At 54.1% G+C, this 243,793-nt stretch overlaps 5 protein-coding genes across 8 annotated transcripts; 1 reads left to right on the top strand and 4 right to left on the bottom strand.

Annotated features, from left to right (window-relative positions):
- Positions 1-258: 258 nt before the first annotated feature.
- On the top strand, positions 259-114,758 carry OTOF (otoferlin; the record flags this gene model as incomplete). The annotated part of the gene is made up of 50 exons (XM_082048208.1): positions 259-337; positions 6,903-6,961; positions 18,564-18,652; positions 38,027-38,126; positions 44,289-44,500; positions 47,716-47,802; positions 55,683-55,703; positions 56,814-56,861; positions 58,833-58,862; positions 64,665-64,738; positions 67,592-67,718; positions 68,016-68,070; positions 71,136-71,267; positions 71,732-71,794; positions 72,828-72,912; positions 74,384-74,543; positions 76,115-76,301; positions 77,152-77,338; positions 77,959-78,182; positions 79,292-79,400; positions 79,874-80,057; positions 82,620-82,740; positions 83,977-84,077; positions 85,009-85,099; positions 86,370-86,486; positions 87,624-87,776; positions 88,255-88,444; positions 89,221-89,345; positions 89,861-89,995; positions 90,479-90,640; positions 91,604-91,723; positions 93,782-93,943; positions 94,236-94,398; positions 95,351-95,421; positions 97,431-97,460; positions 98,556-98,699; positions 99,038-99,104; positions 102,214-102,338; positions 102,976-103,110; positions 105,569-105,706; positions 106,055-106,182; positions 106,758-106,928; positions 108,201-108,361; positions 109,028-109,170; positions 109,654-109,742; positions 111,658-111,756; positions 113,396-113,637; positions 113,979-114,157; positions 114,331-114,431; positions 114,578-114,758. The coding sequence occupies 50 exons, from the start codon at positions 259-261 to the stop codon at positions 114,756-114,758; spliced, it is 6,156 nt and encodes a 2,051-aa protein (XP_081904334.1).
- A 973-nt stretch (positions 114,759-115,731) lies between these two features.
- On the bottom strand, positions 115,732-117,489 carry LOC309437716 (uncharacterized protein). 2 transcript variants are annotated; one of them, XM_082048391.1, is made up of 2 exons: positions 117,302-117,489; positions 115,732-117,055 (listed from the first exon to the last, which is right to left on the bottom strand). In XM_082048391.1, the coding sequence occupies exon 2, from the start codon at positions 116,867-116,869 to the stop codon at positions 115,883-115,885; it is 987 nt and encodes a 328-aa protein (XP_081904517.1). In that variant the 5' UTR covers positions 116,870-117,055; positions 117,302-117,489; the 3' UTR covers positions 115,732-115,882. The 2 variants fall into 2 exon arrangements, with proteins under 2 accessions (XP_081904517.1, XP_081904516.1); XM_082048390.1 differs by having other exon boundaries at positions 115,732-117,032.
- A 27,220-nt stretch (positions 117,490-144,709) lies between these two features.
- On the bottom strand, positions 144,710-178,002 carry SELENOI (selenoprotein I; the record flags this gene model as incomplete). 2 transcript variants are annotated; one of them, XM_082047974.1, is made up of 10 exons in its annotated part: positions 177,875-178,002; positions 160,405-160,473; positions 160,030-160,138; positions 158,420-158,494; positions 157,448-157,710; positions 154,896-155,004; positions 153,964-154,012; positions 152,569-152,749; positions 151,873-152,055; positions 144,710-148,471 (listed from the first exon to the last, which is right to left on the bottom strand). In XM_082047974.1, exons 1-10 carry the CDS (start codon positions 177,920-177,922, stop codon positions 148,355-148,357), a joined length of 1,203 nt encoding a protein of 400 aa, XP_081904100.1. In that variant the 5' UTR covers positions 177,923-178,002. The 2 variants fall into 2 exon arrangements, with proteins under 2 accessions (XP_081904100.1, XP_081904101.1); XM_082047975.1 differs by having other exon boundaries at positions 148,406-148,471.
- A 4,794-nt stretch (positions 178,003-182,796) lies between these two features.
- Positions 182,797-195,380, bottom strand: LOC309438139 (interferon-induced very large GTPase 1-like). Of its 2 annotated transcripts, XM_082049097.1 has the most exons (3): positions 195,341-195,380; positions 192,100-192,297; positions 182,797-190,922 (listed from the first exon to the last, which is right to left on the bottom strand). In XM_082049097.1, the coding sequence occupies exon 3, from the start codon at positions 190,918-190,920 to the stop codon at positions 183,640-183,642; it is 7,281 nt and encodes a 2,426-aa protein (XP_081905223.1). In that variant the 5' UTR covers positions 190,921-190,922; positions 192,100-192,297; positions 195,341-195,380; the 3' UTR covers positions 182,797-183,639. The 2 variants fall into 2 exon arrangements, with proteins under 2 accessions (XP_081905223.1, XP_081905224.1); XM_082049098.1 differs by lacking the exon at positions 192,100-192,297 and having other exon boundaries at positions 195,341-195,354.
- Positions 195,381-203,899: 8,519 nt separating this feature from the next.
- Positions 203,900-213,786, bottom strand: LOC309437498 (interferon-induced very large GTPase 1-like). Its single transcript, XM_082047973.1, has 2 exons — positions 213,714-213,786; positions 203,900-209,859 (listed from the first exon to the last, which is right to left on the bottom strand). The coding sequence occupies exon 2, from the start codon at positions 209,855-209,857 to the stop codon at positions 204,743-204,745; it is 5,115 nt and encodes a 1,704-aa protein (XP_081904099.1). The 5' UTR covers positions 209,858-209,859; positions 213,714-213,786; the 3' UTR covers positions 203,900-204,742.
- Between the last annotated feature and the right edge of the window lie 30,007 nt (positions 213,787-243,793).

Below are 243,793 nucleotides of genomic sequence, written 5' to 3'. Positions count from 1 at the left end.
GGGGGGGGGGTGCACCGCTCCGCGGCTTCGCGCTGTGCGCACCTCTCCGCGCATCACAGCGCGCACCGCGCATCGCACCGCGCCGCGCATCGCACCGCACCGCGCTTCGGAGCGCAGTTGGGAGGGCGGCACCGCGCACCGCTCCGCGCTCCGCACCGCACAGCGCGCGTCGCACCGCGCATCGCACTGCGCACCTCACATCGCCCCGCGCTCCGCACCGCGGCCCCGGCCGGCCCGCTCCGCGCCGCTCCGCGCACCATGGCTCTGGTGCTGCAGCTCCGCACCGTCTCCGGCCTCCGCGGCAGAGCCGATCGCATCGCCAAGGCGGCGTTCCGAGGTAGCGGGGAGGGGGCGGCGGGGGGTCCCGGGACGGGTTGTTCCGCCCCGTGCCTCAGTTTCCCCACCGCGCTTGGGTTGGGCGGGGGGATGCGAGTGTGCCAGCTCTAAGGGCTGCCCACCCCTCCCCGTCTGGGGCATGACCACCCCCCCATAAAGCAGCTCTTCTGGCCCCCCGCACCCGGATACCGCAGCCCCCACGTTCGCTCCCCCACAGGCAGCCCCTGCAGAGGGGAAAGTAGGTGAAGTCGCAGGGTGGCAAATTTGCGCCAGCTGTGCCCCAGCTGCGGGGAGCTCAGCTCCTGCTGCAGGGTCAGGGGCTTGGTCACCGAGCGGTGCCACCAGCGAAGCGCCACTGGAGGGGCCAGCCGCAGAACTTGCCGTGTCCCGGGACCCGCTGCGAGCGCCTGGATTGTTTCTGAGGATGCTGCAGCTCTGGGTTTTCCACTCAGGTCTGTGCCAGCTGCAAAGCTTTCCGAGGGGAGCTGCAAAAGGAGCGGGAGCTCTCAGGGCTTCGCAACCTCAGCAGCAGCCGAAGCTTTTCCTAGCCCCGCGGGGGCTCGGCCAGGCTCGGTGCCGGCTCCGTCCCAGTCTCTGTGCAGGCACAGGCGGGTGCGGGACGGTTTGGCAGCGCCGGGAGACAGGAATTGCGATCCCTTCTCTGGGCGAACGTGCTGCGGGAGAGCAGGGGAGCGGGGTGGTCACCACCCCCCAGCCAGGCCAGCCCGCACAGTCTCAAACAGCCTTCCCTGTGCTGCCCTAATGACCAGAGTGTCATTAAAAAGGTGACATTACCTCCTTATTTCCCCGTCCCTGTGTCTCGGCATCAGCGCAGGGGCAGTTAAACAGCCTGTGCAGGAGCAGGTCGTTTCCCTGGCTGACAGTGAAGCCTGGAGTGGTCCCGTCCCAAAGCCACCCCCAAGCAACCCCCCCTTCCTCCGGCAGTGGGGACAGGGGATCTGCAGAAGGCCCAAAAGCCACCACGGGTTTTCCTGGTGAGGACCCACATCTCCAGTCTTGAGCGTTCCTGGCCCCGAGCGCGGCACACAGTGCTTGTTGGATGGGCAGGATCCGTCCCTGCCTCGAGATCTTTGCTCAAGAGCCACTGTGGGACCCCACGGTGCAGCTGATGGGGATGACACCCACTTTGGGATGCTCTGGGGTCAGCACTGCGCCCGCTGTGCTCCTGCCTGTCCCCTTCTCAGAGCCCCCGTGGGGCACCAGGGTGTTTCTCCATTCCCCCCTTGGTCCCGTTCCCATCGTCCTCCCAGGTGTGAGCGGGGTTGTCGTTGCTGTCGCAGGGAGGACGATACTAAACTTCACAGCTGCGTTTCCATCCCTGGAGCTGAGCTGCGAAGAGCTGAGCTCCTCACAGACTTTTCTTTCCCAAGGAAGAAATTTGGTCTCATGTCTAAGGAGAGGGTTTGGATATTTGTTTCCTGGTGGTTTGCTGCAGTCCATTTCTGTGCAAGGAGGAGGTTTAATCTCACGCTGTGAGTGTTTAGTCTCGCTGCTGTTTAGTCTCGCTGCTGTATCACAGGCAGGGATGTCTCTCCCCTGCTCGTCCTGGGCAGCTGTGGAGCTGGTGACCAGGGCACCCGGTGCCACCACCCTCTTCAGGCTCAGTCCTAGAGAGGCCCTGCTGACCAGACCCAGCAAGGCTGGGTCCTGAGGTCCTGGCTGGAAAAATCCTGTCGCTAAAAGGGTGGTGGAGGTGGATTAGAGGGTGATCTCACGTTGGTTGGGTTGGCGAAGGCAGCAGGTGGGTGAGTTAGAACTGACCCATCCCTCAGGTGCAATGGCGGGTGGAGAGGGGTTTGGTCTTGTGTCCCATTCACACCACTCTGTGTGTGTCCCCAAAGCCACCACAAGCCTTGTCTGTACAGGGGCCTGCAGTTTAACGCCTTATGTTAACGTTTAGCTCCAAAGCCTGTCTCCATGTTACCCAAATTCCTTGTCCCAAAAGAGGAACAAGCGGAGGCAGCTCCATGTCTGCCCTGCACATGGGGACGTCCAGGGACAGAGCCTTGGACATCGCGTTGGGCCATGGGACACACTGAGCCTGGGGTCCCCACCAACATGAGACATCAATCCAGGGCAGGACCTGGCGTGGGGGACAGGACCTTGTTCTGAATGAGGGGACCAGAATTATCACTCTGGGAGGAGCACAATCTTCATGGAAAGGTGACCCACCGTGGAGTTCAATAGCTGTAGTAACAATAAAGTAGGAGCTCTCACATGGTCTCAGGCTTTTCTTGATGTGTGGGGGTCAGGTCATGGTGCTGTTGCACTAACAGGTGTGTAAGGACACCCCGGAGCTGGGGACAGGGTCTGGTCCCCACTGGGTCCACGCTGGGGGTGGCCGTGAAGTGTCCCATGGGATGGGATGCTGCCCCAACGATGGGGCAGAGCTCAGCTCCTCCGGCGTTCAGTGTCTCTGTGGCTCAGGCAACGCTTTGCTGTCCCCTTGCCCCTTGAGAATTCGGGAATCATGGGCAGCAGAGTCGTGCCGCAGCAAGTTCAATGCTGTGGCGAACCTGCGTTATTTGTCCCGCTGGCTGCCTCATCCTCTCTGACCCACTCATTAAGTCTCTGCCTGTATTTTTGCTGTTTAATTAAAATGATGCTGTGCCATCGCAGCCCTGATCCCCATCCAGGCTGGCCAGGGCCTCCCTCAAGCAAGGCTCAACCGAACTGCCCCTGGGGTGGGATGGGATGTGATGGGGTGGGATGGAGCCAGGCACATTGTCCTGGATCCCCAGTGCCAGAGCCAGGGGAACATCCCAGTGCGGGTCATTGGGTTTTGGTGCCAAGGTCTCCAGGGGGAAGAGTTTTTCTCCAGTGACTCTAGAGGGAGCTTTAGATGCCGTTAGCATGGAGGGGGTGACCTCCACTCCCTCGATGCTCCTCACAGCGACTCGGGTTGAGTGTTGTGCTGATACTCCTCAGTTCTCAGGTTCTCCAGGAGTTCGAGCGTTGCAGGGAGGGTGCTCTTCACTACTCAAACCATCCAGCCTCTTCCTCCCTCTCCTCTCCCGCTGGCAGCACAGCCTGGGGGTTCGGGCAGAGCTCCCCAAGTGGGTGTTTGCTCGTTCAGCCAAAAACATCTATTGTTGCACCCAAAGGAATTAAAGAAAGAGCTCGACTGCGGTGTGACAGGCTGCCGCGTGCGTTCCTGCAGGTGGGCAGCGCTCTGAAACGCGGCTTCAGCTCAGGTGGAGACAAATAAATCACAGCGGTGATAAAAGCGTTCCTGAGAAAGGGCTGAGACTGACAGGCGTGTGGGATGGCTACGGAATAACGCCGCTCCCCTTCTCCCAGGGATCCGCACTCCCAGCAGCCCCCGTGAGCCGTAGCCACGCTATTTGTGCTTTGCAAACAGGAGAAACTGAGGCACGGGGAGGAGCTCTGGGTTTGTGTCCCATGGGAGCAGCCAGGTTATCCGGCTCCTGGTCTAGAAGCGGAGGGGAGAGGTGGGTTCCACCCAGCAGGGTGGCCAAAAATCCACTCCCACCCCCGAGCATCAGCGACGCGTTTCCCACCGCGGCGCTGGATTTGACTCACCAAAGTCCCAGGGGATGCTCCTACCCTGACGGGTTGGGGGTGGGGGTTCAGCAACAAGATCTTTTGCCTGTATGAGCCTCCCAGTTGTCCACAGGAGCTTTGGGGCTGGTTTCAAACTTCAGCGACTCATCAGGTGCCCCTCAGTCCCCAGCACCACTCTGTGCCTGCTCCAGCCTGGCTCAAATGGGCTCCAAAGCCCCACATTTGTTGCCATTGCAACTCTCCAGCTCTTTGCAGGTGAAACTCAGCTATGGGTGCATTTGGGATTTTCTGCAAGCTCTTGCTCTTCAGGCTGGCTGCAGGGGAAGAGCAGAAAAGGGGTGAATTTTGGTCAGGCTGCCCATTCCGGGGGTGCCCCCTCCTGTCCCCCAGCAGGGTCTGAGCTCCCACAGCATCACTTGCCCATAGCAGACTTTCCACCCTTAGCCCAGCTGAACTGTGTTTGGGAAGGAGGGGACTTGTGCCCCGGTGCAATTAGAGAGCTTGTCAGCTAATTGATCACAGATGGAGTTAGAAAGAGCTTGTTGGCGAGGCTCCCTCTCTGGATTAGTGTGTGTAAATGAGGGAGATCATTCACAGATGCCTCCTGGAGCATCTCTAGGCACTGGGGGATAATGATACCGCTGGAATGAAACATTGCTGTGATCCTCGCTGGGCTGGGAGAGAAGGGAGCAGGGGGGCCCACCAGGTTGGCTTGTCTTAAGTCATACTCTTAGAAATATTTTGGGTGGCAGATTGTCCTCCTTGGAGTGTCTTCTCCAGATATTGCTTCCTACATGTGTTTGGTTAGAGCTGATTCACCCCTGACCTGTGCACATCTCCTTGTTAGTTTGGTTCCATATCTACGTGAGGATGCTCTGCCGTGTCCCTTGAGCCACAGCCAAACTGAGATGCTGGTTTTGCCTCTGGCACATGGGGTCTGTCCCGTCACCTCAGGGGCTGGGGGGTCCTGGAATCATCGAATCATGGAATGGATTGGATGGGAAGGGACCATTAAATCTCCCCCAGTCCCCCCGGCCATGAGCAGGGACATCTGCACCAGCTCAGGGTGCTCAGAGCCCCGTCCAGCCTGGCCTGGGATGTCTCCAGGGATGCTTCAGCCACCACCTCTCTGGCCAGCCTGGGCCAGCTCCCATCTACCCTATTTAAAGCAAGGAGGGAACCAGCAGTTGCACTGGGAGGCAGCCAGTGAGGTTCGGGGGTCTCCCCCACCCTCATCTGGAGTCACCTGGCGTGAGATGAATACAGTTACTTACACATATCCCCAAGAAATCTGTGTGTCTGTTGGTGAAGTGATTCATGGCAGGGAACCAGAAGGGTGGTTTGGGACACAGAGCTCACCTTCTGGGCTTCCTTTACCCAGGTCGGATGCTGCAGCCAGCAGAAAGTCCGACAAAATGACTTTCTGGCTCTCCTGGTGTAATAGTTAAATTAGAAAGGGATGTGGCATTCACTTGCAAGAGCTGTGTCATTGAGATATCGCAGTCTTTGGTAAAATCAAGTAAAAGCTGACCCCGCAGCAGTAAGGGGTGCCCCTGGCATCCCCGTTCCCCACCACAGCTTGTCTGTGCGATGCTGGGAGCGTCACACACAGAGAGGTTTTTAATTACCCAGGAGACAGTTTTCCTTTCTGGAAGGGCAAGTCTCACTGTGATTCAGTGATTAAATATTAGCATTTTTATAAGGTTTCTTCCTTCAGCGTTATGAAGTGGATATTAACTAGAAATATTGATTCGGCGGGTGTGGGTGGGAAGGTTACCCTGCCGAGAGCAACCTGGGGCTCCTCGGAAAACCTGATTATTTCAATAACTAGCTCACGTGCTTGGCTGCTCTCCCTGGGCTTCCCCTGCACAGCAGCTCCTCCTGTTACCCCATCCTGCTCCCAGCTGAGCATCCTGGGCTCCTCATCCTCCTCCAACTGGGAACAATTTCTTCCCCAAAGGGCTGTGGGGCATTGGAACAGGCTGCCCAGGGCAGTGCTGGAGTCACCAGCCCTGGAGGGCTGGACAGACAGACATGAGGTTCTCAGGACATGGGGCAGGGACAGGGCTGGGGAATGGTTGGACTCTATGAGCTTGAGGGGCTTTTCCAACCAAAATGACTTTGTGATCCTCTGCTTTCTGGGGTGGTTTTCTTGGGGTAGCTGGTCCTAAATCTCATCCCTGGGGTTCACATATGCTCCTGGGGTGTGGAGACCTGCAGTCCAATAATCTGAAACCGGACGATCCTCTCTACAGCCAATGTAAAGGAAACAGCTGTGATTCCATCCTCTTGCTCTGTTTCACCTGCTTTGCAAGAGAATCACAGAATTGTTTTGGTTGGAAAAGACCTTTAAGACCATCGAGTCCAACCGTTCCACAGCCCCGGCACTGCCCCATGTCCTGAGAACCTCATGTCCGTCTGTCCAGCCCTCCAGGGATGGTGAGTCCAGCACTGCCCTGGGCAGCCTGTTCCAATGCCCCACAGCCCTTTGGGGAAGAAATTGTTCCCACATCCAACCTCAACCTCCCCTGGGCAACTTGAGGCCGTTTCCTCTGCTCCTGACGCTTGTTCCTGGGGAGCAGAGCCCGACCCCCCTGGCTCCAAGCTCCTTTCAGGCAGTTCAGAGATCAGAAGGTCTCCCCTCAGCTCCTGTTCTCCAGCTGAACCCCCCAGGTCCCTCAGCCGCTCCATCACACTTGTGCTCCAGCCCCTCACCAGCTCCGTTGTCCATCGTTGGACGTGAAATGATGGAACAAGACTTGAATACTCCAATTAAATGCATTTGGAAAAAGGCTCTTAATTAGCTCTTCAGGCAGGTTAATGTGGAGTTTAGCAGAGCTGAAGCTGGGTTCACCGTCTCGCCTGGGCTGTGTCCCCCCTGCACCTCCTTTGCACACCCAGCCACCCCTTGCAGACCCCAACCCCAGGTGTCACAGCCACCGGGGCTGTGCAGCCCCCTGTGTCCCCCTCCCCAGCTGCCCCTTGCTCCAACCAACCCGTTTCTCCTCTCCCCTCTCCAGGTCTCTCCTTCTACACCCGAGTGCTTGAGAACTGCGAGGACGAAGCCAGGTTCGACGAGGTAAGAGATGACGTGTTTTCCTCCTGGTCTGTCCCCCACATCGGGTTTGTTTTGCTGCAACTCCCTGTTGGGATGAATATCCCCCTTCCCCAATTTAAGTGTGTCGGCATCTTCACCGTCTGCTCCAGGGTTTCTCCTGGCAGGTACCAAATGGGTCTCTTGGCCACGGTCTGGCTGGGGCTGAGGACACGGGGTGTGCTGTGCCACGGGAGCAGCCCAACAGCATTTCCCCGTGGGGTAATTGATTACAAAAAAATTAAAAATCCATGTTGTTTGCACTGAAATTTCAGGAGAAATTGCTCATCTCCCCTGGGGAAACCCCACTGGGCTCTTGGGGAAAAAGCTCTGTGTTTCACATCCCTGGTGCTTCAGGTGATGCTGCTCCATCCTTCTGCATCCTTGGCTCATGCCGGGTACCAAGGCGATTGATCTGCTTTGGGTGCCGATCAGATGGTATATTGGCATTTAGCACTCAGCTTTGGGCTTGGAAAGGGAGAGAGAAGGAAACAAAACCCAGGCTCTGTGTGGTTTTAAAATCCAGCCTTTTCTTAAGCAGTTACCAAGAAAATATGCTGAGATGATTGAAATAAGGTCACCCACACAAGCAGGGAACAGAGGTGCTGCTAAGAAGTCACATTAGAAATGGAAATATGCATTCAGAAGGGAACGGATGTTTCCTCTGGTTGCTTTCTGTTCCTCCTAAAAGATAAACCATTCCCAGGGGCTGGAGAATAAAAGAAACTAGGAGGAATATTAAGATCTTTGAATTGTTTATTGCTTTCTAAAGCTTTTTCTACCTTTAGAAAATAAGGTTGTGGGATGGGATGTGTTTGTGGGGTGATAAATTGTGTGGTGTTCCTGCTCACCCAACTCCTCTGTGTCCCTCACGTGGGTTTGTTCTTGCTCCAAGTTTTAGAGGAAAAGCTTAATCTCAGGCTCCCCTAAATAAGTGTAAGGGGCAGGGGAACCCCTGGTGTGGGCAGGGAGGGATCTGCCACCGGTACCCCAGGGCTGCTGGGTCGGCGGGGACACCGAGCAGGTTGTTCGAGATGTGGCTCCAGGCAGGAGGCAGCCGGGGAAGCTGCTGCTGTTAGCGGGATGCAGGTCTCTATAGAGCTGCCCGCAGCAATTTGTTAGTCTGATATCTGATTTGAATGCCAATGGCGGAGGTGTGCGCTGCTGGAGCTGCCTGCATCTCGAAACTCTGTGATTTCAAGGGTGAGATCCCTTCCTGCCGGGGCTGGGGGGCTGGGGGCTCCGCTCGCTGCCTCAGGCTTGGTGGGTATCAGGTGCCAGTTGCTCTGGGTGCTTGGTGCTGCACGGAGATCTTGGAGCATCCCAGCTGAGCTCTGGGCATCCCAGCTGAGCTCTGGGCATCCCAACTGAGCTCTGGGCATCCCAACCGAACTCTGGGCATCCCAGCTGAGCTCTGAGCATCCCAACCGAACTCTGGGCATCCCAACCGAACTCTGGGCATCCCAACCGAACTCTGGGCATCCCAGGTGAGCTCTGAGCATCTCAACCAAGCTTTAGGCATCCCAGCTGAGCTCTGGGCATCCCAACCAAGCTCTGAGCATCCCAGCTGACCTCTGAGCATCCCAACTGAACTCTGAGCATCCCAGGTGAGCTCTGGGCATCCCAGGTGAGCTCTGGGCATCCCATGTGAGCTCTGGGCATCCCAACTGAGCTCCGAGCATAGCAACTGAGCTCTAAGCATCTCAATGGAGCTCTGAGCACTCCAGCCGAGCTCTGAGCGTCCCAGCCGAGCTCTGAGCCCCCTGCAGTCCCAGGCAGCGTGCAGGAGAGGAGGGGCACTAGTGCATGTCAGGACAAGGACTATAGAGCTTCAAAGCCAGCAGGTAGAGGAGAGCCTTGAGCCACAGGTGTATATTGGTGAGCATCATAGCTCCTTCTAGTGCCTCTTACTGCATCTGTGGGGCTGAGCCGCCGGCTGTCCCCATCTCTCTGTTTAGATCACATTTATTACAGTTCCTGCTGTGAAAGCCTCATATAAACCTGGTTTAAAATCAGCCTGGTAGGATCTACACAGCGAATTGCAGCGGAGTGAGGCAAGGTGATTTGGAGGAACCTGGCATGCCTGGGCCAAGCTTTGGGCTCTGCTCATCTCCTCGTGTTGGGCGATGGGTGCTGCTGGGTGATGGGCCCAGCTCCCTGCTCCCCCACACTGCAAATACCCCAATTTTTCTCATCAACCACTTGGTTCCAGCCAGAGGAAACCCCAGCATGAATCGGAGGTTCCTTTGGCACGGAGCCCTGGCAGGGATGACACGAGAGTGTGCGACGCCGGCTGCTCCGGGGCTTGGGACCTGCCCAAAACGAGTAATCCCAGCGGGTTGTAAGTTAAGCACATTCCTAAGTCTTTCCTGTGCCGGTAGGAAAGTGTTTGTACCATGAGCGATGCCTCATCAGCCAGGTTTTTATCTTCTGGGTCATGCAAGGTCTTCAGAGCATCTAAGAGCTGAGCCTGGGTGTGCGCAGCCGCTGCACGAGGCGTTTGGTTACCTGGACATGACAGACACGGCTCCTGCTGTGGCATCTGTGATGTGATACTGTCCCAACTGGTCCAAAACATGATAGACTGAGGTGTTCTGGGGGTAATGAACAATGCAGAAAACATGTAGGCAAACCGATAATTTTGGGTTCAGCTTTCCAGCTCTGCTGTGGACTCGCTGGGCAGGGGACGAGCCACAGCAAGAGGTGGCAAAGGTGCTGTCCTTTTGCTCTTCCCTTACCCAATCTCGTTGTCTCACGCTGCTGAAGGGCTCCCTGATGCAATGGTCAGGACAGGAGAACGTGTGTGGTGCTGCCTGGAGTCACCAGCTGATGAGTCTGTCTGGGAAAGCAGACGTTTCCCTTTGAGCACACGCACAAGGCAAGTCATCCTGCCATTGATGACGAGCCCTGCCGATGAGTTTTATTGAATCAAATTGTCCTATTGCATCGTCGAACTCTTCCCAAGCTGTTCCCCAGCATGGGGCTGTCCCGGGGGAGCTCCGATGGGTGTGTGTGCTCTGTAATGTCAGGCACAACATTCAAGTGTCTTCCAGATGAAGGTCTCCCTGGGGACACTGAGTTCGGGCTGGTTGGAGAGGAGCAGGAGGCTCTGTCTGCCCTCCACCGAGTCCACCTGAGGCAGCTTTATTCCCCCTCCAGCTTCCTCGCTCTCCTTGCATTTTGTGATGAGTTTATCACCAGCTGGGAGAGGTGGGGGTTTATTTCATGTTACTGTCTGGTTACCTGGGCACCCTCCTGCTGCTCAGGTGGCTGCTTGCACCGATCATTTACGGAGCAGACGCTTCAGAAATGACCCCATTTCCTCCTACTTTCCCCTCAAAATGGGGTAAAATAGTGGTCTCATCCCCCATGTGGGGAAGGTTTTTGAGGCTGATCTCTCATCTCTATGAGAGGAGATGAAACGGGCTGAGGGTGCTGAGGGTGCTGGGGGTGCTGGGGGTGGTGGGGGTGCTGGGGGTGCTGAGGGTGCTGAGGGTGCTGAGGGTGCTGAGGATGCTCCCTGCCTCATCTCAGCGCTGGGGACAAGCAGAAAATTCATGTTAGCTTCACAGAAAGCCAAACGGTGGGTTTTTTTGACAGCGCTAACGAGGGCATCAGCCTTCCCCACCACAGCTTGACATGCACGCGGACCTGAATTTGGGCTGCCCCAGTGATTTCCATTTGTTTGGTTGCACTCTATTTCATTTGCAATTATTTTTATTCATTGCTTAATGAATTATGCAAAAGCTGTGCTTCTCCTGCGCCTGGGGAAGAGCTGCTGGCTATTCCGGAGGGTCGGTGCGGCTCTGCGGCTGGGTTTTATTTAGCCAGCAACGGCTGGATTGTGTCCTGCCTGCACCCCGAAGGGTTTCTTCTTGGGGGGGCTTGTTCTGCGGCTCTCCTGTGATGGTGCTGGGCACAAAGAGCTGTGGGTGCCTCCTGTGTGGTCTTCCTTGCCTGCATTTAGTCCCTCCCAAAGGGACCAGGACAGGCTGAAGTGCTGCTGTCAAGAGAGCGGAGACCCAGAGCTGCAGCCTTGACCCAAACATCTGGAAATGCCCCTGATCCCTCAGGCTTGGAGATGAGAGGCAGGATGAGCATCCAGCCAAGGCTGCCAGGCGCTGCAGGAAAAGCGGTAACGTGGCTTAAAATGGGGTGACATGGCTTAAAAAGGGGTGACACGGACATTGGCCCAGGTTGGCCAGAGAGGTGGTGGCTGAACCATCCCTGGAGACATCCCAGGCCAGGCTGGACGGGGCTCTGAGCAGCCTGAGCTGGTGCAGATGTCCCTGCTATGGCAGGGGTTGAACCAGACAAGTTTTAATCATCCTTTCCATCCCAAACTATTCTATGATTCTATGAAAGAGGGATGACATGGCTTAAAAAGGGGTGACATAGCTTGCAAAGATGCCCTTTCCCAGGTCCCACAAAGCAGTCTCACTGGGATCATCTGCCTTTTGCGTTCTGCTGAGCCTTTTCTCTGCCTCTATATTTTCTTTTTTCCCCTCTGTTAGTAAAAACAGATAAAATTCACCCAGCAGCTATCACTTGCTTAGCTCTGCACCGGGCTTTTAAATGGTTTTTAAGAATAAAAGCACTAAGGAGAATAAACAGACAATCAGCCAGAGGATGAGGAGGGTGATGGGAGCAGAGTTGTCCCCCAGGGCTGGTTTTCTCCTGGTGTGTCCTGGGGTAGGAGGGGGTGGCAGGGGCTCCTCCAGCCCTTCCACCGTAACACAAACCCCCTTCACACCAGTGGATGGTAGCTGAGGATTTTGTTCTTACGTTTCTGTTGTTCCCTTCAGCCTTAAATGTCATCTGGTTGCCTGTTTTCACCTCTTTGTTTGGTGTTTCATGCTTGTCTTTTCTCTCATGACCATGTTGCCCATACCTTTCTCTACAAAAATGAGAAGAACGATTTCATAGAGTTACAGAACCACAGGGTGCTTTGGGTTGAAGGGACCGTTAAATCTCCCCCAGTCCCCCCTGCCATGAGCAGGGACATCTGCACCAGCTCAGGCTGCTCAGAGCCCCGTCCAGCCTGGCCTGGGATGTCTCCAGGGATGGTTCAGCCACCACCTCTCTGGGAACCTGGGCCAGGCTCTCACCACCCTCAGCACAAACAATTTCTGCATCATGTCCGGCCTGAATCTCCCTCCTTTAGTTTAACACCATCACGCCTTGATCTGTTGCTATGGGTCCTACTGAAAAGTCTGTACCCAAGTTTCTAGGCAGATCGTAGAGAAGGAACAAATATATAAAGGGGGAGTGTCAGGAGGATGAAGCCAGACTCTTCTTGGTGACAACCAACAGTAGGACAAGGAGAAATGGGTTCAAATTGGAACAGAAGAGGTTCCACTTAAATTTGAGAAGCAACTTGTTGGGGGTGAGGGTGGCAGAGCCTGGCCCAGGCTGCCCAGGGGGTTGTGGAGTCTCCTTCTGTGCAGACATTCCAACCCGCCTGGACACCTTCCTGTGTAACCTCATCTGGGTGTTCCTGCTCCATGGGGGATTGCACTGGATGAGCTTTCCAGGCACTCTGGGATTCTGTGAATAAGATAGGCTTGTGGCTCATACTGTCACTTTAATAGTGATGTAGGACGGGGATTGTGCACAGCTGGAGGAATTCCCGATGGATGTAAGATCATGAATCCCATGGGATCAGCTGTGGAGAGCCGGGAGGGTGGGAAAACGTGAGGGTCCTTGTCCACCACAGTGCTGCATGAGCGACCAGCTGACTTGGAAGGAGATGGAAAACCTCACAGGTGGCACATTGGGGATAAACCACTGTCCCCACCCAGCATCCCTTGGGTAGATGTGTAGTCAGGGTTTATCATTATTTGCCTTGCTTCTCAGCTGGCACCCGCTGTGACATTGCAGGGAAGGTTTGCAAAGTGCTTGGATGTTGATCTCTCTGTAAAAATGGGCTGAAAGGTTGAGTGGAGCTGCTGCCAGGGGAGGAGGGACAGATGGATCACAGAATCGTGCTCTCAGATGTCCTCTCAGAGACCTTCCAGCCTCACTCCCTCGGCTTCTTCAACACCCTGGGCCATCAGACTGCGTCATTGCATCGGATCAATGCAAAGTCTGTGGCTTTCACCCTGCAATCCAACTGGGGTGCTCGTGCTGAAGCTGAGTGGCCATCGCAAGTTTTTCTGTGGACACAAGCCACATTTTAGCAGCCACCTCCTGCTGCAGGAGCCCTCTGCCATGGTCATGGTCATGGAGGAAGATGGTGAAGTGCAGCCTCAAGGTGGGATTCTCCAAAGCGAGCCTGCAAGGATGAAAGGGTCACCTCTGTGTGTGTCACATCTGGGAGCACTTTAGGGCCAGGGGTGCATCCCTGCCCCCGATGCTGCTGGTTTTAGTGGTTGGGTGGAAAGCAGTGTGGGAGTCCCTGCAGACACTGAATTACTCCGTGGCACATTTGTGTTGGCTTCCCAGCTCCACGCTGGAGCACAAGTGTGATGGAGCGGCTGAGGGACCTGGGGGATTCAGCTGGAGAACAGGAGCTGAGGGGAGACCTTCTGATCTCTGAACTGCCTGAAAGGAGCTTGGAGCCAGGGGGGGTCGGGCTCTGCTCCCCAGGAACAAGCGCCAGGAGCAGAGGAAACGGCCTCAAGTTGCGCCAGGGGAGGTTGAGGTTGGATTTAGAAACTATTTCTTCCCCAAAGGGCTGTGGGGCATTGGAACAGGCTGCCCAGGGCAGAGCTGGAGTCACCAGCCCTTGGGGGTTGGACAGACGGACATGAGGTTCTCAGGACATGGGGCAGGGACAGGGTTTAACAGTTGGATTCCATGTTCTCAAAGGTCTTTTCCAACCAAATCTCTTGATTCCATGATTCCGTACCACACGGTATTGCCTTTCAGCCCAGCACTCTGCATTGGTAACAACCAGTAGTCCCTCAGGGCCAGTTATAAATTAACCAAGCAAACTTCAGCTGCAAACCCCTTTTTACATGCAGGGCCGGTCCCTGCGAGGGCGCCGAGGGAAGGAGAACCTGCCTGCACAGAGTTGCCAACGCAAAGCAGCTCCCGGGTACCTGTGGCTTCAGTGCCGGGCGGGAACCTGCAGAGAGAAGATGCCCTGGCGGAGATTTCATTGGGGTCTCTGATCACCATTCAGGAGGTTCCCAGCCCAGGCTGGGACGTTGCTTTGCCCTCCATGTTGCAAAGGGCAGTTCCCTTGGTGCATCTCCACCGGCAGCAAGGAGCAACCTCTAAAAAAGCAAATAAAACAATTCAGAGAGCGCCTGAGCTTGGTGGGAGAAGCCAAGGCAGAGGGCAGGGAGCTGAAGACCATAAATGCAAAGCAGAAATACAGTGCAAATGTTTATTGCTCAGGGCAATCAGCCGTGGAAGACACTTCTCTGAGAGTGTCGTTAAATGTTGTTGCTTGAATTCCGGAAGGTCTTTTTTTCCTTTTGCCCTGTTAAAAATATATTCTGACTGAGCTACAACACACATCTGTGTTTAATTTAGGAGCCTTTGAGCGAAATGCGAAAATCCATGGACTGGGTTGTTTAAGAGGTCAGGCTGAGCAACTGTGATAATCCTTCTGGGCTTAAAAAATAAGACTACTGATAAAAAGATCTATATTCAGAGAGAAATGGTATCACAGAATCACAGAATGTCGGGGTTGAAGGGCCCTGGAAAGCTCATCCAGTGCAATCCCCCCATGGAGCAGGAACACCCAGCTGAGGTTCCACAGGAAGGTGTCCAGGGGGTTGGAATGTCTGCACAGAAGGAGACTCCACAACCCCCTGGGCAGCCTGGGCCAGGCTCTGCCACCCTCACCCCAACAAGTTGCTTCTCCTCTTCCAGTGGAACCTCCTGTGTTCCAGTTTGCACCCATTGCCCCTTGTCCTGTCCCTGGTTGTCACCAGAAGAGCCTGGCTCCATCCTCCTGACACTCCCCCTTTCCATCTTGATCCCCAGGAATGAGTCCCCCCTCAGTCTCCTCTTGTCCAGCTCCAGAGCCCCAGCTCCCTCAGCCTTTCCTCCCACGGGAGATGCTCCACTCCCTCCAGCATCTTGGTGGCTGCGCTGGACTCTCTCCAGCAGTTCCCTGTCCTGCTGGAACTGAGGGGCCACAACCGGACACAATATTCCAGGTGTGGTCTCCCCAGGGCAGAGCAGAGGGGCAGGAGAACCTCTCTGACCTACTGACCACCCCCCTTATCACCTGGTATCACCTGGTTCCCTTGAGCTGTTTATTTTCTGCCGAGGCTGAGGTGGCTGCAACTTGGCGAGATAAACACAGCAACATGTGTTGTCCTTTTGCAGCCGGGCTGGCCCCGCCACTGTCAGACCTGCACACGCAGGGTGCCCAAGGTGCTCTGGGTGCTCCGGATCCACCACCCATCTCTCCAAAATACTCAGAATCATGTGGCATTCAGAGGAGCGATGCCTGGGGATTCACTAGTGCATGGGACAGCACGTTTGTAAAATGAAAAGAGGGAAAAATAAGTTAGTAAAACTCACAGCTGGGTGCCACAAGGGCAGAGTGTGACCCCCTCCAAACGTGAGCCATGGCTCGGTTTGGATCCAGGACGTGCCGGAGTTTCTCCAGTGCTGGAGAGCCCAGCCGAGGGGTGTGGGGTAGGCAGGAAACCTGCAAGTGGAGGAATCCCAGCCCTGATTCTTAAGAGCCAAACTGAGATCATCTGCTCTGGATTCTGTCCTGAACAGCTCAGCTAAATCAGGGGACCTGCAGCAGAGTTCAGATCTGAGCCCCTTTCTGAAGTTGATAAGAAAGATGGGGACAGACTTTTGAGCAGCGCCTGTTGTGACAGGACAAGGGGTGATGGTTTAAACTAAAGGAGGGAGATTCAGGCCGGACATGATGCAGAAATTGTTTGTGCTGAGGGTGGTGAGAGCCTGGCCCAGGTTGGCCAGAGAGGTGGTGGCTGAACCATCCCTGGAGACATCCCAGGCCAGGCTGGACGGGGCTCTGAGCAGCCTGAGCTGGTGCAGATGTCCCTGCTCATGGCAGGGGGAACTGGGGGAGCTGGGAAGGTCTCTTCATCCCAAACCATCCTGTGATTCTATAAGCCCAGCCCTGAGAAACCAGGACTACACCACAAAGGTGAAAATGTCTCCCTGTGTTTCATTCCCCAGGATTTTAGGCAAAACTCCAAGTGCTTTAAGCAAATTGCATTAGTGGCTCTGGACAGGAGGGTCCCTGTGGCTCTGGGGGTGTATGAACACGTGTGTGGGGATGCTCGGGGATGAGGGCTCGGCACAGAGCTCAGCAGATGGGACCGTGCTCCTCCGCCCTTCATCCCGTCTCGGCCCGCGGGGTTTGCTGTGGCAGATGGGCTGCGGTGGGAACATCCCCAGGCGAGCTCCTCGGTGCAGAAATCTGTCAGCAAGGCTGTTCAGGGGGGTCCTGGGAGCCTTTCTAGGCCAGCACACTTTCCAAATGACTTTACAGAATCACAGAATCATTTTGGTTGGCAGAGACCCTTAAAATCATCAAGTCCAACCATAACCTAAATCCAACACTAAACCATGTCCCTAAGATCCTCATCTATACATCTTTTAAACACCTCCAGGTGTTTGTCTGTTATGTTGCTTCCTGACAAAGCTTTAACCAAGGTGGGGGTGCTACACATCGTCGTTTCTATACCTTATCTTGCTGGCCACACCTGAGCGCTGGGATCTGCCCTTTGGAGAGGATTGAATCGTAGGGCAGGACGTCCCTGTGCTCGGTGTGTACCCGGAGAGCAAGAGGTGGCCTCTGCCCTCCGCCTGCAGCCCCAGGGTGGGCAACAGGGACTCACCCCAATGCCTTTCTGACTGCTCATTCCAGTTTCTCCCCCAAATTTGGTGTGTGCACAAACGGAGAATGGTATTTCTGAGGAAGGGAGAAAGAAACAAACCAAACCAAGCCCTGGCTGTGTCCAGGAATGAGCTCTGCTGGGGTTCCAGGAGGTGCTGCCAGACTTGTTGGAACTCCCAGTCCATGTTGGATGTGTGTGAGCAGAAAAGAGCCTGGACCTGGAGCGTGGTTTAGGTTTCTATGGGGGTAGCGGAGGGGTTTGGGTTGGTTTGGTGCTGGCCGAGGCTGTGGCCAGAGGGGTCAAAGCTGGAGCTGTGCTGGGTGGGGAGGTGCAGAGACACCAGGGATCAGGAGGGACCAGGAGGATCCTTTCAGTGCTTGAACAGGGATGAAAGGGGGATTATAAGAAAGATGGGGACAGACTTTTGAGCAGGGCCTGTTGTGACAGATCAAGGGGTGATGGTTTTAAACTAAAGGAGGGAGATTCAGGCTGGACATGAGGAAGAAATTGCTTACACCGCGGGCTCTCCATGGTGGGGATGTAACCAAATAAATGCAGCTGCAGAACGGGGAGTGAGGCTGGACCATAAGCAAAATGCTGCCACTACCACGGAGCCATTTCTAGTTTTCTTCTATATTTCGGGATTTTAGTCATTTGCTTCCTTGACTCACTGCAGAAAACTTCAAAGCGGGAAAAAATAGCTTAAAAATGAGTGTTGGCATCTTTCTGAAGAGTCACTAATTTCTTCCTGTGAAGTTGCTTGATAAGCGCTTTCCTTTCCAGACCTTGGACGCGGTTCTGCCTCTCCGGGCAGATGTGGGCTCAGCCCCGCTCCCCGGCTGGGGCACCCGGCCCACGGTGCGCCCGGCGCAGCTCGGCCAGGGCTGCGCTTGGCTTCGGGGGCACAAGCGGTGACCCGCGGCTTGGAAAACTGGAGGCAGCTCAGGTGGTTTAGCCTGGTGGACTGATTCCTTACCTTGGGAAGAAAAAGAAACACAAACGGAGGTTTTTATATATATAATGTGTTTATATATATACTAAAAGGGGCTGAGAAGAAAGATGGGGACAAACTTTTGAGCAGGGCCTGTTGCGATAGGGTTTAGTGGTGGAGTTCTGCATCCAGCTCTGGGTCCTCAGCACAGGACACACACGGAGCTGCTGGAGAGGGGCCAGAGGAGCCCCAGGAATGACCCGAGGCTGGAACAGCTCTGCTGGGGACAGGTGAGAGAGTTGGGGTGTTCAGCTGGAGAAGAGAAGCTCCAGGGAGACCTTAGTGCGGCCTTTCTGGACTTAGAAGGGGTTGAGAAGAAAGATGGGACAGAGTTTTGAGCAGGGCCTGTAGTGACAAATCAAGGGGTGATGGTTTTAAACTAAGGGAGGGAGATTCAGGCCGAACATGCTGCAGAAATTGTTTGTGCTGAGGGTGGTGAGAGCCTGGCCCAGGTTGGCCAGAGAGGTGGTGGCTGAACCATCCCTGGAGACATCCCAGGCCAGGCTGGACGGGGCTCTGAGCAGCCTGAGCTGGTGCAGATGTCCCTGCTCATGGCAGGGGGGCTGGGGGAGCTGGGAAGGTCCCTTCAACCCAAACTATTTTATGATGTATACTATCTAACTATCTAGAAAATATTTGACACTGAGTCAGAATCTTAGTGAGACCCCTGTAAAACGGTCCTGCCCACCATTTTCCTGGGGAAGAGGCATAATTAGCCTTTTTTCTATGGTGATCTCAGCTCCATCCTCACCAATTCTGCAGCAGCTCCCCAACCCAAGCCTGACCTCTTCCTCCCATCCTTCCTCCGCAGACTTTCCGCTGGCCGGTGGCGAGCAACATCGACGGCAATGAGATCCTGGAGATCCAGGTCTTCAACTACAGCAAAGTCTTCACCAACAGGTGAGCCCGTGGTCTGTCCTTCCCTCCCACCGACCCCCAGGTCCTGTCCCATGGGAAGCGGGAGCTCCTGCTTGCGCAGGATCCACGTCCCGGTTGGGTTTGGAGAGTGGGGGGTGAGGAGGAGGTTGGTGGTGTCTCCTGGGAAGGGCGGAGAAGCTGGGGTGCAATGGGACAGCTCAGCGAGCGAGGCTGGTGAGCACAGGCAGCGGGATGGTGCTCAGCACCATGTCCACACCATGCTTTTCCTTGGTTCCATACCATTTGCGCGCAACTAAGAGAAACTGAAATATTTTGGCTAATTATCAAGGTGGAATTTGATCCCTAAATGTAGCCCACAGCTTCTGCAAGTTCTGCAAGTGGTTATTTCTTATTCTTGTAGTTTTTTCTCACATAGATACTGTGGTGGTTGCCAGGAATTATGTACGTTGTTATGAACATATTTAGAGGCTTATTACAGTCTAACTTCTGCCCCCACATTAATAATGAACGTGAAAGAAGGAAAATGTGTCTGTCCCTTCTGTCATTACTCCATGCTGTCCTTGCAAAAACATGGGAGCATTTCACGAAAGACTTGAGTGACATATGTGACTTGTCCTACAGAACATTTACACTGACACCAAAGAGGGGAAAGGAGAAAAAGAGCCAAGAAAGGGCTATTGCTTGAGGTTGGACTTCGCACTGATGTTTTTGCCTGAAATCCAGACTCTGGAGCTCAGCAGGGTCTCCTGAGCATCTCCCAGGCACATATTGGTGGAAAAACTTGCTTCAGAACCCCAAAAATGAGGAGACAGAGGGCACGCAGGACAGGCATGCTAAATACACATGTTGGAGAAAATAAAACAACCAACAAAACCCAAACCACAAACAAAAAACCCAAACAAACTGAGGAAAAAGCAATCCTGACCTTTTTCTTGCTTTGAAGTAGGAGCTTGAGTAGAGGAGAGGTGAAAAAAGCTGCTTGATTTGGTTGTTGTTTGGGAGGAGAAAGGCCAGGAGCCCCCCGAGGGCCCCGGCCTGGGTGGGTGTGTTGGGTGGGAAGGGGTGGCAGATACAGGCAGGAGAGGTCCGGGGCTCGTGGGGACATCTCAGCTCTGCCGCAGGGTCCGTACGTCGTACGAGCCACTTGGGTTGTGTTCAGACACCTCCTATGGGCACCTGCGTTGAGATGGTGTGGTTGTGGTGGCCAATAAGTTCATGAGTGATGTGCCCCTGGAGTAGGAGATCTGGATAGTTTCTGCATCCCTGAAGTGTCCCAGGGTCTGTGTGAGAAGGGGCCCCCGGGGGCTGTGGGCAGCAGATGGGCAATGGGAGCCCCAGATGGACAGATGGAGACCTGGAGATGCAGCACCATCCCCTGCCAGTGCCAGATCCCACCCTTGGAATCTGCTCTTAGAACCACATAATCATTTTGGTTGGAAAAGCCCCTCAAGATCATTGAGTTGAACCATTTCCCCCACCACTGTCCCTGCCCCATGTCCTGAGAACCTCCTGTCCATCTGTCCAACCCTCCAGGGATGGTGACTCCAGCACTGCCCTGGGCAGCCTGTTCCAATGCCCCACAGCCCTTTGGGGAAGTAATTCTTCCTAATTTTTCCTCATATGCAATCTGAAAATCCTTCCATCCTCACGCTGTATCCATGCAGCAGTGGTTCTCCTTGGCTGGACGCTCCTTCCACACTCCCCTTCACGTTGTGCTGCCCCGGATCTGCCAGCCACGTGCACAGGCTGAATGCACCTGTCAGACAGACGACGTGAAGGGACAGACCGTCCCTCCATCCACCACGGCTCGGAGCTCCAGGTCTGCATTACCCAGCAGAAGGGAACACAAACGTGCCAGCCAAATCAGAAGCTTTTTGCTCTAGAAACGGTGCATCACGACGTACCAATTTACCTCCTGGGCAGCAATTTGGCGTGCTCTGCATGCAAAGAAACAATCACGTCTCTCTCTGTCTTAAAATCTGAAAAAAAAATCCACTTGAAAGACGCAATGAAGTGCAGAAAGTGGTGTCTCTGTGTCTGGAAATGAAGAACCGTCACTGTTCCCCCATTGCACTGGGAACTGGAAAGGCCAGGACAGAGCAGCAGGTTGCGGTTCGAGGCTGAGGAGGGGTCGCTGGGGTAGTTCTTCTCACTTTCCAGGTGACCGGAGTCTCTTAGAAATTTCCAAATACCCAACACAAAATCCAGCCAATTGTGCTGAATTGCTGAAGGCAGCTCAGGTGATTTCGCCTTGTAGACTTGCCTTGGGAAGCAAAAAAAACAGCAAATCAAAGTTTATATATATAGAGAGAGATATGTGTTTATATACATAATAAAAGGGGTCAATAAGAAAGATGGGGACAGACTTTTGAGCAGCGCCTGTTGTGATAGGACAAGGGGTGATGGTTTTAAACTGAAGGAGGGAGATTCAGGCCGGACATGATGCAGAAATAGTTTGTGCTGAGGGTGGTGAGAGCCTGGCCCAGGTTGGCCAGAGAGGTGGTGGCTGAACCATCCCTGGAGACATCCCAGGCCAGGCTGGACGGGGTCTGAGCAGCCTGAGCTGGTGCAGATGTCCCTGCTCATGGCAGGGGGGGCTGGATGGGCTTTAACGGTCCCTTCACCCCAAACCACCTGTGAATCAATGACCTGCAGTGAGCAGGACTCTAGTTCCAGCTCCCCATGAGAATTGGCTTCTTCCACCAATTTATTTCCCCCTTGGCACAAAGAAACCCCCACATGTTGAGGTTTTGTCGCAGGGGCTCAGGAGCCCGAGCTGGGCCACTTGGGCTCCCCCACCGTGGTGTCCACAGCACATGAACCCCAGAGCATCCCTGCCCAGCTGTTCTCTGCCCTCCAAAGCTCTTGCACATCTGTAGTCGCAGCACCTCCCAGTCTTGTTTTCAAGAAGACCGTTCTTGGTGCCTCTCATTGCACAGTGGTTTTTAGCATCTCGAATTGCCTTTGCAGATCTTTATCCCCCTAATATTCAACTTTCCGCCCTACATCTCCCCAGGTCTGCACACTTGAAACAGAGAAATAAACCCAACGGCAGAGTCAATTCTACTCTTAAGTGGCATTCTTCATTTTATCAGCGCTGGGAACACTGGGGATCATCCTCCATAAGTGCTCCAACGACTGGATGCTCTTGCATTGCTTATATCCACATCATTATTACATATGCATTATAATATTTGAACATTTTGGCATATATCTATACTAAGAACTAATTGATGATGTTAGTTATAATTGTTTAGTTTCTTACTTACAATACGTCTATTAATTATTAGTTAAATATAAGCTAAGCACTCTGCTCCTAAACATGTCTCACTCAATCTTCTGTCTCCTCTTGTCATGCAGAAGGATCTAAAGCTTGAAAAATATCCCCTTGTTTTGCAGGTGGTCAGAAAGCACAGATCACATCAATTAGTTAATGATGGGGATATCTTTTGTAACTCAATCACAGTGCACATTAATTTAGCAGCTTCTCTTCACACTGAGGGTGAAACACATCTCCCTTCTCCCCATCCTCCTCCTTTCCTCCAGTTATGAATTATCTGGTTGTTTATTCACTGGCTGGGTGGCCAGTGCACCAAATGCTCCGGAGCTCTTGTGTCCATTGGAATCTACTCCAGGTTCTCCCAACCCGAGGTGCGGATGCTGCTTTTTGGCGTTGTTTTTGGCCCGTGAGCGCCCTTTCTGTTTGGCCCAGGCGCATCCCAAGGGCCCCGCTCTGCGTAGCCGATTCCCCCCCCTTGACTGCTCTGTCAGCTTTAACATCAATTTAAAACTTGATCGTAAGTTATTTTTACATCTCAGTCACTCATGTAGCAGCCATGGGCTTAACAGAAAAGCTGCACCGTGTCATTCAGAGCTGATTCCCAGCCGATGACCTGTTTTCAGAGTTTCTCCATCAACGTGCACTCGTTAGTGTGCCGAGCTGACAGCTGGCAGCGCTCAGCCAGACACTGCAACGAACCTGCTCCTTTCGTGCAGTCGCCAAACAAACTGACTCCAAAGAAGCAAACTGAGTTTCTTTTGACAGGCTTTACCTCCTCATAAACCTGCCTGGGATGTCATTGATTACACACCTGTTTTAATTGCTCTTTCATTGAATCCTGTACAATCTCCCCTATTTCCCCAAGCTCCCGCCGGGTCAGCCTGGCTCCCTCCGCTCACCTGGCTGAACCCGGGGATGTGCTGGGGTTTCTCTGTTATTCCAGCTTCGTTAAATATTGAGATCAGTGGACCAGAGGCTGCTGGTTCATTTTCAATGATTACCCACAAACTACCAACAGAAACGTTTATCCAGTATGTTGTTTGCATCATTACGGGCTGGAACAGGAGCTGCTGCTCCTCTTGCTGGGGTGCGTTTGCCCTGAAATCATAGAATAATCTAATCAGAGAATGGTTTGAGTTGGAAGAGACAGTTAAATCTCCCCCAGCCCCCCCTGCCATGAGCAGGGACATCTGCACCAGCTCAGGCTGCTCAGAGCCCCGTCCAGCCTGGCCTGGGATGTCTCCAGGGATGGTTCAGCCACCACCTCTCTGGCCAACCTGGGCCAGGCTCTCACCACCCTCAGCACAAACAATTTCTGCATCATGTCCGGCCTGAATCTCCCTCCTTTAGTTTAAAACCATCACCCCTTGTCCTGTCACAACAGGCCCTGCTCAAAAGTCTGTCCCCATCTTTCTTACGGGCCCCTTTTAAGCACTGAATGCAGAGCTCATCCTCCCCAGCAGCCAGACCCCGCTCTGAGATCCTCTCGCCCAGATGTGGGACACAGCTGGACCTGCCGCACTTCCCAGCAGCGTCAGCGCTGGAGCCTCCGGCAGCTCCCTGCAGAGGCTTCCCAGAGTTTAATTACCTGTTCCACCTCTCTCTGCTAAATTAAACAGCCCTTCAGGTTAGAAACAATTTCCTCACGCTGGCGTTTACAGGCAGTGGTGGAACGTGTCCGTGGTAGCGCACATCCAGCCTGGCCCTCGGCAAATAAGAGACCCGGCACAGTGCTCTTGGTGGGAAGTTCCTTTTCCCTGGGTTTCCTGCAGCAGGGACCCAGGCCTGGGTTCCAGAAATTCTTTGAAATGAATCATTTATGTGCAAGGTACAGCCTAGAGCAGCTTGAGCTGGTGCCTCCTGAAGAGGGACCCTCAGTGCAACAACACTTGGACAATTCTACCCCCACACTCCAGCTTCAGCCCCCAGACATCCCTTCAGGCCAACTGCAAAATTAGAGTCTGGGGTCCCCCCAATTCTTCATTGTATCTCTTCATTTTCATCAGCTGGGCTGTCAATCAAAGTCATGACCTTCAGCTGCTATTTTGCACCTGCAGCTGGAGAAAATTGGTTCTAAGCAACAGCCAAAACATTCTTCTGTTCGAGGCAGTTCTGTTCCTTCACTTCTCTCCAGGGACCAGCTCCCCCGTTTGAGTGTCCAGCTTCTGGAAGGATCCATGTCTCCTGTACATCCCAAGGTGTATTTTCCAGCCCTGTGTTTGTCTCAGACATCCCATTGACAACCAGTGATAGGACAAGGGGCAATGGGTGCAAACTGGAACACGGGATGTTCCACTTAAATATGAGAAGAAACTTGTTCCTGGTGAGGGTGGCAGAGCCTGGCCCAGGCTGCCCAGGGGGGTTGTGGAGTCTCCTTCTGTGCAGACATTCCAACCCGCCTGGACACCTTCCTGTGGAACCTCAGCTGGGTGTTCCTGCTCCATGGGGGGATTGCACTGGATGAGCTTTCCAGGGCCCTTGAACCCCTGACATTCTGTGATTCTGTGACATCTGTGCAGCAGCAGGTTCTCGTGTTTAGGTGATGGAAATGAGTCCCCAGTGCTGGAGAGGGGTCTGGGGGAGCCGGGAACACCCAAACATGACCTGGCCCAGGGCAATGGGCTTTGGGCACAAGGATCTGAGAACTGGCTGTGGCTGAGGATGGGCTGAAGAGGATGAAGTTCCCTGAAGCAAAAGAGAACCAGGAGCCCAAAGGAGGCAACAACAGGAGAGCCTTAGTTCAACCCTGTAAGCTGCCTATGGATGGAGGAAAGAGTACATTTCAGATCATCGATGGCAGGAGTCAGCCTGCAGAATAGACTACTCCAAGTCATAAATATAAAGGGATTATCCAGGGATTTTTGTTTGGACTCATGGTATTTCTCCTGCTGGATGAGAAATGTCCACACCAGAGTATCAGTGCCAAGACACCGGCAATGGCCACAACCCACCCCCGCCAGCTGATCCTCCCTCGAGGGAAAGCGGGGGATCCGTGGTAAAAAGTAAATAAAATCAAAGCCCAGCGTCACAAGGCAGTGCTGTAAATACAGCTGTAAATACAGCTCATCCCTCTTGCACAGAAATGAGTTGGAAGAGGAGGATGGACAGACAGACACCTTGGAGAGGAGCGGGGAGCAGCAGAGCCCTGATCTGGGGTTGGAAAGCTGAGCCACAGGCTCTGTGAATAATTGACATGCAGCTGATTAGTGCTGTTTATCAAAGCCCCAGATAAAGGCAGGACACCTGATGCAGGTCCATCCTGAATAATGGAGGGGCCGGTGCAGGGAGGTGGTTCTGTGGCTCCTTAACTTGCTTTTGTTTCCTGCCTCGGTGGCCATCAGCGTGCAGCTAATTAGTAGGTAAGATAATCCTTTTGTGGCCCAGCCAGGTGTCTCAGCCTCCTTACAGCAGCCGGGTGGGTGTTGGCTCCTCCTCTGAGCTGGGGGCTCTGGTGGGTCGAGGATGCTGAGGGGTCTGGAGCATCTTTGTGATAAGGAGACTGAGAGAGCTGGGGCTGTTGAGCTGGAGAAGAGAAGCTGAGAGAGATCTTATTTATGTTAGAAATTCACATTCAAACCCCACCTGGATGTGATCCTGTGTGATCTGCTCTGGTGACCCTGTGTTAGCAGGGGGGTTGGACTGGGTGATCTCCAGAGGTCCCTTCAGCCCCAGCCAGGCTGGGATTCTGTGATTCTGGGGTTCCGTGGGTCTTGGCTTTGGGTTGGTGGGTGTTCCGTGGGGCTCTGCGTGTCTGAGTTCCTAAAGAAAGGAGTGGAGCATGGAGGTGGGGAGATAGTTCATGAGAACAACTCCAATGGGCCAGACCAGTGGTTCCTCCAGCCCAGAAACTTTTCTCCAGCCCCTGACCAGACGTGCCCAGGCTGGGAAAGTCTCCCCGTCAGACAAGACCCATCCGAACCACCCCAGGGCTGCCGTGTCCCGGTGTGGGTGGATGAGGGGCAGTGACACATGAGCATCCTGCCCATGGCTCATTTACTGGTGTAGATGCAGACTGAAAATGCTCCACACAAGAGAAGGACCAATAATGATGGGTCCTGTGCACCCATCCTGCAGATGTGAGATGCTTAGTCTAATACTACATATCCCATCCTGGAAAGCAGGTGGTGAAGCCAATTAACTGCTGCATGGTGGGATGACCTGAGTGGAAAGACGGAGTTCCTACTGGAACTCAGTTCATCTCTGTCCTTTCTCTTCTGATCCCCTGAGGAGACCTACAAAATACCTTCAAGATGGGTGAAAAGTCGTAGCATGTGGTTCCACAGTGAAGGCCCCTGGGAGAAGACATGAGCAGGATTCGGGTGCGTGGCGATTTACACAGAGGGTGGTGAGAGCCTGGCCCAGGTACCCAGAGAGGGGGTGGCTGAACCATCCCTGGAGACATCCCAGGCCAGGCTGGACGGGGCTCTGAGCAACCTGAGCTGGTGCAGATGCTCATGGCAGGGGTTGGATTGGTCTTAGTCCAAGAGGTCGAGATATCCACTTTGTCCCTTCCAATTTCAACCATTCTGTGATTCTTTGTGAGGTCCCAGATGCGGATTTGAGTGTGTCTGAGCAGGAGAAGACACTGTGGAACATGTATGAGAGATGTGGGATGGAGAACCATATGCACAGGGGAGGGTAGAGATACAAGAAGCGGGTGAAGGCAGCAGCCAGGGCAGCACGACGTGCTGGTGGGACATCAGAGAGGATGGTTGTGTGGTCCAGCATCATCCCTGAGGCAGTAGCTCTGATCCTTCTGCTGCTCCCATTCTGCTGGGACAGCCTGGAGAAGCCTCTTCTGGGCCATGTTTTCCCTGTGCATAAAACAAGGACACCACCAGTCAGTGGCCACATCCCTGAAGGATGAGGAAGGCTGCACAAAACCCCAAGAGCTTTTCCTTCAAGGTGGTTTGTTTTCCTCTGTGTCACCGTTTTCCTCTCCAGGGTGAGCAGCAGTAACTGGATCTGGCCAGAGGCCAAAAGTCACGTTCCAAACCCGTTGTCTCCCTGCTGGCCTGATGGGCGATGCAGGGGTGGGGGACAGATAACATCCCCCCCCGAAAACCGATCCCCACGGGGAGGAGGCAGGAGCTGGCTCCTCTTACCTGACACAGACAAAGAGACTAATACCAAAGGCTTCTCATACCACACTGTGCTCTCCGGGATAAAAATAGAGCTTTGTTTTGTCCTTTGTACCCCGGCTTCTCCAGCAATTAAGATCTTGGCAGAATTCATGTCTTTTGTATGAAACTGCCTCCAACCTGCAGGGACCAGGGTGCTCAGCATTTCATCCACAGAAAATAATCCGCTGCAGAATTGCTGTGGAAAGAGTATAATGGAAAAAATATTGAATTGGGCGCAGTAGGTTTCCCCTCTTGTCTGAGTGCCCTCCCCAAGCAGAGAAGATTCTGGGCAGGTAGGATGTTGCAAGAGCTGCATTTTGCAAACCAGAAGGTGCTTGGGTTTCCTTGCGATGGTGCTTGGATCACAGTGGGGCAAGCCCAGAGGTTCAGTTCCCCAGAGCATCATCAGGGATGCAGGAGGCTCAGTTCCCTGGAGCACCACCAGGGATGCAGGAGGCTCAGTTCCCTGGAGCGTTATCAGGGATGCAGGAGGTTCAGTTCCCTGGAGCATCACCAGGGATGCAGGAGGTTCAGTTCCCTGGAGCATCACCAGGGATGCAGGAGATTCAGTTCCTTGGAGCATCATCTAGGGTGCAGAAGGTTCAGTTCCTCAGAACATCACCAGGGATGCAGGAGTTCAGTTCCCTGGAGCATCACCAGGGATGCAGGAGGTTCAGTTCCCTGGAGCATCGCCAGGGATGCAGGAGGTTCAGTTCCCTGGAGCATCGCCAGGGATGCAGGAGGTTCAGTTCCCTGGAGCATCGCCAGGGATGCAGGAGGTTCAGTTCCCTGGAGCATCACCAGGGATGCAGGAGGTTCAGTTCCCTGGAGCATCACCAGGGATGCAGGAGGTTCAGTTCCCTGGAGCATCACCAGGGATGCAGGAGGTTCAGTTCCCTGGAGCATCACCAGGGATGCAGGAGGTTCAGTTCTCCCCAGTTTCTTCCCTCCCGGTGTGGAAGATCCCAGGGATACCCCGAGGTGGTATCCAGGGCTCTGTGTCCCTCTCACCAGGCCACTGCATGAGTGATGCCTCTTGTGCATGCGTAAAGATGTCCTTTTAGCCTAGAGAACCGGGAGGAGGCAGAAAGCAATAAAATATCTTTGAAAGAAATGGAATATGCCTGTAACCCAGACAAAATGCTTATGAAAGATCGTGCCATGCCAGCCTCATGCTTGGGTTGCTTCTGTCTCGGTCCAAACCAATTTTTTAAAGTCTCTTTCTAATTTCAACCGTAAGCAAAAAAATAATATGAGATTATTTTATCAGGATTTGGGGGCCTTCTGCACAATTTAAGGTTTATGTTTGTCATTTTCTTGTGTGATTTGAGTCCCCAAACTTTATTAGATGAAATCCAGACTGGGCAGATCTCCTGGAGGGTATTTTACACCTTAGTAGCTGGGAGCAATCCAGTAACCGTGGTTATCCAAACAGCATTAAACCAAGTTTTTCCAGTGATCCTTTCAGCGCTGAGAAGACAGAACGCTGCTTTTCGGTGTTGTTGTAGGCTGGCTGTGCAACACACTACTGCTCATAAGGGTCCTTTGGTTTTGTGTTGTTAACTCTACAGGAGCAAAAAGGATACAATAGAAGAGACGAAAACACTGGAACAACTTTTATATGAGGAACTATAAATTCAATTAGTCCTCTTCAATTCATAATCAATAGCCACAAGGTTAGAGTGGGGAGGAAGCACTTACTCATCATCTATTTCAGCAGGAAAACCTGGAGGACATGAAAACAAAGACAGTCCTCTTGATCATGGGCTGCACTCTTCATGTTTTTTCTTAAAGCAACCCTTCTTTTCCTCTCCAGTGTCCACTGCACTTCTTGAGCTGGGGGATTATTCACCTCAGAAGAAGTTCCTAGTCCAGTTTATTTTCCAGTTGATACAGACTGGGTATGGTGGGGATCAGTCCAGCGGGCAGCATCTCCTCTCCATACCCCTCCACAAAGCAGGGTTTGTGGCAGGTCCTCCAGAGCTTGATGTTCATAAAGCCCAGCTTAGCTTCCCAGTTCTAAGGACCGGCTGAGAGAGTTGGGGCGTTCAGCTGGAGAAGAGAAGCTCTGGGGAGACCTTAGTGCAGCCTTTCCAGACTTAAAAGGGGTTGAGAAGAAATATGGGGACAGACTTTTGAGCAGGGCCTGTTGTGCTAGGACAAGGGGTGATGGTTTTAAACTAAAGGAGGGAGATTCAGGCCAGACATGAGGCAGAAATTGTTTGTGCTGAGGGTGGTGAGAGCCTGGCCCAGGCTGGCCAGAGAGGTGGTGGCTGAACCATCCCTGGAGACATCCCAGGCCAGGCTGGACAGGGTCTGAGCAACCTGAGCTGGTGCAGATGTCCCTGCTCATGGCAGGGGGGGCTGGGGGAGCTGGGAAGGTCCCTCCCACCCAAACTATTAGATGATTCATGACTGGTGTCTGTGGTTACACATACAGCTGTCTGGTGCACAGGCGGATCATACAATGTCCTGAGTTGGAAGGGACCCACAAGGATCATCAAGTCCAGCTCCTGTCCCTGCACAGGACAACCCCAAAATTCACACCAGGTGTCTGAGATGTGTCATCTACCCAAAACCTTTCTCCTCCACAAAGCCCGTTGCAATGGGATGGCTGCACCAAGCTAGTCTGAAATGTCATTAAGAATTTCCAGCATCAGCTTCTGCGGAAGGTAAAAGAGAGACGGACAGGGCGAGCGTGGTTCTGACCTGAGAGGCCTCATGTCACCAGGGGCAGGAACCTGGAAAGGTAGAAGTTTCCATACCATGTCGGAGATGCAAGCTAATCAGCCGAGAAGTCTACAGAGGTATCAGCTCAGCCTTTCCGAGAGTGATACCGTGTCGTACAACTTGTCCGGTTGTGCGGGCAAGGCTGGCACGTGAAAAAGGAGCTGAAACGCTGAGCCCCGTGCAGGAGGGAGGGCTCAGAGACAGACGAGCAGAGTGCAGGAGGCGCTGTAAATCATCTGGTTGGGTTAGTGCTTGGCCACGATGATCTTGATGGTCTCTTCCAACCAAAATGATTCAATGATCGGAGCAAAGAGAGGAGGGGAGAAGGCAGCTGGGCCGGGCGGCTCAACTCACGTTGGGCACGGCCAGCAGGCAATGACGGGGCTTGTGTGGTGTGGAGGAGCAGGTCTGACCCTTTTCTTTAATTTATGACCTCCTGAGGCAGGCTGGATGTTTGGGCCCTAAGGGAAATGATAAAATCCTTTGCTGGCTTGCAATCTGCTTGCTTTTTGTGCTGCTGCAAGTTCAGATCCTCTGCCTGCAGGTCTGGAGGGGTTTGTATTTGGTGCTTTCAGGAGCAGACCTCCTTTCTTCACACTGGTCCCCACCAAACTCATTTTGCATCACCTGAAAAACCCATTTCATGGAGATCTCCAGCAGCAACAGGACAATCCCCCTGCCCAACTTTGCCCGCCTATAACCTGGGCATTGGTTTTGGGTCAGCAGAGAAAGACCAGAACCTTCCATGAGCATTTTCTCCCCAGCTCAGGCATCTGGGGCTGATTTCCCGTGGGCTGGGACAGAAGCTGCGTTTGAGCTCGGGGACTGACAGTGACCTGCAGGACATGTAGCAGTGGGTGGGATGGACCCTTCCCTGGGCAGAGGGGAAAATGAGCAAAAAAACCCTGTGCATTTTAAACCCTGATGATTTTGAGCTGAGTCAGGGCTTTTTGCTTTTTGAGGTTTCGTTTAACAGGTTTTTGGTTGTTGAGCGAATTCTATTTTGGAGAAAGGGAGTCTTTGAAGATCCCTCAGCTTTATATTTAAGTTTGAAAAGCAGGCAGAGCATAGGTGGGCTTCCCCAAACCACAACAAGGACCAGATCTGACACCTCTGAACAACCTGGGTGTCTGCAAAAGGAAAAATAAAAAAAGGAAGAGAACATTCCTGTTATTCTTTATGCAAAGACACAAATATACCTGCCCTGACACCTTTTTTTTTTTGCATCTAGGATAGCTTTAAAGTGATGTGTTGGTGGGATCTCCATGGAGAAGGCTTGTGCAGCAGAGCCACACCAAGTGGTCCAGCCCTGGTCCCAGCCCAAGGGTGGTGTGGTTGGTCACTTGGAGGTGGCTCTGCAGTTCCTGTCATGTCCCAACCCTCTCACCGTGCACAGTTCACGTGTGATGGGTGTTGTGCCTCAAATCCTTCCTGCTTCTTCAGAGCTGGGTTGGTAAAATGGCCCTTCACAGGTTGCAGTCATTTCCACAGAGCTTCTAGGTGTTTAACAGACATGTAGATGAGGCTCTTAGGGACATGGGTTAGTGCTGGATTTAGGTTACGGTTGGACTTGATGATTCAGAGAAGAGCAGCAAGACTGGGGAAGGGACTTGAACACAAGCCCTATGGGGAGAGGCTGAGGGAGCTGGGCTTGTTTAGTCTGGAGAAGAGGAGGCTCAGAGCTGAGCTCAGCACTCTCTAGAACTACCAGGTGGGGATTGGGCTCTTCTCCCAGGCATCAGCAATAGGACAAGGGGCCATGGGCTTCAACTCTGCCAGGGGAAATTGAGGCTGGAGATTAGAAAGCAATTCTGTGCAGAGAGAGTGGTCAGGATTGGAATGGCTGCCCAGGGAGGAGATGGACTCACCAACCCTGGAGGTTTTTCAACTGAGATTGGCCATGGCACTTAGTGCCATGATCTGGTCAATGGGCTGGAGTTGGACCAAGGGTTGGACTGAATGATCTCTGAGGTCTTTTCCAACCCAGTCCATTCTGTGATCTCTTGGGTCTCTTCCAAGCAAAATGATTCCATGATTCTAGATGCATGCAACCGAAGCCCCAAGCCCTCCATCACCAAAAGTGAGCTGAAAAGTTGAAAAGAATGCTTTATTTTTCTAATCGATGTGGCACTTTCTAGTGTTGTCATTCCTCTGTCTCCCAGAACGTGAGGATGCGTGTTCTGGTGGTTGCTGTTGGTTAGTTGCTTTCTGATGGTGTGTTTGGAAGCTGCAGCACTTGTGTTTATGTATGAAGCAGCATTTGGGCGATACTAATAAACGCAAAGCGCTTCCTCTCATGGCTCCTGATGGGTGCCCTGGAGCTCCAACAAAAACCAAGAGCCTTTTTCACTGCTTAGACAAATCGCAGCTTCGTCTGTAGTCATCTGAGTCTTTAAGTGAAAGCTTCCTAAATCTCTTCCCTCCTAATTACCCCCTTAGCACAGAGCCTGTGCGGTAGGCAAGTCAAGCCTTACGCTGCAAGCCTATATAGCTATTATTGTTTTGTTACTGTGTGGATAAGATGGTGTAATGTAGGACACAACAGCGGTGCCAGCTCAGCAGCCTCTAGATATTAAAAGTTGCTTCAATGGATTGACTTTTTTTTTTCCAGCAAACTCTTGCAAAAATTCTCATTAAATATAAATAGATTTTCTTTTCACCCTGGAAGACAAGTGGAATAGCATAATGAGTGCCAGTCAGCCCTGGGGTATTGAAATATATCCTGTCAGGTAACTAATTTGGCATAAAATTACAGATCTGGTTGCTAAAGTGGTAATTGGGGTAAACATTTGCGCAGTGTTTGAACTGGTGTCACGCAATATTTTGATTAAGAAATGAAAGTTCTGCGGGTATTTGACACGATGAGTGCTGAAGGTGATACACACATGAGGAGCACTCAGGGAGGGGTTTGTGACTGCAGATGCTGGTGGAGCCCTATGGGGACCAGTTTCAGAGCCCACCAGCCTGTGCCCAGGTGGCCAAGAGGCCACCAGCACCCTGGCTGGTACCAGCACTGGTGTGGCCAGCAGGCCCAGGGCAGTGACCGTCCCTGTGCTGGGACCTGGGGAGGCCAAACCGCCAATCCTGGGGCAGTTCTGGGCCCCTCACGCCAAGAAAGGCCTTGAGGTGCTGGAGCGAGTGGAGAGAAGGGACCGGAGCTGGTGAGGGGCTGGAGCACAAGTGTGATGGAGTGGCTGAGGGACCGTTCCTGGTAGTCACAGAATCCCAGAATGTCAGGGGTTGAAGGGCCCTGGAAAGCTCATCCAGTGCAATCCCCCCATGGAGCAGGAACACCCAGATGAGGTTACACAGGAAGGTGTCCAGGCGGGTTGGAATGTCTGCAGAGAAGGAGACTCCACAACCCCCCTGGGCATTGGCCTGGCCAGCTCTGGCAGGCAGCACCCCGGTGTGGATGGGCGCGGGACGGTGCCCAGGCAGCACTTAATTCAGTGGTTTAAATGGAGTCAACAACTCCAGGTGGTTGAGGAGCAGGAGCCTGGCTCTCCTTGCTGTCTGCCACTGCCTGGAAGGAGGCTGGAGCATGGAGAGTGTGGGTCTCTTCTCCCAAGGAGCAAGAGGGAAAGACCTTGAGTTGCACAAGGGGAGGTTTAGATTGGATATTAGGAAAAAATTCTTCATGGAAAGGGCTGTGGGGCACTGGAACAGGCTGCCCAGGCAGTGGTGGAGTCACCATCCCTGGGGGGGTTTAAAAGGCATTTAGACGAGGTTCTCAGGGACAGGGGTTAGTGCTGGAGTTGGGTTGTGGTTGGACTCAATGATCCTGAGGGTCTCTTCCAACTGAAATGATTCTATGGGGTCTTTAAGTGCAAGCTGGATCTTTCCTTGGGCATCTGAGCCTTCATTCCAATCTCCTGGGCTCTTGCAGGCCTGGCAGTGGGTTAAAAGCAGTGGCAATGAGTTAAAAGCAGTGGCATCCCTTCTGCTTTCCCACCTACCTTGTGAGGGGTTGCTGGAGGTGGCAACCAGAGATGCCACAATTTGCCTTTTGTTACTTCCCTGGATCTGATGACGGATGGATGGATGGATGGATGGATGGATGGATGGATGGATGGAGATGCCACCCCCACACCATAGGCTCTCCCTGGCTACAGTAGGGACACTAAGCAGAAAAGAGGGGACGGGACTCCATGGGCTGGAGGATGCTCTTAGCAATGGCAGATGCACATCTTGTCCGCGGAACCCTTGCTCAGAGGGAACAGGCACTTGAGTGTTGGCCATGCCTGGGAGGTCACTGTCCCCATGGCCACCGTCCCTCCTGAACCGCACCAGGGACACGCATCGATTGAAAAATGGCACGTGCCACACGGGCAAAGAGCAAAGCGTGGCATGGCATGGGTGTGCAGCAGCCCCAGACTGCCCTGATCCGAGGCTTTGAACAAGCTCTACGCACCGAACCAGCCAGGCTGGGCTGGAAATAAGAGATGTTCCTACAGTCTGATAAAATTACGAGTGACCCAGAAAAAGTCCCGCTCTTTCCATCAGCAGAAATGCTGGGGAGGAGAGCAGGGTGCTCGATGAATAATGGAACACTTGGAAATGAAAGGCTGTGTAGACAAGTGCTGAATATTTCATTCCCTCTTGCTTGGCTCTTGCCTGCCAGGGCAAGTGTGTTCAATGGGTCTGAGGAAGGAGCGGGTGATCCAAGCCCAACGCTGATCCGTCTTCCCAAAAAATCCACGCTCTTGCAGATGAGCTGGGCTGAGGTCTGTGAGCAGAGCTGGGGGCGACTGGGGGTCTGGAGCATCTTTGTGCTGAGGAGACAGAGAGAGATGGGGCTGTTGGGCTGGAGAAGAGAAGCTGAGAGGGATGTGATCAATGGATCAATAGCTCAGGGTGGGTGTCAGAGGATGGACCAGACTCTATTCAGTGGTGCCCAGCGCCAGGGTGAGGGGCAACGGGCACAGACTGAAGCACAGGAGGCTCCATGTGAACATGAGCAGAAACTTGTTTGCTGGGAGGTGCCAGAGCCTGGCCCAGGCTGCCCAGAGCGGGTGTGGAGTCTCCTGCTCTGAGACATTCAAACCCGCCTGGACCCACCTGTGTGATCTGCTCTGGTGACCCTGTGTGATCTGCTCTGGTGACCCTGTGTGATCTGCTCTGGTGACCCTGCGTGATCTGCTCTGGTGACCCTGCGTGATCTGCTCTGGTGACCCTGTGTTAGCAGGGCTGGGGCTGCGGGATCTACCAAGGTCCCTGAAACCCCAACCAGACTGGGATTCTGTGAATGCACAAGCACCCAAATCAGGCTGAAAGTGTTGCAAAGATGTGCTAAGAGGATGGTGAAAGGACCTCCATCTCACCATCTCCAGGAGACAGGAACATCTGCTCTTTGCCTGTCACCTTCCAGATACTGCAGCTGGGGAAAAGCTGCCACGGGGTGGGACTGGCTCTGACATCCCAGCTTCTGTCTGCTCCCGTGGAGCAACAGCTTGCGATTCTGAGACCTCACGGGCAGTGTGAGCTTTCCACTGGAGCTCAGCTGGGGAGAGCATCACCGTGCTGGAGATGGACGTGATGCTGCTCCATCCTCTGGGCTTCTCTTGAGTGACCCTGTCCCGGACAGAGGCAGCACCGCAGCAGGTCACAGGAGCAGGAGGTGTCTGGCAAGTCCTTTTGGGGGGTCAGGAGGGGCTCCCGGCTCTGCTGCAGCTGGGACACGTGCTCTCCTGATGGGTCCATCTGCCTGGGACATCCCCATCTCACGCGGAGATGTCGCCTGACTCGGGGTTCTCCATCAGCCCCAGCTCCCCCATCCCACGGCCCCGCTCCAGAGCAAGCACAGGAGGGCTGTGCATGGAATGCCTCTTGGAGATGTTTGCATTCTCATTCCTGTTTGGTTTTTGTTTGTTTGTTCATTTGTTTGTTTTTTCCCCACTCTTTTTGCCATTTGTTGTGACAGGACCAGATCCAGATGCTCTCAGGGAGAATGATAGAACATGTTGGGTTGGAAGGGACCTTCAAAGCTCATCCTCCATCAGCCTGAGGTACTGAAGTGGAAGGAGGGCTGAAGTCTCATGTAAATCAGGTTTTCTAGAGCATTAAATTGGTCAGTAAAGTCAAGTTATCCGTGTGAACCTGGTGCACACACTCCTGGTGTCAGACACAAGCTTGGTTTATGGCAGCTGAGCTTTGAAGACTCTCTGTATACTCATAGCCCACTGCAAAGCCAGGTGAAAACCTGGCTGCTCCTGGGTCCCACAGGTGTCACACCGTGTCCTTCAGCAACATGCCTGGCCTGGCAACCATGGCTCTTCCTGAGGGTCACTCTGGAAACCAGAGTTGCTGGCAGGGAGCCTGAGACGGGGCAAGTTCTCTGGAGATCCAGCTGGTTCCAGCTCAGTTTGCATTTCCCATCACAGCAGTGGGGACTCGCTTTGAGTCTGAGAGGTGTTTCCACCTACAGACACATCTGCCATCGCTGTGTGCATGCAGGAAACTTTCTGTGCTTTCAATCTGGTGAGCCAAAGGTCCCTGAGTCTGTCTTGAAGCACCTCGAATCCTGGGGCAGTTCTGGGCCCCTCACACCAAGAAAGGCCTTGAGGCGCTGGAGCGAGTGGAGAGAAGGGAACGGAGCTGGTGAGGGGCTGGAGCACAAGTGTGATGGAGCGGCTGAGGGACCTGGGGGGTTCAGCTGGAGAACAGGAGCTGAGGGGAGACCTTCTGATCTCTGAACTGCCTGAAAGGAGCTTGGAGCCAGGGGGGTCGGGCTCTGCTCCCCAGGAACAAGCGCCAGGAGCAGAGGAAACGGCCTCAAGTTGCCCAGGGGTGGTTGAGGTTGGATCTGGGAACAATTTCTTCCCCAAAGGGCTGTGGGGCATTGGAACAGGCTGCCCAGGGCAGTGCTGGAGTCACCATCCCTGGAGGGTTGGACAGACGGACATGAGGTTCTCAGGACATGAGGCAGTGCTGGGCTGGGTTATGGTTGGACTTGAAGATCTTGAGGGTCTCTTCCAACCAAAATGATTCTCTCATTCCAATATCCCACCTCACAGCATGGGGAGTTCTTGTCTCCCTCTCTGAAATCATGTCTCTATAAATCAGCATCACAGTAAGCGATGCCTTAATGTTTGCACGGAACGAGTTTGATCAGCAGCAGCTTTTCGCTGGCCCAGCTCGCAGAGCAGTGCTGACGTGGGCCTGGAGTGCCATGTAATGGCTTCTCTGTCACCTGGGGTCACAGCGCTAGAGGTGACATCCAAGGCAGATGTTGTAAGGCAGCTCTGCATTCACTGTTTCAGGGCTTTTTCTCATGCTGTTCTCAGGCTGGGAAGGTCCCTCTGGTGCAACAGCAGAACATGAAGAACATAAAGCCAGAGCTCCTTGACAGGCTGGCAAATAAGTAATGACTTTTATTAGAGAGCGCCAGGCTTCTGCACGATCTGTGGTAACTATTTGGACCTGTAATTTAACAAACGCGGCTGATTTTAGTGCACACGGGGCTGCACTCCCTGGCTGCGAGAGCAGCAGGCTGCAGCGAGCTCTGGCAAGAGCCACTAAAACCAGTTAGATCATAGAATCATAGAATCATTTTAGTTGGAAGAGACCCTCAAGATCACGAGCAGGGACATCTGCACCAGCTCAGGTTGCTCAGAGCCCCGTCCAGCCTGGCCTGGGATGTCTCCAGGGATGGTTCAGCCACCACCTCTCTGGCCAACTTGGGCCAGGCTCTCACCACCCTCAGCACAAACAATTTCTCCCTCATGTCTGGTCTGAATCTCCCTCCTTTAGTTTAAAACCATCACCCCTTGTCCTATCACAACAGGCCCCGCTGCAAGGATCCATTCTTTTCAGTGCTGATGACAGCAGGACCTCCCCATCCATGGCCGTGACCATGTCCTGGTGCAGGTGGGTGAGGGACATTCCCCTGGTTCGTGCCTTGTTGGATTTACTAGTGCAGACAGAACTGCAGACATTCATGGTGGAGAAGACCAGTCTGGGGTCCGTTATTTGCATCCCAGTTAATTCAAGGGTGCCGTCCCAAAGTCTCTTTCCCTCCTTGTCCCAGCAGCATTACCTTGAAGTGGCTTTTCTCCTGGCTTCTTTGCCCACCATCTCAACTGGTGGAGCTCCTGGCCACGCTCTGATCCTGCATCTCATGTCTGTCGTCTCCTTCTGTGGCAAATGGGAAGCAAAACCAAGCTCTGGTGACTTGGCCAGCAAAGAAAGCCCTTTCCCATTAAAAGTGAGCAGTGATGGGCGCTCACCACAGCTCGCCTGATGTTTCTTCTCTTTGCTCTGTAGGCTCATTGGCACTTTCCGGATGGTCCTGCAGAAGGTGGTGGAGGAAGGGCAGGTAGAGGTGACGGACACGCTCATAGACGACAACAATTCAGCCATTCAGGTGGGTCACAAGGAACAAGGAGCTGCTGCTGCCTTTTGGTTGCTGGTCCATCCATCCGTATTTCTGCTGCTGCTGTGGGAACACAGAATTCCCTGTTACGTACCTGAATCCCCAAATCCTCAACCTTTCCTTCATCCCTTGGTCCATCCATCTTGCTCTGAAGGACAAGGGCTGTCCTGAGCGTGCAGAGCAAAGGTCGGTTGTTCCCCACACGGTGACCAGCATGGGATGGGGCAGAGCAGGGAGGGATCAGGTTTAATGCGCACATGGACAGGGTGCAAACGCTTGTGCACAGCTCAGAAATAGCCTGAGAATGTCCTGTGGCAGCTCAGAGCCCAGCGTGGTCCTCAGCTCCTGGCAAGGATGCTGAGCAGCTGCTTGGACCACAGTCCCACGCTGGGCTTGGCTCCCAGTGCTCCCAGTGCTCTCCTGCACCTGAGCAACCCCATGCTGGCTCTTCCCCACCATTGGCGTGTTGGATTTAATCCATACCGGTAGTGCTGGGTGTTTGAAATGCTCGACATTTACAGCATTTGATCTCAACGCTGCTTTTATCTGAGCCCTGGAGCACACAACATACCTGGTGCAGCAGCTCGCCCGGCGTCCTGCTCTTCATACCGCTCTGGGTAAACCAGGATAGAAACTGCCAGCGGGTGGGGGGCTGCACCCCCAAACAGAGCCCCTGATGCTGAGGAAGAGGCTCCTTGTCCGCGGAGCAGCTGCTGTGCAACTCACTGTGTTTCCATCTGCTTAACGCACCCCTGGGAGCCGCGTCCGTGGAGACTGAGTTTATAACGCACGTGGACATACAGCTCCCTCTGATCTTTCTGGCGGTCAAAACCCTGGTGTTTTCGCTGAAAAAACAAAAACTCAGGCTCTCCCCTGCCGCTGCTATTTATTCCTTTGTAAGCGGCTTCCTGCACTCAGCATAAAGGAAAAATGCAATTGTGTGTGACCCTCTGTGCTGACAACGAGCAATTAGCAGTGAAAAGACGAGTGGTTTCATTAGGAGGAGACAGGAGGTGACTTCTGTGAGGGAATGAAAGCAGTAAAAGCACACGGAATACAGTCCTGAGGAGGGAGAAAAGAAATGGAGGGGATGCAGACCTGGGGTGCAACAATATTATCAGGGTTGGGGAAAATAGCTCCTGCTGTTCTCTTGGGTTATCGGACTGAAAAGGTGCCTGATTAAAGTCCCTGGGACCCTCCAAAGGAAGAAGATCCCCTATTATTAAGACCCTTCAGTGTCACAAGGGGGGACAGGAAAATCAATGGATGGAAATGAAATACATGCAACTTCTTGATGGTGAGAATGATGAAATTTTTAGAAGGAACTAACGCAGGACTGAGGAGGTACCTGCCCTGCCTGGCGCCTTGCAGCCTGCCCGGGAGCTCGGAGTAGCCGCCTAGTAAGTCAAGGCAAATGTTTTGCTACCCATCGCCTCTTTATAAGCCATTTGTTCCTATCTGGAGGAACCTGGAGGAGAAATGACCTTCCCCAGCCCATGTCCAAAGTGCTGGACAAGCTGTCCTCATCACCGTCCCTCTGAGGACCCCATGTCCCCGTCTCCTCTGTGTCACGGCAGCTCTGCTGGAGTCGGTTTAGTTGGTATCCACAGAGTGCTCTGGAAAACAGAATTACCGAGCGTTGTCTGTTGGGGCAGCCTGGGCAAGGCAGGTATTACAGGGGTTCGGATCTCCCATGGGTAAGACCATAAATCCCCCTGTGTTCTGCACGCTGCGAGCCATACGGATCACATGCACAAATCCTGCATTTCTAGTGCTTGCTGGGGGCAGAAATGCCAAATCCCTCAATTTCTACGCATTTCTGGGGCATCGTCTTAGCCCCAGGTCACCCGTGTTCAAACCGGAGCTGGGAGGTGAGGGTACATGTTTGCATTTTGGGCTTTCAGAAAGGTTTCGGATCCCTTCTCCCATGCACCATCCACCGCAACTTCACGGGCACAGCAACAACTCTGCTTCATAAATTCTGTCTCCAAACCACTCACTCGCTGCCTTTGCTCCAGCACGAGGATAAATTTGGACCGAAGGAGCCTTGAGAAAAGAGAATCCAGATGGTGACATCTGGGACATTTTGCATGGAGCAATGTTAGTGGAAATATAATTGTGGGCTATCTCCTGATGGGCAGCAGCGTCAACCCTCCTGGAGACGTGACCCGCTTTCTCCTGGACTCAAAAGATGCTGATGGTTTAGCGGGCCCAGGAGCGGGCCATGGCCAGTGAGGGCTGTTGCAGGAGGAGAAAGGGGCTGAAAAATGATCAGACATGTGGAGGAGGCAGAGCTGGGCAGGCAGGGAAACCACTGCCCGGCAGAGGAGGTGGGACAACCGGCCAACTGCACTGCTCGTCCTTTGAGCTGCATAGAAAAAGGTTTTGCTTAGAATCGTCAAATCATTTTGGTTGGAAAAGACCCTCAAGATCATTGAGTTGAACCGTTCCCCCACCCCTGTCCCTGCCCCATGTCCCTGAGAACCTCATGTCCGTCTGTCCAACCCTCCAGGGCTGGTGACTCCAGCACTGCCCTGGGCAGCCTGTTCCAATGCCCCACAGCCCTTTGGGGAAGAAATTGTTCCTAAATCCAACCTCGACCTCCCCTGGGCAACTTGAGGCCGTTTCCTCTGCTCCTGGCGCTTGTTCCTGGGGAGCAGAGCCCGACCCCCCCTGGCTCCAAGCTCCTTTCAGGCAGCTCAGAGATCAGAAGGTCTCCCCTCAGCTCCTGTTCTCCAGCTGAACCCCCCAGGTCCCTCAGCCGCTCCATCACACTTGTGCTCCAGCCCCTCACCAGCTCCGTTCCCTTCTCTCCACTCGCTCCAGCACCTCAAGGCCTTTCTTGGCGTGAGGGGCCCAGAACTGCCCCCAGGATTGGCGGTTTGGCCTCCCCAGGTCCCAGCACAGGGACGGTCACTGCCCTGGGCCTGCTGGCCACCCCAGTGCTGGTACCAGCCAGGGTGCTGTGGCCTCTTGGCCACCTGGGCACACGCTGGCTCGTGTTCAGCTGTGGTCAATGAACGTTTCCAAGCATAATTTGATCTTTCTGTAATCAAACACAAAGGAAGGGTTGGAAATTGTTTTCCGGGCTGGCTGTAGAACATCCCCAGCAGCTCCAGCCGGCCCTGATCTCTTGACCTGCCTCAGCAAAGGGATTAAAAGAGCTAGGAATTGTAAAGCCAGAAGGGACATCATTACAATCATGTCACTGGGCTCCTACAAGAGGGGGGCTGGGACATCTCAGAATTTGTTATTATCTCCAGTGGTGAAAAAACAAACAAACAAAAATACCCCCGCACCCCCAACATCAAAATACCCAGTTAAATGATTTTGACAGCGCAATCCACCAGCCCTGCGTTGAACCATTCCACCCCTTCATTTTCTTTGCTTTGAAAAACAAGGGGTTTGTTTCCAGAGTGAATTTCTCTTGGTTTCAGCTCACACCTACTAATTTCCCTTCCCACAATTCATGATTTTATTCAGCCCAAACCGAACTCTTTCAGTTCATTACAGCCATAATGCTTCATTTATTTGGAAGGATTTTTAAACCTTTAAATATAGTTTAAAGGTGAGATTTCAAGATCAAATATTTCACGACAGAGTTGAGGCGGTTTGAGAAAAACGTGAAAACTTGCTGTTTGACCACGGACCTCTGTCTGTCCTCTGCATTTGCCTTTTGAAACGACCCAAACCAGCTTGGTGGGGTCAGCACAGTGTGGCAAATCGTTCCGATTGACTCCAATTTGGATGTTGCTGCACAAAGAGAAGAAACAGTCTAAACGTTCCACAAAGCTCTGGGTTTGAGTCAGCCCGTGGCTGGCGTTTGCTCAATAAACAGCACCTTTCCAGGCCACATCTTGCGTTTTCCAGCCTCCCGTGGTCCCGCTGACAAGCTGAGGTTGGAGCAGGTCAGGATGCTGCTCCCCTCTACACATACACATGAACTAAAGGAAGATTTGGTGATAAACCTCCCCACTCACTCTTTGACAACCTTGTTGTTCTGTCCTTGTGTCCAGAAATGCCTTTGCATATTAAATAACTTATAATTTCTCAGTGGAAGCCAAGTGGAGGCTGTTTCTGTTTTGCTTTCATCTGGTTTTTGGTTCTGCTTTGATCTTTGTAGCAGCTGTTTGCCTTTCAAAATAGTTACATTTCTTAGCAGAGGTATTTTTCTGGCTGTTTTGCCCAAAGCTTTGGACTTCAGGGCTAAGGTAGGGCCGGTGGCTTTTTGCAGCAAGATGAACTCACAGCTTTGATTTGTAATTAGATACAGAAAATGATTTTTCAGGGAATTTGATGCAGTACCCTGGTACAATCTTGGGTGGGTAAGTGGAGCACGACCATATAGAAGAATGAGAGGACCTTCTCTTGGTTCGTTCAGAGGCTTGAGATGAAGCTTGGCCAGACGCAGTGGCAGGTCCCTCCTGTCCCCATGACCCAGCCAGGCTGGTCATGGCCAGGCAGGGACACCCCCTCCCCAAACCAGGGTCTACCCAAACCTCCCCAGGGACACCCATCGCTGGGCAAACCCTGCCCAGGGTTGGGCCAGGTAGGAGCAAGGCACCAAGTGTAGAATCACAGAATCGTTTTGGTTGGAAAAGACCCTCCAGATCATTGAGTTGAACCATTACCCCAACCCCAGCACTGCCCCATGTCCTGAGAACCTCATGTCCGTCTGTCCAACCCTCCAGGGCTGGTGACTCCAGCACTGCCCTGGGCAGCCTGTTCCAATGCCCCACAGCCCTTTGGGGAAGAAATTGTTCCCCACATCCAACCTCAACGTCCCCTGGTGCAACTTGAGGCCATAGAATCATTTTGATTGGAAAAGACCTTTAAGATCATCGAGTCTGATTGTTAACCCCACATTGCTGAGTCCACCTCTGAACCACATCCCTAAGAACCTCATCCATCAGTGGGGTTTGGCAGCCCAGCACTTCACAGCAGGGCACAAATTCTTCACAAGGTGATGCACTGCAGAGAAAAACCCACCAACATGACGCGGCTTCATCTGCTCATGGTGCCTTCAGCTGCTTGAAGGGTTTGTCTGCTGGTTGAGGCTTTTGGTGTCTCTTTTTGGTGTCTGTAGGTCAGAGAGGTTCTCCTGCCCCTCTGCTCTGCCCTGGGGAGACCACACCTGGAATCTTGTGTCCAGTTGTGGCCCCTCAGCTCCAGCAGGACAGGGAACTGCTGGAGAGAGTCCAGCGCAGCCACCAAGATGCTGGAGGGAGTGGAGCATCTCCCGTGGGAGGAAAGGCTGAGGGAGCTGGGGCTCTGGAGCTGGACAAGAGGAGACTGAGGGGTCACTCATTCCTGGGGATCAATATGGAAAGGGGGAGTGTCAGGAGGATGGAGCCAGGCTCTTCTGGTGACAACCAGGGACAGGACAAGGGGCAATGGGTGCAAACTGGAACACAGGAGGTTCCACTGAAAGAGGAGAAGCAACTTGTTGGGGGTGAGGGTGGCAGAGCCTGGCCCAGGCTGCCCAGGGGGGTTGTGGAGTCTCCTTCTCTGCAGACATTCCAACCCGCCTGGACACCTTCCTGTGGAACCTCAGCTGGGTGTTCCTGCTCCGGGGGGATTGCACTGGATGAGCTTTCCAGGGCCCTTCAACCCCTGACATTCTGTGATTGTCGTGTGTGATGTAGCTGGTCTGGGATGCACCAGCAACTCCAAGTGAATCCCTGAGCAGGAGAAAGGCTGCAGCACCGTGCCAGGTCAGACACAATCACAGAATCCCAGCCTGGTTGGGGTTGAAGGGTCCTCTGGAGATCCCCGAATCCAACCCGCCTGCTCACACAGGGTCACAGAGCAGATCACACAGGTGGGTCCAGGCGGTTTGAATGTCTCAGAGCAGGAGACTCCACACCCGCTCTGGGCAGCCTGGGCCAGGCTCTGGCACCTCCCAGCAAACAAGTTTCTGCTCATGTTCACATGGAGCCTCCTGTGTTTCAGTGTGTGCCCGTTGCCCCTCACCCTGGCATTGGGCACCTCCTGTAGCCAAAGACCTGCTCTCCAACTGTCTCTTGCATAAGGAAAGAAGAGACTTTGGGGTCAGTAAAGCTCAGAGGTCAACCAGCTCTTCCTGCCTTCCAGATTTTGCAGGACCTTCCTTCCTCCCTTGGGGGCTGATTGGGTCTTCCTTGTGTGTTGCAGACCAGCATCTCCATAGAGATCAGGTACCAGGCTCTGGACGGGACCATGGGTGCGTGGAATGACAAGGAGTTCCTGGAGACCCCCAGCGTCCACTCGGAGGGGGACGGCAGGTACCCCTTAGAGACAGACAGCCTCCTCTCTGGCCACCGGCAAGGCTCGGACATCTCTCCGGGTAAATCCAACCAGCAGTCCACGGAGAGGAGCTTCAGAAGGTAATGTGGGGCTGAGCACTTGGAGATGTGTGAGGGCAGCGGGCTTGGGGAGGGCTTGGCTTGTCACAAAAGGACAGCATTGCCCCAGGGCTCTTCTATGGTGCGTCACATCTGGCTGTCAGAAGAGCCATTACCACAGCTGGAGGTGAGGTTGGGCTGTCGGTGTCCAACCCCGGTGCCAGCAGGTCCTCCACACCTGCCCAGAACCTCCCAGCAAGCGCTGAGGTTTGTAGCATGATGCAAATGTAATTAACTATAGATTCGGAGAGGATGAAGGGTCTGGTTTTTGGTCAGGACTTGTATTGGATGGGATTAGAGCCACATGGGGAGTAGAGCCATGTGTGGGGTGTAGAGCCACGTGTGGGGTCTTGCATCTAGATGGAGCTTGTGGTGACCCCAGAACTGAGCTGCAGGCGTGCTGAGGGGCGAGTGCATGTTGGCCAAAGAACCACACCCGTGTGGTGCTTCTGGGGTGGAAGGTGACAGCGCCACTGACCTGTGTCCCTGTGCTGGGGACATCATGAGTGCACACATCCCGTGTCCCTGTACTGGGGACATTGTGAGTGTGCACAGCCCATGTTGACATGGCAGAGGCTGGAGGAGAAGGCAGGGACACCATGGCAGGAGGAGGGGACGAACCCTTGCTCCTCCCTTGCAGCATTAACCCTCAGACAGACAAGCACGAGGCTCCTCTGAGATATTTCCATGGCAGCATGTCAGGACCTCTGCACCTCACCAGCCTTGACTGAAACCCTGTCCCGAAGGCAGCGCCTGGACCAGAGCCCTGTTGGGGTTATCTGAGGGACCCGTCACCCTGTGGTGGCAGGTGGGGACACCTCTAGTTCTTCTCAGGGATGCTGCTACCAGCTTTATATTCATTTAACAGTCCTTAGCATCACCCTTGTGTCTTCCTAAGCTCACGGGACCTGACACTGGATGAAAACAAGCTCAGGGACCGTATCCTGCTGTTCTCTGCCCCAGAGCTGCTGTAACCAGTTGCAAACCCTCCCGGTGACTGGGATGGGTGGAGAGGGCTCAGGACTGGGGACGCTGCAGTTGGCTGTCCATGGGACGACGTGCAAGCTGGGACCAGTTCTGCCACAAGCTGTGGCTTTCGAGTCCTCGGTGGGAGGAATGACCCCTTCACCACCTCATATATAACCATGAGGCCAAGGTGTGCATGGGCACTGAGGGATGCTGGGCCAGATCCAGCCCAGCCCATCATGGATACTCTCAACCCCGTGCTCAAATCCCCACCCAGCTCACCAGACAATAGAGTTTTGCAAGTGTAAAACTGCTTGTCTGTAAATATATTGGGCTCCCGGGCTGCAAAGCCAGATTTTCAAGCAGGTTTACATAGTTTATGCAGTTGTGTTGTTCACAATAGTGACTTTTTTTGTTTCCACTCCAGTAGTTCTTCAACTCATTGGCCTCTTTCAGTTGGCAGAGTGGAAACGTCAAAGTCCTGAAGTTGCTAAAAGTCTCGTGGAAAGAGATAAACTGGTGGAGGGGAGTGACTGTGAGTGGGACAGGCAGAGTCCCCAGGTCACCCCCGCTCTCCTGGGGTGAGCGCAGCCCTTGTTCAAGGGCTACGGTCCCAAAGGTGTCCCCAAATCCACAGGGGAGCCCAGCCAGAGCTGTGGATCCAAACACGCTCCTCGGAATCGGCTGCTTTTCACACAGCATTTACAGGGCAGGCGCTGCCGCAGCCGTACGTCCCCCCATGGGGTTACGCAACTGCGTTCTTCAGCAGCGCTTGCTCTCTGCCTGGGTTTAGCACTTCATTGTGGCCATATAAGGGCAAAATTTCTCTTTCCCCGTGGTGTGGAATTGAGGGAAGATATTTCCAGCCCCTCGCATTGCTCTTAGGCAGTTCATTAACTGTGTGAATTGGGCTGAAACCTGTGAATTTTCAAATTGCAAGTGCAGTTTGGTTTCCTGGCTCAGCGGACCGTGGTGCTGCTGAGCAGGGAAGATGCTGAAGGATTTAAGGAGCAGAGCCCAGCACAGCCCGGCTTGCAGAGTGGCTTTCAGTCTGTCTGTCCACCCCGTATGCTGGGAAATCATCTGGAGACGTGGGCAGCACGATGTGCACGTGGCTTTGCTGTCGCCGGCGATGCCGTTAGCGGCGCGTGGCTGATGCAGCGCTTGCAGCAGGCGGGCAGATGAATGGAGGCTCCGGATGAGGTTTCCAGACATGTAAAGTAAATCTATAAAGCTCAGCTCAGCTGGAGGTTGAGCACAGACGTGTTTAGCCTGGAAGATCCCAGCTGGGGGTGCAGTTTGCTGAGCTCTCCTGCCCGGGTGCGTGTTGTGGCTGCTGAGCTGTGCTGGAGCAGAAGGACTGTTTGAGTTAGTTTGTACATCGCTGGTGAAAAATCCTTCCTGTTGGAGACCTGAAATAATGCAGCAGTTTATAAGCAGGCAGCGGGGCCGTGGGGAGGTTCGATACCATTGTGGTGTCCGCATGTTACTGTGATCCTTGCACTGCGTTTTTCCACAGGTCAGCAGCTCTCGGCAGGTGGGTGAGTGGCTCCTGGTGGTCACAGTTGGGTGAAAGTCCCTTGATATTTGCCTTCAGTTTCTCCTTCAGATCCATGATGCTTTAAAAAATAAAATCCCTTTGTACACAGGACTTTTCCACCACTGTTTCAAAGGAGGAGAAAGAGGAGAATCCCTTAGCCAAAAAAACAGGCATGCAAGTCCTACTGTCCCAGGCTTAAGTTTGCATGTGGACAATGGCCTCAAGTTGCCCAGGGGAGGCTGAGGTTGGGTCTGGGGAACAATTTCTGCCCCAAAAGGGCCGTGGGGCGTTGGAACAGGCTGCCCAGGGCAGTGCTGGAGTCACCAGCCCTGGAGGGCTGGACAGATGGACATGAGGTTCTCAGGACATGGGGCAGTGGTGAACTTGCCGGTGTGAGGTTAATGGTTGGATTTGGTGACCTTAAAGGTCTTTTCCAACCAAAATGACCCTGTGATTCTGTGAATTGCACTAAAACAGGTTTCACCTGCTGCTTTTGTCCCAAGGAGCTTCCCCAGGTCCTCTGGTTTGGAGCCTTGTCCCCCAGGAGGTCATTTGAGCTCAGGGGCTGTCAGGCTTGGCTGGATCTTGCTGCCCTGCCAGCCCCAAGGGACCTGCTCATTAATGTCACCACCGCGTCTGTTCCAAACACTGACGGAAAGGGCTGATGTTTTCTGTGTCACCACCCTGGCAGGATGGAAGAGGACGAGATGTATTACCACAGTGAAGACGAACTTTTGGGAGAGGGGGACACCCTTAGCCAGGGATCCCTCAACACGAGGTAGGGAGCCGCTCAGCACCCACTCGTGCTGTGCCTGTGGGGTTTGCAGTGCTGTGTTGCTCCTGTCCTGTCCCTTTGGATGTCCCACAAGCATCACCCCTGGATTTCCATTTCTCGGCCACAGGAGAGCTGGTGGGGAGAAGAAATGGAGCGGCTGGAAAAGCATCCTTGGAAAGGATGCTCAGGAGGGGTGCTGGGATCCAGGATGGAGGAGGGGCTGGGGTGCCACCTCACCTTTGAGGTCCCCATGCTTCTCCAGGTCCCACCACACACCAGGCACCGTTGTCCCCAGCGCCAGCCCGGCCGTGTCCAGCTCCTGTCGATGTGCTGGGGATCCCAGTGCTGTTTGCAATGGCTGATCTTGCGGTGTGGGGCTGTGAGTCCTTCCCACCCTGTGCCAGGGAGAGTTTGGGGAGCAGCTGCACAAAAGAGTTCAGGCCAAAACCAGGGACCAACCCGATGAGTTGGGAGCAGCTCAGCCAAAGGAAGGAGCATTTTTGGAGGGGATTCTCAACTCGTGTGGGTCCAGTGATGGCAGGAAGCTCATGAGGATGGTTTTTCCTACACACGGCTCTTCTGGGGAGCTCATTTCTCCCAGCATCTCCCCACACAGCCTGTTGCCGGGTGCCTCAAGCTTCACTAGCATGAAGATATTGACTCTGTGTCATGGGAATTGATGGCCACATCTATACTGGTGAGTCTCATTAATCAGACAGTGCCAGACCAAGCACCTGAAGTGCCCACAACTTTAGTAAATTATTAGGACAGTCTCTGAGAAGGTTTTGACTGCCTGTCCCTGACCCAAATGATCCCCGCTCAGGGTTGGGGGGTACAACAGTCCCAGAGAGCACATTAGGGGTTGCCCATCCAAACCCTTTCTTTGGGTTGGAAGCATTAGCAATGGGTGTGATGCATGCCAGGCAGTTTGGCTTCAAAGGCAGGGTGTGTGGCATGGAAATTGTAATTTCATAGCGCACAGGAGGCTGTAGCACACACCCCGTGAGCAGGACACCCCAGAACAATGGCTGTTCCTGCACATGCCCCAGGCGGTAGCTGCATCTGGGGTGTCTGGGTGCCTGGAGATGGAGGGACAGTCAAAGAGCCCTGACAAGGCTGCTGGATGCCTGGGGGTCCCCAAATGCTCAGATGCCACTTGGGCCAAGCCCAGATGTGGGAGGTGACACACCACGCATTGGATGGGGCATTGAGAGAGCAGCGCCCAGGAGAAGGACTTGGGGTGCTGGGGGTGAGAGATTGGCTATGACCTGGCCAAAAAACACCCTTGTCCTGGGCTGCGTCCCCAGCCGCGTGAGCAGCAGGTTTGGGGGGGATCCTGCCCCTCTGATCCTGTAGTGACAGGACAGGGGGTGATGGTTTTAAACTAAAGGAGGGAGATTCAGGCTGGACGTGATGCAGAAATTGTTTGTGCTGAGGGTGGTGAGAGCCTGGCCCAGGTTGGCCAGAGAGGTGGTGGCTGAACCATCCCTGGAGACATCCCAGGCCAGGCTGGACAGGGCTCTGAGCAACCTGAGCTGGTGAAGATGTCCCTGCTCATGGCAGGGGGGGCTGGGGGAGCTTTAACGGTCCTTTCAACCCAAACCATCCTGTGATTCTGTGATTCTGTGATTCTATGATTGCTGTGCAATGCCTTCAGCTTCCCGTGGTACCACTGCTCAGTTTGGGGACTGAGATGGGACGGCCCTGCTGTGCCACACCAGCCTTCGGGCCAGGCCATGCTGTGCAAGCCCAGTTCAAAGCCAAGTCTAGCTCCTGCCTCGCCTTCAAGGATTGGGTCAAGTTGGGAATGAACTGCTCATCGTTTTGGCACAGGACAGCCACAAATCCAGTGTCTGTGAGGGGCAGTGAGATGAGCTGTAAGGACAAGGGGAGAGAAACCCCAGGTGGGACTGGGAGGGGGTTCAGCTCCCAGCCCTGGAGATGCTTAAGTACAAGCTGGATAAATATCTGAGGAATGGCTTGGGGTGAGCTGATCCCCCTTGGGAGAGAAGTTGGACTTGAAATCTTCTTGGCAGCTCCTTTGCCTGTAATCCTGTGTGTTTGTTCCCATCCTCTGTGTCCCCCTGTGGGGGCTTTGAGTCAGAATGAAGGTAGTAGAAAGGTCACCCCCGGATTTCCACAGGCTCTCTGTCATTGTCCTCGCCATCACAAAGCTGTTTACCTCCTCCCCTGGCTCATTAGGGACATTATTGTGTTATTCCCTTTCCTGAGGGGATGGAAAAGGGGAGGGAGAAACAAACAGACCTTGAAATGGGAAAAGCAGCAGCAACAACAAGGAATAATATATAAAGAGCGCTGGGCTTGCCAAGCACTTCTCAGCCATTCGCTCACAGACTGATCGAGGTGCCGGCGATGCTGGCGAGACGTGTGTCGGAAACCTGTGCTGGCAGCGGGGTTATAGCAGAATTATTTGCAGCCAGGATGAGTCCCCGTGTTCCAAGATCCAACCTCAACCTCCCCTGGGCAACTTGAGGCCGTTTCCTCTGCTCCTGGCGCTTGTTCCTGGGGAGCAGAGCCCGACCCCCCTGGCTCCAAGCTCCTTTCAGGCAGGTCAGAGATCAGAAGGTCTCCCCTCAGCTCCTGTTCTCCAGCTGAACCCCCCAGGTCCCTCAGCCGCTCCATCACACTTGTGCTCCAGCCCCTCACCAGCTCCGTTCCCTTCTCTCTACTTGCTCCAGCACCTCAAGGTCTTTCTTGCAGAAGATATTTGGGATGTGACAGCACTGAGCTGTGGGCACGGGATGCCTCATTTCCCTTCTCTTTGTCACTCTGGGCTTTATCTCCCTTAGCAAAGCGAGACCCACAAGCCCTGAGCTCAGCCTGCACTCGGCAGCAGGAACAGATCCCTAAGGGATGGTAATTCACTCCCCATGCAGGATTCCTGGCAAGAAAGTGCAGATGCAAAGCTCCTTTTGCTATTTTTTCCTCCATGACAAGGAAAAGTGTCCCTCCCTGCTAATGACTGAGGCAGAGAGAAGGAGCACGTTGAGAAATAAGGCTGCAGTCTATAGAGCTGCAGGAAGCAGCGCGGTGGAGCTGCTGCCTCGCTGGGAATACTCTTCTTAAAACAGCCATACTGGATCGGGCTGCCCAGAGCGGGAGTGGAGTCTCCTGCTCTGAGACATTCAAACCCACCTGGACCCACCTGTGTGATCTGCTCTGTGACCCTGCGTGATCTGCTCTGGTGACCCTGTGTGATCTGCTCTGTGACCCTGCATGATCTGCTCTGGTGACCCTGTGTGATCTGCCCTGGTGACCCTGTGTGATCTGCTCTGTGACCCTGTGTGAGCAGCGGGGTTGGATGGGGTGATCTCCAACCAGTCTGTGACATGTGGGAATGACTCAAAGCTGCACCAGGGGAGGTTTAGACTGGACATTAGGAAGCATCTCTTCACTTGAGAGGGTGGTCGAACCCTTGAACAGGCTCCCATAGAAGTGGTTGATGCTCCATGGCTGTCAGTGCTTAAGAGGCGTTTGCATGATGCCCTTAACAACATGATTCAGCTTTTGGTCAGCCCTGAAGTGGTCAGATGGTTGTAATAGTTGATTGTTGTAGGTCCCTCCCAACTGAAATATTCTATATTCTATTATATTGCTTTCCATTCAGTTCTGTTCTATTCTACAGCTGCTTGAAAGGAGCTTGGAGCCAGGGGGGGTCGGGCTCTGCTCCCCAGGAACAAGCGCCAGGAGCAGAGGAAACGGCCTCAAGTTGCCCAGGGGAGGTTGAGGTTGGATGTGGGGAACAATTTCTTCCCCAAAGGGCTGTGGGGCATTGGAACAGGCTGCCCAGGGCAGTGCTGGAGTCACCAGCCCTGGAGGGTTGGACAGACGGACATGAGGTTCTCAGGACATGGGGCAGGGACAGGGCTGGGTTATGGTTGGACTCCATGATCTTGAGGGGCTCTTCCAACCAAAATGATTCCATGATTCCATGATTCCATGATTCCATTCTGCCTTTGCCTGCCTGGGACCAAGGGCTCTGTCTGCAGAGCAGAACGGGAGCTGGACCTTCATGACCTGCTCCAGGATGCCTGGGCAGGGCCACCCCTGCTTGGTCTGGCTGGGCAACTAGTGAGGATGTGAAGAAAAGGTTAGAGAGAGGGAGATTCCAGCAGTTGAGGCGGGTTTTTCAGGGGTGATGGACTGGATCCATCCACACAAGCTTGCGCAGGAAGGGGAAGATGCAGAAGATATTGGCACAACACCTCCCAGGGTCAACCCCCCCACCAAATCTGCTCTGGGATCAGTCTCCAGACGGATTGCAGCAGCTCTGGAGGCGTTAATGGCATTTTAGCACTGTCTGTGTTTCAGCTGAGCTCCCCTGGTGCCAGGAGGGTTTTGCACAGGAGGACACAATGCCCGAGAAATGTCGGAGGAATTGAGCAAAGCTGAGCCTGGCTTGGGCTGCGGCAAACCTGCACCGGCGTTTAACATCAAACAGGGAAAAAGGGAAAAAAAAGAGAAGATGTTTCATATTCAGGTTTTTGGAAAGAATTGAAGAGCACTTTGATGTGAACCATCCTCTTAATTCAGAAAAAAGTACTTGTTTTTCATATAAAATCAACCAGGATGGGGTGAGGGCAGGACGTTCCGAGGGAAGAAGAGCTGATAATTCATCTTATGTCCTTCCAGGCAGCCTGGCACAGGGTACAGCACCGACCCACTGAGCCTTTTCCAGCCTAAACTGCTTTCTGAGCAAACTCACCCCCAGCAGAAGGGAGGAGGAGAGTTGGGATGTTGGGGCGAAGGGGACCAGTCCCTTCCACACTGGATTGGTCCCCAGGCACCCAGATAACCACAGCAAACCAGCCTGGGCCATCGCGGAGCCTGTAGGAACAGCGGGGGGTGGCGGAGCAGGATCGGGCCTGTGCAGGGTGGTGGTGGGTTTGCAGACGTGCATGGAGTGTTTTGCTGTGCTGGTGTGTTCTGATGTTCTCCCCATACTGAAGCAAATCATCCTGGTGTGTTTAAATACTGACACAGTAGAAGAGCCCTTTATTTTTATATCACAGAGGTTTTTTTCCTCTCTCTCTGTAAACGCCCCAGCCTTGGAGACGATGCAGAAGAAGATCAGCACGTTAGGTAAATACCCACCTCAGCCCTGAAGTCCTGTCCCTGCGGTGCTGAGACACCCTCCAAGCCTTGCTCTTCAGAGGGCGCTTCCTCAAAGCCAGGCTTAAATGTCAACCCTTGGAGGCCCAGATCTGTCAGGTCTAGGTTTATACATTTCACTGGGGCTGGTGTAAGAACCTGCTCACCCTGTGGAGCATCCATGTGAGGAAGGAAGCCTGAACACGGGGTGGCACCTTCCCATCTGTTGGCTCGTTAGCGTGGTCCCTGACGAGGCTTTGGCTCAGTAGATGCCTGGGATGGTTTATGATAGACCAGGGACTATGATGATGTCTACAACTACCTGAGAGAAGGTCATAGCATGGAGGGTGTTGGTCTTTTCTCCCAAGGAACAGGTGACAGGAGCAGAGGAAATGGCCTCAAGTTGCCCAGGGGAGGTTGAGGTTGAATGTGGGGAACAATTTCTTCCCCAAAGGGCTGTGGGGCATTGGAACAGGCTGCCCAGGGCAGTGCTGGAGTCACCATCCCTGGAGGGCTGGACAGACAGACATGAGGTTCTCAGGACATGGGGTAGTGCTAGATGTAGGTTATGGTTGGACTCGATGATCTTCAGTATCTCTTCCAACCAAAACGATTCTATGATAGAGCAGGGAGCGCCCCCAACAAGTTGCCTGGATGCAGTTTGTTGGGAGAAGGGACTTCACCTGGGGGACACAAGGCCTGTTATGGCCAGAGAATGGGCCTTGGTCCATTTATTTACCAATATATATGTCTCTTTACATCCCCTCTATGGCCAGTATAGAGAACAGGGACCCCATGGGACGGCCACAATTTGTGTGGGACAGGGCTGTGCATGTCATGGCTCCCGACCAACGTGAAACCGAGATCCTGGGAAGCATCACCCGATAGCTGTTGACCGTGAAATATTCATGGGCAAGACAGAGCTCCGCAGCCCAAAGCAATCTGGTCGCGGTGAATTATTGATGGTGTCTTTTCTTGTGGGGACCCGGTGGATCCAAAATGTATCTGACTGGGTTCAACCCTCCGCCTGCCGCTGAGGATCCCCACGGGTCACTGGCTCCCGAGCTGGGGTTGTTGCCAAGTGCTGGATTTGAACTTGGTGATGGAAATACCGCTGACAGGAGGCTGGGAGCGGCAGAACTCCCTTCTTCTGTCAGTCCTGGGCTCTTGGCTGGTCAGCCTGGGCTGGTCAATGGCGCAAACATCTTTGCTTGGCACTATCGCTGCTCACAGTGGCTTTCCAGAGCTGCTGTGTCTATAAGAATGAGAGAGGTGCATCCCAGCACCATCCTCCACGGCGCTGGGAAGCTCAGCAAGGCTCTCGTGATGATCCCGATCTTCCCAGGTTGTCTCTATAGCCAAAGGAAAGAGGGATCTCCCAAGGGATGGTTACCCACATAGGACTGTGTGTCTCCATCCTTGGCTGGTATGGGAGACCGGTGTAGACAGGTTCAGAACCTCTATGGCCATGTAGATAAGGAGGGTCTGAAATTGCTACCTCAAGTGTGGCATTTGGGCACACATCTTAGGGATGTCCCACACCGGACCAGTGCCTCCATCAGCACAACTGGGCAAGTCTGGGGTCCTTTTCATCCTGAGCAAAGTGAAATTGTCTCCTGAAGACAACCAGCCCCTGTTGATTTTCTCCCATCCTTCTTGCAACCCTTCCAATGTACCATTCAATTGCTGGGTGCACACAGCTGAAGTCACCCCCGTCATCTGTCACCCTGGTACCACCACCCCTCCTTGGCAGGAATGTCCCTGCACCCACCGGGTCCCTGTGTCCCTTGCTGCCGTGAGTAGTCTGACACTATGGTATTTTACAGTATTTCTTTTCTCTCTCCGGTGCTTCTCTCAGGATTAAGTTTAACGATGGATACAAGTCAGTAGCAAGGTACTAAATGTCATCACTGGTGGGATCTCGGTTTTTTTGGAGGTGGGGGTTGCTCTCATCCCAGCCCATCCCCGTCACCCATGTCCCATGAATACATGACTGTCCAGGCATAAACCAGCCCAGGATTCGGGATACAGGCCAGTCTGATTTACGCTCCAAATCTTCCTTAGTCCAAATTAATTCCCAGTTCTTAAGGCAGGAGAGCAGGGTGTGTGGTCCAGAGCTGGATGAAGCCAACGCTTCACGCACCAGCATCCCTGCAGGTGCAGAACAACAGACGTGAGCACATGAGCCCTGGTCTCCAGGAGCCTCCTGTGGGACCATCCACATCTGCAAACCTCCTCCGGGTCACGTCGCAAAGGGGAGACAGGTCCTGTGCATCCTCTGCAGCCAAATCCCACAACCAGGGTGATGATCACGCTGTCTATAGGGCTAGTGGACTCCCAAGGGCACCATGATTAAGAATACATCTGCATAAATACATTTATCTGGCATGGGTGGGTCCAGGACAATGGTGCCAGCCCCAACCCGTCCCAGTAAGTCTGATTTTCATTGCTGCTGCCCAGTATTTGAGGGGAGGTGGGGGGGGGATGGAGCAGAAACCCCCAGAAGAGCGCTGTGGGACCTGGGTGGTGGCAGAGCTGTGGGACAATGTCCCCTCAGTACCTGGCCACGCAGTGTTGGCCAAGGCTCTGATGTGCATTGCACTGAATGAACCTTCTCAGCACCAGCCCAGGAGGGTCCTCCCAGGGGGTGGTGGCAGCCGTGAGCCCCTTCCCCATCCTGGCTGGTCCCCATGTGCCATTTTGGGGGGTACGTCTGGGTGGGTTTGTTTCTTCCTCACATTCATCCTCCTGGCCATGTCTCTTCCAAACAGCGAAGATCCTGAAGATCTCAGGTACTGGGCATGGTGTCCCCGCTTGGCTCAGCCCTTTGGGCATGGTGTGTGCATGCGTGTGGCATTGGGTACCAAGCCCTGCATGGCATTTGGACCCAGGAGAAGGTCCTAACAGCTTCCTGTCCTCTTCTTGTTGGGGGTAGAGCTTTCCTTTGTTCCCCTTGTCCCCAAAGAGCAGGGCTTCTTTGAATTCAGTCTGTTCTCCCCTGTGCTCAGCAAAGACACATTTCCTTCTACTCAGAGGTCTACCAAAGGAGTTTTGAGGATAATATTTGTTTGCCTGCTTAGCTACCCACCCATCCACCCATTCATCCCAGTGCAGTTGTCACCATCCACCAATCTGTCTGTCCATCAGTCCATCTCAATACAATCCTGTGCATCCACCCATCTCATTGCATTTCTATCCATCTATCTATCTATCACTCCCATTCTCACTATCCACCCACCCATCCATTCATCCCAATGCTGTTCTCACCATCCACTAATCTGTCTGTCTGTCCATCAGTCCATCTCAATACAATTTTATGCATCTCACTGCGTTTCCATCCATCCATCCATCACTGCCATTCTCACCATCCACCCATCCATGCATTGCAGTACAGATCTATCTCACTGTCTGTTCATCCCAGTGCTATTCCTTCCTTCCTTCCTTCCATCCATCCATCCATCCATCCATCCATCCATCCATCCATCCATCCATCCAGCTGTGATACTCTCTGTCCATCCGCCCATCCCTAACGCCAGCCAGCCTAATGCCCTACCATTTATCCATCCATCCATCCATCCATCCATCCATCCATCCATCCATCCATCCCAAAGCAATTCTCTTTTCCTGTCTGTTCTATCTTGTTCACGCACCCTCTCTTCTCCCTGCTCATCCCAGCACCACCAGTACTGCCGCTGTCTCTGTGCCCGGTTCCCTGGGTGCTGGTGGGTTAGCAAGTCGTGTTGCAGCAAGATCTCTCTCGGGCACGTTTGCGAGTTGGGTTTGGGTGGCTGCTTGATGCATGTTGGTGATGGGGGCTCGGGGGAGAGAAGGTGGGCAAAAATGGTCTTTGTCACCGCAGCCGCATGAATCCTGTCTGAACGAATTGCTCTTTGTGATTACAGAGCTAAGGCCAAGGGGAAAGAGAAAAGACACCTGGCGCTACCGTTCAGGTACCCTGGCCCCCATCCCTGGGCTCACTTCCCAGCCCCAGCCTCCATCCCTGCTTTGCTGCATCCCCCTGACGCTGCTGCAGGACCACACACTCCTCTGTGCCAGGCAGGGTGTCTAAACCCATGTTGCTTGAAGGCACAAAACGAGAATTCTCTGGGGGTGTGGGGAATCTGTGCCCTTTTCGGGCACCCAGAGCCCAGCCCGCAGCTGTTTGCAGTCACAGAGGCACCTTTTGCAGGGAGGGTTGGAGTGGAAGGGGCCAGGGATAAAGGAGGGGAGGGAGAAAGAGTCATCTGGTGTTAGACCCCAGTGCCCAGGACCAGCAGCATCGTGTGTTGCTGCACGCAGGAGAGCGGAGTAGCAGGAGGAGGGGGATGCTGAGAGCAAGGGGGCAGCTGCAGATACATCCCTGCATCCCTCCCCCAGCCCCATGGACCCTGGGCAGATGAGCAGGGGGATGCAGGCTCAGGCACTACCCCGTCCCACCCCCTGGGGATGCTGCTCCCCATCCTGGCATGGGGGGAACCAGACACTCCAGCATCCTCAGAGCAGTTTGCTTTGGCACAGTTTGGTGTGGACGGGAGAATTTCCCAGCTGTGGCAGGGAAGGGTCTTGCGCCAGCGAGACAGTCGGGGAGATGCAGCTGCTCAACCCTCCAGGGATGCAAAGGGCTTGTGTGTCCGGAGCGGTGAACCAGCCACATTGCAAGGTGATGAGCTGCAGCTTTGCAGGAGCTCTGACCACGTCCACCAGCTGCAGGAGACAGCGGGGAGTGATTTAAATCCTCTCCCTGCGCTGGGCAGGGGCACTAGGGCAACTTTTACAATGCAGATGAACCAGCTGAGCCTGGGTGTTTGTTCTCCCCTGCCAAGCTCAGCTGGCAAGGGGATCATTCCTGCTGGTTTGCTTTCAGAGCAAGTGTGGGCGCAGGGAGGGAGCAGGGCTGCTGCTTTCAAAGCAGCTTCTGATGGGTTTCTCTGGCTGTTTTCCAGCTGATCTGAGCTGATCGCTGCCCGTGCTGGGCTGAAACCAGCTCTTCCCAGACTCCTGCCCGAGCTGGCTCCTGCCTCTGTCTTCTGCTGGAGCTGCTTTTCTGGGCTTCAACTCCCAAAAAAAACATCCAGCAAGACATTACACTTTTTATTTTCTGGGTGGTTTTCCCACCGGGGTCCACGCTCTGCAGCCTCATGTCCCCAGCACAGGCACGGCCATGGGGTGGAGTAACAAGGCACAATTAAAAAAACACACCTCCTAATTACTTTCTAGAGGTGGTTAATTGCTTTCTCCTCCCCAGTTTGCTGATGCACAATGGGGGAGATTAGCCATGAAAAAAAAAAAAAGGAGTGACTGGGGAGGAAAACAGGGAGGCATGAGCCAAGTGGAGAGATTTAGGAGCCATGAGAGAAGGAAAATGGGTTTGAAATGCCAGAGACAGAGCAGAAGTCTGCAAAGCAAAACAAGGAGGTGAGGAGCTGGTGCCTCCTGGGTGGTGTCAGGGCAGGAGGAGCCCCAGCCACAACACATCTCCAGCTGAGCCCTTTTGGGAGAGAAGATGTGAATACATCTTTGTGGGAGGACAAGACTGCTCACCTCTGTTAAAAAGAAGCCTTGTCTCCTGCACCAGGAGCATCTCTGATCTGTGCCCGTACCCACTCACTCGTGTGCCTGTGCAGCTGCTTTCCTGGCCCCAGACCTGCACCCAGGGGTCGCCCATCACCTCCAGAGGGTTCCACAGAGATGTTACCCACCCAAATCACAGCTGTGGGCAGGACAGGGCTGTTCGGGAGCAGCCCCGCTGAGCAGAGATGCCGTGAGCACAGCCTGGGGATGGGGCACTCGGAGCTCTGCTGAGGAGCAGGGAACTGCAAAGGGAAGAGCAGCTTTGGGTTTGATGGTCTGATTTGAAACACTCGCTGTGCACTGAAGCTTCTTTGCCTTTTGTTCCCTTGACGCGTGGCCACCGGCTCCAGCAAAGGCAAAGAGAAGACGAAGGAGCACAAGTAGGTTTGCTCTCCTTGCTGCTTCTCCTTCCTCTTCCTTATTTCCAGCTTTCTGTGATCGTGTTGCATCTGATCCGGTACCTGGTGTGCCCTCCCTTTCTCTAAAGCTGAGCCTATCAGTCCTGGAGGAGCTTGGCTCTCTTGGATGTGTGGCCTGAGACCTCAGAGCCTGCAGAGAATATTTATCTACAGCAAAAGCCAAATGTTAAAGAGGGGCTTGGGCCAGTCCCTGGTACAACCGGAAAGGAGCAGTGAGGTCCTGAGAGAAGCCTGGCCCCTGGCAGGATGGGTTGCAGGGCAGGAGCAGCTCTGGGTGCAAATCTCAGCTCGGGGCCGAGCAAATGGGACTTAGCACCAGCTTTACAGCTCCTGCTGCCACATCATCCATGTAGACCAGTTTCTTCAGCTCCTGCCTTCCTTTTATCCCCAGCTGCTTGCATTGGTACCAGCCCAGGCTGTGTCTGAGCTCGCTCCCAACAGCAGCATCCTCTGGCTTAACAAAGCTGCTCAAAGTTAAGCTTGAGTCTCCTGCGAGCACAACCTAATGCCCCGCTGCCCAGGGGACAATTCCCAATCCGTGAGGTCTTTTCTGGCTCGTATTTATTGCATTGCAGCCGAAGGACCAGTTTATGGCGGTATCTGACTGATAGACCCTCCTAATTAATGGTGTAAAGCGAGGAGGAAATGATGAAGTGGGGAAAGGAGAAAAATGGGGACAGATTTTTTTGAGCAGGGCCTGTTGTGACAGGACAAGGGGTGATGGTTTTAAACTAAAGGAGGGAGATTCAGGCCGGACATGCTGCAGAAATTGTTTGTGCTGAGGGTGGTGAGAGCCTGGCCCAGGTTGGCCAGAGAGGTGGTGGCTGAACCATCCCTGGAGACATCCCAGGCCAGGCTGGACGGGGCTCTGAGCAACCTGAGCTGGTGCAGATGTCCCTGCTCATGGCAGGGGGGCTGGGGGAGCTGGGAAGGTCCCACCAACCCCAACTATTCTGTGATTTTATGATTCTAAATGTCTTCAAGCCATCAGTGAGGAGAGAGCAGCATCAAGATGGGGAGAGATGTCCCTGCACCCAGCAGCCTGGTCCTTGCTGGTTCCCTCCCCAGTTTGGCTGTGTGGGAAGGGGAAGAGCCAGACTGGTCTGTGGGTTTGTGTGCAGGGTGACCCGTGGGGTCTGTCCCCAGTACGGGTGGCAGAACTGGAAGTCTCATCAGCACAGGGGTGACAGAGGCAGCACCCACCTGATGGGAATAATTCCTGTGAAGAAATGAGCCGTGGAAACCTGTTCCCTGCTCCCCAGTAAACAGCAATGATTAAAATGTTCTCTTTAGCCATGAATAATTAACCAATAACCTGCAACCGTATCTTTAACTAGGAGCTGGCCAGGAGAGAGACTGCTTCCACCTCCCAGCCAGGTCTCAAACCTGTCTGTCTGTCCATGCTCCTCTCCTGGAGAACCACATGGGGGAACCCTAAAGGACAAAGCCAAGTCCTTCTGGGAGCAGTGAACTAAGCAGAGATGTGCTTCCCCATCAACTGCAGATAATTAATCTGCTTAATCCCACCTTAGACACCAGAAAGTCCAAGTGGGGAGCACTATGGGAGGCTGGGTGGATGCTCTGTTGTCTAAGACAGGTTTGAGCTTGCTTGGTGGCCTGTCCCTATTTTGGGAACACAGGTGACATCTTCAGCCCCCTGCTGCCAAACTGGTTTGTGGTGGGCCAGCACCTTGCAGCGTTTTGGAGGGGAGCAGATCACAGAATCCCAGAGTGTCAGGGGTTGAAGGGCCCTGGAAAGCTCATCCAGTGCAATCCCCCCATGGAGCAGGAACACCCAGATGAGGTTCCACAGGAAGGTGTCCAGGGGGTTGGAATGTCTGCACAGAAGGAGACTCCACAACCTCCCTGGGCAGCCTGGGCCAGGCTCTGCCACCCTCACCCCCAACAAGTTGCTTCTACTCTTTCAGTGGAACCTCCTGTGTTCCAGTTTGCACCCATTGCCCCTTGTCCTGTCCCTGGTTGTCACCAGAAGAGCCTGGCTCCATCCTCCTGACACTCCCCCTTTCCATCTTGATCCCCAGGAATGAGTCACCCCTCAGTCTCCTCTTGTCCAGCTCCAGAGCCCCAGCTCCCTCAGCCTTTCTTCCCACGGGAGATGCTCCACTCCCTGCAGCATCTTGGTGGCTGCGCTGGACTCTCTCCAGCAGTTCCCTGTCCTGCTGGAACTGAGGGGCCACAACTGGACACAAGATTCCAGGTGTGGTCTCCCCAGGGCAGAGTAGAGAGGCAGGAGAACCTCTCTTGACCATCATCTCAGTTCTTTAGGAAACCAGGCTTTGGCAAAGGGGGGGCTCTCAGTGCTGCCACAGCCTGTGTCAGCATCTCAGGTTCGCAGGTCCTCATGTAAAATTCATGGGGGGCCGGTGTCAGCTCTCCACTGGCTCTGTCTCCCCATCCGCGCCGTGGGGTGCCTGGCGGGAGCAGCGCAGGGGTCGGCACCACCTTTGCTTAATGCTGCAAAGACCCCACTGTGCTCGGAGAGGAGGTTTGGCCAGGGTCCCTGTCCCTGCTCGGTCCCCACTGGGATGGTCCCCCCATCCTAGACCCGCCACCGGCCGCTCTCCTGCCTCGGCTCAGCTCTTCCAGCATCTGCTCCTGGGGAAGCCGGGTCCTGGATGGCCGGCGGGTGAAGGTACCACCCCAAGGATGGGGAGGGGGGTTGTACGGGGTGTGTTGGTGCTCACCTGGCTTGGAAAATGTGACTGTGGGGCTTGGGAAGGGGCTGGGGGGTGAGGGTGGGTCACTGGGCATCTGTCTCTGAAGCATCTGCAGCTGCTCGTTCCTCAGCCTGCGTTTGCTTCTTCCCTTCTTTTCAGCATTTACCAAGTATGCTGCCAAAATCTGCTTTCGTTTTTATTTTTATTTTTTTTATTTTTATTTTTATTTTTATTTTTATTTTTATTTTTATTTTTATTTTTATTTTTATTTTTATTTTTATTTTTATTTTTATTTATTGTTTTTCTCAGTGACCTCCACACTCCATTGTTTCCTGGGTATCTGCCTCCCTCTGCAGTAACACCAGTAAGGGCAGCACTAAAGGAAGGAGGGGGTACCAGGTGTTGAAACCGGGGCTGGGAAGAGCATCAGGGCCATGTGGCATGGGGACAACAGCGGAGGTTTTATGCCACCGAGAGACTCTGCTCTCAAACTGCAGCTCGTCTCAGGGATGTGCCAGAGACCGTCAGGCTGCCTCCCATTGCTGGGGCCTCTTCTGCAGTAAATCTGCCTTTGGGGACACGCAAGAGGCTCATGCAGCCGATGTCCCCATAGCACATTGACCAAGGCTGAGCTCTGGGAAGGGACGGGGTGACACAGCTCCCATGCGCACCCTCTGCAAGGAGCTGGGTGGGACTGCTGCTGGGATGGGTCTCTGTGCGTGTTGCTTGGACCAAGTGCTTAATCCCGGTCTTGTTCAACATGGCCCCAAACCAGCTTTGCTGTTTTATGCTAGGGGCATCACTTGCTGTGCTAACCCAGACCCAACGCATGCTCAGGATGATAACAGGACCCTTGTTATTTTGGGTCCTGCTTGAGGACCAGCACAGCCAGTATGTTCCCCGCAGAGTCCCACTGGCTCGGCACCGCTTGCTCTTCTGTTTGTTTGACTTCCCAAGGAACCTCAGTAATTCCTGGGACAGATACAGCGATTTTATCCCCAACCACGTGTCAGTAAATTGCCGGCTCTGAGGCTGCTGGGATTGTTATTTATTTTTCGCCAATTTTAAGAAATTCATTGGGAAGAAGGGAATGTGATGGAACTGTGTTTCTTTTTGCGGAGGGACTGTGTCTGCTGGGTTTCCCACAGCTCCTAGAAGGAAACTCAGAGCTGGACAGTGGGCTCGGAGCAGAGTTTCACAGCCTGAGCTGTTATTACAGCATTTACTCATTAAAAAATGAGTTTGCAAATAGCTTAAAAGTGTTACTCTCCCCATAGCAGGAAACACGGCCCTTGTCTTTCCTTCTCCTATCCATTGAGAAACTGCCCTTTCACTGAGGATCCCGTGAATTAATCACAGCTACTTGGAGACCCAGACATCACTTAGTCCCAATTAAACCTCACCTATAAATAGTTTCTATACCTTACGCTGGCTTCATGCCCCAATTGAATTCCCCCTCCCTTGGTGAACACATTATCCTCCTATTCTCCTTAATTTTCTTCTCGTTTGCTCCGGCTCCATTGTCAGCCTGCAAACTCCCAGTTATTACAAGACAACACAAGCATCAGGCTGGCTGTGATGCCGGCATTTATCGGCTTTGCATAATAATAATAATAATAATAATAATAATAATAATAATAATAATAATAATATAATGATGATGATGATGATGATGATGATGATAAAAGGTGCAACTTCATCCGTTGGCCCCAGGCAGATGTGCCCAGAGCTGAGGGATCCGAAGTTCTGGCGCCTTCGCTTGGCTCACGGGCAGCACATCCCAGTTGTGTTTCTGCAAAGAGCAAAACTTGCAGGTCATGGGAATTTTCCCATTCCAAATTCCCCCCTTAGGCTCCCGCTCTGGGCACAGTCACAGCCCGTTGCCTTCACGTTGCTCCCCAGCTGTTTGCTCTTTAATTATCCCTCGTTATTGCACGCTCTGGCTTGTGCTTCACGCTGGTTTCAGTTTTACAGATGCTACGGAGTTTCAGATGCTATGGAATCTTAGATACTGTGAAGCTTTACATACTACGGAGGTTTTTTGCTACTGAGGTTTTCAGCTCGGGTTTGGGCTAAAAATCCACATTATGTGCAGGCTCCACAGCTTTCCCTGGGGTAACAGAACCTCCCACCTCCGGCAGCGTGGCCGTAACCTCCAAACGACAGGGTTTCAGGGTTCTTATTGACTTTAACAATCTCTGCCCATTTCCTGGAGCTGCATTGGAGAGCAACCCCATTTGCAGTGCAGAAATCCTGTCATTTACTGAATGCTTTAGTTCTATATATTATGGATGTGACAAACACCAAGTAACTCAGGAGCCCAGACTGTTGAAGCTCTTGTGGTTGCACGGGCTGATTTCTGCAGCATTTGGAGCTAGAATCTAAATTGCTTAAACTTACCTTGAAATGATGGGTATTTTTAGAAAGCAACCAGCAAGCCATTTGCAAACTTATTTTATCAGCCGATCAAGCCCAAACTGCCCTGAGTACATTTGATCCCAGCCTAGATTGCAGGCAGGGAGCTAAAGCTGACCTGATACTGGTATTTACTGCACTGGAACTGGAAAAATCATGTTGTTTTACTGTGCTGGAAGGGGAAAGATGTTTCTGCAACGGGCTGCAGAAAGACCATAGGATCTGCACAGGCTTGCTGCTGCTCTAGCCAAAGAGCTTATTGATTTTTCACAGCAAGGTGGTGGGGGAAGCGGTCGGATGCTTTCATTTTTAGTTAATGGGTTTAGGTAGCTGGGGAGCAATTGCACAAATGGGTCGGGAGAGATGGGATGGCTGTTCGCAGCAGAGGTACAGGCTGAGGGAAGTTTGTTGGCTGCTGACGTTATTCTCCAGCCCTGCATTTCATCCCAAGTTGGGGCATTCCCTGAGAATAAAGCCGAGACGCAGGGCTCCCCGTGGCTGCGATCTTGCCCCTGCACTGGGCATCTTTGCTTCGTCTTTCCACTGATATTTCCTCTCTCGCTTTTGAGCTGTGAAAAGGTTCCTCTTGATGCCACCCCCAAGTCCCAGAGAACAACACTAAAAATACAGTGATTAATGGTTGGGTTTCTTTCTCCTTCTCTTCTTCCAGGGCTGGGAAAGGAGTATTTTCAGCCATGAAGCTCGGCAAGACGCGCCCGTCAAAGGATGACCATCGGAAACAAGGTATGATGTTCCTGGGGGACGTTGTTCCCTGCCCTGGTGCTGCTTTGTGGCTGCCCAGAACATCGCAGGGAAGCACAGGAACGATACACAGAGTCACAGGATAGTTTGGGTTGAAGGGACTGTTAAATCTCCCCCAGCCCCCCCTGCCATGAGCAGGGACATCTGCACCAGCTCAGGCTGCTCAGAGCCCCGTCCAGCCTGGCCTGGGATGTCTCCAGGGATGGTTCAGCCACCACCTCTCTGGCCAACCTGGGCCAGGCTCTCACCACCCTCAGGCCAACAATTTCATTCTATCCAGCCTGAATCTCCCTCCTTTAGTTTAAAACCATCACCCCTTGTCCTATCACAACAGACCCTGCTCAAAAGTCTGTCCCCATCTTTCTTATCGGCTTCAGAAAGGGGCTCAGATCTGAATTCTGCTGCAGGTCCCCTGATTTAGCTGAGCTGTTCAGGACAGAATCCAGAGCAGATGATCTCAGTTTGGCGCTTAAGAATCAGGGCTGGGATTCCTCCACTTGCAGGTTTCCTGCCTACCCCACGCCCCTCGGCTGGGCTCTCCAGCACTGGAGAAACTCCAGCACGTCCCAGGTCCAAACCTCTCTGGCCAACCTGGGCCAGGCTCTCACCACCCTCAGCACAAACAATTTCTGCATCATGTCCGGCCTGAATCTCCCTCCTTTAGTTTAAACCCATCACCCTTTCTCTTATTGCTGCTGTGACTCGGGGATTAGACAGGGAGCACTGGGAGCTGGGGCTCCACAGGGGAATGGGAAATAGGAACCGATGGAGAGTCTCCAGCCAAAAGCTGGACCAGATATCACCCACCTTGAGCAACGGTGGCAAAAGCAGGGAGTCACGCAGGCAGCTCCTGGCTTATTTGAGGGAAGATGTGCAAATGTGCCGATGCAAAGCGGGACTTAGCGCTTGCCCTCGCGGGGCGCCCGGTGCAGCAGCTCGGCGGGAGGAAGGACTCGCTGCGGCGGGGCCGCGTGTCCCTGCGCCCGGCACCGCGCTGAAACCAGACGCCGTTCTGGAAACGCACAAAAGGGTCAGCGATCGGAAATTTGCTGTTGTTTCCATTCGGACCAAAGGATTGGGTTTCAATGGCAAAGAAATGGGGGAATGGATGTTTGCAGGTGAGGACAGAGCGTTGCTTTAGGCGGTGAATCTGCACTGTTTTTAAGCCAGGTTTGAGGATGGGAAAAGGGGAATTTGGCTTGGGACGCTGGTGTGGGTAGAGACACTGACACTGACCGTCCCTGTGCTGGGACCTGGGGAGGCCAAACCGCCAGTCCTGGGGCAGTTCTGGGCCCCTCATGCCAAGAAAGGCCTTGAGGTGCTGGAGAGTGTGGAGAGAAGGGACCGGAGCTGGTGAGGGGCTGGAGCACAAGTGTGATGGAGCGGCTGAGGGACCTGGGGGGTTCAGCTGGAGAACAGGAGCTGAGGGGAGACCTTCTGATCTCTGACCTGCCTGAAAGGAGCTTGGAGCCAGGGGGGTCGGGCTCTGCTCCCCAGGAACAAGCGCCAGGAGCAGAGGAAACGGCCTCAAGTTGCCCAGGGGAGGTTGAGGTTGGATGTGGGGAACAATTTCTTCCCCAAAGGGCTGTGGGGCATTGGAACAGGCTGCCCAGGGCAGTGCTGGAGTCACCAGCCCTGGAGGGTTGGACAGACGGACATGAGGTTCTCAGGGACGGGGGTGGGGTAACAGACTCCATGATCTTGACGGTCTTTCCCAATCAAAATCCTTCTATGATTCCTACCCTTGTTCTGGCAGCTGGTGATGAGATGTGGTGAATGTGTTGACCCTCTGCCTGTTGGCCCAGCCACCATCTTTTCGTGCCATGGTCTGCCCCGCCGTGCGGGCTGCTGGTCCCGCCAGGTCGGACAGACACACTGAATCCCCAAAACCCAGCTGGGAGGGGCCGAGTGGGTCCTTCCCGGCTGGTTTGGCTCTGACTCAATCCCCAAAACTCCCAGTTGAGTCAATGACACCCTTTCCCCACCCAGCCTGCAGCCCTGGGTATCTCCAGCCTGATGGAAAGCTTTTCCTAAAACCCAGCCTAGATCTCCCTCGCTTCAGCTGAAGCCCATGTTCTCAGAAAACCAGGCGAAAACCAGGTGAAAAACCTGGTTTCTGGTCTCCTGGAGCACATCAATCCCCTGGAGCACACTATGAGCTTCCCCAGCTTAGTGAAGAGACGAGGAATGTTTCCCAGGAGCCACATCTGTGCCATATGAATGGATTTGGTGCTACCCTGCTGTGCCACCTGAGCAAACCAGTGACCCAACAGCTATACTGGCATGTTTGGCCCAACAGAATCAAACCATCGCTGCTTTGCGTGACGTGCACATGGGAACGGCAGCATCTCAGCAACTTCTTCTGGGAGAAACACAGATGGAAGGGCAGCTCAGCTGTGTCTCAGTGCCGGTGGGATCTGAGGTCTCGACCCTTCCTGTAGCAATTTTTCATCATGGGAAATGACCCCTTTGTCTTGTTTTTTTCAGGCCTAGGTGGCTGGTTGTCTTTGCAGCTGCTCCTCTGGTAGTTAGAGCTGCAACACTTGCTCAAAAGCTCTTTCACCCCTTGACGTCTGGGGTGTTATTTTCCATTTTGTTTCTGCCTTCATGAAGCCGCATCCAGGCACGCTGCCCTGAGGAATAATGTGTCCCATGAAGCAAAGCTCTTCTTTTAATCCCTTTTTAGACCAGGTTGCCTGTGACCTGACCTGGTGACCATTGTTCTTTGTATTATCAGGTGAGGCTGAGAGGATGTATTGGTTACCTTTCTCTTCGCCTTTAATTATTCACCGAGTGGAAACCATAAGAGACATTTCTTTTGTCTCCTTTGTGCAGACGAACCTGCTGTTTTGGAAGCAGAAGATCTGGACCGAAAAGCCATGAGGCTGGGAGGCAGACTGGAACCAGACACCATCTCCTTGGCCTCGGTCACCGCTGTCACCACCAATGTCTCCAATAAGAGGTGAGCTCCAGATGTGACCTTGTGCGAGCCAGGAGGTGAGGGCACCTTCTCCTAACCCTGACCCCACAACCGTGTGTCCCGCAAGATGGGGTATGTTGGAAATCACATTGCCCCATGCCAGAGGTGCCTTTTTGGAAATACCTGACGTGCTGCAAAAAGCACCGATGTTCAGTATTTTGCAGCCCTCAGGGTTTATGTTCCTCAGGCTCAAAGAGGGCAGGAGCTCCAAGGGGTAACCTTGCAAATGTTCTGCCCCAGATCTCTGGTTTGACTGGGGTTTCCTCTGCCCCCCCAAAGGTCCAAGCCTGACATCAAAATGGAGCCGAGTGCTGGGAGGCCAATGGATTATCAGGTAGGTGACAACGTGGTGGCCCCAACTTCAGCTCACAGGGGTCACAACCCAGGGGTGGGGGGACCGTTTTGCAGGGAACATGTTCACACTGAGTTTTAAGGCGCTGTATTTACAAAGCTCGACTTCCCGAGAGCTGGCATTTAAATGATGGAGCAACAAGTTCAAGATGAAGGAATTAACTGGTTTTGCTCTCCATGGTGTGGAGCCCAGAAGGCACAGATGGACCTGTGGTTGAACCAGGCTGCCTCCAAGGCATTTCTCTTGCCTCCCAAGAGCTGTCAGGATGCTGTTTAGCGTTCAAGACGGGTGAGCGCTGGCTGGCAGTAGGTTGCTCACTGGCTTTCCTCAGGCTGGTACGTGGCTGCTCATACAATCATTGAGCCACAGAACAGTTTGGGTTGGAAGGGACCTTCAAAGCTCATCTAGTCCAACCTCTGCCATGAGCAGGGTCATCTTCCACGTTAGCGATGCTTCATTCCTGCCCCTTCAGATTGAGTCAGAAGAACTGCACACGTAGTTTCCCAAGGCTCAGGCGCTCCGTGCTGCTCCTTTCTCCCTTACTAGTCGGTGCCAGCGTTTCATAAATTGGGTCCTTTTCTCATTTTCAACAAGTCGTGCTGGTTCAGCAGAGATTGAGCTTTATGTCCTCATCTCTCAGCACAGCAAAATGTTCCTGGGGGTATCTCAGAACAATGCAAATAATGATTTTTTTTGGTTAGAGATTTATTGCAGAACATTTGCAGTATCCAGTACAGACCAAATTGTGAGGATTACAGGGAAGGAGTCTGCTTGGTTCAGGAGGGAGAGCATAAAGAACATAATGAGGAGGGGGAAGACGCAGAACAAATGACAACCAAGGGGCAGAAGGAACACAAGGTCCAGTTATTTGGCCACTGCAAAGAGGAGGATCCCAAGGCCAGTGTTGATGGGGAATGGCTGATTTCTGGAGTATAACAGGATTTGCAGCGCTAGGCTGGTTTACGAGTGACGTACGTGCCTCGCTGACCTCCATACATTTGCTTTCCTTTGGCAATTGGCTCTTGGGGGACATCTGAGAATCATAGAATCATTTTGGTTGAAGAGACCCTCAAGACCATTGAGTCCAACCATAACCCACCCCTGGCACTGCCGCATGTCCTGAGAACCTCATGTCCGTCTGTCCAGCCCTCCAGGGATGGTGACTCCAGCACTGCCCTGGGCAGCCTGTTCCAATGCCCCACAGCCCTGTGGGGAAGAATCAGTGGAAAGTACTTGATCTTCCATCCCTGGGAAACCTCAAGACAGTGCCTGGCTCTGCGGCAGCAGAGGGGACGGGAGGGACAAAGTGTTAACGAAGGTGGTGCCCAGCAAATCATCTCCAGGGGCTGAGGAGGCGCAGAGGAGAGGTCTCAGTGCAGAGGAATGTGTCCAGAAGTTCTTTGGGGTGTTTCCATGCTCTTTACCAAAAATTTCTCCCCGCAAAGGGCTGTGGGGCATTGGAACAGGCTGCCCAGGGCAGTGCTGGAGTCACCAGCCCTGGAGGGCTGGACAGACGGACATGAGGTTCTCAGGGACATGGGGCAGGGACAGGGCTGGGTTATGGTTGAACTCAATGATCTTGAGGGGCTTTTCCAACCAAAAGGATTCTGTGATTCTGTGCTGTATGTGAGGAATAAGCCTGAGCTGGGTTCTCTTTTCCATTATGATGTGATTTAAGATAAAGCTGAGTTCAAGTTACAAAAATAATTAATGATAGCTGGAGAAGACGTGTGTAAATTAACTCATCTGTTGGGCTTCAAGGCAGCCAGGACTGAGAGCTCAGGTTGTTTAAAACAACAAGAGTTTTAAAGGATACCCCAGTTCACTGTGCTTTGAAACCTGGAGGTTACCTGTCCCACCACCAGCCCGGGGCAGATTTTAAAGAGATGAGTCTGGAAAAAGAGCTGCTGGGAACTGAAAAGATTTGGTACCTACATGAAATTACACCTTGTAGTTTTTAGTTACATTAAGAAATGTTGGTGTAATCCAAGTGTGAATTCCTAATAGGAATTTAATATTGCAAGGAAGGAGTTTATATGAATTTAATGTTGCAAGGTGGATTGAATTGTGAATGCCAAGCTTCTGTGTCATAAATACATACGAATGTTTCATCTGGATGAATTGCTCATGTTCTGTTGAAAGCAGGTGAGTTTTCATAGACCACATACAGGAGAACTTCCTTCAAATAAAATGGGATGTGTGTAAGGATGCAAATAGGAACTTCGAACCATGAAATGGTGGAGAATGCTCTATAAATAGCAAAGAATGGAATGGAATGGAATGGAATGGAATGGAATGGAATGGAATGGAATGGAATGGAATGGAATGGCCCGGAATGGGATGGAATGGAATGGAGTGGAGTGGAGTGGAATGGAGTGGAATGGAATGGAATGGAATGGAAGAATAGAATAGAATAGAATGGAATGGAATGGAACGGAATAGAATGGAATGGAACGGAATAGAATGGAATAGAATGGAACGGAATAGAACGGAACGGAACGGAATAGAACGGAACGGAATAGAATAGAACGGAACGGAATAGAACGGAATAGAACGGAATAGAACGGAATGGAACGGAATGGAACGGAATGGAACGGAATGGAACGGAACGGAACGGAACGGAACGGAACGGAACGGAACGGAACGGAATGGAACGGAATGGAACGGAATGGAACGGAATAGAATAGAATAGAATAGAATAGAATAGAATAGAATAGAATAGAATAGAATAGAATAGAATAGAATAGAATAGAATAGAATAGAATAGAATAGAATAGAATAGAATAGAATAGAATAATATTTTAGTTGAAAGGGGCCTATGATGTGTTTTCTAGCAGAAGCACCGGGGATGCCCGGGGTCTCCACACCGCGTTGCATCTTGCTCAGGCTTGTCCGAGCATCCCAGTGTCTCTGGTGTGACCAGTGAACCCCGGAGCTGCCACCATTGCACTGAAAAAGCCTCAAACACCCAGAGCTGGGGAGCCAGGGGTGCAGGCAGCACCTGGTGCAGCTCTGGGGGGTGAAGGTGCGCGAATCCCTCTCCCCAGGTCAGCATCACCATCATTGAGGCCCGGCAGCTGGTTGGGCTCAACATGGACCCCGTGGTCTGCGTGGAGGTCGGAGAAGAAAAGAAATACACGTCCATGAAGGAATCGACCAATTGCCCGTACTACAACGAGGTGGGTCTGTCCTGCGGCGATGCTCACGGTTACGCGCTCCTCGGGGTCTGCACTGCCGTTGATCAATTAAATGTAATTTCTTGTCACTTGGGGTTTTTTTAAATGATTTTTTTCTTCTGTCGCCTCTTGTCGGAACGCGATGAAATCTCAGACCACGCAGACGGAGAAATGAGGCCTTTGCCCTCTGCTATTTTGCAAAATGCTAAAAAGTGCACTCGCTTGATCTGTGCTAAATTCTTCTACATTTTCCCAAGAAGTCAGTGCTGCTTTCTCGCTCCTCGGACTGCAGAGGTTGTCGGTGTTGGGGCTCACGCGGATCCGTCCCTGCTGTGCCGTGTGCTCCGGGATGCTCCTCTGGGCGCTCCCAGCTCCTCCAGCTGGAGCGTGCACTGCACTGCTGTCTTTCAACCCCAAAGGAGCCCACCCTGGCTCTCCTGCCTTCACGACTGTTCTTTCCCTTTCAGTACTTCGTCTTCGATTTCCACGTCCCCCCAGATGTCATGTTCGACAAGATCATCAAGCTGTCGGTAAGTGAGCGTGGTTGGGTTGTCTTCTTGTAAAATCACAGGATGGTTTGGGTTGAAGGGACCATTAAAGCTCCCCCAGCCCCCCCTGCCATGAGCAGGGACATCTGCACCAGCTCAGGCTGCTCAGAGCCCCGTCCAGCCTGGCCTGGGATGTCTCCAGGGATGCTTCATCCACCACCCCTCTGGCCAACCTGGGCCAGTGTTTCACCTGTACTTACCACGGGGCTTTGGAAGAAACCAGCCCATTTTGTATATGCACTGGGGATGGCTTAAAGTTCCTTGATGTGAGACCCAACAGCAGCCCAGATGTTCTGTCCTACAAGCATCACCTCTTATGCAGATCCCCAGTCCCTCTTTCCGTCTCTGACCTTCATGTCTGGGTCCATGCAGCTCCACTCCTGCATTCCCCACCTCCCTCGGTGGCTGATCTCTGGTATTGCAGAGCCAGGCAGAACTCAGCCTGGCTCGGGATGTGTTTAGGCTGGGCAGAAGCCAGACCTTCCCGAGCCTGCCAGAGGATTTCCCGTGGCGGCACCTGCAGATATGGAGAGCAAAGCAAGGGCTGCAGCCCTCCCCGCGGCCACAGAGGAGGGCGAGGATCAGGATTTGGAGATTAACCGACCAAACCACACTAATTAGGAGTATCCATATCTCTCCCAGGCACAGAACAGCTGTATGATTTCTCCCACAAAGGGCATTAGACCATAGATTTCGAGCATCCTAAAGACCCTTCCTTCAGGTGAATGTCCCAGTGGCTGTTGCCACAGTGGCTGGAAAACTTAATCAAGTTTCAAATATTAATTTGTTTGTACTATTTTTCTATTCCGTCCAAGTCTGCACTTGCTTGTAATACTGCTAAGCAAGAGCTGCCAACCCCACTGTGCCTCTTAATGACCTTATACAAACCAAGGTCCTGCACAGACCAAGGAAAATGCATCAGCTCCTTTCCCATCTGACACCGAACACCTGGAAATTGCTCCCAGGGCATGGAAAAAACCCCAAATCTGACCTGTTTTCCCCTCTCAATTTCCAGGTGATCCACTCAAAAAACCTCTTGCGCAGCGGGACTTTGGTGGGTTCCTTCAAGATGGACGTTGGAACCGTTTATACCCAACCTGGTACGTAAACGCTGTTTGCAACCGGTCCTGTGTGCCCACCTGCACCATTGAATGAATGTCCTTGCAAGGCAGCCCGACAGGTCCTTGGGTGATGCTTATCTAACATAATTTTAGTGGCTTTAGTAACTTTAGTAAGTCAGTCACCTGGGCTACCCTCTGCAGTCAGGAAAGAGCATTCTGGAGAAGGTTGTGTGTCCCATCCTAAAATGAGGTGTCCAGCCAAAGGGTGAGGTTGGTTGGAGCTGCTGGTGTGTTGCTCGCTGATGACAAACAGAAGAGCTGGCACCACGCTGGAGCTGAACACACAACCCCCGTCAGACAAGACACCTCCAAAATCACGGCGATTCTTGTTTCCCTTGCCCCCATGTCACACCCGATGCTGTGCTCTGCCTCCATACATAACCCCAAGAGCTAAGATGTAAATAAACGCTCCAGAGTTTGCACTTCAGGGGTGCTCAGGAGATGATGCTGGGGGGACCTTAAGGGAGCGACTAGTCTGGGTCCCTGCTCCACAGGAGGATGAAGCCTTTCTAACACCATCCAAAAGGCACATAAGGCCTTAACGATTTAAAATCATAGAATCATTTCGGTTGGAAAAGACCTTTAAAATCATTGACTCTAACTGATAACCTCACTTTACCAAGTCATAGGATCACAGGATGGTTTGGGTTGAAGGGACCTTCCCAGCTCCCCCAGTGCCACCGGTGCCATGAGCAGGGACATCTGCACCAGCTCAGGCTGCTCAGAGCCCCGTCCAGCCTGGCCTGGGATGTCTCCAGGGATGCTTCAGCCACCACCTCTCTGGGAACCTGGGCCAGGCTCTCACCACCCTCAGCACAAACAATTTCTGCATCATGTCCGGCCTGAATCTCCCTCCTTTAGTTTAAATCCATCACCCTTGTCCTGTCACAACAGGCCCTGCTCAAAAGTCTGTCCCCATTTTTCTTCTCAGCCCCTTTTAAGTCTGGAAAGCCCACAATGAGGTCTCCCCGGAGCTTCTGTTCTCCAGCTGAACACCCCAACTCTCTCACCTGTCCCCAGCAGAGCTGTTCCAGCTTCAGGTCATTTCTGGGGCTCCTCTGGCCCCTCTCCAGCAGCTCCATGTGTGTCCTGTGCTGAGGACCCAGGGCTGGACACGGAACTCCACCACTGAACCATGTCCCTAAGCGCCACGTCTATACATCTTTTAAATACCTCCAGGGATGGTGAATATCTCCAGAGCTGGTGACTTGCAGTGATGGAGGCTCCACCACACTTCAGGCAGTTCATCCCACTGCTTCTTATCTTCAACATGAGACACATCCTCCTAATGAATTTTTCAGAGGTTTCTGTCTGAATTCCTCACACCTAAATATGTGTCTCTTACACATATGTGCAGGTCCCCCCACTCGAGTGGAAGGACGTTTCCAGTCCTCACGGTAATTGCTGTGTCTCACTCTGATAAGTGACTGTCCTGTCCCTTGGCTTCCAGAGCACCAGTTCTACCACAAATGGGCCATCCTTTCTGACCCCGAGGACCTCACCGCCGGGCTCAAAGGCTACCTGAAGTGTGACATTGCTGTGGTAGGGAAAGGGGACAACATCAAGACACCGCACAAAGCCAACGAGACGGAGGAGGATGATATTGAAGGGTAAGGGTCTGCAGAGGCAACCTCACACAGCCTTGCTTGGGAATGACTTGCCATGTCTCTTCACTGTCGATTGAGCAATGAGGGCAACATCCCTCCTGGATGGGGCTGGTAGCCCTTCTGGTAGCCATACTTACCATCTGCAATGAAAACAGAGGGACTAGAGAGGTTGCTGAACTGGCAGCAGATCACTGGTGCAAATTTGGGTCATCTCAGCACAGACCAGTCATTTCTACCGGGTCAGACCATCCGCTGGTTGCTGAGCTCTCTATACCAGCACCAGCCTGACGACAACCAGCCTGATGTCCCCCGTGTTTACCTACTGCTCCTGTTGGTGATTGGGATGGGACGGGACGGGACGGGATGGGACGGGATGGGACGGGATGGGGTGGGATGGGACGGGACGGGGTGGGATGGGGTGGGATGGGATGGGATGGGGTGGAGTCAGGTCTCATCACCCGCTGCCAGGATGGAGCTGGGCTGTCAGGATGAGGTTCCCCAGGCTGTGGGGGTGAGCAGGGCGGTCAGGATGAGGTTCCCCAGGCTGTGGGGGTGAGCAGGGCTGTCAGGATGAGGTTCCCCAGGCTGTGGGGGTGAGCAGGGCTGTCAGGATGAGGCTCCCCAGGCTGTGGGGGTGAGCAGGGCGGTCAGGATGAGGCTCCCCAGGCTGTGGGGGTGAGCAGGGCGGTCAGGATGAGGTTCCCCAGGCTGTGGGGGTGAGCAGGGCGGTCAGGATGAGGCTCCCCAGGCTGTGGGGGTGAGCAGGCCGGTCAGGATGAGGCTCCCCAGGCTGTGGGGGTGAGCAGGGCTCTTTGGCTCCCCAGAGCATCTCAAAGTCTGTGGAGGAAAAATCAGGAGAGTTTAAAACTCAGTTCCAGCCTCCAAAGGCTTCAGACTAATTAAATATCTCTAAGTACAACCGCGCTACCTCTGGCCTCTCTCCACACAGTCAGAAACACAAACTAGCAGCAAAACACCCGTGCGGCTTTATTTTCTTCCTGGGGACCAGTGAGCTCGAGGCAGCACCTGAGCTGTTTTGGGTCTGTGTTCCACGCTGTAGTGGTGATATTATGCCACTTTTTCACTGACAACTCCAGCAATTCCTCTAGAAATTGTTCTGTTCACAGCAACTCCTGTGGCTCTTGTTTCTTCCCCCAGAAGACAAAAGCCAAATATGCCAAGAAAACCAATTTGGTGGAGCTGCCCTTGTACCCTGATAAAGATAAAAGGCTCTTCTAACATCTTGTTCATCTAACCTGCTTTAGATGTCTAAATTAGGCCAAGTTTAATTGTTCCCCAGACTCCACTGACAATAATAATTATATCCCTTTAGTGGGATGTGCTTTGTCCCAGGGGCATCTCAAAGGACTTGGCTTATGAAAACACCTCTCCCCACCCCAAAACAGGATGGGCAGAAACAGAACAGCAATAAATCATACAACTGCAGAAATTATCATCTTTCTGCGTCCAAGGAACCACCGAAAGTGGGGCAGCTTCTCCCTTTTTGGCAAATCACTCCTGACAATCCTGCCAGCCCCAGCAGCTCTTTGCAGCTCTGTCTGTTGACTTTGCAGGAACCTTCTCCTCCCGGACGGGGTCCCTCCGGAGAGACAGTGGGCTCGTTTCTACATCAAGATCTACCGAGCGGAGGGGCTGCCCCGTATGAACACCAGCATCATGGCCAACGTGAAGAAAGCTCTCATTGGGGAGAACAAGGACTTGGTAGATCCCTACGTGCAGGTGGTCTTTGCCGGGCAGAAGGTGAGCAAGTTGTGTGCGGTACCAAGGTGACCCTAGGAGGTACCATGAGCGGGACCAGCTGTTGTACAGGTGGCCAGAGATGATTCAGAATATGATTCAGAGAGTCAGAATAGATTTAAAGAAGAAATTTTTGACACTGAGGGTGGTGAGAGCCTGGCCCAGGTTGGCCAGAGAGGTGGTGGCTGAACCATCCCTGGAGACATCCCAGGCCAGGCTGGACGGGGCTCTGAGCAGCCTGAGCTGGTGCAGATGTCCCTGCTCATGGCAGGGGGTTGGATTAGGTCATAGAATCCCAGCCTGGCTGGGGTTGAAGGGACCTCCGGAGATCACCCCGTCCAACCCCCCTGCTCACGCAGGGTCACCAGAGCAGATCACACAGGTGGGTCCAGGGGGTTTGAATGTCTCAGAGCAGGAGACTCCACACCCGCTCTGGGCAGCCTGGGCCAGGCTCTGGCACCTCCCAGCAAACAAGTTTCTGCTCATGTTCACATGGAGCCTCCTGTGTTTCAGCCTGTGCCCGTTGCCCCTCACCCTGGCGTTGGGCACCACTGAAGAGTCTGGATGACCTTTGAAGGTCCCTTCCAATCCAAACTATTCAGTGATTCTATGACCTCAGTTGTCCAGCACGTAGATGCTGAGATGCGTGGCAAAGCCACCTTGTTTGCTGCGTGTCCCCCCTTTTGTGCAGACAATTACAGCACTCTTCCAGTTGAAGAAAGGAGCTTAGTATTTGGGAGAGGAGGGTCACAAGACGGAATTCATGTTTCAGTGGTCATTAGCAAGTTCAGGTTGTGCAGGGTGGCTTGGGAGCTCAAAGCCATGTCGAACATCTCTCTCCTCCCACTCGCAGGGGAAGACGTCCATACAGAAAAGCAGCTATGAGCCTCTCTGGAACGAGCAAATCATCTTCACGGAAATGTTCCCCCCGTTGTGCAAGCGGATCAAGATCCAGATCCGAGACTCGGACAAAGTCAATGATGTGGCCATTGGTACCCATTTCATTGACTTGCGGAAGATCTCCAACGAAGGAGACAAAGGTAAAGCAAAGGCAGGAGGCAGGCTGAGCCACCATCCCTTTGGCAGAGCGCTAGCGAAATAGCCCGGGCTCCTTCCCCACGCCTGGAGATCACTGCTGCTTGGTGCCCAGCTGCAGAGAGGTCACTGCACACGCTCTCTTTGCAAACCGAGCCTCATCACAAGCCTCCAGTCCAATACCAAAAGCAAAGACACCCAGGAACAATTTACCCTTTCAAAATGTTCATTGCCATGAATGGATTAGTATCTGACAGGTTCTCCTGTTCACACGCACATGAACACACCAGCAAACATACGCAGGACCAACGTGAAACCAGGGATGGTTCTAGAAAAGGGACTAACGGGAGGTTCTTTTTCCTTGACTCTCACATTGGGAGACTCACCCAATGGGAGACTCGCCTCCAGCTTTGGGCTGGTGGGCCGCACCTCCCCATCACTGCGAAATGGTCTCCATGTATGATTGCACACATATTTCCATGCACGTGTGTGTATTCACACCTGCATCACCTTACACAGCCCAGGAAAGCGATGCCGACCCATGAGCGAGTTTGTACCCTGGGGCAAAGAAGTGCCCTCCTCCTTGCACATCCCCTTCCCTACGTGCACGTCCGATCTCCTGCAGGTTTCCTGCCCACCTTCGGCCCTGCGTGGGTGAACATGTACGGCTCCACTCGCAACTACACCCTGATGGACGAGCACCAAGAGCTGAACGAGGGGCTGGGCGAGGGCGTCTCCTTCCGGGCCCGGCTTCTGATGAGTCTTGCTGTGGAGATCCTGGACACCACCAACCCGGAGATCAACAGCTCCACCGAGGTGCAAGTCGAACAGGCCACGTCGGTTGCTGATGTAAGTCACCCCTGACCCCACAGCTTTCAGTCTTGGGGCTCGGGCCTCTTGGTTAATTATCTTTGGTCTCACAAACTGAGGATTTTTTTTAGTGTTGTCCTAAGTGCTCGGGATTCCTCAGCACGGGGAAAGCAAATTTTGCAAGGATTTCAGATTTTATGATTGTTCAAATGCTCACCTCTCTTAGAAAGGAATATCCAAGTGAGGGAGGACCCTGAACATTGAGCTGTTTCTCCAGTTGGGAGTTACAAAAGACAGAGAGCCATCTCCTAATGCCAGCTGTCTCCTATCCTGAAGATGGGTTTCAAACAGAAGCCAAGAATCCAATCCATTTCCCAACCAATCCTGGTGGGTGGAAGTGGCCCGAGGGGCTGAGCGGCTGTGTCCTGCCAGAGGAAGCCCCAAAGCTTTAGTCCTGATGTGCAGAGCCCACAAGGGTGTTGCTAGTGCTCCCCATCAACAGGCCCACCCAGGCTTGTCCTACCTGGGGCTGCCCACCCAAGTCAGTCCATATGAGCCACGGTGTGAGGCTCAAATGGAGAAATCTGCTGGCAGTGGGCCCTTGGTGTGAAAGCTCTCCTTCAGAAGTAAATCACCTTAATTCATAGAGTCATTTTGCTTGGAAGAGACCATTATGATCATCAAGTCCAACCATAACTTAATTCTAGCATTAAACCATGTCCATAAAAGCCTCATCTATAGCTATTTTAAACACCTTCAGGGATGGTGACTCTACCACTTCCCTGGGCAGAAGCAACCCAGAAATAAAGCCATCCCAAGAGCATCCAAGCAGATGGTTTGGTGTGGTTTGATTAGTTCAACTGGTGAATGAACTCAGGCTCCTATTCCTGAATGTCCCTCGGACAGTCTCTCGCATGCAAGGGATGACTGAGCTCAGCACACTTAAAAGTTAGGCTAAAATATTTAATTCAACCCTTTTTGCAATGAACCCAGAGATGGCTCGGGGAGAGAAAACCCTCATGGTCCTCCTGAAAGCCTGAGCAGTGACTTCTCACCTTCAAAAAGCCCAGGAGGGTGCCCAGAGGTGCCGGGTGATGTGCCGGTCCCTCTGGCCAACCTCAACCTGCTCCCCGGGATTCCTCCCGCAGAACTGCACCGGGAAGATGGAGGAGTTCTTTCTCTTTGGAGCCTTCCTGGAAGCTACCATGATCGACAGGAAGATTGGTGACAAACCCATCAACTTCGAGGTCACGATAGGTTGGTTGTGTTTTGGGGAAGGTGGTTTGGAAGCATATTTGGCAGGGGATTCAGGGTATGAGGCCAAGAGCTGGGTTTATTCCCCATTTCCCATGCTAACACATGCAGGGCTCTCAGCTGAGGGAGAAGGTGGTGGCTACTTGGCTGGCACACGCTACGTGAGGCCCTAAATCATCTGTTGTGTTCGTGCTGTGGCCGGTGGAGCTGCTCCCTCATCCACCCTGGCTTTGTGCCTCCTGAGGCTGAGCACCAAGGGATGGGGGAGGGTGTTCCTACGAGCTCAAGAGGGGACATGAGCAGAGGACAAACACCCATCACTAATTTATGGTTCCTGGGCATGGTTGCAGAGATTTGAACTCAACTATCCCACACGGTTCCTGCAGAGAAAACTTCTCCCCAACCTGAATTAAAGCTGAGGTTGAGCCCAATTGGAGTTATAACGGTGACTTAATTCCTTCTTCTCTTTCCTTGAGGTAACTACGGGAACCAGCTCGATGGCATGAGCAAACCTGTCCTGCGGAGGAAGAAAGACGGAGGGGATGGGGATGAGGAGGAGTCTGAGCTGCTCCAGAACTCAAGCGAGGATGAAGGTGATGAGGACGGAGAACTGGTCTCCGTTTCCTCATCTCAACCTGTGAAGCCCCTGGTCACAGACAGGTACGTGTGTCCCTCTGGCCACCGAAGTGTCACGGGGCAGAGCCGTGGCTCTCGATTCAGACGTGGTCTGGTTCTCACATGCACTGGCTGTCCAAGCTGAGGGGAAGCCAGAGGAGAAGTTGGAGCCGTCACGGGGCCTGGAGTCATTCGGCCAAACCAGACGTGGGAGCAGCAGTGGGGACCAGATCTCCGTGCCCTGTAAAGGGGGATTAGATACCACGTGTAGATACCTCACCTCAGATCCTGCAGGCTGCCACCTGAACCCCCACCCCATTCCCTACAGTTCTGAGCACTCCTCTGTGTTCTGTGATGTCCAGCAAGGGCTGAATTCACCTCCTGGGCTACCCTACGGAGGACATCATCCTTCATCCACCCGCCAGATGTGCACCCAAAACTCAAGGCTATCTGATTCCTTTAGTGTTCTTCTCCTATGGCAAATAGGGATGAAGATAATCAGTGGATTAAAAAAATCATTGCTGAGCACTGAAAAAAAAACAGTCTCACTCCTGTACATACAAGTTTGATACATTTAGGAAACCAGTCTACAAACAGGTCCTTAGGATCGCTGCCAGCCTTGGTGGCACAACCCAGTCCTGCACATACAATCATTTTGGGTGGAAGAGACCCTCAGGATCATTGAGTCCAACCATAACCCACCCCTGTCCCTGCCCCATGTCCTGAGAACCTCATGTCCGTCTGTCCAACCCTCCAGGGATGGTGACTCCAGCACTGCCCTGGGCAGCCTGTTCCAATGCCCCACAGCCCTTTGGGGAAGAAATTGTTCCCAAAATCCAACTTTAACATCCCCTAGCGCCACTTGAGGCCACTTTGTCATTGGGAAGGTGAGGTCTGGGCTTTGCCTCTGTGCTCTCTCCAGCTGCTTGACATACAGAGATCTCATGGGCACCATGTGGAGAGAGGCAAAGTCCATCTAGAGATAAAACAGCTTTCAGCGGGGAAGGTAATTTGTGCTGAGATGAGGTGCAATTTCTTCATCACTTTGGATGTTAAAGCCAGACAAGGTCACAGACACCCAGAGAGGAAAGGATGCAAAAAACTGCTGGAAAAAGGTCTTGAGAAAGTGTTAGGCAGGAGACTGGGCTACAAGACTTCAGGCCTTTCAGGCTCCCTAAGTTGCAGTGTCCGTCTTTCGGTCAGTCTGTCCATCCCCATTGCTTACAGTCACCAACAGCCACACTGGTGTTGAACAGAGCCAGGACTGCGGAAACTGGTTTTACACCAGATCTGTTGGTGCACAGCTGGTGGGCAGTGGACAAATTGCTTCTGTTTTCTCTGCCTCAGTTTCTCCAGCTGTAAAATTCTGAGAAATTTTTTACATCCGCTTTACAAATTGCTTTGACGTGCAGGGAGCCCCCACCCTAAAACCCAGACAGGACCCAGAGAGCTGCTCGCTATTCTGGTGGGGGCTTCACCCCCCAGGCAGCTGGATCAGAAAGCCCTAAACTGAACGGGATCAGCTCAATATGTCTTGGGATGTCTGGGCTGCCACCACAGCTGGGATTTGAATAAAAGGACTAGTACTAAAGAAAGCTAATTGGATTGAACCTGATGAGATACACTTCAAGTGGATTTTAAGCATTATATGAGTAGATAGATGTTAGTAGAGTTAACTGGCTGACTTAATTCAACTGGGCAATGAATCGAGGGTGTTCATGCTCCAGACAGAAGTGTGTGCCTGGGTTCCCTCCCTTGCTCAGCAGCTCCTTCTCAAGGGAATGTCAGCGGAGATGAGAAGCACCAGCATGTGTTCTGGAGCCTGGAGCCTCATGCTGTGTGGGGTTCTGCTGACACCTCCTGGCTGGACGTGTCCCCGTGGCTTCGGAAGGATGAGCTGAAGCTGGTTTTAACTAAGGGTGATCCCGGGTGCAGCAGGATCTGCAGTGGGTGGGTCCCAGCTCACGGGCAGTGCTTTGGAATCTTAGCATAGAATCAGAGCATCGTTTTGGTTGGAAAAGCTGCTCAAGATCCTGGAGTCTTAAGATCCATTAACCCACCCTGTCCCTGCCCCATGTCCTAAGAACCTCATGTCCGTCTGTCCAACCCTCCAGGGATGGTGACTCCACCACCACCCTGGGTAGCCTGTTCCAAGCAGCATGAACCTGTTCTTCAGCCTCATCCTCCCCTTAAGTGTCCCATGACTGTTACCCCTTCGTCCCACCAGCACATGAAAACCTGTCACCTCTGCAAAGGGCAGAGAGCTCTGCCAGGGGACACAGGAGATGCCCACCAGGCTTCGGTTTCCCTCGTGCCCCTGCTCGCGCTGGGGATGTTTCCTCTCTGCTGAGCTATGGGTGAGACCATGAGATCTTCCCTAATTTATCCCCACACCACCAGGTCTGAGATGGTACATTTGCAGTCCCTGGGCACCGCACACGTCCACCCTGGGTCTGGGTTGGGAGGGGTGCTAAGAGAGCTGGGGTGTCTGTTCTTCAGGGTGCAATTCACATCAGCCCCCTCTCTCCCACCCCTGGCCTCCTGTGGGGAACGCTGTGTGGGACACGAGCGATACCACCACGGAGCGTCTTCTGCCTCCTCTTGCAGGAACTACTTCCACCTGCCGTACTTTGAGAAGAAGCCCTGCATCTATATCAAGAGCTGGTGGCAGGACCAGCGCCGCAGATTGTATAACGCCAACATCATGGACAAGATTGCGGACAAGCTGGTCAGTATGTGCTGGGAGATGGGATGGGGCATGGGCCTGGCATGAGGCACATCCAGAGTCTTTGTGCCTCTCTGCAGTGTGTCACAAAATGGGGACAAACGGTGCAAGGACCCACTAGCAAACTTGTGCCAGAATGGGGGAAGTTTCCTAGTGCTAAACGGTCCATGATTTGAATGTCCAAATCCTAAGAGCTCATTGAGTTTTCTGGGGGTTGGAGCCAGGTGTCCCCAGCACAGGGAGCAGGAGCAGGGAGGCTTTGTCCCCCTGGACTCTTGGGACTGAACCACTTGTGTGGCAGAGTCTCCTTTATAGTCTCAGCTCATTCCCAAGGAGCTTTTGTGACAGCTCCACGTTGGTGGGGTCACAGCAGGAGCAAAGGGAGAGCCTGGCAAGTCCAGCCAAGGCAGTGTGGACATTGGCCAGCAAGTGTCATGGGGAGTGGTGGAGACTTTTCCATCACCCCGAGGTGGTTCCCCGCAGCCAAATATAGAAACATGGAATTGTTTTGGTTGGAAAAGCCTCTCAAGATCATTGGGTCCAACTGTTCCCCCACCCCTGTCCCTGCCTCATGTCCTGAGAACCTCATGTCCGTCTGTCCAGCCCTCCAGGGATGGTGACTCCAGCACTGCCCTGGGCAGCCTGTTCCAATGCCCCACAGCCCTTTGGGGAAGAAATTGTTCCCCACATCCAACCTCAACCTCCCCTGGGCAACTTGAGGCCGTTTCCTCTGCTCCTGGCGCTTGTTCCTGGGGAGCAGAGCCCGACCCCCCTGGCTCCAAGCTCCTTTCAGGCAGTTCAGAGATCAGAAGGTCTCCCCTCAGCTCCTGTTCTCCAGCTGAGCCCCCCAGGTCCCTCAGCCGCTCCATCACACTTGTGCTCCAGCTCCTCTCCAGCTCCGTTCCCTTCTCTCCACTCGCTCCAGCACCTCAAGGCCTTTCTTGGCGTGAGGGGCCCAGAACTGCCCCCAGGATTGGAGGTTTGGCCTCCCCAGGTCCCAGCACAGGGACGGTCACTGCCCTGGGCCTGCTGGCCACCCCAGTGCTGGCACCAGCCAGGATGCTGGTGGCCACCTTGTCCTGTGTGCCAGACCTGAGCCCTGAGGCTGACAGCTCTGGAGAAGCAGCAGATGTTTCCCTCTGGCAGCCCCCCAGAGCTGCTCTCTGTGGGGCTGGACCTCAGGGGGGGTCTTGCCTCACTGCAGGGCTCTGTCCCAGCACCCCTCCATCGCTCTTGCAGGAGGAAGGTCTCAATGATGTGCAGGAAATGATCAAGACAGAAAAGCCGCATCCTGAGCGCCGGCTCCGAGGGGTCCTGGAGGAGCTGAGCAGTGGGTGCTTGTAAGTAACAGATGGGCAAAGGTGGCACACTGCAGAGCCCTGCACCCCCTGGGGCTACGGACAAGGTTTTGAGGTCACCTTGCCGTTTCCTCTGGATGATGGGAAAGCATTTCATCACATTGGCACAACATAGAATCACAGACTCATAAAATGGTTTGTGTTGAAGGGACCTCGAAAGCTCCCCCAGCCCCCCCTGCCATGAGCAGGGACATCTGCACCAGCTCAGGCTGCTCAGAGCCCCGTCCAGCCTGGCCTGGGATGTCTCCAGGGATGGTTCAGCCACCACCTCTCTGGCCAACCTGGGCCAGGCTCTCACCACCCTCAGCACAAACAATTTCTGCAGCATGTCCGGCCTGAATCTCCCTCCTTTAGTTTAAAACCATCACCCCTTGTCCTGTCACAACAGCCCCTGCTCAAAAGTCTGTCCCCATCTTTCTTCTCGGCCCCTTTTAAGCACTGAAAGGCCGCACTAAGATCTCCCCGGAGCTTCTCTTCTCCAGCTGAACACCCCAACTCTCTCACCTGTCCCCCAGCAGAGCTGTTCCAGCCTCGGGTCATTCCTGGGGCTGCTCTGGCCCCTCTCCAGCAGCTCCATGTGTGTCCTGTGCTGAGCACCCAGAGCTGGATGTCATATCAGCGGCTTTCTGGCTCAGAGCATGGGAGAGATGGTGCTCACATCCGCACCCCAAAGACCCCAACCCAATGGTGAAAATCTTCATCTTGTGGCCTCCACAGGCTGGTACCTGATCAGCAGCTACTCCCACGCATGACACTCACCTGTGGGTTCAAACAGGCCACTTAGGCACGATTGCATTGTAGACTGGAGGGAACAGGGACATTTCCTCTGATGGCAGAGATGCAGACTGCAGTGGCTCCTTGGGGAGAGCCCATGGGCCACCATGGGATTCATGCTGCTGACCTGTCCCACCAGGCGCTTCGTGACGTTGGCTGACAAGGACCAGCACCACTCGTCCCGCACCAGGCTGGACCGGGAGAGGCTCAAGTCCTGCATGCGGGAGCTGGTGAGTGGGATCTGGCCGGGCAGGGAGGAGGATTCATGGACAGGGGCTGGACCTTGTCACTGCAATGGGGAATTTGGCCCTTGGGTGAGCTGACTTCCAGTCTCTGTGGACTGAAGGTTTGGGGTTTATTTCTGAAATGAGGAGCCCAAGAGCATTTGGGTCTTAGAATCATAGAATCATTTTGGTTGGAAAAGACCCTGAAGATCATTGAGTTCAACCATTGACCTCATACTGCCAAGTCCACCACTATCCCATGTCCTGAGAACCTCATCTATGTGTATTTTAAACCCCTCCAGGGATGGTGACTCCAGCACTGCCCTGGGCAGCCTGTTCCAATGCCCCACAGCCCTTTCATGCAGACGTCTTGCACAGGTTCCAGATGGCACTTGGGTCCGCGCCGCTGCCTCCCCATCACCACACTCTGCTTTGCCTTGGCAGGAAATCCAGGAGTGCAGGGGAATATTGCTGTCAAACAGCTGATGGAACTGGGAAGGAGTAATTTGGGGGAACCCTGCAGAACACAGGGGTACATAGAGCCCAGATGGTTGGGACTGATGGCCCTGTTCTTTGCAAAGGAATTACAGTTGTACAAAGAGCAGGTGGCTTATCCGGCTGGCACAGCCAAGGACAGCGGCTTCAGCAGCAGCTGCATACTAGAGAGTGATGAATTTAACATGTGGAAGCCTCCACGTCCCCTCTTCTGAACTGCTGGGTGCTGAATTACAGCAGGGTCAGCAGAAAGGGAGAGACGATTCTTAACAGCAGGCTTGAAGCCACCCCAAAATGCCCTAAGCACAGCTGACACTGAGGTTTAGATTGGATATTAGGAACAATTTCTTCCCCAAAGGGCTGTGGGGCATTGGAACAGGCTGCCCAGGGCAGTGCTGGAGTCACCAGCCCTGGAAGGCTGGACGGACGGACATGAGGTTCTCAGGACATGGGGCAGGGACAGGGGTGGGGGAACGGTTGGACTGGATGATCTTGAGGGGCTTTCCAACCAAAATGATTCTGTGATTCTATGACCCCTTTCTGTCCTGCGTATCTTCCGCTGGGACAGACATCTCTGCCCTGTCAGGGCCTTCCCTGCATCCTTCCAAGGTTGATGAATGGTGTCAGAAGTACCATCACCACGATGCACATGGTGGGATTAAGGCATCTGCCTCCTCACTACCCCTTTCCAAATGTCAGGGACCTCCCTGGTGCTGCTCCCTTCTCCGTGTTCCTTTCTGCTCTTGCTAACGTGGCATCCTGGGCTCCCCTTTAACCACAGGAGAACATGGGCCAGCAAGCCACGACCCTGCGGTCGCAGGTGAAGAAAAACACGGTGAAAGACAAGCTGAAGCTGGTGCAAAACTTCCTGCAGAAACTCCGGTTCCTGGCGGACGAGGTGAGTCCCTCTGCACGGAGAGCGGGCGTTGTTGGGGTCAGAGCATGGCAACATCAGCCTGGGGTGGATGGAGACCTCTCTGCAGACCCTGTGAGTGGGTGTCCCTGGTGTGCAAGGAGCCATCCAACCCTGCACGCCGCCCTGTGCCCCCCAGCCTTGCCCACGCACGGCTGGGCTGGAACGAGTCAGACTAAAGCAAATTAAAGAGCTTTTCGCAGCCGGTGACAGAGCCGGGTCCTGCTGCGGCCCAGCTGGAGGCACCTCTGGCAGCCTCGGCCATGGCAAGGCCACATGGTTCCCCGGGGCATTGGTCATCGGAAGGTGACACCTGTCCACACAGCGTTAAATCCGGCAGCAGGGAGCCCTTTCTGATCCTGGGGGGGGAATTGTTAAAGCTGTTTTCAGAGGGCTGTGGGACAAAGTCCTGTCCTCTTGCAGAACTCAAACCATCTAATTTCTATCAACACACCGTGTTCTTGCTTCACTCCGGCTCACAGCTAAGAGATAACAGTCCAATACGTTAGAGTTGCTCACAGCACCTGCAAAGGGATGCTCTTTTTCTGCAAACTATCTTTTCCTTCCTTTAGAACCATGACTCTGGTATTTTTACCTCTGAGGGCTGGCGCAGCCACTGGGGAGCTGTAGTTGCCCCTCCTGTTCTCATTGCCCGCACAGGCTCCAGCCTCAACTGCATGTCCCTCGTTACAGCAGCGCTTTCCTTGGCTTTAATCACCACAGCAGAACATAAACCAGACTATAAGGTGTGATGGGCCCTGTCCAGACAGGGAGCATCTTCTGTAGTAAGGAATGAAGGTGTGGGCCCTGCCCTGCACTCCCTGTGGCCACTGAATGAAAAGGAAAATCTAAAATTATTATTTTTCTAAACTAGAACCAATGTAAATCCCAGTTTCTTTCCTGCCAGGCGTCACCCCGCTGAGTTTAGCTCTGAGCAGCTTTTCTTAGGCACAAAGTCTTCCACAGTGGGAGGCTCAAAACCATTTCAGTGGCCTGATGTGGCAACAGGTACATCCATCTCCTGTGGCATCTGCTGGATTTGCCTTCAGGTCTCCAGCCCCACTGGTGCCCCAGTGGTCGGAAAGAACTGAGGCGCTAACGGGGCTCTGGTGGTGTCCACAGCCCCAGCACACCATTCCCGACGTCTTCATCTGGATGATGAGCAACAACAAGCGCATCGCCTACGCCCGCGTCCCGTCCAAGGACATCCTCTACTCCATCGTGGATGAGGAGATGGGCAAGGACTGCGCCAAAGTGAAGACCATCTTCCTCAAGGTGCTGGTCTGGCTTCTCTGGGGGACCGGCAGCCAAGAGGAGGGAGGTGGAGGATGGAGATGAGAGAGCTGGGTGTCCAGTTTTGCTGGGGCATGAATACCAGGCAAAACATGCTCTGCTGGTAGGGGTGGAATTCTGCTACTAGGAAGTGTGAACCACTGGTCATACCCAGTCTGGTAAGTGAGAAATGTCTGGAAGAAGAGAGATGTTTGATCCAGCTGGCCATGAAGGAGATATTTGATCCAACTGGCCACGAAAGAGAATGCTGTCTTAGAAAAGAGCAAGCCATCATGGTGGGATGATAATATATGAGCCAGACTAGTGTCACCATCCCAAACAACGAGGGCTGGGTCCCTGCGTTTAAGGGGCAGTGGCACAAGGGATGCACCAGGAGGAGTTGAATGCTGCAAGAGGTGGTCTGGCCATCTCTAAATCCTTCCCTATGTCCATCTAAACTCTCCTGTCACTTTGTCCCCAGCTACCTGGGAAGAGGGGCTTTGGACCTGCTGGCTGGACGGTTCAGGCCAAGATGGAGATGTACTTGTGGCTGGGCCTCAACAAACAGCGCAAAGACTTCCTGAGCGGCCTGCCCTGCGGCTTTGAGGAGAAGAAGACCGCCAGAGGCCAAAACCTGCCATCCTTCCCACCCATCAGCCTCCTTTACACCAGTAAGAGTGTCCTGCCTGCCGTGGGTCTGGGGACAGGGCATGGAGAGGGCAGGGGAGCCTGGCCTGACACCACATGGACCAAGGGCTTCTAGGAGCTAAGGGGAAAATCACAGAATCATAGAATCATTTGGTTGGAAGAGACTCTCAAGATCATCAAGTCCAACCATTACCCAGCCCTGGCACTGCCCCATGTCCTGAGAACCTCATCTAAACACCTTTGAAACCCCTCCAGGGCTGGTGACTCCAGCACTGCCCTGGGCAGCCTGTTCCAATGCCCCACAGCCCTTTGGGGAAGAAATTGTTCCCCAAATCCAACCTCAACCTCCCCTGGCGCAACTTGAGGCTGTTTCCTCTGCTCCTGGCGCTTGTTCCTGGGGAGCAGAGCCCGACCCCCCTGGCTCCAAGCTCCAAGCTCCTTTCAGGCAGTTCAGAGATCAGAAGGTCTCCCCTCAGCTCCTGTTCTCCAGCTGAACCCCCAGGTCCCTCAGCCGCTCCCATCACACTTGTGCTCCAGACCCCTCAGCCTTGCTGCCCTAAATCATTCCGGTTGTCCCAGACTGAGGTCCCCCATTGCTCCCATGGGGTGTGGGAATGGTGAACCCCCCCCGTACCCTGTTCAGAGCTGTCATTCTGAACAGCAGGATGCCGAGGAAGTCTGTATCCATTCAGGACTCATGTTTTGAGCCTGTGTCCTGCATCAGTGCTGGCCCTGAGCAAAAATGTGCCCCGGGGACCTCGTATCAACCTGTCTCACTCACCTCCCCTCTCTCCTGCAGAGAAGCAGGTTTTCCAGCTGCGAGCCCACATGTACCAAGCCAGGAGTCTCTTTGCAGCCGACAGCAGCGGCCTTTCGGACCCCTTTGCACGAGTCTTCTTCATCTCCCAGAGCCAATGCACCGAGGTAAACACCATCTCCTCACCTGCGGGGCTGGGCCCTGGTGTTGTGTGTCCCATCAGGTCCAAAGGTCTCCTGACTGCTCATGGGTCATGGATTAGGTTGGTCATGGGGTCCTGGGGTGGTACGGGGGCTCGACTGTCTCCAGGAGCCCCTTCTCCAGGAGCACCTTCACGACATGTCCCCCCACACCAGCACACAGCTGTCCTGTGTCCCTGTGACCGTGGTTCATCTGCCTGGTTAGGAGTGTGTTGAAGTGGGTTTGTTTGTCTTCCCTTCTGAGCTGAGGGCTGCCAAGCTTTAGCAAGCCTCGTGGATGTTGGGAATAATTGGTGTCTCCTTGTGCTGTTGGGTTTTTGTTTCAGAAGCGTCCTTGGGAGATACCCCATGCCTCACTGGTCCAGAAAAGAGGCAGCAGCCCACCAATGGTGCCAGACAGCTGAGTCCAGAACCTGCTCTGCTGCCCTTGCAAAGGCCTTAGCCCTGATCTGAAGCAGTAAATCTCTCTCCCATTCTTCCAGGTTCTCAATGAGACCCTTTGCCCGACCTGGGACCAGCTGCTGGTCTTTGACAATGTGGAGCTGTATGGAGAAGCCCATGAGATGCGGGATGACCCTCCCATCATTGTCATTGAGATCTATGACCAGGACACAGTGGTAAGATGAGTGCCACCAAAGGGAAATGTTCATTATTGAGATGCTGCAGCCACTCCTGAGTTGGAGTCCAGGCATATGGTGCGGAGGGCGTGAGAAGCATCTTTTCTCCTGACCCTTGGAAGATGGTCCCCCTGATATCTCCCATGGCATGAGCAGCCTCTGCTGCTCATTAGATCTCAGCCTCAATGATACCTTATTTTTGGAGAGTGAAGCAAGAGCTTTTGTGAGGCTTGAGGCAAGGAGACATTACCCCAGTCTTTCCGTTTAGAAAAGCTGCTCAGCCCTGGCCTCCTTGCTGTCCCAGCCCTGGGCCATCTCCTTCACCTTATTTGAAGAAGCCAGGAGCAAAAGCTGGCACTGAGCTTTGGTGTCCCAGGTCCACTGGGCCGGTCCCAGTCTGACCACGATGGGGAGAGCTGTGGGATGAACTTAAGAGACCTCACGTTGGGTCAGCAAACCCAAGTGCTCTCTTTGCTTCTCCAGGGCAAAGCTGACTTCATGGGCCGCACCTTTGCCAAGCCGGTGGTGAAGATGTCAGATGAGCACTATTGCCCCCCACGCTTCCCCCCGCAGCTGGAGTACTACCAGATCTACCGGGGCAACTCCACCGCCGGGGACCTGCTGGCTGCCTTCGAGCTGCTCCAGGTGCCTGCTGGCCAAAGCCACCCCAGACCCAGGCAGGGAGAGGATGCGGGGGATGCAGGGTTGCAAGGTGGTTCAGCTGGAGAACAGGAGCTGAGGGGAGACCTTCTGAGCTCTGAACTGCCTGAAAGGAGCTTGGAGCCAGGGGGGTCGGGCTCTGCTCCCCAGGAACAAGCGCCAGGAGCAGAGGAAACGGCCTCAAGTTGTGCCAGGGGAGGTTGAGGTTGGATGTGGGGAACAATTTCTTCCCCAAAGGGCTGTGGGGCATTGGAACAGGCTGCCCAGGGCAGTGCTGGAGTCACCAGCCCTGGAGGGCTGGACAGATGGACGTGAGGTTCTCAGGACATGGGGCAGGGACAGGGGTGGGTTTATGATTGGACTCAATCATCTTGAGAGTCCCTTCCAACCAAAATGACTCCATGATTCTGTTATCTCCATTGCATGCCAGGGCAGGTGCTCATCCAAGCCCTTTTTTTCTCTAACCTGCCTTGCAGTGGGCTGGTTTCTCTAGGACTGGCTTATGTGGGATAATTGATATTCTTCATGCCCTGGTTTGGTAACAGGACCTGAAACCTGCTCCTGGGCTCAGCTCTTGGGCCATTTCTGCATCTCTTCACACTCAGCCCAGGGCGATGAAACTCCTTGCAGGAATAAAGGGAAAACCCTGGGCTGGGGTGGGTTGATGGGCTGAGAATTTCTCTTTGCTGCTGGTTGTGTCCTGCATGGACACAGAGCACTGCCCAGCACCTTCTGCTCACGCGTTTGCCTTTTCCCAAAGCACCTGCAGGGTTCATTCAGCTGGATGCTCAGCAACCCTTGTTGCTCCTGCACCCTCTGAGACAACCCAGGCCTAGTGCCCAAGGCCAGGCTGTGCCAGTTACAGCCAAGACTAAGAAAAACCTGCTTCTCAGCAGCTGAGCACCAGCTCAAAAGAGATAATCCTAATCCATGCTGTGTCTCTTCCAGATTGGCCCTGGGGGCAAGTCAGACCTGCCCCCAATCGATGGACCCACAGACGTGGACCGAGGCCCCATCCTGCCAGTGCCGCTGGGGATTCGGCCAGTGCTGAGTAAATATAGAGTGGAGGTAATTGCCTGGAAGCACCAAATGTTACTGTTCAGTATTGTGTGGGGCAGGAGAGCCTGTCCGTGGGGGTTTGAAGGCCAGGAGGGTCTTCCCCTGAGTAAGAAGTGATAGGATGAGAAGAAATGGCCTCAAGTTGCGCCAGGGGAGGTTGAGGTTGGGTGTGGGGAACAATTTCTTCCCCAAGGGGCTGTGGGGCATTGGAACAGGCTGCCCAGGGCAGTGCTGGAGTCACCAGCCCTGGAGGGCTGGACAGATGGACATGAGGTTCTCAGGACATGGGGCAGGGACAGGGCTGGGTTATGGTTGGACTGGGTGATCTTTAGGGTCTTTTCCCACCAAAACGATTCTATGATTCTGTGAACTTTGAGGCTCTGATGACTGCTTGGGCACTGAGACCAGATGTCTGCACTGCCAGGATCAGTCTGCACTGGTTGCACTGGGACCTGGGCTGCAGCAGCTCTAAAGGAACAGGGAACTGGGTTGCTCCTGGCTGTCTTAAATGTGGGAGGCCAGAGAAATGACGTGAGGCTGGAACAGCTCTGCTGGGGGACAGGCTGAGAGAGTTGGGGTGTTCAGCTGGAGAAGAGAAGCTCTGGGGAGACCTTAGTGCGGCCTTTCCGGACTGAAAAGGGGCCGAGAAGAAAGATGGGGACAGATTTTTTTAGCAGGGCCTGTTGTGATAGGACAAGGAGTGATGGTTTTAAACTAAAGAAGGAAGAAATTGTTTGTGCTGAGGGTGGTGAGAGCCTGGCCCAGGTTGGCCAGAGAGGTGGTGGCTGAACCATCCCTGGAGACATCCCAGGCCAGGCTGGACGGGGCTCTGAGCAACCTGAGCTGGTGCAGATGTCCCTGCTCATGGCAGGGCTGACACTGGGGGAGCTTTTGAGGTCCCTTCAACCCAAACCACCCTGTGGTTCTGACACATTTGGGCTGAGGTGCACCACAGGGCATATTAGGGATGTATGTGTCACACGTCCCCACCTGCAGCAGTTGGGTGAGCTGCATCCCACTGGTCTCAGGCATCAAGGGCAGAATCCCCCTTGTCTATCTGTAGGCATCTAAAGGGTGATGTATCCGGTCAGGGTCCCTCTCCCTTAGTAGCCTTCGTGGTGATGCAGGCGATACAGCAGTGACGTTCTGTGCACCATTCACCCATGGCTGTAGGTATCTCTGCTCAGGTGAGATGCTGCTGACCAGATCTCCAGCTCTCTGAAAGCATCCTAGCTCCTGGGCTTGCACACCTTTGCAGCTGGTTAAATATATTTCTCTGATGTGCAAGGTGAATACAGCCACGGGGGGCAGAGCGTGGAAATATCTCAGTTTAGGGTTTTTTCTGTGGTGCCAAACGCCAGGGTAAGGGGCAACGGGCACAGACTGAAACACAGGAGGCTCCATGTGAACATGAGCAGAAACTTGTTTGCTGGGAGGTGCCAGAGCCTGGCCCAGGCTGCCCAGAGCGGGTGTGGAGTCTCCTGCTCTGAGACATTCAAACCCGCCTGGACCCACCTGCGTGATCTGCTCTGGTGACCCTGCGTGATCTGCTCTGGTGACCCTGCGTTAGTGGATGGGTTGGACTGGATGATCTCCAGAGGTCTCTTCAACCCCAACCAGTCTGTGACTCTGTGATTAGGGGAACTGTTGGTTATGGTGACCATCTGTTATCCCAAGAAGGGAGAGACAAGTCTCCCCAGTGATGCTGGTATCATTTGATGCAATTATGCCAGCACTGAATCAAGAGCCACTGTGGGTGGACACAGGTGCTCTGGTCCTTCTCTATGGATTCCCATGGCAGAAAATGTCTCAAAAGGGAGAAAGGCAGAAAAGGAGTTGGGGGGCAGCAGGTTGCAGACCTTAGGCTGCTGCAGATCAGGTGTAGGATGAATTACATGGGGTGTCAGATAGGTTCTGAGCCAGAGGGAGGAGGAGGAGGTACCTCGGGTCCACCACTGCCTGGGTGAGGACATCTGCAGTAGGTCCCTGCTCCTGGGGCATATGGAGAACCAGCCAAGGTCAATCCGTCTCACATTCATGTTCTCCCTTCTCCTCCTCCTGCCCTAGATCTTGTTTTGGGGGCTGAGGGATCTGAAGAGAGTGAACCTGGCGCAGGTGGACCGGCCCCGGGTGGACATCGAGTGTGCTGGCAAGGGGGTCCAGTCAGCCCTCATCCAGAACTACAAGAAAAACCCCAACTTCAGCACTTTGGTCAAGTGGTTCGAAGTGGTGAGTGTCTCCTCCTCCCCCTGAGCCCTCAACTGAAACCCAGATCTTCTGGAGCCCAGACAGTGGCTCCCAGCCCCTTGCCTCAGTTTCCCCACAGCACCGGAAGATATGAGCTCCATCCCAGTTGGCAATGGCCTTTCTCTGAGGGCTCCCAAGCCATGCTGGAGCTGCTCCAGCTCTCTTCCTCCAACATGATCCCTCTTTTAGTCCCTACTGGCCTTTCCAACCACCGCAGTAGACATCCCACAGCCCACATCCAACCCGTGATAACCAGCACACCTTTGCTTCCCAGGACCTGCCGGAGAATGAGCTTCTCCACCCCCCACTCAACATCCGCGTGGTGGACTGCCGGGCTTTCGGCCGTTACACGCTGGTGGGGTCCCACACCGTCAGCTCCCTCCGAAAATTCATCTACCGCCCCCCGGATAAGAAAGCCCAGCACTGGAACATGACAGGTACTTGGGCCACGGGGACCTGGCTGGTGTGGAGCATCCATGGGGCATCACCCATGGAGAGCTGGGTGGAGCATTGTAAGGGTTATTGGTTATTGCCTGCTTGTTGGTGAAGCAAGAGGTGATGCAGGTTTTGGACCAAGGGTTTGAGAAGGCACAGGGTGTGAAGCTGATTCCCCTTTGATTTGTTGACCTGTGGGTCTCACTGTGATATCCGTGTGCTCCCCTGAAGCCTGTAAGACAAGAAAGGCTGGTTCACCTCTGACAGCTCTGCGCCTCCATGGCTCTGCGCTCCCCAGATGTTCCTCCGGACTGGGAGGTGAATTTGCCGTGGTCCATGCCTGCTGCTGCTATTATTTGAGTAAAGACTAAAAAGCCACAGACTGAGGCCACCTCCTCAGTCCCAATCACAGCCCCATCGATCAGCACCCACAGCAAAATCCACCACAAACCCACCTTCCTTGCACCCAACACAGCAGGTGAGGGCTCGGGGAGCCACAGGAGCTGCTCATCTCCTCCCAGTCCTTGGCAGAATTGGAGGCAGCCTTGGTCTGGGGGGATGGCCAAGGGCCACCCCTGCTTCCAGCCGCAGGTCTGGACCTGTGGTTGTGTCCAAGCCAGCAGATAATTTCAGGACAATCATCTTCAGTGCCTCTTCTCCTCTGGATACTGGTGCTGGTGAAAAAAACAATCCTTTCTCATCCTCTGCTTTCCTTTGCTAGGGAAGGGGGTTTTAATCACGCTGGAAGGGTCTGTGCTCATTTCCACCTCTTCTCTGGCCAAGGTGGTCACACATCACTCCTGCACGAATCCTGTAGCATCTCACCTGAGCTCTCAGTTTCTCCTCTACACTGTCCTTCTCTCTTCTTCTTTCTCTTCTCTGTCCTCTGTCCAGCTAAACACCTCAATGGCTGCCTGGCAATGACCAACGGGGCCCATCGCTCTCGCCCCACAGGGGAGATCGTTGTCAATATGGAACCCGAGGTTCCCATCAAGAAGATGGAGACGATGGTGAAGCTGGAAGCTGTGAGTATCTGTGTGTCAGCACCACTTTAGTGTCTCTTTCCTCACTGAACTGCCAATCTCTGAGGGATTCCACCTGAACGGGGTCCGCCTTGTCCTGTTGAACATGAGGTTGGGCTGATGCCTGGAATGAAGCGCCTTGGGTCATCGTCAGTCCTATAAATCATTCTCTCTCTGTCCTGGCTGAGATGAGCTGGTACTTTTTTCCTTTTTACAACAGTTTTGAGACATTCAGATGGCTACATCAGCAATTCGAAGTGCCCGTTCAGCAGTCTGGATAGGCGGCTGCTGTACAAGTCTGAGCCACACGCGGCCCATGGCCCATGCTCGTGGCACAGGGCTGATCCACATGCACAATCTGAAGCAGCCAAAGCTCTTTACACCTATTGTGCTCACCCTGAAAATTTGGCACTGGATGTGCTGGACAGGCGATGTGTCCCAGAGGCATCGGGCTTTCTTCAAACGCCAAATGTGCCTGTGCCCGTTTTCTTGCTTAGAACAGGACTTTCAGCTCCTCCTCATACCCTTCTGCTCCACAGCTTCCTCCACAAAAAGAAACAGATTTGTTTTTGCAGGAGGCCCTTTGCAGCAACATGCGCTCACAACCCCAGACCAGCAGTGCATGTGCACACATGTGCCTATAGGTATCGTGTGGGCTCCAAATACACACGACCCCTCACACGTGCGTTTACAGAAAGGCTGCAGCACATGCAAACCCTCAGAAGCACACGTGGAGATCCACACACACCCCCACAAGGTCCCTGCTGAATTCACATGTGCACCTGGATGCAAAGTTCCTCCTCTGTGCACAAGAAGCTGTATCTGCTCGCACAGCTTCACAAAATCATTTTGGTTGGAAAAGACCCTCAAGATCACAGAGTCCAACTGTTACCCCAACCCTGGCACTGCCCCGTGTCCTGAGAACCTCATCTCTGCATTGTGCAAGAGGAGCTGTACATGGGTATGTCTGGAACACCCCAGCACCCACACCCTTCTTGGACTCTACCACAGTAGCTTCCAAGATAGAATCATAGAACACTAGGGTGGAAGGGACCACAGTGACCACCTGATCCAACCTTTCTTGGCAAAGCCTGGTCTAGCCAAGCTGGCCCAGCACCCTGTCCAGCTGGATCTTCAAAGTGTCCAATGTTGGGGAATCCACCACTTCCCTGCAGAGATTATTGCAACGGCTGATTGTTCTCAGCATGAAAAATACCCCTCTAGTGTCCAATTGTCATCTCCCCAGAGTAACTTGTACCCATCACCCCTCGGCTTTTCCACATGGCTCCTTGTACAAAGGGAGTCTCCATCTGCTTTGTAGCCACCCTTTTTTAATTCACAGAAACACAGAATGTCCTGAGTTGGAAGGGACCCACAAGGATTATAGAATCCAAACCCTTTCAATACTGGAACATGGTGATGAGGTCCCCTAAGCCTTCTTTTCTCAAGGCTAAACAAGCCCAGCTCTCTCAGCCTTTCCCAGTCCTTGGATTGTCTTTGGGTCCTTCTCTGGACCCTCTCCAGCCTGTCCACAGTATTTTTTTGTACAGTGGGTACCAGAACAGACCACAGTGTTCCAGGTGTGGCCTGACCAGCGCTGAGCAGAGCAGGATAATGACTTCTCTGTCTGTGCTGGTGATGCCCTCGCTGATGCAGCCCAGCACCCTGTTGGCTTTCTTCACATATAGATAAGAGAAGCTCCAAGAGAGCAGAGAGGTGCTGTCTGCGCTGAAGGCCAAAGCGTCTTTCCAGACCCAATCCCTTGCTGTCTGGGCTGGAGTTCTCCCCTAGCAGAGTGACATCTCCCACGTGGAGATGGGTTTGGTGTGTCACAGAAACATCCCCCCTGCGTGCAGAGCTGTCCCAGGCAGGGCTCTTCATTCAAGGCGTTGGGTTCCTCCATCCCTTGGGAGCTGCCTGTGACTTCTAATGCAAGTGTGTGCTGGCATGTGTTCGTACGGGCTGAGGCTGCGCTAACCTGCTCTCCCTGTTCCCTTCTCCCCGGGCGGCAGAACTCCGATGCGGTGGTCAAGGTGGACGTGGTAAGTGATGGATCTGCTCTGTGTCCCTGCTCTGAACCTCCCACACCCCGTCCTGCTCTTCTGTGCAGCTTTCAACGCACCGTGCAGCCCCACCAGCCCCGAGATGGGTCAGGACCAGCATCCGTTTGTCCCGAGGCAGAGCAGCTTTGTCTCATAGAATCATAAAATCACAGAACAGTTTGGGTTGGAAAGGACCTTCCCAGCTCCCCCATGAGCAGGGACATCTGCACCAGCTCAGGCTGCTCAGACCCCGTCCAGCCTGGCCTGGGATGTCTCCAGGGATGGTTCAGCCACCACCTCTCTGGCCAACCTGGGCCAGGCTCTCACCACCCTCAGCACAAACAATTTCTGCATCATGTCCGGCCTGAATCTCCCTCCTTTAGTTTAAAACCATCACTCCTTGTCATGTCGCAACAGGCCCTGCTGACAGGTCTGGCCCCTTCTCTCTTATCAGGCCCTTTTATGTACAGAAAGGCCACAATAAGGTCTCCCCTATATCTATATCCATAGATACAGCAGTGACCTGGTCCTTGCAGATGGAGAAGCTCTTCTGGGCCAACAATGCTGTGCCAGGAGGAGCAGGGCAGGCAGCACTTTACAGAATAGTTTGGGTGAGAAGGAACCATTAGATCTCCCCCAGTTCCCCCTGCCATGAGCAGGGACATCTGCACCAGCTCAGGGTGCTCAGAGCCCCGTCCAGCCTGGCCTGTGGGAGACATGCTGGTTCTTCCCACCACAGCCACACATGGGCTGCAAAAGGCTTTATTGCAGCACTGAGGGCCCAGGGTACTTTGCCGGGCAGAGGGGAGGCTGCTACCGTGTGAGATTCGGGTGCTGTAGCCTGGAAAATGCGTGGATGAAAGGGATGATGGAGAGGAGGGGATATCTCGGGACTCTGGATCCTGGGGCATCTTCCTTTGCTGCTCTGCGCCTCAGTGTCTGCGGCTGTCAATGGGGAAAAGTGCTAACGAGGCCACCCAGCCTGGAGGGTTCTGCCTTCTCAGGTGCTTCACCCACCACCTTTGCACTTCGAGAGCCGTTTCGCTTTCATCTGACCCCTCTTCTGCTCTGTCTTTGCTTCCCTGGTCCCTGCAGACTGAGGAAGAGAAGGAGAAAAAGAAAAAGAAGAAGAAAGGAGGAGGAGGAGGAGGAGGGGAGGACGCAGAAGAGGAGGAGCCAGATGAGAGCATGCTGGACTGGTGGTCCAAGTATTTCGCTTCCATTGAGACTATGAAGGAGGTGGGTGCAGAGCAGAGGAGGGGTGCACATAGGGGGAGGGAGGGAAATATTCCCTGTCTGTGAGGTCTCACATGTTCCCAGCTACATCCAAAGGCTTTTTCTGACCTGGCAGAGCTGAGCAGGACTCCTCTTTCCTGGCTGGACATGTTTGTACTCAGACCCAGGTATTTAACAGCATCAGTGCTCAAGGCTGCACTGAGCAACCTTGATTTGTCCAGCGCCGCCAGAACCTCGGTCAGCTGGAAAGAGCGAACGGTGACCCTGAATGAGGCACTTCCACGGGGCACAGGGACCTCGGCACGAGCACCCACTCCCTGTTCGCTTCGTTTCTCCCCCAGCAACTCCGGCAGCAGGAAGCAGCCGCGGCAGAAGCGGAGGAGAAGGAGGAGATGGAGATCATGGAGGGTGAGCATGCTGCGGGCAGGAGAGGGAGCGTGCCAGGGAACGATGGGGCCAGGACTCCTTTGGGAGCACATTACGGCCCTTCTGCCAAACCAGGTGCCCACGGCATGTTGCATTTCCCCATGTAGGAGCCATTTTTGCGAATGCGAGGCTGTGGGGGGCTAACGTGCTAATGCCACGTGAACCCAAATCCGAGCGTGGTGGTGCGGCAGCCTCCGACCCACCTGCGCTGCGAGGAAGGTCATGTACAATTAAAGTGCATAGGTGAGGTTCTTAGGGACGAGATATAGTGACAGTGTTGGGTTGACGCTTGGACTTGATGATCTTAAAGGTCTTTTCCAACCGCAACGATGCTATGACTGCAGACTAGTGACCGGGAGCATGTCCGAGGACATTTTTGTGCCATCACAAGTCAGCGTGTCATTACAAGTCCTGTTGCCTTGGCCGTGCAGATGTTTTAGCTGTAGGACTGTGTGCTTGAAGTCTGTTGAGCACGCCAAGTAATAGATACTTCTAGATCACCTTCATGGGGTTTTCCATCCTCGTTTTGCTCCAGTTTTGCAAGGGAAGATTAAACCAGGCAAAAGGTCTGGGAATCATCTAATCTGACTGCTTTAACCTGCATGTACAGGCTTCCTTGTCTGCTGTTCCAGCACAGGCAGCGAAGAAAAACATGCACTTGTAGGACAAGTTTTCTGAGCTATTTTCAATACTATGCTAAGATGAATTGTGCCCTAAATGTGTTTTCTCTGAAGGAAGTCAGGGGGTCTGTAGCTCAGCGGGATGTTGCTCAGGTCTAAAGTTGTGTGAGACAAATTCTGTACCACAAATGACGTGGGCTGAGAACAATGGTGAATTGGGACCTGTTGTCTGATTGAAGCCTGGAGGGTCCTCACCAGTCCCACCAGTGGGTCTTGGGGGGTTTTCCTGAGGACTTTCCCCCATGCTCTCCATGTGCCCCATGTCCCCATGACAGCCAGTTGCTCTTGTGCCCAGGCAATGCAAAAAACATTAGCTGAGAACAATACAGATCGTGGTTTCTTTGGGAAGCCTGGTCTTTCTACGACAAGAAAGATGAGTCTGGGTCTTGCTGAGCTTGGGGACAGCTCTGAGCAGCTTCTCCCTGGGCTTGCTGCCACAGGGCTGCTGGGGGGGTCTCGTGTCCCTCATTGTTTTCTGTCTTCTGAGAAAGGTCCGTTTCCCCTTGGCCCTCCCATTCCTTCCCCTTTTCCTCTTCCATGTTGTCTTTGTCTGTTGTCCCCTGTCTGTCCCCATCTGCATTGCCCAGCACTCATGAAAGCCGGCAGGACAGCAAGGACGGAGAGTGTAGAAGGGTGGAAGAAGTTCTCAGGCATGTGGTTTAGAGGTGGACTTGGCAATGTCAGGTTAACAGTTGGACTTGATGATCTCTAAGTTATTTTCCAGCTAAAACAATGCTATTATTCTATAAGTTTTCTTTGACCATGACTGCTCCCAGTGCAGTCGATGTCCATGGCTGGTGGTTGCTCTGAACAGAGACCTTAACAGCCCGTCATTGCAGCTGGTCATGGGCAACACCTCCGAGGGCAGCAGCCTGTGCTCTGGTGCTGAGCATCAAGCACAGTCCTGTTTGCACTACCTAGGCCGGGGTTTTGCTCTCCAGGCTGAATTCAGCAGCAAAAGTCTCCAGTAGAAGGGAGAAAAGGAGATGCTGTGGGCAGGATCAGGTGCATTAGGAGGAGTGTGAGCAGCAGGTCGAGGGAGCTGAATCCTCCCCCTCTGCTCTGCCCTGGGGAGGCCCCATCTGCAGTTGTGGGTCCAGTTCTGGGCTCCCCAGTTGAAGAAGGACAAGGAATTACTGGAGGGAGTCCAGGGAGGGACACAAAGATGCTGAGGGGTCTGGAGCATCTTTGTGATGAGGAGACTGAGAGAGCTGGAGCTGTTGAGCTGGAGAAGAGAAGCTGAGAGGGATGTGATCAATGGGATCAATATGTCAGGGTGGGTGTCAGAGGATGGACCAGACTCTGTTCAGTGGTGCCCAACACCAGGGTGAGGGGCAACGGGCACAGAGGAGGCTCCATGTGAACATGAGCAGAAACTTGTTTGCTGGGAGGTGCCAGAGCCTGGCCCAGGCTGCCCAGAGCGGGTGTGGAGTCTCCTTCTCTGAGACATTCAAACCCGCTTGGACCCACCTGTGTGATCTGCTCTGGTGACCCTGTGTGATCTGCTCTGTGACCCTGTGTGAGCAGGGGGGTTGGACTGGGGGGTCTCCAGAGGTCCCTTCAAGCCCAGCCAGCCTGGGGGTCTGTGACTGTCACTGCTGTTGAACCAGCCCGAGCCAGCACTCTCAGTCCGTTTTGTGGTCCTCCAAGTGACTTCTGCTCAGGTCAGCTCTGGAAGTTCCCTGCACAGAGACCTCTGGGCTCCTGGAGATGCTGTGACCTGGGCAACAGTGGCTGTTGTCCCAAAACCACGGTTCTTTACCCATTTTGCATACAAATGAGTCAAGTTTAGCACACAGAGATGAGATATTGTTTATTGCAGAGTTATGCAAGCCTGGAAGCTGGAACAAAGCCAGCACGCCAGCAAGAAAAGTAAAAGGCATTATATACAAAATCTTATCACTGTGCTCAAACCCTGAAGAGCTGATTGGGTAAACATTTGCATATAGCATTACATAATCCTTATAGTGGGCAACGTTCAGCTAAAGGACACTTTATCCAACAGTCTTGAGATGTGTGTTAAAGTGACTCAACTGCTTGTGTGGCCTCAAAATGTCTAAAGCTGCAAGGTCAGTATTGTCTGTAGTTCGTGATCAGGTGTTTTGCAAGTCACTCTTATCTTTGTCAGACTGACCTAAAACTGAAAGGAGTTATATATCTATAGGTTAGCGACTGCAGACAGGATTTGTTCTTTTGAGTGATGACAACATGGGCAGTCAGTGAAAGGCGGGAGAGGGCTGGGATGGGAGCTGCAGGCCGCGGCAGCTCTCAGGCTCCTCCTGTTTGAAGGACTTGGATCCAGTCCCCGCTCCCTGTGTCCTCCACCCCTCCTCACCCTCATTTCCATCTCCTCCCTCCCCGCCGCTTCCCCTTGGACTCAGAAATCAAACTCGATGACTTTCCCATGAAAGGCTCCAAGGGTCAGGTGAAGAACAAGGAGAAGACCAAGGCGCCCAAAGACGATAAGAAAAAGAAGCAACAGTCGGCCCCTGAGCTTCCCGAGAAGAAGAACAAGCAGAAGATTGACGAGCTGAAGGTGCGTGTGTTGGCAGGGGAGGAGGAGACCCTGCTCGGGTGGGCTGGAGGTGGCAGGATGACAGTCCCGGCCAGCGGGAGATCAGAGCAGGATGGATCAACCCCATCAAGGCACCTGATGGGTGTCTCACCATGGGTGAGATGTGCCTTGGGCTGCCACCTTCTCTCCATAGTGTGGAGGAGCCAGAGGTAACAAACTTTAGAGAAAAGGGTTTGCCCTGGGATAGGAACATCCTTGGGGCAGCTTGGACGTGCCCTGGCTGGAGGGGAGAGGTTTCCAGCCTGGCCATGGCCGGTCCAGCAGGACCCGGGGCAGGGATGGGCTCTGGGTCAATGTACTGGCCCGTGGTGTTGATGAGGATGAACGTCGTCTGTGGTTCTGGGGCTCAGAGGGGGTTTGAACCTGGGGGCACAGTCACCTCTCCCATTCAGCTGAGCTTCCCTCTTGTGTGTTAACACTTTGGGGAGGTGCTTGTGGCATCAAGGTCCAACCCAATGACCCTGGAGATCTTTTCCCTTCCTAGAGAACTGGGCATTGGTGTCCATGGTCCCTCTGAGTTGCCGCACACAGTCACCATTTCTTTTCCTCACTTATTTTTTCAAACTAATTGTCCTCCTTCAACTTTCTGTGGTCTCAGGTCTTCAACAGAGAGCTGGAAACCGAGTTCGATAACTTTGAGGACTGGCTGCACACCTTCAACCTGCTCCGCGGGAAGATCGGGGACAACGACGACAATGCCACCGAAGAAGAGCGGATAGTGGGGAGGTTCAAAGTGAGTTTGGTTGCCGAGTCGGGTCAGGGTGGAGGCAGCTTGGGGAGAACTTGCCAACAGATTTCTCTGCTGAAGCTGGTTTAGCAGGAAGGGGATGGATGGAATAGAAACGAATTTACGTTGTCCCAGCCACAGGCACCTTGCGGGGAGGAAAAGCCTCCGGGTTTAGTCCCAGAAATCAGGTGGCTTCAAAGAACATGTCCACAGAGATGCTCATCTGCAGGCAAAGAGATCCTCCATGATTCTTATAGAAGAAGCTCCTCTTTCGTGCCCACTGTGGCAATAAATCATGCCCTGGGTTATCTCTGTGAACCATTTGTCACCAATACCAGTCACCTGGGCTGACGGTCCAGTTGCACATTGCCAGTCCCCACATCCATCAGCTGGAAGATTCTTGGCCAAGGACCTTTCTGAGGGTGTGATCCTGGCCAGGTGAAGCGCATTGGTGCCAGTTTTGCCCTTGGTTTGCGTAGCAGAGGAGCTAAGCGGGCAGTTCCCACCTTAGCTGGGATCTGATGCTTAGAGAGCATAGAAACCAGCAGCATTTCGTGTGGTAGATCCCAGATTTTCCGTCCCATCCCTTGTCACCTCTTTTATTCCCATTGAATGGTCAATGGGGCGGAGTCCAGTTGAGGCCTGGATCTAGTGCAGTGCCTCAGGGGTCAGTGCTGGGGCCGGTATTATTCAATATATTCATCAATGATTTGGACGAGGGAATAGAGTGACTGTCAGCAAGTCTGCTGGTGACACCAAACTGGAAGGAGTGGTGACACTGGAAGCTGTGCTGCCATCCAGAGACCTGGACAGGCTGGAGAGTTGGGTGGGGAATAACCTGATGAAATTTAACAAGGGCAAGTGTAGAGTCTTGAATCTGGGCAGGAACAACCCCAGGTTCCAGTGTAAGTTGGGGAATGACCTATTAGAGAGCAGCGTAGGGGAAAGGGACCTGGGGGTCCTGGGGACAGCAGGGTGACCATGAGCCAGCACTGGGCCCTTGTGGCCAGGAAGCCAATGGTACCTGGGGTGGGTTAGAAGGGGGTGGTCAGTAGGTCAGAGAGGTTCTCCTGCCCCTCTGCTCTGCCCTGGGGAGACCACACCTGGAATCTTGTGTCCAGTTGTGGCCCCTCAGTTCCAGCAGGACAGGGAACTGCTGCAGAGAGTCCAGCGCAGCCACCAAGATGCTGGAGGGAGTGGAGCATCTCCCGTGGGAGGAAAGGCTGAGGGAGCTGGGGCTCTGGAGCTGGACAAGAGGAGACTGAGGGGGGACTCATTCCTGGGGATCAAGATGGAAAGGGGGAGTGTCAGGAGGATGGAGCCAGGCTCTTCTGGTGACAACCAGGGACAGGACAAGGGGCAATGGGTGCAAACTGGAACACAGGAGGTTCCACTGAAAGAGGAGAAGCAACTTGTTGGGGTGAGGGTGGCAGAGCCTGGCCCAGGCTGCCCAGGGGGGTTGTGGAGTCTCCTTCTGTGCAGACATTCCAACCCGCCTGGACACCTTCCTGTGTAACCTCATCTGGGTGTTCCTGCTCCATGGGGGGATTGCACTGGATGAGCTTTCCAGGGCCCTTCAACCCCTGACACTCTGGGATTCTGGGATTTGTCCTCCTGCCAGTTTACTCATGGAAACCCCTGTCCATGAGCACCCTGCTGGTTTGATTCCTCTGCAGATCTTCTTCCGTCTCTCCAGTTTCCCTGCTCCTGGTTACAAGCCCTGAAGAGGCGCTTGTGCTGCGGAGCAGCAATTACTTTACAACCTGTGAGATTGTAAAGAGGTGTGTTTATTTACAGCGCTGGACACACCGGGGATAACTCCACCTAAGGCGTGTGTAGATTTCCTGTAGCTGTGAGCTTGGTTAAATGCTGTAAAGTGTTACATATTCATGAAAGTTCTAGGAACACCTATACATATTCATAACCTGTCCCCAAGAAGGCGGTTCTTATTACAATGAGTTGTGGGCAATCATTTCCATAGTCTGCACCTCCGGCCCCTCCTGGTTGTGCCTGCGCAGTGATTGTGAACCGGGATCTTCTTGGCTGTGCACTGTTCCCTGGTGTGCTGAGCTGGCTGGGACTCAGACTGCTGAGCGGGTTAGAACTGGCTTATCTCCCATCCTGTGCCCAAGATTCTGTTCTCTAGCCCACCCAAGGATGCAGCTAGGGGGGCCTGTGAAGCTGTCAGCGAACTCCTGTTTCTCATACAATAAGTTACACAAAACTCCAAGCTAGGCAATCCTATGTGGGTTAAGGGTTAGCTCTCCAAGTGTTAGCTCCTTAGTTCTTTAAGTGTCAGTCAGTTAGTTCCCTGTATCAGTGCACTGGAGAAGTTTTCCAGATCTGGCACGCGGCTAGAAATGAGGATATGGACCCCTTATGGCTCATAAGGGCGGTTTGGGATGGGTCTGTTGAGCCCCTGGGCAGCAGGACGCTCATCGGGCCCTGTGCTCCCTCTCCCCAGGGCTCCATGTGCGTCTACAAAGTGCCGCTCCCTGATGATATCAGCAAGGAGGCAGGATACGACCCCAACTTCGGCATGTTCCAGGGCATCCCCAGCAACGACCCCATCAACGTGCTGGTCCGAGTCTATATTGTGCGGGTGAGTGGAACTGCGTGGTGTGGCAAGGAGCGATCCTGCGCCCCCTCCCACGGCTCGACCCAGGAGCTGCTCCCAAAGCTGGGGGGACGTTGGATTTTAGGGATCAGTGCATCAGGGCTGAGGACGCAGCACCAGGACTGAAGCAGCTCTTTGATGGGGACTTGAATGGTGTCCCCACAGCCGTGTGCTCCAAACACTGGGCGCAAGCCAGATCCAAGCTGCTGCCTGATCCAGAGACTTTTCTTCTGGCGTGTAGGACGGGCAGGCGTGTCTGTCCTAGTGCTGAGCTCAAGTGAATAGTTTAGCTCAGCCTCCAAATCTTGCTACTGTCTCGTCTGTTCTCTGCAGGCCACGGACCTTCACCCAGCTGACATCAATGGGAAAGCTGACCCCTACATTGCCATCAAACTGGGGAAGACGGACATCAAAGACAAAGAGAACTACATCTCCAAGCAGCTGAACCCTGTCTTTGGGAAGTGAGTTGGCCAGCCCTGTTACCTGTCTGCACCTTTTCCAGGGTGAGCTAAGCCTGAGCTAAGCTTGCCAGCCCTTGGACCTGCACCCCCGCTGTCCCACAGCTGCTGCTTGGGCTCAAAAGATGAGACTCAGCACACAGAACTTCCCATGCAAGCAGTGTGGGCAACCTCCTTTCAGCCATCTGTCCTTCCCTGCCAGCCGCATGGTCAATATTGTAAAGGGTGTTTAACAGAGCTCCATATCTGATTAAGTACCTAGTTTAGGAACCATTAGGCCTAGAGTTGAGTGAGATTATGGCCCGGCTCTCCAGTGACACACAGACTTAGTTTCAGGGTTATTGACATCCAGGTCAAGCACTTGCTCTGTGCCACCTCCTGTCTGGGGCGGCTGATCTGAAACAGCCCGAGCAGAGGTTTAGTTAAAACCCCTCCCTCAAATGTCCTGCGGTGGGAGATGCAAATTAAAGCCTGTCCACCGATGGAGCAGACCCACCTCACCCATGTTTGTGTCCTGAGCAGCAGCCAAACCCTTCAGCAGCTTTTGTCCTTCCCCTCCCCTGCTCTCCCTGCCCTAGATCCTTCGACATCGAGGCCACCTTCCCCATGGAGTCCATGCTGACAGTGGCCATCTACGACTGGGACTTGGTGGGGACTGACGACCTCATTGGAGAGACCAAGATTGACCTGGAGAACCGCTACTACAGCAAGCACCGAGCCACCTGCGGGGTGTCCCAGACCTACTCCATGTACGAGCAAAGATTTCTCTGCCCAGCCTTCTGTGTGGACCCCTGTGCCTGTCTCATCTGCCACCCCAAGTCTGGATGTCCTGCAGGAATTATTGCCTGCTAATGGGGGGTCGGTGCTGTACCCTCACTTTTTGTGACCATCACAGCATGGCAGCAGTGGAGTGGGTTGTAAGGAGCCCAGGGCAGGGAGGAAAGGACTAAGGGGCACTGGTGGGACTGGGGAGACGGGTGAGGCTGAAGCTGAATTATAACAGCAGGACCAAAGGAGCAATGCTGAGCAAGTGAGGCTCACCAAGGCCAAGTGCCGGGTCCTGCACTGTGGGCACAACAACCCCATGATCACTGCAGGCTCAGGGAAGAGTGGCTGGGAAGTGCCTGGTGGAAAAGGACCTGGGGGTGTTGGTGCCGGCAGCTGAACACGAGCCAGCGTGTGCCCAGGTGGCCAAGAGGCCACCAGCATCCTGGCTGGTACCAGCACTGGTGTGGCCAGCAGGCCCAGGGCAGTGACCGTCCCTGTGCTGGGACCTGGGGAGGCCAAACCGCCAATCCTGGAGCAGTTCTGGGCCTCTCACACCAAGAAAGGCCTTGAGGTGCTGGAGCGTGTGGAGAGAAGGGACCGGAGCTGGTGAGGGGCTGGAGCACAAGTGTGATGGGAGCGGCTGAGGGACCTGGGGGGTTCAGCTGGAGAACAGGAGCTGAGGGGAGACCTTCTGATCTCTGACCTGCCTGAAAGGAGCTTGGAGCCAGGGGGGGTCGGGCTCTGCTCCCCAGGAACAAGCGCCAGGAGCAGAGGAAACGGCCTCAAGTTGCCCAGGGGAGGTTGAGGTTGGATGTGGGAACAATTTCTTCCCCAAAGGGCTGTGGGGCATTGGAACAGGCTGCCCAGGGCAGTGCTGGAGTCACCATCCCTGGAGGGTTGGACAGACGGACATGAGGTTCTCAGGACATGGGGCAGGGACAGGGCTGGGTTATGGTTGGACCTGATGATCTTAAAGGTCTTTTCCAACAAAAATGATTCAAAAAATGGGGTGCACTGTGAATTTCAGGTGTGAGTGAGCACAGAGCAAAGGGGCTGGGGGTGGGCGTCAGCAGCGTGCAGAGAGGGGGCACAGAGGGGCCAAGTCTGCTCTGATATTTCACAATTGCTGCCTCGGATCCTTTCCCTGCCAATCCTGGGTCCTTCATGGCAGCAATATTTACTTTGCTGGCAGAAATCGCTTTTTCCTCCAAATTGTTGTACTACTTCACTGACCTTGCCCCTCCTGTTCACAGACATGGTTATAACACCTGGCGTGACCCCATGAAGCCGTCCCAGATCCTGTCCAAGCTGTGCAAAGAGGGCAAGGTGGACGGGCCGCACTTCGGGCCAGGAGGAAGAGTCAAAGTTGCCAACAGGGTCTTCACCGGCCCCACAGAGATTGAGGATGAAAATGGTACCTGTCCCCATGGGACGGAGGCTGTGGAGGGGAGCGGGGTCTGGGGTTTCCCCTCGTCATGCAGGGTTGGAGACAGATGTAGTGGCCTCATCACCATAAAGCAGCAGTGCAATCACTCTCTGTCCATCCCCTGAAATGGACCTTCCAGTATGTGACCAGCGAAACAGTGTCTTCTAGACACCCAGGCCAGTGGGTCGCTCTCGGAATCACCCATGGGCATCTGTGGCTCAGCGCCACCAAAGCTGCCTTGAGAACTTCCTCCTGGAAGTGTTTGCCCAAGAGCAAGAAAAGGAGCCCCCCTTGGCCCTTGGGGGGTTTAGGAAGCCATTCTCCATGTAACTGCATCCCAAATCAATGGTTGTGTCCCAACACACTCACTTGTGCTCAGGAAAGATTAAGGCAGAACAGGAAGGATGTGGAATAGGAGAACATAGTCAATGGATATGGAGCATGTTCAGACTGGGGACATGCAGATGGGCGGGAGATCTGGGTCTTCTGTAAACGACTGGGGTTGGAGAGAGGAGGAGGAGAGCAGTCAGGAGGTGTTGGTCGAAGGACAAGGTGTGCACAAGGGAATGGAGAGGAGTAGCTAGCAGGCTGTTTGCTGCCGCTGGTGTCTCTCTGCTCCGTTCTCCAAGCTCTGCCCTCCCTTTGCCCACGCAGGTCAGAAGAAGCAGACAGACGAGCACCTGGCCCTGACCGTGCTGCGGCACTGGGAGGACATCCCGCGGGCAGGCTGCAAGCTGGTCCCCGAGCACGTGGAGACGCGGCCGCTGCTGAACCCCGACAAGCCGGGCATCGAGCAGGTCCCCAAAGTCCCCGAGCAGACGTGGAGGCAACTCACGCTGCAAACCCTCCAGAGCCTCCCAGCTGGGAGCAGAGATATCTGCTGGGCAGGCCGGCCATAACCCACCTTGTTGTGGGTAGCAGAACCTGCAAAGGGTGGCACTTGGGTGTCAACCAGCTTAAGAATCACCTGGTGACCCCAGCAGGCTGGATTTTCAGCGCCTCTCCTGCTCCAGCCTGCATCTGTTTCATACCCCAATGGCCCCTTGTCCTCTGGAAGGGCCTGTGCACCCCGACCCCACACCGTGCAAAGGGACGCTTCTGCAGGGGGTGGGGAGGACTCGTGACACATCTGGCGGGGTTCAGTGCTGCGGGCCCCGCCCCACTTCTGGCGTGGCCAGACTGATGCTGAAGGGCAAGAGGAGCTGGGAGGGGGACATTGCCAGGTGGGGAGGGGGACGGGAGGGACAAGAGGAGCTGACTGCACCTCTCCAACCTTGCAGGGTCGCCTGGAGATGTGGGTGGACATGTTCCCCATGGACATGCCAGCGCCCGGCCCTGCCATTGATATTTCCCCCAGGAAACCAAAGAAGTAAGAAACCTCCCAGGCAAGCAGCCCCGGGGAAAGCTCCAGGCGGGATGGGGCGATGGAGACCCGCTTCTCCCCAGCCCTGCTCCTCCATGGCCCGGCCCGGCCCTCTGCCTGGGTACCCCGACCACACTGGCACATCCAGAGATTGGAAGCATCGAGTGGTGCCTTCCCCTTCCAGAGCTGCTCCTGGAGGGTGGTATCTTGCCCATTCCATCCCCTGCAGCTCCCGAGCTCTCTGTGCAAACTAGGAATTTAAATTGTTCTCCAGTTCAGCCCAGGGCAAGACACCCCGGGGCAGGGAGGTTATTCGGGCAGAGTGGTCAACCCAAGCGGGACAGAGTGGACAACAAGCAGTGTAGTAGAGTTCTTCCCACCCCACCCTGCCCTCTCCCGACTCGTTTAGAGAGAAGAAAGACATTTCTTTTCTCACCATCCCTCCCAGCCCTGCCTTACCCTGCTCCACTGTGTCCCTGCGCCCCTTTTCCCACCCCCAAGGCTGGGATACAGGGACAGCACTGGGCATCCTGCTGGGAATGGTTTCCTGGAAAGGGCTGTGGGGCATTGGAACAGGCTGCCCGGGGCAGTGGTGGAGTCACCATCCCTGGAGGGGTTTAAAAGGCATTTAGATGAGGTTCTTAGGGACACGGGTTAGTGCTGGAGTTGGTTAGGTGATGGTTGGACTCGATGATCCTGAGGGTCTCCTCCAACTGAAATGATTCTGTGATTCTATGAATCTCTTGCACTCCCATGTCCAGTAGACGATGCCGTGGCTGGAGGGAACGTCCCTTGATGGCATCGGGCTGCACGTGGGGCCTGGACAGCAGGGCGGGCAGCTGCTGGAAAGCTGAGGCCAAGGGCAAGGGCCAGGCAGCAGCGCAGACTGGAAAAGCAGAGGGTTGTCACCAGTGCAGCCCGGACAGCCCTGCTCAGTGCTGACCCATGAGCCGGAGCCGGGATGTTCCTGCTGATGGGCTGAAGAGAGGGTTTGCAGGTCGACAGCCTGTTTCAAGCAAGGTTATGCCTGGTTATCAAAGTTTTAGCCTGGAGAAGAGGAGCTCCGTGGAGACCTTAGTGCAGCCTTTCCGGACTTAAAAGGGGGCCATAAGAAAGATGGGGACAGACTTTTGAGCAGGGCCTGTTGTGACAGGACAAGGAGTGATGGTTTTAAACTAAAGGAGGGAGATTCAGGCCGGACATGAAGCAGAAATTGTTTGTGCTGAGGGTGGTGAGAGCCTGGCCCAGGTTGGCCAGAGAGGTGGTGGCTGAACCATCCCTGGAGACATCCCAGGCCAGGCTGGACGGGGCTCTGAGCAGCCTGAGCTGGTGCAGATGTCCCTGCTGAGGAAGCTGTTAATCCCCTTCTCCTCACCTGTAGGACGCCCTGGTACCCGCAGCCACGTGTTGTGTTGCTGCCTTTCTCCGTCACCGTCCCCCAGTGCTCCTCCAGCCTTTCCACATGGCAGCTGCACCCTGCGAGGAATCCAGCACCAAGTTTCCCAGCCAAGCTGCACCCAAAAGGCAGTGCTGGGAATATCTCTGAGTCTCTGAACGTGCTGGAGTCCCAAGAAGAACAGTGATGCCCGTTTCTAGCAGGGGACAGCCCTGCTGGGGGGTAAACCAGGAAGAGAGTTAGGCTCAGATTGTTCTGCAGACCCATTTTAGCCAGAAATGTACCCAAGGCCAAGCCTGGGCTATGCCCTCAAGCCTTTGGCTTGGGCCTTGCAGAGGTGCAGAGCAGAGGGAGGTGAAGCTCCCTGTGCTGCTCTGAGCTCACGTGGAGATCCCCCCTGCTCCTGCGCTCCTGTTCCCTCAGATATTGTCCCTGTGATCAATTCCTGGCAGCGTCACCCCCATTCCCTCCTGTCCCTTTCCCTTCTCCCATGCCTCATGTCCTTGTCTCCTTTCCTCCTGACAGATATGAGCTTAGAGTGATAGTGTGGAACACAGACGAGGTCATCCTGGAGGACGATGACTACTTCACCGGCGAGAAATCCAGTGACATTTTTGTCAGGGGGTAGGTACAGTGTGGCATGCCAGCACCGCCCCCTCCGCTGCTCCTTTTGGGGGGATGCTCGTGCTTGCTGGGGTCCCCGGGGTGGTTTTTGGGGTGGGAATGGGGGTTACAGCATGGACCGGGCTGCCGGGTCAGACAGCGCCAGCGCTGCCGTTTTCTGTGCTGTTTCTTGCCTCTCCGTCTCTCTCTCTCGCCTGGCTGCCCAGCTTTGAGCTGCGGGTTATAATCTGCAACACTGATGAGGTGGTTTTGGAAGATGATGCTCTTCTGGCGGGAGAGAAGAAATCTGACATCTATGTCAGGGGTGATGGCCGTGGCCTCGCTGCTTGGTCCTGTCTGCCCCTGTTTTCCTTGTCATGTTTGTCTTGATGTCCTGACTTGGCTTTTCAGCCCCGCAACTTCCAATTCCAGCATCTGGAGCCAAACGGGTTAGTTCCCATCTCCGCTTCCCTGTCACCCAGCCGTAGGGGGAAACCCCTTCCAAAACTCACCCAATTCTTTAAAGGACCTCAAAGCAATGCAACAGCACTTGAGGCTGGTGTGGTGATTTCCCAGCCGTGGTTAAACTGCTCGGTGCTTCCTCTGCAGCCGCGCCAGCTCAGGCCAGGTCTCCTCCACGTGCACCTCTCAGAAAACTGGGTCTGTTTTGGCACCTTGGGTCCTGCCAGCACAGCAGATTTTCTGCAGTGGTTCTGAATCTGAAATGCTTCAGCCCTTCCCCATCAGTGTGACAGGGGAATCACTTGATCTTGGTGTTTTGTGGAGCAGAGCAGGGGATCAGAGGCTGAGAGAATGACCCTGCATTGGGTGCCCGAGCATGGAGTCGTGTCCTGCTGGCTGCAGGACAGACACACAGAAACCTGGGGAACGGAGGTGCCTTGGCTCGTCAGAGAAAGGGGCTGGTGGTACCCACAGTCTTTAAAACAAAGCTGTGTTCCCCTGGGGCCCAGACTCGCTCTTAGGGACCATTCTCTGTGTCCCTTTTGCCCTGGGAATCCTGCTTACTGGAGACAGAAAATTAGGGGCACAAGCCCACATGATGGCAAGTCCCACGGCCACCCCCTCTGGCAGGGCTGGGATCCAGTGACACGGTGCCTGAGCTGGGCACTGGCGGTCCCTTCGGACGGGGTCAGCAGAGCCAACCCCACCCTCGAGCAGAGCCGGCAGGTGACACAGGGAGCCTGCGGTGACCAGCACAGACCGAGCTGCCATCAGGACAGGCCAACCCATGCCATGGTGGAGTGAGGTCTCCACAGCCACCCTGGGCCTGTCGGCTCCACAGGCGCGGGATGGGGACGTCCTTCCAGCACGCTCTGCTCCAGGCTCCCCAGCAATGCTCCTTGCTCCCGTCCACCTCTTTAACACCTCCCTGCCCAAAGAAAGACCTCTGGCAACCCACTTGCGTTTCTTCTGTCCAACCCACCCTGTTCCCTCTAGGTCCCTTCTGTCCCCATGTCACCCCTCAGAGATGCTGCTGCAGTGATTTGAGCAGCCCCAGCCTGTTGCTGACGTCTCTCAGGTGCTTGCAGTCCATCCTGGAGACATCCTGGCTGCACGGGCAGGATGGTCCTGTGCCTTTGTGCCTTTCTCCTCCCTCCTGTAACATGTGCCACCTCTCTCGTCCCTCTGGGCTCCGCAGGTGGCTGAAGGGTCAGCAGGAGGACAAGCAAGACACGGACGTCCATTACCACTCACTCACTGGTGAAGGCAACTTCAACTGGCGCTACATCTTCCCCTTTGACTACCTGATGGCGGAGGAGAAGATCGTCATCTCCAAGAAGGAGTCCATGTTCTCCTGGGATGAGACCGAGTACAAGATCCCAGCCCGCCTCACCCTGCAGGTCTGGGACGCTGATCACTTCTCGGCCGACGATTTCCTCGGTGAGTGGGGGGTCCAGCGAGCTGGGGCAATGGGCTGGACAAGTGGGGAGCAGTGTGGGATGAGACAGAGCCTATATAAGAGAAGAACCCAGAAGGGCAGCTCTGCTCTTTAAGTCCACAATGTCCTACAAACCCCTTTAGATGCTGCAGGTAGGATGAGAGCCCTTGTCTCCACGGCTACTGTTCAAAAGTTGCTCCTGAAGCAAAGATGTCAGCTTGTTAATTCCCAGAACTAGCTCAAAGCTGCTCTCCAGGGCAGGACATGCTGGTCCAGCCTGTCTCCAGCCAAGGACTCAGCATTTTGGGGGTGCCAACATCTGTCCTCCCCTTTCTCCTGCCAGGGGCCATCGAGCTGGACCTGAACCGTTTTCCCCGGGGAGCAAAGACATCGAAACAGTGCAGCCTGGAGATGGTGACGAACGAGGCAGAGCTGCCCATGGTCTCCATCTTCAAGCAGAAGCGGGTGAAGGGCTGGTGGCCGTTCGTGGCCAGAGATGAGAACGATGAGCTGGAGGTCACTGTAAGGATGGGGAAAAAGCAGGGATTTTGCATCCTGGGGCTTGCGCTCTTTGCAGACACCCCCACTCCCTGCACTTGCCTGTGTTCCCTCAGGTCCCCTCTTGTCACCACGTCAGGAGGGGCTGAGGCGGGGAGCACTGCCTGGGTCTCAGCACAACTCTCTGCTCCTTGCAGGGGAAAGTCGAGGCTGAACTGCACCTTCTGACGGCAGAGGAGGCGGAGAAATCCCCTGCCGGGCTGGCTCGCAACGAGCCTGACCCACTGGAGAAACCCAAGTGAGTAGGAAGCCCCATTCCCCAGAGGACACCGGGGTCCTGGGACGTGCTGTGGGGTGGTCCCTGGGGGGACAGCAAGGCATGGGGAGGTGAGGAGGGGCCACCATCGCATTGGCATTAACAATGGATATTTGTTTCCTCTGCAGCCGCCCAGACACGTCCTTCATCTGGTTCCTGAACCCGCTCAAGTCCATCAAATACCTCATCTGCACGCGCTACAAGTGGCTCATCATCAAAATTGTCCTGGCCCTCTTGCTCCTCATCATGATCGCCCTCTTCCTCTACAGCATGCCAGGCTACATGGTCAAGAAGCTGCTGGGAGCATGAAGCACGGGAGCCTCCCGTGTCCCCAGTGCTGCGCCAGCACCTTCCCCGGTTCTGTGCCCTTCTCCTCCCCACAGCCTTGGGGGACATCTCCTCCCTGCTGCTGGGCCCCCCCTTTTCCGTCCCTCCTCTGTGGGCTCCATTTATGGCTTTAGTCCCAGAGAAACGAGGCTGGAGAACGGTATCGATCTGGGGCTTGTGGAGGTGCCCAGCTGGCTACTGCGGGGCAACCAGCCTGGGAGGCTCGGAGCCCTTTGCCCACCAGAGCCACGGCCAGCGTCCCCCTGGGAAAATCAACCCCCAGTGCCGAGGGAAGGGGAGCGAGAGCTGGGGCTGCGTCGCTGGGGCGGTGGGGGTGCTCCCAAATGGCTCTTCCTTGGAGGGACATTCAGAAACAAGGATGGAGCAGGGACCTGGGACAGCTGGGGACATGCCAGCCCCCGCAACGCTTGTCCCCTCTGCCAGCACCGTCCCTGCTCCACTAATAGCTCTGGAGGTCACTGTCCCCCCGTATGGGTGCCCATCCCACCACGGGGACACGAGGTATCATGTCCTGGCAGCCACCAAGGCCCTGTGCTTCCCTCCTGTGACTCTGGCACAGGCGGGGCAGCATCCAGCAGCTAAAACATCTTCCTAAAGTCACTGACCAAGCCGTGGTGGCAGCTGGACAGCCAGAGGGCTCACAGGGAGCCACGTTCTCTGGCAGCAGGAGCTCCCCGTGGCCTTTCTGATTCTCGGTTTATTTTTTTTTGATTGATGTATATTGTGGCTGGAGTCTTTCTTGCCACGTATATTAGAGAAGGGCTCTTTTCTCAGCTCGCTGCAGTATACAGCTGTCGAAAAGCCACCTTTCTCAGCTTCAAGTCTGCAAGATCCTCTTAGAAAAACTGAGGACATCTTGGGAATGGTTTTAAGATGAGTTTTAATGAGTCAATAAACATCGGCTTTCACTTCTGCGTTCTCTGCTGAGGCCTCACATTAGTGGGGAGATGTGTCACTTCTGCCTGCTTTTCCAGACAAGTCCTTTCCTCCTCCACTCTGCCCCACTGCTTCCCAGTCCCAGTCTGTTCTCCCGCTGCCTCTCCCCAGTTCCCCATGCAGGTGGGAGCGGGTGGGCAGCGATGTCCTCACACCACCACCTCCATGGTGTGTGCGAGCGCGTCAGCCCTGCGCTCGAGATCCAGCCGCACCATCTGCTCCCACTCCGCGGCATCCCAGGAGTGCTGGATGCGCTGCTGCAGACTGAGCGCCGGCCCCAGGTCCTTGAACCACACCGCGGGCAGCGGCTCCAGCCCAGCCCTGCGCAGCCGCTCCAGGGCTGCACGGGAGAAGGGCTGTGCCCATGGGGGCCAGGGATATTTGGTGACCGCACTGGGGAGAGACTTCCCCTGCCCAGCCGGTTGCAGGTCTGGAGCAGCCCTTGTGTCCTTCTTGCCCAGTCCTATCTGTCCCTCTGGTGTCCCCTGGGTGCTGAGGATGGGACACGACACCTGTGAGGTCTCACTGTCCCCAGGGCTCCTGGGCCGCGTGGGCACCGCACTGTGGAGAGACGCCCCCTGCCCAGCTGGCTGCGGGTCTGCACTGCTGGCATCGCTGCGTTTTGTCCAAAGCTGCTGCTCAGGAGCAGCCCTTGTGTCCTGCCCAGCTGGTCCCATCTGTCCCTGTGGTGTCCTGAGGACAGGATGTGGGACCTTCAAGCACTCGCTGCCCCAAAGGCTCGTGGGCAGAGAACGGTCACAGTCCTTGCAGCTCATCTCGGGGGCAGCTTCAGGGAGCACCTGCATTCTTTCCCATGTGTAGACCACCTCCCCGCAGAAGAGCAGCTCAAATTTCAGCTCCAAATCCATCTCTACCAGTTTCCCCTTGACCATCATCATGTCCAATCTGTGGAGGATGACGACCAGCACAGGCAGGTCCTCGGGTTCACCGCAGTGCAGGCAGCTGCTCGTGAGGCATCGACGGCACCGCAGGCAGACCAGATACTCTCTACTCTTGGATTTCTGCAAGACTGGAGTCCTGCTATTCCAAGATGTTTCCTTCAGCTCCTTCATCAGGTCATAGCAGACTGAGATGATGTCCAGGGAGTCCATGAGGGATCTGCTGAGCTCCTCCATGTTGCCGATGGAGTGCCGGTTCCTGGGGAGCTCCGAGCTGCTGCCAGCACAAGAACGTCCACCTGGACCCTTGTCTTGTGTGTCCTGGGGGAGCTCCCTTGCAGAGGCTGCTTCCCCATCGCAGCTGCTTCTCCGCAATTCTCCTTGCTGGGGAATGCACTGGCTGTGGGGGAAATAGCGGCTGGACTGTGGGGGCTGCTGTGGGGCAGGACAGACCCAGCACCCTCTCTCTGCCTTCTCCCGTCCCGTGGGAGATCTCCCAGCTCCCCGGTGCCAGCCCTGCCAGCTCTGGGATCGCTGGCTGAGCTGGGGACCTGGGGACATGGGCCAAGCCCAGCCCAGCAGCACGAGGGCAGAGCGAGGGGCTGGGAACCTTCAGCTCAGGGCTGGGGCTCCCGAGGGGCTGCCCCTGCAGGGAAGGGCTCTCCTTACCCAGCCCTGGAGCTCTCTGCAGACACCTCCTCGCCTTCACAGGGCTCTGGCTGCGATGGGCTCCCTTGGCCGGGAGCCGCAGCGGAGCCCGGGGCAGCTCTGGGACAGGGCTGCTTCCCCATGTGGTTCGTCCCGCTGCTGCTCCGGGGGCTCTTCCTCACACGGGTGCCCTGTCCGCAGGAAGCAAAGCCCGGGTTAGTGCAGGGTGTCCCCCCTCAGCCAGGAAACAAGGACCCTGGGAAGGGTGGCTGGAGTGACAGGGACTGGAGTGGCCCAGCCCCAAGCCTGGTGCCCAGCGGAGGTGGCTCGGTGGCTCCAGGGCAGGGGCCTGGCTGGGTGGGCAATGGCCACTGCTCACTGTTCCCTCCCAAAACAGGGCCCAGGACAGACGCCAACCTTGGCCTTTGTGGTGTTGTTGGCCCAACGGACCATGTAGATGCTCACACCCATCATGCCCAACGAGGTGATGATGCGGGGCAGCAGGATGTTGCACAGGACCCAGACAGGCAGGACTAAGATGAAGGTGAGCAGGGTCAGCTGCCATTCCCCCATGTTCCTGACGCAGTGCCGGAGTCTCCTCTGGGGTCTCTGCAGGACGAGGGGATGTGCAAAGGATCAGCTGGGGAGGCCGAGAAACCCGGCGAGGTCCCCGGGGTGAGGAGAGCTTGGGGTGACACCGCAGCACCCGCTCCTACCTGCGCCTTTGCTTCTCCTTCCACCTTTGATGTGTTTTCCACACACTTGCCCATCTCGCTTGCTCGCTTGCTCACTGGCTCGCGCGCAGTCAAAGTGACACCTGAGCCTCCCCGAAACCCACTTAAATAAGGGCCACGTTTGTGATGCAACGGTGACATCACATTGACACACAAGGGCTGCCCCGGTGACCAGGGCTGAGCTGGCGCAGGGGATGGTGCAGCCGCCCCAGGGAGCCCCCACCTCCACCCCCTGGCACAACGAGCCACTGTGACGGCCACATGGGCCTGGAGCCAAGAGAGCTCTTCATTTCTGGACTAAACCGGGGGAAGCAGCTCCTGGCTCCGCGGGGCTGGCGGCGCTGGGCACAGCGGGATCCGGGCACAGGCCCCGCGCTGCTCACAGGGCTCTGCTGACCCAGCCAGGACCGGCAGCGCAGAGCTCACGGCACCAGCGAGCTCTCGCAGGGCCCCGGGGCCGTTTTTCAGCACCAGTAACTCCGCCCTGACCCCCGTTATCGCCCCTTCCCCTCAGCTCGGACCCTGGGCGTTACTCGCCCACAACGGTCGCTGGAAGGAGGCGGGAAAGCGCCGCGCATGCGCACTGCGACGTTGCCGGCCGGCGCAGGGAACGCAGATGCACATGCGCGGTGCTGGCGTTGCTAAGCAACGCAGGGACGCTGCAGCCGCCGCTCCGGGCGGGCCGGGGCTCCATGAGCCGGGCAGCGGGCGCGGATGCGGGATGGCGGGCACCGGGCCCGGCCCCCAGCGACCCCGGGCCCCAGGAGCGCATCGCCGCCCGCCTTGATACCGAGCGCCGGTGAGAAACTGGGCTCGTGTTTCCCCCAACCCCGCCTGCACACCCACCGGCCCCGCCTAAATCAGAGCCGGCCCCAGGCCGCTCCCTGCCCCACGCCGGCACCAGGTCCCGCTCCTTCTCCCCAGACTCTCTGGTCGCAGGTGCTCTCCTCTTCCCCAAACTGCCACTGGAGTTCATGCCCCCACCCCCAAACTAGTCCCCGTTCCCTCACCCCAAAGTGGCACCCAGTGCCGAGCTGCCCCCAGGACCGTCCCAGGCTGGGAGACCGTCCCCAGGGCTCAGAGCAGCCCCGCCCCACACCAGCCCTGGGTCAGGACCCCTACCGCAAACTGGCGGGGGGCAGGGAGCCAACGTGGCCTTTCCAGCCTTCCTGGCACCCAGGACCTCCCCCCAAACTGGCCTTGGGCCAGGGACCACCCTGAATCCTGAGCCAGGCAGAGACCTCCCCACTCCCTGCTGAATGGCAGCAGGTCAGGGACCACCCCCGCAATCCCAGCTCAGACCAAAGTCAGGGACATCCCTGTCCTGTCCCCGGCCCAGCGCTGGGGCAGTAATACCTTCTTTCCCAAGATATTGCCCTGCCACAGACCCGCTGCCCCCCGCACAGACTCAGCACCAGGCCAGTGCTCTCCTGGGTCAGGCCGCTGTTGTTCTCAAAGCTGGGACTCCCCAGCCATGGGGACACCTTTCCCCAAACCAGGACAGAACTGGGGTCCTTGCCCCAGCCCTCGCTGTCCCTCCACGCTGGGTGACGTGGGACCGTGAAGTGGCAGCGCCTGCCACCCCCTCCTCAGCTGGGGCTGGCTCCGGGTCTTCCCCACCCTGCAGAAACCCAGGGCAACAACCACCATCTCCTGCACAAACCGAGAGTGACCCTCAACAAGGGGCCTGTGAACCCCGTTACCAACCCACGGGACCAAACCGTCCCTGTGTCACTAATGTCCCCTCCTGCCCAAACAGGCTTGTGTTCTCCTTCCTGACCCCAGAGCTTCCTGACCCCTTTCGCTTAGACTGATCCCAGTCAATGAATGTGGGATCGGTGCCAGCCCTCCAGCGGCTCTAGACAAGCTGGTGTCTTCATGGCCGAGCAAGTGTCCCCCAGCCACCCAAGGGCTCTGTCCCTGCCCTCCTCCCCCGGGACGCACAGAGGGGCTGAGCCCCCCAGCTGTGCCGCAGGAGTGACCAGCCCTGGGCTGCACTCCCAGCTCCCCACAGAGAAGCCTGGACCCCGTTTTCCCTCGCAGAGGCCGTCCCAGCCCCTCCTGCCTCCTTTCTGCGCCTGTGGGGACGTCCTGGCTGCTGCCGGGGGAGTCACTGAGGGTTCTGCTCACTGCGGAACAATGTGCAGATCTGCCTCTCTGATTCCACGTGGGCCTTTGCTTTGTTCCGCTGTAGACGTTGCTTGTGCTCCACGGCCTTGCAGGTGCTGTTTTGTCTGAATCAATCCTTTTCTCCTCAGCAAAGTGCAAAATAGGCCCCGCTTTGCAGTTGTCTGTGATGTCTCCCAATTAGCCTTGGGTTGTTATTTTTCCCAGTCAGTTCTGTTCTTCCCGGCAAAGTGCAAACTGGACCTTATCTTGCAAGTGTTCAGTGGAGTTTGTAGTTGCTTTTGGTAAATATGAGCAGAACTTTACAGTGGAAAATGTTACCAAATCCAGCTTACCAAGTAACATGAAGCAGAGAGTATATTAAAAATCACACAGCCATTTATCTCTAAATAATTCATTATATTTAGTGTGCATCTACTTAAGCTAAACTAATAGTATTGAACTTGAATGGGGCTCATCCACTGAGCTGTGAGCAGTAAAACCATGGCCACCCAGCTCACTTATTGAGCAGGGAGAGCTCACAGTAGCTCATCCAGGCTGTTGTATTTAGAGAGTAAAGGGGTTGACTCGTAGTCAAGTTGCACACGGTAGGAAAAGTCTGCACGGGACTCCCTGAGCCCCCAAGTTATTGGGGTTCAGTTCCCGTTCTGCTTCCCGTGGGTCTCCCGGCAGGAGCTGTTGGCCCGGCTGCGGCTCAGGCCGTTCCCTCCTCTGGAGCCGGGACCAAACTGCTCTGCTTTGGCTGGGGGTCGAGTGAACCCGCCACCCCTGGGACTGAACCAGCGAGGGGGACAGAGAGCGAATTGTGCTGTGCTGAACGTGCAGTCCGGCTGGGATCCCACATCCAAGGGCATCTCCGAGCGTCAGGGTGCAAAATGTTCTGTGTTTTCCTTTTTGCTGTGCATCCAAACCCCAGCCCAAATCCCGAGCCCCATCCACACACACAGGGGAAGCAAAATAAGCAGGTGCTCTCAGCACATTCCTCTTGGTGCTGCTGCCCTGCAGGGTTTGACAGGACAGGGACGGGGCCCTTGCCCAATGAAACTCCTCAGCTGAGAGAAGTTTCTGGACAACTGCTGTAAGTGACAACACAACAGTGACACCTGAGCCTCTCCAAAACCCACTTAAATAAGGGCCACATGTGTGATGCAACGGTGACATCACATGGACACACAAGGGCTGCCCCGGTGCCCCAGGGCTGAGCTGGCGCAGGGGATGGTGCAGCCGCCCCAGAGAGCCCCTGTGTCTGGGTTTGGGGGACACAGCCCAGGGCCTGCGGGGAGCAGGAAGGTCCTTCTGGGCCGCCCACCTGCACCCCTGGGCACAATGGGCCGCTGTGCGGGCCACCTGGGCCTGGAGGCACCGGGGTCTGTGTGTCCCCAGCCGGCCCCGCTCGCCCCAACGCTCCCCGCAGCTTGGTCTGCAGTTCAGCCCAGCAGTGCTGGTGATATGCACCAGACTTAATTCTAACCAGAACTGTTCAGTGGAGAACCAAAGAGAAGTGGAAAAGAGAGAGAGAGAAAGCAAGAGAGAAAGCAAGAGAGAAAGCAAGAGAGAAAGCAAGAGAGAAAGCAAGAGAGAAAGCAAGAGAGAAAGCAAGAGAGAAAGCAAGATAGCCCGTGTCAGTGTTTGGGGGACACAGCCCAGGGCCTGTGGGGAGCAGGAAGGTCCTTCTGGGCCACCCACCTGGGCCTGGAGGCGGCGGGGTCTGTGTGTCCCCAGCCGGCCCCGCTCGCCCCAACGCTCCCCGCAGCTTGGTCTGCAGTTCGGACCAGCAGTGCTGCTGCAGAAGAACACGAAAAATCTATTTAGGCTGGTGACAGGCACCAGACTTTATTCTAACCAGAACTGTTTAGTGGAGAACCACATAGAAGTGGAAAAGGAAGGGAGGAAATGAGAGAGAAAGCAACAGAAAGAAAGAGAGAAAGAAAGAGGGAGCGAGAGAGAGAGAGAGAGAAAGGAAGACAGAAAGAGAGCAAGAAAGAAAGACAATGAAGGAAAGAAAGACAGAAAGACAGGAAGAAAGCCAGAAGGAAAGAACATACCAGCCCTCCATCAGCGACACAGAGGAGCTCAGCAGATCCCATTTTGTCAGCCCCATTATTGGTGCTGCAATACGGCCCCAGGGGCCCCGTGAGAGCTCACTGGGTGCTGGGTGCTCTGTGCGCTGGTCCTGGCTGGGTCAGCAGAACCCCTGGTGCGTCGTGTCAGCCCCATCCAAACCAGCAGCAGCAGAGGCCACCCCGTCCCCCAGCGCCACCCCAACACTCCACAGGACCTCGTCCTGCAGAAACACCTCCCAACCAACCCGGCTCCAACAGCCGCACGGGACAGCCCGGCTACGGCCTCCCACACTGCACTGCCCCTGCCCACGCTCCTCCCGGTCCAACCTTGTCCTGCCGGAGCTCTACACCATTACCCCTGTGGTGTGCAAGGGCGCGTGAGCCCTGCGCTGGACACCCAGATGCACCATCTGGTCCAACTCCACGGTGCCGGTGGAGCTGTGGGAAGGTCCTTCTGGGCCACCCACCTGCACCTCCGGGCAGACTCCAGACTTTATTCTAAGCAGAACTGTTCAGTGGAAAGCCAAATAGAAATAGGGAAGGAAGGGAGGATGTGAGAGAGAAAGTGAGAAAGGAAAGGAGAAAGAAAGGGAGAGTGAAAGGGAGAGTGAAAGGGAGAGAGAAAGGGAGAGAGAAAGGGAGAGAGAAAGGGAGAGAGAATGGGAGAGAGAATGGGAGAGAGAATGGGAGAAAGAATGGGAGAAAGAATGGGAGAAAGAATGGGAGAAAGAATGGGAGAAAGGGAGAGAGAATGGGAGAGTGAAAGGGAGAGTGAAAGGGAGAGTGAAAGGGAGAGTGAAAGGGAGAAAGAAATGCAGTAAGAAAGAAGGAGGAAGGAAAGAAGGAAAGAAAAAAAAAGAGAGAGGAAGACAAGAAAGGAAGAACAGATTACCAGCCCTCCATCAGCAACACGGAGCAGCTCAGCAGATCCCTCAGGGAGCCCTGGACGTGACCAAAATCTGCCTCGAGGTGCTGGAGGAGCTGCTGCTACAATATCAGTGTGTCAACCCTCAAACCCCACGAGACACCAGGAGGAGAGAACATCCCGTGTGCCTGCGGTGCCGTCGATGCCTCCCCAGCAGCCGCCCGCCCTGCAGCGAGCCCGAGAACAACAGGACCTGCCCGCGCTGGTCGTCGTCCTCAACACCCGGGACATGGAGGAGGATGACGAGGAGCAACTGGACGTGGAAATGTGGGTGGAGTGTGAGCTGGCCATAGGTGGGGAGCTGGTCTGCAACTGGGAGACAAACGAGCTGATCCCTCGTTCCCCCCAGGCAGCGCTGCTGGGGCTGCGACAGACGCGTGATCAGATATGTCGGGATAAGGCTGGATGAACAGCAACCGGGCCAACGGGACGGGTTTCGCAGGAGAGCACGGAGGCTTCTGCAAAGGCACCTTGCACAGGGGGTATCTTGCATCATCCGCTTCTGAAGGGGATTCTTTTGACTCTTGTTTTCCCGTACAACAGCATACAGACATCTGTTGTACCTGAGATGGGAGAAAGTGGTTTCACAGAATCCCAGAATGTCAGGGGTTGGAAGGGCCCTGGAAAGCTCATCCAGTGCAATCCCCCCATGGAGCAGGAACACCCAGATGAGGTTACACAGGAAGGTGTCCAGGCGGGTTGGAATGTCTGCACAGAAGGAGACTCCACAACCCCCTGGGCAGCCTGGGCCAGGCTCTGCCACCCTCACCCCAACAAGTTGCTTCTCCTCTTTCAGTGGAACCTCCTGTGTTCCAGTTTGCACCCATTGCCCCTTGTCCTGTCACTGGTTGTCACCAGAAGAGCCTGGCTCCATCCTCCTGACACTCCCCCTTTCCATCTTGATCCCCAGCAATGAGTCCCCCCTCAGTCTCCTCTTGTCCAGCTCCAGAGCCCCAGCTCCCTCAGCCTTTCCTCCCACGGGAGATGCTCCACTCCCTTCAGCATCTTGGTGGCTGCGCTGGACTCTCTCCAGCAGTTCCCTGTCCTGCTGGAACTGAGGGGCCACAACTGGACACAAGATTCCAGGTGTGGTCTCCCCAGGGCAGAGCAGAGGGGCAGGAGAACCTCTCTGACCTACTGACCACCCCCTTCTAACCCACCCCAGGTCCCATTGGCTTCCTGGCCACAAGGGCCCAGTGCTGGCTCGTGGTCACCCTGCTGTCCCCAGGACCCCCAGCTCCCTTTCCCCTACGCTGCTCTCCAACAGGTCATTCCCAACTTACACTGGAACCTGGGGTTGTTCCTGCCCAGATTCAAGACTCTACACTTACCCTTGTTATATTTAATTAAATTTTTCCCGCCCAGCTCTGCAGCCTGACCAGGTCTCTGATGGCAGCACAGCTTCCAGTGTCACCACTCCTCCCAGCCTGGTGAATCACGGGGAGGAAGAGCAGGCCTGGACATGAAGCCAAAGCTCAAACTGACTGGAATTGTTTGACTGTAGAGGTGTTGATTTGCACCAACATCTCTATTCATTTTAGAGGCTGTGTGGTATTGAACAATAGTTGTTGCTGACCTGTATTTTTGACCACGTATGATCTAGTTTTAAATATTTCTAGAGGCAGTTTGTTTTCCTTTATAAACTTAGCAGGTGTTGTTCCTGTTGTGGTTGTACCTGTTATGGTTGTGCTCAGGTTATTGACATCTGTTCTACCTCTCACTCTTCACATCACCCTCTACCATTGGGATTCTCTTCACAAGTTGCAACTGCAGGTTTCATTACAGTGAAATTGCACCAATGGTGCAGCTCACTTGTAAAGACAAAACTGTTTTCACATTCGGCCTCCTGTTCGTTTGGAACATAACTATGGACAGCTATCCGAAATGCCTTCTCGTGATGGATCCAGGGATCCTCCCACATCCTATTTTAACTTTGCATCCTGCTCCTCCCCAAAGCCCAGGCACTTCAATAGCAGCCTCATTAAATCCCTGTCTGTCTCCACTACCCAACTGCACTCATTATTTAAGTGAATCTCATTTCCGTGCATGAGTGCAGTGACAAGATTCATACCTGGCTCATTGGGGGGAATTCTTAATTGCTCCCCAGCTGGAGCTCGAGGCCGAGGCCATTTCAGAGTTCTCCGTCCATGGGCTGGGAGGAGCTGGACCGGCAACTCGTTTCTTGTTTGCCATTCCATGGGGTGATGTAAGAGATAATAAATAGACACTGAAAATGGACTTGTCCCCCCTTTTTATTTTCTTTACCTATAGTCATTGGTTAGCTGGTTGGCTCTTCACTATTCACCTGGTATAGCCAATTTTCTTTGCCTAGAACTTTAACAGCAGAATGAGATCACAGTCGGACAGGATACAGCCCGTCCCGTTTAGGTTCTGATTTCTATTTGCATGTGAACACTGTGACACCTCGTTGCAGGGCCTGCGGGGAACACGAAGGGAAGGTCCCATTGGGCCACCACCTGCACCCCGGGCACGATGGGCCAGTGTGACAGTCGCCTGGGCCTGGGGACACCGGGCTCTGTGTGTCCCCAGCCCCCCGACGCTCCCCCGCACTCTGTGCACAGTAACACAGCCAAGCTACCCAGGCTGCAACAAGCTCCAGACTTCATTCTGACCAGAACTGCTTAGTGGAGAACCAACGAGAAACGGGGTTTATGCAAAAGTACTCAACACTCTGACAACACTAAACAACACAGATTCGGGTACTGGTTGGGAGTTTAATTACTAAAAGTGAGGAATCTCAAGGATCCCCAGAAGATCACTCACCAGGTCAGTGAGACGGCTGAAACCTCAAGGAACATTCTCCAGATGCTCTAAGCACAATCTTCCATCACAACCCCACTGCTCCAAGGTCACCAACTCACAGCAAAGGCTGAATCTGGCAGTTCCATTTATACCCTCAGTCCAACCTAAGCTGTTGTCACTTATGGCAGCTGTCCAGAAACTTCTCTCAGCTCAGGAGTTTCATTGGGCAAGGGCCCCGTCTGTTGACCAAGGGGTGGGTACATGACCATAGTGGTCTATGGGTGGAGAAGCTTCTGGTGCTTTCAGGGTGGTGGTTGTGGGGGGTGAACCTGCCACAGATGGGCCATCCCTGGAGACATCCCAGGCTGGACGGGGCTCTGAGCAACCTGAGCTGGTGCAGATGTCCCTGCTCATGGCAGGGGGGACTGGGGGAGATTTAACCGTCCCTTCCACCCAAACCATCCTGTGATTCTGCGGTTGCTGGTTGTCTCTGCCCGTTCCCCACCCCACCTGCTGCAGGTCACCGATGAGCTGGTTCTTTTCCAGAAGCCGCGTGAATTCGTATCCCCACACTGAGGTGCCTGTGCAGACCCAAACCCCTCGTGTTTCCACACTATGGTGGGGTTGATGGGCACTGCAAGGACCTCCATGCCCTCCGGGCTCGTCCCTGTCCTGTCAAACCCTGCAGGGCAGCAGCACCAAGAGGAATGCGCTGAGAGCACCTGCTTATTTTGCTTCCCCTGCGTGTGCGGATGGGGCTCGGGATTTGGGCTGGAGTTTGGATGCACAGCGACAGTCCCAGATCCTTCCAGCCCAAGGGCTGTTTGTCCCAGGGGACTCAACTCCCAGGATCCAGCCCAAGAATCACCCCCCACCCAGTCCTGAGGAGTTTCTGTCCCTGCTTCTTCTCCCATAAGCGCTGCTGTGTGACACTGAGCACCACACGGAGCTAAATGGAGAGTAAAGCCAAACGTCTAGAGGTCAGGGACACGAGAGGACCTTCGCGTCCTCCTGCCGCACCTGCCCGCTCTCCTCTATCTCCTTATGGCTCCTTCTCTGCTCTTCCTCCTCAACCGCCTTGGGCTCTGCATCTTCTCCAAGGGCCGCCCTGGGCAGAAAAGGGGAAAACACAGAACATTTTGCACCCTGACGCTCGGAGATGCCCTTGGATCTGGGATCCCAGCCGGACTGCACGTTCAGCACAGCACAATTCGCGCTCTGTCCCCCTCGCTGGTTCAGTCCCAGGGGTGGCGGGTTCACTCGACCCCCAGCCAAAGCAGAGCAGTTTGGTCCAGGCTCCAGAGGAGGGAACGGCCTGAGCCGCAGCCGGGCCAACAGCTCCTGCCAGGAGACCCGCGGGAAGCAGAACGGGAACTGAACCCCAGTAACTTGGGGGCTCAGGGAGTCCCGTGCAGACTTTTCCTACCGTGTGCAACTTGACTACGAGTCAACCCCTTTACTCTATAAATACAACAGCCTGGATGAGCTACTGTGAGCTCTCTCTGCTAAATAAGTGAGCTGGGTGGCCATGGTTTTACTGCTCACAGGTCAGTGGATGAGCCCAATTTAAGTTTAATACTAATAATTCAGCTTAAGTAGATGCACACTAAATATAATGAATTATTTAGAGGTATACAGTTGTATGATTTTTAATATACTCTCTGCTTCATGTTATTTGGTAAGCTGGATTTGGTAACATTTTCCACTGCAAAGTTCTGCTCATATTTACCAAAAGCAACTACAAACTCCACTGAACACTTGCAAGATAAGGTCCAGTTTGCACTTTGCCGGGAAGAACAGAACTGACTGGGAAAAATAACAACCCAAGGCTAATTCGGAGACATCACAGACAACTGCAAAGCGGGGCCTATTTTGCACTTTGCTGAGGAGAAAAGGATTGATTCAGACAAAACAGCACCTGCAAGGCCATGGAACACAAGCAATGTCTACAACGGAACAAAGCAAAGGCCCACGTGGAATCAGAGAGGCAGATCTGCACATTGTTCCGCAGTGAGCAGAACCCTCAGTGACTCCCCCGGCAGCAGCCAGGACGTCCCCACAGGTGCAGAAAGGAGGCAGGAGGGGCTGGGACGGCCTCTGCGAGGGAAAACGGGGTCCAGGCTTCTCTGCGGGGAGCTGGGAGTGCAGCCCAGGGCTGGTCACTCCTGCGGCACAGCTGGGGGGCTCAGCCCCTCTGTGCGTCCCGGGGGAGGAGGGCAGGGACAGAGCCCTTGGGTGGCTGGGGGACACTTGCTCGGCCATGAAGACACCAGCTTGTCTAGAGCCGCTGGAGGGCTGGCACCGATCCCACGTTCATTGATTGGGATCAGTCTAAGCGAAATGGAAGCACTGGGGTCAGGAAGGAGAACACAAGCTTGTTTGGGCGGGAGGGGACATTAGTGACACAGGGACGGTTTGGTCCCGTGGGTTGGTAACGGGGTTCACAGGCACCTTGTTGAGGGTCACTCTCGGTTTGGGCAGGAGATGGTGGTTGTTGCCCTGGGTTTCCGCAGGGTGGGGAAGACCCGGAGCCAGCCCCAGCTGAGGAGGGGGTGGCAGGCGCTGCCACTTCACGGTCCCACGTCACCCAGCGTGGAGGGACAGCGAGGGCTGGGGCAAGGACCCCAGCTCCGTCCTGGTTTGGAGAAAGGTGTCCCCATGGCTGGGGAGTCCCAGCTTTGAGAACAACAGCGGCCTGACCCAGGAGAGCACTGGCCTGGTGCTGAGTCTGTGCGGGGGGCAGCGGGTCCGTGGCAGGGCAATATCTTGGGTATTGCTGCCCCAGCGCTGGGCCGGGGACAGGACAGGGATGTCCCTGACTTTGGGCAGAGCTGGGATTGCGGGGGTGGTCCCTGACCCGCTGCCATTCAGCAGGGAGTGGGGAGGTCTCTGCCTGGCTCAGGATTCAGGGTGGTCCCTGGCCCAAGGCCAGTTTGGGGGGAGGTCCTGGGTGCCAGGAAGGCTGGAAAGGCCACGTTGGCTCCCTGCCCCCCGCCAGTTTGCGGTAGGGGTCCTGACCCAGGGCTGGTGTGGGGCGGGGCTGCTCTGAGCCCTGGGGACGGTCTCCCAGCCTGTGCCGGTCCTGGGGGCAGCTCGGCACTGGGTGCCACTTTGGGGTGAGGGAACTGTTTGGGGGTGGGGGCATGAACTCCAGTGACAGTTTGGGGAAGAGGAGAGCACCTGCGACCAGAGTCAGGGGAGAAGGAGCGGGACCTGGTGCCGGCGTGGGGCAGGGAACGGCCTGGGGCCGGCTCTGATTAGGCGGAGCCCGTGGGTGTGCAGGCGGGGGGGGGAAAACACGAACCCAGTTTCTCACCGGCGCTCGGTATCAAGGCGGGGGCGATGCGCTCCTGGGGCCCGGGGTCGCTGGGGGCCGGGCCCGGTGCCCGCCATCCCGCATCCGCGCCCGCTGCCCGGCTCATGGAGCCCCGGCCCGCCCGGAGCGGCGGCTGCTGCGCATGCGCACGGGGGCTGCGGCGTCCTTGCGATGCTTAGCAACGCCAGCACCGCGCATGTGCGTCTGCGGTCCCTGCACCGGCCGGCAACGTCGCAGTGCGCATGCGCGGCGCTTTCCCGCCTCCTTCCAGCGACGGTTGGTGACGGGTAACGGCTGCGGGCCCGAGCTGAGGGGAAGGGGCGATAACGGGGGCCAGGGCGGAGTTATTGGTGCTGAGAAACGGCCCCGGGGCCCTGCGAGAGCTCGCTGGTGCCGTGAGCTCTGCGCTGCCGGTCCTGGCTGGGTCAGCAGAGCCCTGTGAGCAGCGCGGGGCCTGTGCCCGGATCCCGCTGTGCCCAGCGCCGCCAGCCCCGCGGAGCCAGGAGCTGCTTCCCCCGGTTTATCCAGAAATGAAGAGCTCTCGAGGCTGTTCCAAGGACTGCAGGGTTTTATTCTGACAGAAGCGTGGTGTCCGCGCTGAGCTCTCCGCTCACAGCTGCTCTTCGGGGCTCTGCTGCTCGAGGCCTCCGGGGCGACAGGCGGATCGTTGCTCCATCCCAGCAGAGCTCCAGGCGCTTGGGGCTCCTCCTGCCCTTGGTCCTGCGGCTGCACAGGGAGCAGACGAGTCGGGGGTTGAGCAGCAGCGTGGGGCGTCTCCCGGGCCCCAGCAGGGTGGGGGCAGCTGGCTCAGCGCACACGGGAACCAGCGGCATCTGCTGCAGCATCTCCATGGGCCAAGGGGGCCCAGCCGGCGGGGAGTCAGCACTTTGTGTCAGCCCCATCCAAACCAGCACCAGCAGAGGCCACCCCGTCCCCCAGCGCCACCCCGACACTGCACAGGACCTCGTCCTGCAGAAACACCTCCCAACCAACCCGGCTCCAACAGCCGCACGGCACAGCCCGGCCCTGGCCTCCCACACTGCGCTGCCCCTGCCCACGCTCCTCCTGGTTCCACCTTGTCCTGCTGGAGCTCTTCACACCACCTCCTCCGTGGTGTGCAAGGGCAAGTCAGCCCTGTGCTGGAGATCCGGATGCACTATCTGGTCCTGCTCCACAGCATCGGTGGGTTCCGAGCTCCCTGTGGTGCACAGACAGCCCAGTGCGGCCCCAACGCTCCTCATCACAGTGGCGCAGGAGTGCTGGATGTGCTGCAGACTGAGCCCCGGCCCTGGGACCTTGAAGCGCACCGGGGGCAGCGGCTCCAGCCCAGCCCCGCGCAGCCGCTCCAGGGCCGCAGGGGACGGGGGCCGTGCCCATGGGGGCTGGGGATACATGGAGACTGCGCTGGGGAAACACTCCCCCTGCCCAGCCGGCTGCAGGTCTGGAGCAGCCCTTGTGTCCTCGGCCAGTCCTGTCTGTCCTTCTGGTGTCCCCTGGGCCCTGAGGATGGACTGTGGGGCCTTCGAGCACTTGCTGCCCCAAAGGCTCGTCGGCAGAGACCCGTCACAGTCCTTGCAGCTCGTCTCGGGGGCTCTTTCTGGGAGCATCTGTATTTTCCCCCATGTGTAGACCAGCTCTCCGCTGATGATGAGTGCAAAGATCAGCCTCATTTTCACATCCAGTTCCGGCTCCAGGCCACCAATGTAAGACACCAGGCCCATTTTCTGGAGAACAACCACCAGCACGGGCAGGTCCTGTTGTTCCTCAGGCTCACTGCAGTGCGGACAGCTGCTGGTGACACATCGACGGCACTGCAGGCATACGGGATATTTGCTCATCCTGTCTTCAGGTGGGACATGAGACTCGCCATCCCGAGATCTTATCTTCAGCTTCTCCAGCAGGTTAAGGCAGACTTCAGTCATGTCCAGGGACTGCATCAGGGATCTGGCGAGCTCCTCCGTGTTGCTGATGGAGTGTCGGTTGCTGGGGAGCTTGGAGCTGCTGTCAGCACAGGCAGCTCTGGGACAGGGCTGCTCCCCCATGGGGTCCATCCCGCTGCTGCTCTGGGGGCTCTTCCTCACACGGGTGCCCTGTCCGCAGGAAGCAAAGCCTGGGTTAGTGCAGGGTGTCCCCCCTCGGCCAGGAAACAAGGACCCTGGGAAGGGTGGCTGGAGTGACAGGGACAGGAGTGGCCCAGCCCCAAGCCTGGTGCCCAGCGGAGGTGGCTCGGTGGCTCCAGGGAGGGACCCGGCTGGGTGGGCAACGGCCACTGCTCACTGTTCCCTCCCAAAACAGGGCCCAGGACAGACGCCAACCTTGGCCTTTGTGGTGTTGGCCCAACGGGCCCTGTAGGTATCCACACCCAGGATGCCAAACAAGATGCAGGGCAGCAGGATATTGCAGAGGACCGCGACAGGCAGGGTTACGATGAAGGTCAGCAACCATTCCCCCATGTTCCTGACACAGCGCCAGAATCTCCTCTGGGGTCTCTGCAGGACGAGGGGATGTGCAAAGGATCAGCTGGGGAGGCCGAGAAACCCGGCGAGGTCCCCGGGGTGAGGAGAGCTTGGGGTGACACCGCAGCACCCGCTCCTACCTGCGCCTTTGCTTCTCCTTCCACCTTTGGTGTGTTTTCCACACACTTGCCCATCTCACTTGCTCGCTTGCTCACTGGCTCGCGCGCAAAGTGACACCTGAGCCTCCTCGAAACCCACTTAAATAAGGGCCATGTTTTGTGATGCAACGGTGACATCACATTGACACACAAGGGCTGCCCCGGTGCCCCAGGGCTGAGCTGGCGCAGGGGATGGTGCAGCCGCCCCAGGGAGCCCCTGTGTCAGGGTTTGGGGGACGCAGCCCAGGGCCTGCAGGGAGCAGCCCCACGGGGAGCCAGAGCGGCCATCCCCAGGGGCAGCGGGTTCTGAGCAGCCAGGGACCCTGTGCTGGTCTCTCGGCCCCTCTCCTGCCCCAGGGATCCTGGCCAGGCCCTGGGACACCCTGTTGTGGCTGCAGGGAGGCCCGAGGGGGAAGGATGGGGGCGGGTTGGGCCAGATCCCCTCAGGGATCCTCAGGGTAATTCCCATCCGCCCACAGGAGCCGTCAGGGTGACTTTTCTGGCCAGTGCTCCCTACGCTGCCCTGGCCTGGGTGTGGAAGAGCCTGTTGACCTGGAACCGGCCATGGGCCGGGGTGGCCGGTCCCCTCCCGCGGTGCCGGCGGGTGCGAGTCTCTGTGTCCCCGGCCGAACCAAATAGAAATGGGGTTTATGCAAAAGAACTCAACACTGACAACATTAAACAACACAGATTCGGGTACTGGTTGAGAGTTTAATTACTACACAGCTGGTTGAGACTCAAGTGATCCCAAAACTCTGGGATGATGGTTCGAAATGTGTGTTTTTCCCGCTTGTTCAAAGGGAGAACTCTCCGGGGTCCCCAGGTCAGCGAGATGGCCGAATCCTCAAGGAACGTTCCTTAGATGCCATTCCAGTCTGAGGAGGAGAACCTTGCACTGCAGACCTGCTGCTCCAAGGACACCAACTCCATGGGGGCCTCCAGCACCTCCAGTCCCTCCTCTGCTGCTGCCACGCGATTTTGGAGGGGACAGAACAAGTGTGCCCATCACCGTGAGCTAGGCCTTGCCCTTTGTCCCTGACTGTCACCCATGGATGTGCACGGATCATGGGCGACACAGCAACGCGGGACGAGGCTGCGCAACTGTGGGGATACAGGGAAATTTCTAAAATTCCAGTTGAAATTTGTAAAATTAATGTTGAAATTTTTCAAATTCCCTTCAAAATGTTTCAATTCCCGTCCAAATTGTTCAAATTCCCATTGAAATTTTTCAAATTCATGTCAAAATTTTTCAAATCCCTGTCAAAATTTTTCAAATCCTGTTGAAACTTTGAAAATTCTCACTAAAATTTTCCAAATCCCCGTCAAAATTTTTACAATTTCACGTCAAAATTTCTAAAATTCCAGTTGAAATTCTTAAAACTAATGTTCAAATTTTTAAAGTTCCCATCGAAATTTTTAAAATCCCCATCAAAACTCTTCAAAGTCCTGTCAAAATTTTTACAATTTCCTGTCAAAATTTCTAAAATTCCAGTTGAAATTCTTAAAATTAATGTTGAAATTTTTAAAGTTTCCTTCAAAATTTTTAAAATCCCCATCAAAAATTTTCAAATTCCCGTCAAAATTTTTACAATTTCACGTCAAAATTTCTAAAATTCCAGTTGAAATTCTTAAAATTAATGTTGAAATGTTTAAAGTTTCCTTCAAAATTTTTAAAATCCCCGTCAAAATTTTTCAAATTCCCGTCAAAATTTTTACAATTTCACGTCAAAATTTCTAAAATTCCAGTAGAAATTTGTAAAATTAATGTTGAAATTTTTAAAATTCCCTTCAAAATTGTTCAATTCCTGTCCAAATTGTTCAAATTCGGACACTTAAAGAACTAACACTTAAAGAACTAACCCTACCCCACATCACTGAAGACACTTAGAGAGCCAACCCTTTAACCCATATCACTATTGCCCAGCCTTGCTTAACTCTGTGTAACTTATTGGATGAGAAACAGGACTTCACTGCCGCCTTGCAAGGATAATAATCCTTGGTGCATCCTTGGGTGAACTAGATTACAAAAGCTTGGGCACAGGACAGGAGATAGGCCAGTTTTAACCAACTCAGCAGTCTGAGACCCAACCAACTCATCACACTGGACCAAAGGTGACCGTGTACAGAGCAGAGGACCCGGGGTCACGATCACTGAGCAGCTGCAACCAGCAGGAGCCAGAGCTGGAGACTATGGAAATGTTCTCCTTCTTGGGGACAGGTTATGAATATGTATAGGCGTTCCTAGAGCTTTCATGAATATGTAACACTTCACAGCATTTAACCAAGCTCACAGTTACCGTAATTTTACACACGTATTAGGTGAAATGATGTAAATAAATACCTTCCCAGGAGCTGTTGCACGGGGCCATGTCCCCAGAGAGACATGGGACACAATCCACCCACCCATGGGCAGACTCAACCATCTTAAACGTCTTTTCCAACCAAAATGATTCTGAAGAGAAGCTGCTCAATTAATGTACGCTGTGATGAAGTTATAAAAGACATACCCATCGTTAACCAATTGACATGATGGATGCTTTCTGCAAAACGAGGGGATGTTTTTCAAGTTTTAGATCCTTCTGCATGACAAGGGGGAGACAGAAGATTGCAACACATTGTTTAGAAGCAGAGTGCTTAGCTTGTGTCTAACAATTAATAGATATATTTTAAATAAGAAAACTAATCAATTATAACTAACTTCATCAGTTATTTCTTAGTATAGAGGTATGGTAAAAATTTCTAAAAATTGTAATTAATATGTAATAGTGATGTGAATATAAGCAACGCAAGAGCAGCCAGTTGTTGGAGCACTTATGGAGGATGATCCCCAGCATTCCCCAGCGCTGATAAAATCAAGAATGCTGCTTAACAGTAGAACTGATTCTGCTGTTCGTTTTCTTCCTTTGTTTCAGTTCCATGACTCCATGTCCTGCCACCGGACCCAAGCGCAGCCTGACCCCTCCGTGGCGTGTGGAAATCGTGCCTGGGAGGCCCTGTCAGAAGCTCCATCTCTAAATTTCGCTGCTTTTTTACACGTAGCCACAAATTCCACAAAAAGATTCACTTCTGGCAAGTATCCTGTGATTAAGAAAGTCAATATATGTGCATCAAGCTATTGCCAAGTATTGTCAGCGATCAATAGTGTAGCAGCAATTATTTATAGCGACAGTCAATTAATAGCAAGAATAATAGCAGCAGTCAAGAATAGCAGCAGCCAAACCCAGCAGCAAACAAATATAGATAATATTACAATATTACAAAAGATTACTACAATCTTAGCACTGAAGAAGCAAAATTGTCAATAGTATAGCAGTAGGTACACTGAGGATGGATGACTTAAATGCATATAAATATATGTATGTTTGCCATATCAGGTGCCCTAGACAGAGCCCAGAAGGGGACCTGCCTGGCCCAGAAGGGACGGAACAGCCTGACCGGGGAATTGCAGCTCCGTTTGGGTAAGAATTCAGTCATTTTTATAACAGCGACAAGAGAGGGCGCAGGAAACCACCTCTCCGAGCAGCCAATACGCGCTGTTCATTTCTACTTCTCACCTGCAACAGCCAATAGATGACGTTTTCTGTTCTCTCTGACCAATTTTATTTATCCAGACCGTTTTCCCATTCCAGCCATTGGAACAGCCGGTCGCACTTACCGATTCTTACTTTCTCAGGATGTTTCCCTGTTTCTCCAGGCCATCTTTCACATTTTCAGGCCTTAAGTCCCTTGGTTTTGTTCTTCCCGGTGCTGTCTCAGGATCTCTGTTTGCTCAGCCCCGCTGCACCTCTCCAGGATCCCCTGGGCCCGTTCCAGGCTGGCACATCGTACTTCCTCGTACTTCCTCGTACTTCCTCGTACTTCCTCGTACTTCCTCGTACTTCCTCGTACTTCATCTCCTCGTACTTCCACAGGCAATTTCTTCTCATCAGTGTTTTCCCCTTCCAACCTGGTCACTTTTACAGCTGCTCACATCAGCCCAGCCTCACCCAGCTCCCGCCTGTGGGACCCTGCGCCTGCTTCACCTGCGCACCGAATAACAACCGAAATGGGGCAAATTCAGGTCTGGGCTGCAGACCGGTCCCTCTCCAGCACCTGAACGTCACCCACGTGCCACAGAGGGACAGGGCAGGGGGCTGCGCATTTCACCCTGATTTATGGACTAACATTGAGTAGTTGCAGAACCCCAGGCTGGTTGGGGTTGAAGGGACCTCTGGAGATCCCCATCCCAGCCCTGCTCACGCAGGGTCACCAGAGCAGATCACGCAGGGTCACAGAGCAGATCACACAGGTGGGTCCAGGCGGGTTTGAATGTCTCAGAGCAGGAGACTCCACACCCGCTCTGGGCAGCCTGGGCCAGGCTCTGGCACCTCCCAGCAAAGAATTTCTCCTCAAGTTTAGATGGACCCTCCTGTGCTTCAGTCTGTTATCACAGAGAGGTTTGTCCTCCCCAGCGTGCCGGGAGGACGCAGGATTTGCTTTCTGCCTCTCCCAGAGCTGCCAACGTCTCTGCACAGGCAGGACCGAACTCCACCTCCCCCGTCACCCACCCGTGACGTTCCTGCAGCCCCAGGTCTCCACAGCGCTTGGACCCGCTGTCCTGGACACTCACCGTGAGCCAAAAGGTGGGTGAATGCGCCACGGGCAGCCCAACCAGATTTTGGTGCTCTCGGGGCAGGGGGCAAGGGTGTCCCCCCTGTTTTGGGAGGCTGATCCCCACTGATGGGGAGTGAGTGGAGGGATGTGAGAGCAGCTGCCGGGCAGGACTGTGCTCATCCCCACGGCATCAGGGGCCGGAGGAGACCATGGCGGGGTCGAGAGAGGTTCTCCTGCCCCTCTGCTCTGCCCTGGGGAGACCACACCTGGAATCTTGTGTCCAGTTGTGGCCCCTCAGTTCCAGCAGGACAGGGAACTGCTGGAGAGAGTCCAGCGCAGCCACCAAGATGCTGGAGGGAGTGGAGCATCTCCCGTGGGAGGAAAGGCTGAGGGAGCTGGGGCTCTGGAGCTGGACAAGAGGAGACTGAGGGGGGACTCATTCCTGGGGATCAAGATGGAAAGGGGGAGTGTCAGGAGGATGGAGCCAGGCTCTTCTGGTGACAACCAGTGACAGGACAAGGGGCAATGGGTGCAAACTGGAACACAGGAGGTTCCACTGAAAGAGGAGAAGCAACTTGTTGGGGTGAGGGTGGCAGAGCCTGGCCCAGGCTGCCCAGGGGGGTTGTGGAGTCTCCTTCTGTGCAGACATTCCAACCCCTGGACACCTTCCTGTGTAACCTCAGCTGGGTGTTCCTGCTCCATGGGGGATTGCACTGGATGAGCTTTCCAGGGCCCTTCAACCCCTGACACTCTGGGACTCTGTGGTTCTGTAATACAGGTGGGCAGGCGGCCGTGGAGCCAGGGGCGGGTAGAGACCTTCCCCTCCAATTAAGTGAATTCTAATCTTAGCCCAGTCTGTACCAAGGGACTCGAGCCCTTGTTTGCTTTCTTTCCTAATAAGCATATAAAATAAAGTTTAATTTACAGACGGTGTTGTCCTGTAAATGTGAGATGCAGAGGACGTGTGGCAGCAGCCCGCGCCGCCGGCACAGGGCGTGCTCCCCAAATGCTATTGTTATTAACACTCCCTTAAGTATATTACACCTACCGCAACAATCCTCTTAGGGGAAGCTGTTGAGACGCTGATAAAGGAAGAGGCGTCGTTTAAATACACCGAGGCTTTAGTGCAGCACCCGGGACGAGGCCACAGGGCTCCTGGTTCTGCTCAAGGCTTTGCCACCAGCCTGCAGCCTCCTGCACGCTCCCAGGACGGCTGAGCCCTGAGTGCCCTGTCCCTGCTGTCACCCCGTGTCCCCCATGCTGCTCTTTGTCCTGGACAGAGATGAGCTCCCGCAAAGCTGCGGTGCCACAGCCCAGGGGTTTCAGACCCTCTGCAGAAGCTCAGGGGGGTGTGTGCTGGGGCAGAGCCTGTGACGGCTGCTGTGTCCCACTGGTTGTGTCCCAAGGAGCTGGGGGATCACAGAATCACAGGATGGTTTGAAGGGACATGAGCAGGGACATCTGCACCAGCTCAGGCTGCTCAGAGCCCCGTCCAGCCTGGCCTGGGATGTCTCCAGGGATGGTTCAGCCACCACCTCTCTGGCCAACCTGGGCCAGGCTCTCACCACCCTCAGCACAAACAATTTCTGCCTCATGTCTGGCCTGAATCTCCCTCCTTTAGTTTAAAACCATCACCCCTTGTCCTGTCACAACAGGCCCTGCTCAAAAGTCCGTCCCCATCTTTCTTCTCAACCTCTTTTAAGCACTGAAAGGCCGCACTAAGGTCTCCCCGGAGCTTCTCTTCTCCAGCTGAACACCCCAACTCTCTCACCTGTCCCCCAGCAGAGCTGTTCCAGCCTCGGGTCATTCCTGGGGCTGCTCTGGCCCCTCTCCAGCAGCTCCATGTGTGTCCTGTGCTGAGGACCCAGAGCTGGACCAGCACTGCAGGGGGGTCTCACCAGAGCGGAGCAGAGGGGCAGAATCCCCCCAAACCTGCTGCTCACAGGGCTGGGGACGCAGCCCAGGACACGGGTGGTTTCTGGGCTGCCAGCGCACATGGCCGGGTCATGGCCAATGTCCCACCCCAGCACCCCAAGTCCTTCTCCCGGGGCTGCTCCCCATCCCTGCATCCCCAGCCTGGACCGATACCGCGTTGTCCTGACCCAGGTGCTGGGACACAGAGCAACCCCTTCCCTTTGGGGGTCAAACGGCTCCTGGGGCTGTTCCACACTCACAGTTTCACAGCTGGGAGAAGCGGGTTCCTGTCCCAGCAGCACCGTCCACCGCACACCTGCATCTAGAGCAATTCTCGCTGTTTTCCATGGCAATGCCAGCGGGTGGGCTGTCACCGGCAGTCACCGGGGGTCACCGCAGCCCCCGTGTCCCGGTGCAGGGGGGCAGAGCTTGCCCAGTGCACAAAGGTCCTGGGCACAATGGCATTGGTCTGAAGGGCAGGAGCACGGGTGTGACCTGCAGGACGGTGACGCTGGGGCTGAGACCCCCCCACGCCAGCCCTGTTTTCCCTTCAGCCAAGCAAAGGGCACAGAGGGGGAATTGGGGCGTCCTGCACCTCTCAGCCGCTCTGCTGAGACCAAACAAGCTGCTAAATTAATGTAGACCGATGAAGTTACAAAAGATGTCCCCATCATTAACCAATTGACGTGATCAGTGCTTTCTGACCGCCTGCAAAACAAGGGGATATCTTCCAAGTTTTAGATCCTTCTGTGTGATAAGAGGGAGAGAGAAGATTAAGTGATACATTATTTAGAAGCAGAGTGTTTAGCTTGTATTTAACTAATAATTAATAGATATATTGTAAGTAAGAAACTAAGCCATTATAACTAACACCATCAATTATTTCTTAGTATAGATGCATGCCAACATTTTCAGAAATTACAACGCATATGTAACAATGATGTGAATATAAGCAACGCAAGAGCATCCAGTCTTTGCAGCGCTTATGGAGGATGGTCCCCAGTGTTGATAACATCAAGAATGCCGCTTCACAGTATAATCAACCCTGCTGTTAAGTGGATTTCTCTGTTTCAAGACCCCCAGGACATCCTGGAGCGGCAGCGTCGCTTTCTGCCCCGGGACACCTACCTGGAGACGGCCACAGGTGCCACCTGCGCCCTGTGTGCCTCCCCGGGCGCTGGAGCCGCACACGCAGAGCAGCGACTCGCACCTCCGGTCCGGCTGACATGTAACACAATTTGGTGGCCACAAACCTTTCCGCACTGGCCTGGGCCACCCGGCGCTGCAAGGGCCGTGTCCCAGCCACCCCCCGTCCCCGCACGGTCCTGACCGAGCCCGGTGACCAGGAGGGCCGTGACTCCACTTGCCCCCCACAAAAATCCAGTCTGGGGCTCCCGAGGCTGTTCTTCCTAATTCCTGAGCTCAGCCTGCCGGGCTAAATCGGGTGCATGTGGTCACAGAATCACAGAATGGACTGGGTTGGAAAAGCCCTCAGAGATCATCCAGTCCAACCCTTGGTCCAACTCCAGTCCATTGACTAGATCATGGCACTAAGTGCCATGGCCAATCTCAGTTGAAAAACCTCCAGGGCCGGTGAGTCCAGCACCTCCCTGGGCAGCCATTCCAATCCTGACCACTCTCTCTGCACAGAATTGCTTTCTCATCTCCAGCCTCAATTTCCCCTGGCAGAGTTGAAGCCCATGGCCCCTTGTTCTATTGCTGATGCCTGGGAGAAGAGCCCAATCCCCCCCTGGCTAGAACTGCCCTTCAGGTAGTTCTAGAGAGTGCTGAGCTCAGCTCTGAGCCTCCTCTTCTCCAGACTAAACAAGCCCAGCTCCCTCAGCCTCTCCCCATAGGGCTTGTGCTCAAGTCCCTTCCCCAGTCTTGTTGCTCTTCTCCGGACCCGCTCCAGCACTTCAATCTCTTTCCTGAGCTGAGGGGCCCAGAACTGAACACAATACTCCAGGTGTGGCCTCCCCAATGCAGAGCACAGGGGAAGGGTCACTGCCCTTGTCCTGCTCACCACGCTGGTTTGGATGCAGGACAGGACACCATTGGCCTTCTTGGCCACCTGGGCACACTGTTGGCTCATGTTGAGCTTCCTGTCCATTAGTCCCCCAGGTCCCTTTCTGCCTGGCTGCTCTCCAGCCACTCTGTGCCAGCCTGGAGGCTGCAGGGGGGTGTTGTGACCTGCACCACCCAGAGCAGCTTATTCCCCGTGCGCAGCCCCGGCCGCGGGGATAAGACGGGGATCACCTGATTAGCGCCGAAGCCGACAGCGCTGGGAGCTGCTGTGATGCGGGGCAGATTTGCTGGGGCAGAGCCAAGTCCGGGCTTGTCAGGGCGGCCACGCTGCCACCAGGAAACATCATTTCCAGTGACGTTTCTTGGGGCACCTTCCCCAGCATCACATCAGATGAGCTGCGGTTGAAGCAGAACATGATCCCGGCTCAAGGATGCAGGAGAGGGTCGGTGTCACCGAGTGAAATGCAGCATCGCTGCCCGCTCCATGTTTGAAGCCCCACATTTTGGGGCAGTTCAGCCTCAGCACATTGTGGCCACAGCCCCAGCTCTGCCCGTGGGAACACAGCACCGGCTCTGAGGGTGCTTTAGAGATTTAATCCCTGTGTGGGGCTTAGGGCTGAGCCCAGCGTGTGGTGCAGAGCAGGACCCGCAGCAAGGACGGATCCAGCCCCGCTGCCCGAGGATGGAGCTGCCCAGGGAGCAGCTTCACTGCAGGGTCTGGGGGTCCGAGCAGCAGCCAAAGCCCTGAGAAGAGGCTGGTTGGGAACAGGGACGCTGGTCTCCTCCAAGGAGCCCCAATTCCTGCCCTGGGCAGGTCAGAGGTGTCACCTCTTTCCCCAGAGCCCTGCCGGGCTCAGGCAGGGACAGGGCAGGAGCTGCTGCCCCCTTGTCATAGAACCACAGGGTGGTTTGGGTTGAAGGGACCGTTAAAGCTCCCCCAGCCCCCCCTGCCATGAGCAGGGACATCTGCACCAGCTCAGGCTGCTCAGAGCCCCGTCCAGCCTGGCCTGGGATGTCTCCAGGGATGGTTCAGCCACCACCTCTCTGGCCAACCTGGGCCAGGCTCTCAGCACAAACAATTTCATTACATCCATCCTGAATCTCCCTCCTTTAGTTTAAAGCCATCACCCCTTGACCTGTCACAACAACCTTGTATCACAGAATCCCAGAGTGTCAGGGGTTGAAGGGCCCTGGAAAGCTCATCCAGTGCAATCCCCCCATGGAGCAGGAACACCCAGCTGAGGTTCCACAGGAAGGTGTCCAGGGGGTTGGAATGTCTGCAGAGAAGGAGACTCCACAACCCCCCTGGGCAGCCTGGGCCAGGCTCTGCCACCCTCACCCCAACAAGTTGCTTCTCCTCTTTCAGTGGAACCTCCTGTGTTCCAGTTTGCACCCATTGCCCCTTGTCCTGTCCCTGGTTGTCACCAGAAGAGCCTGGCTCCATCCTCCTGACACTCCCCCTCTCCATATTGATCCCTCGGTGCTCCCGGCTGCTCCATCTGCCTCGCTGCCAAGGAGCAGCCAGCAAGCGAAAGAGCAGCCCCAGGCTGACCTGCCTCCTGCCCCCTCCACGTGGCCCCCAGTCTTGCTGCCGGGGTGCAGGGTGACTCCCAGGGAGCCGGGGGGCAGCGCTGGTTGCAGAAGTGGCAGAGCAAAGGGGAGAAGCCCACGTGTGAGAGCAGAGCTGTTGGGATGGCGGCGCTTCAGCTACAGGACGATGCTGCACCCCCTGCGCACCCCGGGCCAGGGTCCCGTTAGCCCCCAAGGGGGTCCCTGGGCCAGCGCTGCCCGTTCCCCGCCACGTCCTCCCCTCCCCGCGGCACAACCGCAGCCGGGCAGCGGCTGAACGAGCCCCAGCGCTGCGGGGAGAGCCCAGGGAGCTTCTCACCCGTGCCGAGGAGAGAAGGTGCTCACAGAGGGGCTGGAGTTCCAGGGCAGGTCCCACGGCCCAAACCTGCCCCTGGTGCTGGGCCGCCCGCTCTGCAGAAAAGAGGGAGAAGCACCATTAAAAGACTTGGAAAATTGTATTCCTTACGGAACTTTAATAGCCTGTTGTTTGGTTTAAACACAATCAATATTCCAGTAATAGTATTTCAAACCCACTGCGGTACCGAAACTCCCAGCGCCGGGACTCGGGGGAAGCCGGGGGGTCCCGGGGCTGCTGCTCACGGCCGGGTGGCTTCACCTGGTGTCTTTGGGGACAACCCTGTGCAGAGGGACCTTGGCTGCGGTGGGGAGCCCAGCAGAGCCCCCCAGCCCCGGGGGAGCCGGGTCCCCCCGCCGGGAAGGACAGAACTGAACCACAGCAGCAAGGGCATCATTTCCCAGCCCCGGGAAGCCGAGGGCAGCAGCAGCGCCGGCTCTGCAGCCCCGCTGCGCCGGGGCGGCGGGGACCGGGGTGCACAGTCCCCTTAGTGCCCCAAAACGCGGCTCTAGAAGGACGAGGCAGCATCAGCAACTCCTTCCCCAGGAAAACCGAATGGCACACAGACACAGATCACTGAAGATGCCCCGAAGGGTTGCAGAGAACCTCCCTGTCCTGCGTTAATAGTGGTAGGAGCCCAGAGAGCAGGGACTGTTTGCAAATCCACCCGGTGCAAGGTCGGGGTGTGAAATGCTGCGGCTCACCCTGCGGCTGCGGTCGGTGCTGCTGCCTCACGTGCAGCGGCAGAGCTGGAGAACGGGGCGACTCAGGCAGAAGGCCAGAGTCAAAACCAGGCTGGGACCCACCACCCCTCCCTTCGCCCTTCCCAAGGGGCTGGAGCCAGCGCGGCGGGACCCCGGCCCAAACCAGCGCGGCGGGACCCCAGCCCAAACCAGGGCAGCACAGACCCCGACCCAAACCAGGGCAGCGGGACCCCGGCCCAAACCAGGGCAGCGTGACCCCGGCCCAAACCAGGGCGGCGGGACCCCGGCCCAAACCAGGGCAGCATAGACCCCGACCCAAACCAGGGCAGCATAGACCCCGACCCAAACCAGGGCGGCGGGACCCCGGCCCAAACGAGGGCGGCACAGACCCCGGCCCAAACCAGGGCGGCGGGACCCCGGCCCAAACCAGGGCAGCATAGACCCTGACCCAAACCAGGGCAGCATAGACCCCGACCCAAACCAGGGCAGCATAGACCCCGACCCAAACCAGGGCAGCATAGACCCCGACCCAAACCAGGGCAGCATAGACCCCGACCCAAACCAGGGCAGCATAGACCCCGACCCAAACCAGGGCAGCAGGACCCCGGCCCAAACCAGGGCAGCATAGACCCCGGCCCAAACCAGCGCGGCGGGACCCCGACCCAAACCAGAGCAGCACAGACCCCGACCCAAACCAGGGCGGCGGGACCCCGGCCCAAACCAGAGCAGCACAGACCCCGACCCAAACGAGGGCGGCGGGACCCCGACCCAAACGAGGGCGGCGGGACCCCGACCCCAAACCAGGGCGGCGGGACCCCGACCCCAAACCAGGGCGGCGGGACCCCGACCCCAAACCAGTGTCCGCTCCATCTGAAAGCTCAAGGATGGAGCAGGTCAGTGTCCCAGGAGGGAGGGAAGGAGGAGATTCTGGTTAACAAGGTCTCCAAACCTGAAACGCAGCAGCAGCTCCTACCAAAGGTCCGGGGCAGACACCGCTGGCTGAGGTGAGCGGCACCTTGGAGGGCGAGCGGCGAATTTCAGCGAGAAGCTCCGCTCCTGGGGCACTGATGTCCCAACCGCCTCCCCCAAGACCAGCCTGGAGCCCTCTGACCACACCAAAGGGTCTTCTAGGAGCTACCAGAGGCCTCGTCCGGCAGCACAGAGGTCAGCGCGGCGCCCGCCGGCACCGCGTCCCACCACCAGCAGCCTCCGCGGCACCGCGACACGGCACAGCGAGCGGGACAAAAGCAGAGCGGGCCAAGCTGGCAACTCCACGTTCAGCAGAGAATAACGGAGCTCTTAGGTGACCCAGCTCTGAAACCCCCGCGGCGAGGCCGACACACAGCGCTGGAAGGTTTGGGGATTACGGTTGCACAGGGGGAGGCTGCTGAGCCTCCCACTTCTCAAGCGAGCGATGCGCACAAGCAAAAAGGGACAATGGGGAAAAACCCTCCACCTCGGGGAGGTTCCTGCAGGTTTCAGGGCACAGAAACCCCCCGCAGAGCTTTGCTGGGAAAGGAGGTGACCAGAGCTCAGCTATAGCTTGTGTGTGCACCAAATCAACCGCTCCCTTGGATCTGGGTGTGGAAGAAGAAAGTTCTGAGCTGCTTTCCACGCAGCTGCGTCTCAGAGCCGCCAGGTCTGTCCCGAGCGGGCGCAGCCGCGCTCAGGGGCTTTGCCAGAACTGACCTGAGCTCAGAACGGCTCCGGGAGCACAAAGTGCAGAACGCGGCGCAGCCGGGAGGTAACGCCAGGCCAGCGCTATTTAAGGAGCTGAACGATCTGTTTCAGAGGCTCAGGAGCTGCCGCTCGCCCCACGCTGCGCCCCGGCCCCGGCAGAGCCGCCTGCGCCAGGGGCCCATGTTTGTGAGCAGAGAACCCGCTGCTGGGGACGGGCGAGGGAGTGGAGAGTTCACGGTGGCACAGACACGCCGGGGCAAGGAAGAAGCTAAACCCACAGTTTGCATTGTGTTTGCACAGAATCCCAGAGTGTCAGGGGCTGAAGGGCCCTGGAAAGCTCATCCAGTGCAATCCCCCCATGGAGCAGGAACACCCAGCTGAGGTTCCACAGGAAGGTGTCCAGGGGGTTGGAATGTCTGCACAGAAGGAGACTCCACAACCCCCTGGGCAGCCTGGGCCAGGCTCTGCCACCCTCACCCCCAACAAGTTGCTTCTGCTCTTTCAGTGGAACCTCCTGTGTTCCAGTTTGCACCCATTGCCGCTTGTCCTGTCCCTGGTTGTCACCAGAAGAGCCTGGCTCCATCCTCCTGACACTCCCCCTTTCCATATTGATCCCCATGAACGAGTCCCCCCTCAGTCTCCTCTTGTCCAGCTCCAGAGCCCCAGCTCCCTCAGCCTTTCAATTATTGTTCACCAACATTGTAAAATGTTTTCGGGGTGACGGCCGCTCTTACCCAAACCCCAGGAGGTCGCAAAACCTGCGCTCGATCATCAGCCCCGGCTCCGCTTGTGAATCCCTGAGCTGGGTCCCTGCGCTGGCACAGAGGCCGGAGCTGTGACACGAACCGTGAGAGCTGGATGGCGAAGGCTGCGAGCGAGGCTGCCCCCGCGGCCCACGCTGACGTGCTGGGGTGTCCCGAGCCCCCCAAACCCTGGTCCGGAGCAGGGGCAGCGGAGCTGGCAGCGCCGTCCCCTCTCCGTCCCAGCGGGTCCGCAGCCCCCGCGCTGGTTCCGTCCCGGTCACGCTCTGTATTGAGATAAAACGTGCAAAACGGATTTAGGAAAGCGTAAGACAGTCTTATTATCAACTCAGCGGGTCCAACAGTAATTAAGGAAATATGATTAACGCTGTCCCTGGAAGAAGAGACAGCGCAGATCGGCTCTCACACACGGACAGGGGACACGTCCTACCCGGCCCGTCCACAACCCCGTCCCACCGCAAGGACAGAGTCTCAGCAGCAAGGCAGCCACCGCAATCCATCACCCTCAGGCGCTGCTAGCGAGGAATACATTCATTCTTAAGACTTCAAACCATCATTATTAACAAAGAGTTTGCTCCTCAGCATGCCCCAAGACAATTTGGGCTTTCAATCAAGTTTTTCCATCCCCCCACCAGATTCTGGGAGCAGAAATCGCTTGATTTCTCACAGCCCAAAGCAACCAACCCCCCCAGCTCCGCAGCACGAGCGGAGAACAGAGCCGGTTGTGCTCAGTTCTGCTCCCGCCCCGCTCCGACGCTACAGACAACAAACCTGGTTTCCAGCACTGAGCTCAGGACATATTGTTCTAGTTTTAAGGTGCAATAAACGAAGGCACCACAATCTCAGACTCTCCAAAGATAAAGCCCGTGCAGATAAGAAATGGTTCCAGTTTTTCAGGGAGATCTTTCTCCTACAGCACGACAAATTTGCTGGGTTTTGGAGGGGAAGTGCTGCTTCCACATGGTTGCAACTTCACAAAGGAGTTTTTCGGGGTATATTACGTGCCACAAACCAGCTCATTGCCAGGTGAAACAACGGACAACCAGCGTGTGACTGGGCAAAGCCACAGCCGAAACTTTAAGATGACTGAACCAGTGATGGGTGGGATGGGACACACTGACCTCAGGGCTCCGCGATCCCCTGGTCCTGCAAACACACAACTAGAAAGTGAACCGTCCAACCTCCGCTTTTTATCAGTGCTGGGCGCACGATTTCGCGACCTGAACACGTCCCGTGGACGAGCACTGTGTCCCCTTTTAAGACTCCCTGGAATTCTTGTGCGTGACTTGAGTTCATCTCCCTTCACCATTATCACATTTCATTAACCCACAATAGTCAAAAACTCAAGCGCAGCCCGGTTCATTTGTACACTGTTTGTTTTTTTCTCTGTACAACATCAGTAAAATAGGAGTAAGCTACTTTATCAAAGAAACTCTGGAACCCGCTTGTCCCCTCTCCCGATGAGGCGCCGGCCCCGCAGGACGTACCGTGACCCAGCAGCGTTTCGAGCCTCATCGTCTGCGCGACAACGATGCCGATTTACAAAAGGAAACACAAAGCATTAAATAGTAGTTACAGTTGGAAGGTTTCCCGAAGCAGGAGGAGCCTTCACCTGCGGGAGGAAAACGCAGCGACCAAGCGTCTACGAGCCACGTTGCACAATCACCGGTGTATAAGCGACTTTGTTCCCATGGTAGATTATACATATGCACAATCTGCTGTGCTTGTTCGCTTCGGGATGCAGCCGTTCCAGAGCCTGGGTTTAAGCTACACTCTTCATTCAAGCACAGGTCTTCATTAAATAAAGTGAATAGAAAAGAAAATCAGCATTCGGTCTTCACCACCCCACTCTAACTCAATAACAAAAACGAATTAATTCATTAATTACAAAAAGAATAAATCAATGCAAACATGTCTGTTACAAACGAACAGTAAACAAATCTATCCCTGGATGAGACGTGCGGCCGCCAAGGACGCTGCTTGTGGAAACAAAAGCGGTATGTGGAAAGGACCCCGTGACATGCGCCGGTGACTCTCGGAAGGTGCACACACGACGCTTAAGGTGCTTCTCCAAGCGGGGAACTGGCTGCCGTGGATGGGGCGGTGGATGGGAGGGTGATGTGCGGCCCCAGCCCGGCTCAGGCAGCGCCCAATGACCCAAAACAGCGAGTTCAGCCCGTGGAAAGGGGGGCAGGCTGGTGTAAACCAATTTCTGCCGCCGAGCCCCCTCCCGGGCAGGAAACACAGACAGACGGACAGGAACGCGGCCGAGATGTGGTCCTGGGTACCCACAGCTTGAGCTGGGGAGCCAGAAGCCGCCTTCCCCCTGTTACAGGAAGCTGGGCCCTGGTTTTTCTAAGCCCAACAAGTAGAATATTACTAGAATTTGTGTGTTCTTTAAAAAAAACAATAAGAGGCGCAAGTATTTCCCCAGAATAGGTGAGTGCAGGAAGGCAGAGACCGGAGAGGGTGGGAGAACTGTCCCCATCTGCTCCCGAAGCACCAGCCGGGCCGGGGCTGTCTCGCAGGATTAGGGACAGACAGGACCCCCCGAGCGCCGGGACGTTCCCCGACCCTGCAGAGATCAGCTGTGCCGTTGGGTTCGGTGACAGATCCCGACGCTTCGCTCGGGTAAAGCCATTTGCATCCCCAACCGGCTTTACCTGAGCGAGAGCTGCAGTTTGAGGTTTCACTGGGAACATTCAGCTGGTCTAATATACAGTAATAGTGACCCGAAAGGCTACCCCTCCTCGTCCAGTTTCACCAAAAAACGACAGTTTGCGTTCATCGAAGAGCAGCGGAGGCTGCCCCGTACCAGTCCTGCCCGGCTGCACCGGGTACCGCGCGGACTTTGCCCTGATGTCTGTCCAGAGGATCGGTTTAGATCTGTGGCGATGGTTGAAGTTATTTACAGGTATTTGCAGCAGTTATTTACAGTACTTCTGCGGATCGCAAGCCGATTTTCTCTTCTTCCACTCCTAGTCAATCTGGCGTGGGCTTCTTTAGCGAGAAGGGCCGTATATTGAAGTGCCTGCTCAGCTGGCTCACCTGGGGACAAAGAACACAACGGGACTGGGTTAGAGAGGCTGGAGGGATGAGCAGGAATCACAGGGAGGTTTGGGTTGAAGGGACCGTTAAAGCCCCCCCTGCCATGAGCAGGGACATCTGCACCAGCTCAGGCTGCTCAGAGCCCCGTCCAGCCTGGCCTGGGATGTCTCCAGGGATGGTTCAGCCACCACCTCTCTGGGAACCTGGGCCAGGCTCTCACCACCCTCAGCACAAACAATTTCTGCAGCATGTCTGGCCTGAATCTCCCTCCTTTAGTTTAAAACCATCACCGTTGTCCTATCACAACAGGCTCTGGAAAAGTCTGTCCCCATCTTTCTTATTGGCCCCTTTTAAGTCCATAAAGGCCACACTAAGGTCTCCCCGGAGCTTCTCCAGCTGAACACCCCAACTCTCAGCCTGTCCCCCAGCAGAGCAAAGCGAGCAGAGCACCAGACTGGTTCCCTGTATGGCTGACAAAGCTCTGCCACCTTCCCATACCAGTTTCCCCACCATTGCCCACCCCACAGGCGCAGCAGATCTGGACCTGTGCTGTGGGGCCAGCCAGGCTGCCCTGCCCCGGCCCTGAGCCCTGTCCCAGGGGGGGACAAGCAGGAATGTGGCCCCGCGAGGTGCAGCTTTGCTCCCCCAGCTTCCCAAGGGACAGGCTGTGCTGCCCAGGACCAGACTCACCTGCACCCTGTGCTCCTCAAGAGCAGGAGGCAGAAACATCTGAGCACAGGGTGAAACCCTGCGTGCCCGGGCTGCTGCTCCCTCGCTGCCCCTCCCGGGAAAATTGTTAATATTTTGCATAAATTAATTTGCTAATCTCAAATATGAATGTGAAAAAATGCTCCCTGACTCCATTTACTCCCCTGTTGTGATAGGACAAGGGGTGATGGTTTTAAACCAAAGGAGGGAGATTCAGGCCGGACATGATGCAGAAATTGTTTGTGCTGAGGGTGGTGAGAGCCTGGCCCAGGTTCCCAGAGAGGGGGTGGCTGAACCATCCCTGGAGACATCCCAGGCCAGGCTGGACGGGGCTCTGAGCAACCTGAGCTGGTGCAGATGTCCCTGCTCATGGCAGGGGGGCTGGGGGAGATTTAACGGTCCCTCCAACCCAAACCATCCTGGGATTTTGCGATTTGATGATTCGCAATTCAAACTGGAGGTCGAGTACTTTGCATTTCCCGTGAACACACACAGGAGGGTCACAGCGCGGAGGTGACCCCAGCGCCAGGGTTTTGGAGCAGCAGCAGCGGCTGAGCTGGGCACAGCGTCCGGGCAGGTTTATCCCCAGTCGTTACTCCCAAAGTCAGAGCAGTTTGGGATTATGTTCCGCTCACAGAGCCTTAGAAGGCTCTTCGGCTCAATAAAAGCTCTTATATCCTAAAATAGAAGACCGCCCAGATGGGCACTTGGAAAACTGGAGGCGGGGGGAAGGAGAGGAACAGAAATTCATGGGAGCAGAGCACCGAGCAGCCCGCGGCAGCGGCCGGGCGAGCCCGGGCAGGCAGGATTACACCACCCGGTCATCCCCGTCTCCAGCTATGATCCCGAGACCAAATTTATTTAAGCTGCTTAGCTATTCAAATCCTTCTTGCATAGAAGCCTCATTACGCTAATTGGAAAGACAAGACAACCTGGCTATTACTTCTTTGCTGTAATTACAGTTCAAACTGGACTCTGGAGGGTCCACATTAAGAGCTGGGGGTCCCAGGGAAAGGGGCTCCCCAGGAGGGTGTTGGTCACAGACCCCCAGGCTGGTTGGGGTTGAAGGGACCTCTGGAGACCCCCCAGTCCAACCCAGCTGCTCACGCAGGGTCACAGAGCAGATCACACAGGTGGGTCCAGGCGGTTTGAATGTCTCAGAGCAGGAGACTCCACACCCGCTCTGGGCAGCCTGGGCCAGGCTCTGGCACCTCCCAGCAAACAAGTTTCTGCTCATGTTCACATGGAGCCTCCTGTGTTTCAGTCTGTGCCCGTTGCCCCTCACCCTGGCGTTGGGCACCACTGAACAGAGTCTGGTCCATCCTCTGACACCCACCCTGAGATATTGATCCATTGATCACATCCCTCTCAGCTTCTCTTCTCCAGCTCAACAGCCCCAGCTCTCTCAGTCTCCTCATCACAAAGATGCTCCAGACCCCTCAGCATCTTTTTTAAGCCTTGCCCAGCTCCTCAGCAGCTTCGTGGGACATTCCTAATGGGATTTGGTCTCCTCTGTGTTTGTTTTCTCTCTTAATCCAAACTCAGGGAGTCAGCACAGGGAGCAGAGCAGTCCCTGGATCTCCACGCAGCCCCTGCAGGAGCCACTGCAGCTGTGGTGTCCCCATGTCCCCTTGCAGGGACATCCCCCGTCCATCCTGGCTTTCCCAGTGACTCCAGCGCAGAGCATGTCTGCGAGGTCACAGATTGGACCAGAATAACACCAACAGACGTTTAACTTTTTATACCAAGGCTCCCAAATTAAGCTGTCCTGCCCCATGTGCAGACACGACATCTGCTGGAGCCGCCCCTCCCATGGCCCAGGGTGCGGGTCACCGACGCTGGCTCATATACACCCACGCTGTTCCCCAAGCTGCAGCCAGACCAAGTTAAACACGGCAGCAGACATGTGAGTGCTTCTTTTCAACTAATATCCGGTACTACAGCCCCTCCGTCACATCGTGTGAAGTGTCTTTCAAACCCCTGTGACAAGCACAGCACGGCCAGCCGGGCAGGGGGGACTGTCCTGCTCTGCTCTGCACTGGGGCGGCCTCACCTGCAGCATTCACTGTGTGCAGGGCTGGGGACACAGGAGAAAAGGAGACAAAGCTGCTGGACAGTGTCCAGAAGAGGCTGCCAAGTTGGTGCAGGGTTTGGAGGGGAAGCCGTGTGAGCAGCGGCTGCAGTCCCTGGGTTTGTTCAGCTGGAGCAGAGCAGACTGAGGGCAGAGCTCATGGGCTGCAGGTTCCTCAGCAGGAGCAGGAGGGGCAGGCTGAGCTCTGCTCTGTGACAGTGACAGAGCCCAGGGAACGGCAGCAGATGTGCCAGGGGGGTCAGTGGGACATGAGGAAAAGGTTCTTCCCCAGAGGTGCTGGACACTGAACAGGCTCCCCAGGGAGGTGTCACGGCCCAACCTGACAGTGTTCAACAAGAGACTGGACACCGTCCTCAGACACACGGGGTGACCTGTGGGGTGTCCTGTGCAGGGACAGCAGTTGGACTCCATGATCCTGGTGGGTCCTTCCAGCTCAGGAGACTCTATGATTACGCCCCCTGTCAGGAAGCAGCTCTGGTTTGGCACGGCCGCAGCCGGCACGAGCAGAGCTCGGTGCTCCCAGTTATCCTCCCCAACATTCCCATCTTTAAGCACCAAACGCAGCAGCCAGGCCCCAATCCCCCGCGCTGAGTTCACCTACCACGACCACCCCGTAGTGGATGTGCGCCAGGGTGAGGAAAGCGGTGAGCAGGTAGAGGAGAAGCGTTTCGCTGCTGGGCGCCAGCCCGGCCAGCACCACGGCGAGCACGGCCGCGATGGGGAGCAGCATCCAGTTGAGAGGCTGGCAGCGCGTGCTGCTCATCTGACAGACGATCAGTTGGCACTGCAGGAAGAGAATGTGGTCAGAACTCACGCCCGGAGTCGATTCTGCAAGCCCAGAGCTGTCCGGAGCGCAGAGCGGCTGGTCGCACACCTATACGTATTAATTGTCTGTGCTTACAACTACCATCACAGGCGCAATATGCAGCAAAATCACATTTGCACTAAAGCTTTAGCCCCTCAGTTTAAAGTTTATACTCCAAAAGAAGCAAGAACTCCTTCTGTATTAGCAGTTTGCCATTCACAACACAGAGGACGCATGTGTGTGTGAACACACTCAATTTAACCAGTTCTCTGGTTTCTCAAGAGTGAGAACTGCAGCACAAAATTTGCAGATCCCAAGCCCTGTCTGCTTCCCTGCTTGTTCTCTCAATCATAGCAAAAGAGAAGTTAGATTCATCTTCACATCTCCCCTCCTCACATTTGAGCTGGTCTTTTTTAATACCTGCCTCCCGAGGGTCCTGACACTTGACACTTGTCAGGGGATAAACCGGAGCAGAAAGCAAAAGCCACTTACAGAAATGTTAGCGAAGGCTGTTCCAACCATGAAGTAGAAGAGCCTGGGATGGACCTCCAGGATGTCTGTGGGGGACATGAAGATCCACGTGGTGCAGAGCAGGAAGAGCAACACTGGGGACACCAGCGGCAGCATGATCTCATACACAGAGTGGTGCTTCAAGGTGTTATTTTTATAGGCCCTGAAATGCAAAGAAATGAAAATAGATGGAGCCGCAGCCCACGCTGCTTTCAGAGAGGGCTGCAAAGTGTCATTGGCTGTTCTGCTGCAGATCATAGAATGATCTTGAGGGGCTTTTCCAACCAAAATCATCGAGTCCACTGTTCACAGAATCCCAGAATGTCAGGGGTTGAAGGGCCCTGGAAAGCTCATCCAGTGCAATCCCCCCATGGAGCAGGAACACCCAGATGAGGTTCCACAGGAAGGTGTCCAGGGGGTTGGAATGTCTGCAGAGAAGGAGACTCCACAACCTCCCTGGGCAGCCTGGGCCAGGCTCTGCCACCCTCACCCCCAACAAGTTGCTTCTCCTCTTTCAGTGGAACCTCCTGTGTTCCAGTTTGCACCCATTGCCCCTTGTCCTGTCCCTGGTTGTCACCAGAAGAGCCTGGCTCCATCCTCCTGACACTCCCCCTTTCCATCTTGATCCCCAGGAATGAGTCCCCCCTCAGTCTCCTCTTGTCCAGCTCCAGAGCCCCAGCTCCCTCAGCCTTTCCTCCCACGGGAGATGCTCCACTCCCTGCAGCATCTTGGTGGCTGCGCTGGACTCTCTCCAGCAGTTCCCTGTCCTGCTGGAACTGAGGGGCCACAACTGGACACAAGATTCCAGGTGTGGTCTCCCCAGGGCAGAGCAGAGGGGCAGGAGAACCTCTCTCAACTATGTCCTGAGACATGTCCTGAGACATGTCCTGAGAACCTCATCTCCGTCCATCCAACCCTCCAGGGCTGGTGACTCCAGCACTGCCCTGGGCAGCCTGTTCCAATGCTCCACAGCCCTCTGGGGAAGAAATTGTTCCCCACATCCAACCTCAACCTCCCCTGGCGCAAACTGAGGCTGTTTCTTTGTGGTTGTTCTCCAGGCTGAACCCCCAAGTCCCTCAGCTGCTCCCATCGCACTCATGCTCCAAATTAACAAAGCACCTGCTTGTCTGGGTTGTGACCAACAGGACAAACCCAAAAAAGCTGGAGGCCCTTCTGCAAGACCCAGCTGAGCAGCCTGCCAGCCCGCTGCTCCCAGTACACCCTGCAAACTGGGACTTTCTGGTGCATCAGAGCCACTTTACTACGCTGAAGACACTCATCTGAAAACAATTAAGGAAACCAAGTTCTCAGAGGCTTTGGAGGCTCTCACAAAGGTGCTGGTGCGGGTTGGGAAGCTTGAGGGCAGAAAACACTCACTTGTAGAAGTTGTAGAGGCTCATGGGCAGCGTCACGGTGAGCGCACAAGCTGGAAGAGAAAGAGCCGCGTTACTGCCCCGTGACACAGGGAGCCCATGACGTGCAGCCGCGGCCGGCCGGGTGTGAGCTGCATGTTACAAATAGAGCTCCGAAGCGCACCAGAAATAGCTCGGCACGTTTAAAAGTAGCTGCTCAGAACTCTTGTCCAAAGAGTTTTAATTACAAGTTAAGGTCTGCTGTAAATGAAAGACATTGCCGTTTTTAAAAGTTGCATTAATGAGCCCAGTATTATCCTTCAAACAGTTTAATTACAACATTGCCTTCAATGAGACAAGTGGCGTGGCTGCGCACAACAGAGTTTTCAGCTCTCACAATAAAGCCCATTTGCCATTTCTCCCACAGTTCTCACTGTGCAAAAAAAGTTCTTGTCATTTAACTTGACAAATGATACAAAGAGTCTTAGACTTGGAAGTTCTGGACCTCAATAGGAAACATCTGCTACACTCAAACCCCTCAGAGTCTATCGCAACCCTTTCCGTGTTTATCTGCCTTTAAGTGTTTTACCAGAGCTGCAAATATTCCTGGTTTTAATAACCCAGCTCCTATCCAAGCGCACAAGAGCAGCCAATGTAGGCACTGTGCTCTTTCATAGGGAAAAAGTGTGTTTATTATTAAAAGATGACGTTCTACAGCTACCAAAGGCAAGCTGGGAATATCCACCTGATTAAGAAAAGTGCAAGCATTACATTTAACACAACAATTCAATTCGATTTGAAATTAAGTAGTTACAATTAACGCCTAAAAAGGCAAACAGATGAAGCAAAATTAAACAGAGCAAGAACATCTGAATAAGCGTTATCACAGAATTAAGACATTTGGTTTTGTTAAAAAGGTGGAGTTTAAAAGACAGGCTTCAACATGGAGTTTCTTACCAATAATCATTGTAGTGAATAGGTCTCTATATAAGAAATTAAACAGGAAAGGTGCATACCAGGCCTCAACTCCCACAACGGCTGTCACTATGTAGACAATTGAAATGGTCTGAAAGAGAACACAGGACAAACGGGTGTGAGTGACAGCGCGGGGACGTGGGAGCACAGCAGGGCGGGGGCTGTGGGAAAGGCAGCGGGTGCTGAGCTGCACCAGGGGCAGTGCTGACCAAGGGCAGCAAGGAGAAAATCAAACCCAAAATAAAAATCCACAAACATCCCATGTTACAAGATGAGGTCTAATAAGTGCAAGAGCTGCTGAGAAGGACATAGAATCACAGGATGGTTTGGGTTGAAGGGACCGTTAAATGTCCCCCAGCCCCCCCTGCCATGAGCAGGGACATCTGCACCAGCTCAGGCTGCTCAGAGCCCCGTCCAGCCTGGCCTGGGATGTCTCCAGGGATGGTTCAGCCACCACCTCTCTGGCCAACCTGGGCCAGGCTCTCACCACCCTCAGCACAAACAATTTCTGCATCATGTCCGGCCTGAATCTCCCTCCTTTAGTTTAAAACCATCACCCCTTGTCCTCCCACAACAGACCCTGCTCAAAAGTCTGTCCCCATCTTTCTTATCAGCTCCTTTTAAGCACTGAAAGGCCGCGCTCAGGTCTCCCCGGAGCTTCTCTTCTCCAGCTGAACACCCCAACTCTCTCAGCCTGTCCCCCAGCAGAGCTGTTCCAGCCTCGGGTCATTCCTGGGGCTCCTCTGGCCCCTCTCCAGCAGGACACGAGCAGGAGCTGCTCCTTGAGCGGAAGCGAAGATGCCCTCGCACAGCTCCAACGCACGAGGTGCCTGAAGCACGGAGAGACACAAATTTTACATCACGAACTGCAGTGACCAACTCTGGAGGCTTTGTCTGGGACTCTTTCTCATCCATCTGCTGAAGCAATCCCAGGGAAAAGCTCATGAGCTTTAATAGGAGCCCTGCAGTGGGTGAAACTCGCTGTAGGGTGGCTTAGCCCCCCAGCCCCTGCCTTTCTGCAACAGGGAGAGAGCTGAAAGCATTAGGGTTAAGCAATGTTTTTGGAGAAAGGGGTCAGAGCATAGTCAGAGGGGACAAGCTACAGTCTCTTGTTACTAGCAGGGATGATTACTGCAATTAATGCAATTATTGCAGTTCCTGGCTAGGAAGGACGGCCATGAGCAGTAAAGGTGAATTGTATCATCCAGAGCTTATAAGCACAGAATCAATTTGGTCGGAAAAGCCCCTCAAGACCATCGAGTCCAACCATTCCCCACCCCTGTCCCTGCCCCATGTCCTGAGAACCTCATGTCCGTCTGTCCAACCCTCCAGGGCTGGTGACTCCAGCACTGCCCTGGGCAGCCTGTTCCAATGCCCCACAGCCCTTTGGGCAAGAAATTGTTCCTACATCCAACCTCAACCTCCCCTGGGCAACTTGAGGCCGTTTCCTCTGCTCCTGGCGCTTGTTCCTGGGGAGCAGAGCCCGACCCCCCCTGGCTCCAAGCTCCTTTCAGGCAGTTCAGAGATCAGAAGGTCTCCCCTCAGCTCCTGTTCTCCAGCTGAACCCCCCAGGTCCCTCAGCCGCTCCATCACACTTGTGCTCCAGCCCCTCACCAGCTCCGTTCCCTTCTCTCCCCTCGCTCCAGCACCTCAAGGCCTTTCTTGGCGTGAGGGGCCCAGAACTGCCCCAGGATTGGCGGTTTGGCCTCCCCAGGTCCCAGCACAGGGACGGTCACTGCCCTGGGCCTGCTGGCCACACCAGTGCTGGCACCAGCCAGGATGCTGGTGGCCTCTTGGCTACCTGGGCACACACCGGCTTGCTCCCAGTTCTGGTGGGCTCTTCAGAGCTTCGTGCAGACAAGGGAGAGATGGACACGCCGAAGGGTTCATCACTGTCAGTCCCAACATCCACTGCCTGGTTACTGTGGCACAGAGGGGCAGCTCCCCAGGAGCCTTTGCTCCAGGCACAGTGATTAATGTGCCAATTAGTTACTGTCCTTCATTCTGACACACATCCTGCTCGGCCCACAAGACACCCCAAACTTCTAGACTCGAATGCACGCACGTTGGTATAATGCAGTAAACTAATTAGAGCAATGATTTAGATGCCCAAGACCTGCATCTTAGGGCAGCAGAAGCCAGGCAGAGGAAACACAAGGCAATATCCATTCTTCAAGCCTCATTTTTTGTGGCTAGCTCACCTACAAAAGCTACTCAAAACAAAACGAAAACGCACAAACCTCCTAGGATTGAATGGGTTTTCAGCAGTCGAACTGCAGTGCCACGTGATATGTTTTTGAGCAATTTCAGCTCAAAGTCACGCAAGTCTTGGAGAGTTCCTCATCTTCCTCCTCCTCCACAACGCCTGGAGGCAGACACCCACCTCCAGCCAGCGTTGCAGTGACCCAGTTCCGAGGTTTCGGGCACGTAGCAGAGCTGCGGGCAACCCTCGGCCAGCACTACTGCACCCCGGGCATGTTACTGGTTTATTCAGGCTCTGCTGAAGCCGAGGAGCGGCCGCGGTCGGTACTTACCACCTGGCTGATGTCGTATCCCCAGGGCAGGAAGAGAATCCCTGTGTTATACTTCTCCCAGTGGGAGAGGATGAACGAAAACAAGACCACCCATAAGAGGAGGTAGAGAACGAAGACACTGACACCCGTGGAGCCCCGTCCGAAGGTGGAGTAAACCGTCACGACAAAGTACACGCAGGCCCAGCTGTCCAGGCCGTGGTCGAAGAGCTCTCCCAGGGGCGTGCTGGAGTTGGTCCGGCGAGCCTGTTTCCCATCCACGCCATCTGCGGAGAGAAAAAGGAGAAACGGGGTTTCGCTGGACACCCCCATGCACAGCGAGGGGCCAGTTTGCACTGACGAAGGGTGCAGCCAGTGAACAGCAGCTCTCACCACCTCCGTCCTCTAACGGGGAGGGCACTTCCCAGCCCTTGCTCTACTTGAAGCTGAAAAATGCAATGAAGTCTGGCGAGATTATATTTATTATTAAAACAGACCAGAGCTGCAAATATTCCTGGTTTTAATAACCCAGCTCCTATCCAAGCACACAAGAGCAGCCAATGTAGGCACTGTGCTCTTTCATAGGGGAAAAGTGTGTTTATTATTAAAAGATGACGTTCTACAGCTACCAAAGACAAGCTGGGAATATCCACCTGATTAAGAAAAGTGCAAGCGTTACATTTAACACAACAATTCAATTCGATTTGAAATTAAGTAGTTACAATTAACGCCTAAAAAGGCAAACAGATGAAGCATTTCACAAGTCATCTTCAAGTCAGCTCCAGCATCCTCCTTCCACATCAACTGCTCTGGTACAACGTCCTTTATCCACTTTGCAAAGTAGCTCCCAAAAACTGCCCCAGCAGCTCGAGCAGGATGGGATTAGTGGGTGGCAGAAGCCCAGAATCAGAGACTTCTCAGCAGGCTCAGATAGGAGGTGCAGCCGCAGCACGAACAGACGACAGACACAAACCCCTCAATCCGCTGAAGTCTTACCTAACGTGTAGGCCATGAAGTTGAGCAGACCCACAATGATCCACACTCCGCTCGGAACGTGCTGGTGATCGGGAGCTGCGGAGATCAGAAAGACCCAAGTCAGGACAGCTCAGTACGGGCTTTCCACGGGTTTATTTTGGCACAAGAGGCGCAGCAACACGGTCCAGAGCTCACCGAGACAAAGCACCTACACAACTCAGTGAAATTGAGACGTTAGCTTAGCTGTCTGCAACTCGGGGAGCCCAAGGGTGCATCTGGAAATAGAGGGAAGAGGCACAGCTTGTTGGCAGCAGCCTCCCAGGAGCCCATGGAGATCTGCGGGGAACAGCGATTCTGTGAAATCACAGAACACCAGGTTGGAAGGGACCTCAAGGATCGTCTGGTCCAACTTTTCTCGGTAAAGCCTGGTCTAGCCAAGCTGGCCCAGCACCCTGTCCAGCTGAATTTTCAATGTGTCCGATGCTGGGGAACCCACCGCTTCCCTGGGGAGATTATTCCAATGGCTGATTGCTCTCAATGTGAAAATGTCGCCTCCGGTTTCCTTGCAGCAGCACCACGGTGCCTTTCCCGTGACAAATGGATAGTATCACCTCTACGAAACCACCCAAGGAGGGCGGAAGGCACAAGCTTCTGCAGGACAGCACGGTGAAAGGTTGTCTTTCCAAACAGGACACGTGTAACACGTATGAAAAAGGGTCCCAGAGCACAGCCCAAGTTTCTGGACATCTGATGTTCTGGGGGTTCTCCCACTGAGCTTCCTTCCCTGACCTGCCACTGTCAGCTTTTCTTCCTTCAGCTCAGGGACCAAGCCCCAGTTTAAACCTTAGCTAACAGCCACGGATGCCACCCGAGCTTTTGAAAGCCTGGCATATTAAAAACCAACCCTTGTCTGCCTACTGATAAAGGCAACCCCAAGAAACTGGGATTTCTCCCACTTAACTGTGTTTTGACGATAGGCCCAGTTTTAGAAGATCTAGAACTCTGAGCAACCTGAACTAAACATGGCAGGGGGAGAAAGAGGAAAATATGGAGACGAAACTATTGATAAGCGATGGATGTTCTCATGCTGTATTAATGTTTTTCTTGGGACACCCCCATGGGGAAGGGGACACAACTGAATTGTGGGATTCATGAACAGACGAACATGGGTCCTGTTAGAAAGTTCCAAGCTGTGCACATCCTTATGCAGAACGGTGAAAGGATTTTTGCCTTTGTTAGTCTGAATGTGGTGCTGGCAGGTTGTTTGCAAAAGGGCAATTAGCTGGGATGCAAAGAACAAGGCTCCACCTGCTGACTGCAGCGAAACAGAGTTTCCCACATAACCCCACCTGGTTTTAAAATGAGAGCACTGGGTTCTTGTCTGCTCTGTAGGCAGAGATGATTCCTACTCAAGATTCCAGCCTTTTCCTCCTCTCTCATGTTTGGACAAGTCCTTATTGTGAAGCCCAGCGAGTTCGGCCCCTCTAAACTGTCCCTCCTATGGCACAGCCACCTGCCTCTGGGAAGGCCCGGACTAAAATCTTATCAATAAGCACCAGAAGTCACAGCAGAGGAGGCGACAGATGTCACCACTCTGATGCTTCACATCCAAACAGACCAGGCAGCCTTACCAGAAGCATAAAAGTCAGGGTCGAAGTATGCCATGAGGAAGAAGTTGAAGACAAGCAGCAGGAAGCCAGAAAACGTTATCAAATTTGGGGCCAGCCAGGTAGGGAAGATCTATGGGAAAGCAGCAAAAGAACACAGGAACTCGTTAAAACATGTAATAAGGGCCACGTGCTGGTCCCAGCCGCGGCAGAGCCCTGGTTAGAGCCGGCTGGGCGGCAGGAAGCTTTAGGCCGGGATGCGGTGAGCTCGGGGCGGGCAGCACCCCCTGTCATTAGTCGCACCACAGACAAGCAGGGCTTTTCAGCTGAAGGTTTGGAGAGAAGGTTTTGTGGTGCCGGGAGTTCTGCTGTCCCACTCGGGGCAGGGAGAGGTCTCACCTTCACTACCGTGTTCCAGAAGGGATGCATGACGTACAGAGACAGGGGGTTGCTGTCCACGGCGCTGTACTGCAAAAACAAGGGAAAAAACCAAAAAGCAACAGTTAGGGCTCCAGCAACACTTGTAAAAAGCCAGAAATCCTCAATATTGAGCTTTCCCTGAGGACACTTGCTACTTGAGTCTTGGTGCTGCAAGAATCCCAGAATGTCGGGGGCTGAAGGGCCCTGGAAAGCTCATCCAGTGCAATCCCCCCATGGAGCAGGAACACCCAGCTGAGGTTCCACAGGAAGGTGTCCAGGCGGGTTGGAATGTCTGCACAGAAGGAGACTCCACAACCCCCTGGGCAGCCTGGGCCAGGCTCTGCCACCCTCACACTCTGCTCAGGGATGGACTCTCACCAGGGACGGTGTTAAACAGCCCAAAAAGCGCCAGGAGCTCCAGCGACACAAGAAGAACGAGCAGCGTGTCCATCGCAGCGGTTCTTGGGAGGTGGGGAGAGACTTGAGGACACACTTTTGCAGCCAGCACTCCCCACAGAGGCCACACCGCTGGCCTGGTGGCACTCTGCACAAGCAGAGAAGTGACAGCCCCAAGCACCACGGGACCGACCCACCAAGGACTCAGGCAGGGACGTGTTGCTCAGGCAATGTGGAGAGTCCTGCCCCACAAGAGGAGCAGGGTGAGAGACCTTCTCAGCTCAGCACCCAAGGGAGCTCCATGATGGCGAGGAGCTCCTGTGGTGGGGCGCTCACCACGGGAGGCTGTTCTGTGGCAGACACGGTGCTACCGTGACCTCCATGGGACACATTCCTGTGCTGGCAGCTCTGAGCGACCCGGACACAACCAGTGAGGGAGCCCAGAGGTCCTGCAAAGAGCTGGTGGGCTTCAGATGGCACCTATCGCTGACTCACCCATCTCCAGTCACTTGGAAGAGACCTTCTCGTCCCAGAAAGAAACCAGATATTCATGAGCAAGGTCTTCAACCACCTCCCTTGTCCTGCAGATGCTCCAAAACACCACACACGCCAACATGCAGCCCCAAGTATCTCCAAATCCCACATATCCCAACGCAGTTTCAGGCACGGAGGGTCTTTGGGCACTAAGAAGAGATACAGAGGCCCCAGCTTCCCAGTGCAGCCCCAGGTGACCTGGGCTGGATTGTGGGGACAGAGATGGGGGCCAGCAAGGGAACAAAGTGATCGGAGCAGAACAGGCAACGGATTTCACTGTTTGCAGGTAGGATCCACGACACTTTCAAATTCTTCAGGCTAGAGTAGAGCAGTTTGAAGCAGCTGCCCGCTGACTTAGGGAAGGATCAGCATCTTGCTCCGTGAGCTGGAGTCTGTGTTTCCAAAGGGGGGGATTGGTGGTGAACACGAGGAGGCCTGTGGGTGCCCACGTGGGATGGGGTCGGAGGGCTCATCAGAAAGGCTCCTCTCCTTCAGGAGCTGCGATTGCTGCAGAGGCAGCTGCTGCTCTTGGGACATGGGGAGGAAGAGCTCTTACCCCTCACCCCAACGCTTTGAGATCATGGAGAGGTTGGAGAAATTAAAAGAAAAAAAACCCAAAGACCAAATCATGAAACAGTTTCTAGATAGAAAGTTAAAGTTTGACATCCTTTGGCTCTCAAGAGCACCATGAACTGTTATCTGCCCTTCCTAGCAAAGATCACCTCGGCTAAAGTCCTCGTCCCCACGTAACACGTTGATAAGAATTCCAAGAAAAGCTTCATAGGTTACAGAACTGCTCAGGTGACGTGCCCGGTGCCAAGCAGGGCAGCACCCACCCCCCAGGCGATGAACCCGGGGCTGGGTCAACACCCATTGAGTCCCAGCACCGGCGTCCGCCACATCCCACGCCAGCCTAACCCCAGGGGCAAGGCTGGGAGCAGCGCCATGGAGAGCAAATCACAGCCACGCACTCCGCACCGCCACGGACACACTGTGCGCCCCTCGAGAGAAGGGGGTTTGGTTGGTAAGGGAAACCCATCAGCAGAGAGCAGCTGCGGGTCCCATCCCACGGCCTTGAACGAGCCACCGTCTCCGCACCCACGGCTTGTTCCTCTCCCCGTGCTCCTCTCCTCGGCTGGAAACCCTGGAAGGGAAGGGGACAGCCTGCCCGTTTCAAAATCTGGGAAGAAAGAGGTGGGATCGTAGAATCATAGAAGAGTTTGGGTGGGGAGTGACCTTCAAAGCCCATTTATTCCAAGCCCCTGCTATGAGCAGGGACACCTTCACCCAGATGACATAAAAATGGGGGCAGCTGTTGACACTGTGGAGGGCAGAGAGGCCCTGCAGAGGGATCTGGACAAACTGGAGACCTGGGCAATCGCCAACTGCATGAAGTTCAGCAAGAGCAAGTGCTGGATTTTGCACCTGGGACACGGCAACCCCGGCTGTACAGACAGACGGGGGGACGAGATGCTGGAGAGCAGCTCTGCAAAGAGAGATCTGGGGGTTCTGGTCGATGGCCAGTTGAACATGAGCCACCAGTGTCCCTGGAGCCAAGAGGGCCCCGTGTCCTGGTGCACCCAGCACAGCACGGCCAGCCGGGCAGGGGGGATCGTCCCGCTCTGCTCTGCGCTGGGGCGGCCTCACCTGCAGCATTCACTGTGTGCAGGGCTGGGGACACAGGAGAAAAGGAGACAAAGCTGCTGGACAGTGTCCAGAAGAGGCTGCCAAGTTGGTGCAGGGTTTGGAGGGGAAGCCGTGTGAGCAGCGGCTGCAGTCCCTGGGTTTGTTCAGCTGGAGCAGAGCAGAGTGAGGGCAGAGCTCATGGGCTGCAGGTTCCTCAGCAGGAGCAGGAGGGGCAGGCTGAGCTCTGCTCTGTGACAGTGACAGAGCCCAGGGAACGGCAGGAGATGTGCCAGGGAGGGGCAGTGGGACATGAGGAAAAGGTTCTTCCCCAGAGGTGCTGGACACTGAACAGGCTCCCCAGGGAGGTGTCACGGCCCCAACCTGACAGTGTTCAACAAGAGACTGGACAACGTCCTCAGACACACGGGGTGACCTGTGGGGTGTCCTGTGCAGGGACAGCAGTTGGACTCCATGATCCTGGTGGGTCCTTCCAGCTCAGGACATTCTGTGATTCTATGAGATCAGGTTGCTCAGAGCCCCGTCCAGCCTGGCCTGGGATGTCTCCAGGGATGGTTCAGCCACCACCTCTCACCACACTCAGTGCAAATAATTTCTGCATCATGTCCAGCCTGAATCTCCCCTGTTTTAGTTTAAAAGCATCGTTGTTGTTGGCTCATGTCCAATGTCTCACCCCAGCACCCCAAGTCCTTCTCCTGGGGCTGCTCCCCATCCCTGCATCCCCAGCCTGGACCGACACCGGGGTTGCCCCGACCCAGGTGCAGGACCTTGCCCTTGGCCTTGTTGACCCTCATGATGTTCACATGGCCCCACTGCTCCAGCTTGTCCAGGTCCCTCTGGGTGGATCCCGTCCCTCAGCTGTGTCCCCTGCACCACTCAGCTTGGTGGCACCTGCAGATTTGCTGAGGATGCACTCGATCCCACTGCGTCACTGATGAAGATATTAAATAGCACTGGGAAAGGGCAAAGCAACACCTCACAAGGCAGTTGCCAGCGCAAAGAAGGACCAGTGGTTCTCACAGGGCTCTGACACACAGGTTAAGAGCTCACAGCATTTGTTCCCCAGTGAATCCCATCCCTGGCGAACACTCCTGTACGTCCAGCAGCCCCTCCCCTCCGTCTCGCTGCGGCTCCCGTCCACGCCACCGAGCCCGTAGGAGCTGCAGAGCAAGTGGTAACAAAACCTGCAGCTCGCTGCCGTACCGAGGCGAGGTTTAAGCCTCCAGGAATTTCCATCCCAGCTTAAAGCAGTTTTGGAGGACAGAATTCCAAACGCTTTACAAGATAATAGGATTTAAACCACTGGTTAGGCAAGGAGGAGAGTGGGAGGCTGATTAAATCTCATTATCCCCAAAACAGCCGGATCGAGCAAACAGACGCAGCGTTTGCAGCAAGGCAGGGGAATTGCTCTGGTGTCTCTATGCTTGTGTTCGGAGGTACCTCGGGGAAGCTTCCCCAGGCCCATATCCCGGGAAGCTTTCCCCCTCTCCCCAGCGTTTGGGGATAATAGTCAAAAAGCAGCTTTTCCCCATGGCCACGCATGTTCCACCTTGTTCGCAGGACTCAAAGACCTGGGAAGGAGACGTTTCTCAAGGGGGAAAGCAGCTGTTTTGCAGAGCTTTGCTGATACAACCACCCCGGTCTCAGCCCGTGTCCTGGAGGGAGGGAGGTGCATGGGTGCTCTGCCCACTCAGGGGACACCAAGAGAGCAAAGGGACGGAGCTGGGGCTGGGCTGGTGTCACCCTAAGGGACAGTGCTCCCGGCAGCCAGGACAAGGCCACCTCCAGAACAGCAGCGACCTGGCGGGCACCTCCTGCAGCACACGGGTGATGGGAGCAACAGGGGAGCCGGGGGCTCAGCCTGGAGAACTGGAGCTGAGGGGAGACAGGGACACAAAGAAACCGCCTCAAGTTGCGCCAGGGGAGGTTGAGGTTGGATGTGGGGAACAACTTCTTCCCCAAAGGGCTGTGGGGCATTGGAACAGGCTGCCCAGGGCAGTGCTGGAGTCACCAGCCCTGGAGGGCTGGACAGACGGACATGAGGTTCTCAGGACATGGGGCAGGGACAGGGGTGGGTTATGGTTGGATTCAATGAGCCTGAGGGTCTTTTCCAACCAAAATGATTCTGTGATCTGGCTGTTCACACACACTTGCATGTCGGAGCAAAGCTGAGAAAACAGCCCAACTGTCCCCAGGAGCACCAGGCTGAGGCTTGGGGCTCGTACCCCCCAAACTCGCTGCTGTTGCTCTGATGAAACGCTCCTGAGGCCACAAACCCCGTGGTGTTTAACTCACCACACTCAGCACCACCGCCAGAATTCACCCACCTCATCCTCACGGCAAATTAGCATCACCTTTTCAATTTGGATCCCTATGCACCGGTCTAGTGACTCACATATGTGACTATTATCCTTCTCCAAGTCATCTTTCTATCACAGTCCATGAATAGCACCAGCTAGGAGTCCTGATTTCTCCCTCATCTCCAGGGAGATAAGGTCAACCGAAAAGTGCTAATGCACAGAAGGAGTTTTGTACTCCCCAGAAGCTGCTTCTCAAAGCAGACAGGCATTTGTAAGGACCCTGCTCTAAAATAGCACCGTGCATGTGGATGTCGCTTCTCTTTATGATCGCAGGAAAGAGCCAGCCCAGCCCAGCCAGTCCCCTCGGGATTTGGTTTTAAACTTCTTAAGAAAAGAACAGAGCAAATGGCTCATACAGCTTAAAAACAACATTAATCATGCAACCAGGACATCTCCGGAAGATCCAATTATGTGTCCAAGGAGGAAAAGCAATACAGATTTACAGCCCAGATTCTACCAACAGCCGTCCTGTCCAGAAAAACAACGTCGCTTTTATGTAATCCGGTCACCAGGAGCCAGCGGCAGATCAAACATTGTCACCCGGTGTCACACCTGAATGGATCCGGGGCGGGCTGGGGAGGACAGAGGTGGTGGCACAGCCGGGGACAGCAGCCAAAGATGCCTTTGGACACCCTATTTTGCTCGTGGACACCCCGGCGAGCTCCACGAGCCCCATCGCTCAGCGCCCGCACCGGCAGCGGGAGCAGAGGGAGCTCGGCACAGCAGCTCCGCCACGTCCATACGGCTGTTTCCTATAAATCTCCTTAAGCATGGCAAGGGCACAAGGCTAAGAACCTTCTCCCAGCAGGCTCGAGATAAGCCAGGAGGCAGCGAACTCAACAAACCCCCGTCCACGTAGCTGAGCGCAGCCGTGCCAGTGCAAACAAGTCACGCTTGCACTATGCCCACGATGTGTCGATGCCGAAGCCACATCGGGCTTTAATGGTACTTATTAACTCCAGGTGTGTTTGTCTTTTCTAAGGTCGTTTCTCGGCTGGCACAAGAAGGGAGCGCGTTGGCAGCGGCAAACCCGCAGGCACCGCGGGGTCAGGCTCCCGTCTGCTCCTGTTCTTCACCATGCAGCTTTTAGACATTTAGCAATTACAGGCGCATCAAAACATGGCCCGTAGGGGACCTGGCAAGCTCAGAGCCCGCTCCTCCAAGAGCAGACACCGCGCTGAGCACAAGGCTCCTTCCTGCTCCCCGGGCCCCACAGAGCGTGGAAATTCATTTGAAAACCAGATTTCTGCCCTGCCGACGCTCTCACGTGTTCAGACCCTCGGCTCTCGCTCTACCAGCTGGGGGATCGTTCCTGCCTTCTGCAAACACGGACGTGGGGTCACCCCTCCAGTAAAGCCCACGGTGATGAGTGCTGGGGAGAGGCTCGCTCTTCCTTCTAATCATAGAGTCGCTTTGGCTGGAAAAGACCTTTAAGATCATCGAGCAACCATAAATCCACCCCGGCACTGCCCCATGTCCTGAGAACCTCATCTGTCTGTCCAACCCTGCAGGGCTGGTGATTCCAGCACTGCCCTGGGCAGCCTGTTCCAATGCCCCACAGCCCTTTGGGGAAGAAATTGTTCCCCACGGTTCTGGAGGCACAGGACATGTTTGGGACCACAGCCGTGGTGACTGAGGAGTGTGCAGAAACGGCCCCACTCCAGGAGGAGGAATTGGCTACAGGGAGAGCAATGCTCATGGGGACAACAGCTTGACCTCAGAGCTGAGGTAGCACAGAGGGACAGAACAAGGACACTTGGATGCAAAACATCAGCAAACAGCCCAGACCGAGCTGACACGCAGCATGTTTGCAAACAGCCTGACCCAGCCCCTCCATGGGCCAGATCTGCTCCGCAGCACAGCAGCCCATAAAAGAATCATTTAATAGTTTGGGTGGGAAGGAAGGGATCTTCCCAGCTCCCCGGTGCCCCCCCTGCCATGAGCAGGGACATCTGCACCAGCTCAGGTTGCTCAGAGCCCCGTCCAGCCTGGCCTGGGATGTCTCCAGGCATGGTTCAGCCACCACCTCTCTGGCCAACCTGGGCCAGGCTCTCACCACCCTCAGCACAAACAATTTCTGCATCATGTCCGGCCTGAATCTCCCTCCTTTGGTTTAAAACCATCACCCCTTGCCCTGTCACAATAGGCCCTGCTCAAAAGTCTGTCCCCATCTTTCTTACAGGCCCCTTTTAAGTCTGGAAAGGCCGTGCTAAGGTCTCCCCCGAGCTCCTCCAGCTGAACACCCCAACTCTCAGCCTGTCCCCAGCAGAGCTGCTCCAAGGACCTGCCCGTGGTCACCCCAGGAATCCACCTCACAAAGACCCGCCCAACAGGGAGCCCACGCTCCAGTCGATCCTCGGCTGCCCGAGCTGCTCTGTGCCAGCCCCTGAACGAGCAGCCGGCCCCACCACCCTGCTCCTGATGCCAACCCCGTCCCGTCATCGTGCTGGTGGGGGAAAATCATTTCCCTGTGGATATGCAACGTGGAGCAACACTTGGTGTTGATGGCAGGCTCCAGCGAGCGGCCTGCCAGCTCCGGCTGCATCCAGGAGCTCTCCCTCTGTTTGGGAGCATTAAATAGCCATGAATATGGGTCACCACCACTTCTGCTACAGTCCGAGGTGATCGGCTGCGGAACGGACACACAGATGGTGAGTACAGGAGTGGGAAAGATGAACCTTCAGGGAGCCGAGGCAGGGATGCGGTTAGAGAAGCAGCCGTGGAGTGGGAAGCGAGGGATCGGAGCAACCACTCTGGGGAGGAAGAAGAGGCAGGAGCCAAAATGCACAAACAGGAAACCCGTTACAATAACACCGTGACAGCCGAAAGACTTTCCTGCTGGTTTGGACTGCAAAACAAAGGGCTGGAGTACCTGAAGGGGGGTCAGGCTGGTTTTGTGATCCTGCTCCTGGTGCCCGAGGAGAACAGAAAGGAGCAGGGTGAAACGGCAGGAGCCACTCGCCACCCCTGGGCACACTTCAGCACCCACCCTGTGCCCCCCGAGGGCATTCAGGCCAAAAGACCACCCCAAAACTCTGTTTCTGCTGGTGATTTATCCTCTCCAGGGAGCTGCAGACACTCACAGGACCACAGCCCCGCTCTCCCCTCCAGAGGACGCGATCACGGCAGAACTGGGTCGAATCCAGCACAGAGCTGGGTTTGATGCCAACCCGCCAAGCAGGGGAACACACAAGTCAGTGCAAGAGAAGAGAATTCATTACAATCCCTAGGAAAAAATAAATCAACTTGAATTTCTAAGTATACGTATCAAAGGAAAGCACAAGCTCATGCATATCGGGAGCCGATCGCAGACGAACGAGGCGCTGCTGGGAGGGAGGGGGAAGACGACCAAGTTTCAACAGAACCTATGCGACGGGCACAAACAAAACAGTTGTTTTCCAAAGCACATAACCCCCTATAGCACATAACCCCCTATAGCACATAACCCCCTATAGCACATAACCCCCTATAGCACATAACCCTCTGCCTCTCCATATCCCTCATCCTGCCTCATCCGCAAAGAGGAAACTCACAATTAACAGAAAAAAAGCTGCATTGCTTTGCAAGCCCTGACACCCCGAATTGTGCAAGACTTGAAGCACAGCACGTCAGGTCAATTCTACGAGCCCTGATAACGTGGCCATTTCCCGAGCCAGCTATGGAAAGTGATACTTCAATTTCCACAACGCTCTCCGCTTCTCTTCCAAACAGTCCCAACAGCCAAACACTTGCTGCTAATTAGTAAAGAGTGACTTTTATGATGAAGTTCATTGTAGCCAAGACTCAACACGCACCAATAGACATGGCAGTAGACTCTCAGAGCAATTAAAGAGACCCAAGACGGACTGACAAGCAGCCTGAGGTATTTTGAAGCGACTGCTTCGTGCACCTCGTGACACTGGGCGAGCACTGGAGGCAGAGCCGCGACACGGCTCCCCCAGCTCGTGGAAACGGCCCAAACAGCCAAATACCCCCACACGCTTATCAGTGTCACCCACCTCAGCTGCTCCTTCCTTCCACATCCCTCCGCTCATTTGTTTGGGCACCAGCTCTGTGCCAATGGTGCCAATGGAGACGGAGCGCTCTACGGAAGGTGTGGGACACCTATACAACCAGCGCAGCAGGCTCCAAAGAGGAAGGTGTGTGCAAAGATCTACCAGATATCCAAAGCAAAAACACAGAGTAAATAACAGACTTTTTCCTTTCCAAAGGGAATCTGGAGAGCCAAAGGTGCTGAGCAGCTCTGCATTCCCAGCGCTCCATTGCGCTCACACCCACGAGAGAGGCACCTGGGTTCAGCTGATGGGACAGGAACCTTCTGCTTCAGGTGGGGCCGAGGATGCGGAGGGATCTTGTGTCCTTCACCTGCACGGCAAGAGAAGAGCTGGGAGGGTTCCCGCTGCGGGACAGGACAAGGTACCCGCTCACCACACATGCAAGCTGCCCAATTCACACCCTGAAGGGTAAGGACCGCAAAAACAACCCAGAGAAACACAGTGTGGAGCCAAACAGCTCCGCTCCCAGGAAGGAAGGGGCAGACAGGGGGTTTGCAGCAGCACAAGCATCACCCCACGAGCATCAAAAAAGCACCCGGAGAAGAGCAGCCCCGGCCCGACAGCTGCGCCGCTGCACCCGCTGTTTGCAGCCAAGTCCCCAAGAGAGTCTCCTTCTCATACCAAAACCCACAGAGGTTTGAGGTTCCTTCCCGGAAACCCTGCAGGACCCGCTGCAGAGTGGAACAGCAGCAGGTTCCCGACCACAAAAGGCTTCATCACCGCCCTGTGTGGCTGAAAACAGAGAGTCTGGGAATCCCCCACTGAAACAAGGTTCAGTATCTTTGATTCCCCGTAGAGCAAAGGTCACCGCTCAGAAACCAGACCTGTGGCAGCAGCAAACAGCACCCCGAGATCCAGCAGCTGTTTCAGGATTGTTGGAGATGATGAGATGTAAATGCACACAGATTAGGTCCTGGGAGTGGGATTAGCTCATCACTCACCAAAACCTTACAACCCACATCAGGAGTGTCTCTGGAAAGCAAGACAAATCCCTTACCCTCGTTTCATTGCTTAGCACACACACAAGTTCAGCCAAAGCTCATGAATCAGGTTGTTTCTAGTTCATTATAAGAGCTGCTGCTGTCTCCTCCAACCATGGCAGATTTTGCAAGGGACACACTAAGCTGGGCAGAGGTTCAAACCCCTGAATTTCACTGCGGAGTGGGAGAAGAAAGAAGAAAAACACCTCTGACTTTTGCGGCTGCTCATGTGAAGTGTCACGAAGTCCAGGAGGACTTGTGGAGTTCCTCAGAGCATCCTCTGCAACACAGTGCGGCCGAGTGGCACCTTGGGAAGCTGTGGCTGTTGAAAGGCTCAGAGCAATTTAAAGAGTCCCTGGGGAAGGAGTTAAGTGATTCAGGAACAGGGCTCAACAGCTTCTCCTCCTCCACAGCCTACCTGCTCAGGACTCTGCAGAAGACAAGTTGTTACTCTGGGGACAAGAGTGGCCTTTGAATCACTGTGGCCTCAAGCCTCCCATCACATCGCTGGCATCCCAAAGCCTTCCCTTTCTGCTGCTCTCCCGGTTTTGTTGTTGTTCCACCGGTCTGAACCGCCACTTTACGTCTCTGCTCGGCAAAGCAAACCCTGCAGAGATCTCTTTAGGGCTGTAAAATCCTGCCGGGGCAGCCTGCAGCCATCTGCTTCCCGCAGCGCAGCAGCTGCACGCTGCTCTCCGTGCTGCTTCGAGCCTGAGGCAAGAGGATTTCTCGAGGCTGGTGGAAGGGAACAGCAAGCTCTTCTTCAGGGTAGAGAGGACAGCACGTGGGACCGGCTTAAGGGACCTCGAAAGCCTGTTCAATCAACAGGTGAAGCGTGATACACGCCTGACTCGTGGAGCTGCGGCGCCTGGCAGGTTCACTGCTGGTGCTGGCTTGGGCTGCTGACAGCCCAGAGATCAGGGACAAGGCTGCAGGGAAGGGAGAAGAGCATCTGGGAGGAGAGGACTTGGCACAAAACAGAAGAAATCCCTTAGGCTAGACGCCCAGCTCTTCGGGGCACTGAGCACACCGGCTCTCCCCAGCTACGGGCTCGCCTGACACTGCGGGAGAACCTGGCCCAATGTTCCTGCAAAGCCAGCGGCTGCAGTGACCCTGACCAGGAGATCGCTGTACGTCGAGGAGTCAGTGACCCTGAGATCGGGTCCAACCCTTCACCTCACACTGCCAAGGCCACCTCTAGCCCACGTCCCCCAGAACCTCATCTCGGGTCTGTTCAACCCTCAGACACACGGTGTGAACTGTGGGGTGTCCTGTGCAGGGACACGAGTTGGACTCCATGATCCTGGTGGGTCCTTCCAGCCCAGGACACTCTGTCATTCTAAGATAACCCCTCCAGGGCTGGTGACTCCAGCACTGCCCTGGGCAGCCTGTTCCAATGCCCCACAGCCCTTTGGGGAAGAAATTGTTCCCCAGATGCAACCTCAACCTCGCCTGGCACAACCTGAGGTCACTTCCCCTTGTCCTATTGTTTGTTACTTGGGAAAAGAGAAGTGCAGCAAGAAGCCCTTAAGAACATCCTTTCCATCTGACACCAGAAATGACAAATAGAGTTGTTTTCCTGCAAGAAAATCCTATAATAGCTTGAATGACTAAAAAGTGGGAAATACCTTCTACAGACAGGGCCTGTACATGGACTGACACCCCATTTGATGTGTCACCACTTGCTATTCCTGCCATCTAAAAGACATGCAATATTATCTATACTATTCTCTCCTTATAGTGTTAGCTCTAATAAATAGCATTTTAAACGGCATCTTGCAGAACCCAAATATCTTTCTTATTGGCATAATGGACCAGCATCTCCTAGTGCAAAAATCTCTGCTACGGATGAACCCACCACAGGGTTTCTTGCTCCCAGCCACACATCCATGCTCGGTACCAGGTGCCTTCTCCACCTGCAGGAACATGTGGTTGGAGAAGATCCCTCGTTCCCTGAGGCAGGGGATGCCACCCCCGCTGTGCCACGGGCTCCGGGCAGCTCTGCGCCGCGTGTCTCAGCAGAACCGCGATGCCGGGACCTGCCGAGCTCCTCCGTGCTGGGAGAACAGAGCCAGCTCGCAGCAGATCGACGGCCACATGCACAGCGAAGCGCGGGTCGCTGCAGAGAGAACGCGGGAAGAGCAGTGAGTCTGGATGCTTTGTGTAGCGGTTGAGCGCTGCCGGCTGCTCCCGGGCCTCAGCCCAGCAGCCGTGTGGCAGCAGACACCAACAGCACTTTATTTTACTGCCCACACAGGTAAAAAGACAAAGAATGTCTTTGCAGGAGCCACTGGTGAGCAGGCTGCCGCCAGCCGGCCCCGTGCCGCTGCTGGCCGCGGGCTCCCCACCGGCTGCCGGCACCAGCTCTGGCTCAGGAGCGAGGACACGGAACTGGGGATGTTTGGGGGTGCAGTGGTTTTGCTATAAAAGGCACTTCCCAAGCCCCAATTCACCTTCCTCTTACTGAGCCCACAGCGGCTCCCAAAGCCTCTGGGGTGAGACACCAGCCTGGCCCACTTTGTACCCAAACGTGACATGAGTTTTTGCCTTCCCTCTGGCGTCCCTGCCGTGCCACACGTGAGAGGCAGCGCTCCCGCGCCTTCCTTCGCCGGCATTTCCCCCAGACTGGTACTCCTGAGGGTGACACGAGCCCGAGGTTCAGACAGCATCACAACATTGTACCTGCACATCCACACAGTGAGGAACACGCACAAGTAGAGATGCTGACACGTGGGGCCAGGGCCCCCAACACAACACACAGCACTCGAGTACCTTCCCTGCTCCTGCGTGAGCTGGATGAAAGAGCCACGCAGCGACCGCTCATCCGGCTGCAGGACATGCCCCAGGAACAGTCACAAGCGGCTCCATCCCAGAAGACACCAGGACCCCACAGAGAGCTGGAGAAAGCAGAAGCACAAGCAGCTCACACAACAGCAGGCAAGGAGAAGCGATGGAAAACACAGGGCACGCAAATGGAACACAAAAAGACAGTGACAAACCATGGAAGCTGCCTGTAACGAAGAGGACACGTGAAGCTGCAGCATCCTGCCCTCCCTTGCAGCCGGTCCCACCTCCCGCAGCTGCTCTTGGCGCCGCAGCAGCAGCCTCCCCGACCCACCAAAACGAGCCGTGAGAGTCCTGATGCTGCTAGAAGCGACATGCAGCCTGCCAAGACACACGAGCAGAGGTAACACCAGTGCTGAGTGCAACGCACGGAGCCGTCCTCCCCTTCTCCGCTGGCGAGGCTGCAGCTCGCGCTGCACCCAGCTCCGGGCACCGCGCTTGGGAAAGGCAGAGACAACTGCACAAGTGCGAGACGTTTGGGTTGCTCTGTGAAAACCTGACTCGGAGGCAGCCTGGAGGGAAGAAAGGGGGAGGTCTGTCTCCTAGAGAAAGCAAAGTAGGAGCAGAAGCCCCTGGGAATGTTCCAGACGGTCTCATTTCCACCCCCCATAACTTATAGGCAGTTGCCCAGAAGCCTGCCAGAAAGCAATTTGCAGACAGGTTTTTAAGAAGCAGATCATGACCTCTGGCATCCAGCTGCAAGGTTTTCACTCCGTAACAGCAGGGCCTGGCTGTGTCCTTCCTGGCAGAGGGACATTTCATGCTCAACACTCACACAGCGCCTGGTTTTGGCAGAGGACATTCAACACTCGCCACCAGCAAAGCATCTGGTTTGCTTTTCCTCAGAAGGTTGACACACGCATCCTGCTTTACAGCCTCAAAACAAGAGATTTATTTCTGATATCAAGACCTCCACCCAAACCCCTGTCTCCTACTGAAGAAGCGTTAGAGCTACAAATAAAACCTTTCTGATAATGTGGCGCTTTTTGCTGCACAGGTTCCTGAGTCAGAGGAGCTCTTGGGTGTCCCTTCCCGAGCAGATAAAGGATGGTTCCCCCGAGGCCGCGCCACCCGTGGCACCAAGCCAGCGTCTGCCAGAAGGAGCCCACACCTCCTTCTCCTCCAGCCAAGAGAAATGTGTGCTTTGCAAAGCTAAAACCATCTGGACTCCTGACACGCCGCTTCCCATCTGCGCTCCTGGCAGCAACGGGAGGAGAAAACCAGTCTGGGCTGGAGAACACTGTGGATTGTCTTGCATGGAGCTCTCCTGCTCCACCAGCTCCAGGGACACCAGCTCCTCTTCAAGAGCAGGCACACATTCCTTCCCTTGGACACATGTTGCCTCCTCCATATCTCCCTGAATCTGCTCGTTCTTCTCCAAATCTACCGCGTGCGGGCTGGAGAGCTCCTGCCGGCCACAGCTCAAAGGCTGCGGCAGAGTCATTTGCAGCAGGAACCGCTGGAGTCTTCCCGCAGAGGGTTTGGTTCTCACCACGCATCCATCACCTTTGCGGATGGTCCCACCTCGGAGCGGTCGCTCGTCATAGCAGCGTCCCAGCTACGCTGGCTTTGGGTACGTATTCAACGTGAGCCACCTTCTGAGGTGACCTGCTGTGCTGCTGCCACACGCCGACCCCTTCCACGAAGGTTAAACGCAGCCCTGCTTTGGGGACGAGGCAGAGAAAGCAGCTCAGCAACAGCTAAATCACTCTTCCGTTATTTCCCTTTGCCATCCACACACACTCCACACTGTTCATTCCTTGCTCTGCCCATTTTGGACAACAGTTTATGCCATTGCAGAAGTTTTTTGGGCAAGAATAGTCGGTTGCACACCCAGAAGGTCAAGCGGCTCTTCACCAACAGAGTGGTGACGGATCTGGAGTCGCACATCAAGGGAAGGGCAGAGCATGACAGGCCCCAATGCCTAAAGCGATGCTGGAATTTGTGACCTGGTCTCACAGATTTGTGCCTGAATCAGCCGCTTTCTCAAGGCTAAAACAGCAACAAAAACAAAGCTCCCCAAGTGAACAAGACTCGTAGGAAGGGAGCCCTGTAGAGAGAGTGGCTGGGGGGTCACTGCCCCACGTGCCAGCGCTGATTGCTGCTCTCAGCACAGCTCGTGGGATCTCCACCAAGCGCTGTTCATGCTGTTGGTGACCAGCACCCAAACACACCAGAAATGATGTTCTTTGAGCGCTAAGTGTGAACCTGCCCTCCCTTATCAAAGTCCCTATTGACTCAGGAAAACCACAATCTCTTGGAACTCCTGCCCCCGGGGCGCATGCGGCTTTATTGGCCTGTGTTGGTTCAGCTGTGCCAGGCTGGGAGCGATTCCTCCACCCAAGACCTGCTGCCACATCTCAACCGTACACCACCCGAAACCAAGGCCAGCAAGCACAACAACAGTGTGCAACTGGTGCCAGTGAGCGGCTGGCGCTGCCCATGCCGTGCTTTATGTGCTAGATGGGACTCTCCTCCTCACCCCGGGCTGCATTTGGGGTCCTGTTCATAGGTTTAATTGCGACGGCATTTCCATCAGGGGCATCCTCAGAGGGACCATGACCTGGGAGCAGGTCTTTGGTGCTTGCTACACAAACGAGAAGGCTGCTCCAGTCGTCTGGAGCTTCCCAAGTTCAACTGCCAGCACCACCTGCAGAGGGCGGAGAGCCCGTCCTCAGCGCACAGGTACCCAGAGGGAAGGCAGAACGCCACAAATCCCTCCAGGCGCTACTGGAAACAGGCTCAACGTGTGACAGGCTCCCTCTTCAAGCAAAAGCGTTGTCTTTGTAGGAGCGAAATTAGTCACTTGGGGAGGTGTGGCTCAAAGCTGAGAGCGTTCTGCTTACCTTTGCCCGGCACCCACACAAAACCGCTACCTTCCACTGCATTACAATCCACCTTCCACAGGGAACCTCACGCAACCTGTCACATTGGTTGGACTCGCTCTGCCAAGTGCATTTATCTCCACCTCATCAGCTCTGAGCGTGCAAAAGGAGAGCGTGAGCCACCCCTGCCCACACAGACCGCGCCAGGAGGAGCCCAGGGCCGCGCAGACAGCCTCACCCAGCCCTACAGGACAGCACGTCACCTGCTGCACTCCCTGAACGCATCAGACTTGTCCCAAATGTCCTGCGCGCTTAAATGACACCCTGCAAGCCACCCTGGATGGTTATCTGCAGCGTGGCCCCATGTGACGGGTCCTAGAACAAGAGCAAAGCAAACACTATGAAGTGAAACCTTTTAACTTCACTGCTGGTGTGGGAGAAGGAAAAACATGGCAAACACCCTGCCCTCCGCATAAACACACAATCTGGTGTTAAGGATGCCACACACTTGGGCCCAAAATCATCCCCTAGGGATTTAAACTGTGGCGGTAGAGTCCGCTGGCACTTACAGCAGCTTCCTCCAAAGGTTTCCAGGGCTTTGAACAAGACACAAACTGGCACACGTGCAGGAAACAGGGACGAGGTCTGGCACGTCTGACTGTGTGTGGAGCAGCCACAGGGCAGGAGCAACATGGTCCTGAGCTAAACGTGAGGGCGTCTCTGGGCTGACCGTGATCCCTCCACAACACGGACCTGCACGCATCCAGAGCTCCCTCCTCCACGGCCCCTTCGCAGCAGGAGCAGCCACAGCACAGGCTGGGAAGGCATTGTCCTCGCTGCCTGCGGTGACAAGCCACGGTCACCTCTCTTGACCATGTTGCTGCCAGCCCAGGACGGGGTGGGGGGACACGTGGCACCCAGCAATGTCCCCCACTCACAGGGACAGCCCAGGGGGGTGAACACGCATTGAATGTGATCCCAGCCCCGTCAGTAACACTGTAGGATACAAAGGTGCGTCCCCGCCCCAGGAGCATGGCTGGGGGTGCCCAGCTGGCAGGCGATGACGCTGTCACGGCCGCTCGCTCTGCTGTCCCCATGCCGGACCCCACAACTGGGGGGGAACAGCCTGGGGCGCCCACCTGACACATGGACACGCTCACACCGTGTCACGCTGGATGCTGCACCCGCAGCGTCACACGCAGTGTCCCCGTCCCTGCTGGGGTGCCCAGTTTGCAGGAGGACACCCCCTGACTTGCTGCGGGGCGCACGGCAGCCCCCTGGTCCCTCCTGTGAGGAGGGGGGTCCCACATCTCCCACGGTCACACCTGCACGGGTCCTCCCCCAGCACCCCCACCGGGAAACACCTGGGGGAGGAACGAGGGGGAGGAAGGAAAAATCATTTTATGACACTGTGTTGAACCAGCCCACCCAGGGACCCACGCGTGGGGTGAGGGGGGACCCGCAGCCGCGGGGGGCACGGGGGGGTCCCACTCTTCATACAACCACCCCTCCCCACACGGCAACGCCTCCCGGGCCCCACGGAGCGGCCCCACGGCTGCCCCTCCATGGGGACAGGGCCTCAGCAGCCTCCTCGCTCCGGCACGGGGCTCCAGCATGTCTGCCCCCAGCGTCCCCCGGCTCCGGCCTCACTGCAGCCCCGCCTTCCCCCGTGCACCTCCTGCCAAACGGGGCCCCCGAGCGCCCCGGCCCCTCAGACCCCCCGCCCGGCGCCAGGCCCCGAGGCGCCCCCCGAGCTCCGGGCCTCAGGGCTCGGCCCCCGGCAGTGCCCGACCCGCCCGGCGCGCCGGTACCTTGTACTTGCTGAAGCCGGCCAGCTGCTCGGCGGTCACGTACTCCATGGCCGCCCGGTGCCGCTGCTGCCGGTGCCGCCGGTGCCGCCGCCCGAGGCCGCGCCGGAACCGCCTCCCGCCGCCGCATCGGCCCACCCGGCGTGGCCGTGACGTCACCGCGCCCCGCCCACCGCGCCGCCGGGGAGCGACGAGTGGCCGGCAGCGGGAGGGCGCCCCCTGCGGGGCGGGAGGGCAACGGGCTCGGTGGCCACGGGTGACAAGCGGTGACCCTCGGGGGTCTGTGCTGGGACCTGCACTGTTTAACATCTTCACCAGTAGCACAGACAGTGTAATCGAGAGCAGCCTCAGCAAATATGCAGGTGCCACCAAGCTGAGTGGTGCAGGGGACACAGCTGAGGGACGGGATCCACCCAGAGGGACCTGGACAAGCTGGAGCAGTGGGGCCATGTGAACATCATGAGGGTCAACAAGGCCAAGGGCAAGGTCCTGCACCTGGGTGGGGGCAACCCCGGTGTCGGTCCAGGCTGGGGATGCAGGGATGGGGAGCAGCCCCAGGAGAAGGACTTGGGGTGCTGGGCTGAGACATTGGAAATGAGCCACCAATGATAATGGTTTTGAACAAAGCAGGGAGATTCAGGCTGGACATGATGCTCCACTCCCTTCAGCATCTTAGTGGCTGCGCTGGACTGTGTCCAGCAGTTCCCAGTCCTTCCTGAACTGAGGGGCCCATGATGCAGAAATCGTTTGTTCTGAGGGTGGTGAGAGCCTGGCCCAGGTTGGCCAGAGAGGTGGTGGCTGAACCATCCCTGGAGACATCCCAGGCCAGGCTGGACGGGGCTCTGAGCAGCCTGAGCTGGTGCAGATGTCCCTGCTCATGGCAGGGCTGGCACTGACTGAGATTTAACAGTCCCTTCCCACCCAAACTATGCTGTGATTCCTCATTCCGTTATGTGTGTGTGCACACATACACCTGTGCATATGTGTGTGCACATATGTGTGCATATGCTTGTGTGTGCACATACGTGTTCCTGGGCATTTGCGTGTGCAGGTGTGTGCATCTGGACATTTGCCTTTGTCTGCAGCTGGTCCAGCAGCACCGTGAGTTTTACCGGGACAAGAGCGGGACGCTGTACCCTGTTCCCTACTTTGTGCTGCCCATGAAGGAAAAGGAGAGATGCCCTCATCCACTTGACCTGTGAGTACCGATGTCCCCGGGACATGGTGGCACCCAGTGCCCAGGGCTGGTGGGATGAAACCAGAGAGGTCTGGGGGAGAGCCAGCGCCGCACCTGATCGTCCTTCTCTTCTTCACCCAAACCTTCTGTCCTCACAAAAATGAGAGCAGAAGAAACCAGATTAACCTGAAAGGGAAGAAATAGGTGGGCAACGTGCCAGGATTTGAGTCTTTTTCCTAATTTAGAAATCTCTGGGTTGGTTGATTGGTTGGTTGGTTGGTTGGTTGGCTGGTTGGTTGGTTGGCTGGTTGGCTGGTTGGTTGATTGGTTGGTTGGCTGGTTGGTTGGCTGGCTGGTTAGTTGGTTGGTTGGTTGGTTGGTTGGTTGGTTGGTTGGTTGGTTGGTTGGTTTGTTGGTTTTTAAAGCAAGTATCCTCCTGGCTGCGTGTTTGCAATCCTGGATGTTTCTACATTTCAAAGCTCTCATAAAAACTGGAGCAGCATCCCATGGGCTCCATGTCCCACCTTCTCCTCTCTTTGTACCTGTGGGACACACCACAGGCTCTGCTGCTCCCTGGGACCTTTCCCAGCATCAGTGTGGCCAAGGAGAGCTGAGGGCTGCAACGGGAATATTATACCAAAGTGGCTGCTGAAAAGCCTTGACTTTAGCAACCAGACATGTGAGCTGGCCAAAGGTCCAGCTGCCACCCCAGGGTGCCCACCGGCCACCCAAACCATCTCAGATAAACAAGGTCTCCAAGTCACCATGGCCATGAATTGATGGGGGAAGCACCAATTCCATCCCACAGCTGCCTCCTGCCTCCGCACAGCCAGGCTGGGCATGGGCAGTGCTGGGGCTCCTCTCCTCTGAGCCGGTGGGTCCAGTCTTCTGCTGACCTGGTACCTGCAAAATGTGAGGTTTGGAGAGGGCAGGAGGTCATTAAAACCAAAAGGAAAAATGTGCCCTTTTGTTAGTGTTCACGTAGCCATTTATGGAAAACAGACATCAGAGAGTGACGCTGCTGGGTACTTCTGGAGTCATCTCACCCAGCCGCTCGTGCACCTCACGTGTGGGTTTCGTCTGCTCTACCCCTGGCTGTGCTCAGCACACCCGATGGCAGAGCTTCCCGCCTTCCGTCCTAACGCCTGCAGCAGGGCCCTGAGACCTCAGAGATGTCCTCCCTAAGCCACCAGTGTCAGGACAGCTCATCCTCACAGATGTCTCACCAGAACATCTGTTATCGCCCAAAATGAAACCCTTCTGTTGCACCCCCAGCCCTGCAGCCCGTGAGCGGAGCTGCAAACCAGGACAGAGCAATGCTGTGGCCGTGGTAGATAGGAACCATTGCTCTTTGCTTCTCCTGCTCTGGTCTTTGCTACCAGTCTGCCTGTGGCAAAGGGAATGTGTCCACTTAAACACCACAGAGCCCTGTGCGCGCAGCCTGGGCTGCGGGTGATGAAATGATGTTGAAAGGATCCATTTAAGCTCCCCCAGCATCACCCAATGTGCACGTGGGCTGAGTAACCCCAAAACCTCCTGTGAACATCAGGGCAGATGCTGCAGACGCTGGAGCGTGTGAAGGAGCTCAGCAGCATCTCTGGGGCACAAAGGTGGGCAGAAGGAGACACAGCCCTGCTGAAATGTGCATTAAGTGGCTGGATATTTCTCTCCAGCACTGAAACCACCATGGGTATGTTGGGGATGGAAAGATAGTGATAAATAATTTTTAGCAAGAATGAAATGAAAGTAAAACTCAGTGGGGGCATAGAGTAGCAATTCCCTCTTGCCTCGAGCTCTGAGCATGACACTGACCTGGGATCACAGAATCACAGAATCATTTTGGTTGGAAAAGCCCCTCAAGCTCATTGAGTCCAACCATTCCCCCAGCCCTGTCCCTGCCCCATGTCCTGAGAACCTCATGTCTGTCTGTCCAGCCCTCCAGGGATGGTGACTCCAGCACTGCCCTGGGCAGCCCATTCCAATGCCCGACAAATGATGAGGATGATGACACTGGATGTGAAATGGGCTGAGAATGTCCGGGGGCTGATCTGGCGGGGGAGCAGCCGGAGCCGGCGCCAGCAGAAATACGTGGGTGCCCTCTAGAGTGATATGGCCAAGGCTTCACAGGGTGTAAAATCCAGGAGGAAAAAAAACCCAAACAAACCTCCAGTCATCCTCACAGGGCTTCAGATAAAATACCTTAATATATTTTCCTTATATCTGGCTTGATCTGCCCATGCTCTAACCTGTGCCCATAGCTGCTCCTGTCACCAGGCACCTCAGGTGCATCCTCCAGCGTCTCACATCTCTACATCCGCTCGATCCTCTCTTCTCTGCTACCTCCCCTTAGGTAGCTGTAGACAATGAGAAGATTCCCCTTTGCCTTTTCCTCTTGAGCGTGAATAACACAGCTCTCTGCCTCTCCTTGCACATCAAATCACAGAATCACAGATGGTTTGGGTTGAAGGGACCATTAAAGCCCATCCAGTCCCCCTGCCATGAGCAGGGACATCTGCACCAGCTCAGGCTGCTCAGAGCCCCGTCCAGCCTGGCCTGGGATGTCTCCAGGGATGGTTCAGCCACCACCTCTCTGGCCAACCTGGGCCAGGCTCTCACCACCCTCAGCACAAAAAATTTCTTCCCCAGGTCTGGCCTGAATCTCCCTCCTTTAGTTTAAAACCATCAGCCCTTGTCCTGTCACAACAGGCCCTGCTCAAAAGTCTGTCCCCATCTTTCTTATTGGCCCCTTTTAAGCACTGAAAGGCCGCACTAAGGTCTCCCCGGAGTTTCTCTTCTCCAGCTGAACACCCCAACCCTCTCAGCCTGTCCCCCAGCAGAGCTGTTCCAGCCTCGGGTCATTTCTGGGGCTCCTCTGACCCCTCTCCAGCAGCTCCATGTTTTTGACTTGACATTTTGCTGTCACCAGCCCCTGGAGGGACAGGCAATGTGTCCTCGAAGGGGCAGAAGTGGTGGTGGCCTTGAAAGTCATCTTTATTTTCTCTCTATCTCTTCAAACTCTTCCCCATCCCCAGGTTCCTTCCTTGTGCAGACATGTGACTGAACCCACCTGGATAATACCAAAGTGTAGAGCTACTTCTGCATTAATATTTGTGTCATGGTTTTTGTGTCGTGGGTGTTTGCAAACTGGGGAGCAGGGGTTGGTCTTGCAGCATCAGCTCTGAACACGGCACAGACAACATCTCCCCGTTCTGCCTGTGTTCTCCCTGCAATACCAGTAGCTGCCCCAAATCCACTCACACCCCACAGGCCTCACCAGTCACTGGCCCCCAGCCCCTGCAGCTCACACTCCCAACACGAGCTTTGTTTCCTGCCGGTGTCTCCATGGAGGCTTTGTCGGGATATTGGGGGTTGCTTCCCCTTTTTTCCCTCCGTTCCCCAGCTGACCAGCTCCCCGCTCAGATAACCTCGCTGGAATAAACCTTCTCAGCCTCCCAGCCACCATCAGTGGGACTGACCAGGCTGGGTTCCCACCACCGCCTCCCTTCTCATTTGCGGGGCACATCTGTCTAACTCCCTGTTCTGCTCTGTGGCTTCCTCCCCTTCTTATTATCCCTTGAGACGCTCAAGAGGGTCCTTGAGCAGACACCCTGAAAGGAGCAGACACTCCTTCCACACACCTTTCCACAGACCATGGCCCAGCTGCCACCCGCCTGTCTTCACAGCCCAGACGCTGAAGTCACGCACAGCTGGGGCTCACCTGAAAATAAAGATACAGAGACCAGCCCTGTCCAGCTCAACCACTTTATTAGCAAAGACTGTGGGGGATTATCCTGACCCACGGCTTTGGGCAAGTCTCCAGGAGGGCTCGGGCCTTGGGTTTCCAGCGGCGTTGCAGGAACTGTGCAGCAAAAGCCTCCGACCAGCCCACGGGTGCCGGCCCAGCTGGTCACACGTTCTCCAGACCACGGCTCCGTGGCCACCAGCCTGTCCTGGCCGCACAAACACTGACGTCACACACGGCCGACGGCTGCCGGGGAACATGCGGAGGAACGTAATTCTCCACATTGGTCATCCAAAGGCTTTTGCTCAACAGCGAAGCAACGGCAAGAGCAGTTGCTGTCCCGGCCGAGAGCTGCAGGAAAGCTCCCCAGGTGCAGGCACCTGCGTGGGAACGGCTCAGCTCAGTGATTCTGTCCCACAGCCCTTTCTTTGAGTGTGACAAGTACTCACTGCAGGAAAACTATTGCTTTGCCGTGTCACTTATTGTCTCGCAGCCGCTGATAAAACCGGTACTTTCTAATGCTGCCTTTCCTCTTCACCTGGCTCTTGGTCTTAATCTTGGCCATAGGACCGCTCGCTGCAGGAAGGTTTTTCTTTTTTGCTCTAATGCACAGCGGAGGTAAATGCTCATGGCAAGAAGGGAAGAGGACTCTGAACTTATTTTGAAGCAAGGGAACTTCTGAGCAATGGCAGGAGTAGCACACCTCATTTCACCCATTTTGTGAGCAGCTAGTTATAGTTCTCTTAATGTGGCTTGAGATCATAGTCATTATAACAATATTTTGTGGACAGACTTGTACTACGGTCATCTAAAATGCAAAGCAGTTGCGGTTCTTCATGTTGACTTGACCTAAAGCTTCTCCAGTTCCTCAAGCACGTCCTGCTTTGTAATTCTGTGCCACGACTCAGGGATTTCTCCTTTGCCATGAAATTTCCTATTGTGTCGTTCTTCTATCTGTGTCCTGAAACGACACACAAACCATTTCCAGTACGCCAGCATGGATGGATCGGGAGGAATGCTCCAAGAGGAATAAGGAGGTCCTGCATCCCGGTATCTCTTGTAGGGGAACCATGTGTCTTCACCAATCCAGAATATATCGTCACTTGCAACACTACTAGAACAAATATCAATAACCAGATTGTCTGTATTAATCCACTTCCATCCCGTCAAACCTTCTGTACGATGGTAGACAACGCGATGGTCTCCATCGTGATTCGGCATGGTGTTTGTGCAAACCGCCCCACAGAAGGGACACTGCTCCCAGCACCCTGAAAACTGCTCAGCCAGGATCGTGTGGGGCGGCCTTTCAAACCGGCTCATATCAGCTCCAGCAAACTCCTCCCTGAGCTGATCTTTCAGAGGAGCCAGTGCTTGTGCCATGGCATTGTTCAGGAACTCCATGTCTGTTACCTCCTGATGCTCAATGCCCTTCAGGTCCTTTCTGGGCAAGCTCAGCACCTCTCCAAGTGCCCTGCAAAATTCATCCAGCCAGAGAGAGATTTGGTCTTTTCTGTCTTTTCTGTCTTTGACAACGTTGGTTGATGCAGAAACAGCCGACTGGATGCTCTCATAGCAGTGAGTAAGGGAGTCATCTAAGAACCTCTCCAGCCTCCTGTTCTTGTCTAAGCAGTAGGTCTCAACACGTGTCTTGATGTAACTCTGGAAAAAGTCTCTTGGGAAATAAAGGTACTCCTTGAAATTCTCAAACTTTTCTTCTTCTGCCAGGTATCTCAGTATGCAGACTTCCAGAGAGGATCTATTGCCATTGAAGTCTGGGATTTTGCCCTTCATGTCTCGAGCTATGGCCAGAGCTGTCCTCTCATAGACCGCCTGGCGAAGAGCTGGGCCGATCTTTTCACACAGGAAAACAGCAAATGTAGTGACAGAAGTGGCTCCTTGGCAGGAAATCTGGAAACATGTGAAGAAATCTTCTTTCTTGCTCTCCAGGTAGACGACTGGATCATTTGCTCTTTGGAACGCTTCACGCATGGCTTTAAACCTTCCTGCTGCCATTCGGCACAGATACAGTGATAAATCTATTCTGTAATCTGTATTAAAAGTGTATTTTGCATTGTTAGGGACAGAATTCATACCTTTCTCTACTTCATTTAGAATTTCATGAATAAAGCTTGGACTGTAATCCCTTTTCTCCTTTTCCTTCTTATCAATGTTTGCCCACACATTGGCTATGATGTTGTCTGTAATGCGGTGTATGCTGTCCTTATCAGCATTATCCAAACTCTCAGTCTTGAGTCCTAGCCATTTTGTTTTCTTAGCGACATGTTTCTTCAAGTCAACAGAAAACTCTGGATGTCTGGGAAATGTCCTGATTCGTTCATGTAAGCGAGACTCCTTAAAGCGATCTAGGAAGACATTTTCTATTTGCACATCGATATCAACCTGTTCTGGAGGGGGAGCAGCAGAGGAGACTTCAGCAATCCACTGTGCCCATAGAGACATGAAGTTGTCTCTCAGCTCCCTCTCGCTCAGGCTCTGGCCTTTCAGACGCAGAGCCAAAGCCCTGCTCCTTGCCAGGAGCTCGTTTTCGTATTCTGACCTCCGTTCCTCCAGTTTACACTGGTTCTTCTTTAGTTCTATAAGGTTCTCACACTTCTTTCTAGTCTCAAGAAGAAGAGATTCTTTTAGGTCTTTCAGCTTCAGTTCCGTGTTGCCTTTCCACTGGACCAGTATCTCACAGTCTCTGTCTTCCCTGAAAAACTTTTCCATGTCTTCACTAATGGCCTCACTCGTCTCTTGCACTTGATTTTCAAGTTGTTCTCTGCTGACCTCCTGCAAGTCCCCGTTCCGAATTTTATTGTCCAGCTTCATTTGCAGGTCTAAGAAGTGGCTCCTCAGCTGCCAGGACCACTGACTGAATGCGGTTTCCAGTTTCCTGTAGGCAGCAATCTCCACTGAATTCTTGAAGCTGAAAACAAAGTTTTCATTCAGCAAAGCATTCCAGAGGTCACTGATTCGAACCTTCAAGCCCGAGAGCCTCAAAATGCTGCCTTGTGCCTCCTTCTTGGCTGCTCGGAGGAGTTTGCTCTTTAGTTCCTGGACGTTCTGGCTGTAGGTGGGATTGGGTCGTGCCATTGGGGGGTTTCCTTCCCACAGGTGAGCAAAGTAATGGATGTGGGTGTTCACGTCAAAGCGGATGACATCGCTGAAGGAGGAGACATCACAGAATTCCTGCTGGGCAGCTGTCTGGGTCATCTCATCCAGCTTTTCCTGCAGACGTCTTTGTCCTTCCATGTTCTGCTCCCTGGCAGTTGTTTCTGCAACATTCTGGTGCACAAACAGGCAGCCTGGAGAAAGTTTTACTCGCTTCATCCTCAGAAAAGCCTGCACAGCAATCTGAAGGACATCTTGCATTTCAGAAGGATTTTCTCCAAAGATATTGATCAGAGTCATGTTGCCAATGCCAATGACAAAGGTGGCCAGCTCGTTGTCGTGATTGATGGAGTGTTTATTGGCCACCTCTATGGCGCGGAGTCCCTCTGTGTCAACAACCAGCATGTAATCAAAGCCCAGATCCTGTTGCAGCTTCTTGTCCACTTTAATTAGCTGCATAAACGCTCCCCGGGTGCATCTCCCTGCACTGACGTTGAACTGAAGACCAAACATGGCATTCAACAGGGTTGACTTCCCTGTGCTCTGGATGCCAAGCACTGACAGAACAAATACTCGTTTGTCCCCCAGCTTCTCAATTAATCTGTCAAAGATTGCTCCGACCCATCGTAATGGTACGTAAGAAGCATCACCATCCATCAGCTCGATGGGATACCCGGAAACCATCAGATCAGCTGCAATTTCAGGTAGTTTGACAACATATTCTTCCTTTGAGTTCATTGATTCCAGAGCTTCATAAATCTGCCCGACCTCTCTCAAAATATGCTCAAGGCCAATTGATGACTCGTCCATTTTATTTGAGAGGGCCTCTAACTCTCTCTGCAACTGTTGTTTCAGATCATTTTTTTCATTGCTCTTCTTTATCGCCAGGACTCGAGACCATAACTGGTGGTATTGTCTCTTCAGGTCACCAAGGCTATCAGAGGACAGGTCATCCATAAAGACTTTCATCCACTGCAGGAAGTATTTCTTGGTATCTGCTGGCTGGGAGTGGAGAAAGACAAGGACTGATTTCATCAGAGGGTTGAGGGGGAATGCTTTCTCTAGTTGCTCTCTTCTTATTGCCCGCTTCTTTGACTGGACTTCACTCCGATGATGCTCTATGCTCTTGTTCCGCTTTTCCTGCAAGCGAGTGAGTTCTTTGTCACTTTTGCACCACTGGTACCACAGTTTGCCTTGAAGAGGCAGTAGCCGGGACTTGATCTCAGACAACGGTTCTTTCTTCAGAAGCTTCACCAGCGCCGTTGCCTCTTCTTTGGCTGCCACACACGCCTCTGTATCTTCATCGACTAAGAACCCCAGCTTGCGAGCTTTGTCCAGGCAGGCGTCGAGGCTGAAAAGCGTGTTAGACCCTGCCAGGAGACCGCTGATTGTTTTTGTCAGCTCGCCCGTTAATTCTGCTTCGTTTCTGTTCTTGAGACCAATTCTTATGTTTTGCCTGGATCGGCCAGCTGCAATGCTCTCCTTTTCGGTGAAAAGACAAACCAAAGGCCTTTGCGACTGCCACAGCTCACGTAAAATTGTCATCCCTTTCTTGTCACTCTGATCAGTCTCGGATACGAGAGCCACGGTCACAGCGGATATCTCCTGTAAAAACTGTAGCTGTTGTTCATGATCCCTTGCGTCTCCGTGCAGGTTACAGAAAGCAACACAGCAGTCAAAGCTGTCATCGTCACTGCCCCGGGGACAGTACCAGGAGATCTCCACAACACCCTTCATCAGCAAACACTCTCTGGTGCTGCCTTTGCAATCTCGGTTGAAAAAAGGGTTAAGTTTTTGTTCGGTCAGCAACAAATTCAGGATCTTGGACTTGGAAAAGGGAGAACTGCCGATCCGCAGGAAGGACACGATGGGGGTCTTGGCCTGATACATGAGTTTGTTATTGTAACTGTTACTTTGGACCTGCTTTCCTGACTTCTTGACTTCTTTCCAGCTCCTTTTGATTTGGCTGAGGGACCAGAGGGGGAACTCTATGTGTGAAGTGCAGGGGTGTGGGACCAGGAGGGGCAGTGCAAACTGGCAGAAGGCAAGCTTTGTTGCAATGTACTGTCTCATGAAATCATCAGCGCAATGGAAAATTGCCATCTGGAGGTCCATGGGGTGCACGTGACTCTCCCTGCTGGCACATTCAGGGGCTTCTCTCTCCAAATCCATGAAAAAGTCATCAAAGGAATCTGAGGGTTCATGCTCTTGCTCTGTGGGTTCTGGCACAGATGTGAGTCCTGGGTCGCTCTCGTCCTTGCAAGTCAGGTATCTCACCCGATAATCCACGGTTAATAGCTTTTGTAAGAAGTAAAAGGGTAGTTCACTGTCCTTGCTGGGCTGGCTGTCATGTAAAGATGTCTTGTATATGACGTGGAAATCTTCTGTCCCCATCTTTCTTGGATACTGACTTTCTAGTCCCAGGCGCTTAAGTAAGTGGAGGAACTCTTTGTTTGCAATGGCTTGATTTGCTTTGGATTTGCTGCTGTCTGATTTGGATTTGGACTGCCTGGAAGGCTCTACTCTTTGAAAAGTGTCTTCCATGTCTTTGGTTATATTGTGTTTCTTGAGATCGTCACATGTGTCTTCCACGCGCCCGTCGATGAAGGAACACAAGTCCCGTTCCAGCACCTCCCAGTCTGTCAATGAACTGTGCTTTTCAAGGAGAGTTTTTATCTCTGTGCTCCATAAGGTTTTCATGTGATCTTCCATGAAAACTAGACGCTCAGTCTTCTCCTCAGGGGACACCCCTTTGTAGTTGGGTGTTACAGTCAGGCCCATCAGCAGCAGGAAGGCCTGAGCTCTGTACACATCTCGTTCCTTCAGACTCAGATACTCTTTCTGTCCCTTTTCCATTTCATTTATCATGAAGTTCAGTTCTGGATATCCAAGGAGGCGCTGAAAAGTGCCCCTTTCCACCTGGTATCCTGTGCTGGTTGTAATGACGTGCACCAACAGTTCCATGTCTTTCTGTGCCCTGTCCTGGAGAAACTGGAGTAAGGAACGAACAGCCAGGCTCGCAGTCACGGTGGCTTTTATCTTTGCTTCATGAATGGCAGAAGCAGAGGTGTGTGGCGTGTAGGTGACTTCCTGGATGTAGTCCTTCATTTGCAGCAGTGTCTTGGTGAGATCTTCAGGCTCAGACACACGGGCAGTTTCAGGAAGCGGGTGCTCAGTATGGAAGATCCATTGCATAATGAGGGAAGAGTTGGGGAAGTCCTTGACAGAATAGCTGTGAGGATCCAGGAGGCACCTCAACAGGGACTTGATGTAGATGGTGTTTTCTGGAGGTGACTTCTGGTAAAACCGAACAGTATTCAGCAGGAACTCCTGCAGCGCTTTGTCCGACAGGCACACGTTGATCCAGACACTGTGGCTTTTGGTTTTCTCATTCAGACTCTGTTTGAAATCTACCAGCGTGAGCAGTTTGCTTTCATCCCCCGGCACCTCCCAGGCCTCCACGCCCTCCATGAAAGCTTTGGCCTCTTCCACCGCACTGGCCAGTTCCTCCCCAAACATGGTGCCGACACGGAGGTTCGTTAGCGCTTCGTACGCGGCCCTGAGGCTGCTGCTCACTTGATAGCTGGACTTAAAATCACTGCTGTGATTGGACAGGATTATATCCCACACTGGGATGAGCTGAAAGCCTCGGTCGATAACAGACCACGTTCTGTTATTACTTTCAAGCCCCGCTTTCCACTGAGGAAGAGAATCCATCTCTGATGGTCCCCCTGTGTTGGTCGCAGAGAGATGAACATTCGTGTGGACATTTTTTCTTTCTGTTCCCTGGAAAGAAGCCTGTGAGCTGGATTTCGAAAAGTCAACGCTGCCACCAAAGAGGCCGTAACTCGCCCTAATATAGGAGTCCAGTGCTTCAGATACTTGTCGCTTCATCTCTTCCCGATGCTCAGCTCTGAATCCTTCCGTAGATGCTTTCCACCAGAATATCCCCCCAAAGTGGAGGGGACCCTGGTTTACGTGGGACCCAAACCTCTCAAAGAAGCTCCCACACCTGCTCTTCAGCATGTCGGGCCTGTCCGCTTCATCCGTGATGCTCAAAAGATGCTCGATGTGTTGCAGCTCCTGCAGGGCCGCATCCGAGAGGTGAAGCTGATGCTTTTGGAAGTAGCAGGAGGCCAGAGGGATGTACAGGTACTTGGTGGTGCAAATGTAGCTCTGCTCAGAGCAGGACCGACGGGTGTCCTGCGACTGCGAGGAATTCCTGTAATCTATACCCATTTCAACATTAAACCCCCAGAATCCGGCTTTGGCAGAAACGCTGATGCTGAACCCCAGCTGCTCCATGGACTTGGTGAAAGTGGCTTCTGCTGCAGAGGAGGAGAACTCCTTCCTATCAAACAGCGACCCTTGCTCCGGACCTGCCAGCTTGAACCCACTGGGAACCCTGATGAGCTGCTCTCGCTTTGCCAGCACATCTGCAGTTCTGCTGGTTTTGTAAATGCCCTGCAGGGCCAGTCCCCCCGACGCCCGCATCAGGACCTCCGCGTCCGAGACGTTCTCAGCCCTGCCCACTGGCGACTCCTGCTGCTCCAGCTGCTTATGGATGTTCCCCAGCACCTCCATCATTGAGTTCTCTGGTGGGGCCCAGGACTCTTTGGGAATCCCCATGGCTTTCCACAGAGCCTCCTCTTTCTGTCTTACAGCGTCCTTGCTGTGGCTGCGGCTGTCGTGCATTTCCTTCAGCTCCTTCAGGAGCAGCTTGGCCGCTTCTTGTCTCTCCTTTGCCATCTTCCCAGAGGCTGCTTTTTTGTCTGTTAGTTCCAGGAGTTTTTGGAGCGCCCTTGCTTCCCATGGTTGCCGTACTGCGCACTCCAGCTTCAGGTAGTCTTCATATTGCAGATGTTTCAGGGCTTCTCTGGAGTTCACTCCCAGTAGCTCCGACAGTTTGGGCAGCCAGTATCCAGCATCCAGTCCTTCCTTCTCACATGCTTCTGCCAGCAGTTTGTTAGCAAGACGTGCCTTTTCCTCATCTTTTTGTGTGTCCTCCTGTGAAGCCATGGCTGTGGAAGAGGAAAACAGTCTGTCTTTAAGGTATGTTACAGAGGCCTTGGCCTCTTACAAGAGGGCTCTCCAGCAGCTGCAGGCCCAGGGGATTCCTGCTACCCAGCTGCTGGGGCCCAGCCGGGGGCAGCCCAAGACCTGGGGGTCCCCATCCCAGGCCATGGACCTTCCTGCTGCTTTCCCCTTTGCACGTTCAACCCAGAATGGAGCTGATTGTGTATCCCAGAGACAACACACGCACACACAGACTTGGCCACACAATGAGCCATGGTCAAGGTGCTGCCTTCAAAAGCTCCCGCATGTCCCCAGCAGGACTCATGAATACATGCGTCCAGACAGCTGGAGCTTCCCTGGAGCCCCCAACACCAGCACAGCCCCTCTGTGCACCCCTGGCCCTGCATCCCGCACCCTCTCACCAGCCCCACGGGTCTCCTCCTGGCTGGCTGGCCCAGCTTGCAGCTCGCCAGCAGAGCCACACGCTCACACACCCGTCCCACGGGCACCCCTCACTCGCAGGACACGCTGCCCCGAACACCCGGCTCCGGGCACACGGGCTGTGCCCTGCGGTCCCGTTCCCGCTGCCGGCGCGGAGCCCCTCACTCACCTCACTCACGCCCGTTCCCCAGGAGCGGGTTCTCAGGACACACATCGTTCTCACCCCGGCGGTTGGGAAAAATCCAACTTGTCCCTGTCCAGAGCTGTGGCTGGAGCATCCTGTTGGCCCCTCATCAGTGACGGGAGACTTTGGATCTTTGGCCTCGTGTGCGGGACCCCCGTCTATCCCCTTTGTGTCCCTCTCTGGATTTGTTTCTTGTCTCCCCTTCACTTATTTTCCCATATGCATTCAAAAGGTTGTTTCCTGGTAACTTCAATGCAGCTGATGCTCTCACCGTACATGTATCTTTACACCTGTTTTTTTTGCATTATAATACAAAGCTGCTAATTTTCTCTGCCTCAATTCAGTTGGATGCTGAAGAGATTCCTTCTGTGCACAAAACCTTTCCATGCATTCAGCTCTTGTCCCACCGACAACACGAGACTCTTACTAAGCCCTTCCAACACTGGTATTGATCCAGGGGGCTTGGGACCCTTTCAGAGGGAGCCCTTAGTGCCAGCTTTTCCTTAAAAGCCATTGAAGACTTAGGAAATAAGTCAAAGGATGTGGGTCTGACTCACCTCACCTCCCAGCAGACACGCCGTTTGGTCAGACACTTGACTTTCCAGCGGACACAGGCAGCCAAGGTCCCCCGCTCAGCTGGGACAGCGCACCGTCACCTGGCCGGCCTGGGGGACAAGGCCGGGGTCTTCAGAAGAAGATGGGGACCATCTCAAGAGCTCAGGAGGAAAAACAGCGGGAAGGAAAGGTCCAAAATCCTAAAGAAGAAGACCAGACAGTCAGGAAGTGGCTGTTGCAGGACAAGGTTGACCAAACTAACTCCTAAATTGTATTTGATTCTTTTAGCTCTGTTCTTTTGTTTGAGTAATGTCTTTAGCACGAGTACACAAACTGAACATAATTGGCCAGGCTTGCTGGAATTCCAGGCCGCATATCATGAACCTGTCATGACCTGGTCACTTGGTGATGGGACTGTGAAGGCCAGGACCTGCAGATAGAGAGGAAACCAGTCCAGATTGTTTCTTTGCTGTACTGTTCCATTTATTCTTTATTTTATTACCTTTTGATTAAATTACTTTTTTAAGAACAGACAACTGAGACTCTGCTATGGGAAACCTGAGGTCAAGAGCATTTCTTTAGCAATGGCAACCCATCCACGGGGACAATTCACTCCAGGGAGGAGTGGTGGTCACCCCTTCTCCACCAGTGATGATTCTCAGCCAACAAAGACTCATCAGAGCCTTCTTGGGGTGTTTTCCAGATGAGGGTTTCACATGGGACCTTGTGCTGGTTTTTGCTAGGACAGAGTTCATTTTTGTCCTAGCAGCTGGTGTAGTGCTGTGGTTTGGATTTAGGATGACAATAATCTTGATAACACCGGCATGTTTTAGTCTCTGCTGTGCAGGACTCACACAGAGTCAAGGCCTTTCCTGCTCCTCACACCACCCTACCAGCAAACAGGTACACAAGAAGCTGGGAGGGGACACGGCTGGGACAGCTGACCCCAGCTGACCCCAACTGACCCAAGGGATATTCCAAACCATGTAACTTCAGGCTCAGCACGTAACCTAGGAGAAAGCTGGTGGGGTCATTTCTCAGGGACAGGCTGGGCATCACTCAGTGGGTGGTGAGTGATTGCATTGTGCATCACTTGATCTGTACATTCTATATTATTATTATTATCATCATCATTACTTTCTTCTCCTTTCTGTGGTATTAAACTGTCTTTATCTAAATCCATGAGGTTTACCCTTTTGTCCCCAATTCTCTCCCCACCTCATGCAGAAGGAGAGCAAGGGAACAGCCGTGTGGTGTTGAGCTGCCTGTGGGCTTAAACTGCAGCATCCTAAACCCGCATACCCATTGTATACATCAGCACAGGGACAGAGGCAAAGTACGAATCTGCTGATGCAGAGTCTCTTCTGCACACAGCAAAAGGTGCTCAGGAGTGACTCAGGAATACGGCCGAACGCCTGTGCACCACAGAGCAGCCACCCGCAAGGGAGGGAGCAGGGCCCACATCGGCTTTCCCAAGGGGAAAAACACAGAATCCTTTTGGTTGGAAAAGACCCTCAAGATCACCAAGTCCAACCATTAACCTCACACTGCCAAGTCAACCACTAACCCATGCCCCTAAGAAACTTATCTCCACGTGTGTTCAACCCCTCCAGGGATGGTGACTCCAGTACTGCCCTGGGCAGCCTGTTCCAATGCCCCACAGCCCTTTGGGGAAGAAATTGTTCCCCACATCCAACCTCAGCCTCCCCTGGTGCAACTTGAGGCCGTTTCCTCTGCTCCTGGCGCTTGTTCCTGGGGAGCAGAGCCCGACCCCCCTGGCTCCAAGCTCCTTTCAGGCAGTTCAGAGATCAGAAGGTCTCCCCTCAGCTCCTGTTCTCCAGCTGAACCCCCCAGGTCCCTCAGCCGCTCCCATCACACTTGTGCTCCAGCCCCTCACCAGCTCCGGTCCCTTCTCTCCACTCGCTCCAGCACCTCAAGGCCTTTCCTGGTGTGAGTGACCCAAAACTGACCACCGGATTCAGGGTTTGGCCTCCCTAGGTCCCAGCACAGGGACAGTCACTGCCCTGGGCCTGCTGGCCACACCAGTGCTGACGCAAAGAAGGAGGTGTGGAAGGATGCAGAGCAGGCTGAAGGATGCAGAGCTGGCTGATGTGTGAGAGCAGAGATGGACACCAGCTCCAGGCAGGAGGACTCAGGCTGTCCAGTTAATGTCTGTGCTGTCCACTCAGGCTCAGGTTGCCCAGGAAAAGTCTGGGGGAACAGCACTGACAATATGGCAGCACGTGCCCCATCCCACCACTGGCCACATCCTGCATCTGCTGCTGTGGGGGAAGCTCCACCCCCCAAAGAGAGGGGGAGAAACCCCATGGTGGGTTGGTCCCCACCAGTGACTAAGGTCCCACAAGCAGCTCGTGCACTCCTGCCAATGGGACAGGGGAGAGAAGTGGAAAAGCAAAAGCAAGAACCACTCCTGGTCACAACAAGGAGAGCTGAGGAAGCGGCAGAGGCTGCGCTCGCTCGCAAAGCCAAGGAGGGTGTTTGCTCCCCACTGCCCATGGTCGGGCAGGCGTCCAGCCGCTCCCTGGGAAGCAGAGCCCCAGCGCGCGGGACGGCTGCTTGGGAAGGGAAACGCCGCAGCCACCAGCATCCCCCCTTCCTCCCCCTCAGCACAATGCTGCTTGTTACCCCAGCGCTGCCACGCTCTCTAACGAGCGGCACAGCAGACAGAGACACCACCCAAGCTGCCCGCGCTGCCAGCCCCAGGACGGCTCCCCAGCACCCATTGCTTCTGCACCCCGGAACGCTGACAGAGAGCACGCCACGGAAGAGCTTTTTACCCACGATGTTCCCCAAATTATCCGTTCAGCTCCCGAGTCCACGGGCTGCCGTCCCACCTGCCCTTGGCCCTGAGTCTCGCTCGCACACAGCCCAGCCCCGTCCCTGTCTCCAGAGCGGGGAAGCAAATGGCATCAGGGTGCAGGAGCGTGCACGGCTCCCGGCCCCCGGCACGGCTGGGCTTCAGGCCAGCGCACCCTCCCAGCTCAGCCCCGGCACACACTGGTGCCCACAGCTCCGCAAACGGGCTGGCGAGCAAAGGCTGCTTCCTCCAGACACACTCACACCACACACCACCCGCCTCCTGCCCAAAACCCCCTTTTTTCCTTCCCTGGCATCTCTCCATCGACAGGAAAACATGTGAAATACAGAGCAGAAGACAAATGAGATCACTGCTCTGTGCTGATCCCCGGCTCCCCCTCCCACAGCTCATCCCCGAGGTCCTACCGTCTCCCTCGGGTGCTCGGCAGCTCCCAGGCTGATCCCAGTCCTCCCCAAACTCTCCTCTTTTATAGTCCCCGCTCCCCAGGACGGGCTGTGGTTTCCTTATTTATCGAGGCAGCAAAGAGAGCTCCAGCCTTCCTGGAAATCACACCATTGCCTGTAGCAGATTAATGAAGTGAAACCTGGCAAAGCTGCTGCTTGGGACTGGGGTGAAAGGCAGCAGGGGCTGGTGAGCACTTGGGGATGTTGGCTGGGAACATCCCCAACCTGCTCCTTGTACCCCAAAATCAGCGACTCACAGGATGGTTTGGGTTGAAGGGACCATTAAAGCCCATTCCCCCTGCCATGAGCAGGGACATCTGCACCAGCTCAGGTTGCTCAGAGCCCCGTCCAGCCTGGCCTGGGATGTCTCCAGGGATGGTTCAGCCACCACCTCTCTGGCCAACCTGGGCCAGGCTCTCACCACCCTCAGCACAAACAATTTCTGCATCATGTCCGGCCTGAATCTCCCTCCATTAGTTTAAAACCATCAGCCCTTGTCCTGTCACTACAGGAGCAGAGGGGCAGAATCGCCCAAACCGCTGCTCACGGGGCTGGGGACGCAGCCCAGGACACGGGTGGTTTCTGGGCTGCCAGCGCACATGGCCGGGTCATGGCCGATCTCTCACCCAGCACCCCAAGTCCTTCTCCTGGGGCTGCTCTCCAGCCCTCCAGTGTACCAGTCCATGGGGCTGCATCCTCCTGCTGCCCCACAAGAGATGCTCCAGCCCCACAGGTTTCTGCAGGGTTCCTGCCATAGACACACCTCTCAGCACCCTCCATCCTCAGGAGCAATTTGAAGGATTGTGCTGTTTTGACTGAAAATGACTTCATTTTCCTTCTTGAAGTTAGGAACCTTTCCTTTTCGGAGCCACCATGGTAGCTGTTTGGATTTAATTTGAGAACACATCTGCCCACAGGCGCGAGGTGACTGGGAAGGGGGGCAGAGACGGGGCAGACCTTGACTGACATCCAGACTGCTTTATAAGAATGCTCCATGCCATCAGCGTCACGATTCCTATTTAAGCAGAGTTGGGATCAGCCGGCTTGTTTTGTTGTGGGGTTTTGTTCTGTTCTGTTTGGTTGGGTTTTTCGTTATTTGGGGATTTTCAGAGCCAGGATGAAGACCTGTTCTGGGGAATTCTGTTGAGGGCTTTCGACCTTTCGCCATCCCGCCATTCTGCAGAGGAATCTGGGGCTTCTGCCTTTTACTCTCTTAGCTCTCAGCTGTTCGGGTCCTGGATGCTGCTCCCTGGGACTGGCTGCTCGGTGTGGATGGAGTTCGTGAGGAATTGCATTTAATTTCTTCTATATTCTATCTCCAACTTATACATTAGTGGTGGTGGTATATTAGTGTTATTTTGTTATTTTATTAAACTCTGTTGATCTCGGTCCAAGTTTCTCCTTCGCTTTTGATTCCCTCCCCTGTTTGGAGGGGGGTGGGGAGTGAGTGGGCAGCTGTCATGGTTATATTGCTAGCTCAGGTCACACCATGGAAGTATAAACTCTTGAGCGGAAAAGACAGAATTGAGGGGGTTTGCCTGGAAGCACGTCAGCCTGAGGAGAGGTTTCAGTTCCGAGCCCTCTCCAAGAAGGGCTGTGATTTCTGGGAAACACAGTGACAGCTGACCCAAGCACCAGCCAGGAGAGAAAATCACCATGACCTTCGAACCTGCCCAGAGTCTGTGCAAGGAGCAGCAGCCAGGGAGAGCAGAGGACAAACTGCTGTTTGTCTGTCCCCAAGGTCACATCTGCAGACCCACGGCCTTCCCCGTCCACAATTCACAGGGATGGGGTGTCATTAACATCACGAGGGGGCTTTGGGTGCAAATGTGTGTCAGTCTTTTCTCGGGCTCAGGGGAGGTCGAGCCTGGTCCCTGTTTGGTGGAATTGCACAATGGGAGCCCTATCAACACCCCGAGGCAGCAGAGCTTGGGGCATCTCTGTCAGTGCCTCCTCCTGCCTCTGAAGGGGAAGAGCACAGGGTAGCCAGACCTATAGACCAGGTACGGAGATAGAGCCGGGGATGGTGGGAAGGGAAGGGAAGGGAAGGGAAGGGAAGGGAAGGGAAGGGAAGGGAAGGGAAGGGAAGGGAAGGGAAGGGAAGGGAAGGGAAGGGAAGGGAAGGGAAGGGAAGGGAAGGGAAGGGAAGGGAAGGGAAGGGAAGGGAAGGGAAGGGAAGGGAAGGGAAGGGAAGGGAAGGGAAGGGAAGGGAAGGGAAGGGAAGGGAAGGGAAGGGAAGGGAAGGGAAGGGAAGGGAAGGGAAGGGCTACTCGACCCCACACTCAAATTAACAAGGTCCCTGGAACAAGCCAGGGACATCCGAGGCAATCTCCAGAACCATTTGCCATCATCCCCGAGAGCTCATGCGGGACAGGGAAAGCCCCCAGGCTGGAGCACAGCAAACAGAGGGAGGACGGGAAGCACAGCACCCCCTGCACAGCTTCCACAGTGGGACACCCCCAAGCAAATTGTCAGATAAGCAATTTTTGAGCACCTTGGTGGATAATACGATGAGAGACAGCAGCCAGGGTGGCTTTGCCAAGCCCCAGTGCTGTCGTACCAACCTGATCTTCCTGGACAGGTTCGGTGGCTGTGGGGACGAAGAAGTGCTGGTGGGTGTCCTGTCCCTCGGCTCGGCGGTGCTGCCGGCTGTGGCTCCCACTGTGTTTTCCAGCATGGGAAACAGGTGTAGATGGTGCTGGCACCCAGGATCTGAGATACCCAGCCATGGTGCAAGGCTCCTTCCAAAAATCTACCTCTCCTTCTGGGGCAGAAGAGTGAGGGTGATGTGCTGGGGAGGGGGTTGCCCTGCTCTGCTCAGCACCCGCACAGCTGTGGGACCTCCCTGCACACACCTGCACACACACATACAGACACACAGGATAGGAATACACATATGCACATACAAGCATATGCACACATATATGCACACACAAGCATGTGCACACACATATGCACGTACAAGCATATGCACACACATATGCACATGTACATGATGCACACACTTGCACACACATAGGCACGTGCATGCACAAGTGTACACATACACATGCATATGTACACAGGCAAGAATGTGCATGTATAGAGATGCATATGCAGAGGCACCGAGACATGCAAATCGTAGAATCACAAGATGGTTTGGGTGGGAAGGGACTGTTAAAGCCCATCCAGTGCCCCCCCTGCCATGAGCAGGGACATCTGCACCAGCTCAGGCTGCTCAGAGCCCCGTCCAGCCTGGCCTGGGATGTCTCCAGGGATGGTTCAGCCACCACCTCTCTGGCCAACCTGGGCCAGGCTCTCACCACCCTCAGCACAAACAATTTCTGCATCGTGTCTGGCCTGAATCTCCCTCCTTCAGTTTAAAACCATCAGCCCTTGTCCGGTCACTACAGGAGCAGAGGGGCAGAATCCCCCCCAAACCTGCTGCTCACGGGGCTGGGGACGCAGCCCAGGACACGGGTGGTTTCTGGGCTGCCAGCACACATGGCCGGGCCATGGCCAATCTCTCACCCAGCACCCCAAGTCCTTCTCCTGGGGCTGCTCTCCACCCCTCCATGGGTGCTGCATCCACCCCACCAGTCCATGGGGCTGCATCCTCCTGCTGCCCCACAAGAGATGCTCCAGACCTGCAGGTACCGGTCCCAGGGGCTCTGGGAGCACTGGGAACCCCCGCCTGGCTGGTTCCTGCAGGGTTCCTGCCAAAGAGGCACCTCTCAGCACCCTCTGTCCTCAGGAAGGGTTTGGAGGATAAACTCTTCACCTGAGATGAGAGAAATGAGGGCTTTTGCCTAAAAGGACATGAGCCTTTCATGGAGGAGCATGTCTCTTCGTCCCACCTCGGGGTCTTGATAGGGCTCCCCTTGTGCAATTCCACCAAGTAGGAGGAGCAGTTTCAGTTCCGTGGGCTGCCTGAGCCCTCTCCAAGAAGGGCTGTGATTTCTGGGAAACACAGTGACAGCTGAGCCAAGCACCAGCCAGGAAAAAAAATCACCGTGATATTCTGAACCAGCCCAGAGTCTGTGCAAGGAGCAGCAGCCAGGGAGAGCAGAGGACAAACTGCTGTTTGTCTGTCCCCAAGGTTACGGTTGTAGACCCACAGCCTTCCCCATCCACAATTAACAGAGTTGTAGCTGGGCTTGCATCAGTGGGGCAGCACTCTAGAACTGATGAAGACTGGGGGGCCTCCCACACCCCTGGGTGAAATCGATGTGCTGGGCTCGCTCTCTGAAATGCCTGCACACCAATGCACAGCGTGGGGAATAAGCAGGAGGAGTTAGAAACCTGTGTTAGGGCAGGAGGTTATGATCTGGTGGCAATTACAGAGACATGGTGGGACAGCTCACATGACTGGAATGTGGTCATGGATGGCTGTGTCCTTTTCAGGAAGGACAGGCCGGCCAGGCGTGGTGGTGGAGTTGCTCTTTATGTGAGAGAGAAAACTGAGTATTGTCCAGGCATGGATGAGGAGCAAGTTGAGAGTCTATGGGTGAATATGGGCGGGCTGGCAAGGGTGTTACTATTGTGGGTGTCTATTACAGGCCACCAGATCAGGGTGAGGAAGTCGATGAGGCCTCTACAGACAGCTGAGAGCAGCCACACAGTCACAGGCCCTGGTTGTGGTGGGGATTTGAACTTCCCTGATGTTTGTTGGAAGGACTGCTCGGCCGGCAGCCACGGTCCAGGAGGTTCCTCCAGTGCCTTGACCAGAACTTTCTGTTGCCAAGGGCGCAGGAGCCGACTAGAAGAGGTGCACTGCTGCACCTCATCCTCACTCGCAAGGAGGGTCTGGTTGAAGCGGTAAAGGTTGAGGGCTGCCTTGGCTACAGCGGCCATGAGATGGTGGAGTTCAGGATCTCCTGTGGCAGGAGCAGGATAGCAAGCAGAATTGCAACCTGGAGTTCAGCAAGGCAAACTTTGGCCTTTTCAGGGGGAAATCCCACAGGCAAGGCTGCTTGAAGGTAAAGGGGCCCAAGATAGTTGGTTGGTGTTCAGGGACTGCTTCTACCAGGCACAAGATCAGAGCATCCCGACACGTAGGAAGTCAAGGAAGGGAGCCGGGAGACCTGCGTGGTTAAACAGGGAACTGCTGGGTAAGCTATGGTGGAAGAGGAGAGTTTCTAGATCATGGAAGGAGGGGCTGGCCACTTGGGGAGAATCTAAGGCTGTTGTCAGAGGGTGTAGGGAGGCAACTAGGAAAGCTGAGGCCTCCTTAGAATTAAACCTGGCGAGAAGGGTCAAAGACAACAGAAAGAGCTTTTTCCAATACGTGGCACATAAAACTAACAGCAGAGGCAATGTAGTCCCATTGATGAATGAGGTGGGTGCCCTGGTGACAGAAGATACAGAGAAGGCAGAGTTACTGAATGTTCTTTGTCTACTCTGCCGGGGGCTGTCCTGAGGATCCTGCGCCACTGAGGCCTCAGAGGAAGGCAGGACAATGGAGGAGTCTGCCTGGGTTGATGAGGACTGGGTTAGGGAGCAGTCAGGCAATCTGGCTTCAAGAAGGGCAAGAAGGAGGACCCAGGTAACTATAGACCGGTCAGCCTCACCTCCATCCCTGGGAAAGTGATGGAACTACTTATCCTGGGTACCATCTCAAGGCATATCAAGGACAAGAGGGTCATTAGGGGCAGTCAACATGGCTTCACCAAGGGGAAGTTGTGCTTGACCAACCTCATTGCCTTTTATGAGGATATAATCAGGTGGATAGATGATGGCAGAGCGGTGGACGTGATCTACCTTGACTTGAGTAAGGCATTTGGCACAGTCTCCCATGACATCCTTGCTGCTAAACTGAAGGAGTGTGGTCTGGAGAGTCAGGTAGTGAGGTGGACTGTGAACTGGCTGAAGGGAAGAAGCCAGAGAGTTGTGGTCAATGGGGCAGAGTCCAGTTGAGGCCTGGATCTAGTGCAGTGCCTCAGGGGGCAGTGCTGGGACCGGTATTATTCAATATATTCATCAATGATTTGGACGAGGGAATAGAGTGACTATCAGCAAGTTTGCTGGTGACACCAAGCTGGGAGGAGTGGCTGACACTGGAAGCTGTGCTGCCATCAGAGACCTGGACAGGCTGGAGAGCTGGGCGGGGAAAAATGTAATGAAATAGAACAAGGGCAAGTGTAGAGTCTTGAATCTGGGCAGGAAAAACCCCAGGTTCCAGTGTAAGTTGGGGAATGACCTGTTGGAAAGCAGTGTAGGGGAAAGGGACGTGAGGGGTCCTGGGGACAGCAGGGTGACCATGAGCCAGCACTGGGCCCTTGTGGCCACGAAGCCAATGGGACCTGGGGTGGGTTAGAAGGGGGTGGTCAGTAGGTCAGAGAGGTTCTCCTGCTCCTCTGCTCTGCCCTGGGGAGACCACACCTGGAATCTTGTGTCCAGTTGTGGCCCCTCAGTTCCAGCAGGACAGGGAACTGCTGGAGAGAGTCCAGCGCAGCCACCAAGATGCTGAAGGGAGTGGAGCATCTCCCGTGGGAGGAAAGGCTGAGGGAGCTGGGGCTCCTTAGTTTGGAGAAGAGCAGACTGAGGGTGGCAGAGCCTGGCCCAGGCTGCCCAGGGGGGTTGTGGAGTCTCCTTCTGTGCAGACATTCCAACCCGCCTGGACACCTTCCTGTGTAACCTCATCTGGGTGTTCCTGCTCCATGGGGGGATTGCACTGGATGAGCTTTCCAGGGCCATTCCAACCCCTGACATTGTGTGATTCTGTGAGATGAAGGCACTGCAGTTAACGGGGATGGGGGGTCATTAACATCATGATGGGGCTCTGGAAGCCTTCCTGCAACTGTGTGTCGCCCATTTCTCTGGCTCAGGGGAGGTCGGCCAGGTCCCTGTTGTTTGGTGGAATTGCACAAAGAGAAACCTATCAATACTCAGAGGCGGGAGAAGGAACAAGGGGAACAAGTTGCCAGAAAGCAGCTCTGCAGAGAGGGATCTGGGGGTTCTGGTCGATGGCCAGTTGAACATGAGCCACCAGTGTCCCTGGAGCCAAGAGGGCCCCGTGTCCTGGTGCACCCAGCACAGCACGGCCAGCCGGGCAGGGGGGATTGTCCCGCTCTGCTCTGCGCTGGGGCGGCCTCACCTGCAGCATTCACTGTGTGCAGGGCTGGGGACACAGGAGAAAAGGAGACAAAGCTGCTGGACAGTGTCCAGAAGAGGCTGCCAAGTTGGTGCAGGGTTTGGAGGGGAAGTCGTGTGAGCAGCGGCTGCAGTCCCTGGGTTTGTTCAGCTGGAGCAGAGCAGACTGAGGGCAGAGCTCATGGGCTGCAGGTTCCTCAGCAGGAGCAGGAGGGGCAGGCTGAGCTCTGCTCTGTGACAGTGACAGAGCCCAGGGAACGGCAGGAGATGTGCCAGGGAGGGGCAGTGGGACATGAGGAAAAGGTTCTTCCCCAGAGGTGCTGGACACTGAACAGGCTCCCCAGGGAGGTGTCACGGCCCAACCTGACAGTGTTCAACAAGAGACTGGACACCGTCCTCAGACCCACGGGGTGACCTGTGGGGTGTCCTGTGCAGGGACAGCAGTTGGACTCCATGATCCTGGTGGGTCCTTCCAGCTCAGGAGACTCTATGACCATCAACTCACCTGACACCCCCGCCTGCACTTGAGACCCCCAACTCACCTGCTGGTCCAGCTGGAAGTTTGCTGGTGGGTTCCACACACGCCCCACGCACCCTCGGTTTGGGGACACAGACACTCGCTCCCCCAGCAGCCGGGACCAGCACGTGGGCTGTGACCCACGGTCCTGCCCCCGCTGCCGCTGCTCAGCCCGGCACCCGCCTCCCTCAGCGCTGCCCAGGGAGCTCATGGGCAGGAGAACATCCCCACCCGGGGGAAAAGACCCCACTCGCCGTACTGGGACCCCAGTCACTCTCTCCAATAGCTGCACTGGGACCCCCCTCACTGCAGTAGCTGCACTGGGACCCCCCTCACTGCAGTAGCTGGACTGGGACCCCCCTCACTGCAGTAGCTCACACCACAGGCCAGGGCCACCCAGAGCCCCAGTCTGACTCCAGTAGCTGCCCCAAATCCACTCACACCCCACAGGCCTCACCAGTCACTGGCCCCCAGCCCCTGCAGCTCACACTCCCAACATGAGCTTTGTTTCCTGACGGTGTCTCCATAGAGGCTTTGCCGGGATATTGGGGGTTGCTTCCCCTTTTTTCCCTCCATTTCCCAGCTGACCAGCTCCCCGCTCAGATAACCTCGCTGGAATAAACCTTCTCAGCCTCCCAGCCACCATCAGTGGGACTGACCAGGCTGGGTTCCCACCACCGCCTCCCTTCTCATTTGTGGGGCACATCTGTCTAACTCCCTGTTCTGCTCTGTGGCTTCCTCCCCTTCTTATTATCCCTTGAGACGCTCAAGAGGGTCCTTGAGCAGACACCCTGAAAGGAGCAGACACTCCTTCCACACACCTTTCCACAGACCATGGCCCAGCTGCCACCCGCCTGTCTTCACAGCCCAGACGCTGAAGTCACGCACAACTGGGGCTCACCTGAAAATAAAGGATACAGAGACCAGCCCTGTCCAGCTCAACCACTTTATTAGCAAAGACTGCGGGGGATTATCCTGACCCACGGCTTTGGGCAACTCTCCAGGAGGGCTCGGGCCTTGGGTTTCCAGCGGCGTTGCAGGAACTGTGCAGCAAAAGCCTCCGACCAGCCCACGGGTGCAGGCCCAGCTGGTCACACGTTCTCCAGACCACGGCTCCGTTGCCACCAGCCTGTCCTGGCCGCACAAACACTGACGTCACACACGGCCGACGGCTGCCGGAGAACATGCGGAGGAACGTAATTCTCCACGTTGGTCATCCAAAGGCTTTTGCTCAACAGCGAAGCAACGGCAAGAGCAGTTGCTGTCCCGGCCGAGAGCTGCAGGAAAGCTCCCCAGGTCCAGGCACCTGCGTGGGAACGGCTCAGCTCAGTGATTCTGTCCCACAGCCCTTTCTTTGAGTGTGACAAGTACTCACTGCAGGAAAACTATTGCTTTGCCGTGTCACTTATTGTCTCGCAGCCGCTGATAAAACCGGTACTTTCTAATGCTGCCTTTGCTCTTCACCTGGCTCTTGGTCTTAATCTTGGCCATAGGACCGCTCGCTGCAGGAAGGTTTTTCTTTTTTGCTCTAAGGCACAGCGGAGGTAAATGCTCATGGCAAGAAGGGAAGAGGATTCTGAACTTATTTTGAAGCAAGGGAACTTCTGAGCAATGGCAGGAGTAGCACACCTCATTTCACCCATTTTGTGAGTAGCTAGATATAGTTTTCTTAATGTGGCTTGAGATCATAGTCATTATAACAATATTTTGTGGACAGACTTGTACTACGGTCATCTAAAATGCAAAGCAGTTGCGGTTCTTCATGTTAACTTGATCTAAATCTTCTCCAGTTCCTCAAGCACTTCCTGCTTTGTAATTCTGTGCCACGACTCAGGGATTTCTCCTTTGCCCTCAAATTTCCTAATGTATCGGTCTTCTATATTTTCCCTGAAACGACACACAAACCATTTCCAGTATGCCAGCATGGATGGATCGGGAGGAATGTTCCAAGAGGAATAAGGAGGTCCTGCATCCCGGTATCTCTTGTAGGGGATCCATGTGTCTGCACCAATCCTGAAGAGATTGTCACTTGCAACACTACTAGAACAAATATCAATGATCAGATTGTCTGTATTAATCCACCACCCTCCTGCCAAACCTTGTGTACGATGGTAGACAACGCGATGGTCTCCATCGTGGTTCGGCATGGTGTTTGTGCAAACCGCCCCACAGAAGGGACACTGCTCCCAGCACCCTGAAAACTGCTCAGCCAGGATCGTGTGGGGCGGCCTTTCAAACCGGCTCATATCAGCTCCAGCAAACTCCTCCCTGAGCTGATCTTTCAGAGGAGCCAGTGCTTGTGCCATGGCATTGTTCAGGAACTCCATGTCTGTTACCTCCTGATGCTCAAGGCCCTTCAGGTCCCTTCTGGGCAAGCTCAGCACCTCTCCAAGTGCCCTGCAAAATTCATCCAGCCAGAGAGAGATTTGGTCTTTTCTGTCTTTTCTGTCTTTGACAACGTTGGTTGATGCAGAAACAGCCGACTGGATTCTCTCATAGCAGTGAGTAAGGGAGTCATCTAAGAACCTCTCCAGCCTCCTGTTCTTGTCTAAGCAGTGGGTCTCAACACGTGTCTTGATGTAACTCTGGAAAAAGTCTCTTGGGAAATAAAGGTACTCCTTGAAATTCTCAAACTTTTCTTCTTCTGCCAGGTATCTCAGTATGCAGACTTCCAGAGAGGATCTATTGCCATTGAAGTCTGGGATTTTGCCCTTCATGTCTCGAGCTATGGCCAGAGCTGTCCTCTCATAGACCGCCTGGCGAAGAGCTGGGCCGATCTTGTCACACAGGAAAACAGCAAATGATGTGACACAAGTGGCTCCTTGGCAGGAAATCTGGAAACATGTGAAGAAATCTTCTTTCTTGCTCTCCAGGTAGACGACTGGATCATTTGCTCTTTGGAACGCTTCATGCATGGCTTTAAACCTTCCTGCTGCCATTCGGCACAGATACAGTGATAAATCTATTCTGTAATCTTTATTAAAACTGTATTTTGCATTGTTAGGGACAGAATTCATACCTTTCTCTACTTCATTTAGAATTTCATGAATAAAGCTTGGACTGTAATCCCTTTTCTCCTTTTCCTTCTTATCAATGTTTGCCCACACATTGGCTATGATGTTGTCTGTAATGCGGTGTATGCTGTCCTCATCAGCATTATCCAAACTCTCAGTCTTGAGTCCTAGCCATTTCTTTTTCTTAGCGACATGTTTCTCCAAGTCAACAGAAAACTCTGGATGTCTGGGAAATGTCCTGATTCGTTCATGTAAGCGAGACTCCTTAAAGCGATCTAGGAAGACATTTTCTATTTGCACATCGATATCAACCTGTTCTGGAGGGGGAGCAGCAGAGGAGACTTCAGCAATCCACTGTGCCCATAGAGACATGAAGTTGTCTCTCAGCTCCCTCTCGCTCAGGCTCTGGCCTTTCAGACGCAGAGCCAAAGCCCTGCTCCTTTCCAGGAGCTCGTTTTCGTATTCTGACCTCCTTTCCTCCAGTTTACACTGGTTCTTCTTTAGTTCTATAAGGTTCTCACACTTCTTTCTAGTCTCAAGAAGAAGAGATTCTTTTAGGTCTTTCAGCTTCAGTTCCGTGTTGCCTTTCCACTGGACCAGTATCTCACAGTCTATGTCTTCCCTGAAAAACTTTTCCATGTCTTCACTAATGGCCTCACTCGTCTCTTGCACTTGTTTTTCAAGGTGTTCTCTGCTGACCTCCTGCAAGTCCCCGTTCCGAATTTTATTGTCCAGTTTCATTTGCAGGTCTAAGAAGTGGCTCCTCAGCTGCCAGGACCACTGACTGAATGCGGTTTCCAGTTTCCTGTAGGCAGCAATCTCCACTGAATTCTTGAAGCTGAAAACAAAGTTTTCATTCAGCAAAGCATTCCAGAGGTCACTGATTCGAACTTTCAAGCTCGAGAGCCTCAAAATGCTGCCGTGTGCCTCCTTCTTGGCTGCTTGGAGGAGTTTGCTCTTTAATTCCTGGACGTTCTGGCTGTAGGTGGGATTGGGTCGTGCCATTGGGGGGTTTCCTTCCCACAGGTGAGCAAAGTAATGGATGTGGGTGTTCACGTCAAAGCGGATGACATCGCTGAAGGAGGAGACATCACAGAATTCCTGCTGGGCAGCTGTCTGGGTCATCTCATCCAGCTTTTCCTGCAGACGTCTTTGTCCTTCCATGTTCTGCTCCCTGGCAGTTGTTTCTGCAACATTTTGGTGCACAAACACGCAGCCTGGAGAAAGTTTTACTCGCTTCATCCTCAGAAAAGCCTGCACAGCAATCTGAAGGACATCTTGCATTTCAGAAGGATTTTCTCCAAAGATATTGATCAGAGTCATGTTGCCAATGCCAATGACAAAGGTGGCCAGCTCGTTGTCGTGGTGGAGAGACTGTTTATTGGCCACCTCTATGGCGCGGAGTCCCTCTGTGTCAACAACCAGCATGTAATCAAAGCCCAGATCCTGTTGCGGCTTCTTGTCCACTTTAATTAGCTGCATAAACGCTCCCCGGGTGCATCTCCCTGCACTGACGTTGAACTGAAGACCAAACATGGCATTCAACAGGGTCGACTTCCCTGTGCTCTGGATGCCAAGCACTGACAGAACAAATACTCGTTTGTCCCCCAGCTTCTCAATTAATCTGTCAAAGATTGCTCCGACCCATCGTAATGGTACGTAAGAAGCATCACCATCCATCAGCTCGATGGGATACCCGGAAACCATCAGATCAGCTGCAATTTCAGGTAGTTTGACAATATATTCTTCCTTTGAGTTCGTTGATTCCAGAGCTTCATAAATCTGCCCGACCTCTCTCAAAATATGCTCAAGGCCAATTGATGAATCGTCCATTTTATTGGAGAGGGCCTCTAACTCTCTCTGCAACTCTTGTTTCAGATCATTTTTTTCATTGCTCTTCTTTATAGCCAGCACTCGAGACCATAACTGGTGGTATTGTCTCTTCAGGTCACCAAGGCTATCAGAGGACAGGTCATCCATAAAGACTTTCATCCACTGCAGGAAGTATTTCTTGGTATCTGCTGGCTGGGAGTGGAGAAAGACAAGGACTGATTTCATCAGAGGGTTGAGGGGGAATGCTTTCTCTAGTTGCTCTCTTCTTATCGCCCGCTTCTTTGATTCGATTTCACTCCGATGATGCTCTATGCTCTTGTTCCACTTTTCCTGCAAGCGAGTGAGTTCTTTGTCACTTTTGCACCACTGGTACCACAGTTTTCCTTGAAGAGGCAGTAGCCGGGACTTGATCTCAGACAACGGTTCTTTCTTCAGAAGCGTCACCAGCGCCGTTGCCTCTTCTTTGGCTGCCACACACGCCTCTGTATCTTCATCGACTAAGAACCCGAGCTTGCGAGCTTTGTCCAGGCAGGCGTCGAGGCTGAAAAGCGTGTTAGACCCTGCCAGGAGACCCCTGATTATTTTTGTCAGCTCGCCCGTTAATTCTGCTTCGTTTCTGTTCTTGAGACCAATTCTTATGTTTTGGCTGGATCGGCCAGCTGCAACACTCTCCTTTTCGGTGAAAAGACAAACCAAAGGCCTTTGCGACTGCCACAGCTCACGTAAAATTGTCATCCCTTTCTTGTCACTCTGATCAGTCTCGGATACGAGAGCCACGGTCACAGCGGATATCTCCTGTAAAAACTGTAGCTGTTGTTCGTGATCCCTTGCGTCTCCGTGCAGGTTACAGAAAGCAACACAGCAGTCAAAGCTGTCATCGTCACTGCCCCGGGGACAGTACCAGGAGATCTCCACAACACCTTTCATCAGCAAACACTCTCTGGTGCTGCCTTTGCAATCTCGGTTGAAAAAAGGGTTAAGTTTTTGTTCGGTCAGCAACAAATTCAGGATCTTGGACTTGGAAGAGGAGGGACAACTGCCGATCCGCAGGAAGGACACGATGGGGGTCTCGGCCTGATACATGAGTTTGTTATTGTAACTGTTACTTCGGACCTGCTTTCCTGACTTCTTGACTTCTTTCCAGCTCCTTTTGATTTGGCTGAGGGACCAGAGGGGGAACTCTATCTGTGAAGTGCAGGGGTGTGGGACCAGGAGGGGCAGTGCAAACTGGCAGAAGGCAAGCTTTGTTGCAATGTGCTGTCTCATGAAATCATCAGCGCAATGGAAAATTGCCATCTGGAGGTCCATGGGGTGCACGTGACTCTCCCTGCTGGCACATTCAGGGGCTTCTCTCTCCAAATCCATTAAAAAGTCATCAAAGGAATCCGAGGGTTCGTGCTCTTGCTCTGTGGGTTCTGGCACAGATGTGAGTCCTGGGTCGCTCTCGTCCTTGCAAGTCAGGTATCTCACCCGATAATCCACGGTTAATAGCTTTTGTAAGAAGTAAAAGGGTAGTTCACTGTCCTTGCTGGGCTGGCTGTCATGTAAAGATGTCTTGTATATGACGTGGAAATCTTCTGTCCCCATCTTTCTTGGATACTGACTTTCTAGTCCCAGGCGCTTAAGTAAGTGGAGGAACTCTTTGTTTGCAACGGCTTGATTTGCTTTGGATTTGCTGCTGTCTGATTTGGATTTGGACAGCCTGGAAGGCTCTACTCTTTGAAAAGTGTCTTCCATGTCTTTGGTTATATTGTGTTTCTTGAGATCGTCACATGTGTCAGAAGCTGCTCTTTTGTCTGTTAGTTCCAGGAGTTTTTGGAGCGCCCTTGTTTCCCATGGTTGCCGTACTGCGCACTCCAGCTTCAGGTAGTCTTCATATTGCAGATGTTTCAGGGCTTCTCTGGAGTTCACTCCCAGTAGCTCCGACAGTTTGGGCAGCCAGTGTCCAGCATCCAGTCCTTCCTTCTCACATGCTTCTGCCAGCAGTTTTTTAGCAAGACGTGCCTTTTCCTCATCCTTTTGTGTGTCCTCCTGTGAAGCCATGGCTGTGGAAGACAAAACAGTCTGTCTTTAAGGTATGTGACAGAGGCCATGGCCCAGGGGATTCCTTGGGGGCACCCAGCTGACCCCAACTGACCCAAGGGATATTCCAAACCATCTGACGTCAGGCTCAGCATGGAACCTAGGAGAAAGCTGGTGGGGTCATTTCTCAGGCACAGGCTGGGCATCAGTCAGTGGGTGGTGAGCGATTGCATTGTGCATCACTTGTTCTGTACATTCTATATTATTATTATCATCATTATTACTTTCTTCTCCTTTCTGTCCTAATAAACTGTCTTTATCTCAATCCACACAGTTTACCCTTTTGTCCCCAACTCTCTCCCCCATCCCATGCAGGAAGGAGAGCAAGGGAACAGCCGTGTGGTGTTGAGCTGCCTGTTGGCTTAAACCGCAACATCCTAAACCCACATACCCATTGTGTACATTAGCCCAGGGACAGAGGCACAGTGTGAAACTGCTGATGCAGAGTCTCTTCTGCACACAACAAAAGGTGCCCATGAGTGACTCAGGAATAGGGCCGAATGCTTGTGCACCACAGAGCATCACGGGGAGGAAGAGCAAACCTGGACATGAAGCCAAAGCTCAAACTGACTGGAATTTCAAAAGGATTCCCCAGTACAGGGGTCCTCTCCCAGTGCCCTCCTACCTGCTGACCTCTGGAATACTGGTCCTGCTGCCGGCAGCCACCAGCAAGGGAGGGAGCAGGACCCAGGCCTGCTTTCTCAAGGGGAGAATCACAGAATCCTTTTGTTGGAAAAGACCCTCAAGATCATTGAATCCAACCATTAACCTCACACTGCCAAGTCCATCACTGCCCCATGTCCCTAAGAACCTCATGTCCGTCTGTCCAACCCTCCAGGGACGGTGACTCCAGCACTGCCCTGGGCAGCCTGTTCCAATACCCCACAGCCCTTTGGGGAAGAAATTGTTCCCCACATCCAACCTCAACCTCCCCTGGGCAACTTGAGGCCGTTTCCTCTGCTCCTGGCGCTTGTTCCTGGGGAGCAGAGCCCGACCCCCCCTGGCTCCAAGCTCCTTTCAGGCAGTTCAGAGATCAGAAGGTCTCCCCTCAGCTCCTGTTCTCCAGCTGAACCCCCCAGGTCCCTCAGCCGCTCCCATCACACTTGTGCTCCAGCCCCTCACCAGCTCCGTTCCCTTCTCTCCACTCGCTCCAGCACCTCAAGGCCTTTCTTGTCATGACGGACCCAAAACTGACCCCGGGATTTCGGGTGCAGGCTCCCCAGTGCCTGTTCCACGGGCACGGTCACTGCCCTGGGCCTGCTGGCCACACCAGTGCTGGTACAAAGAAGAAGATGTGGAAGGATGCAGAGCAGTTTGAAGGATGGAGAACATGAAGGATTGTCAGAGTCTGATAAGGATAACAGCTGAAACCTTGTGGCAAAACCAGTTCATGCAGCCACAGGAAGATGGTAAATTCAGTATAAGGTGAATTGCAATTTACATATCAACAACAAGCTAAGGAGCCACAGCCCAGGCTGGCTGGCAATACAGGAGGTGGGAGATTTGCCAGGGGGCACAGAGCTCCACCTTCTGATACGCCCAGCATGGCACAAAGGGAAAAGCTGAGACCCTTCAACATGGCCGGAGATTTGTCAATCTTTGGCAATCACCCCTCATCCCCAGACTTTTCTCTCTTTCACAATAACACCTCCACAAAACACCAAACATTATTCAAGCGGGCAACCCAGAGGGCTATAAAGGCCCATCTTGTGCAAGCACTGGCAGTGCCCACCCGCCATCGTGAGGACCACTCTGCCCACCGGTCTCACCACATGAACATGAACAAGACAACCGAGGACGCCGCACATCGCTGGATCTGAGAATGCGAACTCCATCACGCATAAAACGGAGCCATAAGGGTGGTGAAATCTTTCCGTCTCTTTTATTTTCTTTCTTTCCCATACTTCTACATCTTTTGCTTTTCTTTTCATAAGTAAGGTAGTGACGTAAGCTTTACAGCCTCGCATATGCTGCATCATTTTAATAATTGAACCTACAATAATTTAAATCCTTCTGCCACCAAATCATATACCATTTGGGCCAAGCTGCAAAATAAAGGCTTTTGTTTATTGACCTTAAGTACTGTGTTCACTGCTTTCCAACCAATGGGACCCACGAACCGGAGTCACTTCTGTCCCCCACTCAAAACCCTGGGCAGGACATGACAAGGATGCTGAGCTGGCTGATCTGTGAGAGCAGAGCCTGGACACCAGCTCCAGGCAGGAGGACTCAGGCTGCCCAGTTAATGTCTGTGCTGTCCAATCAGGCTGCCCAGGCAAAGTTTGGGGAACAGCACTGAAAATGTGGCAGCACATGCCCCATCTCACCACTGGCCAGATCCTGCATCTGCTGCTGTGGGTGAAGCTCCAGACCCCAGAGAGAGGGGAGGAAACACCATCGTGTGTTGGTCCCCACCAGCGACTAAGGCCCCACCAGCAGCTGGTACACTCCTGCCAGTGGGACAGAATCACAGAATCCCAGAGTGTCAGGGGTTGAAGGGCCCTGGAAAGCTCATCCAGTGCAATTCCCCCATGGAGCAGGAACACCCAGCTGAGGTTACACAGGAAGGTGTCCAGGCGGGTTGGAATGTCTGCAGAGAAGGAGACTCCACAACCTCCCTGGGCAGCCTGGGCCAGGCTCTGCCACCCTCACCCCCAACAAGTTGCTTCTCCTCTTTCAGTGGAGCCTCCTGTGTTCCAGTTTGCACCCATTGCCCCTTGTCCTGTCACTGGTTGTCACCAGAAGAGCCTGGCTCCATCCTCCTGACACTGCCCCTTTCCATCTTGATCCCCAGGAATGAGTCCCCCCTCAGTGTCCTCTTGTCCAGCTCCAGAGCCCCAGCTCCCTCAGCCTTTCCTCCCACGGGAGATGCTCCACTCCCTTCAGCATCTTGGTGGCTGCGCTGGACTCTCTCCAGCAGTTCCCTGTCCTGCTGGAACTGAGGGGCCACAGCTGGACACAAGATTCCAGGTGTGGTCTCCCCAGGGCAGAGCAGAGGGGCAGGAGAACCTCTCTGACCTACTGACCACCCCCTTCTAACCCACCCCAGGTACCATTGGCTTCCTGGCCACAAGGGCCCAGTGCTGGCTCATGGTCACCCTGCTGTCCCCAGGACCCCCAGGTCCCTTTCCCCTGTGCTGCTCTCTAATAGGTCATTCCCCAACTTACACTGGAACCTGGGGTTGTTCCTGCCCAGATTCAAGACTCTACACTTGCCCTTGTTCTATTTCATTAAATTTTTCCCGCCCAGCTCTCCAGCCTGTCCATGTCTCTGGATGGCAGCACAGCTTCCAGTCTCACCACTCCTCCCAGCCTGGTGTCACCAGCAAACTGGCTGACAGTCACTCCAGTCCCTCATCCAAGTCATTGATGAATATATTGAATAATACCGGTCCCAGCACTGACCCTTGAACACTCCACTAGATCCAGGCCTCAACTGGACTCTGCCCCATTGACCACGACTCTCTGGCTTCTCTCCTTCAGCCAGTTCACAGTCCACCCCACTACCTGACTGTCCAGACCACACTCCCTCAGTTTAGCAGCAAGGATGCCGTGGGAGACTGTGTCAAATGCTTTACTGAAATCAAGATAGACCACATCCACCGCTTTGCCATCATCTATCCACCTGGTTATGTCCTCATAAAAAGCTATGAGGTTGGTCAAGCCACCCACCCCCTGCCCAAAACCCCATTTTTCCTTCCCTGACGTCTCTCGGTTGACAGGAAAACATGTGAAATACAGAGCAGAAGACAAATGAGATCCCTGCTCTGTGCTGATCCCCGGCTCCCCCTCCCACAGCTCATCCCCGAGGTCCTACCGTCTCCCTCGGGTGCTCGGCAGCTCCCAGGCTGATACCAGCCCCCCCAAAACTCTCTCTTTTATAGTCCCCGCTCCCCAGGGTGGGTCATGGTTTCCTTATTTATCGAGGCAGCAAAGAGAGCTTCAGCCTTCCTGGAAATCACACCATTGCCTGTAGCAGAGTATGGAAGTGAAACCTGGCAAAGCTGCTCCCTGAAACTGGAGCCAAAGGCAGCAGGTGCTGGGCAGCACTTGGAGACCTTTGATGGGAATGTCCCAGTCCTGCTCCTCATACCCGAAAATCGGTGACTCACAGGATGGTTTGGGTGGGAAGGGACCATTAAATCTCCCCCAGTGCCACCTGTCGAGGGTTTAGATTGCGGGGTGACAATCAAACCCTGGCAGATGTATTGTTAACCCCCTCTCCCCCCCACTTCCCCCTTTTGCCCCTCCCTCTCCCCCCTTCCCACTCAGGACAGGCGATCGGGAGGGAAAGAAGGACAGAGAGAAGAGAGTTGGAAAAATTAACAGTGTTTTACTAATGCTACTAATAAGAATAGAGAAAATAATACAAAATATACAAAACCAATCTTGAAACTCTCAGCAACTGCAGAGCCGGCACCCAAAGTCCTGGATTAGACTCTGCAGCCAACCGGAGCTGGATTCAGTCTGTCACTGGCCTCAGTTCGCAGGGACGACTCGCAAGGTCCTCTCCTAATGTCGCCAAAAACAGAAGGGAAAAGGCAAAAAGGCAAAAAAAAAAAGGAACGAGTTCCTCGTGATTTCCCACTTTTATATGAAGTATTCACGTGAATGGAATGTTACACACAGTTGGTCAGTTTCTTGGTCACTTGTTTCTCGTCGCCCCTCTCGTGAGATGTCCAGCCATGCTTATCAATAAGTTTGCATTCCATTGCTAGGTTTACCAAAACATGTGTCTGGTTCTCCAGGAAAATGCAGTTAATATGAAGGCTTTAGCTGACAGGCCAATTCACTAAAAGAGAAACTTGTTTTTAACAAAACCAGGACACCACCCCTGCCATGAGCAGGGACATCGTCACCAGCTCAGGCTGCTCAGAGCCCCGTCCAGCCTGGCCTGGGATGTCTCCAGGGATGGTTCAGCCACCACCTCTCTGGCCAACCTGGGCCAGGCTCTCACCACCCTCAGCACAAACAATTTCCTCCTCATGTCTGGCCTGTCTCTCCCTCCCTGCCAGGGTGGCAGTCGTGGGGGCTGAAGAATAACACAGCTCCAAATGAAACACATTTTTTTTTCTCGTTTTAGCTGTATGACTCTCCCTAGAACAAGCAGCATCTTAAAACCCCCTCAAATTTATGCCATTAAACGCTCTCCCAAGTATTCTGTGTCTTCCTTGTGCTGATGATGATCAGGTCCCTTTGCAGCTCCAGCATCTCACAGGCTGGGACGAGACCAGGCTGGTGGGGGGTGCTGCTGGTGGAAGGAGCCCCCCAAACCCACACTTTGCTTCCAAAGCAGAAGACGTGTCTTGCAGCAGGGTGTTCGTCCTGCTGCGGTTGGGGATGTTTCCCTTTTCTTCTCCCTTTAGAGGGCACCAGCAGCTCACCAACTGTGCTCCGCCGGCAGCTGGGAGAGCGATGGGACCCCCTCAGTCCTTCGGGCTGGTTTCCCAGCTGGCTGCTTGCACAGATAACGAATTTACCTCTCTGCATCTCGCTCGTGTTTCATCCCACGCTGGTGCCACTGCTGTCCCTGTCTCACTTTCCCGTATCGCCCCCATGGCTGATTCAGATTGTGGAACCAAGATTTTCCTTGGCATGGGGGGAGGATGAGACACACGGGGACCGTGGCTGCTTGTATGGGACCTGCACTCGGGCATCCCTCCTGCTCCCAACACGGGACTGGGGTGAGTGACAGGGAAATGGCAAGGTGGCAATAACGGGGTGAGTCCTGCCTGGGTGGCAGAGCTGGATCAGGGACAGGCTCCCTCCTGGCAGGGCCACGACAAACCAGACATGATGCAGAAATTGTTTGTGCTGAGGGTGGTGAGAGCCTGGCCCAGGTTGGCCAGAGAGGTGGTGGCTGAACCATCCCTGGAGACATCCCAGGCCAGGCTGGACGGGGCTCTGAGCAACCTGTGCTGGTGCAGATGTCCCTGCTCATGGCAGGGGGGACTGGGGGAGCTGGGAATGTCCCATCAACCCAAACCATTCTGTGATTTGATGATTCTGTGATCCACCATAGCAGAGACGTCAGGGATAAATGACACGCTTGTTTACTGCCCTCTTCCCACCCTCCAACATGTCCCATTAATTAAGTCAGGCTCAGTGTTTTCCAAATGCAGGTTGATTTTGTCCAGACCCAGCTTAGCCCCGAGCAAGCCCTCTCGCTGCCTTTGGAGAACCACTTCTCCCTCTGCCCACCGCTGCCCCTTCCCCAGCTTATCTGCTCCCATCTCAGACCCCTCCTAACAGTGGGGTCCCCCCTTGCCACCAACCCGGCCATCAGGGGCCATTTAACCAGGTAAAGGTTAAGCCAGGTTGTCACCAGCTCCTGTCCTGATGTGTTTTTCCAGCTACAGAAGCGGGTGAGTGGGTGTTTATGAGATCGATCCGATGATCTTTACCATCTTGACAACTTGTTTAATCCTTCCATGCTCCACCTCCCTGCGCCAGTGACATTGGCTTTTCCCCACTTTTCCGTGTTTAGACTGGAGCTCGTTTGGACTGGAAATGTGTTTTATTGCGTATTCATCCAGCCAGTGGCACAGAGCAAGCAGGGCTGTTAGATCCTTCCATAAAACAGATGATCCGTAATGAAAAAGTGTTTGTTTTCTGCCTCTCAGAGTGAAAAAGAAAATCCCTTTCTGCCCCCCACACCCGCAGTTCTGTGCAAAATCCATTTGGATGAAGGTAAACCAGAGCTGGTCCCTGGTGGTGCTGGTGTGCTCGATGCCAGATCATCTGCATCAGCAACCAAGGCAGGTTGCTGCTCCTGTTAAAATTATGGGAACACGCACGGTTTTGTCTTCTTTATTGTCTGTGGGGCGGGTAATGACTGCAGAGGCAGCGGGGGAAAGGCTGGCCGGAGCGTTTTATAGCCCTCCCGAAATGCAAAGTGCTCATCTGCAATGATCCATGGCAGACGCGTGGCGAGACTCCGGCTGCCTCCCGCTCGCTCCGCGCCGGGGATGCCGCAGGAATAAAGATGAGATTTGTGCTGGGAGGAGGGAGAGAGCTGCAAGGGGTCAGGGACAGCACCCCAAAGTCCGGCGGGCTGGAAGGGGGTTTTCTGTAGATCCAGGATAAGCCCCTCTTAGAAGAGCCTGTTGTACAACACAAGGGGCCACATCATAGAGTCGTGGAATATCTCAAGTTGGAAGAGATCCATAAGGATCATCGAGTCCAAGTCCCTGCTCCTCGCAGGACTACCTAAAACTGATTCATATAAGGACATCATCCAGATGCTCCTTGAACTCTGTAGAGGAGTTTATCAAGACCCACACAAATACAGTGTTCTCCATAAATGACTGTACTAGACAGATGCATTTTTGGAATTTGGCGTAGTTCTTGCAATTTGCAGACATTTTGGGGTGAAATACTTGGCAATGCACTGCGGGACCCCAGAACTCTGCTTAAGGAATCTTAAGAGTTTAGGCTCAGCTTCCCCCAATTTCTGTTTTCTCCAACAACATTAGAAACATATATAGAGCAAATCGGCGCATTTGTTCTGTCTCTTTCATAGGGTAGTACCTGGTTTCCCTGCATGTGCAGAGCTACAATTTTATCAGCAGATTTTTGAAGAAAGGAAGAAAATTGAAGAGAAGCAGATGATGGAGGCAGAAAATAAAACTTGCCATGAAGTACAAATATTCCCCAACTGGTTAAATATGGTAAGACTCATAATATTTATCCCTTGGAACAATCATGGTGCAAATCTAGCACAGGCAATAGCAGAAGCGGAGCTTTGAGATGCAGCAGGTTGTAATTCCAGCTCACCCTTGGGGCTGTTTCTGGCTCTGCAAAGGGGGGACCCTGCTGCTCTGGAGCGTCTCCACCCCATGGAAAGGGACCCACAGCCAAGGAATGAGGGTGGTGGGAATGTCGTGCCAGCACGGAGCAGGATCCACCCCCAGCACCACAATGTGTGCAGGGGGAGCATCCTCATCAGAGCCACTTTTTGGGACAGGAGTCCCATGAATTCATTCAAATGGCCACTCCAGAAGGAGGTAAATCACACCTAGGAGACATCTCTTTGTCCTCACCACCACCATCATCACCATGTTCCAGTACTCAAGAGTGGCTACAAAGCAGATGGGGATTCCCTTTGTACAAGGAGCCATGTGGAAAAGCCGAGGGGCAACAGGTACAGGTTACTCAGGGGAGATGACAATTGAAAACTAGAGGGAAATTATTCCCAATGTGAACAATCAGCCATTGGAATAATCGTTGCAGGGAAGTGGTGGATTCCCCAACATTGGACACTTTGAAGATCCAGCTGGACAGGGTGCTGGGCCAGCTTGGCTGGATCGGGCTTTGCCAAGAAAGGTTGGACCAGATGATCCTCGAGGTCCCTTCCAACCTGGGATTTGGTGACTCTATAATTCTACAGTCACAGTCACAGCAGCCCAGCCTCCCTCCTAACAACCTCCTCCAGCCCTTCAGACTAGATCCAAGAGAGCAGTCTCAGGAAACTGAGATACTAAATAAAAAATAAATTAATTAATTAATTAAAGTCCTGTTAACCACCTCTCTGCTCATCATCTTAGTGCTAACAGCCAGATGATGGGCAGATAATGGGAAGACAATCAGTTTTTGTCCTCTTTGGCCAATTTCTGCTGCAGCAACATCCTGCCTTGAAGCTCAAAGTGGGGTCTGGACACCTTCACCCCCTTCCACTGCTGCCCAGAGCTGCCTGTGCAGCATAGAAGGGAGGGATGACTGGGAAGGTCCATAGGGAAAACATCTTCCAGAGACCTCAACCCAAAAAAAGGCCAGCCCAGGGGGTCAGCCTGTCCCTATCCGGATGCAGGTCACACATGCCATGGGAGACAGGATGCTGCACAATGTTCCTGCATCCCTCCCCTGGCCCCTCCCGTACCCCTTTCTCCTTCCCAGGGGCAGTTTTAAGAACAAAATCCCAGGCTGGTTTTCCCCTCTGCCTAAGAGCTGTTGGATAAATCCATAGAGCAAAATGCAGATGTGAGAACTGGCCACACTTGTCCTGGTATCAGCACCAGCGAGGATGCAATGGCTGGGTTTTAAGCATCTCTTAGCAAACCAAGGACCAGGACCGGCCATGTATGTGTGAGCAGCCAGGTGTTTGATGGAAAGCAGAGATTGCTGCAACAGGTCCCCAAAATGCAATTAGTGCTTTTAAACAGCCAAGTCCAGCTCATGGGGGTGGCTTAAGCTTCCGACAGTGATGCACAAGCCAGGCCCTGCAGCGCAAGGTTTGGCCTTTTGGATAAACCCTGCGGATAGTGTCACCGCGGTGTCACTGGGTAAGGTTTTGCAAGGGCAAGGAAGATTTTAGGTGGCAGTTTAGTGAGCTGGTGGAGTGAAAAAACAAGCACAGAGAAGGTTTGGTTACGAGCCACTTGCAGATAGCAGGAGAAGAACAAAGGTCACCAGGGATGGAAGGAGACAAAGTCCAAGCACTTCAGTTCCCCACTGTGACTTTGGAGAGCGATTCCTGCCAGGGAAGTGATGCTGCCTCTAAGCATAACAGCTGAGGGTCCTTCATCCCTGGTTTTGGGTCCTAGGGTGGTCTGAATTGTCACCGTCCCTCACCTCCTTGCCTGCTGCATGCAGGATGGGACCTGAGCAAGTTGCTGAGGTTGCTTTCCTTGTTCATCGCTATTTAACATGAGCAGTCCCGAAGCAGACAGGGACAAATAAATCCCATTCCATTGCAGGTCTGGGCACTGAGGGGTTCAAGGAGCTCAGATCTTGCCCTTCTCCAGCATCTCTTGCATCCTGCACATCCCTTATCCACCCGCACGAGTGGGATGGAGATGGGGTTTGGGAACGGGCGGTTGGTGTCAGGAGGAAGATGAGGTTAACAGGTTTGAATGAAAGAAAATGAGGGCATGAAACATTCTTTTTCTGGTTTTCCCTTGACTTTCCACACCAGGTAAAAGACTCTCCAGTCCTTCATCTTTCCATGCGGTGCCTCATGGCAAAGCGCATCAGTCTCTTTCTCTGTGGCTTTAATTGTCATCTCTGTTCTGTGTCAGGTTCTTGGCTGCTCTCAAGAATGATGAGGAATTGATTTTTTGCCTTTGAAGCAATCAAAGGGCTTATTTTTAAACTCTGCTTTCCTCTGAAGAATCTCATTTTTCTTCTTGCAGAATCAAAATCCTTGGATAAATAAGATCCTTGCAAAGATGGTATTTCCGCCCTGGCCTGATCTGGTTGCATCAATTTGAAGTGTAACTGCTCTGTGTTTGGCTGCAAGGGGAGAATAACACCCACGTTGCAGAAATCAGTCCAGGAAGGTAGAAAGAGCCATGAGAGCCAAAAAACATTTAAAGAAGGAGAAATATAAATATTCAAAGGCTGGGGTCAGTAGGATTTCGTGTTGCTGCTACAACCTCAGCTCAGCCCCTTGGGTATGGAGGTCACCACCATTATCTGCTTTTGTTGGAGACCAGGGAAAGGGAGACAGGTTCACCCAACCTGTTGCTGCCGTTGGGACCGTGCAAGCGTTGGTGCCTCTGTCAGGTCAGTCCCAGACAAACTGCCCCAAAACTGCTCCTTGGAGAACAGGGTTAGTTTGGCAGAGGGCAAGAGATGGTGCTCGTTAACTTTGCTTCCCGACTGCTGAAGCCAAAGCTGTTTGCTACAGCCCATTGTCCATCAGCATGGCCTTGGCATGGGCAAACCATGGCCAACACACCCATCGCCAGCCCTGACCAAGGCAGGGGTTAGTTCAGGACAAGCATCCTCGGTGCAACTGTGTGTCCTGATGGTATCATCAACCCTTTTCGTTTGGGAGGGTGAAAGGGGAGCAGGATCTCTTGGTACAAATCACCTCCTGCCCACAAGAAACTGCCCCCAGATAAGGTCTTTCTGCCCTTGGAGACCGCTAAGCTATTTCTGAGCTATATTTGCTTTACCCTGGGGGATACTGAGTTCTTACAAACTGCTCAGATCACTCAATTTTACGTCAGTGCTCCATCAACATTTACTATCTTATTGCCATGGTTATATTATTACTGCTTAATACTTGGTCAGCCACCAAAAACAATTCCTGATAATAATCACAAGTTAACGGCAATGTCATCTCCTGGATTCCCCATTTCGCTTGCAGCCACCCCGGCTTTCTGGGTAAGAGCCTAATTCTGCACTGTCAGCACATCGACACCCGGGACAGCCTGAGTTCCTCATTTCTGCAAGATGCCAGGACATGCAAAGCCCTGGGAGCAGCTGACATCTGGTCTTCTCTGGTTCTGGGTCTCACAAAGGCAGAAACCACCAGCCTGAGATGTACTGCTGTGGATCCAGCTGTGGCACATGTGATGTTGGGGACAATGCCCAGGGACAGTGGCTTCTAACCTCTGGTAAGCAAAGGAAACCAGCAGAACTGCTGCTGTGGTCCAGAGAGGGGTAATCTGAGCAAATCTGGATGGACATTTTTTTTATACAAAGGTGCTGAAGGTGTCATAGCTCCAGCTTTTTCATGACCATGTGCTCCAAGTGAATGCCAAGTCACCTGCAAAGCAAAAAGACTGAAGTCCCCAGGTGAGCAAGTCCTTCAGGGCAAAGCCATCACAGGAAAGCAAAAGGAACAACTTTGCTACTGATCTAATACACAGCTCTGATGGGCGATATGTTCAGTAAATGAACTGTTGTGGGACATCGCAGGTGTTGCTCAAATCTGAGATGTCCAACGGTCTCAGTGCCCACCTGGAGGTGAAGCCCCTTGTGCTCCTGTTACACAGACAGGAGAAATGAGCCCTTCTAGGAGGAGTTTACTCCCGTAGCTGGGATACATCTTTTCCTAGAAGCCCTTTTCTCTTTCCTCCAAAAGGAATCAAGGTCGTTGACCCAGAGAGACATATAGAGGTAGTTTATCTTGTCCAAGTGTCCTCCAGGCATTGCTTGTTGGGGTTAATCAGACCAGCAGGTCCCAGGCTTTTGGGGCCAACAGAACAGCTCAACCTCACCCCACCCACCCCAGAAGTAGCTTTGTGATGGGGGAACAGACTTTTGAGCAGGGCCTGTTGTGATAGGACAAGGGGTGATTGTTTTAAACTAAAGGAGGGAGATTCAGGCCAGACATCACAGTATCACAGTATCACAGTATGTTTGGGATTGGAAGGGACCTCAAAAGATCTTCTAGTCCAATCCCCCTGCTGGAGCAGGAACACCTAGGTGAGGTCGCACAGGAACATGTCCAGGCGGGTTTTGAATGTCTCCAGAGAAAGAGACTCCACCACTTCCCTGGGCAGCCTGTTCCAGTGCTCTGTCACCCTTACTGAGAAGAAATTTCTTCTCAAATTTAAGTGGAACCTCTTGTGTTCCAGCTTGATCCCATTACCCCTTGTCCGATCATTGTTTGCCACCGAGAAGAGCCTGGCTCCATCCCCATGGCACTCACCCTTTATATATTTATAAACATTAATAAGGTCCCCCCTTAGTCTCCTCTTCTCCAAACTAAAGAGACCCAGCTCCCTCAGCCTTTCTTCATAAGGGAGATGCTCCACTCCCTTCAGCACCTTTGTTGCCCTACGCTGGACCCTCTCCAGCAGTTCCCTGTCCTTCTTGAACTGAGGGGCCCAGAACTGGACACAATATTCCAGATGTGGTCTCACCAGGGTGGAGTAGAGGGGAAGGAGGACCTCTCTCGATCTACTAACCACCCCCCTTCTAATACACCCCAGGATGCCATTGGCCTTCCTGGCCACAAGGGCACAGTGCTGGCTCAGACATGAGGAAGAAATTGTTTGTGCTGAGGGTGGTGAGAGCCTGGCCCAGGTTGGCCAGAGAGGTGGTGGCTGAACCATCCCTGGAGACGGGGCTCTGAGCAACCTGAGCTGGTGCAGATGTCCCTGCTCATGGCAGGGCTGGCACTGGGGAGCTGGGAAGGTCCCTTCAACACAAACCGTCCTTTGATTCTACAATTCTATGAACACCATGCATCTGAAGAGGGATGAGAGCTTTCAAGAAAGGCCAAAGACTTCTGATACAGTTGGTATCACGTCTTGTTGCTGATGTTACCAGGATACTTAGTGCTGATCTCAGCTGTGCATGTGTTTTGGTTTGGGGCTGCGTATCAAGACCTCTCCTAGCACTTGCTCAAGTTGCATCTGAAGACACTCAGACTACACCAGCTCTGCCAGGTGAAGAGCAGGGGCAGATGCAGACATACCAGGGAACTAATACAGTTGATATGCAGACCCTGGATTCAGTCCAACCTGAATAGGGACATGATCTAGAGAGCAGAAGATCCTGGCCTGGAGTAAGATGCTCCAGGTTGTGCTTCATCAGCCACATGGCCACTCTGGTCGAGGCCAAGCCACTACCTCTGGCTGCCTTTAACTTTGGATTTAACCTTGATTGCACCTTTGCATTCTTGTGCACTGGGCAGTGTTGTCCACTTCTGTTTGATGTGGTCTCCCAAGTGCCCAGTGCCACAGTAAATGGCAAGTTTGCTTTGCAAACCGATCGATAATAAGCTATTTAAACAGTGTTGTGTTGAGGTAATAGCATTAGAGAGTCTATAGGGAATTAAGGAAATAACAACTGGCTTTATTAAGGAGCTTAATTCAATTACATAGGCAGGATGGTTTAAGCTTCAGTGCTGAGCTCCACACCCACGACTCTTGGAGCAGGATGCTTATCGGCAGCAGCAGCGAACAGGCAAATGAAACTGACTCTGGTCTCCTTGGAAAACTGCAGTATGGTTAAAGGTGGAGCCCATAGGACGCATGAGAACCTCCCTTCACCTGGTGCAAGTCTGCTCGATGCTGGAGTGGTGGGAGAATCAGCAGGGCTGAGGATGGTGTGGCTGGGAAAGGGCAGCCCTGCCCCAAATTGGGATCAACTTTTCACATGTCACCCCAGGTAGATGTGAGCTGACCATCCTCAGCCTCGTCCACCATCCTCATCCACCCCTCCCCGTCTATTTCACAGTTTCCCTTGTCTGAGACTGTCCCTCCGGTGCTCAACATCACCGTATCACATCACCTAACACAGAATCCCAGAATGTCAGGGGTTGAAGGGCCCTGGAAAGCCCATCCAGTGCAATCCCCCCATGGAGCAGGAACACCCAGATGAGGTTACACAGGAAGGTGTCCAGGCGGGTTGGAATGTCTGCAGAGAAGGAGACTCCACAACCCCCTGGGCAGCCTGGGCCAGGCTCTGCCACCCTCACCATGAACAATTTTCTTCTCATCTTTAAGTGGAACCTCCTGTGTTCCAGTTTGCACCCATTGCCCCTTGTCCTGTCACTGATTGTCACCAGCAGAGCCTGGCTCCTTCCTCCTGACACTCCCCCTTTCCATATTGATCCCCATGAATGAGGTCACCTTCCTGTGTCATATCACCTAACCTCACCATCCTGTGCTGCTCAGGACACCCCATCCTTGCCCTGTCCTGGTGATCACCAAGGGAAGAGCAGGCTCTTTCCCTCTGCAGAGACTTCTCACCAGTGTGATCGTGCCCACCTGGTTACCACTTCTGTTTGCACACCTCCTTGCACATTGCAGTGTGCTTAAAGTACTAAGGTGTCCCTTCACCCTGTCTCCCCTGTCCAGAGCTCCTAAACATGTAGGACAGGTCAGCACAGTCTGCAGGTGGGTTCAAGGGAGATGTCCTCTTGGGATCCTTCCTCTCTCACAGCACAGAGGCTGCCCCATGGGCTGAGAGCCACAGTGTGTCCTGGTGGGGCTGGGAGGAAGGAGGGATGCAGGCAGGGTGGAGTGGGATCTTGGGCAGTGTCAGCTCTTCCCAGTCACTGTGGTGGGATATCATCATCACATATCATAGAATTACAGAATGGTTTGGGTGGGAAAGGACTGTTAAAGCTCATCCAGTCCAACCTCCTGCCATGAGCAGGGACATCTGCACCAGCTCAGGTTGCTCAGAGCCCTGTCCAGCCTGGCCTGGGATGTCTCCAGGGATGGTTCAGCCACCACCTCTCTGGGCAACCTGGGCCAGGCTCTCACCACCCTCAGCACAAACAATTTCATTATATCCATCCTGAATCTCCCTCCTTTAGTTTAAAACCATCACCCCTTGTCCTATCACAACAGACCCTGCTCAAAAGTCTGTCCCCATCTTTCTTCTTGGCCCCTTTCAAGTCTGGAAAGGCCACCCTAAGGTCTGTCCAGAGCTTCTCTTCTCCAGCTGAACACCCCAACTCTCTCACCTGTCCCCCAGCAGAGCTGTTCCAGCCTCACATCATTTCTGGGGCTCCTCTGGCCCCTCTCCAGCAGCTCCATGTCTGTCCTCAGGAACCTCTGCTGTAAAAAGGCAGAAAAATCTCCCAGCCTTGCCATTTCGGGTTTTCTGGCAGCTCTCATGACCTCGCAGTGTAAGAAGGTGGCACCAGCACAGCGGTCTCTTGGTGAATTCCCATTTACACTGCAGGGGAAATGGAAACTGGGGTTTCCATTAGCAAGAGTATCTGCAAAATGATTGCACCCAGCAAGGCACAGAGCTGAGCATGTGTGGTACCAAGCTGTACCTAAAATCAAGACACCTGCATCCAGCGCAGCACCCAGCGAGGATGCTGGTGGCAGAGTCAGGGTGGACATCTTCAAGTCCCACCTCACAGCTGCCCCGGGCAGAGCACCGGGCTCTGTCTTTCTTGGAGCACAAACAGCAACAAGGAGGGTGTTTCATCTCCAGGACATAGTGGAGAGAGCTGAACCACTCAGCTGCAACAGCAGTTAAATAAACACTCCAGCAGGAGTGGTGAGAGACATCTGCCTGAGACACATAATTGAATTTTCTGGTAGCAAGTGGATTAAGGGATCTGAAACTGAGAAGTTTTGAAATCATAATAACACGAGGCAAGAGACATTGCACAACCTGGTTCTGCTGTGGACAATGGAAACAAGCAGATTAATCCCTGTGAGGACAGGAACCGAAATATCTGGCAGGCAGTGAGAGGGGGTCGTGTTTATACATCTTGAACTACGCTGCCTGCCTCTCCTGCCTCTGCAGAGCCATTGAAAACCACATTTTGTGTCCTCCAAGTGATTCTTGACCTCGTTTGGTGAGGGAGGCAGCTCCAGCAGTTTGCCAACACCCTTCCAGAGCCAGAGGCTGCAAGTCTGCTTGATGTGACTGGAGATATTTTGGAGAGGCTGACAGCATGTGCTTCATCATAAATGCAAGATGGGATGCAGGGGCATCCTCCTGCCATGGATGCTGCCTCCAAGGATCACCCGTAGCAGAAACACGATACACATGATGGATCATTTATCTGGTCAGGCACCTCTGGCAGTCAGAAGGTCTCCTTGATCCAGGCGTTGCATGGATGATGACCAACCACAGAGAACCTGCCCTCCATGAATCAGTCTGGCTCCATTTTGAATGCACATCTACATTTGCCATCTTCAACACCATTTATTGACACACACAATATGCCAAAATACTTCCTTGTTTGTTTTTGAAGCCAGTTATCTTCTCCCCAGGTCGAAAGTCCAATCACTCTGGATAACACTGTGACATCCATCTGTTCAGGTTATTCTTCAGGACCAAAGTACTGACTGCAGGAAGGGAAAGGCAACTGCGAGAGATAAAGGGGCAGAGACTGGAGCACTCCTGGTCAATGTGTGCTGCTGAGCACCAGGGTGTGGAGACAAGCTGTCCAAGCTACAGCACAAGAGTGATGGAGACACATTGAAAATGAGTAAAAACCCTGTGAATCAGAAGAGATTAATAACCTAAGAATTAATAATCTAAAAGAGGAGAGATTCAGGCCAGATGTGAGGAAGAAATTGTTATGCTGAGGGTGGTGAGAGCCTGGCCCAGGTTGGCCAGAGAGGTGGTGGATGAAGCATCCCTGGAGACATCCCAGGCCAGGCTGGACGGGGCTCTGAGCAACCTGAGCTGGTGCAGATGTCCCTGCTCATGGCAGGGGGAACTGGGGAGCTGGGAAGGTCCCTTCAATCCCAACTATTCTGTGATTCTATGATTCCAAGAATGGCCATTTTCAGCTCACACCAAGGCTCATCTCGACCAAATGTGTCCTCTCTAATTCTAGCAGTGATTCCTCAGGAAAAGCAAGCTAGACCAGGGTGTTACCAAGTGTCCAACCCCATCTCTGGCTCCCTGAAACACAGTTCAGTAGTGGGTGGGTAAAAGCACCACAAACATCACTGTGTCCCAGTTCTTAGACATCTGCTGATGTCTGGGATGTGCTGGGATCTCATGACTGGGTCATGTGAACCTTGTTCCCACACTGCTGGCTGTTCTGTTCTTCATTACAGCACCGTCCAGCTCCATCGATCAGAGATCATCTCAGACCTTCCTGCACCACAAGTTGTACCTACGTTTTTAATGCAAGAGGCCTTGAAAGGAATTTCTTTCATGTCTTGAACATTTTTATTCTTTCAGCAAGAAAGGACCTGCATCAGTCTGTGGTGCTGGGCAGTGCAGGAATTCCTAAGGCTTGTTCCACAGCTCCCGTCAGATCATTTCACATAGACTATTTTCCTAATTCAGGCAGAATGGTCCTGGGGCAAGGGATCAAGAAATATCAAATAGTGTTTTTAAGGCTGAGTTAGTTCAGATGAGATGGGATTGGGCAGGATGGGGTGGGGTGGGATGGGACAGGATGAGATGGGGATGGGATGGGATGGGATGGGATGGGGTGGGATGGGATGGGGTGGGATGGGTGGAATGGGATGGGGTGGGATGGGATGGGATGGAGTGGGGTGGGGTGGGATGGGAATGGGGATGGGATGGGATGGGATGGGATGGGATGGGATGGGATGGGATGGGATGGGATGGGATGGGATGGCATGGCATGGGGTGGGATGGGAATGGGAATGGGGATGGGGATGGGGATGGGATGGGATGGGATGGGATGGGATGGGATGGGATGATGAGATGGTGTTGGGTATCAACAGGGCCCTTGAGCGTATGACCCAATTGTTCCATCCTGTTCTTCATCAAAAGCCCATCAAAGAGACAGAAACTACAGCAGCCAAAGGTGGCGTCACTTGCCAGGAGGTAAAGCCCCTGGGAGCTGGAGCAGGGCAAGGATTCCCTGCCCTGATGGGATGACCCAGCTCTCCCAAACATCCCCAGTACACACCAGCCAAATATGCTGAACCAGTAATTCTTGCCTGTTAGGACCAAGCTGGCCGAGCAAACTGAACACTGAAGAAAATATTTGTCCTGGTGAAGAAATATATATGTGCCATTTCCCCCCTTTTCCCATCTGTGAGAAGCAGCAGCAGCTCCTACGTTTGGTGTTTGACAGGCAGAAATGATATCTTCACTCTGTTTCCTTCTGGAGAACTGCTTCGATAAGACGGGAGTTTGTTTCTTTACTAAAACTGGATGGAAAAAATAACAGCCCTGCACAGTTTCATTCTCTGGAAAGAAAACATCTCAGGGAAGCTGCAATTTATTTTATTTTATTCTTTTACACTGTTAGCGGCTCGTACAACAACCTAATTAGGAGAGTCCTTGCTTCCTTTCATGCGTGGAGGAACAGCAAAACAGGAGAGAGCAACAGTTGTATGAAATTATCTCATTCCAGCCTCTTTTGAGCCAGAGAAAAGCAAGAGGGTGTTTCTCCTCCCTGGGTTGTGTAGAGATGAAGAGGTTCAGGCTGTGTGAGCAACTGATGCTCAGTCGTTCTCTTTGCTTCCAAACATTCTTCTTATGCAAGTCCAGGACCAGGCTTGCATGGTGGAGAGGACATTGCTCACCTGTCCCAGCCCCTGAGAATGTTTTGTCCTTAAACCTGCTGACACCTCTACCAGCGACTCCCACATCGGTGCCTGGGGAGCATCACCCAGGTCCCTGCTGCCCTGGAGCTCACGTGGCAGATTCTGCAGGGGTGGGGGGAATATTTGACCCCTACAACTTCACAGGATGGTCTGACGAGCCTTTTCCACCTCATCCAGCTCTGCCCGGCATCGCCTTCCACTGAGGACAGGCTGAGTCACGTTCTGAGTGGAGACAGCGTCTGCAAGTGCAGGGAGTTCTCATGTGCCCCGGCTCCTCTCAGCTTTCATCTCCAACACAACGTGAAATGGAGTCTCTAAGGGCCAGCTGATTACATTTTCTTGGAAATTTCACTGCCCAAATGTGTCTGATGATTGAGAGAACACAGGCAAGCCAAGCCAGGGCCAGAGAGGCCGGGGAGCGCCAGCGTGTCCAAGTAACACACTAAAAGGGCCGTAATTATCTACCCAGCTCCCTAGAGAAATTAATTCCTCCAAGTATGGCACTTGCAATGTATTACTCAGGCTGCTGGTGCTTTCCACATGCAGTCTTTAGGAGGGTGCTTGGGATGAAGCTGGCAGGAGTGTCCTTCTGTCCTGCTAAGCAGCCTGGAGCTGTTTCCCTCAGCAGATGCTCCGCTGTTCGGGTGAGATGTCAGGGATCACAAGAAGAGGTGCCCGTGGGTGTCGGGGACATCCACATGGGTCTAGAGGGTTTTAGGGGAGACCTCTGCCTTTCTCTGGACTTGGGGACCCAGCCCAGAGCAATTCAGCTGCCCAAGCATGGGGTCCAGCCCAAGGAGAGCTGGGTTGCTCCCTGGGTCAGGTCTCCATGGGCTGCAAGGCACCAAGAACATGTGGAGATGCCAGGACACGGTGTGGGACCTGTATCTGCAGGGGACTCCTGCCCCAGCCACTGCTCCCAGACAGGGAGGATGTTTTCAGGCAAGTGCTGATAACATTCCTCCTCTGTCTTTTCCAAGCAAGTCCTGGAAATGAGTCAACACACCAGCCCATCCATCAGTCTGTCCTCCAGCCGTCCGAGGAGGAAATGGATGCAGTGGGGTGAAGTCTGTCTAGATTTGCTAAAAACAAATCCGTCTTCCTGTCTTGCTCACTGTTTATGAGAGGGGCAAGGCAGAGAATCATAGAATCATAAAATCATTTTGGTTGGGAAAGACCCTCAAAATCATCAAATCCAACCATTCCCCACCCCTTGCACTGCCCCATGTCCTGAGAACCTCATGTCCGTCTGTCCAACCCTCCAGGGATGGTGACTCCAGCACTGCCCTGGGCAGCCTGTTCCAATGCCCCACAGCCCTTTGGGGAAGAAATTGTTCCCCACATCCAACCTCAACCTCCCCTGGCGCAACTTGAGGCCGTTTCCTCTGCTCCTGGCGCTTGTTCCTGGGGAGCAGAGCCCGACCCCCCTGGCTCCAAGCTCCTTTCAGGCAGGTCAGAGATCAGAAGGTCTCCCCTCAGCTCCTGTTCTCCAGCTGAACCCCCCAGGTCCCTCAGCCGCTCCACCACACTTGTGCTCCAGCCCCTCACCAGCTCCGTTCCCTTCTCTCCACTCGCTCCAGCACCTGAGAAAAGATGCACCCGGACTAGGACATGGAGACATTGGTGACAGCTCAGGCCTCTGGGGAAGCTTTTGACCAGGACAGTCTTACCTCTGATGAGTAACGATGGTCCTTACCCCAGACAAAACTCATTGCAACCTAATTGCAGAAAGAGAATCCAGGTCACATCTCCATTCTCTTTTTTCCCAACCAAGATGCAAAGGGTTGACAGAGTCTTTCAAGCTGTTGTGCTTTTCACCAACAGTGTCCAGTTCTGGCTGTGGTCTCCCAGACCAGTGGCTGGATTGTCTCAGGGATCACAGAATCACAGTGGATGTCCCACTGCCACTCTTGTCCCAGGTGAAGCTCACTCCATCCCCTGGGCAAGAGCCCAGATTGCTCAGAGAGCTCAAGGAGGTGGCAGAGACAAGACAAGAACTATTAGAGTTTGTGTCTCCTAATGAAAAAAACAATCAGGTAACTATGGCAACACCCAGCAGGGAAGCCATGGAGACCAAACTAATGGTGTGGGGCAGCAGGTTCCACTGGGAAGAAAGTTGCCCCTGTCCCAGGAGGGTGCTGGGTGTCCCAACCATGAAGCCCCATGAGACGAGGTGGCTCTGCTGTGTCCCAAAGGCAGTGGAGATCCAGGTCCTGGGCACAGGGGAGCAGGGTCCAGAGGATGGTCCCACCGCAGGACGTGGTGTCAGGCAGAGCGGCAGGTGGTGACAAGACCACGGAGGATGCGCTCAAGGATGCTGCCAGCCTGATGGCACCGTCCTCGAGGGGTGACGTGTCCCATTGCACAGGGAGCAGGGGTTTTGGTGCCATGTGGCTCTGCAAAGCTGCGCAGGCTCAAAGGTCTCACCAGCCCCTTCCTGAACCCCTGCTTTTTCCAAACCATAGAAAAGGGCTAAGCATCACCTTTCACTTCACCCCCTCAGCACCGACATCCTCCGGGGACGCTGCAAAGGCATTTTATGTCCATCCTCAACCCTTCACACCATGAGGCTCCAGCTCTTAATGTGGGTAAATGCTCCAGCTTCTGCGTTTCCCACGAGCAGAGCTTCTTATTTCAAGATAAAGCCACCTGCCTGCCTGTTAATCTCCCCCAAATCCATCAGAACCCCGGTGATCCCAGTTAAATGCGGTTGTTTTATCTGTGGCTTTGGCTCAGTGATGACCAGGACAGATGCTCCCTTTTAACTCCGCTGTGTACAACTGCTCATACTGATCTGTTTTGAGGATAAGTGTGATCTGCAGCCCCTGGTCATTAGTTGCCTCCCGCAAGCGGCAGGCATGAGGGAAACAAATGGTTTATTTTCCTCACATCTAATCCATCGCCCTTGGAAACCCACTGATCTCCGAAGCTGTCATAATTGAAAGTGAGATGCTAACAAGAGCGATGCTGAACAGAGCAGGGTAAATAAGGTATAATTTGGTTTAGCGGCTGAACTGAGGAATCAAAACCCCGAGTTATTCTGTGAACAGGGAAATTCATTCTGCCAGAACACATGTAGCATCCTCGCGTTTGGATCTTCTTATGCCTCCCAATGGGGTGTGCAGGCTGTCAAAGATGGAAAAAGAGGAGAAACAAGGAGTTTTGTTGTGTTACTTAAGGAGCAACACATGCAATTGGGGAACTAGCCCCAGCCCTTCAAACCCCCGCAGCCGGTGGGTTCAAGGCAGGGACCTAAATGCAAAACCTGTTCCCATCCCTGGCACAAGGTCCAGCCCAAGATGTTGAACCAGGAGCTTGGGGAAAAGCAACGTATCCCCCACGGTGGTCTCAGGATCTGGAGGCTCGCGGAAGCTTCAGGATCCCACCAAGCTCTGTCCAAGCCACACACTCAGGTCACACGAGGTGACAGCAGCAGCAGTGGTCCAGGAGCACAGCTTGTTCGAGACACCTCCTGCCTGGGAAAACATCTGTCCTGCCCACGGTGACACACAAGAGCTTTGGAGCGGGATCTCAAAATCATTTTGAGCTCTCCATTGAGGGTCTGGGGTTTAACACATTTTCCCCTGTCCACAGAGAGGAGCATCTTCAATGCAGACAGCCCAGCAAGCCCAGAACAGGTGGGTACCTGGTATTAACCTCTCTGCTACATTTCACCTGAAGGGCATTAGAAATGCATAGCATGCAGCCATGTCTTTCTTAAAAAAAAAAAAAAAAAAAAAAAAAAAATCCCTTTGTCATTTCCCTTTTTAATCATTTTGCACGCTTTAGGGATTAAAAGTCTCGTTAGAAAATTCACGTTGCGCATATCTCACGTCCCTGAAAGAGACGACACGCTGCTAAAGGTCTATATGCGCTGAGAATAATGTCTGTATTTTCTTACACAGAGAAACTACACATGTAAAGATTTTAGAAATAGCGCTGTCTTGTCTGCCCAGCGGGAAGGAAAACGCACGTTCCTGCAGCGAGGGTAACGAATGGCTCCTGTCCCGCGCTGTTCAGTATTCCCCTCCACTCACACAGAGCCAACCTTAAACCCTGCTAGGAGCTTTTGCCTCCGACACGATGATGGATGAGAGGATAACGGCCGGGCTGGGACACTGATGCAGAGTGGTGTCAGAGCACTTTGGGGACCATTAAGCAGCCCAGGGTTTAAGGCAGATGAAATAGCAACAAGTCTGGGGGTTTTTTTGGCAGCATCCCCATCTGCCCGAGGCTGCTGGGGTGCTGGGTGGATGGTCAGTGGATGGATGGGGACATGGACATCACCTCTGTACCCAGCAGAGTCCCTGTGTACAAGGGAAAGCAAAGACCCAGAGTTCAGAGTTGCCAGAACATCCCCAGTCCGCAAAGTCCTTCCCAGAGCGAGCTCAGACTTTTTCACTCATCAAAATAAACATGAGGGAGAAAACGTGCCCCAGCGTGTAATGACCCCTCCTTGGGGGAAGCGGCTGGTAGCAGAGGGACTTTAATCAAGCAAGAAAAGATTTGAGCTGAAAGAGTTGAAGAGTTGAAAGAGCTGGAGAATAAAGTTGGCGTGAGCAAGGATTAAGGTAGGAATAAGACCAGAGCTTCTTGGGGTGACATTTCTGATGGGACCAGCAGACCCCCGGGCCCCAAGTGTTCAGATGAAGCCTTCACATCCACTTAGGAACCTCCCTGAAGGCTTCAAAGGATGAATCATGGAGGTGCTCTGGGGGGTCAGCTCAGGAGGTGCCTCTCCTGATCCCCATCAGGGCAGGGACCACCCTGGATGTCTGGGTGGGTACAGGGTGCAGGAAGGTGATAGGACCTGCTGCCCACCCCACTTCGATGCTCTTGGCACCCACAGCCCCGACCATGCTCAGCTCTCAACCTCTTATCTTCTCCCCACCACCTGTGCTCAGACATCTGCTGGAGCCTGGCCTGGGGACCACAGCGAAATCCTTCAGGGCTGGGCAGGGTACAAACATTTTGTTATCATCGTATGATCACCAAATGTATTTTCCAGGGCTGAAGGCTGTGCAGCACTGCCAAGGAGGGGGAGACATCCCTGCTTGATGCGAATGACAATGGTCCTAAAGAACTTCCCCAACTGTTTGAGCCAGCACTGGGCCCTTGTGGCCAGGAAGCCAATGGGACCTGGGGTGGGTTAGAAGGGGGTGGTCAGTAGGTCAGAGAGGTTCTCCTGCCCCTCTGCTCTGCCCTGGGGAGACCACACCTGGAATCTTGTGTCCAGTTGTGGCCCCTCAGTTCCAGCAGGACAGGGAACTGCTGGAGAGAGTCCAGCGCAGCCACCAAGATGCTGAAGGGAGTGGAGCATCTCCCGTGGGAGGAAAGGCTGAGGGAGCTGGGGCTCTGGAGCTGGACAAGAGGACACTGAGGGGGGACTCATTCCTGGGGATCAATATGGAAAGGGGGAGTGTCAGGAGGATGGAGCCAGGCTCTTCTGGTGACAACCAGTGACAGGACAAGGGGCAATGGGTGCAAACTGGAACACAGGAGGTTCCACTGAAAGAGGAGAAGCAACTTGTTTGGGGTGAGGGTGGCAGAGCCTGGCCCAGGCTGCCCAGGGGGGTTGTGGAGTCTCCTTCTCTGCAGACATTCCAACCCCCTGGACACCTTCCTGTGGAACCTCATCTGGGTGTTCCTGCTCTGGGAGGATTGCACTGGATGAGCTTTCCAGGTCCCTTCAACCCCTGACACTCTGGGATTCTGTGGTTCTGTGTTCCCCTAAAGGCATCTTTCGGACTGTCATGCAAAACAGCGAAACTTCTTTTGAGAGAAAATCCCCCCACTGACTGCAGATCTTGGGGAGATGTTGGGGTTGGGTCTCTGCAGCCAGACCCACTGTGAGGTCCCCGAGACCCCAGGCAGATGTGGAGGAGATAAAGCCACCATGTCCTGCTCTAGCATTCGTGAGGAGCTGGGAACTGGCACTGAACTCATGCAAACGTTGTCCTCCCCCAAATCAACCCCAGGGGTGGACGTGGCCACCCCTAATCTCACCTCCACACAGCTCCCCCAAGCCTCTGCAGAACCCAGAGAGGATTTACAGGGATTTTCCCTCTTCTTTTGACTTGAAATACAAATGAACCAAGCTGGCGACCCAGCTCCTTTCATATATTCCCTTTTGCATCTTTTTTTTTTTCTTTTCTTCTTTTTTTCTTGCTTTGTAGTTTTTCCAGCTCCGGGAAAGCTGCAGAGCATCGAAAGGATCTGTCAAAGCTGTTTCTTAGAGACAAAAGCTGAGAAGACCATCCCCTTGTTTCAGAACGGCTCCTGGATTTTGCTTTCTTTCCCCCTGCCAGCTTCAATCGTCCTGGCTCAATCTTGACCTTGCATTCTCAGCTGTTGCCTTGCGTGCTCCCCACCCCAGGGCAACTCTGTTCTTTGCAGCAGAGCTTCCTCCAGGCCCTCCCAGATGACTCCTGCGATGGGCAAACAGCTGCACTGGAGCTTGCTTGCCAAAAATATATATATTTTATGGGGTCTCCAAATTGCTCATCGCTGTGTAGCTTCAACCATGGTTTGCACCTTGCATCACCGGCAGCCAAAGTGCAGGTCCCTATAAGCAATGATGCACGCGGGCTGCCCCAAATAAGAGTTGGGCAGAGGAAAGGAGGGAAGAAAAAGGTCAAAGGGTGGTAATAAAAGATATAAAAGGATCGCAATGACCCCAGAGTTTCTTTAACTGCACCTGTACGCACAGAACTCTGTAAGCCGTGCACATAAAATTGTGTCACTCTCAGTGCTGCTGTTTAATGACACATCCCTGTTAGGGAAGAGGTTTCTCCTTTCCCAGGGTACTGTGGCATCAAGGACATATTAATGAACAGGCTCATTTAATTACTTCTCCTCCACAGGACAGATGGCAGGGGCGGGGGGGTGGGAGACAGATGTTCACCAAGAGCCCACAGCAAGATGTGGTGATTCCCAAACCAAGCCCCAGCCCCAGTAAGCAACTTGGAGACACTGGGAAAGAGGATGTGCCAGCACAGACCCTGGCAGCACCCTGGGACAGCTGGGCACAAGCCCATCCCGGAGCCCAGGGTGTCCCAACAAGGCTCTGGCCATTCTCATCACCCATTTCTAGTTCCCCAACAGTGTAATTACAGGGATTACACTGATTAGAGAAAAGCTGAGCAGATACAGGGGGTAAGAAATGTGTTTCATTTAATACTGCTATTCCACTTAATACTGCAAATTTGCTTTCAGAGGCAAGAGAGGAGCATCTGGGGACAGCTTGCTTGGGGATGGAGACCCTCTCCGGGGGCGTCTCTCCACCCCTCATCCCACTTCAGCCATGGACCAAAGCAAATCGCGCTGAGATGTCTCCCTCATGCTCATCTCAGGGGTATCTGAGCTCTGTCTAGAGCTCCTGCAGGGATTTTCAGTGCTCATGGTTCATTTCTAGGATATTTATAAACTTAAAAATATATTGTCTCTCTTGGAAGGTAAAACACGAGCAACCTTGCCTTTACTCTAGTCTTGTTGGGACCCATCCAGGTTTCCTCCTGACATCATGAGCACCCATCACCTGTCTGAGACTTAATATACATGAAATCATACAAATACAAATATCCAAGCAGGAAACGTGCTCCTCTGTCCCAAGGAACAGCGGAAAAAATCAGAAAGGAGAAATTATGTGCTGAAGGAATTAGACAATTGCTCTGGAGGACTTAATTAAAATCCAGTAACTAAATATATTTGGATACACTGTCAGTCTGAATTACACCAAGTATGTTTGACTTTCATGTTTAATTAAAGTTCTTTGCATGACGGGCTGCACAAATCTCACAGCTCAACTTTACAAGCTCCTGGAACAAATGTTGTGAGAGCAAAGAGCTCTCAGAGGCATTGAAAGTTAAAGCTGCAAAAAAGGAGGAGCATTGCATCCCATGTGCATGGGGGGGTGGGACGGAAGGTGTGTTTTGAGGGGTTTTTTTGCTTTCTGGACATCGATTGAGATGTTGAACTGTGGGGTCCTGCTCCAGACAGGGCTGCTGCAATGGGAGCTCATAGAAGATCTCTCTTCTCCATCCTGCAGAGATTTTTTGGGGATGCTCCATTCCTGCATCCCCAACAGATGCTGCACTTGGTACCCAACTGCAGTACCTGCATCCCTTCAACCCAACAGCCCTGCAGTGAACTGGCATCATCCTGTCCTCCCAAAATCCATCTGGGCCATAAGGATGTTTATTCAGGGCTGAGATGCTCATGCCAGGTACAGCCACACACCCGGCTGGGGGGAAAACCCAGCTCAGCGATGCCCAAACCTCCCGGGACAGCACCAGGCAGGTTCTGCCCCCACCAACCATGCCACGCACTGTGTCACACAGTCACCCTCGTGCTGCCTGAGAGCCCATGCTAATTAGATGGTGTTTTAATATCCCTTTCCGCTGTTTTTGCCTTCACCACTTGACATTTGGAGCTACACAAACACGCTGAGCTGTGGTAGACTTTGTGCTTTTTTTCCATTCAATGGCATCGCTAAGATCACCTTTGTGACCGTGGCAGCCAGCGGCACATCAACCAGGAGCATTGTGAGCGTGGCACAACCGTGCCTTCCCCAAAAACAAGCTGCCTCTCCCCAAAATATGCTGCCCCCCACTCTGCTCCCACCAGCCCACACACGTGTCCCACCAGCATCCCCTGTCATGGGTGGGAGAATCACCAGCCCCAGCTCTGCTGCACTGCGGGATTCTCACCCCAAAGTGCAGATTTCCTCTGGAAAATGCTCACTTGGAGCATCCCAAGGCTGCACTTTGTCTGACGGGGGGGAGAGAGGAAAACATTCAGTCCTGACCCGCTGACACTGAGCGATGCCTCCTTGCTCATTGATTTTTTCAAGCACCTTCCCAGCACCCAGGAATCCCACTGGCTCTTAGGAATGAGCCTTTCTTGATCCAATAATTAGGTTTCTTCTAGCAGAGGGCAGCTCTGCTGTGCTGTGCATGGCCACAAGCACAGAGGTCTTCTACACGGTGACCCCCCAGCCTGATTGCACATCCTGCTGCTTGCTGCATCCTCAGCAGGATCTGAAATCATTGCATCACAGAGCAGTTTGGGTTGAAGGGACCATTAAAGCTCCCCCAGTTCCCCCTGCCATGAGCAGGGACATCTGCACCAGCTCAGGTTGCTCAGAGCCCCGTCCAGCCTGGCCTGGGATGTCTCCAGGGATGGTTCAGCCACCACCTCTCTGGCCAACCTGGGCCAGGCTCTCACCACCCTCAGCACAAACAGTTTCTTCCTCATGTCCAGCCTGAATCTCCCTCCTTTAGTTTGAAACCATCACTCCTTGCCCTATTGCTATAGGTCCTGCTCACAACAAGGGAACAGCACCCAGGGGAACTATCTTCTACTGTCCTCTGTGTAATGTATCATTAGTAAACACCTCCAAAGAGCCCACAGGTGATCCCAGCTTGAGCACAACCCGCCTTCTCTTCCTCTTCGACACAGAAAACCAACGTCTTATATAATTTTCACATCTCCAAACAAGCAGTCAGAAGATACTTTAGAAAACACATTTTCCCCCATGGCTCAAATTTGTACCTGTGCTCCTTTGTATCATCTTTGACCAGAGCTTGACATCTCAGCGACATGAAAGTGTTTTGTACAAAAAATAGACTGATTTGAGGCTGAAAATCCCCTGGTTGATCCTAAAACATAAAGTAATAGAGCTAGAAGGGTGCTCAGGAAGTCACCCCACGCAGCCCTCCCACTACAGGAGAAGCTTCTCTTTCCTGCGCCATGAAGAAAGGTTTTTCCCTCACTCCCCTTCCCTGCTGGACAGGTTTAGCATCTTCTCAACCTCTTCCCAAGGTTCCTGTGGCTTTCATGCTTTTTCTTTGGGTTCCATCCTCCTGGTGCATGACCTCTTCCAAGCCAGGATGTCCCAGACTTGCTGCCACCCTCTGCAGAAGGATTCCTGTGTGGCTCTTGGATGTCATAGAGCAGATGAAGCTGATCACCAACCAGCGTGGCTCATGGGACATTTTCTGCACAGATTTTGCCCTCCACTTGGTCCCAGTCCCAGCCTTGGATGGGTGCTTGCTGCTGTGAAGTGCTGGCCTGCCCCATCCTCATGTTCAGTAATGCGATTCTGAATCCCTCTCCTGCTTGCCAGCAGGACACATGAAGGGCTTTTTGTGCAACAAATAGACCAAAAGTAGACATCCCACTGTCCTGGTAAGCAAGATAGGAATCATCCAGGAAAGCTCCAGCTGAGAGGTGGCTCACGAACACTGCTGGGAGCGTGGGCAGTGTGAGAGTCCAGGTTTACGGGTCTTTCCAAGTGGTAGGAACAAAGAGGTCACACAACCACAGAATCACCAAATCCCAGGTTGGAATGGACCTCAAGAACCATCTGGTCCAACCTTTCTTGGCAAAGCCTGGTCTAGACAAGCTGGTCCAGTACCCTGTCCAGCTGAATCTTCAATGTGCGCAATGCTGGGGAACCCACCACTTCCCTGGGGAGGTTATTCCAATGTCTAACTGTTCTCAGCATGAAAAATTTCCCTTGTGTACCCTCGCCATCTCCCCAGGAGTAACTTGTACTCATTGCCCCTCATCTTTCCAAGGGAATTTCCATCTGCTTTGTAGCCACCCTTGAAATACTGGACCATGGTGACGAGGTCTCACAGAATCACAGAATCACAGAGTGTCAGGGGTTGGAAGGGACCTGGAAAGCTCATCCAGTGCAATCCCCCCCGGAGCAGGAACACCCAGCTGAGGTTACACAGGAAGGTGTCCAGGCGGGTTGGAATGTCTGCAGAGAAGGAGACTCCACAACCCCCCTGGGCAGCCTGGGCCAGGCTCTGCCACCCTCACCCCCAACAAGTTGCTTCTCCTCTTTCAGTGGAACCTCCAGTGTTCCAGTTTGCACCCATTGCCGCTTGTCCTGTCCCTGGTTGTCACCAGAAGAGCCTGGCTCCATCCTCCTGACACTCCCCCTTTCCATCTTGATCCCCAGGAATGAGTCCCCCCTCAGTCTCCTCTTGTCCAGCTCCAGAGCCCCAGCTCCCTCAGCCTTTCCTCCCACGGGAGATGCTCCACTCCCTGCAGCATCTTGGTGGCTGCGCTGGACTCTCTCCAGCAGTTCCCTGTCCTGCTGGAACTGAGGGGCCACAACTGGACACAAGATTCCAGGTGTGGTCTCCCCAGGACAGAGCAGAGGGGCAGGAGAACCTCTCTGACCTACTGACCACCCCCTTCTAACCCACCCCAGGTCCCATTGGCTTCCTGGCCACAAGGGCCCAGTGCTGGCTCATGGTCACCCTGCTGTCCCCAGGACCCCCAGGTCCCTTTCCCCTACACTGCTCTCTAATAGGTCATTCCCCAATTTATACTGGAACCCAGGGTTGTTCCTGCCCCGATTCAAAACTCTACACTTGCCCTTGTTCTATTTCATTAAATTTTCCCCGCCCAGCTCTCCAGCCTGTCCAGGTCTCTGGATGGCAGCACAGCTTCCAGTGTCACCCACTCCTCCCAGCTTGAAGTCATCAACAAACTCTCTGACAGTCACTCTATTCCCTCATCCAAGTCATTGATGAATATATTGAATAATACCGGCCCCAGCACTGACCCTTGAACACTCCACTAGATCCAGGCCTCAAGTGGACTCTGCCCCATTGACCACAACTCTCTGGCTTCTTCCCTTCAGCCAGTTCACAGTCCACCTCACTACCCGATTGTCCAGACCGCACTCCCTCAGTTTAGCTGTCGGCCTTCTTGTCTCCAGGCTGATGGATGGCATTGCCCAGCATCCGATGGCGACTGAACCACCTTGCACAGGCAGAAACACGGTTTATTGCTCCACTGAGCCGCTCGTACAGCCCACGGCCCCGGCAGAGCCAGCACCGGCTCATGATGATAGATGAAGAAACACGATCCTACTAAATAGGGTCAATAAGATAATGCGCAGCCAGAGGGACTGGCTGCGTACAGACACAGACATACAAATTTAAGCATTACAAGGATAAATGCTGGCGCTTGCCACTGTCTTATTTGAGAAGACGGATTGTTTTCTGTCCCGGGCTCACTGAGAAAGAGTCGCAGAAGGAGTGGAAGGGAACGTTTCTGCCTGGAAGGGCTGGGGGCTGCTCGGGGGCAATGGCAGCTCTGACAGCTCACAGCTCTGGAGCTCATTTGCAGCAGTGGGGACACTCAAGGAGCTGTTTGAATGAGGATCAAATACGAGTTTCTGCTTCAGACACTTCCTTGCATTAATCAAGATGAAAACGTTTCATCTGAGGTACTCCTGAGGGCTAGAAACAGAGTCCCTACCCCATCTCCATCAGCTGACAAGCGCTGCTCCATCATTTCCCTTTGCAGAACAGTCCCGAGACCGGTGACAGCCTTTCCAGGAGGACTGAGCCAGCACATGAGCAGAGTTCAAGCAGCCAAGGCATTCAAAGCTGAATTTCTTTCCCTCCTTGGGCTGCCTGAACAGATTTTCCACTACTGACCCCATCACCTGCAGATTAAATGTGCTGGCTGCTCTCAGCAGGGTCTGCAGGAAAATCCACAGCCAGAGGGATCGGTCGTGTGCGGGCACGGACGTACAAATTCAAATTTTACGCTGAGGGTGGTGAGAGCCTGGCCCAGGTTGGCCAGAGAGGTGGTGGCTGAACCATCCCTGGAGACATCCCAGGCCAGGCTGGACGGGGCTCTGAGCAGCCTGAGCTGGTGCAGATGTCCCTGCTCATGGCAGGGGGGACTGGGGGGACTTTAATGGTCCACTCAACCCAAACTACCCTGTGATTCAATGATTTCTATAACACACAGCAAGGATAAGTGATGGTGCTTCACACCATCCTATTGGAAAAGATGGATAATTTCCTTCAGGAAATGGTTCAAAGCTGTACCAGGGGAGGTTTAGAGTGGACATAAGGAAGCATTTTGTTATTGAGAAGGTGGTCAGACCTTGGAACGGGCTCCTAAGACATGGTCAATGCTTCATGGCTGTCAGTTCTTCAGATAAAATTTGGATGATGCCCGTAACAACATGATTTAACTTTTGTCAGCCCTGAAGTGGTCAGGCAGCTGGACTGGAGGATCCTTGTAGGTCCCTTCCGACTGAAATCTCCTCTCTTCTCTTCTCTTCTCTTCTCTTCTCTTCTCTTCTCTTCTCTTCTCTTCTCTTCTCTTCTCTTCTCTTCTCTTCTCTTCTCTTCTCTTCTCTTCTCTTCTCTTCTCTTCTCTTCTCTTCTCTTCTCTTCTCTCCTCTTCTCCTCTTCTCTCCTCTTCTCTTCTCTCTCTTCTCTTCTCTTCTCTTCTCTTCTCTTCTCTTCTCTTCTCTTCTCTTCTCTTCTCTTCTCTTCTCTTCTCTTCTCTTCTCTTCTCTTCTCTTCTCTTCTCTTCTTCTCTTCTCTTCTCTTCTCCTCTTCTTTCTCTTCTCTTCTCTTCTCTTCTCTTCTCTTCTCTTCTCTTCTCTTCTCTTCTCTTCTCTTCTCTTCTCTTCTCTTCTCTTCTCTTCTCTTCTCTTCTCTTCTCTTTCTCTCTTCTCTTCTCTTCTCTCCTCTTCTCTCCTCTTCTCTCCTCTTCTCTCCTCTTCTCTCCTCTTCTCCTCTTCTTCTTCTCCTCTTCTTCTTCCCTTCTTCTTCTCTTCTTCTCTTCTCCTCGCCTCTCCTCTTTTCTCTCTTTCTCCTCCTTCTCCTTCTCCTTCTCCTTCTCCTTCTCCTTCTCCTTCTCCTTCTCCTTCTCCTTTTCTCCTTCTCCTTCTCCTTCTCCTTCTCCTTCTCTTTCTGAAGAGCATAATTTCTTGCACCGTGTAAGAAACCAAGTACTTTTCAACGTCGAATTGTCATTATTGGGGCAACAAGATAAAGATAACCCAAGTAATGGTAAAAATAGATAGTTTAGGGATAGTGCAATGATAAGGAACCCAAGTGCCTCTGCATGGACCCAGCTCAGGTCCTGGTGGGTTGTTGGCCCCAAATCAGCCCCTGAAGCCCTGCGTACCTCCTGAAGATCCAGGCAGGGTGTTTGCACCGGGGGGATGTCTGAACAAGTTTCCCCTTGACCAAAGCACAGCTCTAACCGATCTCCTGGCCCCAAAGGACAAACAAGTACAAACCCCAGCCCTGGAGTCCCACTCAGGGTGAAACACCCACGGCCGGCACAGTCAGAGCATCCGTGTCTGTGCCAAGACTGCCTGTTTATTCCCAGGCAGGGATCCTGCCAGCTCGTCCCAGTCTGGGGACACACACAGCAGCCACCGGTGTCCTGTTTCGGTGGCCGTGACCCTCTTTGTCCCCCGCAACCAGCGAGACAAGCGGCAGCAGCTGGATAAGCCCCGACACAGGATCAATTGGATGATTAAAACAAAAGCTTTGAGCACATCCCTACACTCCAGCCCTGACTTTTGGGGCTGCCTGGGGAAAAATTTCTCAAGGACTGAGCAAAAAATCAGTTTTTCGTAGGCATGTAGCTGCCGTAGCATCCCTGTCCTCCCCCTGGGTTTCTCCTGCTCCCCGGTCTGATCGTCCAGGCAGGGTTCAGCTCATCCCGGAGCAAAGTCTGTCCATTCTCAGCTGGATTAGCACCTTTTGGCTGTTTTGGTCACCTCTGCCAGGAACCAGGGTGCCCAGTATCCATGTCCCAGCCCCTCCTGGCCACAGCTGTGCCCACCTGGAGTTGGCAGCATCCCACCCACCCCAAGGCAGCCGGCGCATCCATCCCATCCCCTCGCTGGCACAGAATACATCTTGTTTTTACAGTCCTGACCTGCAGACAGGCCCCAGAAGTGCTTCTGTTCTGGTAAAATAGCCGGGACAGGACGGTCCCTCCGTGTGCGGCAGATTCCTGCAAAGTGAGTCATGGACATGGAACAGCAGCCAGTCCTGCTCGGGATGGTTTCCCCCTAAATATCCATTAGTCCTCCCTTTACAAAGCTCCGGCAGCCAAGCCGAGCTAAAACAAGCCTGTGATTCAGGTGACCAGCCATGGCCTGCCTGTCTCCCTCTAGCCCTGACTGAAATAAAGCCCAGCCCTGCGAGATGAGGGGATCAGCGTGTAAGAGGGGGTTCTCTAAGCAATCCCTGGTGAGGACCTGCTCTGCTTCCCATACACATTACTGTAAAAATGGAAGGAAAAGTGAAAGGCTGGAGGGGAAATGTGGGTGTCGAAGGCCCCCTGAGGTCAGAACTGGTCGATAGGTCATAGAAACGTAGAATCATGGAATTGTTTTGGTTGGAAA

This window comes from Streptopelia decaocto (assembly GCF_964273445.1).
Source record: "Streptopelia decaocto genome assembly, chromosome: 3".
NCBI lineage: Eukaryota > Metazoa > Chordata > Aves > Columbiformes > Columbidae > Streptopelia > Streptopelia decaocto.
The sequence above is the reverse complement of the archived record's forward strand: the minus strand, read 5'-3'. Positions and strand labels throughout refer to the sequence as shown.

What these genes read in the sequence shown, in the direction of transcription:
- LOC309437716 (XM_082048390.1), bottom strand. Translation starts at nt 117,423, where the DNA reads ATGGGGAAGCAGCCCTGTCCCAGAGCTGCCCCGGGCTCCGCTGCGGCT. An exon ending in GCAGAGAGCTCCAGGGCTGG is followed by an intron (nt 117,033 to 117,301) that starts GTAAGGAGAGCC and finishes TTTCCCCCACAG; the next exon opens with CCAGTGCATTCCCCAGCAAG.
- LOC309438139 (XM_082049097.1), bottom strand. Translation starts at nt 190,920, where the DNA reads ATGGCTTCACAGGAGGACACACAAAAAGATGAGGAAAAGGCACGTCTT.
- LOC309437498 (XM_082047973.1), bottom strand. Translation starts at nt 209,857, where the DNA reads ATGGCTTCACAGGAGGACACACAAAAGGATGAGGAAAAGGCACGTCTT.